This window comes from Cryptomeria japonica, chromosome 8 (genome assembly GCF_030272615.1).
Source record: "Cryptomeria japonica chromosome 8, Sugi_1.0, whole genome shotgun sequence".
NCBI lineage: Eukaryota > Viridiplantae > Streptophyta > Pinopsida > Cupressales > Cupressaceae > Cryptomeria > Cryptomeria japonica.
In genome coordinates, this window is record NC_081412.1 from 339,843,444 (window position 1) to 340,123,869 (window position 280,426).

Sequence of the window (280,426 nt, forward strand, 5' to 3'; positions counted from 1 at the left end):
TGATCTATCATCATTCATATAAAAATGATACTCCCTGATTATCTTCCTGTCCTCTTTTGTACTATCAGGAGCATGTCTATATGTAATGTGAACAAAAATAGCAATCTGGACTGAATTGTAGTACTGAGACTGTACCTCATTATGTGGTTGCAATGTATAGTTCTCTACAAAATCAACCACCGATACAATAGTGCCAATCGGGAAAGAGTTCTTACACATCCTAAACTGTTGATCCAACCACTGAGATCTATGGGTGTTCCTTGCATACTTGTAGAAAAGATTTTCCTTAAAATCCAAAATAAAATCAGAAATACTCACTTCTCTTGAGACTAATTCGCATCTAGAACCTTCACCTCCACTCTTCAAAGTATATTTCACTATCTTGTATCTTTTTTTCTCAACATTATTCTTTCCAAACTCGTGTTCGCTGCCCTCATGAAAACATGAAACAAACTTTGACAACCCACCACATTCTGAGCACTTCTCATTCAAACAATCATTTCTATAGAAATAGCAACCATCATCTTTAGGGCATAAAAATAGATCTTGCAAGTCTCTTGATGATCTCGGAAATAACATTACACCACACTCCTGCAACATCCCATTAGTATGCATCGTAGAACGAATATGACATAAAAGTTCATGGTACATTGAAAACTCCACATGGTACTTGCAACAACAAGTATTGTGAATCTTAAGAGGAACACAATAAAATGGTTTCAAAGATTCAAAGGCCCTTTGTGAAATTTGCAAAGTTGGATGTACTTCACAAAAAAAATTGTACAACATTGTTTGGCTTGATTCCAAGAAATGTTTGGGATGCGGTGTGCAGTCTCGGTTGTCGATTCTTAATTTCAAAACATCCTTTACATTGGGTGACACTCTAGAATTAGAGTGCCAAAATTGTTGAATCTCCTCCTTCACATTGTCAGTCAACTTTCTATCAACACGTGGAAGCCTGCCACCAAAAGTCCATGTATCTTGTTGAAGTGGATCGTCAAGTCTTTGTCTTCGTGCAAGTGCTCTATCCAAAGTTTTACGGTTTATGTTAAAATCAACACAAGTTTGTCTCATTTGACGAGCCTTCCTCAATTGATGGCTTACTAAGGAGGTTGTAATTACTCTTCAAGCGACTCTCTTATCTCTTTCTTTGGTATTCTTTCCAATAGAATTGAGAGCGTCAAATAGATTTTTTGCAATAATAAAATTTCTCTCCATCTTCTTGTTCATACGAATCTTCAATTTGTTTACCAATGGTCTCATCTTTATCATCTTTATCAATTGAACAAAGAGTTGGCATTGCTCGGTCAATGTCTTATTGCTAAAATTTTGGTCGAAATATTGTGTAGCCCACAACCAAACGGTTCTTGTTGACCTCTTGCCTTCAAGATTTGCAATAATATTCTCATCGATGTCAAATAACCATTTTGGGGTTCTTGAAGGTCTTGGATTTGGAATTTGTCTTTCATCCATGAGAGGGTCTTCATTTCTAAAGTAATTAGGTGTTACATATGGTTCACTTGGTTGAGCAATTCCACCTTCAATGTCAAATTTTTCCACATTTTCACCTCCTATGTCAAAATTTTCCACATGTTGAGCATTTTCATTATCACTTTCAACATTTTCAACATTTTAAAAAATTTCACTTTCAAAATCTACATTTTCATTTTCAATAACATGACACATTTTCAAATTCAATTTCCTCTTCACTTGAAGTAACATTAGCAATATTTAACATACCTTGTCTTCTCCTCCTATGACATTCTCTATCTCTTTCTTTATACACTTCAATTTGGTCATTTGAAAGTTTTCTTTTGCGTTTAGACTTCCGACGACTACTACTCACCATTTACCTCCACACAAATGCTCCTAAATGATTGAAAATGTAAGATTTGACTTTAAGAATCTCCCAAAAGCACAAATTTGTCTCAACCTGTCTGAAAACCCGTGATCATTGACCAAAAACAGAATATGCAAATTATGGGCCATTGGAATCCACAAAATGACCCACAAGGCTCTTTTTTATTTACAAAAATTGGATATCCAATTTTAATGTATAAATTTGTGGTCCCAATTTTTTTTTCCCGTTGCCGCCTTTTTTTTACTGTTGCCACATTAATGGCAATGGAAGAAATTAGATATCTGATTTTATTAGTCATATTTTAGAGAGAGAGAGAGAGGAGGAGGGGAGGAGAGAGAGAGAGAGAGAGAGAGAGAGAGAGAGAGAGAGAGAGAGAGAGAGAGAGATTAGGGGTCCTATGGTGTCCATAACGGTCATATGGTGTCCTACGACCCCTTAGGACACCATATGACCCCTTAAGACACCATATTTGGTCGTTATGGGTCATATTGTGTTCCCCTTAGGACACCATATGACCCCTTAAGACACCATATTTGGTCGTTATGGGTCATATTATGTTCTATGACCCCTTTAAGACATCATATGACCCCTTAGGACACAATATGACCCCTTATAACACCATATTGGGTCGCTTTGGGTCCTATGGTGTCCTAAGGGGTCATATTGTGTCCTACGACCCCTTAGGACACCATATGACCCATAACGACACAATTTGGTGTCTTAAGGGGTTATATGGTGTCCTAGGACACCATATGATCCCTATGGATACCATATGACCTCTAACAACACCATATGGTGTCATAAGGGGTTGTATGTTCTCCTTAGGGGTCATATGGTGTTCCATGAACCCTTATCAACCCTTAGGACACCATACGACCTGTTATGACACCATATTGGGTCATTATGGGTCCTATGGTGTCCTAAGGGGTCATATTATGTCCTAGGACCCCTTAGGACACCATATGACCCCTAACGACACCATATGGTGTCATAAGGGGTCCTATGGTGTCCATAGTGGTCATATGGTGTCCTACGACCCCTTAGGACACCATATGACCCCTTAAGACACCATATTGGGATGTTATGGGTCATATTGTGTCCTAATTGATCATATTGTGTCATATGACCCCTTTAAGACATCATATCACCCCTTAGGATACAATATGACTCCTTATGTTGGGTTGCTTTGGGTCATATGGTGTCCTAAGGGGTCATATTGTGTCCTACGACCCCTTAGGACACCATATGACCCATAATGACACAGTTTGGTGTCTTGAGGGGTCATATGGTGTCCTAGGACACCATATGACCCCTAACGATACCATATGGTGTCATAAGGGGTCGTATGTTGTCCTTAGGGGTCACATGGTGTCCCATGAACCCTTATGACAGTTCCTTACTACATCCTCTTCATAATAATCCCTTCTCAAATGGTTATTCTTAAATCGATCAATGTATCCCTAAAGATCAAATGGTCTCAATTTTCCACATCTCAAGTTATACATGGTCTTTATGTGATCTTGAACTTCTGCTAATGTGTCACAGCTAATGGAAAAATCATGAAACCTAGAACATCGCGGCATATGGGTACCATTCTTATCTTTTCTCATAAGATCTTTCTCCATCCATATCAATTGCCACATAAATTCCAAAAGTCCCAATCTAGGAGAAACAATTATTGGTTGAATATGTGGTGCTTGTGAGCACCCATTTACCCTAATGATAGTGTAATTAGAAAAGAGGAACCAATCACCAAAGTTACGGTCATGGCCTTCATCAAGTCCCTTATCCTTTGACCTATTGTCCTTAGGTCTCAATAAATGTTTAATCTTTAAGTCTACACAATCACATTATCTTCATCACAAAAAACTCATGAAATACCACAAAATTTGAATTAGCACACTTCATGTCCCACACATAAGTCCAACATTACAATACTTTTCACCTACCTAGCTTATTAACATACTCTTGTCTCATCTCATGTTTTATTTTGAAACAAAATCAGGCGACACAATAGATAATGGTATTTGAAATTGACTAACTCGTCATTCTCCCTTACCCTCATTAGCCTATCATATATTTCACCACAAGTATATGAAGCAAAGTCATATTCAACATTAACTTCTCAATTTCTAAATTCTCATAGCAATCATCATCAAGTTGATAGGCATCTTAGTATCAACATCTTTGCCCAAAATTTGGCATAGGGCATAGTAAGTTTTGATAGAATAGCCCTCAAAGGTTGTGAGCTCAAAGGGTTCTCGCTCAAAAAATAAAATCTCATTCTTCTTGCCCTTATATAATTTCTTCTTATATTTTGGCATCTCATTATATCTTATGTTCACTTATGCATCTTATATTCTTCTTCAAGCTTTTTAAGGTCAACTTTTGGTAAGGCCTACCTATTAAGGTCAAAACAGTTGATGATTGCAACTGTATTTATATCTACCATGATATATATAACCATCAACTCAACTCTTCTGATTATTTAGTCATAGGGTTAAATTGCTTGGCCAAAACCCTAATTAGGTCTACATCCACAAAAACATCTAGGAAAATCAATCTACCTATGTCAAAAAAAACCAAAGGGTTTGATATATAGATAGGTTATCCCTATTCCCAAAGAAGAATGAAGATAAGTCCTAGCCAAAGATAGGAATCAAGGCATCCCTACAATTTTCACAGCGATCTTTGATAATTGCTATAGCTTTGTGCTCCATTATAGAATTCAGTAAAATATCACAAATATTCTAGTGTAGACTCTTATGTATCTTCTTTGCACCAGAAATTTCCTCCACTTTACCAGAGGTTTCACCCTTTTTAGCAGAGGTCTCTCCTTTTTTAGGCATTTTGATTGGTTTACAATATTTTGAAATTAGCTAGGGTTTTTCCTGTCACTCACTAAGAAATTCCTACCACAATTGTAAGAGAGAATTCAACAATTTTCACCTACAATACCAACTGGAAGAGCGAAAATGACTTACAAGTTAAATTGCTATTTGTAAACCCTATTCGAATGCTAGAAATCACCTCTTCAATTGCAAAGCTCCACGCTTTAATTCACTGAATGCAAAGAGACTGAGAAAATCCATCAATACTAACTATAATGGCTTCAGACAACAAGTAGGCCTTAGTCATGTCGCATTTATCAAATCATGCAAATGATCTTTCAAGTTGGTAGTCGTAATTGTTTTTTTTGAATATGGGTTTTCCATATATTATTAGTAGATGGTTGTGACACTTTTTTTTTTTACTTGAAGTCATCTTTGGTGGATTTTCCATTTCTCCTGCAAGCCCGTGAATTATCTGGTTGATCTCCTAGTGAGGCACCATCTCGCATTCTCGTGGTTTTCTCTTTGTCCAGCTGACCTTTCTTTCTTCTCATCATCCCTCCCTCCCGCATCTTATCTATCACCAGCCTGCTTACTTAACCGCATGTTATCTTCAGGCTTAATCTCTTCAGCATTATTAACCATTACCCCGCTCTCTCGTGGGGGTAATAGTAGAGTTGTTTATGGCTAGCTTCTCGCCTTCAAATCTTTCAACATTGTAGGCATATGAGGGACTACCCCGCCATCCCATTGGGTTCAACTCCCAAACTTGTTAACTGCTACGAGATTGTGGAGAGGGCCCAACTTAACTGATTTAATTTATCACGTCAAGACTTAGCTCTCTAGGAAATAAGAGGGTCGGGGGGTCGTGAGATAAAAAATCAACAAAATATCTAACTCGACACATTAGACTTCAAGGAACTTTTGTGATCGGCTAGAATGTGAGGGCTTAACAGGAAGGTTTGGTAATTCGATGACAAGGGACACATAAACAAGTCACCAAAAGATTACTAGCGCTTGCACCTAGGTGAGGTGCAATGGATAACACCGATAGTAATTTATATAATTATAAATATAAAAAATATCTAACAATTATTTTATTCTAATTCTGTTTCAGGATTCTCATTTGGGCTTTGGGATAAAGGATGCCTGCAAAGGAAGTGGAATTTGTCTCTACTCTTGCCAATTGCATTTACTTGAAAGTTTCTAAAGCCATTTGAACAAATTCATGTTGTACATATCCTTCAATCATGGCATTCCATGAGACCACATTTCTTAGAGGCATTTTCTCAAACAAGTCATGTGATGTTTATGCTTCCACATTTTACATACATGTCAACCAAGGTAGTGGCAACTAAAACATGTAACAAAATTCCTGTATCTAGTATGCTTTGATGCAAGTCCATACCCTATTCCAAAATTCCTCTATCTAGTATGCTTTGATGCATGACCATACCCTATTCCAAAGCTCACATTTTGGCACAAGTAGGGAGGATACTGACAAAGGTTGTAGAATTTGGCTTTACACCTTCCAATTGCATTTGCTTGAAAGTTTGTAATGCCTTCTTAACAAGCCCAATTTGAGTATACGCTGCAATCATGGCATTCCATGAGACCAAACTTCTTGAGGCATTCTATAAAACATTTCACATGCTTTGTCTATGCTTCCACATTTTGCATACATATTTGCCAAGGCAATTCCAACTACAGCATCTGACAATATTTCTCCATCCTTTATGCTTTGATGGATGTCCATACCTTGTTCCAAGGCTCCCATTTTGGTACAGGAAGGAAGGATGTTGGCAAATTTTTGGCTTCACATCTGCCAATTGCATTTGCTTGAAAGCTTCTAAAGCCTTTCAACAGATCCATTACGTGTGTATACTACAGTCATGGCATTCCATACATTTCAAGGCATTTTGTCAAACAGTTCACGTGCCTTATCAATGCTTCCACATTTTGTGTACATGTATATCAAGGAAGCTACAATTACAACATCTAATAAAATTCTTCTCTCCTTTACGCTTCGATGGATATCCATGCCCTGTTGCAAAGCCCCCATTTTGGCACGACAGGGAGGACACTGGTAAAGGTAGTAGAACTTGGCTTTCTACCTGCCAATTGCATTTGCTTGAAAGTCTAAAGCTTTTTCAGCAAATAAATTATGTGCATATCTTGCAATCATTGTAGTCCACTCTTTTGCAAGGCTGAATTCCTTCGTTCTGAGAGTATAAACGAGTTTAGAGAACATAAATGGTCTTACAAAGAAGACTTTTTTGATAAATATCTTAAATAACTTTTTTAATTCAAGAAATTTATATAAACTGCTGGTACACATCCCAATGGGACCTGATTCCTTGGGTTCCAAAACCATTTTTTTGTAAACAAATTACAGAAGACGTTGAAGGTTAAAAACCCTGTAAGTAGGCAGCAGAAAGATGAGAATTATAGTAGTTTTTAGGACATTGTAAATCGAAAATGAAAGATTCTCTAGACTTGGCTTACACCTCGCAGAAAGTGGTGGTCGTGGACAATTGCATTCCTGTGCATTATTATTATCGAATTGCTGGTAATCTCATCAATCAGGTAACAACACCACCGCTTGAATAGAACTATAAGCAATAATTTCAGTAATTCAAAACATGGCATCTTTGAGTTGTTGAATTCTATTGCTTTGTATTTTGTTGATGAATTTTGTAGGAATGGCTTTCATGTGAGGTTTTGTGTATTGTTAACTATGACTGTCACTGTGATGGCTGATGATAATCATCCTTCCATTGCGCTTCAATGGATGTCCATACCCTGTTCCAAACCTCACATTTTGGCACAGGTCGGGAGTGCAGGTGAAAATGCAAACTATCTGCGTGGGAATCCTGCATAAAGAGATCCTCCAGGCAACCGACACAAACAAATTTCCTAGTGACAATCAAAATGATTAAATATTTTATGACGACAGCCAAAAAAACCGACATGACATGAGACAAGTTTGTCCTCTTGTTGAATGGTCAATCCTGCTCGGCAGAAACACATCTCATTTTTCAGCCTGTCGAAAGTTTGAGGAAACTGGTCGGGTGTGAATCCTTTCCGATGTGTATGAGACAATACCGGTGGGCTATGCCCACGTTAAATAGCCTATCGACTAATAACATTGCAACACAAAGGTAGATGATTTAGAGCTTTGGTACTTCGGAATTTTTTTTAACTTGCCCTAATAATCTTCAAGGATCAATTCAAGAAAAATCTAGGGCACAAAATCATAAAATTTTGATGATCCCAACATTTACCAAGTTTATTGAAAGGATCATATTGGTATGCCAAAGTGTGAAAGAGCAATTCTTGAACTCTTAAAACAAGTATTAGGCCTGTCATAATTAACATAGGAAGGAGAATATATTGTAAGAACTCTATTGGTTCTAACTCTGCTACTAATGCTAAAGTTGTCTTTTTTTTTTGTATTTTCAATGCTTTTGAAGAATTTTAAATAAAAAATACAGAAGTATGCCAAGCTAGAAATGACATAAACTTGAAATGACAAGAAGTAAAGAGCAAATGCAACTATATTATGAATCAATGAACTACTATAATTGAAATTAAATACTAATTTTATACCCGAAGGTCCTCAACTTATTTAAATTAAAGAATCTTGGAACTTGCCAACCAAAACTGTGAAACTGACCAAACAAGGCATACAAGTCTAGGATGCAATTTTTCCAAGCCAAAAAAGAGATGGAATGGCCTAAGTAGGCTAGGCGTCCAAGATGGAGCAATCAGAAAGCAAAGAGGGAAGGTGTTTCAGCCCTCGAGTTCACACGCCCCCTTCTAGGTCTACATGTGCCATGTTGATAGTGCATGACCAACCAGATGAAAATGTCCGACCTTCTTATTAAATGACAACTACTACTGATTGAAGGCACCTTAGGCAAGAACCCCCTTCCTTATTGGAATTCTGAAATAACTGAAAATAAAAAGAAACTTTGATGGAGCACAATAAGACTCTATCTAAAACCCTTGTCTCAATAAAACCACAGAGAAAATCAATGCCAAATAATCAATAATGCAATGAGGTCGACTTGCTTTGCCTCACATACCCAAAAGCACGACTTTTGCTAATTTTAATACATTTAAATGTATTTAAATTACTTTCAATAGTTTAAATTCAATTTGAGCATACTTTTTGACTTAAGTGATTTAAAAAAATCACTTTATAATATTTTAAGTGGCTTTTAATTTTTTGTAAAATCACTTTATGACTATAATACTCATATAAGTTAATTAAATAACTTAACCACTAAAATATTAATATCTTCCTCAATATTCAGTCTTTTGGCGTGTTGTCTGAAGCTGGAGCAGCACTGTATAACCCCCATGTGTCTAAGTGTCCTGACAAAAAATAACACCATTGTCAGATTGAATTACTATAAATAGTAAGTCCCTCAACTAAGTCCACACACTGATTGCAAAGGCCTGAAACTGAACCCAAGACTAAACTGAAGAAGTGAAACTGCCACTGAGACTCTCTATCCAAACATATTAGCCTACAAGAGTCCAATTAATAGGCTAACCCATCAACAACGAATACTGACTAGAGTGGGGACATTACAATCTGCCCTCCTGGAATTTGCTTGTCCTCAAGCAAACTCAATGTTGGATGATGTAAAAAGCTCTCTCTCCCAAGCAACATCCTATATCGGTAGATCTCTCCACTTAACCAAAATTTCCCTGATAATCCACCTCCAAATATGACACTCTCTAGTCGCCATGATGGCCTCAGGTGCTAATATCAACTTCCCCTCATCATCCAGGGGTGGTAGGTCTGAAGAAGGAGTTATATGTTGTCCCAATGCCTTCCTGAGGTGAGATACATGGAACACATTATGTACCTTACTATCTGCCGGTAAATCTAACTCGTAAGCCACCTCACCAACTCGCCTGGTAATCCTGAATGACCCATAATAGCGTGGCTTGAGTTTCTCTGCACCATTTTTCCTAAGAGACGACTGTCTATAGAGATGCAACATCAGATACACCATATCCCCAATCTCAAATGATCACTCAACCCTCCTTTGATTAGCATATTGCTTTTGTTGATTTTGAGCCTTCTGAATGTTCTTACAAAGAGCTCTCATGATATCCTGGTTCTCCTGTAACAGGTCCCTAACACTCGATACTCTGTAATCGCTCAACAATATATCTAGGAAACCCGGAGCATCAGAGCCATACAAAGCTCTAAAAGCTGTCATCTGGATAGTCATGTGGTGAGTGGAATTGTAGCAATACTCACAAAGATGCAACCACTTCACCCAAAGCCTTATGTTGCCTAGAGATGTAGTTCTGTAGGTATCCCTCCACCCATTTGTTGATAATCTTTGTCTGCCCATCAGTTTGGGGGTGGTAGCTAGTACTCGAAGTGAGCTCTATTCCACATAGTATGAATAGCTCCTGTCAGAAGTTATCCATAAACCTACTATCTATATCATTGACAATACTCCAAGGTAACCCATGCAATTTGAACACCTCATGAAAGAAAAGATCTACTACCTGTGTAGCTGAATAAGTAGTCATTATCGGGAAGAAATGTGCATACTTATTCAATCGATCAACTACCACATAAATTTTGTCTCTCCCTTGAGCTTTTGGCAAACTTGTAATATAATCCATAGACACACATTCCCTGTAATATACTCTTGCTTGTTTTGTTGACAAACAAAGCACTCCCTGGCATACTGAAGAACATCAGATTTGAGACCCTTCCAAGTGAATCTCTCATGTACCTACCTATAGGTCTTAAAGTATCCGAGATGACCAGCCATAGGTGAATCATGTAAATACCTCAATACCTTGTTCCTCATATCTGAACATGGGACTAAAAATATTCTCTCTTTCTAAATGATGAGATCATTCACAAGAGAGTACCTGTTGTCCTATACAGTCCTATCAATAATGCCAGAAGCCCACAAATTCTTGGCATACTCCACTAAGATCAAGTGTTTCCAATCCTCAGAAACCTCTGCCATGGACCTCAAATGGGGACCGCAAGATAAGGCGTCAACAACAACGTTATGAGTCCCTTTGACATATGAGATGTCAAAATCATAAGACTGTAGCTTGTTGACCCACTTCTGTTGGCGTTCATTTAGATCCCGTTGTCCAAGGAAATGCTTCAAGCTTTTATGATCAATTTTGACACAAAACTTGCTGCCAACTAAGTACTGCCTGAACTTGGCCATTGCATGCATGATGTCCAACATTTCCTTGTCATAAATGTTTTACCTCCTCTTAGGACCCCTTAGCTTCTTGCTCTCAAAAGCTATACGATGGCAATCATGCGTAATCATTGCACCAATACCCTCTCCACATGCATCACAATGAAGCTCAAAAGGTTTGGTGAAATTTGGCAAAGCTAAAATTGGACACGTAGTCATCAACTATTTGAACTTCTTGAAACACTCTTGTGCCAGTGGTGTAAAAAAAATGCTCCCTTCTTTGTCAAATCAGTAAGTGGTGAGGCATGCTATGAGAAATCACTAACAAACTGACGGTAGAAGGCGCATAACCCAACAAATCCCCTAAGCTGAGTCAAAGTCTCAGTAGTAGGCCAATCAATAATGGCAGAACCTTATCAAGGTCCATGTGAACTCCCTCTCTATTGATTATGTGACCCAAATATAGAAGTTCTACCATGCCCAATGCACACTTGGATTCCTTGGCATACAAAGACTCCCTGTCAAGTATGCCCAAAACAATATCTAGGTGAGCCAAGTGCTCCTCCCAAAGGTCTGTTGTAAACCAAAATGTCATCAAAGAATACCTGAATAAATCTCCTCAACTAAGACTGGAAGATCCCGTTCATAGTGGATTCGATAGTAGTTGGTGCATTGGTTAAGCCAAAGGGCATAACCAAAAACTCAGTGTCCACAATGACATCTAAATGCAATCTTCTCAACATATTGCTCTTTGAAACTGATATGGTGATATCTTGTCCTCAAGTCAATCTTGGAGAAATAACAAGCTCCATGAAGCTCATCTATCAACTCATCGATGTGTGGGATGGGATACCTATTCTTTATTGTTCTTTTGTTCAACATCCAGTAATCAATGCACATTTAGAGTGTACCATCTTTCTTCTTCACCAAAACCATTGATGAAGCGAAAGGAGACTTATTTGGCCTTATGTGTCCCATAGCTAAAAGTTCTTTGATGGTTTTCTCAATTTCGTCTTTCAACTGCTTTGGGTGTTGGTAAGGTGTAATCATGATGGGCTTGGTGCCCTCTTCCAACTCAATGATGTGATCTATGCCTCTATCAGGGGGTCTACTAGGTGGTATGTCACTGAACACCTTTGTATGTTTAGCTCTAAGCTCCTTAACATCTGTATTGTAGGGTATTTTATTCTCTTCATATGAAGGCATCAACCTACACTTTGCTGCCCACTCTACCATATCATGTTTAACAAGTCTCTCCATTCTTTTGAGAGTTACGATTTTCAAGTTGTTGTCCTTGATGGCCTTAAGTACATCATTTGTCCTATCAACCTTAAATTTCATTTCCATTTCCCTAAGGTTGAGTGTAAACTCACCAATTGCATGAAACCACTTCATGCCAAAAACCACATCCATGTTTGCCATGTTAACCACATAAAAATCTGCTTTAAACTCATAGGTATTGAGTTTCATAGCTAGATATGGAATCATTCTCTCACAATAGAGAGTGTTACCACCATCAACTTTTACCCTTATCCCTTCAAATTCTTGAGTAAACTCGAGTTTGAATTCCATGCTTTTCCACCAACTGTACATCTATAAAATTGTGAGATGCACTTGTATCAAGTAAAAAAATGACTCTTTCACCAGCCAAGAGTCCACGCAACCTAAAGGAGCCTTCCCTTTGCATGCTAGACATATGAGCTTCCTATAGCTCCAATTCTCCTTCATTTTCAACTCCATTTTCAAAGTTTTGAGTTCCTGAATCATCTCGATCATCTTGTTGGTTTGTGTTATCAATCATGTTTTTACCTTCATAAAACCACTCCATATGCATATTTTGACCCTTAGGCTTAAGAGGACAATCATGCTTTTGATCATAAGGGCCCTTGCAATGAAAACACAACTTCCTTCTTCGCAAATCATTAATTGTTTCCCTATCCAAAGGGGCTGCAAATTTTTTCTTATGGTCAACATATTCTGATTTCTTTGGATCCGATCTGTTGTTATTAAAGGATGAAGATGGTTTTGAGTTATTTGAGTTGAACTTACTACATGGAGCTGTAAGTTCCATGCTATGAGATTTCCCCATAGCTTCTTGCAATGTAGGGGGGTCAAAAGCCTTGATCCAACCCTTCATAGGCTCATAAAGACCCTCAACAAATAGTATGGCCAACCTCCTCTCTAAGATACCTGTGACCATGACCGAGAGCCTTTAAAATTCACCTATATAAGATTCCAAGCTATCCATTTGTTTCAGCTGAGCTAGATCTCTGAAGTACAACTCTGGATCTCTTTTGTCAAAACGCTCAACTAATGTATCAGTTAACTCTTGGTATGAAGTGATAAGATCATGATGCAAGGTAACCATCCCATGGTGCCACCAATCATGGGCTACCCCATCCAAATGCAAAGCTGCAAACTTAATGGCGTCTTCTTCTGACATAGGACGTAGGATCAAGAAAATGTCCAGCTTGCTAATCCAAGCTCTGGCTATGACTCTACCATTGTCATCAAAAGTAGAGTGTGAGCTTGTTGATTGCATATTTAAGATCATTAGTCTTATTCCATGGTTTCATGTCATTCTAGTTCCATTTCTTGCTATGTTCCCTCTTCTGACTCATGAACCTGTCAAAGGTAAGATGTTCCTTAACTCTTAGTGGTAATGCATCCCACTCATCATGAAGCGTCATCATGTTATTTGTAAAGGCCACCTCATCTTCCTCCTCAACCACGTCCCCCTCTTCAGATTCATTTCTCACAAATGTAGGGCGTGTAGGCCTATCATAGGTGTGTGTGAGAGTCACTCTTACCCTCGAGCGACTAGAAATACTTCAATTCTCTTCTTGATCCAGGTTATGTCCCCTAGGAATGGTGATTTGTTGTATGTCTCTAGCTAGCTGTTGCAACACATTTGCTACATGTTCTACCCGGCTACTAGACCCCTCATAATAATTCCAGCTTCTTGGTCCTCATTGTTAATATGCTCTCTACGTGGCTCACCATCGTTCTTGTCTCCCATGATTTCCAATGATATCTCTTCAAATTGATCTTGGTTTCCCTGTAAACCAGGTCTCCTGCATGTGTAAAACCTGTGAGGCCCAACCCAATATTGATACATAAGAACTTCTAACCCTCCAGGAAGGTAGGATCAGAGCTCTAATACCACTGTAAGAACCCTATTGGTTCTAACTCTGCTACTGATGCTAAAGCTGTCTTTTTTTTTTGTATTTTCAATGCTTTTGAAGAATTTTAAATTAAAAAAATATACAAGTATACCAGGCTAGAAATGACAAGTAAAGAGAAATTGCAACTATATTATGAATTGGGAAATTCCTACAATTGAAACTAATACTAATTTTATACCTGGATGTCCTCAACTTATTTAAATTAAAGAATTTTGGAACTTGCCAGCCAAAACTGTGAAATTGACCAAACAAGGCGTACAAGTTCAAGATGCAATTTCTCCAAACCAGAAAAGAGATGGAATGGCCTAAGTAGGTTGGGCGTCCAAGATGGAGCAATCAGAAAGCAAAGAGGGAAGACGTTTTAGCCCTCTAGATCACTGCCCCCTTCCAGGTCTACATGTGCTAGGCTGATAGTGTACGACTAGCCAAATGAAAATGTACGACCTACTTATTAAATGACAACTACTGTTGATTGAAGACGCCTTAGGAAAGAACCCCCTTCCTTATTGGAATTTTGAAATAATTGAATAAAAAGAAACTCTGATGAAGCACGATAAGACTCAAGAATGAAGTCCTCATAGTTGCAATGATTCAGTTGATCTTTCACAGCCTCAAGATCTCAGATCCACGAAGAATTCCCATTCTTCAATGGTGTAAACCTCTGAAACCCTTCTCTCAGATAAAACCACATAGAAAAGCAATGTCAAATAATCAATAATGCAATGAGGTTGATTTGATTTGCCTCATGTATCCAAAAAGAACGACTTTTGCCAATTTAAATACATTTAAATGTATTTAAATTATTTTCAATAGTTTAAATTCAACCCCCATGTGTCCCAACCAAAAATAGCACCATTGGCAGATTGCCTTACTATAAATAGTAAGTCTCTCAACTAAGCCTACACACTGACTGCAAAGGCCTAGAACTGAACCCAAGACTGAACTGAAGAAGTGGAACTACCACTAAGATTATCCAAACATATTAGCCTACGAGAGTCCAAGTAATAGGCTAACCCATCAACAACTAATACTAACTAGAGTGGGGACATTACATATATCTAAGAACACCTTGAAACATTTGTGGCAATTCAATACAACCCTTTTAGACATACCAGTGAATTAGGTACAATGCATTCAAACACAATAATACATATCTATGTACTACTTTGTGAATTTGGAGAACTTAATTATTCTCATGCACATCTATGTACTACATTGTGAATGTGGAGAACTTAAGGTTCTGTAAATCTTCTCAGTTGGATACATGAGATATGGAGCAAGTATTTTATTCAATTGAGGACTTAAAAATGTATTTCCAACTGATGATAGAGCAAATATTGTTACTTTGCAAAATCATAGCTCCACTTAGAAGGAATCAATAGTATTTGCATGTCTGTCTAAAGGGGCAATGTCCAATCAGAGGCAAATGTTACCAAATCAAGAAGGCGAGGGAGAATTTTCATCACTTTCTTTGCTACTAAGTTTTTGTAGACCAGTTGCATAGCTCTTAAGAAGTATGAACCAAAAAGTATCAATATAGTAAGCACATATATAAATTTTATGCACATTTGAATAAACCTAAGAAAATTTGATAAAATTTAAAAATAGTTATAAGAGTTGTGATCATAGTAACAAGACATCAAACAACAAATTCAAAATAATGTGATGAAACCTATGGTAAGAAGCTCACACAAAGGTCTTGATGAATTCGGTAAACATTCCAAGCTAACAAGACCACTTGATTATGGCAGTATAGCTGTCTTGAATAGATATAACGATAGGAACAATAATTGAACTAGATGAAACAAATTCAATTCCTAGTTAAAGATTATTACATCCCCAAATGAATATTTTCTAAACAACCAATTTAGTAAGCTATCCTTTCATAGAGTTACCTTAAAAATTTTGGCGAAAGTTGTTAATTCACACAAAATGTAACTTCTGTTAGGAACAACAAGACAAGGAATTTTTGTTGGAGTTAATACATAAAAGCAAAAAATGGGAGAACATGAAGAAATCACGATTTTTAAAAAATTGCTAGAGGTAATGTGATTTATTTCCCAAATAAATGCCAAAAATCATTGACCCATGGTTGGTGATTTTTTTGGTGATTAAATTTGCCAAACTACGTTTGAAACAAGTAGTAACTCACAAGAAAATCATCAAAAAAGGGTGCCAAAGTTTGTCACAAATTGTCGAATGGCTAAAAATAATTGTAGAAAATTCTATTTAATGGGTTTTTGTGCTTTGTACTTAATTCAATTTCATGTTCATGAGAGGTGAACAGTGAAGATACTTGGTTGAGGCAATTGTAAGCGATTAAGCAATAAATCCAACGGCTACAGGCATGGGTAGTGCGGTAGCTAGGAGGTAACAATTTAAATTTTTATAAAAAAATTTTGTCAAGAGTCTATTATTAGGTTGAAGATAAATTTAAATTTAGAGTGTATCTAAAATAAATTTTTAGAATGTATTTGTAATATTTTATAACTAAACTATTAGGTTGAAAACAATTTTTCAGTTAGTGACATTTTTAAATGCAAACTATAACAAATATACTCTAAGGTCATAGTATATTTAATAATGGAGATAAAATTTATTTATTTTTTTAGTCAATTTTATAATAGAGATTAAATTTTAGAGTATTTTAAAATGTAAAACAAGTTCTATAGAAGTAAAATATAAGAGTATTTTTGTAGAATTTCTTTAATATCATCGTTATTAACTTATTAGAAATGAATAGAAATATTAATAATAATTATGAATGAAAAAAATTATGTTAATAGAATTACAACTTATATAAGGTAGATAATTTATATAATAAATAACATTTGTTATATAAGGATAATGATTTGTAATAGTGAAATTTGTACATTTATGTTAATTTCTATTTAATTTATTTATTTTTATCTTGATAACATTTTAATGCATGCACATAATAAATATCAAATAGCATAACCTTGTTAGAAGTTTAGTAGTATTAAAAGCCATGACTTAATCTGTTCAATTTTGCATTTCATCTTAAACCTAATAATAATTCAATAAAGTTATCATTAATGGTAATGAGGCTTCAACCATAAAAAAATGAAATTGAAATGCTTTTGCAGATTTATCGATTTGATCATAATGCCACATCAAAAAGACTTTGCATGGACACATTGCACAATAGTTTTGAGCACAACAAAGGTTAAATGCAATTGGTGTTTGAAAGAAATCACTAGTGCCATTTTTCACTTCAAATGGCATTTGGCAAAGGAAGCAAGACATGATACCACTAGGTGCATTATGTGCACTACACATGCCACCTTTCAGACAAAACAAGCTCTTCTAAGGCGAAAAAGGCCAAAATTAAGGTAGAAGTAGCTTCTAATTCTAATGATGTAAGAAGCAATTGTTTGTATGAGGAAGGTGGTGCACAACAGTATTTTAATGAATTCGTGTAATTTCTTTGCAACTCATACTACACACTAGGATCACATACCACTTTGGAGTGTACGAGATGGAAAAAGAATGTCCATGAACAAGCAAGAAAGGCAATTGCAAACTCTCGGTATTATTCTAGCTTAACATTCCATATTGTTAGGTCTCCATATTGGTAAGGTATGGTGGAAGCTATTGTAGTTGCAATACTTGGGTTTCAAGTCCCATCTTACGAGACTTAAGGGTTAGTATGCTCAATGACGTAGTACAAGATGTTAGCGATGTTAATGAGCATCAAATAGAGTAGGCAAATAGTGGTTGCACTATTATGTCAAATGAGTGTATAGACATAAGGAACTGAACCCTCAAACTTTCTTGTTTCTTTCTTGTGATATCGGCACAATATTTTGAAAATCGAAGGATGCATTAGATATAATCAAATCAGCAAATGCATTATTCAAGATGTACAACCTAGTGGTCAAAGATGTAGGGCCACATAATGTGGTTCAATTTATTTTGTGTTGTTGTTGGAAGACTCTTAATAGATAAACACCCCTCCATGTTTTTTACCCTATGTGCATCACACTACCCTGATCCAATCGTAGAGGATATTGGAAAACTTGAATAGGTTAAAGAGGTATTGCAAAAGGCTTGCATAATCACAGAATTCATCTATAATCACATGAGGGTTTTGTGTATGATGCACTCTTTCACGGAGGGCAAGGAGCTAGTTTGACTAGGTGTGACAAGATTTGCAACACACTTTCTTGCACTACAAACTCTTTGCCAATAAAAAATGAATTTGAAGCGAATGATTGTTTTAAATTGATAGATGGAATTTGGTTTCACAAACCAAGCAGATGACATAGCAATGCCAGAGTACATGTACTCTACTAGTTTTGGGGAGGCAGTCAAGCAAATTGTAGAATTTTCAAAGCCTCTAGTAAAAGTCTTAAGACTAGTTGATGGAGATAAATCCCCAAAGGGATATTTGTATGAGGCCATGGATAGGGCCAAGGAGGTGGTGAGAGGTAGGTTGGAAAATAACAGAGACAGATACATGCCATTATGGGACATAATTGATAGAAGATGAGAACAACAGATGCACTCTCCTCTTCATGTTGCAAGATACTATTTCAATCCAACATTGTTCTATAACTCTTCATTTAGGCACGATGATGCTAAGGTCATACAAGGCTTGTTTGCATGCATGGAGAAAATGTTTCCAAACCTAGAACAATTGAATGCAACTATGGCAGAGTCACCAATGTACAAGTAAGCAAGGGGTTTTCTTTCTTGTAAGACTGTTGTGGAAGGCAAGAAGACCTTCCAACTAGGTACATTCTATAAAGTTTGGATAGTTTCTCTATTTTTATAGACATGATCATTAAATGTGTTAAATTTTTAAGATATTCTCATATGATGTTATCTCCAATTAATGTGTTTTCCAATGAAGTGGGATTTTTTTGGTCATGAAACCAAAAATCTTAGATGGATGGCGAAGTGCATTTTGAGCCAACCATGTAGCTCATTCGGTTGTGACGGACTTGGAGTGTTTGAACACACACTCCAAGAAATGCAATCGACTAATAGAACAAATGAATGACTTAGTGTTTTTTCATTACAATCTTCGCTTGAATTTAAAGGAAACTCAAGGTCAGACTTTAATATACTAGCAATAGTTGAAATTGTATTCATTATGAATTTCACTCATAGGAAAAAGCCTAATTTATAAATGGACAAAAGTACTATTGAGGACGACAAGTCAATTGAACTTGATGAGATTGATCCATAGTTTGAGTGGATTACTGATGATGATGAATTTCATGAGCTTGAGCATTTTGAGATCTTGAGGAACGCCAACTTGAATCCTCATGATATTGAAAAAATTAGGAGAGGCTCTTACCCAGGAGTTTCGACATCAAGACCTCCTAGCCTCTAAAATGTCATTGGCTACATTTGATTATTTGGAACTTTGTATTTAGTTTATAGGTTGACTTTGTACGAAGTCACAAAGTATATTGTAATTGACATTTTGTCAACTGTCACTATCTAGTTACTATTTATGATATCGTGGTATGTTTTTTGCAATGTAATCAATGATATGAATAAAAGTCTACTTTCTACATAAACTATCTATTTTTTTTGCTCTCAATATCTCTATGCTATGGAAATGCCCTTGATTTTAAAAAAAATACTAGTTTTTTATTCTATTCCTATAATTTTATCATTTTTTAATATAACTTATACTTTTGGTTTGTCGATTTTTTCCCCAAACAATTTTTGCTGCTATGGTATGGACATCATATTTGCATTGACAATATGTTTTAGTCCCCAAACTTGATGTAATTACTGTCAAATAAAATTGCAAAATTCACACAGAACTCTTCATTACAGGTTTTGAAATTTCCATATTACCTAATTGGAAAAGAAATACTTGGTACTTTGTTGTATACCTGGTTTTAGTCGAGTCTATTTTTTACTGTTAAATGATATCAAAAGCTAATTGGACATTATTTCTAAAGTAGACTTCATACATAAAATGACTCAAAATTTTGAGATATGCAATATAAAAAATTTAAAACTTCGAGTGTGCCAGTATGTAGGCAAAGGAAAATCCCCAAGGCATATTACAAAAGTGGTAAAAATATGTAGTCTGGTAGAAAACTTGTAATGCCATTTAACACATTGGACCATCAAGAACGAGATGCAAACAACTCACATGCTATAACATCAGTGATTTCTGCATTTCCTCCAACACCCAAAACTGGGATAAAACTTGTTACAGGCGATCCAAAAGTAGTATCATTTTTTAACAATGCTGGCTCTTTGGAAAATCCATATATTTCTGATGCTTCTGTGAATGCCATTTTCAATTTATCAAAGGGAACTACATTTGAAACGAAGTATACTCTGAAGCTCTGCAAACAGAAAAATATTACCAAATTAAAATGAATACAAGAAAATACCAAATTAAAATGAATACAAGAAAATTCTCACAACCTCAAAACTTCAGAAATTAATCCATCACAAGAAAGCCTTACCATGACATCCTCCCAAAAGAGGCAAGCCTTTTGCAACCTTTTATGAAGGACATCCATACAAAATCTTGCAATGTTTGTTAATGATTTATTCTGTTCGATGTTATCACTCGATTGGATGGTACATACATCATGAAGTGTTTGAGTACAGATCTTGTATACTGCATCTGATGCAAGTGTGAGTGTAGCTGCACATAAATGGCCACATACATCAAAGCTTTCACAGCATGAAGAAGTCATTTGCACATAGCTAAAGCCTTCAATCTCATTAATGTCGGCATCTGCAACACCTTTTACATCGTCGATAATCTTATCATCAGAATCATGATCATCCTCACAAAGAGGAACATAGACAACTGGTTTGACTTCCACTAATGCCCTGAAACATTCAATAACTTATGTTTGTAAAATTAAAGCAGATTCACAAAACTAGATTAACAAATCTGCTTCTCCTAAACTGAAGAAACTGAAAATTCAATATACAACAGGAATGGCTATAATTAAGTATGAAAGGAAGCATGGTTTACAGACATTTGTTATAGGAGTGGAAAATCCTAATCTCAAAAATTTTAACTTTGTAAAGCATTTGGAAATGTCATAAGAAATTCTTCTGTCTTATAAATTCATTTTAACTTTAAATCTTCATTCTCAAAAGAAAGCAAAAACCAAACTGGATTTTACAATATCAACCAGATTATATGATGTTGAGTATCTCTGTTATAGAGTAGAGCTTTAGGCCTGAAGTGCAACCGAGGAAAAACAATGCTATTCAGGATTTAAAAGTTGAATCCCTTACAACCCTCTTCCAAACCATTGTGTTTATGAATCATTGCATCTCCTTCCTGATAATGGATTTAGTTCAACCTAGTTACTAAAGTTGAATAAATGACATCACAACAATCGAATTGATGACTTGGCATCTTTGGTTGTTTGGCTTATCATACTGGGGTATTTCTCCAACTTCTAAGGTATATTGACTACTCTCTGAGACATGTCCTATGTGAGGAAGTGTATTTCAATTAGTTATCATTGCTAAAGAGGTATCTGTTGTTTATAAACCTGTCACATTGAAATTTAATTAGACATCAACTGCCTTTTATAAAAGAATTAAGCTCTATCTAGATGCGTGATCCTGTGAAACTCTCGACTCTTTGAGGATGCCCTGAATGCTTAAAATGAAATAAACATCTCGTCATTAATGAATTGTCTGCATTAAAAAGCAACTGCTTGGTATAAAGTTAAACATTGGAAATTGGTTCCTTTATGGAAGTTTCTTATGGTCCATCTTTCATTTAGCCTTGTGCATATTTGTCAAGGCTTGAGAAAGAAGAATCCTGGAACAAATGCACCTATCATCTAATTTACCTTCTTGATCTCATGAACTTGGACCCCTTGTAATTCAGATAGTTGTCTGATTGAGAGAGTTGCTATGTCATGTTGGTAACAAAAATATTGTAGGCATATTGTGAGCATTTTAGTCTCTCTTTTGAGACAACTCAAACTAAAAGAGTATGTGATATAGAAACTCTCTTCATACTATTAGGAAAAGCTCCTTGAGATCTAAAACTATAGCAGCCAAAATCTTTTTAAGGAAAAAATTGGTAAACCAAAACAAAATGTTTCGAAAAATTTGGGATTTAAATAGTCGGACAAAAAAATATTAAAATGTAGAAAAAGTGACAAAAACTTCTTATTTTTGAAATTTAAAGGCATTTCCACAGCATAGAGATGTATTGAGCAAATCGAATTGAGATTAGCTCACAAATTGTTAAGTATCAATTTTTATTGGATGAACACTCAATCCAAAGTTATCAATTGCTTGTCAAGTCCTTGATCACAAAAAACTTCACTTGCTTAACAACTTGCCATTTGACCTAATGTATTGCATGACTGTATGTAAAACAAGGAAAACAAATCATTAATTAGCCTTCAACTCTTTGATGCACACGTTGCACGCCAAGATGCAATTGCTTTGTGGGGGTTCGGGGGCATCACTCCTAGTGAGATTGAGGGGAAACCCCCTCATGTAGTTTAGGGTAGCAACCCTGGCACATTCCTTGTTGCAATACAGCATGGGTCAAGGGGCAAAGCCCCCACTACAAAGCACAAATGAAGACCTTCAAAACTGCAAACCTTCATGGTGTACACTATTTTCATAATTTTTTAATAGGCAATGTCAAAGGTGGAATTTGAAAAAGACAAACAAAAAGAAACCCAAAAAAATGGATGGATCCTCCTTAAGGTTCACTTGAGTTCCCTTGAGTTCGCTCGGGTTCATCCTAGATGAACCTAACCCCACTCGCAGCCAGATTGGACTGGATCACATATCTGGTTTGAATTGAACCTAGATCCAGCCAATCTACAAGCAGATCCAATAACATAGATAAAAAGTAATATGGCCATTGTTCATCAAAAAAATATTGCTTGCTTCAAATGACCTACGAGATGTACTGAAATGCATGTCCATAATTACTAATTTGAAATATTTGACAAGATGGTTGATAGGATAATGACCATTTTCTAAATACACAGATAGTGAGAATGACTACCAATTAAATTCTTTTTAAAAAAGGTAAGATGATATTATAAAATAACTGGAAATTGCCTACCATCAAGTTGCTCTGTTGCAAGTACACATCATTAAAATAAGGCCATAAACGAGAAAATAGGTGAAGAGCAGATCCAATATTCAATGCTCAAAGCTAAGATCTTGGGAAGATTGAGTAGGGCTACAAACCTCACGTAAAATCATAATCTGCAACCATATTCAGTAATCATGCATCCTTATTGTTGAAGCATTCAATGATTGAATTGACTTATTAAAAGTTGCCAATACTTGAATTTGAGCGCATTGTCGAATATAGAGACGAATCCCTTGCATTCTAGCTGTGCTAAATATGCCGCGCAAAAATGGTGTAAAAGCTAGTTGCAAATTCCAAAAAAGGGCAAAAACTGTGTAGGTAGATCATGCAGGACAGTGAGAGTTTTTGGTGATTTTTCCACCAATTTTTCATTATTTAAACACATCTAAACACCAAGAACCCATGGAAAACTGTGATGTCCCCATCCAAACCCTAAAACCAAGCAAGCATAAATAACATACTCTGGTCCATGGACACCTCTAAATAAGATTGTACATAGCAAGAACGATAAATTAAGATTCATGGCATAGTATGGTGAGAAATCTACTTGTATTATCTTTATGAATAAGGAGCAGGGAATGGACTTATGACAATGAAGAAGACACAGTGATTATATAAGAGAATGTGCACTTAGCAATCCTTTTTGGTTCGAACTGGCAAAAACAAATATGATATTGCCTCCAAGGAAGTATGTTATGATGCAGATTCAGTTGCCGGACTAAATAATGTTTATATCGATCAAGTAATGATATAAGTAACAATCAGCAAGTAAACAAACACAATATCATTATCACCACCAAGAAGTATATGTTAAATGATATTAACTAATCACTGAGTACTTATCTACTTTGAGGTACGATCAACATGATGAGACATCAACGCCATTTCCAAAGGCATTCAATTCAGTTTACCATTCAATCAATATTCAATCAGTTCTGCAGATTCAAGTGGAGGTTATCTACTAGCAGATAAAAGATTCAGACCGCATATTCATAGAGAAGTTAATCAGAGACAGCGATCCAGTATTGCATAAGCATCAAGACATACATCTGAAACAGCGATTGCCTGAAACCAGATCATCGCTATTACAAATACTACATCAGTCAAGCGATCAGACTGGGTTGATCAGCAGCAGTGTAATTCACATATATTATACCAAAGATATTAGGAATAGCATATACTCTCTGATTTGTAACAAATACCATTGCATATACACCAAGTAGTCTCAGGAAAAGCAGTCGGCATATATATTTTGATATATATTCTTCCAATCAGAATAGATACGATTGCATTCATAATAAGAGGATATCAGGAAGAGCAATATTGTTACTCTTGACCAATATATCATATCAAGACCTTCATTATCATTCAACTCTTAGATAAGAGAGAACATTATAAACTTCAAAGTCTCAGATACAATCTTGATCAATATACTTATAATACAATCCTTTATTCATGCATATCGAAAGATATCTAGATTGATATAATCCTTACAACTAGATCGATCTTTTGTTTAAGGCTATTGAATGTAAGGGTGATCATTGCAAATCAGGTTAATTTCCATCAATTGTTACTCTTGAACTTATCCAAGCTTATAAGTTTAATAGAAGAAGCCTCTTGCAATTGAAAATATAGGAAATTGGTCCCAAACCTAAGGATCTTATAAGGGGACATTACAAAAACCATAGTCAACAAATTTTTCAAGGAATCAAAATAATCTGGGGTAAAAACTAAAATCAACTACCACCCCTATTTGTGATTAATCGCAACTAATTGTGTTTTTTTTCCCATTTATTGCTTCTATGTCTAAAACTCCCCTACACACTAAACTATAGACAAAATATACAGTTATTCACACTATGCAATACTTTTTTTTTGTGGGGGGGGCGGGGGAGTTGGTGGGAGGGGCGGGGGGGTTATTGGGTTTGCATAAATATTTATACCCCTGAAAGTTTTCACATGAAAAAACAAGATTTTCATGAGCAACACCAACCTAGAGTTTTAGTGGTGGGATTTGAACCAACCTAATCAGCATTAAGCACATATATAGATATATAGTTATTCACACCATACAATATTCTTTGGCAGGGTTTTGCATAAATGTGTTGCACCCACAAAAGTTTGTGAAAAAACAAAATTTTCATGAGCAAGGATGACCTAAGTTTTTAGTGGTATCATTTGAGCCAACCTAATCAGGATTAAGCACATATCTATATCTATCTATCTATCTATACATGAGCTGTTATCCTTTTTCCTCATTTGACAAAACAACAAATAGTAGAAATTAGAGGGTGGACATAAAAACAACATGAAAAGACCAGAATTGTTGAATACAATCAGTAGCATGACAGAACAATGAACAAGGCAGGGGACTAAGGAGTATTTTTTAGTTATGTTTCAAAGAGTACATAAAATGAAGATAAGCACTTCAGAAAAGCAGAAACCAGTTATAAAACCCTACGCACACTTCTCAGGTAGCTTTGTCATCCCAACATTCTATTATGCAGCAGCTAAAAAGGTTAAGACCTTACTGATTTCTGCCAAGGACATCAGAACACTGGCAACAGGTTGATAAATCTCTGCCTATAGAAGAAAGAGGTTGACAAGTTGTGCATAAATTAGGTGGCAATGCCACACAGAAACTATACACAAAAAGGGCACAAAGAGAGTTATAGGTTTGTCAAAGAAACAAAAGTGCTTCTCTTTAGTGGTAAAGTCAGCTAAAAGTTCTGCCCTAAATTTGGGTAAAGGGGCAAAGGGGCAAAGGAATGAATAATGTGCACCTAAGTTAAAAGGCAGAAGCAGCAAACTAAAAGATGGCAGAAACATTATGAAAGCATGCCTACAGCATTTGGAGACATCTAACTGAGATGACAGGTGCACATTTGTGATGGAAATGTTAAGGAAAAAAAATCTGCCCGGCAGTTAAAAGCGGCAAGAAGTCTATGAAAATTTACCTAAAACATAAAGGAGCAATTTAAGTGTTAAAAGTCCACTCCTTTAGTGCCATTGCGAGCTGAAAAGTGCACCTTAAGTGTGGCAATAAGGTTATGAAACTCTGTGTTGTCCGTAATTTTGTATTCATAATATTGGACAACTCCTTTAAAATTTTTATTCAAAAGTGAAGATTTTACTCTAAGACATGCTTTTCAAGGCAAAATTCTTGCTCCTTTCTGAACTGGACTAATCTTCAGTTCATCCTTGATCCACATTTCAAATTTCATCGCATTCTGAGCTTGTTTGCTTGGTCTTTCCTTCAAAATTGGGTTTTGATCTCTAAACTGCAAGTGGAAAATTTTCCTTCTTTTGCAAGTAAAAGAGACTTTTGTTTTAAGTTATAAGAGCTTTTTCAAACAATTACAAGTGAAAGTTTATAAAATATGTGTAACTTGTAACTTGTTATTTCTTTTCCATTTCCCTTATTTGTCTTTTAAGTTGTTTTGTAGGGACTTTTTGATCATATTACAGGTGATTAAAAATAACAAGTTTATGACAACTTGTAATTTCTCATTAAAGTTCCTATTTTTCCTTTGCTCTTTTTTATTTTAAAACTTGTAATCGGAATTTTAAAACCCGATTACAAGTCTTTTAGTGCTTCTTTTACATGTCTTTGCTTTTGTGTCTTTGAAACCCGATTTTGGAGGTTTTTAATATAAAACATGTATTCGGATTTTTATAACCCGACTACATCTTTCCTTGCTTGGGTTTTTTTTAAGTACATGCCCTTTACATGTAGTCGGATCCTTATAACCCGACTACGTGTTTCTCTTCCATGGGCATCAAACTTCTTGTGTCAAGCCAAAAATCCGACCCAAGTAAGAGTTAGCGCTTTTCTTGTAACAGCGATTTGGACTTGTTGAATCCGTTTTGCATCTTGGAGATTCATTGTTCATTGTATAAGCTCCGCGTTTTTGGCGTTTTTGCTCATGGTTTCCGCCACGTTTGGCATTCGTGACATTCAACATTCAATGCTTGGTGTTTGATGCCAAATAGGAGATGTTTTTATTAAACGTTTTCTGCGCATTTTGTTCATTATTCATGCCTTTTTTAATGCTTTAGAGCTCACACGTGGAGGTTCTATTGTCCTCTTATAAAGCATTTCAGGGCATATCTTTTCTCCATTTCTTTTTGCCTAGGGCAGTTGATCAAGCAAGGTATGTGTTTTTAGTTTTTCTTTTAATTTCAAGTGGTTGTTTTATTTGTTTTTTGGCATCTTTATGTTCTTGTTTGATCAAATTTATAAATAAATCATGATCTTGCTCAGATTTCGGGTTTCTATATAATCTTCCCAAGTTGTTTTGCTCTTTGAATACAACTTGTGAATTTGCATGTTTTCCCCTCTTGCAAATTTTCCACATTTACTTGTATTCGGGTTTTTGAAACCCGATTACAGGTAGCGGTTGTAACATTGTCCTTCCCTTCTGGTAAAAAGACTAGAACGTTGTTTTTACAGAGTAACAAATGTTGAGTTTTCAACTCATTTACTTGTTTTCGGGCTTTACAAATCTGATTGCAAGGTGAAGTTTTTCCCTCTATACAAGTTGCCAAGCTGAAAATGTCTCTTTCCATACCTGTCCATGGTCATATAAGTTTACCATCATTTCTCAAAATCATTCTTTCCATCATTTTCTTCATGTCAAAATCCCTATTCCCACCATTGCATTCGTTCGCCACATCTTCATTCGTTTTTCCCATTCTAAGTCTACTTGCAATCGGAATTTTAAAACTCGATTGTAGTTGTGTCTTCACAAGAGTTTTTCCCCATTTTCATACTTGCAGTATACCTCTCAAGATCCAAAATTGGTCAAAAGCCATGCCTTTAAAGCCTCTTGTTCATTCATTACTCCTTTGAGAGCCTTAGGGCTAGGGTTTGAGTTTTTCCCATTTGAAGAAGATAATATGGCTTCTTCTGTAGATCATGATGTTGCTTTGACACTCCTAGATTTTTATTGCAGCATTACAGATTCTTGTTCAATGACTGATTTGCCGGCATCATCTTCCCACAAGAAGATGAAGTACAAATATGACAAATACCAGAACAAGATTTCTCCTTCTCAAGTTTCTTCTTCATTGGAGGAGATTAAAGATATAGAAATCGGACATGTGGATATGTCAAATTTCCTTAAAAGGGTTGAGAAACCCAAGGATCACAATATGCAACACTTATTGGGCAGTCATATTTATCTTGTTTCCTCTTTCTCGGTGGCTGCCCTAGAGCCGGAATCTATTCTTGCTTGTGCTGCTCATTTTGATCAAGAAACCAGAACTATCAGAGATGATGGAGAGGTTTTCATTTGCTTGGATGCTGAAACCATCGAAAAGATTTTCAAAGTAACTACAGCTCCTGTTTATGTGAAAATCTCAAAAGAAAGTGCAGTAGAGTATTATGTACAAAGGGAGAAGGAATGCAAGCGTCATATTAATAAATGGATTCACGAGCCCCGAACTTGTCTCACCCGGTGGGCCAAGCTATTTTGCTGCAATTTTAAGGGAGACATTGGTGACACAATTACTCTCTTAAGCAGAATCATGGGTTTGGAGCATTCTAATATCTTCGAACCATGGATGTACCAATTCATTGTGCTCATCAGGCAATCCCAACACATCCTTTGGGGTGAGATTATTAGCGATGCTTTGTGTGAACAGCTTGCCAAAGTTCCTACCACTTTGTCCTTCTACATGAATTCATATTTGGTATATATAGCAACATCACTCAGACATTTCCTTGGTCTTTCTACCAAGGGTGATCGATCACTTTTGCCTGTGTGGGAATATTATGATCAGCTACCCTTGATTCCCAATAGGATCCATTATAGAAGAGTTCAAGATGCTTTCTTTTGTCACTACATGTGTTTATTTGATAAAACACTAAAGAATAGAAGAGTGTCAGATGCTGCATGGGAAAGGGTGAATGAATATGGCTGCCTTTTCCTTCAATTCCCAACTTTTACGTACATGAGCGTTGGATGCTACAACAGGCAGCCATATATGCTTACGAGATACCCAACTAACAATATCATCCTTATGGAGTTGGGAAGACAAATTATGGCAGTTCATGCACAACAATCAATTCGACACAAGGCTGGAATGGGGATATCATCAAGTAACCCATTGCAGATTGGTCGATATTCCCTCATGACGTCTACAAAAGCTAAAGCCATGGAGACTGAGATGCAGGAAATCAAGCTCAAAAGATTCAAAACAAGGAAAGATTTTGATTACCGGAGCATGAAAGAAAGGATTAAAAGATCTTTCACACATGTGCATCACATAGAAGACATCCGGGTTGATCTTCGCACAGAAGAGGAAATTCAAAGGATGGATTACTGCAGGCTCACACTCAAGCAAATTGTTGATTTGAACCTGACAAATATTCTTGAAGGAATGGTTGATTCCGGGAACATGCTTGATTCCGAGTATGTTGAAAAGAGAGTTGATGAAGCACCACTTCCATCAATTCAATGGTCATAGAAAGAATGTACCTCCACTTTGGATGGATTCCAACCTATTTTGGCTAACACCAATGCTTGGCTCAAAAGTAATGGTGTTAGACTTATCAAGATCAGAATTGGCAAAGATGATGACTCTACAAGGCCTATTGGACGCAATTCTGAAATCAAAGTTGATAACAAGGAATGTGCATCATCTTCTGCTACACGGATTAAGTTAAGAGTCAGTAGAGCAATGGTGATTCCTCCTGAAGAAGCGACAGTGAAAGGAAAAGAGAAACCGCAACTTCGTATTCAGGTTATTGATTCTGAAGATCTAGAGAAAGAACAACAACAAGATGATGCTCCTAAGTCCACAACTTCAGAGTCACCTCACGAAGTTCCATCTTAGATTCCTTTAGTGCCTATGTCTCCTTTTGACACAGATGTGGATTCTTTTTCCACCATTCACATTGCTCCTATCCCATTGAGCGTGTCCGTTCGGAATGTTATTCCAGTTTTAGCATCAGAACCATCTCTTGATCATCCCCATGATGAACATTTTTTATGAGAATCCTGCATATGTGTCTTTGCCTAGCTTGTCGTTGGCAGAAATTGATGCTTCTGCTTCAAATTTTGAGAAGCTTATGATGGAATCATCACATTCTTTACCTGTTGAGCAAGCGATGATTGTTGTTCAGACAAAAACTTCTCCCAGGGTAACAACTCTAGTTCAAATGGAGCCTGTTTCTTCACCAGCTCTAGCTATTTTTGAAATAAATTCGATGGCTTTACCTCCATGGCTTAGCTCCTTCACTCCTAAGAGAAAGAAGCAGGAAATTTCTCCTGACATCATTGATTTTTAACAGCTTAAAAAGTCTAAACCCAAGGTTGCTAAAAGGGCTAGAACAGTGTCAAGAATGATAGTAGATAGCGACATAATGAAAGTTACAGAAATTGTTGAACCAGTTGTGGACAAGCCACATGAAGAGATGCAAACTTCAGATTACAGAATCACAAGGGTGGAACTTGGTAAGCAAACACATGCGGTTGTCATGCATGATGCTCAACACTCAGTAACTTCATTAGTGCAGAGATATGATGAACTTCTAACAAAGAAAGACAAGCTGAAAGAGGAAAATTTGCAGCTTATCTCAGTGATCCAAAAGATTAGTAAATCTTTCGAGGAAATGATCAATCCTTCAACTTCTTTTGTCTCAGAAGAATTAGTCAAACAAATTGAACGAGCTGCTCAAAAGTCACAGGCAATTGATTCTTGGGTAGATCAAATTTCTGATCAATGTGCTCAAGTGGTGAAGAAAATGTTCCAAGTGATGGTCAAACTGGAAATGACCAAGGTAAGATTGAACCAGACTTCTGAGGCTTTCAAACAGAATCTGGAAAATTTTGAGAACAGCTTAAGAGTTTGGCATAGGTTGCCACAAGAAAAGTTGGATGTTCTACAATAAAATGACATTATTCCTACCATAACCATGTATATAGAATTTGGAGAACTTCTAGAGAATAAATCCCTTGTTCTGAAAGAACTCATTCAAGAAATTGACGACGCCTCGAGATTGCGCATGGAAATGGTGCAAGATGTTGTTTCACATTTTGAGAAAATCTCTTGTAAGATTGTAAGTCAAGATGAGGAGTTGTTGTCTGAAGAAGTTCTTTCTGACTTGAGAAGAAAGATTTATTAGGAATGGGAAGCTGAGCAGTTTTCAGTTACATCAATTGAGGCTTTGGTGAAATACCAAACCTTTTTGGAAGAAATTCAAACTGTTCTAGAGAAACATAGACTTACAGTTCTTAGCTGCTGTGATGTTGTTATCAAAACGGTTGCTGTTGCCAACAATACCAATGAGCCAAATCCCTATGAGCTGCGATGAACAATCCAGAAGTTTGAAGAATACATGGCTAAACATGCTGCTGCATAAGTGTCTTTTGACACTTAATTTTTATTTCAGAATTGTAAAATTGTAGTTTTCTTTCAACAAGTTTACATGTAAAAACAATTTTTTAATGGCAAGTAGACTCATCACTTGCACTTTTGTAATTACAAGTAAACAAAGATAGTAAACCGCTGCCCAAGTAAACATTCATACTCATAGTAAATGCCCAAGTTGAAGTTTTACAATGAAAAGCCAAAAAAAAAAGGCATCTCCCTATTGTCTGTCAGTCTGAAAACAAAATAATGTTAAGTGATCAGAACAGAAAAGTTTTCTAGCTGATTTTTAGAAAAAAATTGTCAAAATTTTAGCAGGCACGTGGGCTAAAGATTTCAGTGTTTCCAAGGATGAGGGTGACAAGTTCAAAAAGACTGACATAGCAGCATCATAAAGTATCTAGGGATCCATCATGGTCGAAGCTCCTCTTTAAGGTCATCAATGGGTTCATGGAAAAGTGCTCATTAGTTTTGTATTCACAAGGTTCAACAATTTTAATAGGCTCCAAGAAAATTTTGTCATACTCAAGAAGATTTAATCAAGTTTGCAAGTCAAAGTCATTTAAAAAAATTTAAAATAGGCAACAGGGCTTGAGCTAGGACTAATGTGTCCCATATCCAATAACTTCTCCATCGTTTTCTCAATCTCCTCTGTGTATCTCTTTGGAAACCAATAAGGAGTACTGATAGTGGGCTTAGAGCCCATCTCTAGCTCAATCACATCCTCAGAACCCCTGTCAAGAGAATCTTAGGAGGAATGTCAATGAAATCCACACTGTGCTTATTCAAAATGGATTGGATATCCACATGATACTATTCATCACCACTAGAAGGGATTTTAGAAGAAATCAAACACTGGACCACCCAAGCAACGTCACCATATTTAAATATACTCTCCATCCTCTTACCAGTCATGATCTTGAGTGCGCCATTGGACATACCCTTTAGAACCATCTTCTTTCCATCCACTCTAAACTTCAGCTCCATGGTTTAAAGGTTTTTGTGAGTACTTCCCTAATGAGTGTAACCATTGAATTCCCGAGACTATACATTGGTCTCCCCAATGCCTACTACATAAAAATCATCGATCACAATGCAATTACCCAATGTTATACTCAACTATGGAACTCACTTAGTACAAGTCAATGTGAAGCCATATGCAACCATCACACTGAAACCTTTGAAGCCATATACATTGGTCTCCCCAATGTCTATAAACCCCTCTTGGCCACTAGGGCTTCATCTATAAAGTTTTGGGTTACCACATTATCAATCAAGATAGTAAACCGCTGCCCTAGTAAGACCCCTCTTACTCTGAATTAATTACACCTAAGAGTATTAGAATGGGTGGTGATGGTTCCCCCTTCTCTTCTTCCAATAGATGTCATTCCACATTAGTCGATTCCTCATTTGAGTGATCCTACTCACTGTCAGTAGCTCCTTCTATCTTCTCCTCAACATCTGAAACCACTACAATGTAATGAACCTTCTCTTTTCCCAAACACTTGTGACTAGGCTACCAAGGTTCTTTGCAAGAGAAGCAAATCTTTTTCGTGTGTACTTCATTCGTAACCTCATCATCCATGTTCTTCCTCTTTGGCAGCTCATTTTGGAACTGTTTCTTATCCTTCTTTGGTGGAAATGGTTTTGGCTGGGATTTTGTTTAGGTGCTTAATTCTCCATGTTACGGGCCCTCTTGATGGAATCTTGTGCAAGGTATTCAGATCAAATTCTTTGACCCAACCACAAAGTGGTTTTATCAATCCCTCCATAAATACAACAATCAACCTATGCTCTAAAACATCAGTGACCATAACTGAGAGTTTTTGGAACTCTAATGTAGGAGCGAACTACTCCCACCTATCTCAATTGTGCCAATTCTCTGAAGTGTAGCTCAAGGTCCTTTTTGCCAAACCTGTTAATCAACCTTTGTGTAAAATCAGCATATGAGGTAACACTATCTTGTCCCAAGGTCACTAACCCATGGTACCACCACCCACGAGCCTTCAAAGGGTGCACACATTGCGAAGTCCTCCAAAGAAGGATCCATGCATATTAGAACGCTTTAAATCCTTATCAATACTTAGCGCAGCCTTTTATGGGTTCTCCAAAGCCATCTGTGGCCTCTTCAAAGTAGTTGCAGCCTTTACAAGTTATTGTACCATTATTTGGAGGGGGTCATACCATAGCAGCAAAAAACATTTGGGGAAAAAATCGGCAAACCAAAAGTATAATTATTTTTGAGAAAAACGTGAAAAATTTGGATTTTGAAAAAAAACATATAAATTGTAAAAAAAGATACAAAAACTATTTATTTTCCAATTTAAGGGCATTTCCATAGCATACAGATATAGAGAGTTTATAAAATAGAGAGTTTAATGGTTTAACCCATAAATTGTCAAAAATAGATTATTCTTGTTCATATTCATATTGCTGACTATATTGCATTGCACAAAACATACTTTATAGTACTTAAATAATAACACTAGATGGTGATAGTTGTACAAAGTCAACATATAAATGAAGTACAAAGTTCCAACAACTCAAATGTAGCCAATGACTCTTGCTAGTACAAATAGAACACTCATGCTAGAGAGTAGGAGGTCCCAATGATGAAGTTCTTGGGTAAGAGCCCGTCCTAGCTCATTGAGTAATATGAGGATCCAAGTTCGTCTCCACTAGGATCTCAAAATCCTTGCTCAAGAAAATCTCTTGGTGTAGGTTTGATGTAATAGTTTTTTAGTTAGTGCTACCTTAGTGCATCACTCACAGCTATATTAAGTTGGCAGAAAACTAGCAAGGGGGTTAAGATGAAGTGAAGTGGAAGAGTAGAATTTGCACTCGAGTAAGCCTAGCCAATATTTGATTTATAGTGTAGGGAGTGGATTTAAAAAAACACTTACTTTGCAAGATTTTCTTTATAAATGAAGGTTGGTGCTATAGATTTTCTTTATAGTGTAGAGAGTGGACTTAAAAAAACACTTACTACTAGTGGAAATCTTTAATGCATTTTGAGATTAAGAATCAAACAAATTCTATACATATTCTTTATTGTTTACATCGAATTGATTTTTTTTTGTGATTCTAAATGAACTGAGAGTGGATATTTAACTAGCTAGACATGAAATGATGGTCCTTCCCTAGACCTTCCGTCTACGACTTTATAAAAAATTCACAATTTTTATTTTGTTATAATTTACATAAAAAAATAGTGTCAAATAAAATAATAAATAACTTTCTTTGTATTATAAGAGGACGAGTGTAGGACATGCATTATGAGTTAAGAGGATGAGTTAAGTACATGCATTAGGTTACAATTATAATTATATAGAATTTTTTATTAAATTAAGATTATGATTATAATTAATAAAAATATATTAATTGATTTTTAAATTAGATTTAATTTTTAAAATTATAATTATAATTATTATTAAAAATTCTAAATTAAGATTATGATTATAATTAATAAAAAATATATTTTATTGATTTTTAAATGAGATTTACTTTTTTACAATTATTATTGAAATGATTAATAGAAATTCTAAAAAATATTATAAATTCAATAATAAAATAAATATATTCTTAATTATTATGGTCTGATTTTACAATCAAGCATGGTTTATCATGACAAGGCTTGAAAGAAAGCGATTGCTTAGTCTGGATCTCCGATCGAAGAGGAATAAGGCATCATGACTACTGTGTAGGAGGCACATGGGAACGAATCGCCTAATTGCCTTTCCTCTGAACCTTTGCCGTCACCTCCTCCCCTCATTGATCCTTCTTTGGGAGGAGAGTAGATGCTGATTCTACTGCTTCTTCACCTTATAATAATTGAGAATTGGGGAAATGAGACGAGAATTCAGCAAGCAAAATTATGAAAATCTATTCCAATTACTGCCAATTTTCTCCTCTCACGTGACCAAGAATGCAGTAAAGGTATCGCGTGATACCAATGAATGCACATTCGTGGGTTTTTTAACTATTTCGTGGTCCTTTTAAGGTTTTTTTGCCATTTCTAGGGTTATTGTTTTTTTGCGATTTTTTGGCCGATTATTCTAATGATTTAAATGCAATTTAAACCCTAAAAAATAATGGAAAATCATTGACCGATTTTTCCATCATTTTTTGGGAAAAAAATCGTGCCCTAAGACAACTAATGATTAATCACGATCAGTAGAGATTTTTTGCCGACTAATGCTTCTATGGGTCATACCATTCTTTGGGAGAGTCGTATAGCCTTTAAGGAGGTATAATGAATGAGAATGGGTTTTTTATTGGAATGTCAATCTTCCTTCAACAATCGTCAGCAATAAATTTATGAATAATTATATTTTGATATGTGCCATCAGCCTGTAATGTATTTATGAATATATCTGTCTACAACAGCAATGTACACATTTATGATTTATCAAATGATATTTGGAGCATAATTATTTCCGTAATTTGGTGAAAATTATCATTAAAAATCTGGAATTGAGAAAAATAATTATATGGTGATTATTTATGATATCTACCAAAAGCATTATTGAATTATGCACTTCTATCCACTTGAATGCAAACTATTTGACTAAATGCTTGCATGATAAAAAAATGTGAATATTGCAAGTGGGGTCAAAAAAATCCTAGGTAGTAACATTTCATACCCATATTGCAAACAAGTTAGTTGACAATATCACCAAGGCCATGTGGTGTTATATGTCTAGTACTACTCCCTTTCTAGGTGGATAGACTTGTTACTGATGACCTATGGGCAATAGACATCAAAACCCACCATCTTGGAAAGGTTCATTACTTGAGGACATCATACTTTCAACCTACACCACCATTTCAGGATTCAGCATGGACATACAGTGTAGTATTAGAAGCATTGTAGTCCTCTTCCTAGTTGTATGATGTACATGACCCATATGAAGTGAGTATGGACCATCGGTTAGTATGGGATGCACCATAGTCCTCTTCCCAGACATCTCATTGAAGAACCCGTAAGTCCTGTTTCCCTCCCTTTGACCTTGACACCATACTTGGGATTGTTCTTTGGATAATGTGCTAAGTTCACTTGGTTGGGGCGGATGGAGCAGCTGTCGACGTGGTTGAGTTTGTTGCACCCTTGGGTCAAGAAATAAGGACCTAAGCATCCAATTTATATGCATGACAACTCAAACTCATCTCCAGGTTGTCTTAAGTTATGAGCATTGTGTTTTGATATTTGTTTATTCATTGTTGTATGAATTGGACAATGTCGCGTATTTATAAATGCTGCTAGTTTAACTTTCAACCATTTATGTGTTGGCAGTTGCTAGCTCAAAAGCTGCTTCTTAAACATAAGTGGTGGTGATGATATTGTGATTCTCGTTGTTTGTGTTGATGATTTTGCTATCAACGATTGTGAGATCAAATGCTATTAAGAATGTAAAATTATAATCAGATTTATGCTTGACTTTTGACATGACAAACTTGGGCCTCCTACATTGTTGTTAAGGTGTAGAACTTAGCAACTTAGTCATTCGATCATTAACTCTCGAGTCAAATATGCCAAAAAATATTCTGGAAAAATTCAAGATGGAAAGATTCTCATCCCTTGTCTACAATTGTAGACATTGGGCTTCAATATTTAGCCCATGTTGACATACCACTGGTCAATGAATCAGCATTCAAATAATTAATAAGAAATTTGATCTATCTTACATCCACTTGACCATATCTATGTTTTTTGGTAAGCTATCTTTCTTGGTTCCTATTACAAGCAAAATTAATCCACCAGAAAGCAGCAAAATAATAAGTACTCCAATATGTTAAAAATAAACTTGGCATTTGCATCATGTACCAACAGTCTTCAAAGTTCACGTCATCAAGCTACAAAAACTCTGATTAGGCTAGTTTTGTTGACAAGACTCTACGAGTCTTGGCAAGACTTGCCGCCGAGTCCCGAGGCGGTTCGCCCTTGCCTCGGCCAGGCGCCTCTGGACTCAGACTCGGCCAAAAAAGCCAAAAAAATTTAAAAAGTCTTTGTTTTAAATAAAATAAACGGTGAATATGTCCAAGGATGATGTGGATGTTCGGAATTGCATGTAGAAAATATCAATTAAATGCAAATAAAGATTAAACAGAGGAATGAAATAAAAGTTGTTTGAGTTTTTGCCCTAGACCCTGCAAGGGGCGCTGCCCCTTGACCTCGTCTTGGGGGTGCTACCCCCAAACCCCTGTTGAATAATTTGGGGGCAAACTGCACCGATAAAAGTGGGGAAAATTTAACCTCTGAGCAGATTAGGCTCCATATAACAACAATGGATGAGGATGTTGAAGTCACTAAGGCTGAGCCTGAGCCTGAGCTTGAGCCTAAGACACAGGCAGATATCATGGCTGTAGAATGTTCCAGGACCTATCTTAGGCACACACGTAGGATGGTTGCAGGGTCAAGTGATCAATGATCATTGATATTGGCTCCTCTGAGCCTTAGACTTCTAGGCTCTAGCTTTTATGTTGAACTTGATATATGTTTTGAACTTTTGATGACATGGATTTCATATTCCATGAATTTTGTAGACATTTGACACTATCTATATTTCTAATGTGTAGTGTTAGGGGTCAATAACACATGTTAGTTTATAGTGGGGTCGGGTGTTTATGTTTTGTTATGTTTGAGTCGTCGAAAGGTTCCCGTGGGGAAGTTGGTAGTTAGTGCCGGTTGGCAACTTGGCCAACCATCGAGTCTATTTATGGCATGGATGGAACCTGGGCAACGATGGTATTGTATTGGCATATTGGAGAATTCAATAAAGATATCATTATTTTGTCATAGTTGTTCTGTCATTGTTGGTTATGCTTTGATATATATTAATGTTCTGTTACATGAATTGTTGGTACGTGTGGGATATCTCTGTTTATCCGTGAGTTTACCAACCTCACCATAAGGACTAAAATTTTTGGCATCGTTGCCTGTACGAACCTGGAGATAACTATGGCTGCAGGCAGAAGGAATTAATGTCCAACCATTCAACCAGCAATTAACTGTCGTAGATAGTGACACACACGAAGAAAGTACCACGGAAGAGGCACGAGAGGATCAGTTGACAATAGACTTGGTAGAGTTGTGGGACGTGTCGGTCACGCAGTATGTGCAGAGGGAGGCTCAAGAGAGAGCCGTCTCTGAAGGCACGGTACGTGGTGAACTCAAAGTCAGCACTCCCGTCTTTGATCTACTCGAAAGTATTCCAAGGTTGCTTGCCAAAAATCTGATTGCACTCCAAGACCGAAGAGAGGAAACTGCACGGGAACTCCGTCGGCAACAAGCACTCCAAAGGTACAAAGAGCGGAACCGTAGGGAGGAAGAGGAAAGGGAGACAAGCCGGTGTCGTACCCCCGACAATTCAATGCCCCTACGGCCAAACAAAGACAAATGTACCACTACCACCGAAGGAGTAAACGAGGGAACCGTACGAAGATCCCTCCGCATAAAAGAACAGGCTGAGCGGAGACGACGGCTAAGGGAAGTTGTTGACTCAAAGAGCCCTGAGGAACATAGCAGAAGTCGGAGTGTGAGTCGGAGTCGTAGTCAGGAGAGACAAAGACCGTGTACGTGGAAGGAGTTGGAGGAGGTCGCCAGGAACCTTCCACTTCAAGACGTAGCGGAGGAAGATCTTGCTGACCAGGCCCCACACTCAATGTCAAGTGAAGAAAACTCCGGAGCCGAGTCGTAGAGCAGCCCGTTAGAGTATTTTGAACAAGGAGAGGAGGCGGTATGGAATCTGCACGAAGAGATCGCCAATATTTTTCAAACGACATTATCCAACATCAGGAATTTGTCCTTGTCAGAGGAAACCTAAATAGGAGGGTTAGACCCAGAAACCCCAGGAAGGAGGGACTATAGCAGCGAGGATGAGCAAAGCCCTGCGGACAGGGGTCCAACCATGTCAAACGCGTATGGTACCTTCCAAACACATAATACCTTCCGGGCATATAATAACTTCCAAGCGCTACATAAAACCCTCCAGACGAAAACAATGGCACACATTCCAGAGAAACAAAAGCTTCCAAAATTCATGGGAAACGGATCGGAGGATCCCATACGACATTGTAAGACATGCGTGACCATTTGGGAGGCAAATGGCCAAGACGACTAGGATTACTAGTTGAAGGCATTTCCAGCCACCCTGCAAGGAATAGTGATTGACTAGTATACGGACCTGGATGCCCAGTATAAAACATCATGGAACAATTTGAAGAAGGCTTTCCAAGAGGAGTTTAAACTCCTACGGGATGACAATGAAATAATGGCGGAAATTTACAATACCAAGCAGGGAAAAAGTGAAAGTGTGCAGGCCTATAACAGAAGGCTGAGGGAATTGCTCAACAAAATGGAGAACCAACTGGCTGATGGCCTGAAGAAAAGATGGTTTGTTGAAGGACTGGTACCATCTCTCAGACGAAAGATGAAGGTGGTCCCTCCGCCCTCGTATGACGAAGCATACAACTGCGCAATGGATATTGAGAGTGAAAATAAGACCCCCCGAGAGAAGCGCTGGGTGAGCGATGGTGATAGTACGAATGAAGACAGCGACGGGGAATCCAAGACCGTACAAGCACTCCAAAGGGATATGATGAGGATGATGAAAGAACTAAAGGCTGACAAAGAAAATGGCAAGGAAGGGAAGGAACTATGGTGCACCGACTGTAAGACAGAAGGGCACACTAAGGGGAGTTGCCCTCAAAAAGCCTTCTGTGACATCTGCAAAGTAATGGGACATTCCATTAAGGAATGTCCATACAACTTGAAAGCACGGAGCACACAAGTGCTCTCCACCGAACCCGACCAAGTCACACCGCCAGTGACACTTCCGAAGTCGGCAGCAAACTCAAACGCCTCTCCTGGAGGGTACCGAAACAACCAACGGGGTAACAACAGGTCCAACAATAACACGCCGAGTAGAATTCAGTACGATGCAAAAGGACAACCCATGATCTAATGCCGGAAATGCAACGAATGGGATCACTTTGCGCAGTAGTGTCAAAATGGAGATGGCACAGAGAGTTTGTTGTGCAAATGGTGCGGTCCGGGGAATCACGAGGACATAGAGTGTCCAAAGCAAAAAGGGGCGAATATGGTTGAGGTAGAAGAACTGGAGGAAGGTGTATTGGCAATCACAAGATTGCAAAACAAGAAAGCCATGTATCCTGACCCTCGCATGCAGAAGGAAAGACTCCAGGAAGCCAGGGCAGACATTGAACGTGCGATGGCAGAAGAACGGAGGGCCTCGCATTCGGCTGCCAGTACCCCACTTCAGTCGGGACCGGAAAAAACTATCATTAAGCAGATGTTACAGACCATTATACCCGTACGGGTATCCGACCTCTTACAGACCATGCCGCAATTGAGGATGGCCCTGACAAATGCAGTCGGTGACACCGCCATTGACCAAGAGCACCGAACGACGACAGGACCACCTAGTACAGCTTCAATGAAGGAACCTGGTACGGATGCCATAGACCCTATGCTGCTCACCGTAAGCATTGGACGGAAACCCGTCGCGGTGGAGATAGAGATAATGGGACAGAAGCTCACAAACACTATTGTGGATGGCGGGTCTGGAGTCAACGTGCTACCAGATGAAACTTGGAGAGGTCTTGGCAAACCTACCCTCTGGCCACCAACATTCCACCTCGTCGATGCGGATTAGCATGACATCAAACCTCTCGAGACTCTCATGGCACAAAAGGTGGTGATCGGGACACAACAATTCCTTCTAGACTTCGTAGTCATTCCACTGGAGAGAAAAGTGTACAACGCCCTCCTGGGAAGGGGATGGTTGATCATGGCTAGAGCCAATAATTACTGGAAGAAGAATACACTCTCAATTGAGACTGGAGGTCATAAGTATGTGATTGACCTGAGGAATTAGGCCATCAGTGAAGAGATTGCATTGTCTGACTCCGACTCGGAGGACTCAAATAGATGGGAGTGGGGTTCCAAAGGAGAGAGAGGAGGGAGGGAACCCAACAAGGAAGGAGTGCTGGAACTGGACGGATGCTCTGAAGATGGAACTAGTTCATTGGCCGGACTCTTCCATTGGCAGATGGAGGACTACGAGGTCTTCCACCCGGAGTACCACATGCTGCAAATATGGGAGATTGGGGAATCAAGTGGTGGTACATAAGAACAGTCATTTCCCTCGGAGTACGGTAGGTACTAGGAAGGGATGGCACTGGTGGATGACACACTAGCCCACCGGTTTGAATGAGACAAACCCATCAAGTACGAGGAAAGGGATGTGAAAAAAGTCAATCTAGGCAAGGACAGGGACCCGCAGGTGATACTCATAGGGGTTGATTGGAACCCTGTACTGAAGGTGGTGGCCTTCAGTATATTTCTGGAATACAAGGACGTCTTTGCCTGGACCTACAAGGACTTTAAGGGGGTGCCCCCGAAACTGTGCGTACATCGCATAACCAGGAGCCCAACCCGTACGGAGGAAACCGTATAGAATGAACAAGAACTACGCGGCCAAAGTGAATGAGGAAATCAACAAAATGTTGGAGGCTGGGATCATATTTAAGATGGAAACAAGTGACTGGGTCTCCGCAATAGTCATTTCTCTCAAGAAGGAGGCTAATCAGATAAGGATATGCGTAGACTTCAGGTACCTTAACGCAGTAACAATCAAAGATCCATTTCCAATCCCATTCACGGACAACATTCTAGAAGAAGTAGCTGGGCATGAGATATACACATTTCTGGATGGGTTTTCGGGATACAATCAAATAAGTTTTGTGGAAGAAGATAAGCTAAAGACCACATTCGTGGTGGAAGAGGGGGTGTACGCCTACAATCGCATGCCCTTTGGGCTATGTAATGCACTAGCAAACTTCCAGAGAATAATTTTACACATCTTTGACAAAATGTTCGTAGGGAACTTCAGGGGCATTCTTGGATGACTGGCCTATTTTCAATGATCAGGACACCCATCTAAAGGCACTTAGGGAATGTATGGAGAGGTGTTGGAAAGCTAGCCTAGCTCTTAACCCAAAGAAGTGCAACTTTATGGTACTGCAGGAAAAGCTCCTTGGCCACACTGTTTGTAAAAAAGGTCTAAAGATAGACCCAGATAAGATAGGAGTGATCATCAACATGGAGAATCTGAAGAATGTAACAGGGGTGAAGTAATTCTTAGGCAACGTTGGCTACTACCGGAGATTTATCAAAGGCTTTGCACAAGTCTCCTGGCCCCTAGACAAGCTGACAAGGAAGGGAGAGTCATTCGTATGGGGTACGGAGCAAGAAGGAGCCTTCAAGGAATTGAAAGATCGGCTGGTGAGTGCACCGATACTGGTGTACCCAGATTGGAATAAAGAGTTTCACATACACGTCGATGCCTCCAACTTCGCCATTGGTGCTACCCTTGCACAAGTAGGGACGCAAGGATTGGATCACCCCCTTTTTTTCGCTAGCCGACTTTTGTCAAGGGCTGACCAAAACTACAGCACAACGGAGAGGGAGGCACTCAGGATGGTGTACGCTGTACAAAAGTTTCGCCACTACCTGTTGGCTACTCCATTCACGTTTTACGTGGACCATCAGGCACTAATGTACTTGGTAAATAAACTGATCATCCAAGGTCGGGTAAGTAGATGGCTGCTGCTCTTGCAAGAATTCACCTTCACCATTATTGTGCGGCCAGGGAAGTCCCATGTGATAGTGGATCAACTGTCAAGGATCAGGTCAGAAGAGCCGGCTAAAGGGGTGAACGAGGACTTTCCAGATGTACACTTGTTCCAGATTGCAGTACTACCATCATGGTACAAGAAGATCGGCCAGTACCTCTCTACTTCCACATTCCCAAAAGAGATGTCCTCGAGGGAATGGCGGAAGCTGGCACTTAAGAGTAAGACTTTCCAACTGATCAATGGCCTGTTGTATAAAATGGGCCCCCATCAAATCCTGAGAAGATGTGTTATGGAGGAGGAAATCCCTGGTGTCTTGAAGGAGGCACATGACGGGTTAGTAGGTGGGACCAAATGCAACTGCGCGGAAAGTACTTCTGGCCGGTCTGTGGTGGCCAACTCTACACACTGACGCTTGAGAGTGGGTGGTCGGATGTGACACTTGCCAACGTGTAGGAAAACCACTCAAGCGGGACTTCATGCCCCTCTTTCCCTCTCAGCCGCAGGAGCTATTTGAACGATGGGGTCTGGACTTCGTGGGACCTTTGAAGCCGAGCAATATGCATAGGTGCAAATATATTGTAGTGGCTACAGAATACCTCACTAAGTGGGCAGAAGCTAGAGCCTTACTAGATAACACGACTTTAAGTACGACACGGTTCTTGTATGAACAGATCGTCACTAGGTAGGAGATACCCCTTCAAATCACAAGTGACCAGGGAGTGCACTTTGTCAACCAAGTAATTCGGACCATGACCGTAGAGTTCAAAATCTTTCACAATCTCTATTGTCCGTACTACCCCCGAGCTAACGGACAAGCAGAAGCAACCAACAAGGTATTGGTGTCAATAATTTATAAGTCGTGTGGGGTGGAGCAGGAGGATTGGGAGGAAAGGCTACCAACCGTACTGTGGGCTTACTGCACGATCTACAAGGTCACTACTGGGCATACCCTGTTCCAGCTCATGTACGGACAGGGGGCGGTGGTACCTGCCGAGTACACCGTACCAAGCCTACGGGTGGCGGTGGATAATAGACTCGGTGATGAAGAGAGCTCGAGTGCAAGGCTTAACAACCTGGTGAAACTGGACAAACGGAGGGTGATGGCACAATGGGCAACGGAGGTAGCACAGCGACGACGAAAGTGCTGGCATAAGAAGCACCTACGATGGGTCAACTTTTGGTCAGGGCAGTTGGTTTTGAAGTATAACGGCCGGAACGAACTCTGACCGGGGAAGTTTAAAGTCCGTTGGCTCGAACCCTATAAGATCAGAGAGGTCAACAAGAATGGGGCGGTGAAGCTATCCACCTTAGATAACAATCCAATCAGGGACCCAGTGAATGGTTCGAAACTGAAAGTCTACAGAGAACGAAACAAACCTGTGATCGAGATCAACATGCTCGGATACGCTACAAAAGGGAACAAAGCAGAGCCCTACCGGAGAGATGAAGATTTGGGCGAAGCCTCTTACAGCCATGGAAGAACGGCTTGTGCCAGCGTGGGTGGAAGGTGTTGCGGTTCCCAGGATCCACAAACACCTGACAAATGCGTATTTTGGGGAGCTAGCTGTGTGGGTACGAATTTCAAGTGATTGGAAGAAGCGGGCCCCATATGAGGGTCTTCGAGAAGGGTACGTAGCATACGATATCGATGAAGAAGCCGAAGCCAGAAGGAAAGCCGAGAATGCAAATAAAGAGGAGGAACCTGTAGACCTGGAGGAAGAACTTGACTTAGAGGAGTATGGGGCAACTCTAGGTCCCTGTTTAAAGATGGTGCTGAAAACGGAAGACATTCATCATCGCCTCCCAGCTAGGCAAATTGGAAGCGGGACCAAATTCATTATACCAGGTGATCCCTAACCCCTCAGGAACTTCGGAGGTTGACAGAGAAAAAGTAAAATGGTACCAATAGTACGGAGGCCGCTACATTGACGGGCGGTATAAGGGAGTGCGACCCGCTCCGTTAGTTGACAAGATATGGGACCTGGAGTACGTGGGGATGTGTTGTGCACAAGAATGCTACAGGGAGATGTTGCACGTATGTATGTGGTTGCACGATTCAAAGATAAAGCTAAGGACTGAGGATGACCCCTCAGGAGTGAAGAGGAACATAGGTGATGAGGACGCTGACCAAGGATCAAACAAAAGGAGGAAGGAAATCAGGACAAGTGGCAAGGGAAGAGCAAGGAAAAAATCAAGTACCCGAACAACGAGGAAACTAAGGGGGCGAAAAGATCATTCAGCAGTGTTCGCAGAGGTAATAGGCTACCTTGTGGATCACAAAGGGCCATCTGAATGACGTAACCTAACCTCGGGACACCTTGGTAAACTGAAGGTACAAATAGTTGCAGTTAAAAAATGTTGTCAAGTAAAAAGTTTAAAACAATTGATAAGAGAGGGGATATTAAAATTTGAAAAAGAAAAGTATATGGAAGAGATAAAAAGGCCAAGGTTAGCGAGTATTAAAAAATTAAAGTGCAAGGCAAAAGTAATGGAAATAAGGGAAAAATACAATTCATAAGAAGGCAATTATTTTATAAAAAGTTAATAAAATAGTTATGCCTAACCCTAACCCAGAACAAAGGATTATAAAGACCCCCAAGAAGGCCATTCGTACACATCTCAGGAAAGAAGTCAGAGCAGGAGAAGTAGACTCAACAGCAAGACAAAATTGAGAGGGGAAAGGCAAAATCACGTACAGCCACAGGAGAAGTCGAATCCGTACAGTGCATGTACGGGTGAAGAAGCAGAGACACCGTACAGTGTACGGATAACGCATACGGTCGGCACACAAGCGTAGAGCAAGCAAGAAAATCTGTACATAGCACGGATTGTCTGTACGAGGGGGGAAGAAAGAGCAGGCAGGGTACACCGATGCAATCCGTACAGTGTACGTATTGTTCGTACAAACGACGAGGAGGCACAACAAACACTTCATCCGTACGGCGTACGGTTTGCACATACGGACAAAGGAGGAGGTGCACATAAGGTGAATCCGTACGGTGTACGACCAGACCAAGTAGACATATTGTACGGCGTGCGAGTTGAAGCAATAAAGGCGCGTACAAAATTGTCATACGTTGCGCACCACGCGAGGCAAGCAATTTGTACGAGGATCATACCGTACAGCACAGGAGAAGACACATCGCGTGACAAGGTCAATGAATTGTACGATCCTGTACGAATATCAGCAGCGGAAGGAACTAGATCGCTTGACGTCCCTACACGCAGAGAAGAGTTGCATAAAAAAATTGAAGGTATCAACATAAAAATTCGTGCCATCTGTACAGCCCTGCATGCAGAGTTTTCGCGAGTTGAAGAGGCCGCACGGTCAAGGAAGGGAAGTGTACGGACCAATCCGTACAGTGTCAAGGCATCAGTTGGTACAATGGTCCGTAAAAATTGGCAGGTCACACTTTCAGACCATTATAATAACTGTCAAGGACTTGACAAAAACAAGAAAACAAACACAGGGCAAAGTAGTTACAGTGCAACCATGACCGCTATAGATCCAGCCAGCAGCAGTAAGAAGGCCAAAATCAGGCCAAAAGTGCAGAAGGATCCAGAGTGAATCACTGTCGAGAATGTGGCCTTTGAGAGCGTGACTGACAACGAATGTCGTGCTTGGTGGGAGGAAACCCCTCCCGACCATGTGACAAAGGACTCTCTCAGGAAAGCACAAGTGGACCATGCCATTCAGATGCCGACATTCAACATCAAGGATTTTAAGCCGGTGTTGCGGACCATGGTGTCTGGATACAACTGCCAGGCAAGGGCTTCCATCATTCAGTTCCAGGGCTGCACGATACAGGTTTCCTTCAAGGCTGAAGACTTCAGGAGGGTATTTGGTATAACCGAGAAGGGAGCATCTCCAACGACCGACCAAGAAGCTCACCAAAGAGAAAAAGAAGTGGCTGCTGGACTTGGTATGCAGAGATGACCTGACAGAAGAGCAATGGAAGAGCGCCTGGTTTGACAATAGGGGATTGAAGCGTGTTTTTATTGCACCAGGAGAATGGAGGATGCTGATGGACTTGGCAAAAAGTCAACTCACAGGGACCAGCCGTGCATCCGATATAGCCATCTGGATGATAGGGTTGATGAATGGCATTAAGTGTGGCAAAGTTTACAACTGGGGGCAGATTTTAGCTGAGAGGATTCATGATTTCCTCAAGCTAGAACACAAAACATTTTATATGTGCCACCACGCCATCAATCTATTCCTGGATGTCGTACGTTTGCAAGTACCTCCAGAAATGTGGGGTACTTTTGAACCACGCGGAAGGGTGGAACCCAATAAACCGTCCATGTACTATTATGCCCATCTGGACACTCTTGGTGACACCACACAACCGGCAAAGAGGAGGAAGTTGGACGTGTCCGTCAAAGTTGAAGAGGATAGCAGCACGAAGGATTTTGAGGAGGCCGAAGAAACTAAGGAGCAGGAGAGTGGAGATGAAGGATTCTGTATGGCACCACACACGACAGGACAGGAAGAAGGGGAAGTGGAATCACAACAACAGGAAGGGGAGGAGGAAGAGCAGCATGGAGGACTGCGAGCACAGTGGAAAAGCACGCGAGTGAAATTTACACCCCCCAAATTTCCCCCTTCAGCGCACTTGGTACCGCAAGAAGCACTTACAGTGGCTAACCCCATAGGCGACGTAAGACCAATAGGGGTGTTGTTCAGGAGATTTGATGAAGGAAAACCACCGGCACAACGACGGGTGTCACTGTCGCAGATCAATCTGGCTGTACTTGAGTCGCAAGTTGTACCAGTAGCAGAGCGTACCAATAGGCCAGACTGTACGAGTAGTGACCTAGGCAGCGGGGGAATGGTAGACCGTACGATGGCAGAGGAGGTCGTACAACATAGTCCGGATGTAGCAGTACAGGAGACAGTCGTACCAGAGGAAGCTGCGAAGACAGCAATATAGGAAGCACTCGTACAGGAGATAGGTACTGGTATGATGGGTACTGGTACGACGGATACTCGTACGACAGGTACTAGTACGGTACCAACAGGGCGAAATGAGTCTGGGGATGTACCAATGGCAGGAGGAGATGGTCTAGAGGAGTTGGCGATACTGGACACACTGACGGACGAGGATATAGATGTTGATAAGTCGATGCTTTGACATGTTTTTATCATGACTCTTAGGGTTTTTTGGTATCTTTTGGGTTGCATTGTGATAAGTAAAGTATTGTGAATTCACTATATGTAATCCATGTTTTAAAATTGAACTTAAGAAATCATGTTTGAACTTTGTCTGTTAATTCCTGCAACCATGCCAATTTATTCCTGCAGCCAAATGATTTGTCCCTGTGATATGCGGATTATTTAGAGTAATGTTATATGTGAGTTAATGAATGTATTAATTGAGTAAGATACATATGTATGTCCTTGTATGTTGTTTTTGTTTTAGTGTAGATAATAATTGATGCTGCGGTGGATGATTTTCTTTCGCGCCTAAAGACTGGAGAATCACGTTCAGATAACTTGAGGTCAAACTGAAGGGGATTTGAGCAAGCGCAATGTATGGCATAATCGGAGCAGTTATACTTCACCATGGGAGTTTTAACTCTGGTGCATATTGACTTCGCAAAATATCGCTTTGGCGTGCAAAGACTGTGATTCGGTTTCAAATCCACGGTTCCTGCAACCAAGCTCTCAGTTATCTCCTTCACCTGACAATTATCCGCCTCTTCTTCTGGCGTAACTTGAGTTGTCCATTGTAGTTGATCTTTTCTTTATAATAAGCTCTTCCTTCTTTCTTAGTGTTAGACAAGATGAAAAGGAATTAAGCAGAGTTTTGTCAAGCATTCTGAATTTTTCTCTTTTAGAATATGTAATCATTTTCAGGAAGAAATGAATAAGAATATGTTGTTTTGATCTGTTAATAGTACTTTGCTGGGAGTTTGATATCACTCATCCAAGGGGGCCCACTTGGTCAGTGATCCTGTGTTTATGATCATTGAAGTTAGTTTTTACTTAGTTGCAGTAGAAGTTCATGACTGGATTGTTCCTAAAGCCACTGGAAATAGATCTGTTGACTGTTCCTACAGCCAAGACAGACAGTGTGATTTCTGTTATTTTAATTAGATCATTTCAGCAGTGTTTTGTGAAGCTTTCAAGTAGCCTTTTATGATTTCAATTCCTGCCTTTCCTTCCTACATAATGTTAGTTACTGCAGTAATGCAGAATAATCATTTAAGGAGCTTGGTGCATATATATTGCAGACCCATTTCAAGTTTTATGTTTCTGGATTGATAACTAAATGAACACTAGCCATGAAAATAGTAAACTCTACCATATGAATGTCCAAACTTCGGATTGAGATTTCAATTAAAGGTATTATTATTATCATTATAGTTGGGGTAGACATTTTTTTTGGCGCCGTTGCCGGGGATGGTGTCAAGCTAAGAACCTTTTATGATTATTTTAGTTTCTAGTTAATTGTTTGAAATTTCATGAATCTGCATGCATAATAGAAGAAGAGATGCCAGAGGTAGATTTTTGCCCACTCATACTACTCATGCAGAAGATAATTTCCCAGATATAAACCCTTTTGCTGAACTATATCAAGTCCCACAGAATTTGAATCACCCCGAGTCTGAATTTCCAGAAGGTAGTCTTCAGTTCCTTTTTGGTCCACAAGAAGAAGAATTTCCTATAGTAACAACCCCCACAAGTCCAATGCAAAGGAACCCACCTCCTGTTGGGAATAGTCCACCACAACCACCTGGTCCAACATTTGAGTTTCCCATCTCTGACCAGCATGATAATGCTAACCTCAAGAACATTCCAGCATCTTCACTTCCTAAATTCTATGGGTTGGTGACAGAGGATCCGGATACATTTCTGTTTGAGTTTGATGTTCTCTGTAGGAGTTTTCACTATACTACAGATGCACATAGACTAAAAATTTTTCCAGCCACTTTGAAGGAGTCGTCCTTGAGATGGTTTATGAGCTTGGGTAGTAGCACAATCAACAAATGGGATGAGATGAAATGGTTGTTTCTTGCAAAATACAAAGATTATTGTAGAGGCACTGATCGCCATGGGGATGACATCTTTAGAATGACACAAACTGAAGATGAGAGCCTTGAGGATTATCTGGAAAGGTTTTTGTTTAGTGTCAAGAAATCCAAGCATAGTACTCTGAATGAAGATTCCCTCAAATTGATATTCTTGAGGGGTATCAGTGATGAATGCACCGATTCCTTAGATCTCATGGGAGGAGGTGACATTACACAATCTACTTGGGCTGAAATAGGACAAATTTGCAAGAAGTATTCCAGATCTACTTCTAAGAAGAATAGGAGATTTAAGCCAGGGGCACCATCATCAGCATCTGGAACTGGAGTTTCTAGATTGGAACTTAGCCATCTGTTAAAAGATTTCAAGGAGGACATTATAAACAATATGGCTACTCAGTTGGATACATTAGCAGCTAAAAAGAAGCATGAGGAAGCTGATGCATTTCTTGCAGAATTTTGTCCTCATTGTAAGCAGTCGAAGAAAGATTGTAGATGTAAGATGGTAGCAAATGTTGAAGTACCTGATTTCAAACCAATTCAAGGTGAGGATGAACAAGTCTTCTATGTTGCTCAAAGAAGACCAAATTTTCAAAGACAAGGTATGCCACCTGATCCACTTTCCTTTTTTGGTTATAGTGGTAATTCTTATGCACCAAATAACCAATGGCAACCACAGTATTCTCAAAATTTTGGTAACTATCCACATTGGTATGGATCACAAGGCCAAGGACAGCAATTTGCTAATCAAATCTCCTAGTGGCAGTAGCCACATGGAAACTGGTATCCACCTCAGGGTTCAGGGAACCAGTTTCAAGGGAATTGGCAACCTACCTCTCAATGGAGGGGAAACCCATCATGGTCATCCCAATCTTCTGGATATCAGCCCCCTGCTCAGCAGCCACAACCTCCTGCTTTAATGCCTCCTCTTGCAGCTATAGCTGCACCTCCTAAGCCAACGCAGCTGCCTACTCAACCGTTGCCTAATCCAAATATCAAATCTCAGCAACAACAACAAGCTTATTCAGCTGATGCTAATCAATACCCAGCCTATTCTTTATCACTAGATGATATTCACCTTCGATCTGGGACTACTCTACCTAATCCCTCTCATCCAGTTATTACTGAGGTACAAGAAGAACAGCCAATCTCTGATTCTAAAGATGTAATACCTCAGAATCAAATATTACCACCATTTCCCCATAGATTGAAAGACAAAGAAGTTTCCACTGAACAACAGCAAAGCTTTGATATTCTTGATCAACTGAAGCACATTTGTGTTAAAATTCCATTGTTGCAAGCAATAAAGGATGTCCCAATATATGGTAAGGCATTGAGAGAAGCATGCCTAAAGAAACCTGACAGAAAGAAAAAGGATCCACAAACAGTCCATGTTATGGGTCAATTGGTTGATATTATGTTAGGAAAAATTGCTATTCCAAAGTATTCTGATCCAGGTAGTCCTATTGTGAGTATAGTCATTAATGGCAGTCAAATAAAAAATGTTTTAGTTGATCTAGGGGCAGCCATTAATGTAATGACAAGGGAAGTAATGAAACATCTAGAGATAGATAGTTTAAGGGCTACACCCACAGTTCTCCAACTTGCTGATGGCTCTGCAGTAAGACCTGATGGTATCATAGAAGATATAGTAGTTATTCTAGATTCTTGGGAATATCCTGCAGACTTTATGATTTTATCTCCAAAAGCAACATTGGGGGGATATCCAGTCATTTTGGGAAGACCATGGCTTGCCACAGTTGATGCATATATTGGGTGTAGATCAGGAGACATGACTATTTCAGATGGCAGTTCCACAAAAACATTAGCCTTGTATTCCCCAGCACAACCTCAGTTTGAACAGCAGCAAACTGTTTGGCCTATTTTGGGAGAGGAATCTGAAGAAATTGACTCTATTAATCACATTATGATGATTAATCGAGTGCCACTCATGCAGTTATATGATGAAGAATCAATTCTTTATAAGGTTCTGATAAATGAGTTAATAGAAGACCAAGAATTGCAGGAATTGGTTCCGAATATTGCAGGTTTGGACTTTCCTGCAGCCACTGATATCTTGCATACCTTGTTGCCGCAGGAATTGTCTTATTCTCATTTTTCTGATATAAATCAGATTGATCTTACTATCAAGATAGAGGTGGAATTGAATAAATATTTGAACATCAATAAGAATATAGCAGACACTCAAAAAGATAGTCTAGTAGACTTGCTGAAACTCCATAGAAATGCTTTTGCATGGGATTACAAGGATATGAATGGAATAGATCCAGTAGTTTGTACTCATCGCATTTACATAAAGGATGAGTGTTGCCCCTCAGACAACCTCAAAGAAGAGTCAACCCTGCCTTGAAGGAGATAGTTAAAGAAGAATTGCATAAATTGTTGAAAGCTGGGTTTATCTATCCTATCTCTGACAGTCAATGGGTATCACCTTTGGTGATAGTTCCTAAAAAGGGAGGCAAATGGAGAATATGTGTTGATTATAGGGCCTTGAACTTAACCACAAGGAAGGATCATTTTCCACTGCCATTTGTGGATCAGGTATTAGATTCTCTTGCTGATAAGAGATATTTTTCATTCCTGGATGGATTTAGTGGTTATAATCAGATACAAATAACTCCTGAGGATCAGGAGAAAACAACATTTACTTGTCCATGGGGCACTTATGCATATTTTGTTCTTCCTTTTGGGTTGTGTAATGCTCTAGCCACTTTTCAAAGGGCAATGATCAGTATTTTTTCTGATATTTCTCAAGATATTATGGAAATTTACATGGATGACTTTACAACTTATGGGTTTGAATTTGATCAAGCATTAGGTAATTTGAAGAAAGTTTTGCAGAGGTGTGAAGACTACAACTTGTCTCTAAACAGTGAGAAGTGTTTCATTATGATGGAAGAAGGAATAGTCCTTGGTCATCATATATCTGTACAAGGCATACAAGTGGATCCAGCAAAGATTGAGGTTATTCAGCATATTAATGACCCTGTGAAGCAGAAAGATGTGAGAAGTTTTCTTGGCCATGCTGGATACTACAGAAGGTTTATCAAAGATTTCAGCAAAATTGCAAGTCCCTTATATTCACTGCTTACTAAAGATGCAGAATTTAAATGGACCTCAACATGCAATGAAGCTTTTTTAAAGCTTAAGCATGCTTTGACTCAAGCACCAGTTCTAAAAGGACCTAATTGGTCTCTACCATTCCAAATCCATACTGATGCATCTGATTATGTTGTAGGAGCAGTGCTGGGACAAAAAGTTGACAAGTTGGAAAATGCAATATATTATGTCAGCAAGAATTTGCAGGGACCTGAATTGAATTATACAGTTACTGAAAAGGAAATGCTAGCTGTCATATATGCCCTTAACAAGTTTAGACACTATATTACAGGGTATCCCATATTTGTGCATACAGATCATACTACAATTAGATATCTCATGAATAAGCCATCAATCATCGGTAGACTGGCTCGTTGGTTATTGTTGATGCAGGAATTTGATATCACAGTTGTTGATAAGCCAGAGAAGTCTAATGTTGTTGCAGATTATCTTTCACGTCTTCAATTGCAGGAAGATTCTACAATGATAGATGACACTTTTCCAGATGAGCATTTGTTTCTCATACAGGCTCATACTCCATGGTATGCTGATATTGCCAACTATTTAGCTGCAGCTAACATGCCAATTTCTTTTTCTCCTAAGGAAAGAAGGTTGCTAGTTGAAAAAAGTTTTAACTTTTTATGGATTGCTGATTGTCTATTTTATACTGGACCTGACTAAGTCATGCGAAGATGTGTCAAAGAAGATGAAACATATGACATCCTGCATACATGTCATGATGAGCCATGTGGAGGTAATTTCACTGCCAAAAGGACAGAATTGAAAATACTCAATACCGGATACTATTGGCCTACATTACACAAAAATGCAGCTCAGTACACAAGGAAATGTGACAGATGTCAGCGAATGGGCAGACCTACAAAGTTTGATGAGATGCCACTATATCCTCAAATATCTGTTACACCATTTGACAAGTGGGGATTAGATTTTGTTGGCCCCATTGATCCACCTTCTAATGGCAAATCTTATATCTTGGTATGTACAGACTGTGACAAAATGGGTAGAAGCTAGAGCTATGCAACATGCAAGAGATAATAAAGTGGCTGAGTTTCTCTATGAAGAAATATTTACAAGGTATGGAGTACCAAGGGAAATTGTCTCAAATCAGGGACCTCAATTTACATCAACATTGATAAAAGCTTTGGTCAATGAATACAATATAAGACATAAGAAATCTACTCCATATCATCCACAGTCTAATGGACAAGTAGAAGTTCCCAATAGAGAGCTTGAGGCTATTCTTACAAAAACAGTGTCTATCCACAAGAAAGATTGGTCTCATCGACTTTCAGAGGCAATTTGGGCATATAGAACAACATGGAAAACACCAATTGGATTCACCCCTTTTGAGATGGTTTATGGCAAAACAGCAATGATGCCTATTGAATTTGAGCATAAAACATTGAGAATAGCTCTACAACTGAATATGACATTGTCTGAAACACAGAAAGAACGCATTCAGCAGTTAAATGCTCTTGATGAATGGAGGAAGATAGCTGTTCAACAGACAAAATTGATTCAAAACCAAAGAGCAAGATGGCATGATAAATATATCAGAGAAAAGAAATTCAAAGTTGGTGATTGGGCACTCTTGTATGATTCTAGATATAAGGATGCTACGGGAAAACTCCAAACAAGGTGGTTAGGTCCTTATGAGGTAGAAGAAGTATTTCAGAATGGAGCAGTCCGTTTGTCCACAATAGATCCTGTTCGATTTAAACTCTTAGTGAATGGACACCGACTACGACTTTATCACAAGCCAGCTACTAGAGAAGAGTTCCTGCAGCAGTTTGCTCCCCAAAATGAAATAAAAGTTCCTGCAACAATGGCAAGGTTCCTGCAGCAACTGCCAATGATTCGGTATCAATTCATGAGCTTCCTGTTGCACTTGAGCATTTTGATAAAGGTGATGTTCCTGCAGCCTCTGCAGTGAACTTATTCACCGTATCATAATAAAATATTTCCATGGGAATATTGTTCTCCGTACATAAAGTTCTATCCACTACATTCCATTCCATTTTCTTACCTGTCACTTCATTTCATTTTGCCATCATTTTTGCCCAATTGCAGGTACGTGTATATTGTACTTTATTTTAATTATGCATTTATTAGTTCATTATGATTTTTATCCTGTTTAAATCCGCTCCAAACCCGAAATCTCGTCAGCCTGTGTGGACACGTGCTAGGTTAAGTTGGGGGGGGTACTTTATGGTCTTTTTTCCAATAAGATTTATTATCATTTTTTTTTATATCCCGAATTGATTTCCTAACTGACATTACTTATGATGATTATTATTTCACGCAAGTGAATAATAAGGTCCGCCGCCAAAATTAAGATATGTAGATTTTAGTTTTTTGTGAAACTGTCAAACATTTTGGTGAAGTTGCGGAAGTATTAGAGTAAAAGATGGGTGGTGATCTAATTCGCCATGAGCCAACGATCCATGAAGGGTTGCTGCAGGATGTTGTATGTGAGCATTAGTTCCGAAACCACGGCTGGTTGGATTATTTCTTGAAAATCAAGGATTTCAACGATGAAATAGTTGCGGAATTTATGCATTCCTTTGATGAAGGAGAAGCTACAGTCAAAGGGTTAAGGGTAATTGCTACGGAGCAGCGAATTGCAGAGGTCACAGGGTTGCTGCAGGAAAGAGATCTCTTTCCAGAATCAAAATACGCAAGGAGTGCCAAAGCAGAGTTCATAATTTCCACTGACAGACCCTTAATGGTGGACAGACAAGGGACTAGAAGGTTTTCTTTACCAGCACATTGGCCTCAGGTAGCTCTGTATATTATGAAATATATTACATGTGAAGGACAGTATTCAAATCTGCATTCACCACATTTTCAATTACTTAGTCATCTGCGTCATGGCCGGCGAGTTAATGTCCCAAATTTCTTGTATCATCTCATTTCTATAAGTGCTAAGGAGACTAGAAAATATGGAAATCGCTCTATTAGCCATCATGGACTGGTTAAGTTGCTTGTACATCGGTCCCTGAGAAATGTTTCACAAATGGAATGGGGTGTGTTTGAGGATATTCTGCAATTTAGGGTTGATGAAGCCCCTATTGCGAATAATCCGCCGGCTCAAGAAGAGATTGTTGCAGAAGATCTTTCTGGTGAAGATGAGGGTTTGCTGGTTGCTGAAGGAGCTACAATTATTATGGAAGGAAATATTGAAGCAGAGTCAATCGAAGAACGACCCTCTACTTCCCTTCAAAGAGATTCACTTGTTTTGCAAAGGGAAGGAAAGAATTGGAAAAGGATGAATCAGATGAAGAATTTGTTATCCGGCCGCAGGAAACTCATATTCTTCCTGCAGCCAAGAGGCGTCGAACAAAAACAAAAACTCCTGCATCTGTTTCAAAAGTGTATGTAAGAAGAACAAGAAGAAGGACACAGAAGACTCAACCTGTGAGTAATCCAGCAGAGGTTATTGCAGTAGAAACTTCGGAAGAAGAAAATGCTGCAGAGAAAGAAATGCAAGAAAACCCTGTGGAAGAGGAAATTAAAGAAAACCCTACAGAAGAAGAAATTCAAGAAGAAGTTGTAATGGATAAGCTAGCAAATCTTGCTTCAGTGGCATTGCAATGTGAGGAGACTGTTGATGATGTTCTACAGCAACCTGAAGAAAATGTGGGAGATATGTCAACTCAGAATGAGGAGTTTATTGAAGAAATCCCACGGTCTAAGGTAGGACCTATTAGACCTCCTTCATCCCTAACTAGTTTATCAATTGCTTTAAGATTTTTTAGGCAATGGGAAATAGAGAAGGATAGGTTGCAGGGGATAATTAATAAGTAGCAAAAAGAGATTGAAAAGAAAGATAATAGAATTAAGGAATTAGAAGCTAAGGTAGAAGAGATTTATGGTATGGTTCCTGAGATGATGCAGTGTAGGGCACCCCCAAGAATTTATGCAGTACATTTGAAAGAGCGGTATCTGAATTTCAGACTAAACCACATTGTTAGGGACCTTAATCCATCCTTGGAAACACCTGAGGAATTCTATCATGCTTATCAAACCTCCCCACATGCTGTAAGGAATTTGTAATGTGAATTATATTTACATAACTATGTTGTACCCCAAGATAGAGAATGGAATCCTTTATTGTATATTGGGGATATCCATCTCAGAGCTTTAATGTCATGGATCCAAAATGAGATGATCATAGGACCACAAGCCAAGGAGTTTGAAAAATTGGAACTTGACTGTCCATTGCCATTGAGGAGGGAATCAGAAGCACCCAGGGTTCTGTATTATGATTGGCAAAAGTTGCTAATAAGAGATGATGTTAGTAAGATAGTACTTCCAATGAGAGAGGAAGTCTATCAAGCATATGAACATTTGGTTCAGACCCACAGGACAATTGCACTAGAAGGGCTAACTCAACGCTGGAATCATCTACTAGATCATTTAAAACTGGGAGAACCTTACTCATTACAGAATTTTCATGCAGCCATACAAAGAGCCTCCAGATACATACAGCTAGGCAGGGAGAAATCCAATAACTGGTTGCCATTAATCTTTCAACCTCCAATCCTTATGTGGCCACTTTTGGCATGCCAACCAACAAAACATAATTATGATGCAATTGTAGAAGAAACAGCTAGGTGGTCCAGGTTAGAGAAAATGAAGGGATTTTATTGGAATTTGCCTTCCAAGGGAACCGGACAGGACACTATTGGTGATTTTAGAGTTTCAGCAAAAATCAGAAATTTTCCTTTTGCTGCAGGAGCAGCAAACCCTTAAAGTTGGGGGGCATGATAAGTTGATGCTTTGACATGTTTTTATCATGACACTTAGGGTTTTTTGGTATCTTTGGGGTTGCATTGTGATAAGTAAAGTATTGTGAATTGACTATATGTAATCCATGTTTTAAAACTGAACTTAAGAAATCATGTTTGAACTTTGTCTGTTAATTCCTGCAGCCATGCCAATTTATTCCTGCAGCCAAATGATTTGTCCCTGTGATATGCGGATTATTTAGAGTAATGTCATATGTGAGTTAATGAATGTATTAATTGAGTAAGATACATATGCATGTCCTTGTATGTTGTTTTTGTTTTAGGGCAGATAATAATTGATGTTGCGGTGGATGATTTTCTTTCGCGCCTAAGGACTGGAGAATCACGTTCAGATAACTGGAGGTCAAACTGAAGGGGATTTGAGCAAGCGCAATGTATGGCATAATCGGAGCAGTTATACTTCACCATGGGAGTTTTAACTCTGGTGCATATTGAATTCGCAAAATATCGCTTTGGCGTGCAAAGACTGTGGTTCGGTTTCAGATCCACGGTTCCTGCAGCCAAGCTCTCAGTTATCTCCTTCACCTGACAATTATCCGCCTCTTCTTCTAGGCGTAACTTGAGTTGTCCATTGTAATTGATCTTTTCTTTATAATAAGCTCTTCCTTCTTTCTTAGAGTTAGACAAGATGAAAAGGAATTAAGCAGAGTTTTGTCAAGCATTCTGAATTTTTCTCTTTTAGAATATGTAATCATTTTTAGGAAGAAATGAATAAGAATATGTTGTTCTGATCTGTTAATAGTACTTTGCTGGGAGTTTGATATCACTCATCCAAGGGGGCCCACTTGGTCAATGATCCTGTGTTTATGATCATTGAAGTTAGTTTTTACTTAGTTGCAGTAGAAGTTCATGACTAGATTGTTCCTGCAGCCACTGGAAATAGATCCGTTGACTGTTCCTGCAGCCAAGACAGAACGGTGTGATTTCTGTTATTTTAATTAGATCATTTCAGCAGTGTTTTGTGAAGCTTTCAAGTAGCCTTTTATGATTTCAATTCCTGCCTTTCCTTCCTGCATAATGTTAGTTACTGCAGTAATGCAAAATAATCCTTTAAGGAGCTTATTGCATATATATTGCAGACCCATTTCAAGTTTTACGTTCCTGGATTGATAACTAAATGAACACCAGCCATGAAAATAGTAAACTCTACCATATGAATGTCCAAACTTCGGATTGAGATTTCAATTAGAGGTATTATTATTATCATTATAGTTGGGGTAGACAGATGCATCTCTGGACGGGTGGCTAGGGCAGTTTGCACTCATACCTCACCCTCCCACCTCGCCCTCACCACACGCCATGGCAGTTGGACGGAGCCAGACACAGCATAGGACCACTCTTATCACAGATCAAGATGAGAGGACGTCTGTAGAGGAGCAGAACAGAGCAACTGGAGGTGGTGGACATGGCCCGAAGATCATCGATGTTGAGGAGAGCATGTCCGAAGGACTACTGGCAGGTCTTTACCTCACCCCGCCAGACCCTAGAAATCCAGCAGGTTCGCTTCAACAATTCTTTGGGGAGCTACAGGGGATTTCAGATATAGCACGCGGAATGGCACAGTTGACTAGACAGATGGATGCCGACAACTCAGCTGACGCTGAGAAGCTGTGCCACTTCATGACTTCCGGATGTGCGGACGAGTTTGCATGCCACTTTGAGCAGCACGGTGGCCAGACAGTAGTACACCGGAAATGGTACAAGAGTGGACGCACATGTGACTGGTGGAGGGAGTGGGCACCTTGGGCGCCACCTTGAGCAGTATGGAAGGATCTTTTCGTAATGTCTACCTACAGATGCGACAAAGTCAGATAGAGCAGCAAACCCAGCAGCTGTACGCAACAAAATTGGAGAAGGGGAGAAGTGTGCGAAGTTAGCTGTAGTAGACAAGAACCTGAGGATTGAGGTAGAGACAAAGGTGACTACTTATGAGGCCCGTTGCAACATGCAGAGGGAGGTACAGGTGCTGGCAGAACAGGTGGCTAAGCTTGCTCTATAGATGGAGCAGAAGGACAAAAAACTATTGGAGGCCACACACATAGTCAAAAAGGCACGGGAGCGGCAGCTGATAGTCAAGAAGAACCTCAGACTCCACACAGGGCAACAACCTTCTTCTTCAACCACGACAGGGACGCCCCCTCCCCCTTCTCAGTCTTAGTCTTTTGTTTTGTTATTCCAGCGCTTGTTGTCTGGAGACGACCACTTTTTTGGGGGGGCTGATGTTAGGGGTCAATAACACATGTTTGGCTTTTATGTTGAACTCGATATATGTTTTGAACTTTTGATGACATGGATTTCATATTCCATGAATTTTGTAGACATTTGACACTATCTATATTTCTAATGTGTAGCTTATTTCCTTTAGCGCAAGCCTAAAATTTGCACTTATACTTATGTGATCAATGTAAACTTGTGTATGTGCTTCTATTTGATGAGATTATTGTGTCTTTAATGTTTATTTATTAAAAAATGCATGAAAGAAGTTTGAAATCGTTAAAAAAATTTGAATTTCTTGGGTTTTTCAATTTGCCGAGTCTCGGCCGAGTCTGGGCGCCAAGTCTGAGTCTAAGTCAAAAATCAGCTTATCAAGTTCGAGGCGAGTCCGAGTCTTGTAACTTTAGTTGACACAATGAGATCAACTATTGGATATGCTTTTGTTATGAATTTACAAAGTGTTTCATGACAAAGAAAGCACCACCATATAGTCATCTTGCCTTCACTAAACAAGAGTACAAGGCAGTTACTGCAAGTTGTGAGGCCATATGGTTGCAACAGCTACTCTATGACTTCCAACTGAACCCAGTGACATCAACTCCATTGTACTGTAATTATCAATTGGTGAAAAACGGTGTATATCATGCTAGAACCAAACATACTGAGGTTCATCTTCACTACATTCAACATTTGTCTTCATCATTGTGCCACACAAGTACAAACTACAGAAACAATGACTCAATCACTTGGACCTGATCAATTTGTAAAATTTACAGACAAGCTTGGAGTTGTATCTAATTAGTCATTAGGGTGGAGTATTGGATATGCATAAACATATGTATTTATATTACAGAAGGTTTTATGTCTAAATACATAATTCAACTAAAAAATGTAAGTTGCAACCAAATTTAACTTCCTCGCATAATAAATTATCTCACACACACATTACATTATATGCTCATTTCCTCTATAAATTAGTGGATCTTTAGAATTTATTCCGGAGCTCTCAGATGATCATTTTGAAAATGTCCAAGGCTTATCAGATATTCTTTTTTTTGCAAATCAGTAATCATTGAAGTCAACTGGGTAACATTCAGTTGACAAATATAGACAAACAATTTGTGTGCCTTTGGCATGCTTACATGTTTTGCATGCATGGCAGGCCATTCAAAAAAACTGATAAAAAATCATTTTTGATTCTTTCAAGGGATAAATAAGGCATTAGTACCTTAGTGCTTTTCTTTACCTCTTCAAAATATTCCCAAATCAAACTGTAGAGAAGATCCAGTCTTGATACATCAGAAATTGCCATATTCAAAAGCCATCTATCATGGTGACAGATACCATGTGCAAAAGGACAAGGACAAAAACTAGTGGCACTATTAATATAAGAACCAATATGAAAACTACTGTGATTGATAGCAATCATTTGAGATGCAAGGCCCTGGTTGGTCGGGTTGCAGAGTTCTTATAGCTTTATAAATCAGCTCATTTGGATTCACAAACAATATTTCGAAACCAAGCTTCCTGGTTGTTTGATTTCCTACCAAGGTTCAAATGATAAGCATGAAATTGAAAAATGGGCCTAGCAAATGATGGCCTGTCTGCTCAAACAAACAACACTAAACACGTTTTTATTTGCAAAACAGTTTTAAAAATTAAGTCAAAAATATTTCTTTCTGAATTAACTCTTTTTCCAGATCCATGGATCTATAATGGGGTACCTTGGAGCTTTAAATTTCTTTCTAGAAACATAGTCATCCCTTTCTTTGTTCAAGAGAAAGAACTGTGAATTTTGATAGTACTAAAAGAGACGATTGTAACCTGTCCATTGTTTCATAGATGACTTTGCAACTAAGGCAACTGGTAAAAACCATCTTGATAGAAAATATAGTATCTACATTGTTTTAGGGACTCAATCAAAGAGATTTGTTTATCTTGGTAAAGAAGGCAGACTAATTTCATTTTATAGCTCCTTATGATAGTTTTTTCCAAGTATAACAAATGGCTCAGCTTTACCATCATATAAACCAATGCTAAATTCAAAATTTGCATGATAAGACATTAATAAAGAAATTTGCTTGTGTAAAAATTCACTTTAAAGTTGAAACTAAAAATAATAGGAGATACCCTTTTGGCAGCATAGCGGCAAGAATGAAAAGAATAGGAGGTCGATTACTTTCAGAATTCCTTGTGATTTTGCTGGAATCTCCACCCAATGTTGTCTCCTTATGCATATATTTCACTAAAGTATTGCATATTTCACTTCTTTCACATGATGTGAGGAAGGCGGGGCAGTACACTGTAAGACTGATTAAAGAAGAGACTAACTTGCAACCAAATTCTTTCACCACTGCTTCACAATTAATTAATGCTTGCTGCATCTGTACACCTGCACCTCCCGAAACAAGCAGCATTGTAGGAGGATCAAGCCCCAGCTGACCAGCCATATAAAGAATCTGCCTATGCAATGTTGCCTGTATGAATAAAATAGCATTGGTTAATTTACATAATCAATACTGTTTACAATATAGGTAAATATCAAATTAACTTTCAATCAAAGACACATCACATGATGGAAAGAAGCTACAAGAATTCATGTCATGCCCCTTGCAGCGAATACATATATACAATAACCTAAATCAAATTAATCAAAGGAAAAGAAGACATTGCATGCATTTGGTTCAGCGATTGGATAGGTATCATTAACATGCTAAGGAGAGAGCAAGAGTAATCACCATGTGTTAAGAAAGGAAGCAGCAAGTGCAATCCATTAGGATAATGGATTAGACAGCAAACGATTTGTTAAGGCAACAAATAGTTAAGAGCAGCGATTAAGAGTCAAGAGGAGGCGCCACCCTTTGAAGGGAAGGTTCACCCCCAACTGATACATCCCTTCAGCGATGGAGGACAATATAAGAAAGGAGGACGGGGGTGATAGAGAGGAGGACCAGGGATCAACAATTAATTGAAAATCACGACTTCAGAAAGACAGCAATCAAGGCATATATAATTGTTATTGAGGAGTAATCTTATTATCAACTAAGGTAGCGATGAATGTAATTAAGGACAGAGATGGATAATTAATTCACATAAGAGAGAAAATAAAAAACAATAAAGGGGCAAGCAGATTCCATTATCCATCGAAGGCAGGAGATTAAATTCAGTCAGCAACAGCAGTGGTTAGGACAGCAACAGTTCCAATCAAGAGAAAGGAAAGAGGTCCAAATTACTTGTAAGATCTATGCTATGCTTTAAGCATGAGTATTCTGAAATTAATCATTAGGTCTGCAAGAGTTAAGAATAACAACAACTAGAATTAACAATGTCAGTTAATGACTTAGTTATCTTAGAAACTTACAACTATGTTAACTAGACATAAATGTATGTAATATATTCATGGTATGCTTTACTCATCATATATATGTAATACACAACTTAAAAGCATAACGAAGTATGTTTAGAAATACATTCTTGTAAGGAAGGGTATGTGATGTAATGAAGGGGTGACGAGGGGCTCGTAAGTAGGCCGTTCTAGAACGACCAAAGTGGCGTCTAGAACTTTGAGGGCCCTTACATGGAGGAGTCAAGGAACTTGGTTACATTCTCTACCTAACCCCACAAGATATGGTTAATTTCGGAGAAAAAGACTTAAAGGGTAATTCCAATCACAAGAAGAAGGATAAGGATGGAAGTAATGAAGGAGAACGGTGTTAGGATACCTCACTAGGTAGACCACCTCATGGTAGTTGACCGATGGTCCCATGAGGCCAAGGGGGCTCTGGCTTTCAATCCGCTCTTGGGCCTAGGGTAGAGGATCTCTTGGACACCTTATTCTTCCTCCTTACTCCCACTCTCTTATGGTTGAGTTCCAATAAGGAATTAGACATAGCTAGGGTTAAATTTATGTTCTTGACCCTAGGTATAGAGAATTTATGTTTGATTATCCTTTTTAGAAGATTTTATATTATGGTTTATATACATTTCAATGGTTTCCTAACCTACCGCAAGATCTCAATCAGGTACACATCTTGTTCCATTTGTAGTTTTTCATAGAAATGGTGATTTAGGGAAAGAACTAGGATTTGTACAAAAAGGGTACATTGCAATTTAACTTTTCACCTCAACTAATTGAGGAGCAATTTATTACCATGATAAATAAATGTGAAACTATGGAAATATCAAGATGGAATGAAGTAGAGAATTTTTTTTGTTTTCTCACATAGTTATCCATGAAATTTCCAAATATACTCTAAGCTAAAACATTATTACATGTACCTCAAAACTAGTAAAATGGCATATTCGATCATTTTGACCTAACCAAATTGACACTGAAAATATGAAACAAACATGGAAGTAAACCATAGATTCATTTATTCAAACTAGACAGAATTTTAGCAAAACGATTGAGGATGGGGGGGGATGGATTTTAAGGACAGACAAAAATATTTCTGAATTCTCAGAACAAGCTATTATTAAAATATTCAAAATTAATGACTTTAAATTACAAATAAACGAAAAATACCTAAAAATAACATAAACAAATTACAAAAAGTTAAAATTTTAAAAAGTAAAGAAATAATTCATTGATTTGAAAATTTAATGGATGGACTATTAATCATGGAAAACATAATATAAAACATGATTCATAGTTTTATTGAAAGATGCCCAAAAACTAAATTCATCACGCAAAGTACATACGCACATTGCACGACAAGCCCAAAAATTGAAGTCAAGAATAAATTTGATACCTTGAAAAAAGTCGCAACTTGATTTTGTGTTGCTTGTCCTGCGTCCTCCATTCTCTTGTTATACAATTTATCTCTTATGTTTTGATATTATAATCTTTTATTTTTTATATTATTTATACAATTGTCTTATTGTTATATATAATTCAGAACCATTTATTAAATAAATACTTTATTTCTTAGATAATTTTACTTTTCTAGTTTATCTTTTCATAAAATTTGTATACTTTTGTCTATAAATTTTTATTTCTAGATAATATTTATATTTATCAAGTATTATTAATATATATTTAGATTTGCTTAGTATGGTATTTTGGCTTTAATTCCTTTTTGCATATTTTATATATTTATGATCTTTGTATGTGTTTTGTAAAGTTGTAATCAAACCTACAACCCCCAATAAATTCTTCCATATCGAGGCACCATACCCACATATCAATACCCGTCCATGTACTCATTTTGGCAACTTACCTTTTAATGAATGCTATCATAAAAGAGCAATAAGAACAATATGCTATTCTAAAATATTGGGGTGATGATTACAAAGAGGTAAATCTCATATAGAGTTTGATAATGTGACCAATAATTAAAAATATGATACTTTTCCACAATTAAAAAATACTAATAATAGCTAATACTATTACAAACCACCAAGTCACTGTGTCACGATGGTGATTGCATGCTAAAGTAAGCATTCTATTCTAATACCCTGACTTAAGACTTACTATAACGAAAGTAGAAAATACCAACACACTAATTGAAAACTAAAAACATGGTAACCGAATGAAACAATATATTCTCCAAAGGCATTTCTTAAAATTGTTCTTGGATCAAACAAAACTCCACCAAGTTGCTTTGTAACCCTCATAGAATTGTAGTTCCTAAGCTTTATTCCTAAGTTCCCAAATTCTACCTCCCTAACTCTTAAATTACAATTAGAAATCCCCTAAATTATTAGACAACCATCTATTGAACATATGTTGCCATTGATGCCAAAGGAATGTTGTCTTTGATGTCAAAGGAGTGTCAAATGTGCTAGTCAGTTGTCATTGATGCACTGGCATCCGGAAGAATGAAGAATGCATAAAACTGTCATGTCATATCAGAGCATTTTGAGTTGCGGAAGTATTGTAGTTAGCCATGTTGGTGGAATCAATTGAGGAATATTTGTAGCATAGTTGGACTACTCGCGACTCGGCTTGACTCGCCAAGCCCCTAAGAAAAAAACTCGGCAAAAACTCGAGGAAAACTCGGAAAAACTCGGGAAAAACTCGGAAAAACTTGGCGAGAAACTCGGCAACGTAAAAACACGCTTAATTTTAATTAAAAATGCATTTTTTTGCAAAATTTAATGAGAAGATGCATCCAATGAGTCAATAAATGATAACACAAAAGAAACAAGATGAATCTAGATATATTTAAATGCAAAGTGTCTACAAAATCGCATCCTCATGAGGAATGCTGATGGCTGGAAGCAAAATAGTAAATAGTTTTTGTAAAACCAAAAGTAAATACATCATTACAAATTACAATTACAACTTCCTCTTCCCAGCTCTAGCTAAAACTATTTACTATTCCTCTTCCTCTTCCCAATGGAGATCTTCCTAGTTCTGAGGGTGAGAAAAAGAGGGGTAGAGAGATAGGTCTAGATCTTGGTGGAGATCTACAAACACGCAATATTTGAAATTTCATCATTCATACTGATAGTTTCAAACTTTCAACTCTAAAATGTATAATACCAAGATTTCTTCAATGCTAATTCTGTTGTTATATGGAGCCTAATCAGACTCGGAGGTAAATTTTCCCTACTTCCATCAGCGCAGTTTCCCCCTATATTTTTTGACGGGGGTTTGGGGGCAGCGCCCCCAAGTTGGGGTCAAGGGGCATTGCCCCTTACGCGATACAAGGCGGGGTCAAGGGGCGCTGCCCTGCGAGGCCAAAAATACTTTTATTATTTTATAAAGGTGTCGGGTGTTATAAAGTATAATAAAGGAAAAAGGCATATTGAAATACCACTTATACTTAAATGTTATATTTCATGTGTATATTTTGATGAAGAGAATGAAACTGACCTAAAAAACAAAAAATGATAATTTTTTGACATGTTTGGGCCTCTTTTTCTAGTCTAGCTGAGTTTTTTAAAGAAACTCACCGAGTTTTTGCTGCGAGTTAAAGTCATAGAAACTCGCAGAGCTCAAAAACTCAGCGAGTTTTTGAAACTTGTCGAGTACTCTACGAGTGTGCCATCGATGTTTGTAGTATCATAATGCATATAATCTTGTCAATGGAAGTGATTTAGAAGTATGGTACGAAATGTATGAGGTAAGTTACTCAAATAGTGAGCTTGCACTGGTAATTTGTTACGTTCCCCATTTCTTCACAGTTGTGAGTTTTGTCCTGCTTTTTGAAAGGAGAGTATGTCTACACGTGATTCATCATAATCTAGAGTTTCTAGAGTTCATCTTTTGTGGTCAATGAGTTGTAAGTGAAAAAAGGGTCACTGTACTAGTTAATCTGGTGGGTCGTTGTTCCAATTCGATGCACCAGAGGTTTGTAGTGTGTGCTCACTGAAGGTAGCATGTGGATGATCGTTGGGACCAAATAGGGCTACATTGGGAACCGTATAGCATGTTCTCTCTTTTGGATTAGCATGTGGGCTATGGGACTAGCCTATTACATGTTTGGTTAAGAAATTTGGTGTGACCGACTTGCGAATATTGTTTTTATGTTTTGGGCCAAGTTATGAATGTAATTGTAATTGTAATGCATATTTATAGTGATCTACAATTTGTCCTAGATCTTGGAAAGCTATGTAATTAGGACTTCAATGTAATTATCAATGTAATTAGGACTTCAATGTAATTATCAAGATGATTGATGTGCAGTCGGATTTGGTAATGTGAGTTGCATTCCAATCATTGTGTGGTTTCATCAAAAGATCATATGCAGTGTGGGAGAGTGTTTGAATGTTGACCAGATAAGCGCAAGTTGATTTTTTCAGTCTTGAAGGTTCGAAATTCATATCTTTGTATTCCAATAGAACTAGTGTCTTACCTATTGAGTTGGTGTTTAGATCTTTGTGTTGGCGATTGGTGTCGCCGGTAGGTTGGTGCATACTTCATGTTGTAAGTGATTCATTATTTTTGTGAGGCTGGTTTGGGTAGTAGATCCAAGCAAATATTCTCACAGTGGGTTTTCCCATCTTAGGTTTCCACGTAGATCTAGTATTCTTTGTGTATATGTGTGTTTTTATGTTTTGTTTAATTACTACATCATTAAGAAGATTTGTAAGAGCAACATTGTTTTTTTAAGGTTCTTGCTTGAAGAAGTGATTTATGACAATTAATGTGTAATTAAGTTTAATTTGGGATATTTGACTTATCTCCGCCCTCTCAATATATTGTGTGCCCTTCACCATTGATGTTGAGCTACATCTATAGTGCTCCATCAAGTTGTCTCATGACCCTTGTAAGGATATAATTCCTAAAATCCACTAACTCCTAAACTTAATGGGCAGCCATCCATGGTGATCTTAATCTACATAAGATCCCTCTATGTTTTCAAACCATTGGCTGCTAAAAATTACTATTCTTCCGCAATGAATTCTTCACCCCTAGTAGCATCTAGTGTATCTTTAATAGTGCCTATATTAAATTCATTTGGTTTGTCTTTGAGCTTTCCCTTGAGAGCATCATTAGCTTAAATTCTATAGTACTAAGCATGTGACTTCTTTTTCTTGTAGTAATAACACAATCTCCCATTTTCCTTAATCTAATATTCTATAATTGTTTATTGCATGTAATGTACTCTCATTATGAAGATCGTCTTTCGTATCTTTTGTAATTGTTCTCTATTCTTTAACTAAATTAGCCAAAATTATATCTTCTAGAGTTTGAGGATGTGTCTGGACATTGAATAATAGTAAATATGGCACTCTTGTATTTAGATGGTAGACAATTTGATAAAATGGCTTCAGCATCCTCATCTTCTACGATAGCATTGAATGTTGCTAGATGTCTAATGAGAGACCTCATATCGCTTATGTAGCTGGATATAATGACTCCATTATCGAACTTGAATCTAAATAGCTAAAACCTTTTGAGGAAATTTTGCATTAATTGCTTTTGCTTGAAACAATTTATTCAAATTATCTCATATTTCTTGGATGAATTTTATACATCTAAATTACTAGATATAGTTGGATTTCCATTCTCACAAAAATGTTAAAAATCCCCCCAAAAAACTGAATGTGAACACAAAAAAATTCAAACCCATACAAAAAAATTTGGATTAAAAATATTTTTTTAAATACAAATATAAATACCCTAAACAACCACTTTGATGGGTGAGACTCACAACCAAGGTTTCAAAGTAGCAAACTATCATGTGATTCTCCCATGTGACCATAACGACAATGTTCTTTAATACCACAAACTTCTTTTTTTCTCACATGCCCTTAAAAACAACTTTTCAAACTACCTACTTCAAAAATCATTGCAAATATTCATTGTACCCTTCAAGGGTTCCACCCAACCTTCATATTTAATTATTTTTATTTTATTTTATTTTCCCTCATGACCTTCTACAATTATTGTGAATCATAACCTCTTTCTATTGTATATACAAAATGCAAAAGTTGGTGATTGTGTTTTATGCCCTTCTTTGCCTACAAAGTATGCAACTTTGCATTTTCAATACAAGGTTGTTGCCACCCTTCATGTCATGATTTTCTAAAAAATACAATTTTTGGCAAGATTTTGGGCTAAGTGATCTTGCTTTTGTTGTCTTGTGTTTTTTATGAACCCTGACCAGCAAATGTGAAACTACAACCTAAATGCTACATTCTTTCAAGTGGCTCCTCTATTAACATCCCACTACATATATGGCAGCTCCATCTAACTATGATACCATATTAACAACGAGCACTAAGCACAATATATTATTCTAACAATATAGAGTTTGAGAGATGTAACTAACTATTAAAACTATGACACTTGTCCATTCTTCTAAATATTAAATGATAGCGACATTATTACACACCACTAAGTCACCAAGTTACTATGGTGATTGTATTACAAAAAATAAGCATTATATCCAAACAAGCTCATAACATAGGTACATTCATCAACAAATAATACATAGATGCCCAAAAACCAAATTATCCATCATGCAAGCTACATAGGTACATTGAGCAACAAGCTCAAGAGTTGGAGTCAAGAATTAATGAATACCTTGAAAACTGCCTCTTTCTCTTCTTCTTCCTCTTTCTCTTATTTTCTTTTCCTATTATTCCCCTTCTTTTATTTTGATGAATATAAATGGACATGGATTTTAGAAGTTTATTTAGTTGTTGGTGCTTTCAATGCTATCACTACTATGGAAGAGAAATTCGTAGGGATCATCTCTCCCACTAAATTTGTTCATACACATTGAATAACCAAGAATAAAGGCTGCAAGTTGTGCTAGAAGTAGAGATATTGCAACAATACACCACATACATTGAACAACAAAAAATTAAGGTAGGAAGTTGTGCTAGAGATATTGAGAATCATCTATTTTGTCCCTGAAGCTATAGAAACATCATTGACTTTTTCCATTTCATAGTGTTAAGTTCTTTCAAAATTCTGTGATCAAGAAAATAGGAGAGATGGAGATATGACCTGAAAGTTGTATTTTATCTGCTATAGTGTGATTTGAAGGATGCACCACACTTATCGATTTCGGTGTGTGCATCCTCCTCAATGTATGCATGTTATATAAATGGATGAGGGGTTACGTAGTGAAGAGATATGTCTTCCCACGTGGGAAGACACATCTCTTCCCTACGTACCTCTCACCATAGCACGTTAACTAGCATTATTTACTTACCCGATCAGAAGGAGTGCGATTTGTTAAGAATCGCTTACAACCCGATAACAACTAACGGTGTAACCATTGGTTAAATGCAATAAGTTAATTTTGATTTATTCATCGTTTGTCAACGTATATACTAATAGTTAATCTATTAGTATATATGTTAACATGTAATCAAATTAATACATCGGAATCATGAAATAGCACGACTGATGTTACAAAAATTAACACTCCCTCTTAACTAGGGAGGACACATTTCATGTTAGAGAAAACATCACAATTCATCCATTGATTGTGAAGAGAAGAGATATCACACCATAGTGATATTAAGAGATATGGTTCAACAATGAATATCAAGTCTCATGATACTCACCATAACTCATAGTCATCAAGTAAGGTATGTGCACTAGCATCAAGTCACATGATGCCTACCATATTGATAATGATTTCATGGCATGTCCACGAATATTATGTTCATAATATTCACCATGAAGATCTCTATCATAATTATGGTTTATTTAATGATATCAACCAACAAATATCTACAATAATGTCTCAGAGATATATATACTATCATGACATGTCCACAGATATCAAGTCACATGATATCCATCAAGATAGATAAGTTGATAATTGTAAAATCGTCACCTTAAAATATCAATTTGAAACAAGTGTTCATTATTGAAAAGTCCTCACCCTTCAATAATGTTCACAGAAGGCCCATGAAGTCATGGAGTCACACACATGACAAATGAAAGAGTTTACACATTAAACATCTTTAAATATATTAGTATATCAAAATAAATGAGACTCTATCTCAAAATTAACTAACATTTTCAACCATACCAAGTTTATCTCTAAAGTGTTCAATCTTGATGCTAGACAAAGGCTTGGTAAGAATGTCTGCAATCTAATCACCTGTACTAATATAATTCAGTCGGATCACATTCCTTTCCACCATATCCCGAACATAGTGATAAAGAATCTCAAAGTGTTTAGACCTGTCATGAAATACTAGATTCATTGAAAGCTTGATGCAACTCTGATTGTCACAATAGATGACAGTAGGTTTTAAGGGCTGACCAAACAGTCCTACAAACAATTTCCGGAGCCATACAGCTTCTCTTGCTCCCATGGAGGCTGCAATGTATTCAGCTTCTGTAGAACTCTGAGTAACTGAAGACTGTTTTCTATATATCCATGACATCATTCCTGATCCTAAACTGAAGCAACATCCTCGTGCTTTTCCTGTCAACTATGCTTCCAGCCCAATCAGAATCAGTGAATCCATGTAGGTCAAGTTCTACATGTTTAAATTTAAGACCAAAACCAATAGTTCCTTGAAGATATCTCAGAATATGCTTTGCAGCAACAAGATATATTTCCCTAGGTTCACACATTATCCTCTCCTGTGATTAGTAGATCATCAACATAAAGAATAAGAATTAATAATTCACCATTGATTACCTTGTAGTAGAGATTTGGATCTGCTTCATTCTTGGAAAACCCTAATTCCAAGAGATAGTGATAAATTCTTTCATACCATGCTCTGGGGGCCTATTTCAATCCACATAGAGCATTCTTTAATCTGCAAACATGTGAATCACCCTTATGAATCACAAAACCTTCAGGTTGCTCCAAATAAACTTCTTCTTCAATCTTACCATTCAGAAAAGCAGTCTTGACATCCATTTGATGGACTTTCCATCCTTTGGATGTTGCAATAGACAAAACTGCTCAGAAATGTCTCTTCATAGTCAATACCTTCTTTCTGAGAAAAACCTCTGGCAACAAACCTTGCTTTGTGCTTCTCAATGCTGCCATTTGTTGCATGTTTGATTTTGAAGAGCCATTTAGAAGATACCATAGATTTTCCTTTAGGCCTAGGCACAATATCCCAAACATCATTTTTCAGAATTGACTGATACTTTTCTGACATAGCATCTTTCCAAACTTGATGCTTGAGCGCATCTCCAACACAGGAAGGTTCCGCATCAATGATCTCACTCATCAAGGTAGTATAAATGGAAAATAGGTTAGGTCTCTTACTTTCTCTGAAGGTCCCCTTTGGAGCAAAATAATTTTCAGCTTCTTGAAGCATCTTTTTAGCCCAAAGTGGTCTCTTTCTAATTTTGGGATAATGTTCTTCTAAAGGTAATCCTTCAACTTCATGCTCATCGTTTTCAGGGGTCTCCCTCTGAATCTCAAGGGTGGAATCCTCATTTAGGCTTGTAGGAGGATCTTGGTGTTCTAATTCATTAGAGCTTTTGGACCTCCTGAATGCTATGTCTTCCTCAAAGATGACATCTCTACTTAGTTCAATTTGCCTTTGACCAGGTATGTATACTCTGTAAGCTTTAGAGGTTTCACTGTACCCAACAAATACTCCTTTCTTTCCAGAAGGTTCTAACTTTGACCTCATTTCTTTGGGGACATGAATATAGACTGGACACCCAAAGATTCGGAAATGACTTATGTCAGGTTTGTTACCAATAAAGGTTTCTTCAGGGGTTTTAATATCAAGAAGAGAATAAGGACATCTATTTTCAATGTACACAACTGTCCTAGATGCTTCAGCCCAAAATGAGGTTTCTATATTTGGTCAAACAACATAGCCCTAGTAGCTTCTACTATAGTCCTATTCTTTCTTTCAGCTACCCCATTTTGTTGTGGGTTATAAGGTACAGTTAACTCCCTCTTAATCCCAGCATTTATATAATAATCTTTAAACATATGAGAACTGTAGTCCCCCCCCATTGTCTATTCTTAAGGTTATGATTTTCTTACCTGTCATTTTCTGCAAGAGCTTTCAATTCCTTAAATTTAGAAAGGATTTATTCAGACTCTTTGTACCTCAGAAAATATATCCAAGTCTTCCTAGAATAATCATCTACAAAGATTACATAATATAAAAATCCCTCTAAGGAGGGTACAGACATGGGTCCACATAAATCAAAATGAACTAATTCTAATACATTTTTGGATTTACTGTAGCTAGAATTAAAGGACGCTTTAGTATTCTTTCCCAAGGCACACCCTTTGCAGGCTCCTTCAGAATTTTGACTTAGCTTGGGTAAGCCAATCACCATCTTCTCTATCTTAGGTAGGGCATGAAAATGAAGGTGCCCTAATCTTCTGTACCAAAGTTCATTCCAATCTGGAGTCTCATGAATCAAGGCTAAAGGTGGAGTGGTGCAAAGTCTGTAGAGGCTCCCTTGTCTTACTCCAATGGTGTGGGCTTTCTTGATGGTGGAGTTCTTTGGCCAAGCAAGTACCTTTCCTTCCATAAAGGTTAATCTGTAACCCTTATCTTCAAGTGCAGAAACTGAGACAAGGTTTCTCTTTATATCAGGTATAAATAGAACTCCAGTCAGTTGTAGGGATATGCCTGACTTTAGGTTGATATTGCAGGTTCCTATTCCCATAACTGGATAATTTGAGTCATCACCAATTGTCACTTCTTCATTTGAATTTTCCACAAGTGTATCTAGGTGCTCACGAAATCCAGTGATGTGTCGAGATGTTCCACTGTCAATCACCCATGTGTTGGAACTGGAGGTGACTTGACTAGGGAGGGTTGAGTAGAAGACTAGCTTCTCGGAATCACTCCCTTTCTTAATTTCTGCCATTGAAGCTTGTTGCTTGATCCTGTCTGGGCACTTCATTGCATAGTGCCCATATTGGTCACATCTGAAACATTGTACTTCAGAAATGTCTCTCTTCTTCTTTGAAGACCTCTTCCATTTGAGTTGTTGTCCCTCTTTCTTTTAAAGCTCTTCTTCTTTCCTTTCTTGTGGGAATTAGAGTTTAGAACTTGAATGTCTTCATTACCATTGTTTTGTTTTATTCTTCTTATGACAAACCAAGATTCCTCTTGAATGCAATCGGTTTTCAATCTCTCAATCTTAGGAAATTTAGAACGAGCACTGATTCCTTGTATGAACGATTCCCATGAGGTAGGAAGTCCATTTAGGGCCATCATAGAAAGTTCTTTGTTGTCTACTAGATGTCCAATAGTGGATAGTTGATCCCTAAGCTTAGTGATCCTCAGGAAATAGGATGTAACTGTTTCTCCTTTATTCATCTTTATATGGTGTAGTTGATTCTTTAGGGTGAGAGCCCTACTAGTGTTGTTGATTTCATAAATGTCAGCTAGTGCTTTGAACATCTGAAAGGCCGTCTCATATTTAGAAATAACTAGCACAATGTGGTCTCTCACTGAATCCACAATTATCTTAAGAGCCTTCTCAATGTCCTTGCTCCACTAAATTTTCTCCGTATCATCAGAGGGTTCAGGAATTTCACTTTTGACATGGGAGTCAATTTTATTTTCTTTCAAAACAAGCATGATCCTGAATTTCCAAGATACAAAATTTGATGCTCCATCTAATCGATCTTCAAACCTAACTCCGATTGCCATTAGGATTATAGGAATGTGATCTAGTAAGAGCCGGGTGAAAGTCTATGAGATCGTTACAGAATTTTAATATGATCTTCCTTAACTTCACTCTGATACCATGTTAAGTTCTTTCAAAATTCTGTGATCAAGAAAATAGGAGAGATGGAGATATGACCTTAAAGTTGTATTTATCTGCTGTAGTGTGATTTGAAGGATGCACCACACCTATCGATTTCGATGTGTTCATCCTCCTCAATGTATGCATGTTATATAAGTGGATGAGGGGTTACGTAGTGAAGAGATATGTCTTCCCACATGGGAAGACACATCTCTTCCCTACGTACCTCTCACCATAGCACGTTAACTAGCATTATTTACTTACCCGATCGGAAGGAGTGTGATTTGTTAAGAATCGCTTACAACCCAATAACAACTAACGATGTAACCGTTGGTTAAATACAATAAGTTAATTTTGATTTATTCATCGTTTGTCAACGTATATACTAATAGTTAATCTATTAGTATATATGTTAACATGTAATCAAATTAATACATCGGAATCATGAAATAGCACGACCGATGTTACAAAAATTAACACATAGCCCTATTATTGCACCAAAAGCTACCAAAAAGTCAATTATAGAAAATTTCAATTTAGACCATTTAACAAAAATTAGCTTACCTTGGATAGAGAAGAGCTTTGTTTCTTGTAGAAATCATATATAATAACCTTGAGATTCTAATTGACACTTGATTAAGCTTGTTTTGTCAAGAGCATTAATACACCTAACATTCCATGAAATGGCTTTCATTGCCTTGAAGGAGAGCGACAGGCTCTTCTTGTTCTCCAAGCTATACCCAAAAACGGAATGAATCTCGATTCTCAACTGCTATTTCTTCTCATGTTTTCTTACTTTTGAGTTCTCAATTTTTCAATTCTGAACAAGAGTTAAGTTGACAAGTATTTCTTGTCTCTTAAGTTGTCAGATGGAAATCCATTTGGAAAAATTGAAGGTAATATTTTCTTGAAGGACCTCATTTGCAATATTTTCTTTTAGAAAGGATTGCCTTGTCATTGTCATAATCCACTTTTTTCTCTTAAGGAAGTTGTAGTGGGTTGAACATTTTGAGAAGCTAAGTTTCAATTCTCTGTAAAGGATTTCTAGACAAGTTTGGGGGCAAAAGTAAAGAGCTTGTTTTCTAAACCTTCACCTTGGGGAAAAAGAGGTACTTTATCCACAGGGAAAAGAAAGTACCGAATCCTCACAAAACAAAAGTTGTTGGGACTTTTGAAGAGGAGGTGAAATGAGGGGAACTTGCAACAAAGGAATGTATTTACATAGGTTGCACATGTGATTGAAAAGGCTGCAAAGAGGGCAAAGAGGATCATATCTATTATAAAAAATCTGAGCCCATGAAGAGGCGTCATGGGATAAATGAAGGAAATTGTTCATAACATCAATCAAGACACAATTTGACATGCATTTCAGAATCTGAAATATGTTAGGGAGTACTTAGTTTGCTAGCAAAACAAAAATTAGCTCACCTTTCCAGCTGGTTTACTACAGCCTTTACCGATTCCAAAACAAAAATGGGAGAGTATATCAATGGACTTTATTACAAGGCTGCCGCCTAAGGTTCAGGGTAACGATTGTATCTTCATGGTAGTGGACAGATTGATGAAATTTGCTCACTTCTTTGCTATTGCAGCCACCTAAACAGCAGCAGAAGTGGCTGACTTGTTCTTCATGGAGGTATTCAGGTTACATGGGTTGCCTAGATACATTGTGAGTGACAGGGATAGCAAGTTCCTGAGTTTATTTTGGTGGGAACTGTTCAGGTTGAGTGGCAGTGAGCTTACTCTCAGTACTAGCTATCAGCCACAAACAGAAGGCCAAACTGAGATAGTGAACAGACGGGTTGAGGGCTATCTGCGAAATTATTTGTCAGCACAGTAGAAGGCTTGGGTCAGATGGTTGCATATAGTGGAGTACTGCTACAACACCACGTACCACATGACTATTAGGATGACTCCATTTATGGCATTGTATGGATATGAGGCTCCTAACTTCATGGATTTACTATTGGGAGACAACAGGGTGCCTAAGGCTATGGAATTGCTACAGGACAGTCTGGATATCCAGAGATCATTGAAAGAAAACATCCAACAGGCACCAAATCAGCAGAAGTTGTATGTTGATCAGCATAGAGTGGAGCGCAATTTTGAGGATGGGGATATGGACTACCTCAGACTCCAACCCTTCACGCAGTCTACACTCAAGAAGAGTGGAGCAGAGAAGTTGAAACCAAAATTTTATAGGTCGTTCAGAATCGCTCGTCACATTGGTGAGGTGGCATATGAGCTGGAGTTTCCAGCAAGCAGTAAGGTGCATAATGTGTTCCATGTCTCCAAACTTAACAAAGCCCTTGGTCGTAATGTTGAACCTTGTGCAAAGTTACCCCCTCTGGATGAAGAGGGAAAGTTGATATCGGTTCCTAAAGCTATCATTGACACCAGGGAGAGAACACTTAGGAGAAGAGTCATCAAGGAGTACCTAGTTAAGTGGAGGAATCTGCCAATGGATGATGCTACTTGGGAGACTAAACAGGTTTTGTAGCATCCCAAGCTAAGATTGTGTAATGTCCTTTCTCTAGTTCGTTCCTATTCTTGTGTGATTAGCCTATCATTCTGACCCTTATAGGCTAATAATTGTGGATAGAGGGTCTTCTAAAGCAAGGGCTTGGTTGATGGGGGTTCTCGTCTTCTCCAGAATTCAATATGTTCCAGTTTGGTCTTCGTTTGGTTCAAATTGGACTTCGTTTGAGCTCAGTTTCATATACATCAGGAGATGATCGAGAGGAACCCTTTCTATTTTAAGTAAGTCAGTAGGTTGAACAGAGGATAAAATGGTCAACTCCCCTTTGTAGACAGAATGAAGAAATAATGATTATTAAAGGAGATATTAATGTTTTAATGGTTTGAATGATAATAAAATAATTAAAAGTGATATTATAAAGTTATGACTTAAGCTTATAATTTGAGGGTCAAGTCATCATTCAAGGGGGCCATTTATTGAATTAATTTATGAGGTGCCAAGACCAGGGTATTAATATTAAATATTAAAAGATGCAAATGTAATAACATTTAATTATTATTAAATGTTCTTTTGGAGGGAAATAGACTTCTTCATGAACTTATATATATTCAGCATTGGGAATTGAGCCATTCATTCTATGACAATTTGATAACTTGACATTTATGATTTCTTGGCATTTGGAGAAGGCAAACCCAAGGGTTTCTGCATTTTTGCAAATTAGGGCATTGGAGAATGTAGTATCTTCATTGTGATAGCTACCTGAGGTGGTAAAAGATCTTCTGAGGGTTGCTTTTGAGTTGGTTGCAACCCGCACTCAAATTTGTGAATATTGGAGTTCATTTTTGGAATAAATTGGAAATGTCTCAAGGCTGCAATTAATTTATTATGAGGACTGATATACTACACCAAGGGTGGCATACATAGAGGGCACAATTTCATCATATATTGTGGAGTTTCATTAGCATCAAGGGTTGCAGCATTGTTACAGAGCATATCGATTTGCACATCAAGTTCCTTAATGTTTATTTGCATTGTCATATCGATCTACGAGGAGTTGTTGTAGATGCACATTTTATCAAACTTGTGAGGGCATTTAGATTGTGAGCCAAGACTCTTGGCATTGAATATTGGATAGTTGAAATCATCATATGCGTTGTGCATTCCAACTTGTACTTGGTTTAGCATAAAATGAAGGTAGTACAGGGTTGCATGCCATTTGTTTGTCAAAATGCTTAATTGCTGCATATTGGTTATCTTGAGATGCATGAGAAGTGTTTGTTAAAATGTCCATTGGCTGTAGGTGCACATTTTACATGTAGAAGTCATATGTGTGCATTTGAAAGACAAAAAGGATTGCATTTACATTTTAGTTCTTGGGCTAGAAGTTTTAGTAATCAATTGCAAGCATTTAAATTTCATTTGAAACCATTCCAAGTAAGCAAAAACAATTTGAAAACAAAAGACAGCAAGATAGAGGTTTCATGATAACTGCTTGACAATATTCCTTGAGGTCCAAGTCAGCAATTAGAGATCAGATTTAGAAAAACCAGGGAAAGTTGCATAACATGTAGAGTTATACTAGCTGTCTAAAACTGCATAACACGCAAGTTATTCAGTCTGAAAACTAGAACAGCAGGTTATCAAACAATTGTTTGTTAATATTCCCTACACTTCTAGTCATACAACAGCAGGGGATATTACAGTGGTATCAAAGCGGTTTCCTGCCATCATGTGTGGGAAATATGGCTTCTAAATTTGTTGATGAAGTGATGATTGCTTATGAGGAATATAGAGCACTTCAAGATAAAACCCAAAATTTTCTAGATTTCGACTGCTGTAATATCCCCGCAGTGATTAGTTTTGTTGGTCGTTAGCCTAGTTTAGAGGCCCTTAGACAAGTCAAGGGCAGAAATTAGGGTTTCCTATTTTCTAGGAGGATTCTTTGGTGTTTTCAAGGGGTATATGTGGGAGTTTGAAAGTTTGGATTTTGGATTCCTTCTGGGTTTTCAAAGAGCTTCAGGATGGTTTGACATGCATCTGCATCGAGTGACTTTTTCCAGACTTACTATTTTTAGTAAGTGCGACAACTGCTCAGAATGTGGTTAAAATCACTTTGGAAACACTTACTATTTTTAGCAGTATGCTATTTTTATCAGTTCTATTTTTAGCAGGATGTTAGCAAGCCTATTCAGATGGCTATTTTTGGCAAGTCAATTTGAGCAGTTGGTCTTCCAGCATTGTTTTGGTGCTATTCTTGGCAAGGATTCTGCAGCTCAACTCAGTGGCTATTTTTGGCAGTATTATTTTGGCAGGATCTTGTATTCACTCAGATGACTATTTTTAGCCGTTCAGTTCAGAGCCCCAACTCAGTTCAGTTTTGGTGATTTCCAGCACTTCAGTCTCCAGCTCAATTTGGCAATAATCAATATTTGAGAAGGTATTTTTAATATATTAATACCTTAGGCATGAGGTATTAATATTTGATTATTTTATGGATGGACGACTGAGGAAGGGAGAAAATATTAATTTTGTCCAAGTCTTTTTGGGCGAATTATTTCACCTTCTTTTTGGATGCCAAAGCGCAATTTCATGAATATTATTTTTTAAGCATTATAATTATTAAAAGTGGCGATATGGATGAAAATGTGCTTAAGTTATAAAGTTTTTATATTGCAAAGTGTGGACCAAGGGAAAAGTTCGAACTTGAAGACTAGGTGGTGGATTTTCATCTTGGGCGCCATATATTTGAAGGAAATGAAATGAAATAAATCGCCAAATGTGAATGGAATGAAATGACATGTGATTTGGGTGAATTTGGAGGCATTTGCATTTGAATTTGAATTTGAATTTGAGCCTTCAAAATCTATAAATGAGAGGGTTGGGCTTCTTATTCATCATCTATGAAGAAAATTATAACGAAGTGCTGCCAAAATTTGGAGTGAAGCTTCGGGGAATGCATACCTCCTAGCTACCGCTTGGTTTCTTGCTTGCAATACAACAACTAATTGAGCTTGTGACTGCTCTTCATCCAGAGGAGTAGATTTGAGGAACAATGTTGCAGATTTGTGTGTCAGTTTCAAATATTTTTGAGTTTTTTCTGAGGTTTCATGTTGCTGGTCACGGTGTGTGCTGAAGCGTGTTTTCGTTTGTAGCTCCTTGTGTGTGCATCAGGTCATTTTGGGTATTCGCTCATTCATCTCCTATGTCATGGACAATTCATCTTGTAAGTTTTCGTTGGTTTTCTTTGAGTATTGAATTTTATTATGCAAGTCGAAGATTTCTGCTGTAAACGCCTTATGCTAGGAGTGCTTTGGGTTGCGAATTGAGTGGTTGGGGTCATATTGCTGATGTTTTCCAGTTCGTACTTGGTCGCTCAATGCTTGTTGTTGGTTTGGGTGTGTTCTTGGGTGATTTGAATGGGTTTTGAGTGAGTTAGGAGATTTTTGGTGTGGATTAGTGTTGTTGGTTATGCATTTGCAGCCTGCTGTCATATATATCAGATTTTCGAAAGTTGGATTTTGGGTGTGTTTTTGAGAGTGTGAGTAGATTGGGTGGTTAGGTGATGGATGGAGGTGTTGTTGTTGTTGTCAGCTCATAATAAGCACTTAATTATAAAATTTTATATATATTGTAATGCAGGTTAGTAGTACTAACAGCAACATTTTGGCTTTCTGTTGTCCCACTACATAAGTGGAAGAGGCTGGCTTAGCCGCCTATCTTAGATTAGTAATATTTCTTATATTCAGAAATCATTGTAATAAATTTGTAAAGCTGATTAGTAGTACTGACAGCTATCTTTCAGATTTCTTATTGGGTTCCCACTACATAAGTAGAAGAGGCTAACTTGGCCGCCTATCTTGAGTTTGTAATACTATCCTCCCACTAAATAAGCGGTGGAGTTGATATTAATTTCCATTTCTTGTCCTCCCACTGTACAAGCAGTTGAGTGATTGCATTCTTCAGTTCTTTGGCTTGTCCTTGGCTAGTTTACCGCCAAGTGATTGCATTGTTTTAATATCCCGTTGTATAAGCGGAAGGGGCTAGCTTGCCGCCCAAGCATTATATTATTTCCATTTATTTGAAGCTAACGATCCCCTCAACACCGTATGCTCTCACCTTTCCATATTGGGCACTTGGTGATCAAAAAGTGGAAGGGTTACAATTTCAGCATTATTGTATCTTGATTTCCTAACCTTAACGGGTTCTTGTTGTGATTGTAACTAGAAACAAATTGAAAAAATTAACGGGGATATTATAGTGGTATCAGAGCTGGTTTTCCTGCCAGCTTGTGTTTTCTGAGTGATCAGAGTTGTCTTTGAGTGACAGAGAAACAGTGGTTGATTCTATGGCAGAGAGAACAACAGAACAAAATGAGGGTCCTTATGCTAGAGTGGAAAGAAAATTTGAAACCATGACGAACATGATGTCCCAGTTGCTGGCCAAACTTAATCAAAATTATGGTGGGACTCTTAATCAGCCTACAAATGGACTCCAAGCTAACAATGGAGGAACACCTGGAGCGTTAGTACCTCGAGGGTTAGGAACAAAATCTCTTGGTTTGGGAAGATTTGCATGCTCAAATGTTGGTGAAGGAAGATGGAATAAGTCATGTATTGTTAAGGATGGATAGCATTCACAAAAATCTAGAGGATCTCATTTGGACAGCTCAAAGAGAGGAAAGACAAAAGGGAATGAGACATAGCATTCCACATACACATTTGCATCCTTTCAAAGAAGCTTTGGAGTTGATAAAAGAGGATTGTCTACAAATGGTTAGAGATAGGGATAGGGCTGTCTAGTTGGTAAAACATCAAGATAGAGAAATTGCTGACCTTTGTCTACTTTTGAGTGGGCATAGTCACTCCTCTCATAATCCAGAAAATCAGCCCCTTGTAGTAGCTACTCCTAGAGAAGGAGATGAGACAAATCAAGACTTGATAGTAATTGATGACTACAATGAAAAAGAAGATTCCAAAGATCTGAATTGGGACAATGATATTCCTCCTCATTCTTATGAGATTGCAGTACTTACACATGGAAGAATTTATCAAGATGAGTCTACCAGTGTGGGGCATGAAGCTTGCATTGAAGAGGTACTTGGAAAGGATGAAGACTTTACACAATGGTATGATTTGGAACAGCATGGAGGTGTTGTTCAGTTTCTGAACAACCCTTTGTTTGACACGGATGCTACATGGTCATGTGATAATCCACTCTTCGAGATAGATGTTGATCGCTCTAATGACCCCAGTCCTGAGGTGAGCAATGATTGTAGTGTTTGGGATCCTAGCAGTGCATCGGGATTTCAGACAGGACTCGCGGAGGAGTTTTTAGCAGTGTACATGGTGAGGAATGCATACAGCTTCACATTTGATCCTCATGTACATGAGTTATTTCAGATGCACAGTTCAAGGGCACATGTGATGGACAGTTTGTTTGATAGCTCACTTTGCACAAAGATGGGAAGCAAGTATGGTCAGTCTATTGACTTGCTTCCTCTTGAGGCTTATACTCCTACGACACTTGATGGCAAGTATGAGTCGATTCAGCAGGTTCAGTTTGATGTGTCAATGTTACAGGAGTTGTTTGATGACCGCAGGGACATTGCACAGGTCTTCACTTGGGATCCAGCTGGGGAAGTTTATTTGCAATTGAGATTGCTTGTGGACAAGCAATTTCAGGAGGGTCGGACTGTAATGTCCCCTTTTTAGTTCGTTCCTAATCCTGTGTGATTAGCCTATCACTCTGACCCTCGTAGGCTAATAACTGTGGATAGAGGGTCTTCTGAGGCAGGGGCTTGGTTAATGGGGGTTTTCTCATCTTCTCCAGAATTCAGTATGTTCCAGTTTGGTCTTCGTTTGGTTCAGATTGGACTTCGTTTGGGCTCAGTTTCATATACTTTATATTTATAGTAAGTTAGGAGACGATCGAGAGGGACCCTTTCTATTTTTATTAAATCAGTGGGTTGGACAAAGGAGAAAACGGTCAATTCCCCGGTGCAGAGAAAATGAAGAAATAATGATTATTAAAGGAGATATTAATGTTTTAATGGCTCAAATGATAATGAAAAAATTAAAAGTGATATTATAAAGTTATAACTTAACTTTATAATTTGAGGGTCAAGTCATCATTAAAGCGGGCTATTTATTGAATTAATTTATGAGGCACCAAGACCAAGGTATTAATATTAAATATTAAACGATGCAAATGTCATAACATTTAATTGTTATTATTGTTTGAAACTAGGAAAGGGGGTTCGGGTTGCCTAAAGGCAACATCCGAACCCCTAAAGGGCTAGGCCTCCCCTTTCAAGGTTAACGTGTAGGGCTGGACCTAAAGAGGGTAGCGTGCCCCTAAACAGGGCCTTCCCTACAATGACACGCCACTCCAAAACCATTTTGGTGCCAAACTTAAATTCTAATTAAGCCCGACTTGAAAGTTATCTGCCATATAAATAAAGATCATTTGCCAAGACCAAATCAATCATTCATTCATGCAATTAGCGAAATTCTTCTGCTACTTGGTGTGCGAAATTAAGAAGTGAACTGGGCGAACTTATTCAAGGAAGACAAAGCTATTTTGGTGTTCCTAATTTCTGTTAGAGAGTGCATTAAAGAGCAGACTTGGTGCAGACTTGGTGAAATTAGAAGTGCAGATCTGATATGACAAAAGGAGCAGATCTGATAAGAGGTTGAAGATTCCAGCTAGGTATTGTATTGTTACAATTCAAGATTGAATACATAATCTGACCTGTGGGTCTTTAGTGTTGGGTTTTTCCTCCTTAGAGGTTTTCCCAGGGTAATTGTGTTGGTCTCTTGTGCACCTGCTTTCTCTCTTTCATTTACCTGTTTATAGTTTACTTAATGTTGACAAATAATTAAATACTGAAAGTCTGATTGCTGGTCTGAGTCACAAAATTAACATGGTATCAGAGCTAAGGTTCTACTAACTTTAGATTTCAGTAAATTATTTGTTGCATCTAGCTGTTGTTTGTTTTCAAATTAAAATGTCAGGTTTGAGGGCTGAAGATAGACTTGATGGAGCCCTTGACTTTGCTGCTTGGAAAGTCCATATTTTATTGATTCTTGAAGAGAAAGAACTGCTTAAATTTGTAGAAGAAGAAAGGCTATCGGATCCCCTCCTGAAGATGCTAAAGAACTGAAACAGTTCAAGAAAGACTCTCTCAAGGCTAAGAAGATCATAATTGAATCAGTCAAGAATCATCTTGTCACCGTCATATCAAAATTTGCTTCTGCCAGGGAAATGATCAAACACTTGGAAGGGATGTATGAAGTCAACAACCTCAGCAGGGCTCTTGCTCTAAGGCAGCAGCTACTTCACATCAAAATGAAAGAAGAAGACTCAATCATGGCCTACTTCATGAAGATCAATGAACTAAAGGACAAGCTAAGTACTCTTGATTGCCAAATTTCAGATAAAGATCTTGTCATGATTGCATTAAATGGTCTACCTGATGAATGGGAACCATTCATTCGTAGCATTGGTGGAAGAGTTGAACGTCCCAACTTTGAGCGTCTTCAATCTGATTGCATTGAAGAGGAATCTCAAATTGAGGTAAGAGGAAAACTCAAGAACTCTCACAAAGATGATAATCATGTTCTCACAGCCAAGTCTAGGAAAGGTGGGCATTGGAAGAAAGAAAAGAGAAGCAAATATTTTAAATCCTCCTTCTACGATCCAAGCAACAAGTCAAGAGATTCCTCCCATATTCGTTGTTTCAGATGTGATAAGTATGGTCACTATGCTAGAGATTGTCAGAATGATCCTAAGGAAAGGGAAGCCAATTTAAATGAAGTTGTTGAACAAAATGAGGACTATCTTCTTATATCTGTTCTATCAAGCAACGTTCCTACGGACAGTGATACTTGGATAATTGACAGTGGTGCCTCCAGACACATCTCAGGTTACCGTGAGCATCTTTCAGATCTGATAGAAAAGGATACCAACCTTCATGTGGTAATCGGTGATGATGCTCGATACTCGGTAAAAGGTTCTGGTACTACCTCTTTAAAACTAGATTCTGGTATTTCCTTACAACTCAGTGATATTCTTTTTGTACTTGGAATTAAAAGAAATCTTATTTCCATTTCTGCTTTAGAAGATAAGGGTTTGCAAATAGCATTTTCTGAAGGGAAAGTACTTGCTTGGTCTAAGAAATCTAGTTTCAAAACTGCCCGTGTTATTGGAAATAGATGTGATAGTTTGTATAAGCTTGCAGCTAACCCAATTCAAGCTCTCATTCATGAGGCCCCTGAATCATGCGAGCTATGGCATAGAAGACTTGGACATCTACACTTTCAAGCTCTTCCCACTCTTGGTAAAATGGTTAAAGGTATGCCTAAACTTAGTTTATCTCATGATGATGCTTGTAAAGGTTGTGCAATGGGTAAGAATGTGAAGAGCCCTTTTCATAAAAATGGTAGTAGGGCTAAAGAAAAGTTAGAACTTATTCATTCAAATTTATGTGGTCCTATGTCTGTAGCATCTCCTAGCGGTTTCCTTTATTATGTTATCTTCATAGATGATTTCTCTAGGAAAACATGGATTTGCTTTCTTAAATCTAAAGAGTCTAAAGAAGTCTTAAATAGATTTAAAGAATCCAAAGCCTTGGTTGAAAATACTACTGGAAAACGAATTAAATGTTTAAGGTCTGACAATGTAGGTGAGTACACCTCAGGTAGTTTTTATGATTTCTGTATTGAGACAGGAATTAAGAGGGAGTTTTGTGTTCCCTACAATCCTCAGCAAAATGGAGTTGCTGAAAGAAAGAACAAGACCATTGTTGAAGTTGCAAGAGCCATGATTCATTATCAAGACCAGCAACCCTTCCTATCGGCGGAGGCATCTAAAACAGCAGTTTACATTCAGAATAGATGTCCTCATCGTGCTCTATAAGAATGTAACCCTTGAAGAAGCCTTTACAGGAATCAAACCTGACATCAGCCACTTAAGGATCTTTGGGAGCCCTGTGTATGTTCAAGTGCCTAAAGAAAAACGAACCAAGTTGGATCCCTCTGGAAAGAAAGGCATCTTAGTAGGATACAATGAATCTTCCAAAGCCTTCAGGATCTACATTTCAGGTCAAAGGTATGTTGAGGTAAGTAGAGATGTAACTTTTGAAGAAGATATTGCATTCAAGAGATCTAAAGGTTCATTATCTGATAATGATGATATTGTGATTGAAAATCAAGGATCAAATGTTGATACTAACCCTGAGATACAGAAGGAGTCCATTGACCTCCCGGATCAGGAAGTTCAGGATGATCCCGCAGAACCCATGGACTCTACAGATATACCTAAGGATATTGTAGTCAGCAAGAAGAGGCCAGTTTGGGTTAGAAACACTATTCAAGAAGCTGAAGGATTTGCCGCTCCCAGAGGAACCTTTAGAGATAGCAAGAGACCTCAAAATCATGCCAACTACATTTCTGTAATGTGTAACATCATTGAGTCTGAAACTCACGATGTCGAAGAAGCTATGACTCATCATGCTTGGAAATTAGCCATGGATGAAGAGTATGAGTCTATCATCGAGAATGATGTTTGGGACATTGTACCCAGACCCAAAGATAAGTTTGTTGTTTCTTCTAAATGGTTATTTAAAATTAAGCATAATGCTGATGGTATTATTGAAAAATATAAAGCTAAATTTGTAGCTCGTGGTTTTTCTCAAAAGGAAGGAATAGATTATGAGGAAACATTTTGCTCTTGTTGCTAGATATACTTCTATTAGATCTATGATAGCTATTGCTGCAGCTAAAAGTTGGGAGCTGCATCAAATGGACGTTAAGACAGCCTTCCTCAATGGTGTTATTGAGGAAGAAGTCTGTATTGAGCAACCAAAAGGTTATGTAATTAAAAGAGATTCTCATGTTTGCAGGTTGAAGAAAGCCTTATATGGGCTCAAACAGGCTCCTCGTGCTTGGTATGAAAGAATTGATAAGTACTTACTAAGCTTAGGATTTCATAAGAATGATGTTGATGCTAACCTTTACTTGAAGATATGTAATGATGATATGCTTATTCTGGTTTTGTATGTGGATGATTTATTTCTCACTGGTGAAAATAAATTAATCATGAGATGTAAGAAAGAATTAGCCTCAAAATTTGAAATGAAGGATTTAGGTCTAATGCATTACTTCCTAGGGTTAGAAGTATGGCAAAAATCCAATGAAATTTTTTTAAGTCAAGGAAAGTACACTATTGATATTTTGAAAAGATTTAGAATGATGGACTGTAAACCTATGTCTACTCCTATGGAATCTAACTTAAAGAAGTTAAGTGTTTCTGCAGCTAACTCTGATTTTGCAGATCCATCTGAATATAGGCAGTTGATTGGATCCTTGATGTATCTAGTCAATACTAGACCAGATATCTGTTATGCTGTGAATGCCCTCAGTCAGTTCATGAGCTTGCCTAAACTTGTTCACCTAGTTGCAGCCAAGCACATTCTGAGATACATGCGAGGCACTATTGGTTATGGGCTAAAGTATTCACTTGATACCTCAATCTTCTTGGAAGGCTATTCAGATTCAGATTGGGCAGGAAGTGTCAAGGACAGGAAAAGTACTTCGGGTATCTGCTTCAACTTGGGTTCTGTAGTAATCTCTTGGGCATGTAGAAAGCAATCTTCGATAGCATTGAGTACTGCAGAAGCTGAGTACATTGCAGCATCTATTGCATCTAGAGAAGCAGTGTGGCTTCGCAAACTTCTTGTTGGATTATTTGGTCAACCTAGTGGTCCTACCACTATTCATTGTGATAATCAAAGCTGTATAAAGATGTCGGTAAATCCTGTGTTCCATGACAGGTCCAAACATGTGGAAACTCATTATCACTTCATTCGGGATATGGTGCAAAGAGGCACTTAGCACAGATGAATAGGTTGCAGATATTCTTACCAAACCCTTATCCAGGGTGAAGTTTGAATACTTTAGAGACAGACTTGGTATTGTGGAAAATGAAACCCTAGTTGAGAGGGACTTTCAATCTCAATGATTCTCTACTGTAGAGTTTTGTTCATTCTTCGCTTGTGTGCAAGAATGAAAGGATCCATTCTATGCTTGTGTGCTAGATGGAAAATTGTAATTATGTAAAGACCCACTTGCGTATTACACTTTCTATGCTTGTGTGCTAGAACCATCCTAAGCTCGTGTGCTAGGTGGAAGATGTAATTCTATGCTTGTGTGCTAGATCCATTGTATGCTTGTGTGCTAGATGGAACTCTAAAGGTTCAGATTATGTATTCTCTTCTTCCCTAGTTAAGAGGGAGTATTGTTTGTAACTAGGAAAGGGGGTTCGGATTGCGTAAAGGCAACATCCGAACCCCTAAAGGGATGGGCCTCCCCTTTCAAGGTTAACGTGTAGGGTTGGACCTAAAGAGGGTAGAGTGCCCCCAAACAGGGCATGCCCTACAATGACACGCCACTCCAAAACCATTTTGGCGCCAAACTTAAATTCTAATTAAGCCCAACTTGAAAGTTATCTGCCATATAAATAAAGATCATTTGCCAAGACCAAATCAATCATTCATTCATGCAATCAGCGAAATTCTTTTGCTACTTGGTGTGCGAAATTAAGAAGTGAACTGGGCGAACTTATTCAAGGAAGACAAAGCTATTTTGGTGTTCCTAATTTCTGTTAGAGAGTGCATTAAAGAGCAAACTTGGTGCAGACTTGATGAAATTAGAAGTGCAGATCTGATATGACAAAAGGAGCAGATCTGATAAGAGGTTGAAGATTCCAGCTAAGTATTGTATTGTTACAATTCAAGATTGAATACATAATCTGACTTGTGGGTCTTTAGTGCTGGGTTTTTCCTCCTTAGAGGTTTTCCCAGGGTAATTGTGTTGGTCTCTTGTGCACTTGCTTTCTCTCTTTCATTTACCTGTTTATAGTTTACTTAATGTTAGCAAATAATTAAATACTGAAAGTCTGATTGCTGGTCTGAGTCACAAAATTAACAGTTATTAATGTGTTTTTTGAGGAAATCGACCTCCTCTTTGGAGTTATTTATACCTTGCCTTGGGAATCGAGCTTTTCATTCTATGGGCATTTGATAACTTGACATTTATGATTTCTTGGCATTTGGAGAAGGCAAACCCAAGGGTTTCTGCATTTCTGCAAATCAGGGCATTGGAGAACGTAGTATCTTCATTGTGAGTCGTGACAGCTACCTTAGGTGGTGAAAGATTTTTTGAGGGTTGCTTTTCAATTGGTTACAATCAGTAGTCAAATTTGTGAATATTGGAGGACATTTTTGGAACAAATTGGAGATGTTTCAAGGCTGCAATTAATTAATTCTCCGGACTGATATACTACAGCAAGGGCAGCATACATAGAGGTCACAATTTCATCAAATATTGTGAAGTTTCATCAGCATCAAGGGTTGCAGCATTGTTACAAAGCATATCGATTTGCACATTAGGTTCCTTATTGTTTATTTACATTGTCATATCGATCTGTGAGTTGTTGTTGTAAATGCACATTTTATTGAACTTGTGAGGGCATTTTGATTGTGAGCCAAGAGTCTTGGCATTGAATATTGGATAGTTGAAATCATCATATGCGTGGTGCATTCCAACTTGTATTTGGTTTAGCATAAAAAGAAGGTAGTACAACGTTGCATGCCATTTGTTTGTCAAAATGCTTAATTGTTGCATATTGGTTATCTTAGGATGCATGAGAAGTGCTTGTTAAAATGTCCATTAGCTGTAGGTGCACATTTTACATGTAGAAGTCATATGTGTACATTCAAAAGACAAAAAAGGATTGCATTTGCATTTTAGCTCTTGGCCTAGAACTTTTAGTAATCAATTGCAAGCATATAAAGTTCACTTGAAACCATTCCAAGTAAGCAAAAACAATCTGAAAACAAAAGACAGCAAGATAGAGGTTTCATGACAACTGTTGGACAAAATTCCTTGAGGTTCAAGTCAGCAATTAGAGATCAAATTTAGCAAAACCAAGGAAAGCTGCATAGCATGCAGAGTTATACTAGCTGTCTAAAACTGCATAACACGCAAGTTATTCAGTCTGAAAACTAGAACAACAGTTTATCAAACAATTGTTTGTTAATATTCCCTACACTTTCAGTCATACAACAGCAGGGGATATTACAAATTGCTTGAGGACAAGCAATTTTGGCAAGGGCAGACTGTAATGTCCCCTTTCTAGCCAATTAATTGATGATTCGTCGTTCGCCTATTTCTTCATGGTCCCGCGGGCTAACTTGGACGTTGAAGGGATCCAAAAGTTATTTGGCCTAGGCATTTCCAGTTTCAAGCCAATCTGAGCTGATTTAATGCAATTTTGGGGAACTTACTATTTTAAGTAAGTCAGCTAGCTAGGGTAGTGACTTAGGATTTTCAGTCCATTCTTGAATTTCAAGAATGTCGGTGATGATAGTTGAACACCGATTGGATAAAGTTTAAGTTATAAAGTTAAATTTAAATATTTAACATTATCGTTATTTAATAACTTTAGTGGGACCATAAAGTTGAGAATGTCCCCTTTCTTTTAAAAGGTACATGAGCACTCTAATGAGGAGGTTATAATATTAAAATAAAAGTAATTTCTATTATCCCACATTGCCTCTGCATTGGGTCAACTTCCTTGGAGAGCGAATAAATAGAAGTTTTGAGAGCTCTTTCAGTGCTTGGTTGAAGAATTTGTGAGTATATTGCTGGGGTAATTTCTCAAGGGTTTGTGAGGATGAAATCCCTCAAGAATGGCATTCTCTTCACTGTTGAAAGATACATTCAGGAGGATTATTGAGTGTTTTCATTCATGAAACATAGTTGGGCTTCATTATTGGGTTAATGACTGCAGTTTGATTTATGAGCACTTAGGGCTGATTTTGGAGAAAATTGTTAGGGCAGAATTTGAGAGCATTGGTGGCAGCCAAAAAAATAGGAAAAAAGTATTTGCTACAGTACTGCTACTACAATGACGCTGCTCCAGTAACTTTGCTAGATTGTCGCTGGTACAGTGATTTTGCTATTTGTAGTCTTTTAGAGTGTTGTTTGGATGAAATTTGTGAGCAGCCCAAACCAAAGTATTGCTGCATTTTCTGGGCATGTTGGATTTAGATAATAGGGGTTATTTTATGAACTAGGTTGTCAGTATTTTATCGAAAAATTGAATGTTTAAGCATGCAAAAAAATCTGGAATTTTCAGCAAAGATTTCCCATGTAATGTTCAATTTTTTCTGAGTTTAAATTAATGCAATATTTTCTATTTTTCTGCAATCTACTGTTATGCAAAAAAACATTGAAATTCATCATCAAAACCATTTGCAAAAACATGATTCAAACATTACAAAGAAACACAAAAAAAAGGGAGGTATAAGGGTGGATGCTACAATACAATTGGGCCAAATACCTGTCAGAGTGAATCAGAGAAATTTTGAGTCTAGCATAAAACGTTCTACATGTCCCAGCATGCCATCAGATTGTTCTTGGATGCCCTCCACACAAAAGTAGATGTTGACACGTGGGGACACTTTCGTCCTCTTAGTCAAGTGGAGCCGACTACGTTGGACATCTGTTTCAAGATGCACATGGATACAATGACAACTAGCAATGACCAGTGTCAACCTGCCAAAACGCGGAGACAAGAATTGGAGCAACAAAACGTATCAGGGAATGATAGTTCAATGCAGAAGAGGAAGAGGGAACCTTCGAAGTATCTTCCAGGGACAGTGTCGAAGATGTGTAAGTTGCAGAAGATGTATACATTGGAAAGGATATTGTAGAAGATATTTGAGAACATGTTTCACTGGCAGAAGAGGTATCAGTTGCACAAGACGTATCAGTTGCATAGGAAGTATCAGTTGCAAGGAATGTGTCGGTGGGTGCCTTGGGTGCTATTGGGAGTTACGGCGAGGACGACATTGAAGAAGCAGTCGCCATTGAGACTGCAACTAGCATAGTAACACTTGGAGTAACAGTGGTGGTGGCAAAAACTTCTATGGCACCGGTGGTGGCAACCATTAAGGTTTCTATTCCCTTGCCAAAGTTTGTCCTATTAGCATCATCACCATTGGCAGTGGCAGGGTCAAGAACATTGGGAGTGGCGGAATCAAGACCATTGGCAGTGGTCGTGGCAAAGACAAGGAGGCCAACATTATAGACTACATCAGCGGCCATAGAAATATCACGACCGCCAGTATTAGCGACAGAGATAGCACCACCCTCAATACCACCACTAGGTGTAATTTATGTGTGAGGGAAGGCATTGGTGAGGGGGACCCAAGGATTTATTCGTGGTTGAACCAATTGGGGGTCACACCAGAGGTTCCACGCATCGAGTTACTATCATAAACAACTCTTGAAGGTGGTGAAATTGTGACTAATCAGTAGTAAGTTCCATTGGTGACCACCCAGACAGAACAAGTCACACACACAACTGTGCTAGCAGGGGCACAAGGCTCATCATATGGGGAAGGGGAAGAGGTTGTCTTAAAGTTGAGTCGTCCAAACCCAAAAGATTCGATTGGCACAGTGCGGCGTGGCCTCTGCCAGTTGGGAGGTATAGCCACCTTTCTTGTGTGGGTAGGAGACATTGCACGAGACTCAGACATTGGCCACAACCCTCTAGTGGCACAAGAGACAGAACGACTGCTAGCCTTTATGCAGGGAGAATGTGATAGGGAGTTCTTTAGATGTTTTACTGCTAAAGAATGGCTGCAAATGGAAACCCAAAAGATGAAAGATGCCTGGAACCCACATCGACCTACAGTTGGAGACCAACATGGACAAATTATGTGAGCAATTTATAGAATGGAGGTTGCTTTCAGGGATTTGTTCCTTAAGCATCAAAGGCTAACAACCACACATTCCCAGGTTGTTGCTCAATGAGTGTAGGCCCTCCACCAAGTGGAATATGCTCTACAACTCTTATAGAGCAAGCACAGAAGGCTCGTGACTAGCTGGTACAGGAACACTCTCGAGTCACATCCTTGGAGAAGAGGGTGGATGAGCATGAACGACAATTGGTTGACAGGGATCGCCAAGTGGCAGAGCTGACTGCACAGTTGGTAGGAAAGGATGAGCAGTTGACATAGTTAATCACACAATTGGGGGCGAAGGGTAGCGAGCTTGACGCAATGCAAGCAAAATCGATGGAGGCAGTTTATATAGTGAAGGTGTCTCGCTAGCAGGAATTGCTAGCAACTTAGCGCCTCCAGCTCTTGCAGCAGTAGCACTCGCAACCATCCACCCCGACATCCTCTTTACTACCAAGGACGTCCTCCAACCCTCCTCATTGATTTTCCACTTCCCAAACCATTTTGTTTTCATCGTCTAGCAGACAACTTTTTGGCGGAGCTAATGTAGTCGGCAAATTTTCCTTAATACTAAATATTGTTTTGTTTATGTGTTGTTAATATACTTGGCAATGTAATTAGTTGTTCTCAAGAGGTTGTGGCAATTGCCGACAGTTGGCAGGCTTAACCAACCATCAAGCACTATATATACTCTCATTGTTGTATCAGGAAGAATATATGATTGTACACATTACACTTGATGATAAAGAATAAATAGTTTTGCCATGTGTTGTGTTGAATGCTATTAATTGGTATCATTTCTAGTATGTTTTTGTTTCTGTATTTAGTTTACTCTGTGTAATCATGTAAGTTCCCTTCGGAGTAAACAATATTCTAGAAAATTTGTGTGGAAACAAGTGGAATACTAGGAGCCTCGCATGGACTAGAGTGAAGAATAGCAAGTACCTCTTATAATGTATCTTAAGTCGTCGTGAAAGTTTGTAGATAAATCTTGAAGAATGAATCATTCCTTGTTTTACATATTTGAACTCTGCCTCCAATCAATCTATCCAAACTACTCAAATATTATATATCATGTCTAATTCACCTCATCATATCTTATTGTTTTGAATTCTCTATGTGATCAATTCACCTCTAAACCAAGCCATTTGGGATTTCCCTCAATTTGGAGCTTGTGTGCTGTTTTAGTAACCATCCTTCTAAACTTCTTAAATGCGCCAAATTAAGATTCATTCCAGTCTTCCATTATTCTACTTTTTCTCATGCTATCTAACCAATCTTTATCACAACTTTTCCCTACTTGGAACTATTTGTGAAGGCACATTACTTGCATTGATATTTTCTTAGAATCCAAAGACCATAGCATACTTTTCATTCCAAAATAATTAGATTGTGTAGTTCTTCATAAGTAGTCGAAAGGGAAGGTATTGGGTAGGCCATGGAGCGAATGCCTTTCCAGTCTCTCTTTTCATGATGTAGGCTTATTTGTTGATGCTTTCTAGTCAACTTTGTGCTAAGTGAAATGAAAGTTAGTCATTGGTCGCCTTGGGCTAAGTCCTCATTGTAGCATAGATCTGAGTTATTCAGTAATTGGAAACTAATATGATGTAAAATGCCATCGATTCTATCAAATAATCGTTTCCTAGATACATTTATTTTGTTCCTTGTCTACATTTTCTTCTATTTGCTTTTAAATTGCAAACCCTATGCCTGGCATTTACCTGTGCACTTGCCTATTTAGGATACTTACCTTAGAGATTGTGCACACCTTTTCAATCTTTTTTGTTGGTCAATCTTGTACCTTTGCACATTAAGGGGAGATTGTATAAGTCTACCATTGTAATGTCCCACCCTATTTGCAATTAAAAATTTTACATATTCCCAATCTTCAATGTATAGGTATTTCATCAAACATTTTGCATACCATATTGAATATTCTTAGTTTTTGTCATACGACAACTTGTCTAATGTTTTGATCATAAACTCACAATGAATTTATCCCAATGTAAAGAGACATTTCAACAAACAATTTGTCTGCATTTTGTTCATAGAGTTTTCTGATTTGCAAGTGATGCTCAGAGTTTGCAGATGTTAGACATGCAACTCAAATAAAATTACCAAGAACATATCCTTTCAATAATCACAGAATTACCATACCAAATCTGATTTGCGAATTAAACCATTTGCTGCAAGTTAAAGAACTCAGAAAAAATACAGAGAAGAAAGATTTTTATTCCTGACCTAATTTTCAGTCTCAATGGATACAATGGAAAGAAACTTAGTTTTCAAAACTTGCAGAAGAAGATAAGAGATTTTCTAAGAATAAACATGGCTACTATTTCCAACAACAACAGAAAATAAGTCTTTGCCGAACTAGAAATCTGATCCAAGTGCCGCTACAACCAATGCCCAATAAGGAGCCAAACAACCTGCAAATCTGAAGCAATATGACTACCAACTACAAACAAACTTGAAACCCTAGCTAATATGATTTTTCATCTTTCAAACCCTAGCTGGTTCAAGCTCCAAAATAATGTAAAGCATGCATATATGCTCAATGATGAACACTGGGTGGATTCACCTCTCAAAATGGAGTTGGTTTTTCATCCAATCCACTGATTTCCAAGGGTTTCCGTCCTTAGATTTCCTGTAAATGAAAGCCAAAGCTCTCAAGCTTAACAGAGAGAAAATAAAAAGTCAAGTATATCCAAATGAGCCCTTTTATAATAAGAATTCTCCAAGAAAGCTTCTGGAAAACCCATTTCATTTTCCCCCTCTTTTAATATTCATATTTACTTGCAATTGGGAATAATAATAAAGTGGCCCCTTCTATAATTTTAATTAACACAAGTCACTTTATGAATTAATTTTATATTCACCTTATATTCCCAATATTGCCACCTATCTCCATAAAACACTTTATTAAATTATTTAAAACCTTATAACTCCCTAGGTACCAAAATAAAGTTACTTTATGAAAATAATTTAAAAAATCACTTTAACCCCCCTTTATGTCATCATATCATAAAGTCATTTAATATAATTAATATTATTAAAGTTAAACTTGATTTAACATTAATAATTACCAATATCAAGTAATGGGAATAATCCATCCACTTTCCAGATATAGATATGATGCCAAATGACCACCTTGATGAGTTACTATTAATAGTAAGTATGAGCAAAACATCCAAGTGACTTACTAAAGATAGTAACTTTGAATCAAAGTAACTTGAATGATCTCTGGAAGGCATACCACATATAAACTAGGACACAGAGCTGAAGATTACTGAAATAAGCACCAAAAGGTCACCTGAAGAGCCATAGAACACCCTCAGAAGGGTCCCCTAATCACCATGTTAGCCTATGGGGACTAAAGTCATTGGCTAGCCTCTAGGAATAGTTGATGTTTAAAAAGCGGACATTACAACCATCCTTTAAAACACTACATATTAGTGAAATATTTTTGTAATGAAACTCCGTGTAATAGGAAGAGACCAAATAGGTCTATTTTATGTTTACATCTCTGCATGAATTCGATACCCTAAGCATTATCTTGCATCCTCTATTCATAGATATGCAATTTGTAAGCTCATCACAGTGTCTAAAATACTGATAATTATTTAGTGTGAGTTTTCCCTTTGAAAGAAAGATCATAAATAGAATAGATGTTAGGGAGGAGATATCATAGGCATCCTTAGCAAGTAGCATCGACTTTTGTAACCAGATGTGTTTGTACTGAATTATTCTTAATATTCGTTGATTATAGACTTTGTTAGACTATGTTGTGTGTAAACAAATATGGAATCAATATAAAAAAGAACATATATTTATGATATCTTATAATAGCAATGATAATTGATTCATTATTGCGTAATCACTACCCCTAGAGAGCCCTTATCGTTTCTCTTTCAATCTTTGAGTTTTGGAGATTGTAATTAGTGATATCATGTAATTATTCGCTTAATAGAATTTACTCATTGTGTTCATAGCATTTTATAATCTATAGCCATTTCTATCAGTTTGTTATGTGCATATCCCAGAAGCTTAATGCACTTTGCAACCCCAATATTATATTAATTGTCTGATTTTCTTTGCATTCCGCGAGATATATTTCTCAATGATTGTGTGCTTGTAGTGTATCACAGTCAATTACATTTTCTTGAAATTATCTAAATCCTTTTACCATATTCATTTTGTTCCTATCCTACATTTATGCCTCCCTTGAAGCTATGCACTTTTCTTTTCTTTTCCCTTTTTGCAAGCATTCTATCAAATACTTTGTCTAAAAGTTTGTAAAACCCTTTCAAAAATCATTCCATGCATATCCACCTTCGAAATCCATTCTATGCATCTCATGTAATCATCACATACCATGAGACCGCACTCCCTTGCGATAATATGTTAAATAGATCACTTACCATGTCTACACTTATATATTAAGCATGCATCTTTCAATTAGGGGTACTATTGATTATGTAAGCATTTTTACTATATTTCATGGTACCATAGGTCTAGTCCTAGAGTCAAGAAAATTTAATCATCAAGAAGTATTTAATGTATTAGATACGTGGAAAAAAGTTAATTTTAATTTCAATTTCTTATTACAAAATATATGGTTATTGTATTTGGAAAGGGCTATTGATTTTAGAACTTGATAAGTAGCTTTATAATGAGAAATAATTAGTTTCTACCTTTTATATGCTTTTCGAGATGGGCTTTATTTTATTTTCTTCAAATTGCACGGTTAAAGCTTTGATTATGTCTTAGAAAATTGGTTTATGGGCGGGTGCTGAATATGGGCTAACAGAGAAGGATAGAATAAAACTCTATTTCTATTTGTCGGCAAATGGCTTAAAAAGATGCTTTAGCCATAGATTTTGTAATCATTTGTTAAATGATTGTGTTTCTTACTCTCTGCCATATCATGATATTAGATGCATATGATTTTTCTATGTATGTGAAATTTTATGTTAGATATATTATGCTGCACCAAATTCCATCGCACCCTACGGTTCCAGATTTGTAGGTACCTCGTGTAGGGTCAGGAGTTCTTGTTAAGAACACCGAGGAAGCTTATGCTCCATGGTTGAGTGGAAAAGCACCTCGACCGTGTTCTCGTCCTAGAGTGAAGAAGTCTAAGTACGATCAGTGGTGACAATTGACTATTAAACTATGTTACGTTATTATTCTATTTTGTGAAAGACCTTATGGTCACTAGGCTTTGTGATATTTTCCTCATTTGAGATGAGTTATGTAATCTTGGAGATTTATGAAATTCACTTCATGTATCATTTTATTTGGAATGAATTTAAGGAATTTTATTTTCATATCTGCCTTTGTTATTACACCAATTGATGATTTTTCCCTTTCTCAAAGCACTGGTGTCATGGAGCCCATGGCTTCTTACACATAAAACAAAGGTTTTTCTTCCTTAGCTGTTTACTAAAGTCATCATCCAGCTGTTTTTGAGGGTTTCTTGGGCTGAATGTTCTCCTTGTTATCATGCTTCTTATCTTTATCATGTTAGAAGTTCTTGGACGAGAGTTTGTTCTTTGGGGCAATAAGCTCCATACTTCTAGTCTTCCTCATAACCTTTTGCAAGCTCTGTGGATCAAATGCCTTAACCCATCCCTTAATTGGCTCCATCAGTCCTTCACTAAAAAGGACCACAAACCACCTCTCCGTGATACTAAGAACCATCACCAAAAGTCTCTGAAACTTTGAGAAGTATGTGTCAAAGGAGCCATATTGTTTCAGCTGTGCATACTCTCCAAAGTGCAATTCAAGGTCTTTCTTATCAAATTTATCAGTAATTTTGTTTGTAAACTCATTGTATGTGGTGATTAGGTTGTCACCAAGCCATGGTACCACTACTCAAGGGCTATCCCATCCAAATGCAAAGTGGTAAATTTGATTGCCACATCCTCTGACATGGGTCCTAGTGCAAATAGTTGTTTAACTTATGAACCCGCACTCTAGTTGTACATTTGTCACTGCCATCAAAATGAGCCAAAGTTACCTTGCCCAAAGCCTGCTAAAAAATTCTCTGAATTGTTGGTCGTCTGTTCTCAACACTACCTCCTCTTTTCTAGGTACGTATTCAGTGATAAATTGTTCAATATCTCATCAGGTAATGTTGCATACTCCGCACTGGCCCTGACCTCATCAGCCAAAGGTAGTTGTACCTCTAGAGCAATCTGTATCTCCTTGCTACGTGTGAATGTGGCCAAAGCAGTCTAGGAACAGACCCTGACACTGCTGCAGCAGTACGTCTCTCAATATTGTTTTGCTGGTTAGATGAACATGTTTCACCATTCTGCACTTTAGTCACCTCAGGTATACCTTGGTTCATCTTAGCAAGCATTTGTGAAATCATATCCAACATGGTATCAATTTTTCTCTCCACTCTAGTACTAGGACTAACTGAACCAACTCGTCCCTTACCTTTGTCTTCCACAACTCTAGGTGGGCTATACATTGTGGATTCTAAAGAACTGTCACTGTTACTAACCAACCCCACCTGTAATCTCTCATCTATTGCAAAAGGATTTTCAAATGGATTATGTGGTTTTGACTTGTTTTATTCACAAATGTAATATCCCAATTCCCTCTCACTCATAGGAACAGTTGCAGATGCACAATAGGATTAAGATGCACAAGCTGACAAGAAAACCAACTCTGATAATACTGTAATGATCACCCTTGATTTTTTTTTCAAAACTTGCCCAATGAAATCAACAAGATAAAATGCATTTCTTGGTTAACCAATGTCATAAAGTCTGGTAAAGATATTCACTGAGCTTTAAATAAAGTCTGGTAAAGATATTCACTGAGCTTTAACTATTGTTACAAATTTTCTGACAAGATAACATGCTAAAACGATATTACATTACATCCCAGCAATATACAAATGAAAATCCAATACAAATACCTTACCAAAAGGATGAAGTTCATCTGTTGCAAATCTAATACTGAACCAATATGCTCTGCCACAGTCCACACAGTATAAATGAGCTTGACTAATAGAAAGAGAAGACCAACGAGCGACTGTAATATAACCCGTTAACCAGCATGTGGAGATAGAAGTTTGCTTACACTTAGTACTCAATGAATATAAGGGCTCAATCAACTTTAGGGAATTTAGGTGCTTTAGCAACTTCAAAAGCATGTAAGGACCCCTCAAATGATAGAGGAAAAAGCCAAAGGGCATTGAACTCAATCAATATACAGATCACATAAGAAAAACTAAAATCTGGAATTTAGTCTTCAAGTCTTTTGTGATCCTCTCACCCAATTTTTCATTCTAATAATTGTAATTTTGTAACATTCATGGTTTTCATATTATCGACCTTCCCATCTTGTGTTCCATCCTTTGTACCTGTGCTTTTATCAATCCTTTTTCCTCTAAACTGACTTCTTGATTTGTGCTGGCTATTATCTGCCATCAATTTGTTTGTCCTTGCCTACGGCTCTATGTTCCACCGAGTTTCAGGGACGCAGACAGCAGGGGACAGTGGGACGTGTTTCCAGTATGGGGGTTAACTTTTGGACCATCTTTTAGGGGACAGCAGGGGGACAACTGTTTAAAAAAATGGGGAATTTTTAAAAATATCGAGAAATTTCAGATATGCATTATAATAACATTGATAAAGCATTCATCATAGACATTGTAGAAGATTAATACATAGCATTAGACTTGAAATAGAGATTTCACATGAGAATCAACAAATAAATTAACAAAACCCAAATGCTTGCATTGTCAATGTGCATTATTATATTAGAATTATAACAAAAATGCCCAAAGGCTCCAAGTATCAACTATGAAATCCCATAAACTGTAAACAATAAACATAGAAGTCCATAATAAGCTGGCCATAATAATTAAATCATAGAACTAAGAAAATATATGGCTGTCCTTAATTAACACATGGTAGGTTTAAGAGTCTAAATCAAAATCAGAACTCGAGTTTGAGTCACTACTCCTTCTCTTGCTGCTCTTCTCCTCCTTTGCAAATCTGAAAATGAATGTCTTTTCCTTTTTTTATTGGTTATTTTACGCTTTAATTAGGTTTTGGCATTGTTTAATCTGGTTTAGGGGTCCTTGTGGGCCCAGCCAGCACTTTTTCAAATTGAAAAATATGTTTTTATTATCCTGATGTCCAAAAGTGGCTAGGGACATAGGGGACGGCCCAAAAGTCCCTCGTTCGTCCCATGGACTTCTAACCATCCCCTATGTCCTAGAAACGTTCCCCAAACTTTCCTCAGTTTGGGGACAGGCAGGGTACTTCTAAAAGCTTTCCTTCCATCCTGATACCATCCCCGATACAGGAATGAGGGTACTGATGTGACTTAATCACACATCACCCAATTCCAAATGGGGACCCCCTACATTTTTGGTTCACTTGGTCTTTTGGTTGTGCTATTTTGAGTTGTTTAGCGACAGTCTCTTCAATCTCCCCAGGTTTGCAAGTGTTTTGGCAAATTTTGATCATGTTTGCAAGTGTTTTGAGCGAACATGACTAAGTCTGGAGCTTGTTTTAAATATTTTAGGGTTTTTGCCCTTCACACTTAGATTTGAGGTCAGCATCTTAGGGTTTTGGAAAATTTGAACGTAGCAATGAAGTCAGAATCCTTCAAGGAAGCTACCAGTAATATATGAACAAATTCTGAGCAATTACTATTTTTACTAAGTTTCACTGCATCCTGGATTGGCATAATTTAGTGTTTACACAAACATACTATTTTTAGCAGTTTCTATTTTTAGTTAGTGTCAACCTGTCCCAATTTGCCCTAACTTGATGTTTGGAAGTATTTACTATTTTTAGTAAGTCTAATTTTGGCAGGTCTATCTCAGGCAATGAGATGGACATTGATGGTAGAGCATTCTTGAAAATCTAAGTTCCAAATCCAGAATAGTGAAAAAGCAGGTAGATGATCAGAAAAATGGCTAACTCTGGAATTCTTTCCTGAACTGGAAAAAAGCATAAAATCTATCTTAAGGCAAGAAAGTGTTCCTTTAATGAGAAATCTTCCTCAATCCAAAAATGGCATCCAAGTCCAAATGATGAAGGTAAATTGCACAAGGCAAGAAAGAATTTCCTAATTTCCCCAAATTCCTTCACACCCCTCAAGGAGCGCTCTAGAAGAAGGATGGGCACCAAAATGGTATCAAGGAGGAATTTCCTCCTAAGGCAAATTTCCTTCACCTCCTTGAAAACGCGCCCAAGGATAGGGGTAGAGCGCATATCATGTGTCAAGGAGGAATTTCAAGCTTCACCTCAAAATTCTCCACCTTGGTCAAATGGCGCCCAAGCATGAAGTGGAGGGCTAAATGCACAAGAGGAAAGAATTTCTAAGTTTCTCCAAAATCCTCCATCAAGGGTCAAATGCACTCAAGAGGGGTGGATGGGCGCTAAAGTGAGGGCATGGAGGAATTTCCTCCCAAGACCAAAATTTCTCCATCACAAGAGAAATCTCCAAGTTAGAACATGGGTGCTAGAAACATGATGAGGAATTCCTCAATTCCTTTATCCTCCACACAAGAAATGCGCTCATGGTCAGGAGACAGTGCCAAAATGCAATTAAAGAGGAATTTTCCTCCACATGAAAATTTCCTTCCTCCTCTAATAACTACGCTCAAGATCAAGGATAGAACATGGAAAACATGATAAGGGGAAAATTTCAAAAATTCAGAAAATTCCTTTCTCAATGTGGAAATGCACCCAAGGAGAAGAAATTCAAGGCACAGGGAAAATTGGCTAAGTGAGAGGATTTTCTCTCCAAAACTCTAGACGGGATAAAATTCCTCAAACATGGAAAAATGGTCAGTTGATGGAAAAATCTCCCTTCAAGACAAGATGTGAATGAGAACACAAAAATTTTCCTTTGGGATAAAAATCTCTCTAGAAAGATTTTCTCTAACCTAGAATTCCAGACATACAGGATTCCTTCAAAAGTCGACAAAATTGTTAAAATTCCTCCAGAAAGGAAAATCTTTCAAAGTATCTTTATGCGCCCGGAATGGAAAGATTCTTGCAGTGAATGAGTTGACAACATGCAAAGGGAATATTCTATATTTATGACAACTCAAAAATTTATATTCCGAATTTATGACAGGCCCAAAGGTAGAAGCATTGATGTTGCACGCTTCAACCAAAGGAGAGCAAATAGAAGAGACGCCTGACTCCATTGAAGTACTTGTAGAAGATGATCAAGATGCACAGCCAAGTGAAAGTGAAGAGATGTTTGCGAGTTTCAGGGATTTTGTCCTGAAAAGTGTTAAGCAAGAAGTTGAATTGGGTAAAGGCACCTAACCTATGTTCGAGACTTATTGTAACCCAATTGGCGCAAAATCCATAATGCCTTCCACTTAGAATTCTCATGTGGAATGTGTAAGATTGCCATTCAACAAGTATCCAAACTGGTTCCACAAGCTCCAGCAATGAAGAACATCGTAGAAATTAAGAATGTTGGAAGTCCTTCTGTGGAGACATTGCCCAAACTTGAACACACAAGAATGGAAAGTTCCCAAGAAGGAAGTAAGAAAGAAGTTGCTCAGCCATCCGAAGATCAAGCAATTGACCAAGTGTGGACACTACGATTTGACGAATCTAAGTCAAAGAAAGGAAATGGAGTCGGTCTTGAACTGATTAGTCCAACTGGAGAAGCCTACTTGGCTGCACACAAGCTATAGTTTCCCTGCACCAATAATGTTGTTCAATATGAATCCTTGGTCCATGGACTACTACTTGCTATCTAGAAAGGTGCTAAGATCCTGCATCTATCCGGGGATTCTGAAATTGTTATTAGGCAAGGAAGTTGTATGCCTGCCATGATAGAAGATTAAGCTGCTACCATAACAAAGTGTGGGACCTCATTGAAAGCTTTGATGCATTCAACATTAAAAAAATTTACCGATCAAGAACCAAACAACGAATGCATTAGCACAGGCAGCCAGTTCACTGGAACCACTCGCCATGGAAGGTTTAAAGAAATTCACTGTGGAGTTGACTTCAGTTTCCTTTGTACCTAACAATATTACAAATTTCCAAGTATTTAAGGACGACAAACACATTTTGGACTTTCTCACAAATTCAGATGCGTTTGCCACTTAGATCATAGATGAAGAGGAACTGGAGTGTTTACTCCCTAAGCTGTCAGTTTAGAATATAGAGAAAATAGAACAGAAGTACACAAATATTATTCGTAAAGTAATTCACAAAACATAAACAGAATCCACAATATGGCCAGAATGACATCTCTTTATTGCATCAGGGAAAATGGATGTACAATAATCACCATTGTCAGGGTTCCCTTACAACATAACATAAATACTACCTCGTGGTTGGCGAAGCTACCAATCGTCACTAACTCCAACTAACTCCTATGGGAACATTACCCAACCATTAACTAAACAAAACAAGTTTTATTCTATGTCGACGAATTACCGCCAACATCAGCGCCACCAAAAACAAGTCGTCTTCCAAACGATGAAACAAAATGGGGTTTATCAAGCTAAAATCTACTAAGGACAAGGAGGGTGAGAAGACATCCCTGGAGTGGTGGAGGATGTTGGGACTTGCTGACGAAGGTGCCGAAGCTGCTTGGTACGGAGCCGTAGGTCACGCTCGGCAACAAGCTAGCGCTCGCGGGCTGTCTTCACCATATACACTGCCTCCATTAGGTGTTTGTCTTTCTGCTTCGCTTGCCCCATGAATACTACCACAATTTCCTCCAATTCCTTCAAATTTGCGCTCTTCTTAGCCACAAGGGTCTTCTGGTGCGCCACCGCCTCCTCTAGTTCAGCTCGTAGTTCCTTCTCAACAACTACAAGCTCTGCTCGTCAGTCCAACTCCTTCTGGATGAGTGCCACCTCTAACTTGGCAGCTTCCTGTTTTGCCTAGGCTCTACTAGAAGTTCAGGATTAGCCCACAGCCGCTCCAAATTGGCTGAAGGAAAGAATGGCAAAGGAGCCAAAAGAAGAGATAGATCCTATGCAAGAATTGGAAGAACTTCTAAATAGGATAGATTGGCCAGCCGAGAAGATGTTGGCAAGGAAGTTCTCCAAGATCACAAGGGATTGTTAGAAATTGAACCAAAATACAAATAATAGAGCAATGAACAAAAACTTAAACACAAAAAACAACAGAAGCACAAAACTTATCCTAGGAAAACCCTCCACTTGAGGGTGAAAAACCCAGCCCACAAAAGATAATGCCTTTATTGAGATCTCTAAAACAAATACAAAATTATTGATGGCTTCAATAGACAATCGATAAGCCTGAGACACTTCCTTTATAGATTCAACTCCTTGACTATAGAATCAGAATAATAACAGCCTCTCAAGACTCACAATACTGAATACATAAGATACGAAGCTCACAACAAGCACGACAATCACACATGCCTCACAATATTCTCGAAAAAAACCATCTATCTCAGCACACATATATATTACGATCAACACTAGGTCATTTCTCACGGGAGGTGAAAGAACCACAGTTACAAAGACTCCTCGTATTTCCAATGAACCGACCATTACTCTCCAAGTCGTTACAAAGCTTAACGTTGACACATACAAAACTTGTCTAACACCATAAAAAAACGGATGAACATGAATCGACATCATCCAGCTATGACCCAGTCACTCAATAATCACAATTCAGCTCAAGACGTATTCAATCCTATGTCATGCTGACTCAGCAGTGAGAACAGTAGGAAGGAATACGAAGGAAGAAGCTCCCGAACATCACCACAAATAAATGCATTGACTACGAAGAGAATGGTCCCAGCTCTCAATAGAAATAGCTCGAGCATCAAAGATAGAAAGGCTCATATAAAATAAATAAACTCTCTCGCAGCTACAAAAACTTCAATAGGGATGAGTCAGGATCTAGGACATTACACCTAGTTGTGCCCAGAGTCGACAAGGATAGGAATGAAATCACACCCGATGAATATGAGATCACATAGGTCAACTTAGGGTGTGCTTCCAAGGCACAGGTGGTGGAAGACTTTGATGAATCTTCATTAGCACTCAAGGAGAAAATGAAAAGAATGGAACAGAAGAATAAGAGATTAAAGAGCAAAAACAAAGCCTTGTGCGAATATCTGCGGCACTTGAAGCATCCACTCAAAGAAGAAGATCCATCCTTTGTTCCTCCCCCTTCTCTTCCCAAGGAATCCATTGATGGTATTGAAGAAATGAGGACAAGAGCTAGGTGTTCTGAGGAATGGGTAGCGGATGTCTTTGCTTCAGCTAGTAAATTTATTGAAGATTTGGCTAACTTCCACTGCACAATTCTTTCTTTCCTAAACAGACTTGAGACTGCGGACAGTTCATGGGAGGATACGCATATCTATCAAGACTTGACAATTTCGCACCTAAAGGCATTGATGGGAATTCCTAGGCAGACTTTGATTAATGGGAAGGTCGTCAAGGAGAATGAAATTTTACAACTTCCCTCAATGGATTTATGCAGTCTACACTAGGAAAGAATTTTTTGAAAGGTTCAACAAAGAGTCAGCATCATCAAAAGAATCAGTCAAGAAGGTTCAAGAAGAAATCCATAAAATAGCTAAAGCATTGTTTGCAAGAAGGTTGACTGATGAAGAACTGACAGTTGACCATCCGAAGGACGGGTTGCACGAATTTTTCTTCGTGGAATCCTTCTCAAAGGAACATTTGGAAAATGTTTCCTTGTTCTCCAACACAATGTGCAGGACTCAAGAAGCAGCATCAAGATGGGAGAAGTTTTTCTCTAAGTGTGAAGAGGACATTTCATTTCTGGAATTCAAACTAGAGATTGTGCCAAGTGTCTCCATTAGGGAGTTGGAAGCCGTCATAGCCAAGTTTGCCGCATTCACCATAAATGAACAGGATAATGGTCATCAAATTTTGGAAAAGAATCTATTGATTGCATGAGGGCATGATGGCACATTTATTGCTAGTGGACATTTTGACTGATTGGTGGCTTATTAAATGCATGACGACCGTCATATTTAACGAGATAGTGTCTCATTAATGTATGTTGGACGATTTTAAATGTAATGGGGCATTTACTGCATCATGGACGCCTTTTTGGGAGCATGGAGCAATGAATAGGTAGTGGGCATGATTCCACATTAATGGTTATTCCCATTACTTGGCATCATATTCGGGAATCTTTGGTCAAACCCTAATTAGGGTTTTGCATGTTTAATCTCAGCCATTGATTGGATGTAATCTAGATCGTCCATTTCCTTTTTGGAGGCCAATAAAAAGGGGTTCACCCCTTCATTTGTAACAAAGGGAGAATTGTATGAGATTGTTGCAATAAGTTTTTGAGATAATAATAGTGATACATTGGCTTTTGGTGTTCACTTGAGTTATTTTAAAACTTCCATGGTTTCATCTTCCTCACTTAGTTTAGATTTGCTTCAAGTATTTAGATGAATGAGATAGATTGCATTGTTTTGTGGTGAGATCATACACTCATACCTTTTGCGGATAAATGATTTCTATCTGTCGTGTAAGGTTGGATTGAGCTTTTGCATGTGCATTCTTTACTTAGATTATTGGATGAACATTGTTCTTTGATGGTGTTTGTTGATGGTTTAAAATCTTATAAGCACAACCTCTAAAGATTGCACCTCCTTTATGTAGTTGTCTGATAGTGACAAAGTAAAGTGTGGTCGATCTCGCCTAAGCTTTGTTGTCTGTTAAGTTCTTAGATTTAGACTAGACTTTCTAAACCCTTTCCTACTTTACTTTCTGCATTATCTTATTGGAAAGTCCCAAAAAAAAGTTATCAATTGCTAAATCATTTGCGAGAATCTCCTTGAAGTCACAAATTTGTCTAGTCTTCTTCAAGTGTGCGCAAGTCCCCTTGGATTACCAGCAACATTAACCAAACGAGTCTATATCCATCATAAAGTTGCTAGTACGCATTTGGAACCTTGGAATCACTTTATGATCTACCTGCAATCTTAGCATACACAAGAATTTGATCAAGAGAGGATAAAGTGACCGTTGGAACTTTATTCTATGTTGGTGTGGTCACAAAACACCCGTCAACAGGTACTAACACAGGGGACGCATCCCTATGGAACAAAGCTATGGCTTGTTCCATTGCATTCTTTGTTGGCTCCAACCTATCTTTTGCTTGCCATCGTATTTATCTTTTTTGCTCTCTCCATTTCTATATGTTGTTGGTAGTAATCAATGCATCCTACCAAACTAGAAAGACCCTATGTGTCTTACTCAAGTAAGCTTGATTCTTAAATATGATGAATTTAACAGAATGTATAATTCAATGGCTGACCGCTGACATATAATGTCCAAATTGACTAATGCTTCTTAAGCCCATAATTGCCAAGTAATTGTAGATAGGTGGACAAGGTTGAAAAGTTTGCAACAATGATTACAATATATTTCATAACTAGAAGATCAAAATGTTAAATACTACTCTTGTTGACTTGGGAAGATAAACACCAAAATGCAATAATGAACCTTGATATTTGCTATTAAAACAAACAGCAACACATAAGGAAGAAAAGTATCCAAATTCTCACAGTAAATTAATAAATGGAATTAAGCATGGACCCCTAGCCAATAAATTTACCCTTAATGTAGTTTGTCTTATAGGAGCACATGATCATTTACACAATAACTCAATCTGCTTGTTTGAATTATAGGTCCTTATATTCTGGACTTAGCAGAAAATTAAGCACATGTATTAACGAAACATTTAATCTAAATGTACAAGATAATTTTAAGATCCCAATGGCTGGTTTATCTAGAAATATGACATAAACAATCAAATATTACCTGGCTGTATGGACCAATACAGCTAGGTGCCCAACATGAGATACTCTGAACATGTAGCACCTTTTTTGTCTTGTCTTTCGCTGCCAAAACTTCAATAAATGCCTTTCCTATGTCACCTTCTACCAAAGGAATCTCTATTGTAGATCGTGAAGGAACACCATGAGGACAATTTTCTTCAGTTATATATCTCAAATAAGTATCATTTGCCAATGCAAATTGATTCATATCAGAAAGATAAAGATGAATGTAGAGAACATCATCCCATCCAAGCTGATCTACTTTAAGTCTACATTGAACACTTTTCAAAACAAGGGCCAAATGAATATCCATCCCTGAGATCAGCAAAAGAGTTATCATATCATATTTATCTCACATTAAAAGGTAAGTGTAGGAGCTAATTATAAATAGTTAAATTACTAATGTAAAGGTCTGTAGGTTGGATGTCTCCTCAGTTAATCATGATAATAAAAGAAGAGAAAGAGATATGAATTAGGAATGAGATTTGGAATTATAAGCTTCAATCATGTCACGACAAAAGTAATTTTGTGAGAGAAAATGATTAACACACCTTCCATAGATTTGGGAGTACTTTGCACCCAACATCCAATGCTAAGAATTTCATTTGTAGTCTTTGACACAATCAAATTCCACTTGCATTGAGCATCAAGGTCTACGGGAAACGCTTCTAACCAATTATCAGATTTATAATCACTTGGTATATCATTTCCTTCAACTTCAATAATCCAATCCATCTCTGATCTATTCAGAGGAGTTTTTTCATCACCTATTACAGGATCTAGATTTCCTGTTTTGGTTTCCAAATAAAATGCTGAAGGATGAAGAATCCCAACAGGAGCAATACAATCTGACGAATGAAGCACAATTTGGAAATTTTCAATAATAATTCTGGCATTCTGCAAGGGTGCAAATGTTAAAGGAATTCCTCAAGTCAGTCATTTTTTTTGTCTACATATAAATAAGATACATGAAACATTATCAACATAATTTGCAAAGTGAAGCACTGAATAAAAATATTTTTTTCACTTCTAAGGAATTTGTCATTATATAGGAAAAATCGCAGTCGGGAATGCCCATTATGATAATAATTGTTGGTAATTAATGCTATCAAAATTACAGAGCCTGTATATCCACTGTAATTTATAAGCAATAATCAGAGTATAGACAAGAGAGAAGGATATGAACCAAAAACCAATAGGAAACTAAGTCCAAAGAGCTGCACTACTTTAAATGGAAGAGGAGCTGGGATCATCATTCTTGCATTCCAAACCAAGGATATTTTTCTAAAGAAGCTTGTTCTTGAATCAGCCACCAATCTCTTAGCCAAAACAACTTCCCTTGCATAACAAGGGAGGTTAAAGAGCTCTTTGCTTGTGTAGCTAGTTATTTCATGGCCAAAACCAGTAATCCAAAATATGAAATCAAAGGCAGAATCTTTTACTTTCCAATGGAATCAATTTAAGAATTTATTCTTCCTTGGTCCACACTATAATACAACAAATATATGATAGGAAACTCATTGAACATCACATGTAAAACAGTTGAAATTTATACATTAAAGCCATTATAACCATTGATTACACATATATTTAAAATAGAAAAACTGGTGGGACGGGAGCTTTGTTTGCAACTTGGCTCTGCAAGCGCACGCATGGCAGTCTGCTAAGGGGTCACCCCCCTTGTTGTGGAGGAGGTGTCAACCCTCCTCCACCGTGGTAAGGCTTTTCTAGCCTTTGATTTTTTTATCTTTACAGTTATTTCTGTTTATCCTTGTTTGTTTGGTTGGTGAGTGCGTTTGCAGGAGAAGTCATTCCAAGCACAAGCGACTGTACCCGAGCCATTAATGGCCTCGGATCCTGGAGGGGAAGCGATTAAACCTGATAAGGGAGATGCATCGGGCACGGAGCAAGTTATCGCTGCAAGTAAAACTATCAGAGACGCCCTCGTCCACCCCTTGCCGGTGATCCCTGAAAATGCTAGGTTTGTTTCTATCGACCCCATGAAGGTAGGAGAGAATGGAGAGCGCAACCTGCAGCAGGTAAGGGATCTAACCTCCCCTTAAACTCTCTCTCCATTGTACCTAATGAATCTATGGTGAATGAATTAGGTTTAGAAAAGAACAGACTAAAAAATGTGGCAATCTTCTTTGCTACGGTTGATATTGATAAGTGCTCGGCTAGAAAATTTCTCGATGATTGGTTCAGGAATGTTTGGAGTATAAAATTAGGGTTTCATATCTCTTTCTGTAGGCTCATACAAAAGGGTTTGTTTGTTATTTTTTTCAAAGAACACAAAGCTCAAGCGGAGATAGTGAAAAAACAATACTGGACCGTTGGTCTGTGCACCTTTTGTGCCCTAAGTTGGACACCGGAGGCCATAAACGATGAAATCTTGGCACTTTCGTGCCCTATGTGGATGATAATCAAGGATGTGCCTCCTTTATTATGGAGATTCATCCCTCAACTGATCGAACCAATTGGCAAAGTGGTTCGATTAGACAAATCAACTAGTCTAATCCCGCATCTTGACGCGAGGGTTTTGGTTTCCATTAATCCGGGAACGGATATACCAAGTTTTCTCATCATTAATTTGGGGGATGGCATAATCTCCTACGCCATTGAAATTCTTGGTGGTATAAATGCTTGTTTCTTATGTAGAAAAGAAGGACATGTTCAGAAGAATTGCCCTATATTAACCCATAAAATTGGCTTAAACAAAACTAAAAAGGGGAACAGAGTGCCCCCATTTCGACCAATATTAGAATTGAATTGACCAACTCGAACAAAATTGATGCTGCTAATAACAAGCTGAATACGGGTGCGGTGGAGAATGTAAAATATCCGCCCACCTTGGATAGGAATGTAAATTTTGGTAATTTTAGGGCGGATCCCCCGCCACATTCCCCAATTGTTGTTGCATTAGAGAAAATGGAAGAAGGATATAGTCGTAATACGACAAGAAAAAACCCTAAAAAAAGAAGACGAAAGAACTCCCAACAGTTACCCTAGATTCATATTAGCGGTAGTGATTTGGAGAAGGATAAGCAATTATCTCCCCATAAAAAGATAGAGACCATCAATACCTCACCTATGGAGGATGATTCACAAGAGAAACCGTCGGAGGGGAGATTCTCTGGAATTAAGATGATTAATCATGGGACTAGTTCTTGTGAGATGAATCTCGGGGGGTCTGAACGAATCGGCAGGGAATTGGATAAGGATAGTCCCCTTTCCCTCGACAAAGAGATCCCGAAGGCTGTGATCTCTCGAAAGGATTCGGCTGATATGGACTTTTACTTTGAAAATCTAGCATCCGGTGACCTCAATGGAGAGGGAAATGGAACTCTACTTGCACAAAATCCTACCAACTCGACTCAGACCACTCATTCTAAGGCTCTTGTGGAGATAGCAGATGACTGCAAGATCGAACTTATTGTTGCTGATCCAATTGATGGTGAGAAGGGCATTTGTGATCTACCCAAGAATGATAGGCCTACCTTAATTAGTAATGCTAGAGATCTCCAATCTGAGACTGTGGGGAATCCCTGCCAGACAGATCTCACCAAGGAAGGAGATTATGAAGATGAATCTCCAAGTGAAGAAGAGATGGAGAATGAGGACAATGAAATGGTAGAAGGTGGAAGTACCCTAAACAAGATAGACAATAGAAGAGGGAGACCGTTAGGGTCTAAGAATAAAAACCCTTCCAATAGGAAGAAAATTGGACAAAATAAGGATTTCCCTAAATGCTATAACAGCTTCAAGGCTGCAAAGGACTCACATTAACCACTATACTCAATGAAGTGCATCTCTTGGAATATTAGAGGTCGAGAATCACCAGACAAAAAGCAGGTGATTAGGAGATTTTTGAATCAGCATAGGGAGGCTGATGTAGTTATGCTACAAGAATTAAAGGCCACTAAGTTCACTCTTGAAGTTAATCTCGACTATACATGGAGAGATTCAATTAAGATCTTTTCAGATCATGAAAAAGGTAGGGGAGGTGTGGGCCTCCTTATTCACCCTAAATGGAAAGATAAAATTATGGAGTTTGGACATTCCCCATGTAACAAGGCAGCATAGGTTACATTTGATATTAATAATACTATTATTGGTATTTGCTATATCTATGCTCCTAATGATTACAATGAAAGAGAAAGATTGTGGGATTGGATTGCCTCACTCCCTAATATCCCATGGATCATCGGGGGGGACTTTAACATGATAGAAAACCAAGAAGACAAATGTGGAGGCGCCACACTTGATTGGAAGGGATTTGAGAAACCTCACTGGGATAGGATGAAGATGTGTAAGAATTTGTTTGATCCATCGGAAGGCAAAAAGCAGGGAAGCAATGGGAGTTAGTACACCTGGTGCAACTACCAAAAGGGGAAGAATAGGATCTATTGCAGACTTGATAGGATGTATGTGAACAAAGACCATTTCTCATTCAAACCAGATGATCTAGGGGTTCTCATCAAGGTTTGGCCTCCTACACTGTTTGACCATCACCCGATCATTGCAAATATAAAGTTTGGGGATGTAGTGAAGAAGGTGGCAGGTAAGGGGAAGAAATTTCTGCTTAATTCTCACCTTCTTAAGGACCCGGATGTCATCAGTGCAATCAACCTGATTAGATTATTCAATAAAAGGAATGAATCGATTAACTCACAAATTGGTAGATGGGTTCAGAATGTAAGGAGTTGGCAATGTCTCTTGCAAACCGTAGGGCAGACAAAAGCTAAAGACAACAGATACCAAGAAAAGTCTCTCACGGATGACCTACAAAAGATGGAAGAGGAAAATCAGGCTGATCCCAGCAACTTAGAACTAAGTCACAGAGTGACACAAGCCAGAGACCTATTGAGAAGGCACCAACAGACCAAGATTAGAGGAGCTATAGTTAGAGCAAGAAACTAGTGGACTATTTTAGGAGACAAAGGAACCAAGTTCTTCTTCAAATTGTTAAAGCAAAAGCAGATCAAAGAAAACATTGACAGGATTTATATGGACAATAAGGAAGTAATGGATATAGATGGTATCAAGACAGCCTTTTTATGTTTTACAAAAAACTATTCTCTTCGGAGGATTCTCTCAACTCATTGAGGGCTAGAGAAGACTGTAGAGCTCTTATTCCTAAGAAGATCTCAGCAGAAGATGCTGATATCCTGAGGCAGAATATAACCCTTGATGAAATTGACAAGGCCATTAGAACTCTTAGTAATGACAAAGCTCCTGGACCGGATGGTCTCCCGGTTGAATTCTACAAAGCCAACATAAATTGGATTGGAAAAGACCTGCTTGAGATTTATAAGGAAGCTATTGAGAAAGGGTCACTACGTAAATTCATAAACAAAGGGATTATCAAGCTGATCCCTAAAGAAGGTGATAAATTCCTTACTAAACATTGGAGACCTATCACTCTCCTTAATGTATCATATAAGATATTGGCTAAGATACTAGCCACTAGGATAGAGAATATCCTCCCCAAGTTCGTCTGTGACACACAGACGGGTTTTATTAAGGGCAGATACATCCTAGAGAACTTGATCACAAGTTGGGAGGCTATGGAGTGGACAAAATGCTCAAGTCAAAATGCTGCTATGTTCCTATTAGACTTTGAGAAAGCCTACGATAGGGTGGAGTAGTGTTTCATTATCATGATGTTAGATGCTTTTGGTTTCCCCCCTGAATTCAGTGATATGGTGAAAGTGCTTCTTAAGGATGCTTAAGCTCAGCTAGAAATAAATGGGGCCTTGACACAACCCATCCAGCTTGGAAGATCCATCAGACAAGGGTGTCCATTAGCCCCGGCTTTATTTGTTATTGCATCAAATACCCTATATTATATTTTGAGAGATAACTCAAACTCCCCAAGAATTAGAGGTATAGAACTACCAAATACTAAGGAGCTTATCAATATTCAATTTGCAGATGACACTGCACTATTTGTTGACCTCAATGAGGAGAATATGAAAGTTCTTGAAGAGAAGCTTAACTTCTTTGGAAAAGCATCAGGAGCCAAAATTTCACAAGCAAAGTCCATACTCCTCGGATGGCATGAGGACCCCCCAGATTGGCTAGAAAAGTTTGGTTACTAGTGGGGGAACCAATCAAAAATAGTTAGGTATCATGGAATCCCTTTCTCTATATGTCCATCTCTGAAGGATATCTGGATCTGGATCAAGGGAAAAATTGAGCATAAGATGGCTAAGTGGAATAGGAGATATCTCTCTCTCGCAGGTAGGGTCCAAGTATGTCAAAAATCCTCTCTTCTTACCTCATATACTTTTCTTCGGTCTGGATGTTCAGTAACTATCAGATATTTGAGGTTCAAAAATGCATCAGAAAGTTCTTATGGTCTTTAGGAAAAGGGGGAAAGAAGGCACCTGCAGTCAAGTGGAAGTGGTGTCACACTGATAAGAAGATGGGGGGACTTGGATTGAAAGATTTGAAAACTCTGGGTATTGCACTAGCAGCTAAATGGATATTTCAATCTTTTAAGGGGGAGGAACCCTGGAAAGTTCTTATTAGAAACAACATTAGACGAGCATTTCCAAAAGAGGCTAAGTCCTGGAAAAATCTTCCTTTCTGCGATCTGGTGGTAGGGACTTTCCCAGTATCAGTGCAAGGATCTAATGTCTTTAAGTCTATATGGAAGGCTTGGGAGATTGTCAGACCCTATCTCACCAACAATCGAATCAGCAACAATAACGAGATGCATGGAGAGAGATCCATCTGGTGGAACTTATTCCACAATGGCAAACCTCTCACCCTCACCCAAGGCTGCTCAACAAAGAACTGGGCGAATAAAGGTATTTGCTACCTGATGGATATTATTGATAATGACTCCATTATGAGCTGGGATAAGCTTAGTGGGGATTACAACCTCCCTACCACTCAAAAAAGAACTTACAATATGATTATTAAAGCCTGATGTGTGTTTAATTTACCGAAAGATTGTAATGTAGATTCTAATAGATTCATGGGATATAAATGGAAAGATGGATTACATTTGAAAAAAATTAAAGTTAGAAATGTTTGCAATACACTTATGTATGATGAAACCATTCTTGGACATGCTAATGAATTGTGAAATGCAACTTTATCTATCAATCAGTGGCGGGATATATTCTCAAACTATGGAGAAGTCCTATTGCACTAAAGATTAAATGTTTTAAATGGCTTATGAACATCAATAGATTGCCATGCAGGAGCAATCATGCCAATACTACATATCTTTTTTGATTGCATTTTTGCCAAAGAAATCTGGTTATTATTTGGTTTATCATTTCCTAATATGATTAGTATTATGGATGTGGTTTCAGGTTTTATTCAAGGCATTAAAAAGGATACTAATCTGTTTTGGTTCACCTTATCTTCCACCATCCTATGGTGTTTATGGAAACTTAGGAATGAAGAAAGATTTCAAGGGAAAGTTAGATCCCTTAATGAGTAATCTCATAGACCCATTCTTTACAATATTATTGTGCAGGTTACAATCACTATGAGGATTGAAAAGACAAAGTTTCTCCAATTTCTCATGGATGGGTATGTCACAGTGTTCATCTATGAGCTTGAAAATGGACTCAACTAGAGGAGAATCGCCAGAGAACAAGCCCCGTTCATTAATGCACTTGATGCATTCAGAGCTGAGATCCAGAAAGTGCGTGAACCATGACTTGAACAGATTCAAATGCTGACTCAGTTGCAAGCAGGGAGAAGAGTCATTTGGATGGAAGGTCCCAGGGGGTGGACCTCATGTGTAGACCCCCACGAAGAGATTAATGTGATCTAAATCTGTTGAACCTTTTGTATAGAAAGTTTATCCTTTTTTGTATAGCTGTAAACTGCATCCGTTATATATTTTTTGTATAGATAAAACTGGCAGTCCTGATATGTTACTTACATAGTCCAAGAAGGGTAATATATGTTATAGACTAGTGGTCTTTGTGAATAGTGTGTCCTTTGTGTAAACATTGTATCCTCTATATTTAATATAAAAAATAAAAAATAGAAAAACTAATATAAAATATAGAATTGAAAGACATGGACACAAAACACCATGATATACGTGAGGAAAACCATTACTAGTCAAAAAACCCACAAAATAAGCATCATCTGTATTTGAGAAATCTTATAAAATGGAATCTAGATTTATATCCCATTCTCCCTTCTTCCATATAGACCCTCGATACTTCTTGCAGATTTACAATGCCAAACAATGTAACACATTTCATAGGATCTTAATGATGATTATAACCAAAGAAATCATTAAATAAAGGATGATATTATCCAATATCCTTTCAGGTTGTCATACCTTTTCATTAGAATGTGTAATAGATTTAACTAATAAAATACTTTTCATATTTCTATCACCCAATACTTTATCCAAATGGTAGACCTTATTAACATTATGCTCTAACAAAGACAATCCTATCACAAATACCATGACTTAAATCATTTCTTATAATATTTTCAATTATGTATAACAGAATTTGTTGTCACATGTGTAGCATGGAAGATAGGAAAAGAGTAAGCTAGAAATATATACACTAACAAAACATAACATGAGAACAGAACTTTTCCTGTTAATCATAAACCAGACTAAGCATGGACAAAATATTCTTCAGAAATAAAGCTAACTTTGACAATCAAAGAGAATAGCAAGACTATTCCACAAACATGTTAGTGATAATAACATTCATAGATGTTCACAAAAGTGTTTGGAAACCCACTCAGAAAACATTCATACGAAACACAATAGACTTGACCATAAGAGCCATGCTCATAAGAAAGGAAATACAAAAGGTCAAAAAAAAACGAAATGTCCTTGAGATAGACAATTCAGTAAAAGATCAAAAGAAAAATAACATATAGAATTCTCTCCATGCAAATAATCAGAAGCAGAATTTTCTTAATCTATAATTTTTTAAGCAGGGTCACCAAAGATTAGCTAGAGAGTGGGTCAATATTGGTTTAATCTATCCCAAAAAAAAAGTCCCATGTGGAAGCATCCCCTGAACGCCCCCTCCCATAAAAAAGAATATCAACTTTATAATACAAGAATGTTCCTAAGACTTGGGACAACAATGAAACGTGCCCCGACTGCCACCTAAAGCCATAGCCATGAGATGGATAGAAGAGAGGAATCCTTGCTTTCCATGGAACAATCAAGGAGCTCTCTATCATACCTAGGAAGAGAAAGTGACTTGTTGTCATCCATGGGATGGTCAAGGGGCGCCTGAACATCCGTCAGCAATCCTAAGAATGACAATGAGTCCTTGATATTCAATCTTCATACACTTGAGTTGGCCTAATGGTGGAGATTTTCTACTCTTGAAAGAGAGGTCACAAGTTCAAATACTGTAGAGGGTAAGGTATGTACACCTCATTGGCAGCATAGTTAGGTGCCTCTTGCATTGAGTATGGAGCAGTCCCATATATTGTAAGTCATCTATAGACCCCAAAACAGATCACCTGATATCATGAACTATAAAAGGATCATTTCCATTTCCAATCCAATGGACTATGCAGCAAAACAAATAGGTTAAAATTAGCTACGAATTTGGAGATGATTGTCATTTCTTGACCGCTGAAGATCAAATACTGTAGAGGGTAAGGTATGTACACCTCATTGGCAGCATAGTTAGGTGCCTCTTGCATTGAGTACGGAGCAGTCCCATATATTGTAAGTCATCTATAGACCCCAAAACAGATCACCTCATATCATGAACTATAAAAGGATTGTTTCCATTTCCAATCCAATGGACTATGCAACAAAACATATAGGTTAAAATTAGCTACGAATTTGGAGATAATTGTCATTTCTTGACCGCTGAAGAAATAGCCGAAGATTCTCAAAAGATATTTTTAAGGAAGCCACCCAAACTCTGTTAGAACACCCCCTCAAATTTTTATTTTTTACCCATTATGAAACCACAATACCACATCAAATGATGACCATGCAAAGTCTTTGCTTTCTGTCATAAATTTATGTTATAGTGCTTCATTGGTCATTTTATCTACTTTCAAATATCTTGCTGTTTAATGAATCAAATGGATACCCTTTACATGCACAGGACATCATATGAAACTCATCACAAAAGCAAAGACTTCTAAAAATTCTTTCCAATGAAACCTAGCAAGAATCAAACCAATAAGCATGTGAAAAGATATTTTCTGCAAACAAAAGTTTATTATTTTGGCATTATATAATAGTTTGCTGTTACAAATGTCTGATGAGTTGTTTACAACAAAGTTTAAAAACTCGGACTTGCCACGGACTCGGCAAACCAAAAATTTGGACTCGGACTCGGACTCGTGAAAGACTTGCGAAAGACTCGGCAAGGACTCGGCAAAAAAAAAACCGTAGTTTTACAAAAAAACATAAAGAAATTAATGCATTTAGAGAACATAAGAGCCATAATTGAAACATTACACATGTCATATGATCTACAGACGCGCAATATTTGAAATTTGAAATACTAAATCTAAATACCCAGATTTCTTCAATGCTAATTATGTTGTTATATGGAGCCTAATCAGACTAGGAGGTTAAATTTTCACTACTTCCATCAGCGCAGTTTCCCCCTATATTTTTCGACGGGGGTTTGGGGGCAGCGCCCCCAAGTTGGGGTCAAGGGGCATCACCCCTTGCGGGGTTATTAATTTATATAGGCGTCGGGTGTTATTTTTCTATTGGCAAAAAAACCCTTCATGAGATATTTCACTCCCTCAATTACGCCAAATGAAGGCAAAAAAAAAAAAAAAAAACTCAATTTTAAAGCTTGCATGACGTTTTTTCTGGGTCGCATGAGTCCAACTGAAAGACTCGTGAGTCCGTGCAAAAGACTTGCGCAGGTCCTTGCAGATGGACTCGCCTCGCGAGTCCTTGGCGAGTCGACTCATGGCTCCCATGGACTCACGAGTCCTTGGCGAGTCGACTCGTGGCTCCCATGGACTCGCGAGTCCGTGGCGAGTCCACGAAAGACTCGCGAGTCCGTGCAAAAGACTTGCGCAAGTCCTTGCAGATGGACTCGCCTCGCGAGTCCTTGGCGAGTCGACTCGTGGCTCCCATGGACTCGCGAGTCCTTGGCGAGTCGACTCGTGGCTCCCATGGACTCGCGAGTCCGTGGCGAGTCCATGAGTTTTAAAACTATGGTTTACAATGTGTTTTATCATCTGCTGTTCAATTCTGAGGGCAAATAGACATCTAAGAAGTCTAAAAAATTCCAAACTGAACATACAACCAGAAAATGCTATTAAATACCTTGAAAATCAGAGGATATCAGATTAAAGGTCTGTTGTTGCAACATAAAAGACATGGCAGACCAACAGCAACTTCAATGCCATTAGCTACATCGGCAACCAAGCATTCCCAGCTATGGTAATAAGATTGAAATATACCCAGCTAATCTGTTGATGTCTGGAAAGGCAAAAAAAGAGGTTTCTTCAAGTCTGAATTATTTTTTATCAAACCCCAAGACATTAAAATTCTGCTACAACCCACTGTAACAGATATAGTAGCCTAAAAAATCATTCAAAATCCATTCACCTTGCTTTGGAAAACTGTATGATTAATAACCCACATATTTAAACCCTTTCTAGCTTCATTTTTTAATGCCAAAAGATGGTTCTGCAAAAGGGCATCACCCTAAACCTCAGTTGTACAGCCAGCATTAAGAGCACCTGAAAAGACCACCAAAAAACAACCAAAATATTTGCTAGAAACCAAAAAGAAAACCCACAAATCTGCAATCAAAATACTTTGTATATTTTCATTTTCTTCAAACCCCGATTTTGGAAAATCTATTAAAACCAATGTGTTTCCAGAGTGAAAATACCAAATAGGCTAGGGAGGATCTTTCACCACCGAAACTAGTGTATTTAACAAGGGCTTCCCTCCTTCATCAATCTCAAAAGAATTGCTTTGTTCATTTCAGCACGATATACTGTTATATGTGCAACATCCAAATAATCCAACTAAGAGTGTCAATCCTCCTTTTATAACTTTTTTGAGAGCTATTTTAGGAAAAAGCATTTCTGCTTTTTTTAACTACTTTTTCAAAAAAAAACATTCTTCTTTTTTGTTGTTTTTATTTTTTTTAAAGCACTTTTTATCTTTTGTTGCTTTTTCCAAAAAAATAAATACTTTTCTTTTTCCACTACTTTTTTGAACAAGCACTTCTTACTTTTTGTTTCTTTTTTCGAATAAGCAAATTCTCCACTCAAAAAGACCTTTTTGAAATATTAAGCTCATTTCATGTGTAAAGACCCCCCCTTATCTCTCCAAGGCATCAACTCGAGCGACATAACACTATAATATTAAATAATGCCATTCACCTTGTGAAAAACTCACCAAGACACCGAAAAAGGACACCAATCATGCTAAACACAACTAATATTGAAAGATGACAACTGATGCTAATAAACAAGCACTAACTAATAAGATACGTTCTTCCCCTTTTGGCCTGGGTCCGGGTCATGGTTCTTGCCCGGTCCTGGTTCTCCCCGGGTTCTCCCTGGATTCCTCCCAGGTCCTTCCCAGGTGGTCGGGTTCCCTGTGGGTGGAACCTAAGTCGAACCCAGGAGAACCCGCGTGAACCAAGGCCCATGGATTCCCAAAAACAAGGCCCACTAGTCAAAAAACATTAAAAAACAATAAAAAAAAGACTTTTTAAAATAGTTTTTTAATAATAAAACTCTAATTCTCCCCTTTATGACTTTTTAAAAAAGACTTTAAATTTGAATATTATCTTTTTTTGCAAATTATGAATATGATATTAGACTTTAGTTATTAGTTTACTGATTAATTTGCGATATATGAATATTTATTGGCATTGGCAATTATGGATTTATCATTTATCATTTATGTATGAAAAGTCACATTGTATATTTTATTTTTGTATGGATTGTATATATTGAACATATATATAATATATGTGTATATATATAATTAAAAAATATATATATGTACAGACGAACCCGTACCCAAGAATTTATTTTTTTTGCCGAATCCGCGAATCCGTACCTGAATCCGAACCCGTACCTGAATCCGAACCCGAACCAGTAACTTAGACTAACTATATATAGAAGTTTTTCTCCAAAGACTGAGGAGAACAAACCTAGAAAAACCCAGAAGACTAGTGCTGAAACGAGCACTTGCTATAAATAGTAGTGTTCTCCAAGGACTGAGGAGAACAAACCCAGAAGATTAGTGTTGAAACGAGCACTTATTATAAATAGCGGTATTATCCAAGGGCTAATGTAATATCCCCTTTTCTAGGCGACATGAGATGAGTAGGGGTTGACCTATCATTCAAGTTCCCGTAGGTCAATGGTATGGTTAGGGGACTCATTCTGAGAATCATGGAGCTTTGCAAGGGCTTTGTGAGCCGTTTTGGACCTTTAGACAACAGTTCCTACTTTTAAGGGAGGTCTCCTATTTTTTAGGGAGAATTGATAGTTGACTAAATGACCACGCCAGGGACCAGGGAGCAGAGCAGGATCCTTTTAAGCAGTTGCAGGTGTTTGGAGAGAGGTTCCTATTTTTAGGGTTAGTCCCCACTTTTTAGGAGGAACTGTTAGTTGCCCTACAGGACTCAGGCAGCATCAATGATCGCAATGCTTCAGTCGGAATTCAATTCTGAGTCCAGATTTGGATTTTATGAATAGATTAGGAAATATTTTATTTCCTAAGTTGGATTAAATAAAATATAATAAAGTGAAATAATATAATCACTTTATATTAATAAAGTGGCCCCTTGGCACATTTTCCTAGAAGTTATAACTTGAGGGTTATAACTAAAATATATGGCCACTTTTAATGAGGAATTAGACCCTCAATGGGTCAAACCACTTAGGGGAGCTATTTTTTTAATAAAAATAAACATTTTAACATGTTTTATGATGCCGAAAGTCCAACCCTAACCCCAAATTCGAATTAGGGTTTGAGGAATGTTAAAAGAGCATTTGGGAGTTCATTTAGGCATTATGTTGTTTGGAAATTTTCATTCTTCTTCTCTGCAATATTTTGCCATAGTAGGTACAGCAGTTTGGAGACCAAATTGGAGACAAAAACCTTCGATTTTAGGCAGGTTGGATGATAACCCAGCCATTAATCCTTCTTCAGCACTCAGGAAAGATCAATTTTCAGGCCATTCAAGGGTCAATTTATGTGGAATTTTGTATCAGGGTTAGTAATGACAATCAAAACTGAGCAATTTGCTCACACTTTTCAGCAAGTTTAATGCACATTCAAGTAAGCCGTACCATTCCTAGGCCAGCCGTACCATTTTCAGCAGCCTAGGATTGCAAATAAATAAATAAGAAGGGTTTTGGAGCAGCTCTTGTTTGTGAAATTATTGTCAGGGAATAACTAAGGCAGATTTATGGTTAATTTGGTGAAACCCCAGCACATTTGGATAATATCAGCATATTAGAGAGGAGAGCGAAGCAATTTTGGTGATCTCTCCTGGCAAGATTTCAGAATAAGCTCCAGACCAGCCATTCTTCCATTAAATTGTTTTTGATAATTATTATTATGAAGAATAAAGCCCATTAGAGCTGTTGATGCACATTGGGAGCTCCTGTAGCAGCAAATACATTCAATTAAGTCAATAAAGAAGCCCTCTGTTGAGACATGGACCAGCTAGGACTCGAACCTAGGACCTTCCATCGCTGCTGGAGTGCTCTACCACTGAGCTACTAGCCCCTCTTGGACCAGTCCATCGTCGGTTCGGGTGTGGCTTATTTCCAATACCAACACCCCCCCTTAAGCCACACCTCACGTGTGCTTGGGGCTCCTAGCCTGGACCTGGCTCTGATACCATGTTGAGACATGGACCAGCTAGGACTCGAACCTAGGACCTTCCATCGCTGCTGGAGTGCTCTACCACTGAGCTACTGGCCCCTCTTGGACCAGTTCATCGTCGGTCCGGGTGTAGCTTATTTCCAATACCAACACCTCTAGGCAAGGCGTTGGAGTCCTGGTAGGCCAATTTTATTATTTCTTGACATTTGCTAGTTGCTGTTAATAAATCAGACAATCTGAAATTTAGTTTCCAGTTAATTGTTTATGTATTATCAGTGTTATTCATTTACATTGTCAATTTTTCAAAGCATATATCTCAGAAAAACACAAAAAAAGCATAAAACTCCAAAAAACACACATAAAAACCAAAACTCATACCGCTGGCCCAAGAAATCAGAATCAGAAAAATAGATCAGATTACTTCAACCAGAACTCAGCATCTTTCAGCTAAGGAAAACAAAATCCAAAAATCCTAGAAGAGTCGTACCGAAACGAGCACTTACTCTAAATAGAAATGTTCTCCAAGGATTAAGGAGAACAAACCCAAAAAAGCCTAGAATGCTACCAAGAGCCTTGTCACCATCTAAAGCACCAACTGAACTCCAACCATCATAGGATTCCAAGAAAACCCACTAAATTAAGCGGACACTCACAAAAGAGGAATGCGTTAAAATGGGGACATTTCAAACTTTGGAGCTATGAAAAAGAATATCATAGACAACACTCACAATCCTTTAAATCCATCCATTTTATGGCTACTATTTGAATGTTGCCAAGGATTCCCTTGTAAACTATTCTTAATCGGCCTTTCCAAGATTTTCTAGTTGCTAAAATTGGTTGTTGCTTCAAGTAAACCTTCCCACATGATTTTCAAGTATGGCTGGTAAAATCTTTTGATTTTGGATTGCTACGTTTGAAAATTAGGGAAAGAAATTTAACACATTTTGTTACAGAAAACAGAGGAGAGAGAAAGCAATAGATGCTAATAACATAATAGTAGTGACTAGTTTAAAAATTTTAAATAATAAGATGAAGAGAAAAAAACATCCATGTAATGATTTGGAGACAATCGGTGTAATTAAATGAATATACCCACAAGGATTTCCTCATGCCAATAATGGTTTGCAATATTGCAAAGCTCTCTCTAAAACATCAAGATTTGTGTAGTAATCCCCTTGTACATTGTACCCTTACAAAAAATTTGTATTTTGTCAATCTTATCAATTATAAACATCATTTTCCTAGCCTTGATGTGTTTGAAAGTGATCACTTCATATGTGTCATTCTATTGGTTTTTCTTACTAACCCCATAGGATCATCAATTCAAACACTCAAAGAGTCTTGGGATGCATTGGTCACAAGCCAATTTATTGCCATGTTGAAATCCTTTAACATGTGCCAAAGCAAAAGATGGTGAGTAACGGTGTATATGTGCATAAAGAAGATTGCAAGCATGCATCAACAAAGGAGCTAAAGACTTGCAAAAACATTCAAACAGTGTATTGCTAGTGTGCTGAAAATCTCAAGTGCACCAATACAAAGGATTAATATATTTCATTCATCATGAGTAATGGCATCAACCTAGTAGTTGGCATTCACCTATACCCAAAAGTTCTCGAAAACTACAAAAAAAGAATCTAAATAAATGAAGGGGATGCATTAGCTCTGAGGAACGGAAAAGAATAGAAAATACTTGCATAATAAAGGATGAGGCAAAGGTAATGTGAAGGCACACCTCAGAGATCACTAACGCACCATTACAAGAGGGATAAAATCAAAAATTCTGAAGGATGAGGCAAAGGCAATGCACAAGATCACTGCCACACCATTCCAAGAGGTTACTACACCTAGCTAGTGGCACACACCTTAGCAAAGAATTGAGTTTTTTTTTAAATCAGCAGTGCATTAGCACACGCCAATGAAGCAATATGTGCCTAAACAAAGAGATACAATTTTCTTTATTGAAAATTTGAAACCACTACATGCTAGTTGTGCATGCCAAAGGTTGATGGTGTGCCAATACAAGGCATAAAATAGAGAAATATTGCTTAGAGTATTGGCACACATAAAGAAGAAAGGCGCACCTTTCCAAAAGGATTAAAATATGAAAGATAGTCAAGACAATCATGTCAAAAAGAGATAAGGAATGCACTTTAAAAGCATTCCAATTCTTTGGCATGCATAGGAGCATCAAGGTGTGGCAATGATGAAGAGTCTTCAAAATGCAAATGGGAAATCCAACATAGGTGCAACCATTGAAGCATAAATCGGGAAAAAATTGCAAAAATCACGACTAATCACAAAATGGTGGAATTCCCAATTTTTACCTTTAAACAATACGATTTTGTACTATTACTGTTCACCATCATTTATTATCAATTTTCTTGATTTCTTTGAATTTGATCGCCGCTTTTTTTAGTTTAATCACTGTGTTTTCAAATTTAACCATAGGTTATTTGAGTTTATGCGTTGGAGTGAGGGTTTTTCAAGTTTAACACATCAAAGTAAGGGTTTTCCAAGTTTAATACATAGGAGTGAGGGCTTTTCAAGTTTAGTGCGTCAAAGCAGGGGTTTTCTGCCATGACCCTCATATTTTCAGTTTTGCTATTTCATCAGAAGATTGCAAACACATTGAGAACATGGTAATTAATATTATTAGAGATGTAAACTAATTTTTTTATCAATCCTCAATACACAGCTTTTGTGGTGCAAAGCTAAGGGTTGTAATGAGCCATTGATGGACACACGTTAAAATATTTAGGGTTTGGTCTTGCCAGTAATCTGAAAGATATTTAAATTAGCAATATATTGTTGCTCAATTAGAGCCCTATCTTAACTATGTGGGTGCCCAATGGAATCTTTCAATTATTATTGTAGATGTTTGTTAAAAAGTCAAATATCTTTATATTTAGATTTTTTTAGGGGCCGCTCAAATGGCATCCTGGTAGTGAAGAACTTAAGAGAAATTAGACCCCAATTCTAGTGATTAAGTTTGCTTGCTGGGTGCTGGAAAACCAGACAGTAGACCCTCTTTTTAGTTTTCGTAACTGCTGTTTAGGTGTAGATTTTCTTCCAAGTTTAAGTTATTTTATTAGTTTATTTGTTGTGCTGATATTAGTCTATTCTTAGGCACCGCTGCTTTATTCTGGGCAGGCAACAGTCATATATATTTTTGGTTTTCTCCTGGATGAACAACAAACAAATATTTTTAGTTTTCTGCTTTATTTTGGATGGACAACATTAATATATTTTTTAATTTTTCTTTGAGATAAAGACATGTAAGAATAAGATTTTCTTTTGTTCTTTTAACACCCAAGTTGGAATCTCTAAGACCCTGGGCACACACTAGTTTGTATAAGAACGGCAGAGCCAAAACTCAGACTAATAAAACATTCAGACAAGTGTTAATTTTTGAGTTCAGTCATTAAATATTTTTCTTGCACTTTTAGAAATTTGTGTATTCAGGTTAAAGGCACTCCAATTGTGAGTTTGATTGGAGGTAAAGAAATTTCTTATTGTAAATGAGAAAATCCACACTTTCTTTAAGAGATGGTACCCCTTAACACTGCTTGTACTGAAATAGATAACCAATCACACTCCTTTCAATAATTAGATGATAGTGCTTATAGTTCCAACTAAATTTATCTCTATTATTTAATACTACTTAATACTCTATATTTTATCCAATAAACCACTTGACCTCTCCTCATATTCGAAAAAATGACAAATCAAAATTCAATAATTACCTTCTATTTCTTAGAATAATATCTTTTATGTTTATTTAATGGTCAAGTATGTAATTTATTGTACATTTAGATAGTTTCTATTTTTCTTTAGTTTACGATTGTTTCTTAATAGAAACATCATCTTCATGAATGCTATATGTACATATGAATTCTTTTAATAAAATCATCGCATTTCATGAACATGGTATCAGAGTGGGAAAGAAAATAATCTCATTTTTCAAAAAAAAAATTTGAAAGAATTTTTTTAAAGAAATTTGAAAACCAATTTTTCTACTAAAAAAATTTCTTCCGAGTTTGCTTCTGGGCGGATATTCTTCTCTGAAAAATCGTGTTTTTGTTGGGTCGTTCTTCTTTTCCAAGGTCGGGTTTCTTTTACCCACGATTTTTGAAAAATTGTGTTCGAGGGTTTTTTGCGAGATTTTTTCTCGTGTGTTTTTTAACCCAATGGCGGCCCCCATGACAGTTTTTCTGTTTGTGGCTTTCCTTCACATTTGTACCTGCGATCCTCTACTCGCGATTTCCGCACCCCAACCTATGCGATGGATTTTTTACCGACGAGTCTCCAGCTCGCAACCTGCGACGAGTACAATTTCATTCTTCTACGTGCCACCTGTGCTGTGAGCATTTTGCGCTATCTCTGTTGTGGCACACACGAAAATCAAGCGTTTTCTTCTGCGTTTTTCGACGACCTGGGGTTTTGACTTTCAGCCGACTAGGGTTTTTTAAAAATCGTCAGATTTTTTGGTCGAAATAAAATTTAAACCACATATTCTTTATGGGTTTATTGCAAAGTTTTTTGGGTCTTCATCAGAATATTCTGGGTCTTCGAAAAATTTTACCTCAAGATTCGTGACAGTCATACTACGTATTTTTCGAAGTATGTACCTAATTCTACTTTTGTTTCTGCATTGGGATCCATGCCCTGGATTTTGTTTTCATCTTCTCAAAATTTCTCATTTTTCGTGCCTCAAAAAGCATGCACAAAGGCATCATTAACCAACATCATGTTGGAGGGCAATCAGCGATTTAACAACAAAAATTACAACACATGGAAGTAGCGGATGATGACCATCTTTGAATACTGCCACCTTGATGATCTCGTTTTGGGAAAAGAGACTCGTCCTACCACAACTGGACTAGATCAGGATAAGGTTGACAAGTGCAATAGGGAAGCGATCATGCTTATCAAGCTTTTTGTTACTGATGATCAGCTGCCGCAAGCGCCATCCGGCAAGATAGCTACAGAGAAATGGACCATTCTAAAGGATCTCCATGAGACATCAGATAAAAACCGTGCTTTCTTTCTGAAAAACTAGCTATTTCCTATTATGATGGATGTATGTCCTTGTAGGAGCATCTGACAAAGATAAGGGACATTCGGGATCAGCTAGAACCCATTGGACGGAAAATCGAGGAAGAGGATATGGCAGTTATAACCCTAAAAAGTCTACCTAAATCCTATGAGCACTTCATAGAAACTCTCAACATTACTTCAACGAATGTTGATCTAAAATTTCCAAAGTTGCACACCAAACTTCTCTAGCAGGACCGTTGAACAACAATTTGGTAGCAATGCCACTTCATCCTCCTCAAAGCAAGCATTCGCAGCCAAATCCTTTCACATGGATAAAGGCAAATCTCAATCATGTCAGCAGAAAGGCTCCAATCAGCCTCAAGATAGCATGAAGAAGAAGAAGGTGCAAACTAATTATTGTCACAAATATGGCCACTTGATCAAAGATTGTCGGAAACAGATAGCTTCCGAACAACGAGAGCAGGGAGGGTCTCGGCCTAAGGCCAATGTCGAAGAGCACTCTGAGCATAAAGAATCTGTATTCTACACTTTCATGGCGAAGCATCCTATAGATCATGTGAAATCTTCTGCTTGGTATATAGACTCTTGTACATCTCGACATTTCACTCACAGGCATGACTGGTTCACAGACTTCTCTCCTTACACCGATTCAGTCATTTTTGGAGGAGGTAAAGAGTATATTATCGTTGGTAAGGGCAACGTTCAGATACAATCTGGAGGGAGGAATCTCATCTTCCTCAATGTATACTACATTTTTGACATGGAACTAAACATTCTCTCAGTGGGCCAAATTATGCGGCACTCTCCTCACCTTGATGTGGTATTCAGTTCCCACAAATGTTCGATTGTTGATCATGCGACACGCACTACTATGGCTATTGGCATCGAGGATCATGGTCTATACCAAAGAAACGGGACTTGGACTCGGCTCATACTCAGCAAGGCCGACTCGGACTCGAACTCGGGACTCGGCTCCAGACTTGGCTGGACTTGGGAAAGTGAAAAACTCAAGAAATTTAGAATTTTTTAAAGATTTAAAACTTGTTTCAAACACCCTTTATTGAATACACCTTAAAGACACAAAAACATCATCAAACTCGGCTCATTTGATTACATACACAAGTATACATCAATCACATAAGCATAAACGCAAATTGTAGCTGAAGAAAATAACAAACATAGATATATAAATGTTGTCAAATGTATACAATATTACAAAACTCATGGAATAAAAAATCCATGTCATCATATGATCATCATCAAATGTTTCATACAAATACCAAAGGTAAATAGTAAATACTAAATACAACTACAAGTGTACAAGCCTATGGCACAGAGGGTCGTGCACCCTCTCGCCCTGGCCCCCTGCAAAGGCGTTTAAAGTAGGTCCTGGATGATTCAGCAGCCATAGTCGCTCCCCGTGGCACCATGCCATGCTCACCAACATCAGGAACAGTTGTGTCACTCTGAGTCTCAGTATTTCCTGTCTCTGCTCGTGCTCTCTGCTCCTCCTCTACCATGGCTACAGCCTCAACCTCTATATCTACTTGGTCGATCCAATCAATGTCATCATCACTAAGGACAGTTGTAAGAGTCCCAGGAGATGTTTGATTCTCATTGGCCCACTCTGCTTCAAGATCAACCTCATCTAGAATGATAGGAGAGATGTCAACTAATGCATTCTTTCTCATTCTCAGGCGGAGGTTGTAGTGAACAAAGACGAGATCATTCATCTTCTCCACAGATAATCTATTGCGCCTCTTGGAGTGTATGTGCTCAAACATACTCCAATTGTGCTCACAACCTGATGCGCTGCATGGTTGGCTCAAGATGCGAATGGCCAACTTCTGAATATTTGGTGTCTCTGGGCCAAAAAAGTTCCACCAATGATCTGAGTTTGAAATGAGAAAAATAAATAAAATCAGTCTCACTCATGAACTCATTTAACAAGTTACAATATAGTATTGAATAAAACTAAAATTAAGCCTAACAATTTATTTTTACCTGGCATCATAGTTGTCCTACCATCTTTGGCGATAGGACGAGAGAAGGTCTCCCCTTGTGCATCTGAGAACATCTGTAGCTCTCGAAAAAGGTCTATCTGAGAAGTACCAGCAGGTCCCATCTTCTCCATGATTGCATATAGCCCATTAAGGACCTCCACATCAACCTTGAAAGAAGGGATAAAACGAAATGCCGGATTCAGATAATAGGCTGCCGCATGGATGGGCCTATGAAGCTGATGATGCCATCTCCTATCAATGATCTCCCAAATGGGACCATACTTGCTCTCATCCACTCGATAGACGAATCTGATGGCCTCCTTCGCCCTATCCATGCCCTCATATATATAGCCCATTGTGGGCTTATCTCCATCCGCAACTCGCAACAAAACCACCAAGGGCTTAACAAACTGCAAAATTGAAAATATTGTGTAATTTAGAAAAATGAGCAAATAAGAGAATACATATTACATATAATAAGTTATAAAACATGAAGTTAAATTGTAAAATTTATAAAAAAAAATTACCTTCACTATCTCATCACAAGGGACCCAAAAGCCTTGCTCATCAAAAATGCAGTCTGCCATATCTTTCCCTGCAGAGGTGGTAGCATAGGATGAGGAAGACCACTCCTCACCAACAATCATACGTCTCAAGGCAGACTTAGACCTAAGCATGGACTGCAATGTGAGGAAGTTTGTGGCAAATATTGTGATTCCTGGACGAGCTAACTCCTTCTGCTCTGTGTATTGTCTCATAAGAGCCAACACCCATGAATGATTATATACAAATTTGCAGACATTTCTTGCCCTTTCTACACATCTCTTCACCCATGGTATTTTTCCAATATCCTCCAACATGAGGTCAATGCAATGAGCAGCACGTGGAGTCCAAACTATAGATGGGTGCCTCTCCATCAATAGTCTACCTGCAGCAACATAATTTGTTGCATTGTAAATTGTAATTAATGGAGGTACAAACTACAAGATAGTAATTAATTTGCAAACAAAATTAGTTTGTAATCAAAAGTTTACCCGCAGCAACATAATTTGCTGCATTGTCGGTCACCACCTGTACCACGTTCTCCTCACCCACATCTTCAATCACCTCCTCTATCTGCTCACATAGGTAGGTGGCATTCTTGCAATGGGCGGAGGCATCAATGGACTTGGTGAAAACGGTGCCCCCTGAAATAAAAAAATAAAGCTAGGTCAATGATCATTCAATAAACCATTAAATAAAAAATAAAAAATTAAAGACTATATGAAACTAAAATTAATCAATCACCTGCAGAAGAAACAAGAAAATTAAGGAGAGTTCTATTTCTCCTATCCGTCCAACCATCAGTCATGATGGTGCAACCTTTAGTGCTCCATACCTAGCGTTGTTCATCTAAATCCTTCTTCACATTATCCACCATTTGAGACAAAATGGGTCCCCTCAAATCACTCTCACTAGGGGCTTTGAACCCCGCCCCGCATATGGTAATGGCATCAACCATTTCTTGCCAATAAGGAGACTTGTCGCAAACAAACTCAATGAGATAAGTTAAGTATAAAAATTAAAACAATCAGAGTTATCAAACATAAAAGTTAGTAAAACATTCACCTGGCTACAAAGAATGGAATACAGCTGTAGCTCCAAAACCTGCCAACTACCATTTTAGCAGCATCATGGACCTCCTTGTTCCAACCCATGCCCTCAAGCGACGGTTGGGACCCAGGAGTAGTGCGAGGCACAAAGAAGGAATCCAACCTAGATTTACGAATCCTAGGTCCAATGCTAACACTCCCACTACAACTACTAGTGCTAGGAACATGAGAAGTGGCGGTGGCACTGCCACTTATAGAAGCAGAAGCAAAAGCACCAGCAGTAGCAGTAGCAAACTGAGTGGGACGATATGGAGGTAAGGAAGAAGGGCCTCCAACACAACCTAACTGTGTCCCTCTTCCTAAAAATGTCTCTCTCCCAATGGTCGCTCAATCCTCCTTTTGTTTCTTTTTCCTTTCAATTTCCTCAACCATTACATAACATTCACGTACGGCCTCAGGGACTGCTTTTAGGCATGGTCCGGCATCATGTCCACGCACACCAGCAATATGGTATTTCAGCCTATATATACCTCCATGGAATATTGTTTTGCAAAACATACATTTTGTTTGCCCCTTTCCTTGCCCTGGAAAATCCTCATGATATTTCCAAGCAGGGTCCTTTCTAATGGGGGGTCTAGAAGCTGAAGTAGACATTTTAGGATAGTTTTGTGAAACTTGAAGTTGAGGCAAATAATAAAGTGAAGTTTGCTGCAATAAAACATTACAAATACAAATTAAAATTAATACATATTACATACATTCCAAAAAACTAAAGTAGGGTTTTACAAACCCTACTTTTAAAAAAAAGAAATTTACAAACCCTACATAGTACAACACTACAACTACATACTACATACTACATACAAACATACAAAAGATTTTAAAAGAAAATGTAAAACTTTCAAAATAAATGAATGGAAAATGGAATTTTTGCATACAAGAAACAATCTTACCTCTTACAACAAGCTTGAAATGAGCTGCAAAGTCTTCCTATCCAACTCTTGATGCACCAAATCCAAACACAATGCAGCTCCAATGTGACAAATTGAAGAAAACTTGAGCTTCCTCCTTGCTGATTTTTCTTCTATGCACCCTTGTTTTTCTTCCCAACTCACTTTACTCCTCCTTTTTTTGCAAGTGAATGAAATGAAGGTCACTTTTAGGGATAGGAGATTATTAACAAGAAAAAACAAAATTGAAAAAACCTTGCAAACTAATTTTATTTTTTGTTTTTTAGTTGCCTTGACACCGGCCGAGTCTGGGGCTCGGGACTCACCGAGTTTGGCGAGTTTGAGCCAAACTCGCCAACTCGGCGAGTCTGGTGATTTTACTCGCCAGACTCGAACGAGTCCGAGTCTAAGTCCCTGGGACTCGCCGAGCATGACACGTACTCGGACTCGCCAAGTCTGGGCGAGTCCCGTTTCTATGGTCTATACAAACTTGTGAATACGAGCGATTCTCTTGAGCATGCCTTTGCAACTAAATCATCTTCTTTCAGCAGTCTCTAGCACCAACAGTATGGTCACCTGAACATTCACTACCTTGCTCAGCTTGTTCGGAAGGATCTTGTTCTTGGCTTACCTAAGATTCAGACTCAAAATCACCGCGTCAGTGGAGCTTGACCGGCTAGAGAGCAGCACTAGACATCATTCAAAGATGGTGACTCATGGCAAGCCTCAAAGGTATTGTAGTTGGTTCATGCTTATGTATGTGGTCCAACGAATACACCTTCTATTACTAATTGCAAGTATTTCTTACTTTTTTCTAATGATTTCAGTCATAAAATGTGGGTGTACTTTCTTAGACAGAAATCAGATGTGTTTACTGTATTTTAGAAGTTTAAGGCCTTAGTAGAGAAAGAGTCTGGATGCCCTATTGTCACTCTTAGGTCAAATAATGGAGGGAAGTTTTGTTCTACTGCTTTCTCCAACTTCTGTGATATACATGGCATCAAACGCCAGTCAACAGAACAAAATTGTTGAACGTCGTAACCACACTATCACTGAAATGGCTAGGTCAATGTTGGAACACAAGAATGTTCCTAAGAAATATTGGGCACAAGTCGTATAACTACAGTCTATCTCCTGAATCAGTCTCCCACACAAGCTGTTAAGGGGAAGACTCTTGAGGAAGCTTGGACTGGTCGCAAACCGAAGATCAGTCATCTAAAAGTCTTTGGCTCTTTAGCATAGTATACACTGATTCCAAGTTGGATTCCAAGTGTCAAAAACTTATGTTCACAGGATACACTGACAACCACAAGGCTTACCGGTTGATTGATGTAGACACTGATCGTTTTATCTTCAGTCGTGATGTTGTCTTTGATGAAGAACGAGGACCTTTTCAGCTTTCCTCGTCTGAGAAGAATTCTGAGGATAAACCTTTGAAGGCTTCTGATTTGGGTGTATGTCTTCCATTTGGTTCACCTGATGGGAGGGATGATGCAAATTCTGAATTTGATGATGCACTACTTGAATTTCCTCCAGATGATGCTAATCTTCCACCTATTTCACCTCCAGTTCCAGTTATTTCTCCTACATCTGATCTTGTCTCTTCTACTCTTCGGCCTAAATGGTGGGCTAAGACCATCGGTGATCTTTGTCTCGATGAGCTCATTGAGGGTAGATCTTCCAGAAACAAGAGCAAGAGGCAAAATACAATCAACTTTGCTCTCATGGCCAACATTCACAGTGTTTTTGAGCCCCAGACATATTCTGAAGCTAAAGGGATTCTTGAGTGGCAAAAGGCTATGGAAGCTGAACATCATAGTCTTCTAAAGAATAACACTTGGGTCCTCTTTGGTCTTCCTCCAGGGAAGAAGCCCATTAGCTGCAAATGGGTGTACAAAGTTAAGAACAAAGCTGGCGAAACCCTTGATAAGTACAAAGCTCATCTCGTTTCTCCAGGTTTCTCACAGAAGGAAGGCATTGACTATGAGGAGACTTTTGCTCCTACAGCCAAGATGAGTACCATTCATCTTGTCCTTGCCTTAGCAACTCAGTTTGGTTGGAAAGTCCATTAGATGGATGTTAAGAGTGCATTCCTCAACGGTTAGTTGCAAGAAGAGGTCTACATGACACAGCCTCTAGGGTTTAAGGTTGTTGGAAAAGAACAACAGGTGTGCAGACTGGTGAAAACACTCTATGGCCTGAAACAGGCTCCTCGGGCCTGGTACATCAAGATTGACAAGTACCTCATAGATAATGGATTTCACATGAGTCCATCTAATTCTAATCTATATGTCAAAAACACTAGTAGTGATATTCTTCTCCTTGTTATTTATGTTGATAACCTGATTATCACTAGTAGTTTGGCAACTTTGATCGATCAAATCAAACAGAGTTTATGCCAATCTTTCGACATGACAAACTTGGGACTTCTCCACTATTGTTTAGGTGTTGAAGTTTGGGAGACTGAGGGTAGTATCTTCATATCTCAGTCAAAGTATGCTCATAGTCTGCTGGACACGTTTCGGATGCAAGACTGCAAACCTGCATCCACACCTACGGAGAAAGGGCTGAAGCTGACAGCCAAATTAGATTCACCTGTGGTGAATGAATCATCATTTAGGCAACTGGTGGGCAGTCTCATCTATCTTATTGCTACTAGGCCTGATCTCAGTTTTGCAATGAGCTACATTTCACGCTTCATGACATCTCCAAAGGCTGATCATTGGATAGCAACGAAGCGTGTGTTGCGTTGTGTGAAGGGCACTTCTGATTTTTGGACTCCTGTACAACAGAAGTCATGATCCTAGACTCTCTGGTTACACAGACTCAGATTGGGCAGGTTTCGTTGATGACAGAAAATCAACATCTGGGTATGTTTTCAGTTTGGGCTCTAGTGCAGTCACATAGACTAGTAAGAAGCAGCAGGTGGTGGCTCTTTCCTCGAAAGAAGTTGAGTATCGAGGAACAATTAAGGCATCTTGTGAGGCAATTTGGCTTCAACATATGCTTTCAAACAGACAAATGTCTCAAGCAGGTCCTACCCCCCCTTTACTGTGACAATTAGGGGGTGCTCAAACTGGCCAAGAATCCGGTCTTCAACGAGAGAACCAAGCATGTTGAACTTCATTGTCACTTCATTCGGAAGTTGGTTGACAGATCAGTTCAGTTGTTGTATGTTCCCACGGCGGATCAGATGGCAGATTTTTTCACCAAGTCTCTTAGCCCGCACAAGTTTGTAAAATTTAGGGGGCAACTTGGTGTAGTTGATAGATTAACCATTAAGGGAGGATATTAGAATAATATCTTTTATGTTTATTTAATGATCAAGTATGAAACTTATTGTACATTTAGATAGTTTCTATTTTTCTTTAGTTTACGATTGTTTCTTGATTAGAAACATCATCTTCATGAATGCTATATGTACATATGAATTCTTTTAATAAAATCATTGCACTATTTTGATTTGGAGCTATGGTTCATATGATCCTATCAACACATTTAATTTGATTGATTTGGTCATTTATCCATTGCTAGATAAAAGTTTTGGATAGAGGGATTTCACCTACCTAGATTGTACAAACTGGATTGTAATTGAAACTTTGAAAACTATTAGCATCTAATTATTAAGTGAACATTATAAATTAACAACAATAATCCATATTTGACAATTCATGGGATAAGCTCTCAATTTTATTTGATCTCTATATCTCTATGCTATTGAAATGCATTTAAATTTCAAAAACGAAAAGTTTGTCCCTTTTTCTATATTTTTTTACGTTTATTCTAAAATTTGATTTTTTTTCCAATTTTTCCCCGTTTAAATCTTGAGGTTTTTAAAAACTCTCATACTTTTGGTTTGTAAACTTGTAATGTCCCCTTTTCGGAGAACACTAAATCTTGCCCACCATACTTACAAAATTATTGCAGGTGAAGTATTATTAGTCTGTTGTGGTAATTTGGACAGATTCAATTCAATGTTGTTTCCCTCTTTGAAAGCTGAATGCTGCCCTCTTGGATGAGTACTATTGCTGAATGGTTTGATCTGTATTTGATTGCTTAAGATTCTTTGCTTTCTTAGGAAAATTGATATTAATTATATTGATCTTCTACATTGATTGGTAAGTCCCTTTCAATGCATTGAATGAATTCTGCTTTATACTTTATTGGAGGGGTCACCACCTTTCATAAGAATTGAGTCACCACTTTTCATTGCTGCCCTTGAGATTGATATATTATTCCCCAAATTGATCTCCCCTTTTTTATCTCCTCCTCAAATGAAAATTTCTCCCCTTTATATCTTCCAATGTGAGGAAGAGTCACGCCTCTTCATAATGGTCACAACCTTTCACAATTACCACCCTTTCGAAAGGGTCACAACCCTTCATCATTGCTGCCCCTTTGAAAAAGTCACTTCCTTATCTTCTTCCCATAAATGCTTCCTTAATTCCTTTGCTCCCTTCTTACTTCCTTCATCCCTTTATTTCCCCCAACGAAGTTCTCTTTTCTCCCTTTTATATCTCATGTTTGAGAGGGTCACAACTTTTCACTTCATGCCTTTTGACCAGACATTAGACTTAACTAAATTTTATCATTTATTAATTAATCCTATTTCCACAAGGGGACATTACAAAACTTTTCCCAAAATGTTTTTTGCTACTATGGGTATTGAACCCCACTTATATTGATAAAAAACAAAACAAAATTAATATTAACTTCAAAAAATTTCCTAAATAATAAATAATATTAAAATTAGATATACAAAATCCACTTACAATATTTATGAAAAATATCCAGCTTGAGTTTGGCCTATGACCATTCAACAAGAATGATGAAACAGCAAAATAATGCAGAGTTAATATGATTTGCACCCTCCTATCAGCAGCAGGCAGTAAGTATATTGCAAATTCCTAAGGCTTAAGCCTTCATAGAATCGCGATTCCACAAAGTACAGCGGCATCCACAAATAAAAGTATCTTCCAAATTACAGCTAGCTAAATGTTTAGTACAGTAGCCAAAGAAAAACTTCCTAAGATATTAACTTGCACTTGAAAATCACACAATGTTCTTTCTCATCAATAGCATTCAAAATATATAATGATACTTGTTGCATTGATTTAAGGAATGGTACAGCTATAAGGTATGGTTACCATAGATAAGATAAGATAAATTTATTAATGTCCAACAAATGACCACAAACGGGGTCAAAGGGACTGCCGAAACGAGCACAAGGGCCCAACCCACAGCAAGGGCACCAAACGGTACCCGAATAAAAACAAAGCCAAAGCAGCGGGAAACAAAAAGAACCACAAAACCAGAAAAAGGGGGGGGCAGGGTTCTAACAGGGAAACCCGAACCCCCTTAAGAAACTTGAGCCGCCAAGAAGAACCCCCGAATAGAAGGGTAAGTCATGGAATGAGCAGGAGCTTCGTGCCGCCTCTGAGAAGTCCTGGAAGAGGAAGGCCGATGCTGAAAAGAGTCCCTCCGGGGCTTCACGGATCTAGAATGACTGGAAGGAGGGCTAAACTGCCGCTTGGTACCATGAGCCAAAGGGAGCCCAATGAAGAAGGAGGTGATAAGCTGACAAGAGTGTGAGTGCGCAGGAGGTTGACGCTGAAGAGAACTGTCCTGAAGCCTGGTGGCCTCCTGAAGATAAAGGGCAAGGCACCTCCGATCCCTGAATCTGAAAAAGTGGAGAGGTCCTAAGTGTCTCTAAAAAGGCAATAGAATCCCCCACAGATCTCGTAATAGATAGGGCAAGGGAATATGAAGTGCTCCTCCGACTCGGTCTCTCCAATGCTGCATAACTGGCAGATCATGTCCTTTCTGTCAAGCTGGTGATCAGTCTCAATGTGGAGCCTGTGAGAACCCACCCGAAAGGAACCGAGGGGGATCCTAAGGGAATGGGACCAATGGTGGGATAAGTAAGAAGGGTGGGCAATGAGCCCATCCTTCATCTCAAGGAAGTGGTCCATGTAGAAAGCCATCTTGGAGCAAAGGCCCCCATGGGGGTTGACCCAAGAGAATGATATATATCGAAAGCTGAATAAAGAAACCTCCAAATATAATAACAGTGATGGTACAGTTAGGCCAGTAAAATAAAGATTCACCACTAAAATAGAAATGAAAATATGACATTTTAGAAATCATTTGAACTATATATTGAAATAAATCTTCAACTCACTAAAAAACCCTATCACAACTGAAACTAGAATACTACAATTTTTCCACACAAATGTGACTCCTTAGTGGAACCACCTCAACTAGAAACCAAGAAGCTTTTTGTCCTCCAAATTTTTGCACCAAAGGGCTCTCATTCTCAGATGTGGAGATGAACAAAATGCTCGAGCTCTAAAATAGGTTTTGATTAAAATACCAATGAATACCTTTGTCCCTTCAAAAATTTCCTTTTATAGTCACTCCTTTTAATCTCAATTTATCTTTTCCCACCTAAAACTATCTCCAAAGGTGTTCAAAAACACTTTTTAATACTATACATTTGGCCCATATCAATAAAGACAATAATATTTAACTTTTAAGTCATCCCTTTTATAAAATTATAGGATCACTTCAAAAATTATTATTAAATTATTTTTCCCTGTCTGTATCCCTTAGTCTACAGAAAATAAGAAATAGGCTGTGGGTCTCCAAGGTAAATTAATTCTGAAACGAGCACATGAAAATTTGGCTCACATTTGTTCCTGGTGTGCTTACAAAAATAAAAAATAAAAATCGTAGAATTCTTATTAAAATGTGTACTTTCATTAGCAATTTCTGGCTGTTCATGGCAGTCTTCATCGTAAACTTCAAATACACAGTATAAAATTCTGAAATAAAAATAAATGTTGTATTTTGGAAAGAGGTGTTCAGATTTCAATTTAAACAAAGAACAGAATTATTTTGAAGAAATATTCAAAACGAGAACAATATTATGTAACAAGGCTGAATATTACCTTGAACAGAGGAAAATCAAGAGTCAAAGTCTCATACTCTCCTCCCTCTCCACAAACGTTTATTCCATATAATCTGCTTATGATAATAGAAGGATTAAGAATTGAAACCTTCAAAAGCTTCATTAGCAATTGAAATGTTCTAGTCAACAGTCAACACCAACATGCCAGAGAAAATATCAATGCCCTCTCAAACAAATAAGAACAGGACTAGTGGCATACATATCTGAATTCAAGGGAAAAGAATCCTGGAGTATGCTCAAAATGAAAAACATAAAGAAAGCTATGTAGCACTTCTAAACTTCATTTAGTATCAATGTAATATATAGCATACTCTTTCAAATGCAGAAGGTGAGGCTGCATGGTAGCAAGATCACTGCCTAGATGCCTTTTAGGATCCAAACCAATGGCAGCAACCTAATACAGTGTCCAAACTCATATTAGTGTGTACCGTGGCTCTAAAATTTTTAAAGTTATCTTAGAAGTACTTACAACTTGAAGAAGAATAATGCTACCTCTAACCAGTGACTAAGTTAAAAACAATAGAATGTTTGATCTTGTTTTCACCTTTACAAGGATAGCCTCAATCCCCTTTTCAACCTGCATATACCAAAAAGCATGCAAAATCGTTTTTAATCTGACCAACAATATAGCATATGTAAAAATACAAGGGGCAAACAATAGGATTTGTCAAATTTAAATGAATTGTATTTTCTTTTGAGAATCAATGTTGACAGAAAAATGCATAAGCTCAAGAAGGTGGTAAGTCAATCAAATGCATTCATTCGATAAATGCAGATAGCAATAGAATCACACATAATAAAGTAAATATTAAAATCATCCACAATAGAAAAAATGCAAAATCACTTAATTGTAAACATGTATAGAAGAATCACATGACATGAAGAACACAGCATGAAGAACTGATCAGTCCTTTTCATTATCAACAACAACCAAATTTAAATGAATTGTATTTTCTTTTGAGAATCAATGTTGACAGAAAAATGCATAAGCTCAAGAAGGTGGTAAGTCAATCAAATGCAGATAGCAATAGAATCACACATAATAAAGTAAATATTAAAATCATCCACAATAGAAAAAATGCAAAATCACTTAATTGTAAACATGTATAGAAGAATCACATGACATGAAGAACACAGCATGGAGAGCTGATCAGTCCTTTTCATTATCAACAACAACTTTATGTAGAATAATATCAGACCAGACCATGATGACAATGATGGGAATACATACACAGTCCAATGTATTCAACACACAAATATTATTGTCCAGCTCTAAGTTTGATGGTTGCGCACCTTGAAGAAATTACCATACTCAACAAAAAATTGACCCATTTTGAATATATGATTGCCTAAAATAACAGTACATCACTGCACTATCTTAAGAAAATTCATCTTTCAATGAATAAGCATACACCCAAATATGCTGTCTACATGTATCTCCCTCAATTGAACAGTCATCCTTGACCAGTGCCTTGCATGAGGTGTAAAGCAAGAGAATTAGTGCCAGCATGAAATGCAGAGGTCTTAGGCAAGGTGGCACGAAACGTAGAAAGAGTAGAGATTGAAGAGATTGAAGGTGGAAGGTGGCACTCTAGTCACCCAATGACTCTGAATTGAAGAAGATAACGAGCTTCCTTCATATGTAGCCAACTCATTCATGTTAAATAGTTGTCCCACCACTAACTTAGCAATGATATATTGCTCATTGATCTTTGCATCTGAATCTTCTTCGATGCATTGTGTGTAATGTCCCCTTTTTCGCAGACATGGATTTTTGGAGGATTAGCCTATTATATGGCCCTCGTAGGCTAATGAGGTTGGTGAGAGGGTCTTTTGAGGGTTGTGGCATCTCCAGTGCTCAGAGTATTGTGGATTTGGCCTTCGTTCGACTTCATTTGGACTCCGTTTGCCATACTTACTATTTATAATAAGTCGGAAGTAATAGAGATGGACCCTTTCTATTTTTAGAAAGTGTATTTGGTCACATAGGGAATTAAGAGGAGAGACTACTACTTCAGACGGCACGTTAGTATATGGTGTATTTAAGGAGATGTTAATATTATTGTGACCAAATTAATATTAATTCATTAAATGGTTAATTATAAAGTTATAAATAACTTTATAATAAATCAATTAAGTTGAGGGTCTAAGCATCATGAAGAGGGGGACCAAATATTAATTAATTTAAGAGCTCATTTTCCAAAGTTTGGTGACATGATTATTAATTGCAAGTTATATTATTTAATATCATCAAATGCTTTATTGAGGAATTCGAACTTATTTGGAGAATATAAAAGGACTTTGGTGAAAATCGATTCATTTCTTGACTTGTCATTTTGAGGAGATTGATTGAAGTTTTGAGCTCTGGAAAGAAGGCGAGGGTTCTTGCAGGTTTCAGAGTTTTGGCATTTCGAGAACGTTCATTCTTCAGTGTTGCAGCCTCATGAATTGGTGAAAGATCCAGTGAGTTTGGCTTCAGGAGAATTCGCTTCATCCAGGAGTCAATATTGAGCAGATTGGTGACAAATTTTCAGAGTTAGTACTCAGTTTTGGTTCAGATTTAATGGTGTAATTGGTGCTGAGCAAACAAGGAGGCATTGGCAGCCGAATCAAGATTGTACGACCTGCACATAGGCAGCCATAGCTGCAGCAAGAAGAGGGTTTCAGCTAGGTACAATTTCCACAGAAGAGGTTTCCAAAAATTCTGAAAATATTGAGGAAGAGGGCAGCTAGCTGCAAGTAAGACACCAGCACTTCATGCATGAACAAGTTACAACGATTCTTGAGGATTTCGACCCATTCCTAAGTTGCTTTTTGGCTGGAATTAATAGGGACAACAATTGATTACAAATCGGGTATGCTTGTGACTATCAATGTTATAGAAATTAATGAAATAGAGATTCAATAATGCCTCTTCTCTAAATTTCTTGAATGATCATATTAGTTTCCAGATTTCAGAATTTATTAGAAGTTTATGTGCATTGCTTTTTCATTATCATATATCCACAAAACACAAAAAAAATTACAAAACTCCAAAAACAAATCAAAGACAATCAGCGATACCATTATCCTTCATTGAAAATCAGTGTTTGGAAGACAAGGGGTCTTTACATTGTGTTCCAAATCATTGGCCTTAAATAGCTTCTTCAATTCTGCCTCACTGTTATGGGCATTAACAAACTCTAACTCCGGCTTAAAATGCTTTGATGGAAGTAGCCTCATATTGTTTCTTTCCTTTCCATCTTACTCTTGGAAACTCCTCAACTATGTCTCTCTTGAAATGGACTGGTACTTGATCTCATTATAATGTTTCTTCAACCACTATATTGTTAACATTCACTTGAGTGTTTTTCTATTATTTTCTTCTTTCAACCTATTGAAGAGCTCAGCAATTTTTTTTAAAAACACTTGCTCTTATTGCTTATTCTTTTTCTTCTCGGTCAGTTATATCTTTGTATATTGCCATACCTCAAGCAGATTAATTTAGTTCAACTAAAAACTTATATCCTAGATAGTCTCCCATTAGGACTTCTCACAATTAGCAAAATCGACCTCATGATTTGTGTTGCAGATGTAGTCTTCAACTTGTTCCTTCTTCCTATACCTGCCATACAGACAGGTCTTCTCAAAAACTCTTCATTTATGTCTCTCCCACTACTATGTGATTGAAATGTCGCCTTAATTAATATCTTAGGGTTTGGGGACTATTTGCTTAGAACTCCAGTTTCAAAAAGGCTTCTTTCTAGTAAAACACTATGCAAGAATTAGATTGTCGACCAAACTTGTATAAGGATGACCACTGTATAAGTCTTGCTTGTGGAACTGATATGCACATGGAATGTAATGAGAAAAGATCCAAATATGTTGATATGTTTTGAATGCAATATAATCTGATGTACAAGATATGACGTATCTTTTCTATATGAATCTCATATTATGCAAGATTAAGATTATATCTATATCGATGCCTTGATCAACTGTTATCTCTGATATCCTCTTGAAATATATGTAAAGTATATTGTCAAACAATTCTTTGATATGATCCTTGATGATGATATAAGCCAATCGATCAGAAAGTAGTGTGCTGATTGCTGCTTCAGATCCCTGTCAAACTAAATTCTGCTTTCAATAATGGTTTGATGGGGTGTTGACTATCATTGTTTCAGATATTTAATTCCTCTTGCTTACAATAATTGTGAACCTTATTGGATCAGAGGGAAAACAGACACGTGAATCTGTAGTTGGTGGGATTACTGTTGTTTCTGATTTGTATCTATCTTGATGGTACAAAGTTATCCTTAATACGTCATCTCTGACTGATGTCTCTATGCATGTGCGCTCTTATGTTGTCAATGGTGGATCGGTACCACCCTCCTTGGTTGTAGTACGGCTCCTTGAGCGCTGCAAATATGTAGTTATGTATGACTATGATCAATGCTTATCCCGTTGATCTTCTGTGGTATTGATATTGCTCCTTATTGAATATCTCATGGGAATGTATGAATAAGAAAAAAATAATAATTAAGTGATCGATGATGCTTTTGGGGGAGTGGTAGATGTCCCGTACATAACTCTAGAAGAGACATGAATGAAGAGTTTCCACCCCAATGTCGAATCATATCTCTTCTTAGTTACTAGCAACATTAATTAATTATCCATTATTTACTGATCAACTTTAGTTCTCCCTTTCTGGAACAGTGATAGTCCTGATTTGACTATTAAATCTTCCCCACGATTATTCCATAGTAGCCAGCAGTGTAAAGAATACTTTGCAGCACCATAAGCTTCAATATATATTATTATTCATTATAATTTAGTAATTCATGACAATCTTGGCTGATGTCTTTGTGCTCTATGTTCTCCATATGATATTGGGAATATCAATCATATTATTTGTTGCATCTTGACACTTATCATCTTTCTTCATAGCAGCCACATTGTTCTCTATGAAGAAGCTCCCGTGCCACAAACTTTCTAACCTATTTGATATTGGATGCAGTCCAAGTATTGATTTGTTCATTATGCTTTAAATATAAATTCTGCTGCCTATAACTTAATAACAATTCTGATCTGATCTCATCGATGGTTACCGATCTATATGCCTTCCTCGATCTGTTCTGTTACTGATCACCATACTTGATATCTTCTAACCATCATCGATAATATAACTAGCTTCATTGTTGCCTAATGAATTCTAAGCTATTCTTAAAGATAATACAAGGAGCTTTCTCGATATTAGTAATACTTGATAGAATCTTGTTTGGGGACATCACAGTGATATCCAAATTTCTCTTGTCCTCCGACAAAGTGTGGAATCAAGTAATCTATTTATTTATGTTGGACCATACTCAAATCTTTCTTCATCTCCACTGAAAAAAAGGTAGAACTTCCTTCTGTTGGTCATATCAACTACAATGGAAACTCCTCAACATACTCAAGAAACTTCCAATATAAACCCTTATTTGCACAACAAATCAGGTCAATCTAGATGGGACCATACCCCCCTCGGATCTGAAATATCCCCCTAGGGATATTTTATTCTAGACAATGAACCACAGAAATTCAAAATACCATTTGCATGTAATTGAATTCAGTTTGTTCACCAAAATTACACTAAAAACCATTAAATTTCAGATTGAAATCAGAATTTTCTGAAATTTAGATATGATATAGCCTCAAAAAATCTCAATAGATTAAAAACAGAAAAACTCCAATCGTAGCCACAGAACTTACAGTCAGATTGGATAGCCAGTAAATTAAACTGAAGCACAAAGTGAGCCACCTGAATGATAACTCCAACTGACAATGGGTTTTCGTCCACTGCCTCCAAGCTCGAGGGTTTGCGTCCTCAAACCTGCTGAAATCTAGAGCTTCCCAGAAACTCTCCCAAAGAATCAATCTCCAAACATAAAACCAAGCATGCGAAAATGAGCCTCTCCAAGTTATTAAATAGCTCAACCTGTGACTCTTCATTCGCCCACTACCTGTCTCTTGGAATTCCCTTCTATTTGCTAAGTGACTTTACTTTATAATTTGATGTTGACATAAAAGTCACTTTTAATCTGCATTGGTAAATAATTAAATTAAGTTGTCTTTTAAATTATTATGTTTTGACAACTTAAACTTAATTATTTAATTGGATTTCCTAATGTCCCAAAAAAGGGACATTACAGTCCTCCCTCCTTAAAGATTGCTTGTCCTCAAGCAATCATGTATCTGCTTACCAATACTAGGATCCCAAACCATCCTCAGGATACCTCAAAGAAGTTTTTCTCATTAAATGTGGTAATGGTCAGATGATTGTATGCCTTTTACATTGACAGTGAGATAGGAGGAATTGGTAAAATTAGATTCAGGTGGGGATTTATATCAACATGAAGTACAAGTATCAAGGATATGAATTCATGTTTGTACTTGAAAGTACACTTCCTCAAATTTCAGATACAATGTTGGGACAGTTGGCACATCTCAATTTAAAGGATTTCTGGGACATCATGGAAGAGGGAAAGAGGTCTCCTTTGTCACAAAGGATATTTGAAAGTGGTTTGGCTCACGCAGCAAATTTTCCTATATCAATTCAATGTTCGATTTGGTGTTAGAATGTGTGAAATACAGCAATCCTGAAACCAAAGAGGTCAAAATGATTAATGACAAGTTGATTGTCAAGCTGAAGAGTGATTCCTTCAGCATCATTATCAAATTTCCAACCAAGGATCAATTTGTAAGCATAAACCAAGAGACAAGAAAAAAGATCAATGTCTCAATACTATGGCGAGAAATTGGTTGCATACTCCAAAAAGAGGGAAATCCCAGCTGCCCAAAGCCATACATAGACCCTTCTTTGTGGAAGAGATATCTATATGATTGGGTTACTTCATAGGTTAATGGGGAATAAATAATCGAGTGAGTTTGAACAATGGATGTATCTGTATAAATCTGTCATATGCAAAGGAAGTCAATTTATTGACTGGGGAAGGATCATTAGTGACAATTTGCATAATCGGATGGTTTGCTTTGAACAGAATCAGTATTTCTGCATGACCTCTTTTCTCTTTTAAGTTTTATGCAATTGCCAGTATGAGCACATGACCAGGACTAAATACTAGAGGGGTGTATACCAATTATTCACAAATATATGAGTTTTACCCATAGCTGAAACTAAAAGAAAGCTATAAATATTTCCTAAGAGTAAATTACGCCTTCACAATGCTGACAACAAGAGCACTCCAAGGAAATGTTGGACTCGGGATTTCTCCAAAAGTCACGAATCTTAAAGGCTTCAAATCTTAATGCTCCCTCTTGGTTACAACAAAGCTTGCTCAGGAAAAGGAAAGTCACTCAGCTAATCATTCCCAAATTTGATAAAGTGACCAATCTGATCTAGAAATCAAATGAACCCAAGAAAACCAAGGTTTCATCAACGTTAATAGTTGATCCATCATATGGGAACGTGTCTGTCAAAGTGGCCTGACCTGTATCAGAGAAGAATGTCGATGAAGCCATCGTAACTGATTTTGAATTTACCAAAATAGAGTTTGGTCCTTCATCACATGAAGGTGATGTTTATAATTTTCAGGTATCTGCAACTAAGTTAGTGAAAAGGACTAAGAAAAAGAAGCAAACCAGAGACGTATTGAAACAAGTGCAGGTTTTGACATATTATCTTAAGTCAATTGTGAATTCATCTTCTATGCCTATAGATGTGGTTCCAACTTCTGCAATTCCTCTTTCTAAAAGTGTCATTGAAAAATAAATTATAGAAAATATTCATAGAAACCAATCATGTGGAAGGGCAACTAGAAAATGGATAGATCAAATGAGGATAGATGCCATGGTTTTCATTGAGAAAGCAGGAGAAGTCTATGGAGAGGCAGTGACTAAAGGAGAAGGAATTACAAAAGAAGCTAAAAGATGCTAAAAAGGAAGTGTCTACTTGGCAAGGAATCTTGGAGGATCTCCATGAGATAATCAAAATAGATAACAATATTTTGATTAATGAAAACATTTCCTCAAACACAGAGGAAAACCAACATAATCTATGGATACCAAGTATAGAATGGAAGATGATAAATATGAAGCAAATTCTACCAGAAGAGAAGCTCCTAGCAATTTGTGAACATGCAAAAGATAACTTTCAAAATGATCTCCTATAAATTATCCCAGACTCAGCAGTGAAAAAAGAAATCCAAAATATGGACATTCAACGCTATAAAAATGAGTTTCCAGAATGTGATTAATACAAAAGTGTTTGATGGACATGTCCCTGGTATAGAAATCATCAGGAAGTTAAGCAAATATATCCAGCTATAATCAGGAGTTGACAGATGTTCAATAAAATCATTCCATTGTGGGGACGAGAATGATCAATGTGATTGTCCCAAGGAACAAGATCATGGTTTAAGCAGTAAAAGCATTCAAGAATTGCAAGGCTAGATCATCTTCACTTCAAGGAAAGGAGGTCGCAATGCAGAATCCTATTTCAGAAAATACCAGAGATAGTTCAAAGAGAGAGAGAAACTTCTAGTTAATTACTTTTGTAAATCCAATCAAAGAGCCAAAAGTCACATGTTTTTATTGTTAATATTATCCTTTGTAAAAAGTGGATTACTAAATACTTGTTAGAGGACATAAAATAAGCTTTGTTTCCGTAAAGTCAAGAATTTAATAAACTTAATTAAAGCTTATTTTATTTTTCCCATAAATCAAAGTGTGGTTACTCAGTTTCCAAGTAATTATGAAACAGTTATCAAAGGAAAGTATATGTATACCAGGTTCTATTCATTGTAAAGGAATTTTAAATTTTCACAAAAAGGGGCATAAAGGGAATTTTGGATTTGTACAAATCTACAAAGTAAAGAAATGCAGTTTCAGATGTGCATCCATGATGTCTTTTTTGAATGTCATTATAAGCCTATCATATGATATGAATTAGTAATGGGCTTTGTATCCTAATTGTTGTGAAATATGGATCGAAAAATAATGACAGTGATTCTGGAAGACTGATTGCCGTGAGTTATTGATCGTCTCCATCATTGAATCCGGTTTAAATACAAGAGGAAAGGTTGCCTACGTAGGGACATGTCCATATGTGGCAGTTGCCACGTATGGACATGTCCCTACGGAGGCAACCGTTCATAACAACTAGTTTGTTTATGTTTAATTTCCAAACTGTATGCTCTATTAATATATCACTCTCCAGATAATAACCGATTTACCATTAGTTAGATTCATGAGGGCTATATCTTAACACTCCCTCTTAGCAGGAGTGGATCTAAGTAATTTTCTTGGGAGCATATTCTGTCATGACTTCCGACACAATTCGGGACAACATTTAATATAGTCTTGTCATGACAATAAACTCAATATCATGATATCCGGCTCAATCCAGGACAATCACTTAAGAAGTCAATCATGAGATGATCACATACTTTAGGATCAAGATATCCGGCACAGTCCGGGACAACAACTTAATGTAGTCAATCTTGACACTTGGTCAACTATTGTCAAGATCGTCACCTTGAAATAGTAACCTTAAACATAAGAAGATCGTCATCTTCTTGAACACGGTTAGAATATTGCAATATACATTTTATTTATTTATTCATGAACAAATTACACATGGTAGGAATTTCATCCTAATAATCTCAATTATAATCTAGTCATACCAAGTTTACTTCTGAAGTATTCTATCTTCAATCTTGCAAGTGGCTTGGTGAAGATATCAGCATTTTGTTCTTCAGTACTGATGTACACTAGTTTTATGACGTTTCGATCTACCATATCTCTTATGTAGTGATAAGGGATCTCAATATGTTTGGATCGATTGTGAAAAACTGGATTTACGGAGAGCTTGATACAGCTCTGATTATCACAATGAATTATTGTTGAATTCAGAGTTTTTCCAAATAATCCAAATAATAACTTTCTTAGCCATACCGCTTCACGAGCTCCCATGGAGGCTGCCATATATTCTGCTTCGGTGGAGCTTTGTGCAACTGCTGACTATTTTTTGCTGAACCAAGATATCATAGCAAAACCAAGACTGAAGCAACACCCTGTAGTACTTTTATGGTCAGTGGTACTTGCGGCCCAATCAGAATCAGAATATCCTTCAAGTTGAATCTCAACATTTTCATACTTTAAGCCAAGTCCGATTGTGCCTCGTAAATATCTTAGAATGTGTTTAGCAGCCATTAGATGTATCTTCTTAGGTTCACACATAAAGTGACTTAATACATTTGTAGCATAGCAGATATCAGGACGAGTATTTACCAAATACATGAGTGAACCGACGATTTGTCTGTAGAGTGTGGGATCTGTAGGTTCTGAATCTTCTGCCTCAATTTTCAGCTTGTGCAAATTAGTTTCCATTGGTGTAGCTAATGGCTTACACTCCATCATCCCAAATCTAGTTAGAATATCTGTGGTGTACTTTCCTTGATTTAGGAAGATGTAGTTTTTCTTCTGCCATACTTCTAATCCTAGAAAATAATGTAGAAGCCCTAGATCCTTCATATCGAATTCTGCTGCCAGATCTTGCTTACATTTCTCAATGAAATTATCCTCTCCTGTTATCAAAAGATCATCCACGTAAAGGACCAATATAATCATATTGCCATTTGAAGCCTTGAAGTAGATGTTGGGATCTGCTAGGTTCTTGGAGTTCCCTAGTTTGGAGAGATAGTTGTCTATCCTTGCATACCAGGCCCTAGGTGCTTGTTTTAACCCATAGAGAGCTTTCTTTAGTTTACAAACATAGCAATTTTTATCACGTATGGTGAATCCTTCTGGTTGTTCTATATATACTTCTTCTTCAATTGAACCATTTAGGAAGGCAGTCTTTACGTCCATTTGGTGAATTTTCCATCCTTTGGATGCTGCAATTGCAATGATTGTTCTTACTGACGTATACCGGGCAACTAGGGCAAATGTCTCTTCATAATCAATTCCTGCTTTCTAAGAGAATCCCCTGGCCACAAAGCGAGCTTTATGTTTTTCAATGCTGCCATCAGATGCATATTTGATCTTGAATAACCACTTGGATGAGACAACTGATTTGTCTTTTGGTCTAGGCACTATATCCCAAACATCATTCTTTAGTATAGATTGATATTCTTCAACCATAGCATCTTTCCAAGCCTGTTTTGATAAGGCTTCTCTGACATTTGTTGGTTCAGAATTTGTGAGTTCGGTTAGAAGTGCAGCATAACATTTTAAAGTTCTTGTTCTCTTATTTTCTTTGGAAATTTCATTTGGTTCTACATTATTCTCTTCAATCATTTTCCTTGCCCATAGAGGTCTTTTCTTGTTATTGAGTGTTTCAATATTTTCATCAACAAGAGGTTCAGAAGCTCTTATGATGTCCTCCCTCTTAGTGTCTGAAGGTTTGGAATTTTCTATGATATTCTCCCTCTCAATCTCAGTTATGTGATCTTCTTCTTCTTTAGTAATGTTATCATCCTCAGGTTCTTTGAGTGTAGTGTTTTCTTCAAACTTTACATCTCTACTTATCTCAACAGATTTTTTCCCTGGAATGTAAATGCGATATCCTTTAGTATTTTCACTATAGCCAATGAAGATACCTCTTTTTCCGGATGGTTCTAGTTTTGTCCTCTTTTCTTTAGGAACATGTATATATACGGGACAGCCAAATATCCTTAAATGACTTAAGTCTGGTTTGTTCCCTGTAAAAGCTTCTTCAGGAGTTATGTTTTCTAGAACTGAGTGCGGACATCTGTTTTGAATTTAGACTGTTGTATTTGAAGCTTCTGCCCAGAATGAAGTGTGTAAGTTTTGGTCATGCATCATGGCTTTTGCTACTTCAATTATGGTTTTGTTCTTTCTTTCTGCTACTCCATTCTGTTGTGGATTATATGGTACAGTATACTCCCTCTTAATCCCAACTAAATTACAAAAGTCTTTGAAGTTGTCAGATGTATATTCTCCCCCATTGTCGGATCTTAACACCTTAATTTTCTTCCCTGACTGGTTTTCTACTAGTGCCTTGAATTCTTTGAACTTAGATAGTACTTCATTTGAGTCTTTGCACTTTAGAAAATATATCCATGTTTTTCGAGAGTAGTCATCAACAAAGATTATGTAGTATAAGGATCCGGTTAAGGATGGTGTTGACATGGGACCGCATAGGTCTGAGTGAATTAGTTCTAAAATACCTTTTGATTTGTGCTCGCTTGAGGGAAAAGAAACTTTCACATTCTTTCCCAAGGCACATCCTTTGCAAATGCCTGTGTGTTCAGATTTTAGTTGGGGCAGTCCTGAAGTAATCTTCTTTATGTTGGATACAGCACTATATCTTAGGTGTCCTAATCTTTTGTGCCATAATTCATTATTATTTGAAACTTCAAGATTTAGTGCTTCCTTTTTGATCACTGAATAGTTTGTATAGGCTACAATCTCTTGAACCTATTGTTATGGCATTTTTGATATTTGTATTTTTAGGCCAGAGTAGAACTTTATCTTCATTGAAGGTAACCCGATATCCTTGATCAGCTAGGCCTGAGATTGAGACTAGATTTCTTTTTATTCCAGGTACAAACAGAACATCCTTTAATTGTAGAGATACTCCATTTCTTAGTTTGATAGTACAGGTCCCAATTCCTTTCACAGGATATGTGGAGTTATCTCCAATAGTAACCTCTTCACTTGAGTGCCCGTTAAGTGTTTCAAACTGATTTCTGAATCCAGTTATATGCCTTGATGCTCCACTGTCTACGATCCAAGTGTTTTTATTTGTATTTATTTCGCTTGATAGGGCTAAGAAGAAAAGTGAGTTTTCTCCTTTGACTTCGGCTAGACTAGCTTGTGTTTTCTTCCTTTCTGGTCAATTCCTGTGAGTGTGCCCATATTTGTCGCATTTGTAACACTGAATTTTAGACATATCTCTTTTCTGATGGTTTTTATTTCCTCTCTTCCGTTTGGAGAACTTTTTCTTTTTGTTGAAGGTATTTGTATTAAGTGCTTGGATTTCTCCTTCTTTATTTGTCCCTAATCCTCTTGAGATTAGTCGAGATTCCTCTTGAATGCACTCATTCTTAAGTTGTTCAAATTTGGGTAAGGGGGGTGTTTTGCTAATACATTGAATGTAGGATTCCCATGAAATTGGTAATCCTCTTAGGGCTATGAGAGAGATTTCTTGATCATCTACCTCATTTCCAATAGTTTGTAATTGGTCTTTTACTTCAGATATCCTTGAAAAGTATGTAGATATTGTATCATCTTTATTCATCTTTATGTTTAAAAGTTGTTGTTTCAAGGTTAACATTCTGCTCGCATTGTTAACTTCATATGTATTTTTAAGGGTTTTAAATACTTCATATGCTTTAGGTAGTCTGGCTATAGATGGAAGAATATGATCTTTGACTGAGTCAATAATTATTTTCTTTGCTTTATTATTACGCCTTTTCCAGGTAGATTTCTCTGGTTCATCATTTGGCATGTCTAGATTTTCTTCTATGTAAGACTCTAATTCTTGTTCTTCAAGAATGGCAATGATTCGTATCTTCCAGGAAACGAAGTTGGAGGCTCCTTCGAGTCTATCTGCCACTCTCATATTACTTGACATTTTGAATATTTTCTTAGTCGGATAAATCCTCTACGTATATAGCCTCTGCGTTGATTTGTTATTTACTTCCGATAAATGCTTATGAGTAATATGGCTGTCTAATTTATTCTCTTAATATGCTGGCTCTGATACCATGTTGTGAAATATGGATCGAAGAATAATGACAGCGATTCTGGAAGACTGATTGCCGTGAGTTATTGATCGTCTCCATCATTGAATCCGGTTTAAATACAAGAGGAAAGGTTGCCTACGTAGGGACATGTCCATATGTGGCAGTTGCCACGTATGGACATGTCCCTACGGAGGCAACCGTTCATAACAATTAGTTTGTTTATGTTTAATTTCCAAACTGTATGCTCTGTTAATATATCACTCTCGAGATAATAACCGATTTACCATTAGTTAGATTCATGAAGGCTATATCTTAACACTAATAGTCTCATTTGTGAAGGCAATAGTCAGTCATTGAAAAACTCTTATTCATTTCTTGGTATTTTGAAATGAATATGTTGGCATGCAAGATATGTATCGGTCATTAAGTTGATAAGCATAGGCTTTAATTTTGTGATGGAATTCAATTCTAAAAACCAATAATAACACTTGTATATCTATTATTTAAGCTTCTTAATCTTTCTTTTTATTTTAATTTGTCTTTCCCATTAAGTACTTTCGGGTTAAAAGTAAATTTCAAAAATCCAAATTGATATCCTACAAGGGAGTTGCCCCTCTCAGAGGAAGATCGTTGTTCTTTCACGATCTATCCAACTATTGTAAAAATTCTGTTTACAAACACTGTCCCAAATCAGAAATGGGAAAGCATATCTGTGGATTTCATCCAAGAGTTGCCAAAGGTTCAAGGTAAGGACTGTTTGTATGTGGTTTTTGATAGGATTACAAAATATGCACACTTCCATGCCATATATTCAGAATTTAAGGCTCCACAAGTGGCAGACCTATTTTTTAAGGAAATTTTCAGACTTCATAAGCTTCCAATGAGCATTGTGAGTGACAGGGACAACAGTTTTTTCAATTTGTTTTTGAAAGAACTCTTCTGTTTAACAATAACTGAATTAACACCGAGTACTGGCTATCATTCGCAAATTGATGGACAAACAAAGATCGTGAACAAATGGATAGATGGCTACTCAAGGAGCCATGTCACAGGGCAGCAGTCAGCATGGATCAAGTGGTTGCACTTAGGGGAGTATTGTTAAAACACAACTCATCATATGTCCATTGGTATTACTCCTTTTAAGGTGCACTACGGTTATGATGCTACTTCATTTATGGATTTATTTTTGACTGATAGTAGAGTGCCAAGTGCAAAGGATGTGATACAGCACAATAAAAAGATTTTGGAAGCTCTCAAGCAAAATTTGCAGCTGGCTCAAAATCAGCAAAAGCCATATTATGATAGGCATCAAACTAAAAGGATTTTTAAGGTTGGTGATATGGTGCTTCTAAGGTTGCAGCACTATAGACAGTCCTCTATCAAAGGGAATGGAACTGAGAAACTGAAGCCAGGCTTTTATGGGCCCTACAAGGTGGTAAGAAAGGTTGGTGTAGTAGCTTATGAGCTGGAACCTCTAGCTCACAGAAAAATCCACAATATGATTCAAGTTTCATGCCTCAAGAAAGCTCTTGGACAGCAGGTCACACCCTCACATGAACTACCCCCACTTGACTATGAAGGCTAATTAATTGTCAAACCTGAAACAGTGTTGGATGTGAGAGCAAAGAGGTTAAGGAACAAGATCATTCCTGAATATTTGGTGAAATGGAAAGGACTTCCCCTTGAAGATGCAACATGAGAGGGGATTGAGATTTTTGAACATCCCAACTTGAAATTGCTTGAAGACAAGCAATTAAGATTGGGAGTACTGTGATGATCCCGAATTTCAAGTAGGTCAGCCCTATTTTTAGTAATTAAAATATTAATAAATAAAATATTGAATATTTTAATATGTCATTTTGGGCCAACCTATGAGATGTTTACTTAATAAATAAATAAATATTTTTTGTAATAAGTCGGCTCCAAGGCCAACCTGGGATGGTTAACTCTTAACCGACCAATGTTGTTGTATATATATGGGGTGTGGCTGTTTGGAGGATCATCAAAGAGTTTGCTTGTTCTCTGCATTAAACAAATGCAGGAAGGAATCTCATATGCAGACCTGAGGCTTCCTTCACAGGTAGGATGCAAACCCTACCATCCCTTCCACTCAGTTTCATAATTCATTACTACCAAACACCTGCCATTGAATTCATTTGCATCTCTAGGTCCGAGCAGCAGACTGGGTGAAGATTATCTAATTGTGGGATCATCAGATTGCATCCAAGGGAGCAATCTATATTTCCAGACAGTAGCAGATAGAACGGTGCAGCCACGATAGAAGACCTTTTCTTTGCTTTTGTCTAACAACAGAGCAAAGGAAGCAGATTTAGGTGATAACAGCAATGGAAACATTTCCAGGAGCTGCCTGGAGATTACGCAGAGTCACCCAGCTGATATAGGTTAGTCTGGAAGCCCTATTGGAATCTTGTAGGTGCACAATTCTCAGATGCTACAGACCACCAGTTTATGATTTGGGAGCAGAGAGATCAACAAGGGAAAAACGATAACAAGAAGTAAGTTCCAGGTTCCAACTCAGATCTGTATTGCTAGAGCATTTTGAGAATTCATTTTAAGTCTAGAATCTAAGAATCAATTCAGTTTATTTGCATTGAATGATAAAGTTCCAGTTTCAAGTCTCATTTTGAGAATGCAGTGTAAGATCTTTTGACATTGACAATAAATTCATTGGTGCTACTGTGATTCAATAAATTTCTGAGAACATATATTTGTGTTGTCCGAGTTGTTCATTTCAATTTTAAAACTATAAGATTGAGTTTAAATATTTCAGCTAATCTTGGCATTCTCTATTTATAGCCTAGAGTCAGCTATTGTTTGATTATCTATCTCATCATGAAAGAAATGTGAACATTAAGAGATAAATTGTAATGATTTTGATCATCAGTTGAATTGGCAGTCGTGTGTTGTAATATTAGAATAGACCAGAATTTGTAGTTCTAAAGCTTTGCCCAATTTCCATTTCTAACTTGTATCATACCAATGTTTGGTGCTACTTTTATTGATATGCTTGGAAAGTGACGAATGGGCAGGTGCAGGAGTTGTACAAATGGAATGTAGTGTTAGACAAGTGGATATAGGATTCTAATGGTTATGGACCAATTTGTAAACTAAGATAAACCTTCCCCAGTGCCCTGAGTTATCCCAAAAAATAGTTAGGATTTGCACATAAATGGCCAAGATATCCCCAAATGGATAGTTTGAATCATTTAAAGGTCTTCCTTCTTACATATGAATCCCTTTAATTGAACGAACACTCCTCGCTCAAATGGGCCTCTTTTTGTTCTGCATAACTTCCTTCATTCCTTGTGCCTCCATTCTTTGTCTCCCAAACTCATACTTAGATGTGGATGAAATTTCCTTTCCAATTAATCTTCTGAGAGCACCTGCCAACTAGAGAATGCTGAGGACTGGGAAAAAATGATTTTTATAAGGCTTGAACTCCAAATTTATAAGTTCAAATAACAACAGTACAATTACTTCTCGCTTTCTCCCTATTTGTTCGTACTCATTTTCTTCCTGCCACTAGCACTCCTCACAGTTCCTCTTCAACTTAAGAGAATGGCAAGCCATATAGGTAGGAGTACGGAAACCATCCATTCCTCATTGGATTGTGGAGCTATCCATTTGAGGAATCAGTGTATCCCGGGACTTTCTGATATCAAAGTTTATCGCAGAAAAGTTCTAGACTAAGCTGTCTACTCATCATCCCCGTTATTCACTTTTCTCACTTCAACTTTTCTTACCATCAGTTCCAAATATTTAATATTTCAAAGATATTTTTTCCAAATTTTCCTTCTTTACAACATGAGGTACATGAGCATCGAAATCACAATGGGCACAACTGAGACAAATGATTCACACAGATGGCAAGCAGTATATGATATCACAATGCAAGAAATGTAGCTACTAAACTCATCCATGAATAAGCACAGAAACCATTGAACAAAAACCATTGCAATATGAAATTATCACATAACATAGAAAACATAAAATAAAGATATAAAAAATTCCATTATGAACAACACGTTGTACAATGGAACCAGGCCTGACCATGATGTAGATTGATGAAAATCCATACATCATCCAATATCTCCATCTCATAAATATTAATCTTTGTGAGGAAATGTGACAGGAGAAAACTCCATAACCCTCAATATCAGCAAAAAGTTAACATATAAACTAAATAAATCATTGTTTAATATATCATAACAATATTATCTTTTAATGACTATACATTCAAAGTTTGCTCTCTACAGAAATATTTGGGAAGCTTACCATTTCTTGCAGAAGTAAGCCTTGTTCCTGCTTCCAGAGAAACGCTAGAGAGACTAGCCCCAACCTGGAACAAACATTCTCTACCCTTGATCTTTGATAGTTGGAAGCTATTGCACCTGATGAAACCCCTCCAATATCAGGAATTTGTCTTTTGACTTCACTCAACAAAATCAGTAAGTCTTCAACTTCATCCCCTTCGGTTCCAATATACTTAAGCTCTTTATACCTAAAAGGAAATATTAAATAAGAAAGACTCGGTAACATGTTAAAAAGCATACAATAAAGTTTTGAGGAAATTATGGATATAGGCATTACTGACATCTGTAGAGCCCAATTTTATGAATTTTTGAGAAAAATTGAAAAAAACTTTTCTAAGAACCTGAAAGTGTGTCTAACTTTCTACAGACAAGCAGCAATAACTTTATTTGCATAAGAAATACATTTAAAATTCTAAGTGGTTTCCCTGTCTTATGTGGCAGTTCTGTGCTCTCATATGTGGCATGGACAGTTGCAAAGGATACCCCTTCCATTTCTTGGCCTTTAGGATTCTTGTTTTGAGACTTTACCTGTAGTAATTGCATATTACAACCTCAGGGGTTATTGTAAAGCGGTTTTATGAGTTAATTCTTCTTGATTAGTGCATAAGAAGTTGAGTGCCATACAGAAGTATGCGTCTGAGAAAAGTTACAGAATCTTGCACTTGAAGGCTTCTAGAAAGTAGCAAGATTGTAATTTGCATCAGAGAAAGGGCAAAAGAAGGCAAGACCTTAGCCCTTAAGGAGTTTTTCACCGCATTGAGTTTTGTAGGATAATCTATCATGTTAAACTCTATCTTTGTTTTGTTTGAGTTCTTGTTTTGATTCCACACATATGCATACAGCTATCAACATCTGTTTCACCACTTAAACAACTTATTTCTAGAGCACAAATGGATCGTTTTCATAAGAAAACAGCAAGTAAATGAACCAGAATGTTGATGGGAAAGATAAACTTTTAGACACTGAATTAGTTATGAAATATCTATACTTATTATAACTCAACTTATAACCCTTACAATTACCAGAATAATACTATACATATTATGTGCAGTGATAATAAATATTGTTTTAAGCATAAACAACTCAGGGAATTAATAATCCAATAAGCTTACAGGCTTCATTACACTGTGAACTATGTTTTATTCTTGCTGAATTTGAGTATGGTAAGGTGAGGATTTCTAATAGCACCACAAGTACCGAGACTGGCAAAAAAACCTTCTTCTTAAAAGTAACTTGGTCATTTCAAGTTTTATATGATAATATAAATATTTATTTCACCCAATGTAAAAGGAAAAGTGAGTTCATGTTTGACAATCTTTTCTTTCAGTAAGATTTTAAAAATCAATAAAGTGCTGATATTGCATTATACAATAGCAATCTCAGAAAGCCAACAATAAAAAAGTAGAAAAATTGAAGAATAATTGTAGCCCGGAATGACCTGTTCCTGGGATGTTTTTGTTTCATAATACTATCTTACCTTGGTGTGCCTCGTATCCGTCTCCTAAACAATGGCAAACCCATACATTGTGGATAAGTATCAATGATCTGGTGCCCAACCTGAATTTGAGGTCATGTACCAAATCAGTAGATATGTAACCTGCCTATGTGATCTTGTATAAATTTCTAAAAACATTTTAACTCCAAATTTGATTTTACATTGCAAAATATCATTCATCTAAACCAAGAGCCATTTCTTCAACAATTATGATCTATTTCATTGTAATAATGTCAAGTTAGTTTACAGATTCAATAAAAAAATTATCTGCTACTTTTATTATGATTCATCACATATTACATACAATAACCAGATGATACATTTATGCCAATCATGAGCTTTCACCTTCCATCTGAGTGAAGATACATTAAACCTGATTTATTTCTATGTTTCAACCAAAACAAAGTGATCAGCAGTATTTGAGGAATTCAAAAGAGCTGGATGAGTAGAACTGGAAATTAGGTGAGAATTGATTCTGATATGACTAATAGAACCAAAGGGGATGAGATTCAAATCAAATTGCACCTTCTTTTCCACTCAGTAAAATATAACTGATCCCATCCCTTCAAGTGTTTATGAAACTCAAATACGATAGGAATAAATTTTGAGAAACTCCTAAACTTATTGCAACAAGTATTTGATATGGACATGAAAATTTCAGAAGCACAGTAATCAAATGCCATGATGTTTTTGTGATGTTCCCTTTCCGGATCTGCTCCATGTTGAAAATAACTTTCAGAGATATAATATCTTGCCTTAATTTCTTTCTAAGAATCTTAACATTTACTAAGAATGTTCTGAGTCAAATCTCTTCACTCACTGAGAATGTCTCTAATCAAGGCTCAATGTTCACTAAGAAAGTCCTTGATTCAATCTGATCATTCACTAAGAATGATCTGGAGTCAATCCGTAATCGCTGGTGCTTGTAAACAGTGTTGATCAAATAAAATCTTCAGCTGTAATGCCAGGGATGAACTCTGATCTAGACCAGTTATCTTGCTGATCAATAGACATTAACTATCTCCCGTCTATCTCCCTTATAACGTTTCTCTGCTGGTTAGAAGAATCTGATCTGCTCACGTGCCTCCTGAACACTGTCTCTTCCTTTGTTTGGAACAAAGGCTTAAGAACGAGTTCTTTGAATGGTGAAGGTGTCAAATACTTTCCTTCCTTCGATCTTCTGGAAATGACGCAAATATATATGTATTTATAAGTCGGCTGGGAAAGAATGTTGCCTCTGACTCGCTGCTTTGGGATTTGTTAATTCTGATTCCCACGAATATATGAATACTATCCTCCCCTCCTGTTTGCTCGATCCTCAAGCTATATACTGTTTCCCTTCTATTTAAGGGCTACACCCTTACAAGACATATCCGTCTCTTAATGATAGATTGCAACCTTTCGATTTGATCTCTAACAACATTTACATTATTAAGTATATCATTATATTTTGTTTAATGAAATATATTATATTATTAAATATGTTAATGATTGGTCACCATATACATCGTTCACTATTATGATTAATATGTTTACTATTTGCAATTTAATTGAGGGCCATCACAGTTTTTGACTAGGAGCTGGTGGAAACTGTGGTAGATAATTTTCACAGAATAACAAGGACCATATGAGAACAGAATCCAAAAAGGCATGGAATGGCACTTTGAACTTTACCACAAAATCTGTAAGCTTAGGGGGCTATTTGGATGTTACATAGAAATACAAGTGGTATAATGTTCAAAAATACAGTATTTGAAGAATAAATTGCATGACACTAGGTTAGCCAAGAACCCCTGTCAAAATGGGACTGGTCCAAGCGTGATTCTGATCCAGCTTGAATCTGGATGGGGCGCAACTCAAAACTGCCCATTCAGCTCAGGTATGTCTAAGATGTACCCAGGCTGAGTGGCCAGCCAGAGATCATTTCCTCAATAAACCTAGTGAGGATCCATGGAATTTTTTTAACATAGATTTTAACACAAAATAAAACAAAATCTATCTAACCCTAAAAAGTACATTTTAAGAAGAACATGAAGCTTGGTTAAAAGTGGTGATTATGAAAAATGTCATGTGCCATAAAAAAATAAAACTGTTTTCAATTGCACCAAATGGAAAAGTAACATTTTTTCACCTAAGCTTTTTTGAATGAAAATCCAAGTAATTGAACATTTATACTTTTCATTGGTTTGCCAAGTCAATCCTAACTCTAAGTAACGCTACTATGATATAAAACCATTTTGATTTATCTTTAATATTTATGATTTGAGAAGTGACATTGCATCATCAGTTATCAACTATATTCTCAATTTTGTATGTTTTGTGCAAATTAAGGTTATCTATGTGTGTGTGTGTGTGTGCGCGCGCAGTGGTGTGTGTGTTGGCATTACATGTATACACCTATATGTACATGTATACTACATACATACAGGTGTGTGTGTGTATACTTGCTTATATATTAAATTTTAAATATGATATTAAAATTGTATGTAAGAACCCAGCCATACCAAAATGGACAAAAATAAGCAAACAGCCATACCCAAATACAAACTCACAACATAGAATCAAAGTTTTAATACTCGGACTTGCCACAGACTCGGCAAACCGAAAAATTGGACTCGGACTCGGACTCATGAAAGGCTTGTGAAAGGACTCGGTAAGGAGATGGCAAAAAAAAAACCACATTTAGAGAATAAGAGCCATAATTGAAACATTACACATGTCATATGATCTCCACAATCAATATTTGAAATTTCATCATTCATACTCATAGTTTCAAACTTTAAAATGTATAATAGCAGCATAAGTTTATAAATGTTTACAAAATTACATATAATGATAGGTCTAGATCTTGGGGGAGAGAGGAGAGACTGAGATAGAGAGTGGTAGAGAGAGGGGATAGAGGAAGAGTGATAGGGAAATAGATAGGTCTAAAATTCGGGGCAGATAAAGTGAGTGAGATAGAGAGAGCAAGAGAATGCTAATAGGAGCCTACTAATTACTGAAATTTGACTGTTTGAAAATTTAAAAGATCTTCTAAAACCTAGAATTTGCATTATAACTCCTAGAGATCTGAAACCACTCTCAAACATCCTGCCACTATATACATGAAATATAACTTAAAGTCTTTTTCCTTTCTTATACTTAAATGTTATATTTCATGTATATATTCTAATGAAGAGAATGAGACTAACTTGAAACCCTACAAACCTGTTTTCACCAAGAAACAATGCCAAATGAATGAAAAAAGTAAAAAAAAAACCACTTTATTAGCTTGCTAGGCGTGTTTTCTGGGTCGCGCGAGTCTAGGCAAAAGACTCGCGAGTCCAAATGAAAGACTCGCGCGAGTCCAGGTGAAAGACTTGTGAGTCCTTGGGAAGGACTCGGCTCGCGAGTCCTTGGCGAGTCGACTTGGCCCGCCAATGGACTTGTGAGTCCGTGGCGAGTCCACGAGTTTTAAAACTATGCATAGAGTCCTTGACGAGTCAACTCGGCCTGCCAATGGGCTCGCGAGTCCGTGGTGAGTCCACGAGTTTTAAAACTATGCATAGAATACATCAAGTAATAGATCAACCTAAGAAAATGTGAGGAATAAAGATAAGAAAGATGAAACACAAAGTTGACAAGAAAGGAGTCCACCAACTTTGTGGTCTAGGTGTTTAGAGTACCACTATAGACTAACATGCTTAATTTATTCCCCATCTCTCTCCAATCTTAAAATGTGTATTGTGACCATTATCTCTTAATCTCTTGAATATGATGAATCGAATAGGTGAGGGATCCTACAAATGTTTAAAAAGCTTAAACTCCTTTGGACCTTAGAGGTAAGGATACCCATGAGTGGCCTTGCATTTGGTCTTTCACATGAATCATATTCAATAATTGAATTGTTCTTATAACCACCCTGTTTAAAAAATAAATAAATAAATATTAACTAAAATAAACTGCAATCCAATGTCATTATCACTTTCTAATCACCCATTTCCCAAGATGGGCAAGGTGAGAGCATACAATGTATAGGACCACACCAACTATCTAGAATGCAACGACTTGAAAGAAAGAAACTTGGCAAAAATGCCAACCAAAACTTCACTTCCTCAATGATGTGTGTCATCAAAGAACTGAAAGGAAAACACTTCAATGCTTATTCGGCAAAGTGTGAAATTACAATAAGCACATACACTTCTCGCTTATTCAACAGAGAGTGTAATTACATAATACAACCACTTCCACTTATTCAGTGATGAGTGCAATTACAACAGCCGTAGCTACTTTCACTTATTTGGTGGTGAGTGCAATCACAACAATCACAACTTCCACTTATTCAGTGGTGAGTGCAATCACTACAGCTTCAACCACTTCCACTTATTCAATGGTAAGTGAAAGTATAACAAGATGAAAAGTTGAGACCACTGGCGGTACTACCATCCAAGGTATTACAAGCTTAAGATGAAATGCATTACAAACATAATTTGGAAAGTTGAATGTTGTATGTCCTGATATAACGTGTTGATCATATATAAAGACTGCTGCAACAATCCAAAAGTGAACCAAATTCCATATGAAACAAGAAATATACCTTTGGAAGATGAAACAAGGTAGATTCCAGGTCTGATGGTACTCTGTTGCTGCTGTCTAACTATCGTAACAGAACCAAACACACATTGAGAGCACATTGAAAACTGTTCATTATTAAAATTTGACTGGAACTGAAAAATTATAAGATCCTCCAAAACTAGAATTTGCATTGTAACTCCTAAAGACCCAAAACCCATCTCAAACATTGTGAAACTATATACATGAAATATGACTTAAAGTATAGGGAAGTAATTGTTTGTATGTAAATGTCACTTATACTTAAATGTTTATTTCTTGTACTACCTGCCAATATGGTGTGGCCCCTTAAAGGGAGCAAACCCCTTCCTCACATTACATGCCTTCTCCACCAACTAGTATGACTAACCCACACAAAGGTATGGCTTGCTAGAACTTCACACTTTACTCTTTGCAGCATAGGTGGCTAGTACAGGTTGTGAAATCAAGAGGCAATAATGATTCCCGGCAACACTTCAAACAAGATCAAAAGACTCTTGCAGGTATGGCCCATAAAGAAGTCCAACCTGCATAGGTGATAGCACAACTTGCCCAACAACTTTATCACTTCAAAACTTCACTAAAAAGGAAACTCACCAAAACAGTATCAAACACAATCTACAGATCAAGTCATTAAAATTTAAAACACATCAAATATACCTATCATCAACAACAAGATTGGAAACTTCACTTGCAACACAGTTGTGTCTCCTGCCTGAAAAGTGAAAACCACCAAGACAGTTCCCTTCCTCACATTACATGCCTTCTCCACCAACTAGTATGACTAGCCCACACGAAGGTATGGCTTGCTAGAACTTCACACTTTACTCTTTGCAGCATAGGTGGCAAGTACAGGTTGTGAAATCAAGAGGCAATAATGATTCCCGGCAACACTTCAAACAAGATCAAAAGACTCTTGCAGGTATGGTCCATAAAGAAGTCCAACCTGCATTGGTGATAGTACAACTTGCCCAACAACTTTATCACTTCAAAACTTCGCTAAAAAGGAAACTCACCAAAACAGTATCAAACACAATCTACAGATCAAGTCATTAAAATTTAAAACACATCAAATATACCTATCATCAACAACAAGATTGGAACTTCACTTGCAACACAGTTATGTCTCCTGCCTGAAACCCACCAAGACCAGCTAGGGGGTTTTAGTCCTTAAAACCAGTATTTTCAAGAGGGTTTTCATACTCAAGAAAATCAAGGATGAACATAAGTACTCTCAAATGCACAGGCAAAAATCATATCAAGTCTATCCTCAACAATGGGCTCTCAACCTCCTACTATAACATTCTGGAGAGACAGTAGTAATAATAAAATATTTCTCTTTTTCATCCACAAACTCTTTTTGCAAATTAAATAATTCATTGTATGCAAAAGACACCCTTGTCCCTAGGCATCCCCTTGTAGGCACGACTAAAAACATTTAGAAAAATAATTATACCTTAGTTGCCATATTAATATTTCCTCCTTACAACAACTTAAGTTATAATTATTTAAGTAAACAAATCACCCAAGTTGCGGAAAGCATCAAAATGGAACATACATGAAATTCTCATTATACTAATATGTCAAAGAGGACTTAAGATGACGAACCGAGGCAACTTGGCAATTGTCTAAAAATAGCATGCATCTCCAAGAAGTTGGAGAGCTCCCAAAAGGTCAGGATTACATTATTAAAGCATCATGAGGCATACCAAGACCATCTAAATCATCACCAAAAACAAAACAATTGCTTAACCAATCCTGTGCTCTCTAAGAAATTTGGAGTTCTCCCTTGCCCACCAATTAACCTACGGGAAAACTTAAAAAATAAGCTAATTTTTCACAAACCAATTATGCTTAAAAAGTGGGCATTACATTGTATACCATAAAAGTTTGCAGCCTGATAGTTTGATAATTCAAGCATCACTAAGTATAAGCCCTCACAAAGCAATAAAGATAAATAACTAAATACAAATTGAAACCAAGACTAAGAGATCTTCATAGAAGGACATCTACAAAAAACATGATTAGTCTCTTCTTGATGAAGTTGTGGACGAAAGGTACCATAAAGCACTGTCCAACCATGCAATGTAATGTCCCCTACTAAGTTTGGGCCTGTTTTAACCATAATTAATCCATCTCAACATACTTATGACATAAACTAAATTGATTAGGAGACAAAACTATCTTAACATGAAACACATCAGTGATATTCCACACACACACACACACACACACAGATATATATATATATATATATATATATATATATATATATATATATATATATATATATATATATATATATATATATATAGTAAATGCACACAGAACATATAACCAGCAACTAATACTATATTCAGAACATTAATTAAAGTAACAATCACAACAATATGGCAGAAAGATGTTTCCTTTTATTGCATTCCAAAAGCTAGTACATCAACAAAAACATCGCCATGGTTCCCTTACATTGCACTATATAAGACACCCAGTGGTTGGCGGAGATGCCAACTAACCCCTACAGGAACCAATGGCTGTCTTATTACACAAAACATAACTTAGCAAAACTATAAGTATTAGCTTAATTGTCGCCTAACATCAGCCCCCCCAAAAAGTAGTCGTCTTCTAGACGACGAAGACAAAATGGGAGCTGGTCAAATCTGAAAACTAAGACTGAGAGGGATGATAAGATGTCCTTGGGGTGGTAGAAGCTGAAGCCTGTTGTCGAGACTGTTGCAGTTGCTCTGTGCGGAGCCATAGGTTCCTCTCGGCAACCAACTGGCGTTAACGAGCTTTCTTCACCATGAGAGCTGCCTCCATCAGATCCTTGTCCTTCTGCTCCACCTCACGTGTCAGGACCGAGACCCTCTCCTCCAATGTCCTCATCTAAATACTTTGTTCGGCCATACGAGTCTTCTGCAGTGTAGCCGCCTCCTCTAGGTCAGTTCTAATCTACTTTTCCACAGCCGCAAGTTCTATACATTTATCCAACTCCTTCTGAAGTACGGCAGTCTCTTCCTTAGCAGCTCGTTGTTCAATCTGGGCCCGCTACATCTGAAAATATAGTTCCCTATAGGAGCTCTCCATACCCTGCAAAGTGGGGCCAAGTGCCCCCTGGCCATGCATGATGTGTGTACCCCGCTAGGTTGCCACCATCTCAGGAGTCTCGGCTGTTGGCCAGCCATGTTGGACGAACTGTCGTGTGAACTCTTCCTGGCATCCAAAGGTCATAAATGCGAGAAGCTTCTCCACTTTTGGTAGGGCTCCTGCATTTATGCGTAAGGCCAGGTCGGCGATGCCTCGAGCTACCTCTGTAAAGCCCTGCAACTCCATCATGAATCGCCGAATAGAGCCGACGGGAACATGAACATCTGGCTATGAAATACAAAGACTCTCAGATGGATCCTTCCCTGGGGGTGACTCCATGTCCATCATTCTGCTATTCCTGGATTGGAAGCTCTCATCATCCAAATTGCTAATACTATGCATATTCTCTTGTTCGTTCTCCCCCTTCCTCACGTTCTGCTCTATGTTTTCGATCCTCTCATCCCGAATTTGCTCCTGGCCAACTGCCATCGTGCGTGGTGAAGGGGGAGGTGATGCATGGGGTGCAAGGGCAAACTTCCCCAGCCAACTGTCGAGTGATGCATCCACATCTTGCTCTTGAACTATTTCTCCTGCCACGAAAGCATCCAGTACAGCCAGTTCCTCTTGTATCTACCCTTCATCTGTATGCTCTACGCCATCTACACTCTGAACTACTCCTTCGACCACAGTCACCTGTACATCTCCACTCGAAAGTACTGTTGTCGGTACACCTCCACCTGAGGGTGCTGCCACTGTCATGCGTACATCTCCCGAAGGTGCTGCCATCTGTACGATCGTGTCATCCACTGCCACCATCCGCACATCTCCCGAAGGTGCTATCATCGATACGGTGAACTGTTAGAGGTGTGTGTATGACTGCCTCAGCTGACCGTACAGCCCCAGCTTTAGGTGTTTGTGCGGCTTTTGCCCTTAGATGAACTACCCCTCTGATGGCCAGCGCAACCTGGGGCAAGGACACTCGCACTGGTCCCCGTGGGGATCCTTTGGGAACTTTCTGAAAAAACACACCGACTGGGGTGACGTCACCCATTGGTGTAGCCACTGTCAATGCCTGTGGGGGTACCAGGTGAGCCGAAGGGGGTAGCTTTGGGGCTGCAAACTTTACCCGCGCTATAGTTTTCTCCTGTGTCGTGGGCCGCTCTACCCTCTTCCCCTCCTTCTTGTTGCACTTCTACCCCTTCTACTTCTTCAACTTCATCCAACTCCACAATGTGTGGTGCCATCCGGAACCCTTCCTCACCGCTCCGGCTCTCCAAATCTTCAATCTCTTTCTCTTCCACTTTTGTATCCTCGTCTGAACTTTCCTCCTCCTCTACATCTTGCTTCCTCTTCTTCCTAGCCGACTGAATGGCATCACTGCCGAGGATGTCCAAGTGGATCCAGTAGTACATGGCCAGTTTATTTAGCTCTACTCTGCCTTGTGGCTGAAATTTCCCCTCCTTTGAGGGTACCTGCATCCGAACAGCTTCAAGGAATAAGCAGATGGCGTGGTGGCACATGTAGAATGTCTTATGTTCCAGAGAAAGAAAGTCATGGATTTTGTCTGAGAGCAGTTGCACCCAATTATACACGTGACCCAGTTTGAGTCCATTCATGAGACTTATCATCCAAATGGCTATATCTGAAGCCCTTCTTGCCCTTGTCAACCTGCTCTTCACCAGATCCATCAGCATCCGCTAGTCACCAATGGCAATGAAGGAACGTTTCAGTCCTTAGTTGTTGTTGCTTGCCCACAAACTCTTCCATTCTGTAGGAGTCAAATCGCTACGAGACACCAACTTTAGCAGGAAATCTTTTCGTTCCTTTGTCATTTTGGTGGTTGGTTTCGCCGCCGACTCCCCCCTGTCTGGTATTCCAAGTAACCTTTGAAAGTCGCCAGGCTTAAAGGAAACCGTGATAGTGCAACCTAGGTACTCTGTTATAGATTTTTGTCTGCGAGAGTCATAACCGACCACCATAGTTTGGAGAACTGGCTCGAAATCTTTTATGTTGAAGGTTGGCATCTGAATGGCGTGGTCTACCTCGGCCTTCCTGAAAGAGTTCTTCAGCGCATGGTCGGGAGGGGTTTCATCCCATCAGCTGCGGCATGCACTCCTTGTGACACTTTCAAATGTCAAGATTTCTACCGTCACTTTCCCCTGTTGGTCTTGCTGAATTCTTGGTCTTACTTTCGCCTTCTTAGTACTACTATTGCTTGGTTCTCCTGTCGTCGTCATTGTTGTGTGTTTAGAATTTTGTGTTTTTCCCTTGTCTTTTTCTTGCCCTCGGCTGTTATTATAACGGTTTGAATCCTTAGTGCGACTGGGGTCTCCCCAACTTGTTCTCACCATATCACCAATTGTTTTTCCCTGAGAGCCCCAAGGGGTGTGTGTGTTCAACAGTCCATAATAGTACAAGAATGTAGGAAATAACTCAGATGTATGTATTCATTAATGTCAAATGCCAGTACATTCACAACATCACTTTGTTCCACAGTAACTTCCCACTTAAATAGGAAATCAAGTACATGTATATAGGTGTCGGTGTAGGTTGTCCGGTGCCAACTGCTGACAACCGTCACATAACCACCGACCCTTAACACTCGTAACGTTCTAATTACAACATGACATAATTACCCGACAACATCATCCCCCCCCCCCAAAAAAAAGGTCGTCTCCTGATGACATACAACAAAATGGGAAATGACACGAAGACCAAACATGAAAATCAAAGTTGAGGGGGTACAGAGGGCGTCCCTGATGAAGAAGGGGTCGGTGGTGCTATTGTTGCCAACTGCTCCCTCAGCTAGTGAACTTCTTGTGTCCTATGCTGGAGATCTCGCTCAGCTACCAATTGCCTCTCCCAAGATCATTTTGCCATAAAAACTGCCTCCATCAGCTCCTTTTGTTTACCATCCAACGCCTCAAAAGTAGATGTGAGAAGGGTCTCAAGGGCTGCTCGTTCTGCTACCTCATGTGCATGCCCCGCCGTCTCCTGGGCCAACACTATCCTGGCACGAGCCAGCTCCTCCTCTAGGTTGGTCGTTCGGGCTCTCTGTTGTGCTAGCTCCATCTCCATCGTATGCAAACGAGTGGCTAGCTCCTCCCGAGCTGTGATGGTCGCTACCCACTCTGTCTCTGTTGCCGAGGCACCATGCTAGGTACATATGAGCTGGTAGTACCCGTCCCTAAAAGCTTGCGCAAGTGTACTCCACCAACTTCAGTCGTCTTCTCACGCCTCCAATCTGCCAATATCTCAGAAGTTTCCACAGTAGGCCAACACCTGGCCTCAAAACATCGCCCAAACTCCTCAGCACACCCGTCGGTGGCAAAGGCGAGGAGTCCCTCGACGACAGACTGCCTGACAGTCCGCTCCTGGATAGAGATTGCCAAAAATACCTCTATGCCCTCCGGCTGGCTCTCCGTAGTGGCCTGCTGCTGCTACATCTCTACCATCTCTTCCTCAAACCCAACGGTGTCCTGCAGGAAATCCATCGCCAACTCCTGTTGTCCGGCCTCCTGATGAGAACTACCCTCATCAAGGTCCACAATCTCCGAAAAAGGACGTGGCTGAGGTGAGGTAGGCGAGGGTCCTAGTGGTGTCATGGGAGGCATCTCATAGCGGCCCAGCCACGCATCCATGGTGGCATCATCATCTCCGGTCACCATACCCTCTACTGTCGTGACCTCCGTATGTACGGATTCCTTCCGTACGGTAGATCCAATGCAAGGAGGTTCGCTGGGAACCAATGACACTGTTGGAACGTCCTCTGTTGGAACTGTTGCGGCGACCCTAGAAGGTGTAGGCATTGAAGGTCGGGGTCTCAACTGCCCAAATCCTGGGATGGGTATGGTCGGTATGGCTCCTACCGTCACCCCCGAAGTCTGGAGAGGTGTCAATCCTCCGTCTTGAGTCAATACTACTGGTGCATACACCAGTTGGCCTACTCCCGTAGGTCGCACTCCACCTATCGGCAATCCACGGATTCCTCTCGTCACATGTCCAAAAGACACTAAGTGGCCACTACTCTCCTCCGTACCCGAGGCTTTCTCGACTTCCTTCCTGCTAGCTAGGCGGAATGTGTCATGACTCTAACTGCTCTGAGAAGAAGTGTCCTCGGAATCGTCCCCTTCCTCTGCAGTATTGTCAGCCTCTTCAGTAGCCTCTTCTTCTGCATCCTCGTCAACTATCTATGTCTCGTGTTCTGTGTCTACCTGCGGTGGTCTCCGTCGCTTCCTGCTAGAAGGGGCTTCCCCGCTACCTGCCATGGTGTCCAGGTGGATCCAATAAAAAATGAATGGCTATGAGGGGTCCCTCGTCTCTCGAGGTTTCCATACGTGCTTTTTCGACACCACCTGTGTGCATACAACGTCGAGGACCAACCCTATGGCGTGAAACAACATATAGAAAGCCTTGTGTCGCAGCATCAAGAATTCGTGGATTTTGTCAGACAAAACTATTGCCCAGTCATATATCGTCCTGTTCCTCAGACCGTTCATCAGTGCAATCATGGGTACTGCCGTGTTGGATGCCCTGCTGGCTCCTGTAAGTCTGCTCTTCATAACATCCAACAGACACTGCCAATCTCCTAGAACAATGTAGGACTTCTTCAACCGCAGCAATTGTTCTTTCCTTTCTGGCGATATCTTCGTGGCATTCTTGTCTATTTTCTTGCCCTCGTCTGGGATGCCAAATACCCTATCAAAGTCGTCGGGTGCAAAGGAGACGGTCACAGTGCTCTGCTAGTACGAGAAAGTAGATGCCCTGGTCGCACTGTCATATGTAGCCACCATCATCCGCAGACATGATTCGAAATCTCTAATGGCGAAGATGGGCATTTGAATTGCCCAATGTACCCGTGCCTTCCTGAGAGATTCTTTAATTGCATAATTATCCGGGGTTTCCAGCCATCAGGTCCTGCACACATTTCCGCTCAATCCTTCAAATGTGATAGTGTCAGATGTGATTTTCTCCGGCATTGCCTTCTTCTTGGCTTTTCCTGTATTCGCCGACCCTGCAATTTTTACTCCTGACTGCAACACTCGCTTCCCCTTGTCCTTGGCTACCATGCTTCCCTCTGCCATTTTCCTTGATTGTGATGGTTGGTCTAACTGCTGCAACCGTTTTCTCCAGTCTAGCTTTCCTAGTTTTTGTTTCCTAATTCCATTTGAATGATTTAAGTGCTAGCGCCAATCCTTTAATATTTTCAAATACCCTTACTTCCCCCTTTTCTTTTTTTTCTTTTTTTTCTTTTTTTCTATCGGGCTATAGCGTACGGCGTTGTACTTTCTCATGGACTGTAGGGAACCCTTGCCTTCATATTTGATTCCCTTCACTGACCACGTGTACGGATGTTTGTTCGACCATACAAAATTCCTCTCTGGCAATAATAATGTATGGCCCAATTTAATGTCGTCGTACGATTTCAGTCCTTCGTCACCTTCTTGGCCGTACAGACCCTTCATGTTGATTGTACGGATTATTTCTTTGGATGAATGCTTTTGCTTGTTATCGTACGGATTTCAAGTACGGACTTCAGAAGATCACCTAGCCGTACGGATTAGGCGTGGTCTCTTCTCCTCTGTTGTCGTACGGATGCTATCTATTTGTCTTCCACTAATTATGGTGTACGGATTTCTTTGTATGACCGTACAACCCCTCCTGCTCTACAATCGTACGGATTCCTCATCGTACTCATCCTGCCACATGTATGGAATCCTTTGTGTTCTGTTGTGTCGTACGGAAATCTTATTTTACTCTGCAACTGTCATACGAAAATCTTCCTCTGTGATCGTATGGATTTGTATGCTCTTAACCGTACGGATTTTAATTTGTACGGTCCTTTTCCCATTTCCGTACGGATGTACATTCACTTTTTCCGTACGGTCGTATGTTGTACGACTGTGGTTTTTGTTTTAGTTTTTTTCTTTTAAACAGAAGATTAAATAATTACCTCTTCAATTTATCCGGCTGGGCCCCGCCTCCGAACGAACTAGATCATTTTGTTGCTGCCTATGGTGGTAAATCTTCAACTTCGACCCGTTTATCGTCTCCTTTATCGGTTGGTCGGCCAATGTTGACAACTTAATTGCTCCATTCGCAACTACTTCGCGGATTTTAAATGGCCCCAACCATCGGACTTTAAATTTCCTAGGCTTAATCTCATTCCGCCCATTATACTTCAACACCCACTATCCTGGCCGAAATTCCATGCATCGGATGTGCTTGTCAGGACAAATTTTTTGTCTTTGTTGGGCGTCTTCAGTGGCCCATTGAGCCATCATTCTGCGTTCATCCAACTTGCCTAACGCGTACAGTCGTTCCCGCAGGCTTTCCATATCTCCTAGGCAATTCTTGATCACGATCCTTAAACTCGGAACCATGAATTATGTCGGCACAATAGCCTCCTGCCCATACATTAGCTAAAAGGGTGTCTGGCCTGTGGTGACTTTGTAGGTGGTCCTGTATGCCCATAGTACCGACGGGAACTTCTCCTCCCAATCTTCCTATTCAACTCCGCAGAACTTATAGATCACCGACACCAGTATTTTGTTAGTCGCCTTTGCCTACCTGTTGGCCCTCGGGTAGTACGGGCTTGACAAGGAATGAAAGATCTTGAATTCCGTCGTGAGCATCGTGACCACATGATTCACAAAGTGCCCACCGCAATCACTCGTTAGTTGGATTGGGATGTTGTACCTTGTAATAATCTATTCATAAATGAACTTGGTTGTACTCAAAGCTGAGTTGTCCGGCAGTGCTCGCGCCTCAGCCCACTTCGTAAGGTATTCTGTCGCCACCACAATGTAACAACATCTCCGTGTTCGGCTAACCTTCAAAGGTCCAATTAAATCCAGACCCCAGCGTTCAAACAACTCCTAGGCATGGGATGGATTGAGGGGCATAAAGTCCCACTTTAATGGTTTCCCTGCCCTCTGGCGCATATCACAGCCCACCACCCATTCCCGTGCATCATTATACAACGTGGGCCACCATAGTCCGGCCAGCAATACCTTGCGCGGTGGTGTCTGGACCCATGTGACCTCCGGTGGGCCCTTCATGTGCTTCCCAGAGCACTCTCGGAATCTCTTCTTCCATCACACACCTTCTGAGGACTTGGTCTGGTCCCATTTTATACAGTAGCCCATTAATTAGCTGAAAGGTCCTGCTTCTCAAGACCAGCTTCCTTGTTTCACTTGGTAGCATTCCGAATGGGAACTGAGAGGTAGGCAAGTACTCCCCAATGTTCGCATACCACAGTGGTAATGTCGCGATTTGGAACAAATGTGAGTCAGGAAAATCATCATTGACTCCCTCTAGTGACTCTCCCGACCTAATCCGGGACAACTGATCAGCGATCACATGACTCTTGCATGGCCGTACAATTATTGTGAAAGTGAACTCTTGAAGGAGCAGTAGCCACCTGCTTATCCTGCCTTGGATAATGGGTTTATTTACCAGGTACATCAACGCCTGGTGATCCATATAGAAGGTGAAGGGTGTCGCCAACAAGTAGTGCCGAAGCTTTTGTACGGCATAGACCATTCCGAGGGCTTCCCTCTCGGTGGTACTATAATTCTTCTTGGCTTTCGACATCAACGAACTAGCAAAATAGATGGGATGATCCAAACCATGTCCCCCTTCCTGGGCTAGCGTAACGCCAATAGCATAGTTCGAGGCATCCACGTGTACATGGAATTCTCGGTCCCAGTTTGGATAGGCCAAAATGGGTGCTACCACCAGTCTCCTCTTGAGTTCCTCGAATGTTTCCCCTTGTGTCGGTCCACATATGTACGGTTCACCCTTTCTTGTAAATTTGTCCAGTGGGAATGAAAGTTGTGCAAAGTTCTCGATGAACTTCCGATAGTATCCTATATGTCCCAAGAAGGACTTGACTCCCGTCACATCAATGGGCGATTCCATCTCCACAATTACTCGTACCTTATCCGGGTCAGTTTTCAATCCAGCTTTACAAACAATATGGCCCAGCAACTTTCCTTGTGGTACCATAAATCTGCATTTCCGTGGATTCAAGGCCAGCCTGGCCCTTTGACATCTCTCCATGCACTCTCTCAGCACCACCAAGTGAGTGTCTTCGCTACTGAAAATTGACCAGTCGTCCAAAAAGGCTTTAAATTTCCCACAGACATCTTATCAAAGATGTGAAGGACTATCCTCTAAAATGTTGTTGCAGCATTGCACAACCTGAACGGCATCCAGTTGTATGCATACACTACATCCTCCACCACAAAGGTGGTCTTCAACTTGTCCTCCTCAACTATCAAAATCTAATTGTATCCGAAAAAGCCGTCCTTGATGGTGACTGCGTTGAGGCACCGAAAATCCACGCAGATGATGCGGATCTGGTTGGCCTCCTTCAGTGAGATCACAATCGACGAGACACACTCACTTGTCTCCACCCGAAATATGATGCCGGCCTACAACATCCGTTCACCTTGGCAGCACAGTTTTTATTCATTCAGTACGGCCTCTTCCGTACCGGCTGGAATCTCGAGACCAATGGCATCCGATGGACGCACAATTCTGGTGGGACCCCTTTTAGATCCTTGTAGGACCAAGCGAACACATCCTTGTATTCCATGAAGATTTTGAATGCTGTAGCCTTCAACACCGGGCTCCAATCGTCGCCTAAGTTTGTCTCCTTCACGGTGGGGTCTTCGTACCTCATTGGTCTGTCCTTTGAAAATTCGTACACTGAGACATCATTTACTTTGGCGTCTCCCTCCTTATATTCCCTGTATTCTAGCAGGAACTCCTCCTTCTCACCTGGGTCTTCTTCAATTTGCAGCATGTGACAAGCAGGGTGAAACACTTCATAATCTTCCATTTGCCAGTGGAAGAGTCCATTCAATGAGCAGATGTCATCTTCCGAGCAGCCATCGAGTTCAAGCACTCATTGGAATTCCACTCCCATCTGTTTGAGTCCTCTGAATCAGAGTCGGATGATGCAAGCTCCTCGCCAACAACCTGGGTCCTTAGGTCAATGATGTACTTTCGCCCCCCTTTCTCCATGGAAAGGGTGTTCTTCTTCCAGTTGTGGTTCACCTTTGCTGTAACCAGCCACCCTCTCCCTAAGATGGCGTCATACCCCTTCTTCTTAAGTGGGATTACCACAAAATCCAGTAGGAAGGGTTGTGTGCCAATGGTCACGGGCTGGGCCATCAGGGTGTCGAGTGGCTTGATGTCGTGTTGGTCTGCTCCCACCAAATTGAATGTGGGTGGCCATAGTGTTAGCTTCCCGAGCTTCTTCCATGTATCCTCTGGTAGCACATTCACCCCAGAACCTCCGTCCACGATGCTGTCCTTGAGGATAGCCCCGAGGATTCCCATTTCTACTACCGCAAGATGCCGACCACTATTTAAGGCCAACAACATTGGATCAGCCAAGGGGCTGACCAGCACTTCCGTCTAGGCCACACCCGAGGGTGCGTGTGTGGTGCTTTGTACGGAACTGAAAATGGCGGTCCTCAGTTGTGGCATTGTGTTTGGAAGGTCCTTCACCCTTATCGGCACCTCCATCTGCAAGACTTGCGCAATTATGTTCTTTTCGGCTTCAGTACGGGATGATGTACTTACCACCTCTGCATTATTCCGTCGTTCTGTCGTCATCTCGCGCTCAATGTTGGCCTTTGCCTCCCATAATCTCTCCTTCTCCGTACGAGGGTCGGGATAAGTGGCCTTTTTGGTCTGAGCACGGGTGATTGCCAGTACATCTTTCTCACCAGTTTTCTCAATATTGAGAAGATTAACCCTGGCTTGGGGCAATTTGTCTCATCATGGTCTCCAGGACCACACCATCTACACAAGTTTTGCCATGTCTCCTCTTTTTGGCAATCCCGCGCAAAGTGTCCCCACTAGTTACATGCCCGACACTGAATCATCGACCGTCCTTTGGCATCATACTACATTCGACTCCGGTTATTGCTATTATTATTGTTGCCTCTTCCTCCTCTTCGGTTACCTCTGTAACCCCCAGATGATGTCGTGGTGTTGGCTTTAGGCTGCGATGTGCCTGCTGTCACGGAGGGTGACGGCTACTCCTGGTTGAAGAGCACCTGATTTCCTCGTGTCTTCATGTTTTAGGGACATTCTTTGGTGGAGTGTCCCAGCACTTGGCAAATATCGCAGAAGGCCTTTTTTGGACAGGAGCCTTTCGTGTGACCTTCCTCCATACATTTTGCGCACCACACTTCCTCATTTTTGCTGGTGCTTCACTTCATACTCTTGAATTCCTTCATCATGCGATGCATATCCTTCTGAAGGGCTTGCACCTTTTTACTCGACCCCTCCTCGTTGCTACTTTCGTCGGAGGAGTCCTCTCGAGAGGATTTGTCTTTCCTTTTCCTGGATGTCTTCCCTTCACTTTCCAGGTCCATTGCCCGGTTATAGGCATCTTCATAGGATGTGAGGGGTACAATTTTCATTTTCATTCTGAGTGACCTTGTGTCCTCCCAACACCTTCGATCGCACCAATATCCTCCGCCTCTCTATTCTCGGTCTCTATCTCCTCCTCCCTCCTGATCTCGACACCTCTGTGTGGCGTGTACGGCTCTACCGTACTACCATCAACAATCTCTTCCAATGTCAAGGAAAGGTCCCCCAACCGTTTCCTGGTGGTTTCTATTAGTACGGAAACTTGGCCCTCAGCACCTGAGCCATCATTGCCAGTTGTGCTTTCTTCCGCAAGTTTCTTCAGTCGTCGCCGATGTTCTGCTTGTTGCTCTAACCTCAGCGTCCTCGTTGTTGCCTCGTGTGCGTCTTCTTCCTCCCTTGACACACGGTTTCTATCCTTATTTAGCGTCACGGGCATCAATTCCTTCTTTCCATGGGGTTGAAGGTTCGTCAACGGCTTTCGTCACGTTCCTCCTGTCGTCGACTCCTTTCTTCAAATTGTTGCAAAATTTGTTGTCGACGGGTCTCGCAGTAGGTTTCTTCCCGGTGAGTTTGGAGAGCAAGGAACACTTGTGCCAGCAACCTTGGCAAGTTGTTCATCAACCGATTTACGGCCGGACTTACGTCAAGGGCACTCCACATTGCACTCGCAGGGACGTCCTCGGTCGTGGCCTCCCTCCGTACGTAAGTTTTGATGGATGCCTGGAGAATGCAAGTGAAATCCCTTGTTAGTGCTCCCTCTCCATCGAACAACTTCGTCAACTCTTCCTTGGGATTGTTGCTGGTCCCCTCCCTCACTAGTTGCCCCATTATCGTTGTGCCATGTAGTATGTTCCCATCATTCCAAGTCCAATTTGGCAACGGCGCCAGACGTTTTTCCCCAAGGGGTGTGTGTTCAACAGTGCATAACAGTACAGGAATGTAGGAAATATGACAGTATACAGCAATGCAATCAAACAAAAGAACTCAGATGTATGTATTCATTAATGTCAAATGCTAGTACATTCAAAACATCACTTTGTTCCACAGTAACTTCCCACTGAAATAGGAAACCAAGTACATTGAAATATCCCTAGCCAATTTTTTTTGAAATTTTTGATCAACTTAATTACAACAACTATATGAGTGATCAATTAATTCTGAGAAAAAGTATTTGATTTGCTGAAGCAACCCTAACCAGAATGGCACCGTATGGATGAGCATTGGTCAGAGGATCTTAGTTGCTTATGAAAAGAACTCTAACCAGTATGGCGCCGGGATGGCGAGCATTGGTCAGAGGGTCTTAGTTGCTTATGCAAAGAACTCTAACCAGTATGGCGCCGGGATGGCGAGCATTGGTCAGAGGGTCCCTGAAAATCTAGAACTGTAAGGAACTCAACGCCAAGTATGTGCTACCCACTCCAGACGGATAGGGGCTACCATATGACGGAGTGAAACTTAAATGCTTGAATTTAATTGATTGCAGAAACTGAAAAGACACTCGACATCCAGGATGTGCTTTCAATCCCAACAGGGAGAGGAGCTACCATAGGATGGAGGTAGATAAGATAAGTTTGGTTAGCTTGACAATTACAATCAAGATCACAGTTCAAGACTGCCAGTACTACTGGTCAGAGTACAATCAAAGAAATTCTTTCACAACTCCCCTTTTAGAAGAGAGTTTCTGATTCAACATAAATCTGCACATTCAGCCGCGAACCCATGGATCACTGCCAACAGCTCATTTCGTCCTCGTACAATCTTCTTTCCTCCGGAAACTAATTGCAAAATGCCTTGGTGACGTGGAAACCTGCGAAAGACTCAAACAACACTGCAAAACCCTCACAATGAAAAATGGCACGATTTCCAATGCATTTAAAATGGTACGGCTGGCTGCAAAATACGATTTGTCATTAAAAATAAATGCATTAACCAAACTTGCTGAAACCCTAGGAAATGCAACGCCTAGGTGAGGCAAATACAAAGAACTAATACCCACAATGCAATTTTTTTGTATTTTCTGGTTGTGAACAAAACATGAAATTAGTCGCGGGAATTCTAGATGCAGAAAACTGAATGAACTATAAGCCTAAATGATTACAATGAAAACTCTGATGATAAACTACGGCTAAATGCAATTACATAGAGAATATAATCACCCTAGTTGCTATTTTTCAAGCAAGAAGAGATGCCTATGCTAGAAGGCTTCCATTCCTTGAAGCATGTCCAGAGCCAGACGGCTGCCCAAATACAAATTCTGCCAAAAGATCCCTTCAATCCTCCCAAGACTCCAATAAATAGCTTCACTTGCCTCCTCAAAACCCTAATTCGATTTCCAAGGCAAACCCTAATCCCCTCCTCAACATGGCGCCATCACACCTAGCCAAAAAGTCAAATGAAATAATATAAAAATATCACCTTGGTAAGTTTTCGCCATGTTTTGACTTTGGCCAAGGATAAAATATTAAATAAATCCTCCATGAGGGCGCCACCCATAAAGTCCCCCTTTTAAGTGATGTTTTTAAGTTGTTGGACTAGGCCAAGGGGGGATAAGCAACTTTATAATTATAATGATTATTTAATTAAAATAAAGTTACTTGACCACACAACTCCAAAATCTGAAGCTAGAACCTGACCATGCTCCTGGAGTTAACTGAACAGGATGTAGAGATTGCCCGATGCCACGCGAGCCCTGCCAAAAATAGAACTTACTAAAAATAGTAAATTCTGAAAACTGCTCCAAAAACTGAGATGAAGACATCGTTGCGAAGCCCTCTGAACCATCAGAAAAAGCCGACGATGAACCCATCCAAAAAGACCTCCTCAAAAATAGGAAACCCTAATTTTACCCTCCGACTGGCCTCCGAGCTTCCTAGAAAGAGACCAACGGTTGCAGAAAGGATCAGGTTTGAGAAGGGGTCATTACAGTCCGCCCTCCCCAAGATTGCTTGCCCTCAAGCAATCGCAACCCAGGATGCTGCAATATCTCATCATTTTCCCATGTTGCATCCTCCAAAGGTAGGTTCTTCCACTTCACTAAATATTCTCTGACAGTTCTATTCCTCAAAGAACGTTCTCTGACATCAAGTATATCCTCGGGAACTAAAATCAATAGTCCTTCTTCGTCCAACGGTGGCAACTGTGAAGAAGCAACCACATTGTGTCCAAGTGCCTTCTTGAGGCGAGACACGTGGAAGACGTTATGCACTCTGCTATCTGAAGGTAGCTCTAATTCATAAGCTACAGCCCCAATCTTCCTGATGACCCTAAATGGTCCATAGAAGCGCGGTTTCAGCTTCTCAGCTCCACTCTTCTTGAGAGTAGACTGTCTATAAGGTTGTAACCGGAGGTAGACCATGTCCCCAACCTCAAAAGAACGCTCTACCCGTCTCTGATCAGCATATAACTTCTGCTGATTCTGTGCAATCTGCAAATTATCCTTTAAGGACCTCATTATGTCTTGACTCTGCTGCAATAAATCCTTGGCTAAAGGGGCTTTGCTATCCCCAAACACCAAATCTGCAAAGCTGGGTGCTTCATACCCATAAAGTGCCAAGAAGGGAGACATTTTGATTGACATATGATAGGTAGAGTTGTAGCAATACTCGCCTATATGCAGCCACTTAACCCAAGCTTTCTGCTGCTCTGACACATAATTTCTCAAGTAGCCTTCCAGCCACTTGTTCACAACTTCAGTTTGCCCATCAGTTTGGGGGTGATAACTTGTGCTTGGAGTTAGCACAGTACCACTCATTCTAAAGACTTCCTGCCAAAATGTACTTAGGAACTTACTGTCCCTATCACTTACAATATTCTTTGGCAATCCATGAAGCCTAAACACTTCTCGAAAAAATAAATCTGCAACTTGGGCTGCAGAAAAAGTACTAGTAATGGCAAAGAAATGAGCAAACTTAGTTAATCTGTCAACCACCACGTAAATGCAATCCCTCCCTTGGGCCTTGGGCAGCCCAGTGATGAAATCCATTGAAATGCTTTCCCATTTTTGATTGGGAATGGGAAGTGGTTGCAGCAATCCGGCGGGCAATGTATGCTCATTCTTATTCGCTTGACAAACAGGACATTCCTGAATATAGCGTTGCACCTCCTTCTTCAGACCTTTCCAAGAAAACCTTTCGCGGATCTGCCTATAGGTCTTAAAAAAACCTTGATGGCCAGCAACTGGGATGTCATGAAAATTCACAAGGATCTTTCTTTTGAGCTTAGAATCAGCCACCAAAAAGATTCTTCCCTTATAGTGAATCAATCCCTCAACCACCTGATACTTCTCATCATGGAAAGTACCTTCTAAAATGCTGGTTGCAAACTGATTTTTGGCATAATCAGCAAGCAACATGTCTCTCCAATCTGCAGTAAGCTCACACAATGAGCTAAGATGAGGCCGTCGGGAGAGAGCATCGGCCACGACATTATTTTTCCCTTTGACATATTCAATGTCAAAGTCGTAAGCTTGCAGCTTACTCACCCATTTCTGTTGCCTCTCATTTAAATCCTTCTGGTGCATAAAATGCTTGAGGCTATTGTGGTCTGTTTTTACCACGAACTTGTTTCCCACCAAGTACTGCCTGAACTTGGCTAATGCATGCATAATGGCAAGCATTTCTTTGTCATAAATTGAATAGGATTTCTCCACACCCCTCAATTTTCTGCTCTCAAACACGATAGGGTGTTTGTCTTGCATCAGGACAGCGCCAACTCCTTCACCTGATGCGTCACACTGCAACTCAAATGGTTTGGAAAAGTCTGGAATGGCTAGAACTGGACACGAGCTCATGATTTTCTTAAATTTATCAAACACCTCTTGAGCTCTTTCGGACCAAACAAAGGCCCCCTTTTTGGTGAGATCAGTAAGAGGAGCTGCATTCTGGGAATACCCCTTAACAAACCTCCGATAAAAACCACATAGACCTAGAAATCCTTTTAATTGAGTCAAGTTCTCGGGAGGTGGCCAATCCATTACTGCTTTTATTTTCTCCGGATCCACTTTTACTCCCCCAGCACTGATTATGTGACCCAAGTACAATAACTCCTCCATTCCAAATTCACATTTGGAAGCTTTTGCAAACAAACTTTCTGACTCTAGGGTACTAAGCACTACCTCCAAATGTTTAAGGTGCTCATCCCAAGTCTTGCTGTAAATCAGGATGTCATCAAAAAATATCAGCACAAATTTCCTTAACTGATTCTGAAAGACACGGTTCATGCAAGACTGGAAGGTGGCTGGAGCATTAGTCAACCCAAAGGGCATGACTAGGAATTCAAAATGGCCATAGTGGCATCTGAAGGCTGTCTTTTCCACGTCAGATCCCCTCATCCGAATCTGGTGGTAGCCCGACCTCAGATCGATCTTCGAAAAGAACTTGGCCCCATGTAACTCATCAATGAGTTCATCAATTCGGGGAATGGGGTATCTATTTTTGATGGTGCTTTGATTCAAAGCACGATAGTCCACGCACATGCGCATGGTCCCATCTTTTTTCTTAACAAGCACTACTGCTGAAGCAAAGGGACTCTTGCTTGGGCGAATGAAACCCATCTCCAGGAGTTCTTGAATATTCCTTTCTATTTCATCCTTCTGCCTCTTTGGATACCGGTATGGAGTTGTGATCACTGGTTTAGCTCCTTCCTTGAGCTCTATAATGTGTTCTGAACCCCGTTCAGGGGGAGGTCCAGGAGGCAAGTCGGCAAAAACTGCACTCTTCTTTGCAAGCAGAGACTGGATATCAGGAGGTTGATCACGCTTAGCCTCAATGGGACTTGCAGGGAGGATCATACATTCGGCAACCCATTCAACTTGATCATGACGGATCAGTCTTGCCATTCTTTTGAATGACACCACTCGCGGACCTCCATTAGACATGCCTCTTAGAACTACTCTCTTCCCATCTGATTGAAACTTTAACTCCATAGTTTGCAGATTCAAGGAGATCTCTCCAAGAGATCGCAGCCATTGAATACCTAAGACAGCATCAGTATCCCCAATGTGTACTACGTAGAAGTCATCCTTGACTTCGTAGTTTCCCAACTGCATGGTCATGTTTGAAATCTTCTTGGTGCAAGAGATATGAAATCCATCTGCAACCATGACCTTGAACCCTTCAAACTCTTCAGTTTGCAGCCCCTTCTTGGCTACTACAACTTCATCAATGAAGTTATGTGTTGCTCCGGTGTCGATCAAGGCAACAATTCGCTGCCCTTTGATCATCCCACGAACCTTGAATGATTCGTTTCTTTGAAAACTAGAGAGCTGGGCCAAGACTCCACCACACTCCTTTTCATCTCCAGATTCTTCTGGGGCTCTATCACCTTCACTTTCTTCATAATCAGATTGCTGGTCGGATAAATCAGACCCACTTTCACCAGCAGAATAATATTCAATCTGATTGAACTTAACCCCCTTTTGGCAAACATGATCTTGAGACCATTTTTCTCTACACCGAAAACATAACCCTTTCCTTCTGAGTTCATTCAGGGTTTCTGGATCCAATCTGGTAACATTTGGATTGCGGTTCTTGAACTCTTGGTGTTGAGGTCTCAAGGGTGGTCTATGCTGAGGCCTTTTTCCCTTATCCCTTTTCTGAAAGGGGGAATTTGACTGAAACTTGGCCTTAGGAGCAGCCCACTCCATGTTCCTTGCCTTTTTCATGGCTTCTTGCAGTGATGGAGGGTCAAAGGCTTTGATCCAACCTTTGAGAGGTTCTGTCAACCCTTCACTAAACAAAATCACCAGTCTCCTTTCCGTGATTCCAATCACCATGACTGAGAGCCTTTGAAACTCTGCAATGTAGGCCTCGACCGTACTATATTGTCTCAGTTGAGCAAGCTCTCTGAAATGGATTTCAGGATCCTTCTTCTCAAACCTCTCGATGAGCCTAGTGGTGAACTCATCATACGTTGTGATAGATCGATGACCAAGAGTAATGAGGCCATGGTACCACCACTCGTGCGCTACTCCGTCCAGGTGCAGCGTAGCGAACTTAATCGCTTCTTCTTCTGCCATTGGCCTAAGAGCTAGATAGTTATCCAGCTTCTGAATCCAAGCTCGGGCTGAATTAGTCTCACTTCCGTCAAAGTGTGGAAGGATAACTTTGTTGACAGCTTGGTACAAATCCCCTTGATTGAATGATCTCCTTTGGTCATAATACCTCCCTTGTCCTTTGTTTTTCCTTTTATGATCCATAAAATCATTATAGGACATATCCATTTTGATGTCATCAGGCAGAGAATCATACTCTGCTCTACCGAGTCTCAACTGCTCCACAAATGAAGCATTCTCCTCGGGATCTGGCTGGTTGATTGTAGGTGCCAGGAAAGTGGGTTTAAAGGGCCTGGAAGATATGTTGGTATTATTAGGGACTACCCGGCCTGCATGTTCATCTTGGGGTTTGGAGGCACTATATTCTCCTCTATGGCCTGAGTTATTCTGAGGAGTGGTGTTCTGACCCACTCTTCCCATCATGAGGGATACCATGTCCATTAAAGCATCCATCTTCCTTTCAAATCTCTTCCCAGGACTTAGAGATCTTTCTCTTTCCTTTCCACTATCATCTCTGTTGCGGGTGAACCCCTCATTTCCCCCGATTGACCTTTCTCCTTCAGCCATGTTAGATTCCCCGGAAGATTCCCAGTGAGCCCTTAAGACTTCTGAGGCTGTCTGACCCTCAGGAGGTTGATGAAACTGGAATTGTTTCCCAACCTTCTTATCTTCTCTTGCCCAGTATCTTTTTTCTCTGTCACTCATATACAGACTTGCTCACAGGATGGCAGGATCTTGGCTCTGATACCACTGAAATATCCCTAGCCAATTTTTTTTGAAATTTTTGATCAACTTAATTACAACAACTATATGAGTGATCAATTAATTCTGAGAAAAAGTATTTGATTTGCTGAAGCAACCCTAACCAGAATGGCACCGTATGGATGAGCATTGGTCAGAGGATCTTAGTTGCTTATGAAAAGAACTCTAACCAGTATGGCGCCGGGATGGCGAGCATTGGTCAGAGGGTCTTAGTTGCTTATGCAAAGAACTCTAACCAGTATGGCGCCGGGATGGCGAGCATTGGTCAGAGGGTCCCTGAAAATCTAGAACTGTAAGGAACTCAACGCCAAGTATGTGCTACCCACTCCAGACGGATAGGGGCTACCATATGACGGAGTGAAACTTAAATGCTTGAATTTAATTGATTGCAGAAACTGAAAAGACACTCGACATCCAGGATGTGCTTTCAATCCCAACAGGGAGAGGAGCTACCATAGGATGGAGGTAGATAAGATAAGTTTGGTTAGCTTGACAATTACAATCAAGATCACAGTTCAAGACTGCCAGTACTACTGGTCAGAGTACAATCAAAGAAATTCTTTCACAACTCCCCTTTTAGAAGAGAGTTTCTGATTCAACATAAATCTGCACATTCAGCCGCGAACCCATGGATCACTGCCAACAGCTCATTTCGTCCTCGTACAATCTTCTTTCCTCCGGAAACTAATTGCAAAATGCCTTGGTGACGTGGAAACCTGCGAAAGACTCAAACAACACTGCAAAACCCTCACAATGAAAAATGGCACGATTTCCAATGCATTTAAAATGGTACGGCTGGCTGCAAAATACGATTTGTCATTAAAAATAAATGCATTAACCAAACTTGCTGAAACCCTAGGAAATGCAACGCCTAGGTGAGGCAAATACAAAGAACTAATACCCACAATGCAATTTTTTTGTATTTTCTGGTTGTGAACAAAACATGAAATTAGTCGCGGGAATTCTAGATGCAGAAAACTGAATGAACTATAAGCCTAAATGATTACAATGAAAACTCTGATGATAAACTACGGCTAAATGCAATTACATAGAGAATATAATCACCCTAGTTGCTATTTTTCAAGCAAGAAGAGATGCCTATGCTAGAAGGCTTCCATTCCTTGAAGCATGTCCAGAGCCAGACGGCTGCCCAAATACAAATTCTGCCAAAAGATCCCTTCAATCCTCCCAAGACTCCAATAAATAGCTTCACTTGCCTCCTCAAAACCCTAATTCGATTTCCAAGGCAAACCCTAATCCCCTCCTCAACATGGCGCCATCACACCTAGCCAAAAAGTCAAATGAAATAATATAAAAATATCACCTTGGTAAGTTTTCGCCATGTTTTGACTTTGGCCAAGGATAAAATATTAAATAAATCCTCCATGAGGGCGCCACCCATAAAGTCCCCCTTTTAAGTGATGTTTTTAAGTTGTTGGACTAGGCCAAGGGGGGATAAGCAACTTTATAATTATAATGATTATTTAATTAAAATAAAGTTACTTGACCACACAACTCCAAAATCTGAAGCTAGAACCTGACCATGCTCCTGGAGTTAACTGAACAGGATGTAGAGATTGCCCGATGCCACGCGAGCCCTGCCAAAAATAGAACTTACTAAAAATAGTAAATTCTGAAAACTGCTCCAAAAACTGAGATGAAGACATCGTTGCGAAGCCCTCTGAACCATCAGAAAAAGCCGACGATGAACCCATCCAAAAAGACCTCCTCAAAAATAGGAAACCCTAATTTTACCCTCCGACTGGCCTCCGAGCTTCCTAGAAAGAGACCAACGGTTGCAGAAAGGATCAGGTTTGAGAAGGGGTCATTACATACATATATATAAGTGTCGGTGTAGGTTGTTCGGTGCCAACTGCCGACAACGAGTCATGTAACCACCGACCCTTAACACTCGTAACGTTCTAATTACAACATGACCTAATTACCCAACAACACCAATTCCGACAATTGTCTATGGTACGGTGTCGTACAATGCCGTCAAGTCCACACTGTACGAACTCCCTTCACCTGGCTCCGTACGAACTCCCTGCAATCTCGTATGATATCGGCAAATTTTTGTTTGACTTTATCCCGCCTCGTACGAAATCTCCAATCACATTGGTTTGTTCCTTTGATGGCTTCCTTCAGCCGTACAAGTCCGTACAAGACTAACCCCTGCATGTTTGTTGCTTTTCGTATGGATCTTCCTTCAACTCACTACTGTTGTCTGGAGATCGATGCTAACACCACTCCCTCGATTTTCTGCTGCCGGCGTACGGATTTTTATCCAAACGTCGTTTGGGTCCGTAAGGCCAATGCCCTGTGTGATCTCTTTCTCGTACTGGCTCCTCTTCCTTCTCGGCAAGTTCCACCTTCCGTTTAGCCTCTGCTTCTTCATCAATATCGTACACAATATAGCGTTCACCGAATCCTTTGTATGAAGCTCTCTTCCTCCAGTGCCCCGTGATCCTTATCCATACCACTGGCTCACCGAAGTAGGCATTTGTACGGTGCTTGTGAATTCTGGGTACCGCGATGCCTTCAACTTGTTTGGGCACAAGTCTTTCTTCTATGAGTGTGAGTGGCTTAGCCCAGTCTTCGTCATGTTTGTAAGGTTCCGTAGAGACCACAGGATCTTCCTCTACTTCCTTACTTCTTCCAATGGTCCAGTCTCCCTTTGTGGCATATCCCAACATGTTGATTGATAAGACTGGTTTATCACATTCCCGATCCAATTTCAACTTCAAGCCGTTTACAGGGTCTCGTATTGGATTATCATCCAGGGTGGAAAGTTTTACTGCTCCATTCTTCCCCACTTCCCTGATCTTATAGGGCCCCAGCCAACGAACTTTGAACTTCCCAGGACGAAGTTTGTTGCGGCCGTTATACTTGAGGACAAACTGTTTGGGACGGAAGTTTGTCCCTCGGAGGTGTTTGTTGTGCTAGTACTTCCGTGGACGTTGGGCCACTTTCATCGCCCATTGTGCCATCATTCGACGTTCATCTAGCTTGGTGAGGTTCATGAGACGAGCATTCAAACTCTCCTCGTCTCCAAGTCGGTTATCCACAACAATTCGTAGACTCGGCACGGTATATTCTACTGGTACCACCGCCTCTTAGTCGTACATGAGTTGGAACAGTGTACGACTCGTGGTCACCTTGTATGTGGTACGTTACGCCCATAGTACCGCTAGCAGATGCTCCTCCCAATCTTCTCGTTCCACTCCACAAGATTTATAAATAATGGACACCAACACTTTATTTGTGGCTTCTGCTTGACCATTCGCTCGTGGGTAGTACGGGCTTGAAAGGTTGTGAAAGATTTTGAATTCCACTATCATCGTACGGATCACTTGATTGACAAAATGAACTCCTCAATCACTCATGATCTGGATAGGGATCCCAAATCTGGTTACAATTTGTTCGTATAGGAACCTCGTCGTACTATTGGCAGTGTTGTCGAGAAGAGCTTTGGCTTCTGCCCACTTGGTCAAGTATTCCGTGGCAACCACTATATACCGGCACCTATGCATGTTACTCACTTTCAAGAGTCCCACAAAGTCCAACCCCCATCTTTCGAACAATTCTTGTGGTTGGGAAGGAAACAGGGGCATAAAATCTCGCTTGAGGGGTTTTTCTGCACATTGGCATGTATCACACCCAACAACCCATTCACGTGCATCATTGTGCAAAGTGGGCCACCACAGTCCTGCCAGTAGTATCTTTCGTGTTGTGGCATTAGGTCCCATGTGACCTCCAACAAGCCCATCGTGTGCCTCCTTCAACACCCCAGGAATTTCTTCTTCCATGACACATCGCCGAAGGATTTGGTCAGGCCCTATCTTGTAGCGCAGGTCGTTGATCAATTGGAATGTTTTACTTTTCAGTGCCATCTTACGTCATTCCGCCGGTGGCATGTCCGGGGGGAATGTCGAGGTGGACATATACTCGCCAATGCTCTCGTACTAGGGAGGTAATGCGGCGATTTGAAACAATTAAGCGTCTGGGAAGTCCTCATTTACTTCTTCCGCCGGTTCTCCGGATTTGATCCTTGACAGTTGGTCGGCAATGACATGACTCTTTTCGGGCCGTACCACAATGGTGAAGGTGAATTCTTGGAGCAGTAACAACCATCGACTCACTCAACCTTGGATTATTGGTTTCTTCACCAAGTACATCAGAGCTTGGTGGTCCACGTAAAAGGTGAACGGTGTTGTCAAGAGGTAATGGCGGAACTTCTATACGGAGTACACCATTCCAAGTGCCTCCCTTTCCGTCGTACTGTAGTTTCATTCGGCCTTAGAGAGCAGACAGCTAGCGAAAAAATAGGGTGATCCAATCCCTGTATGCCCACTTGTGCCAAGGTGGCACCAATAGCATAATTGGAGGCGTCCACGTGAACGTGGAACTCCTTGTCCCAATCAGGGTACGCAAGGATTGGTGCACTCACCAGTCATGATTTTAACTCCTTAAAGGATTCTTCCTGCTCCGTCCCCCACTTGAATGGTTCTCCTTTCCTTGTCAGCTTGTCTAATGGACAGGATACTTACACAAAGCTCTTGATAAACCTCTTGCAGTAGCCAACATGCTCGAGAAAGGACTTCACCTCGGTGACATCCACCGGACTCTCCATGTTCACAATCACCCCTACCTTGTCCAGGTCCATCCTCAACCCTTCCTTGCACACAATGTGCCCCAATAGCTTACCTTGCGGTACCATGAACCGGCACTTCTTGGGGTTGAAGGCCAGCCGGGCCTACCTACATCTTTCCATGCACTCCCCGAGTGCATTAAAATGGGTTTCCTACTTGTTGTAGATAGACCAATCATCCAAGAATGCCTTGAAGCTTCCAACTGACATCCCGTCAAAGATGTGCAATATAATCCGCTGGAAGGTGGTCGGGGCATTGTACAGTTTGAACGGCATGCGATTGTATGCATACACTCCATCCTCCACTATAAATGTTGTTTACAGCTTATCTTCTTCGGCAATGCTGATATGGTTATATCCAAAAAATCCGTCTGGGAACGAGTAAATCTCATGGCCCGCTACCTCCTCCAAAATGTTGTCAATGAACGGAATTCAAAACGGGTCCTTGATAGTCACAGCATTCAAGCATCGGAAGTCCACACATATCCTGATCATATTGCTTCCTTCTTTAGAGAGATGACAACTAGCGATACCTAGTCGCTGGTTTCCACCTTAAAGACGATTCCGACCTCCAGCATCTTTACAATCTCGTCATTGACTCTAGCCGTTATTCATCCTGTACGGCCTCCCTCATACGGGTTGGGCACCCGATATGAGAGGCATTTTATGTACGCATAGTTCCGAGCATATCCCTTTCAGGTCCTTGTACGTCCACGCGAACACATCCTTGTATTCCAAGAAAATTTAAATGTCGTCTCTTTCAACATGGGGTTCCAATCGTCCCTGACCAGGATTACCTTCGCATCGGCATCGTTCCCCAAATTCACTTTCTTCACGTTGGACTCCTCATACTTGATGAATTTGTCTTGTTTGAACCAGTGCGCAGGTGTATCATCCACCCGTGCTACACCCTCACGGTACTCCCCGTAGTCTAGGGGAAAAGTTACATCTTTCGTACTTGCACTTGATCCCCCGATCTCACAAATTTGCAACATGTGGCAATCGGGGTGAAATACTTCATAGTCTTCCATCTGCCCATGGAAGAGCCCGACAAGGGAACTTGTTTCATCCTCTAAGCATCCCTCTAGTTCCAAAACCCCTTCGTCATTAGGTTCCATCCTTTTCTTGCCACTATGTGTGCCCCATTCCCAATTATGCAAGTCATCTGAGTCTGAATCGGACGACACCAATTCCTCACTTACGGCATGATTCCCTAGGTCGATCATGTACTTTCGGCCTGCACTCTCGATGGAGAGTGTGTTTTTCTTCCATTATGGTTCGCATTTGCCATAATCAGCCAACCCATCCCCAGAAGGGCATCATAGGCCTTTTTCTCCAACGGTATGACCACAAAGTCAAGGAAGAAGTGTTGGGTACCGACAACAACTTTTTGTGCCATGAGTGTCCTCAGGGGCTTGATTCCATGTTGGTCAACACCGACCAGGTGGAATGTTGGTGGCCAGAGAGTTGGCTTGCCCAGACCCCTCCATGTCTCCTTCGGTAACACATTCACTCCGGAGCCGCTGTCAACAATGGTGTTCGTCAATTTCTATCCCATTATCTCCATCTTGACCACAGTCGGCTTCCGACCAATGCTTACGGTGAGCAGCATGGGGCCTGTAGCAGACATACCAGGTAATTTTGTTGCCGCCATGGGGTCTGTGCCAAATGGTTTTGCTGCCATCTGACGGTGTTCCTGGTTGGCAATGTTGTCACCGCATATGTTTGTAAGAGCCATCTACAATTGTGGCATTGTCTGCAAAAGGCCAAACACTCGTACGAGTACGGTGAACTACAACATTTGTTTGATGATAGTTTTCTCAGAGTTTGACCGGAGTGGGGTATTGGCAGTATTGTGTGAGGCCCTTCGTTCTTCTGCCATCGCTCGTTCCACATCAGCCCTAGCTTCTTGGAGTCTCTCCTCCATACGAGGATCGGGGTACACCGCCTTCTTACTATACAATCTTGTGATTGCTAGTACCTCCTCGTCTGGCTCCTTCACGTCCAACATATTTACTCCCTTCTGTTTCGGGCAGTCAATGTCCTCATGGTTTCCAGGACCACACCATTTGCACAACAAACCTCCAACATTGTTCCCGCTCTGACATTCCCGAGCAAAGTAGCCCCACTCATTACATTTCCGACATTGGATCATGGGCCGCCCCTTTGCATCGTACTGAATTTTGCTCCCTGGAGTGTTATTATTGGAACGGTTGCTCCCACGCCGATTATTGCGATATCCTCTTGGTGAAGCCTCCGAGTTTGTTGATTGTTTAGGTGGTGTGGCTAGTGGAGTAGCTTGCTCGCCTTGAGTGTAGAGCACTTGTGTGCTTCATGTTTTTAAATTTTACGGACATTCCTTAGTGGAATGGCCCAGTACCTGACAGATGTCACAAAAAGCTTTCCTCTAATATGTTCCCTTCATATGCCCTTCTGCCTTGCAATCGGTGCACCAAAGTTCTTTGCCGTCTCTGCCACTCTCCTTAGCAGCTTTCAACTCCTTCATCACTTGCCCTTTGTTTCCCCTTCGATGCTTTACTTTCACTTTCAATATCCATCACTCTGTTATAAGCCTCGTCATATGACGACAGAGGGACCACCTTCATCTCCCGCCTGAGGGATGATACCAGCGCCTCGACAAACCATCTTTACTTCAGGCCATCTAGCGGTTGGTTCTCCATTTTCTTCAATAGTTACTTCAACCTTCGATTATAAGCCTGAACACTTTCACTTTTTCCCTATTTGGTATTGTAAATCTCAGCCACAATTTCATTGTCGTCACACAGGAGTTTGAATTCCTCCTGGAAGGCCCTCTTCAAATTGTTCCATGATGTTTTATGTTGGGCATCAAGGTCCATATACCAGTCAATTGCAATCCCCCATAGGGTGGCCGGGAATGCCTTCAATCAATAATCTTGGTCGTCTTTGTCGTTTCCCTCCCAGATGGTTATGCATGTCTCGCAGTGCCACATGGGGTTCTCCGACCCGTCTCCCATGAACCTTTGAAGCTTTTCTTTCTCTAACGTACTCTGGTTGTGTGCCATTGCCTTCGTCTGAAGGGTTTTATGTGCCGCCTGAAAGGTATTTTGTGCCGCGTGAAAGGTACTGTACACGTTTGACCGGATCGAATCGTACTGCTCTGTGCACGATCTTTCTACGCGTCCACCTGCGTCCTCTGCGTCTTGGTCACCCTCCCTCCTTCCCGGGGTTTCTGGTTCTGGCCCTCCTATTTTTTATTGTTCCACAAGAGACAAATTCCCAATTCGGTACAAGTTATTCTCAGAAAGTTCAGCGACCTCACCTTGCAAGTACAACCTCTTTGTCACGGTCGGATTGCTCCAACGGATTTCTCTCGGACTGAGTTTCGGATTTTTCACTCGACGTCGAGTGAGCAGCCTGGTCGGCGAGATCCTCCTCCGCTGCGTCCAGCAATGGCTTGTTCCTGGCAACCCCTACCAACTTGTTCCACGTACACAATTTTTGTCTCTCCCGATTACGGCTCCAACTCTTGCTTCGTCGTTCCGGACTCTCCAAGCCTTCAGCAATCTCTCATAGCCGACGTCTCCGTTCGTTTTGTTCTTTGATACGTAGGGATCTCCGTATCGACCCCTTGCCTACCTCTCTATTGGTACCAGTACGCCATCCGTCTTTGTTGGGACGTAGGGGCATTAATTGCGGGGGGTACGACGTCTGCTCGTATCCCTCTCTTCCTCTTCCCTACGGCTTCGTTCTTCGTACCGCGGCAGGATTTGTTGCCGACGACGTTCACGGTTTGTTTCTTCTTGTCGGTCTTGAAGTTCAATTAAATTTCGTGCCAATAGCCTCGGAAGGCTCCCGAGCAGATCAAAGACAGGTTTGTTGACCGTGAGTTCACCATGTATCGTGCTTTTAGGAACGACTCTCTCTCGAGCCTCCCTACGTGACAGAAACCTCCCACAGGTCTACCAAGTCCTCTGTCAATTGATTCTCCCGGGCTTCCGCCTCAGACACTTCTTTGTGTGTATCACTATCAGTAACGATCAACTGCTAATCGAATGGTCGGCCCATTAGTGCCTACCGCCTACCGCCATATTGATCTCCAGCATTTGAATCGGCAACGGCACCAAAATGTTTACTCCCTACGGTGAGTTGTTCAAGCTCACGGAATAAATAGTAAATGCACACAGAACATATAACCAGCAACTACAACTATATTCAAAACATTAATTAAAGTAACAATCACAACAAGATTGCCATGGTTCCCTTACATTGCACTATATAAGACACCCAGTGGTTGGCGGAGATGCCAACTGTCACAACTGCCGACTAACCCCTTCGGGAACCAACGGCTGTCTTATTACACAAAACATAACTTAGCAAAACTATAAGTATTAGCCTAATTGCCACCTAACAATAGTACTATAATATATATATTACTGTAGAGCAGTTCTTATAAAATATTATAATAATTATAATCATTATATTATTTTCTATAATTATATTATTATTAAGTTCTACATAAGAACACTATCATGCTTCATATATTAAGCATTCATATTAAGCACATCACCATACATACCATCAAGAACAAGGATGTTTAATGCCTCTAAAACCTTCTAACTGTTCCCCCCTTTCTCACAATGTTACCACCATTCTTTATATCTTCCTTTTTCCATTGAAAAGGCATGACTTCCACTAAGAAATGCAAACTCTTCAAAAAATATGTATCTTTACCAAGAGAGGCATTCTTTTGTCATAGACTTAATCGCTGCTATGTATATTTGAATATAATAATACTCCAGACCAATCGCACTTTTTGGTTTGTTCACAAATTCCTTGCATTAAGTCTTTCTTGATAGCAATCACTTCATTAGTTTGCTTGCTTTATTTCCTTAACAATAATCGCTGCTATCAATCACAATACTTCTTATTAATCACTGTCTTTCTAGTTCTTATAATTGGCTCTTTATACACGCTGTCAATTAAATGATCACAATCGCTGCATTAACTAAATCTTCTTAGATACACATCCATCTTTGCAGTCGCTGGCATATATCTTGCTCGTTAGTCAAAACAATCTATCCTTCTTAGTCACTGCACTGAATAAGATGATTGTCACTGTCCATAATCATCTTTAGCAAACAATTAAGAATATGTAAATTATGTTTATAGTTTATAATATAGAAATAATGTTTATAATCTAATATTAATTTATTTTTATTTGAATATTTCAAGAATATTATTAGTAATAAATATTAATTAAATAATAATATTTAATAAATAAATAAATTTCAAATAATCATTCGTTGTTAATTATTATATTAATTAATAATAATAATTGCTTCATTTTGGATATATATAACGATCAAGGAGGGGACATGACATGCAACCCTAACATAAACACACACATTCTATTCATAGCAGTACTCAAATATATTCTCATGCAATCAATTTGATTCAGCATATAGATAATCAATAAGCAAAACGTCATTAATCTCTCCCACGATGGGCTTACAACATGCTAGGCCTAAATTGTCCAGTTATGAATTATAGAACCTGAAAGATATTGCAATACAATGCTCCAACTTGACTCCCATGTTGAATCTTCAACTTGAGTGCCTTTAAATAATTATGAAGATGTTGATAGAGGAGCTCATAGCCTTAGGAATAATCTTAGTTGCCCGCAATGTAGTGTGAAAATCAATGCCTTATAAAACGTATGGTTGGTCAAAAGTGTAGAACCTTTTGGAATGAGTGTGATAATTACAGATCAATGCATATCAATGCAATCCATACGATAAGTTCTCCCTGGCCCAACGTATCTTGTAATGTGTTCCTTTATTGTCACAAATATTCAGAATTAGAGCAAACCTCAAACATTTCTTCTACTAAACCCAAAAAAGGATCAAAAATTAATACATGCTTTTGTGATCATCAAATTCTCTTGAGATTTGAATATGATGTTGAAGGATCTATGATGAACAATCGTTTCCAATCTTGAGGGAAAATATGTAATTGCAATAAAATGTTGATGAGATCTATGTTGACTAACTAATTTCTAGAAAGTTACTGAAAAACCATAAAGTTTAAACAAATGACCAAATAAAATTACATATTTTTTGGTGATGCAAGACTGCTCTTACACCTTTGGATACTCTTGCATCACTTCTCTCCTAAAATGCCTACATATGAGAATTTCAAGAGCATTAACCAACCCAAAACACTTTGCTTGCAAGAAGATCAAGATTTCCTGTAAGATCAACATCAGTTTTAAAATTGCATCTCAAGATCCTTCGTCTCTTTTTCAAATGTTGATTGAGTTCAAGTATGTTTAGTAAATACAAAGATATTTCATCATATATTAAGTTGTGTGCCCATCCGATGTGGATTGTGAACCTGATAATGATGCCCCTAAGCAATCTCATGGTAAGTGTTAGAATCAGAAGACTAAATCAAACCCAAAGTAGAACAATGGACTCATCTATGACTCAGTACAAAGATAAGGTTTGACCACCTTGATGACTTGAAATGTTTTGCCTATAACAGAAAACTATTTTTTTGGTCATGGCTGATTCCTGCAAACACTTGTTACTTTGAGAAGAAGAAATTCCATACCTCTAAAAAGTTCCCTATATTCAATGCCCAAGCATGGCACATAATCTGTTTCATCATGCAAATTACTCCAAGAGTTTGCCATAGCTAAGAGGGCCTAAACCACTAAGATCTTCCTGGGTGAGAATAACCATTTCAATGTTTTGGTTCAAAAAGTCTTAGATCTATTATTATTTAAAGATACTTAAAAATACACATATATTATTTTGGTGTTAACTTGATTGAATCTCCATTTGTTTCATTATGTTAAATAATCATATTTTTGGATGAAAATATAATAAACTGATGCTGTAAATTAAATTGGTTATTTATATTTATGTTGATTTTGCTAGAAATATCAATTTAACTAATAATAACTTAAATCTTTTTTATATTTTATACTTCAAAAAAATTAACGCTATATTTGGTATTAGAGTCAAAAAGCTGAAAAAATATATCATTTGAAAATATGAAATGTATAATATTTTTCACTAAGCAAGTAAAAGGAGTAGTTTAGTTAGAAGATATTATCAATTTATATTTTAACAATTTTCCATTTATCACTCCTTCCCCTTATTGCTTGAACAAGAAACATCTTATCATTATTGAATTATATTTTAGGAAACAAAATTATTTATGTTGACCACCTAATCTAAACCTTCTTAAAAAATCAAAAATTGTACTTAAGGAACATTGGGATTGAGGAACAAATCATGGCTATCTCTTGTCCAACGAGACCTAAGAAATCAACAAATAAAATAATTTGGAGTAGATGGAACATTGTGACTTGGACAAAATCTATAAGAAAAGGATCTCATTAAAGTGAAAAACGAAATATAATGATGCATGGTTGTTGCACGTATTTTCCTTCAACTATGACAAAACAATTAATTAGTTGGAAAGGTTCCGATACTATGTCAAGAATTTCAAGTAAACATCAAACATCCAACATCATATGAACAAATAATTCCTCATCATAAACCACAAATAATTCACACAAATGAACATTCATTAATGCTCATAATCTCCTTGGATTTGTTAGCAAAACAAATACACATTTATTATGAAATTCTATCTTAGATTACATTATGGGCCCATAACTCACAAGTTCCACTATCATTTTCATATCTTACAAGTGGAAAAAATGACATTATATTTAGAATTAGTTAGTTATAATAACATGATGTTTCTTATAGAATGTGAAACTAAATAGCTTTTCTTAGGATCAAACATGGAAAAGTCAATTTTTCCAAGGCGAGAGATGAGCTTTGAAAATCAAAACCATTATTGAATTGCAAAATTTTATGTTATATAGAAGTTTAAGAAGAATTACATGTTAATATAAACCCTGTCACCACACTTAAAAATATTCCCACTTTCCTATGTCAATGCAAACTCAGAATGCAGTAATATGTGTCACAACACCATGAAAGTGGAAAGGACCCTTCAAAACATGCTCACATCAGTCCAATAACTGTCATTAACTTCTTTAAACATGCAAGCAAGAAGAAGGATTCTCAAGCGGTCCCTGTTATGGCAGATTAGCCTCTTTCAACCAAGGCATTTTAACTCCCAACAACTCAATACACTTCCAGAATGCACCAGCCACTCCAAACTTGTTTGCAACCATTCAAGACATCTTACAATCATGCAATAAACCGAACAAATTCGCATACTTCAGCTTAAATCATTTCACCAAAACCTCAAGTGATGACAAACTTAACGCTACCTGCAAGGGCAATAAGTTCCAGATTTCATTCCACCACTTTCAACCCTTCTCAACTAATCAAACACCTTCCAGCAATTATTGTAGTCGGACAACTCCTTAAGAACGAAAAAAAACATATTCACCTTAAACTGAACTAAGATGCAAGGTCAACCTTTCCTTGAATTTGGTACTAGCAGATGAGGGGTGATCAGCTCCAAAAAATCAAATACTCAATCAAAATTTCCAAAAATCTCTTGTAGAGGGGGCGCTTAGATCATAATAAGAGATTTAATCAATGCCCATAACTTACGATACCAGGTTTTGCTCTACCCACCTGGAACTGGGTATTGGTGCAATCCGGGTTTGTCCCGAGTGCATCCCAGCACCCAAGACCAACTAAGGACAAACCCAAGCATACCCGGCTGAATGGGCACCAAAAAAAAGGCCCACCAATTAAAAAAACAACTTTTATATGCTTAAAAAAGTCGGTCAAACCCTAATTTCGCCCATATGACTCAATTTTGACCTCTTTGCTCATTCACTCATTTCTTTCCTCCATACTTGCATTTTTCACCATTTTTTTCTTCCAAGCTTGTTTTGAAGGTGGTTGCATTTTTCTTTGAAAGTGAAGGCTACGGAGGTGTGAAACAGGCATCAAAGCAAGAATCGTTGGAGAAGGCAGATTTAGTTGTAATGTCCCCACTTTGAAATAGAATATAATAATAATAAAATTCAAATTCAAAAGAATAAAAAAAAAATTAAGATTAAAATATACAAGAATATAATTAAATATAATTAAAATTTAATTAAGTTAATGAATGGCCAAAGACTCAAAAGACAAAATGAAAAGGTGTGACTCCCTCAAACATGAGATATAAAAGGGGGAAGAGAACGTCATTTGAGAGAGGGATAATTTTGGGAATCAGAAGTGCAGATCTGATTTTGAAAGGTTGTGCCCCTTTCAAACAGCAGATATAATGAAGAGTTGCACTCTTTCAAAGGGTGCTAATGGTAGAAAGGGTGTGTCTCTTGCCAAAGGGCATACATGATGAAGAGGTGTAACCTCTCCCTCACATGGAAAGATATAAAGGAAAGGAAAAGAGGAAGAATACACAATAGAGATTATTGAATCACAAGAGAAACATAAATAATAACCTCTAGATAAAGGAGAAACACCTTCAGTAATCAGCGAACTGAAGGGATCAAGAAATACGGACCACCAAGACATATATATAAAGACTACAACATTAGGCGAATTGTGAGAAATTGGAAATATAAAGGACCAGCCATCATTTACAACCATATTATCAGTTAATGCAGATTTGGTATGATTGTTTGCTCCCTACAGGCTATGTTCTTTAACTACCAGAAGTAAACAGGAAATATACAACACATAAATCAACAAAGCAAATAGAACTTACAACAACATATGGCAAAATGATATATCTTTATTTCCAGCATGTAATTGATACAACAATGCTCCCGTTACCGATACAATATAACATATATATACAACCCGACGGTTGGTTGAGATACCAACCATCGACAACTACCAAGTAACCCTACGAGAACATTACATTGCCATTTATTAAAACTAAACATAACAAAGTATTATTTAACGCGGCATATTTGCAGTCTACATCAGCCCTCCCAAAAAAAGTCGTCTTCCAAATGACTAAGACAAAATGGGGCTATCAACTATAGCATTACTAAGAACTGGGAGGGTGAGAAGAAATCCCTCGAGTAGTGGAGGATGTTGAAAGATGCTATTGAAGGTGTTGTAGTTGCTACGTGCGGAGCTGCAAATCTCACTCAGCAACAAGTCGGTGCTCTTAAGTTGTCTTCACCATATAAAACGCCTCCATCATGTCCTTCTCCTTCCGCTCTAGTTGTGTCATTAGTATGGCCAGACGCTCCTACATATCTCCCACCCTGGTACTCTACCTAGCTAAAAGTGTCTTTTGTTGTCGTACCTCATTCTCCAACGCAGCCCGCAATTTTTGCTTTGTCGCCGTTAGTTTGGCCTGAAGGGCCAACTCCTTTCTAACGCCCGCAACCTCTTTCATGGCAACCTCTCGCCCTACCTCAGCCCTACGCATCTGATAAAAAATCACCACGAAGCTATCCATGCCCTGCAGCATAGGCCCAAGTCTTCCCTATCCCTCCATGGCACGCACCAGTCGCCAACTCCCCACCATTTTCTCAGTCTCAAAAGTTGGCCAACCGCACTGTGTAAAGTGTCGTGCAAACTCCTCCTCGCATCCACCCCTCATGAAGGCGAAGAGTCTCTCTGCCTCAGGTACCAACCCCACATCCACCTATCTAGCTAGGTTTGCAATCCCAAGAGTAACACCAATCAAATCATCTAACTCGACCAAGAATCTGCGGATGGATCCAAGTGCATCCTGTGGGTCAGGTTTCGACACCCAAATGTTGTCGTCCTCGTGGTCTTCCTCCTTTCTACCAAACTAAGCACCCATCGTCCCCGTTTCTCCTACTTGGATGTTTTCATCCTCAATGTCAATGATAGTGTTGGCCTTCTAACTCCCCTTCTTACTGCCATGCTCCACCTCTAGATGTACCTCTACATCCACCCATCCCCTTCTTGCTGCCACTCCTCTCCAACATGACCACCCTCAACTATACGTGGTGAGGGAGGTGTTGATGTGTTTTTAAGACATTTCGAACACAGAATAAAATACCAAAGTATTTTACCCTCTCTTGAACAAAGTCACCTTAGATGCTAAATATCTTATCAACTAAGATGATTCCAAGGTTTCCAATATCAGTTCTTGACATGTGGGTAACTTAATGGTTTGATGTGAATTGTTGTTTTCACAAAGGGACTTACACAATTGTTCTAAAGATTTCGAATTTATCATGAATGGAGTAGGTTTGCCAAAGATTTCGAATGACTTAGGATTTTGCAATTTGAGCTCTCAACCTATTTTTAACAAAGATTTTCAAATAAAATGCAAAAGAGGAAAGGTCTAGGAGTTCTATTCTAATCCTATCTTAAACCTAGAATGTAAGAGATAGCGAATGATTCAATGAAATTCAACTAGGCTAGGCTTTGTCATCAAAGAACAACACAAGCTTAGTGCAATCATCTAGGGTAATTTTATAGATGTTCAAATTCATACTAAGCAACATTAACACCATCAATTGGATGCATATCAATGAGCAAGCACAAATTGAAGTAAGTTCGAATTTTGATTCCAGTTGACCACACAAGGCAAGCTTGCAATCAGCAAGAAGCTAGTGGTATGGATAAACGAATTTCATACAAATGCATTCAACAATTTCTATCATTCAACTAAAATACTTGAAAACAAATTCTAATCGAAATTTGGAGGTATAAGAACCACACAATGCTTCAAAATCTCAATAAAATCACCAAACTTCAATGATTAAATTCAATCTAGCAGCATATAGGCGACAATTCTCAAAAATCTCTCTCTTACAAATGAGAGGAATGGGGTTTATATAGTGTCTCAGACTGAAATGAATGGCTGAGATTCATTTAGAATCAAGGGCCGAGATCACGCAAACATTGCCCTAATTAGGGTTTACATCAAAAGTGGAATCAAAAAAGGAGGTCCAATGGGATGACACCTAGTCATCAAGTAGGGAGTCTTCTAGAAGGTTTCGGCTTGCATCCCTCTCTCTCTAGTTGCATACTCAACAAATCTAGCTAAGACCGAGTTGAGTTCCTCCATTGTAACACTAGGTAGACCTTCCTGTTGCAAATCGATCACATCCAAGGCATCTGAAGAAGCATCAAAAATGTTTTCCCAATCCGGCATAAGCTTTCGCAAGTTGTTGATGTGAATGATGAGAGATACCAAGTCATCTAGTTGATTCTTCCTTATGGATTCCAACTTGTTGAAGTAAATAAACTTCATCTTCTCCTTTAGCTCTTCCAAGTTCAAACTGTTGGAAGCATGGACATCTTGTCCCAACAATTCTTCAATAGATGTAAGGATCTTGGATTGTATCTCTTGAATGGATCCTTCCATCTCCATGCACTCTTGCTTCGCATGATCATACATTGACCTCCGCATGGCCAAAGAACAATACCAACCATGGAAATCATAAACATTACCTTCCTGAACAACTCCCTCTTGGATCAATATGGACATAGGAATCCCCTTCAACACCTTGAAACCAGGAATAGTCTTTTCTTGCATTGGTTGGAAATCTTCCCAAACTCCCTCCAAATACTGCATCCTGAATATGAGCATCACTATCTTATCAAATGCTTGGACAAACTAAACTAGGAAATCATCTGCTTGCCTTGAAACATCTTCTATCCATTTTCCAACCTCCTGATATGTCTTCCTCATTGTCTCATGATCAAAGGGGGATGCATGAGCAATAGCAATGGGTGAGACAAAAGTAGGATCCTCACGCCTTAGCGAATTCATCCCTTCAATATACTCCTTGAGTCTCCTATTCTCAATTTCAAGCATCTCTTTCTTTTCAATAGCGTTATCCAATCGTGCCTCAATTGCCTTAATGGTATCATCGAGTTCCTGAAACTCTTGTTTCTTTGTAGTTGGTCCAAGGTCAATCATGGTAACCTAATAATCCATAGGAGTGACCACATCTCTAGTCTTATCACCTGTAGGGAAAGCCACTTGTGCAATATGTGCTCCTGTATAATCTCTAGTAATTCTAGAGAACATCTCCGCTTTCTTCTTCTCTTTTTCCTTGCCAACCCTAGCTAGGAAGTCATCAATGTCTTCTATGGGTTGCGCCTCTATCGCTTTCTTCTTCTCCATGCTACTCAACAACCAATCGGGAATTGTAGAAAACTCAATCCCATCTTCGAGGTGTTGATCTTCATCAAGTCCTCTCAAGGCTGAAATAACATCATCTTTCATTTCTTTATCTTTAGTCAAATGTAAAACGTTGTAGCCCAAATTGACCTCAAGCTGAATTGTAGGAGATCATGTCTGCTCTTCATCATCTTCATGTGGTGCCGATTGTGCTGTAGCATGTAGATCTTGGTCATTCTCCGATAGGATCTCCGTGTCGGAACCCTGTTTGGATTCTTTGTCATATCATTCTCCTTCACGAATGAGGAACTCGTCGTAGATTGAGGAGTGCTAGACTTATGCTTCTTGTGCCTTGACTACTCACTAACAAACTCCTTGCCTTTTGTTTGTGATCCTCCAGGCATACCTTTCCTTCTTTTGGGAGCCTATTTCTCCTCATCATTGTGTGTTCTAACATTTCTTATTGTCCTTTCATCATCATAGAGAGAGAACTACTAATTTCTCATCTTCTCATAGGTTAGGGTGACCTTTTGTTTTCTCAACTCATTAATGTACTTGTCCACCCATTCCCTGGAGCAATCATTCACATCTCACATCAAAACATTCAAATACACCAACTCAAGGTTGTGACCAACTAGGCAATGTCTTCTCCTTTGCATATTGTAGATGGATGTGATCCCTATCATCCTACACCTGATCTAGAATGGAGAAGTTACACTTCTTCATGAAGTCTACTGACATCCGAGACCACATCTTCCTCCTAACTGCGAGCTCATCCATGAGATTAGCCCAATAATCCTCGATGTCAATTTTGTGTATAAACTTCCCTCCCTTCGTTGTCACAATTCTGAAATGGACCAAATCGATCCCTACCTCAATAAATTCCAAGATGATAGAATTCCAATTCTTCATTAATTGTCTCTGTTGCTGTTGCGGTGTGGCATACTTCCATCGTCTTCCCAAGCGCGATGGGAAAAGTTATCCCCTACTTGTGCTTCACCTTTTGGATGAAATCATCCTCTAAGAGTTGCCTCACTTCCTCAAGTAACATCATATTATCTATCGGATACCTACGAAGCTTGTATGGTTCTGAAGTGAATCCTTGAATCCTTAGGTATGTGAAGGTAGAAAGATGGATACACCATCATCCATACTTCTCTGAGTGACATTGCCTCATTGGACAATCGTTTATGTATTTCGTCTTGCAACAACCGTATGATGTACATAGTGAAAGCCTCGTTCACCCTCCTATACTGCTCAATCTCATGTAGATGGAGTTGTGGATAGCATTTGTGTACTCTGTATCGTCTAGGCTTGTTCCCAACTTCGCCCTTGCATATCAATCCTTTGTAAACTATATGTCTTGCAAGCATGTAGACTAGGTAGGAAGTCATGTAAAACATCCTAGTTCTCTCCAAACTCCTCAACTGGATGTCCAAGTTGTCACTTATAATCTTCGCCCAGTTGATCATCATTGTTCCTCCTGCTATCTCTTCAATAAAGTAATACATCCATGTCTCAAATAGCGCCTTTTGAGGTGCTCCCGTGACTCGGTTGAGTAGAAATTTCAAATCATCGTACTCCTCCTTGAAGTTTGAACATAGAAGTCTCTTAGGTAACTTAGAGTGGTGATGCCTTGTCTCAAGGACCCACTCATTATCGATAACTGTCAAACACGACTCTAATCTTCTTTCAAATTTAGCCTGGGCCTCTTCCTTGGTTCTCTCATGCATGTATGTATATCTAGGGATTCCAAATGCCTCCCCAATCGACTCCTCAACTAAGTATGCAAGCACCAACCCCTTAGGTGATCTGATCATCTTGGTTTGTGGATCATAATGCTTCGCACACTCAACCATAAGCTCATTGCACTAAATGGATGGTGGAAAACCAGTTGCGTGGTAGATTCCACTCTTCGTGATATTAGCCGCCAAGGATGATGGTAGATGATTCTTTGTTCCAAACATTCTCCACCTCATCCTCTTCACATCCAAGTACTCCATGTTGGCATCTCCAATCATCTTCCATTGGGATGTTATCTACAACTCCAAGTAGTAACTTTCTTGCACAATCTTCAGTTGAGTCTTCTTTGCTGATATCCCCGCTTTAGACATGGCGCCTATATGAAGCTGGAAGTTAATAACATGATAAAATAACTTTAATAATTCATTTTCAGAATTGCCCTAAGTTCTGATTTTGAAAGGTTTTTTCATATTTATGAGTTCAAAAATCAGAAATTAAACAATAAGTAACATAAATTCTGAAAATGTATAATTTTTTATCAAAATGAGACATATTGCCCCTCATGAACCTGAATTTCAGACTTCAAACAAATCTGATTGCAATATATAAATCTGAAGACCCCTTGCAAACTCAAAAAATGAATGATTTTGATGTCAAAATGCTGTCTCAGGTCTGATTTTCTGAGTTTGGGGTCTGAAAACACCCCTGCAACTCAATCTTCAATGGCTGGGAACACCCCCAATCATGGCGCAACCTCCACACATAATGCAATTTTGCCTCAATCAGCTGGAAATCAACACGTCTTGGCACACAATGGCTGGGAACAATCGTTTTAGTCTGCAAATAAGTGCTGGTAACAATGTTGTGTAAGTGAATGGTGGCTGGAAAGAAAGTGTTTCAGACTTCAACCAGCCATGGCGCCTTTCCTCTCAGCTCCAGCGACTCCAATGTAGAGGTAATGGATGCCTCAAATAAATCGCACCCTCTACTTATCATTGGCACACCTCAAATCAGCCCTTCTAGTTCTCCAACTGTCAAATCAGTCACAAAAAAATATAATAGAAGGCGCTAGACTGTATGTTTTATTCATGTTTTTACCTTGGAGAGTCACCACACAGCCAATGTGGGATAAAAATTTGCCTTTACCAGCCAAGTGGAAAATCAATATGCATTGGGATTTCAACACTCAGCAATATTTTTACCTTGTTTGATCATTAAATGCACATGGTGGGAAGATTCATGTCAATTGGGACACATTCACCTTACAAATCTCACTTGAATTCAATCCAGCCCCTTGGGGAAAATCGAACCCCATTGGGACACATTATTTTCATTTAAATTTATCCCATTATACAAATTATCACCTTGAGAGGAAAATCGACCCTCATCTGGACATTATAATCCCATCACTTAACTCATTTCACCATAAAATCCACTTCAGGGGGAAATCGGCAGTCATTTGGACAAACAAATTTGATCACATTCATGTAAAATACCCCCTGGTGGAAATTCGCCCTTCATCGAGACTCAACTTCCCATTAAAACTTGTCAAATTCCATCATAATGTCCTCCAAGGGAAAATCGAACCCCATCAAGACACAAGCTTAATATTTTCTCACATTTTGTCCCTAGTGGAGAATCGACCTTCATCGCGACACACAAATCCGTCCTTCCTTCACTTCATTTCAATCATTTTCCCTCTGGTGGAAAAACAACCTCCATCGGGACACTCATTTTGCATTTAACTTAGTCATTTTACCTCCTGGTGGAAAAACATGGGTCATCGGGACACATATACTTAATGTATTTTCGCTCCTTGCAGGTCTACTGGAAAAACGACCTCCATCGGAACACCTTCAATGGAGATTCCTGATGCATCGACACTTTCCCCAAAACAACTTGAAAATTTAGTCCATGAGGGGAAAAACAAATCTCATCAAGACTGAGACCATTTTCATCATTAAAATAACTCTTTTTGCTCAAAAATGGAGTGGAAAATCATGCTCCATCGAGACAAAGTCCATTTTCGCTTCTAACACTGAGCGGAAAAATGCCTCCCATCAAAACAACTCACTTTTATGCCTTAATTTCATGGGGGAAAAACGTTTTCCATCGGGACTGTGATGATTTTCACACTCTAGAAGCCCAAACTTGTCAAATTTCATCATTTCGCACAATGGAAATTCTATTTCCATCGGGACTTTTAACATTTTAGCTAGATTTGAGGGGTGGAAAATAGGAGACCATGGGGACTTTGTGCATTTTTGACATATTCTACCTCCTAGGAGTGGAAGAATGACTCCTATAGGGACTTTTGACGCTCCTATAGGGACATATTTCGCTCAAATTTTAAAGCAAGTTACAACCTCAACACTTATAAAAAACTTAGGATGACCTTGACATTTTAACATTTTTAAACACTTTGATCCTATTGACTTCAAAACTCAAAATTTAACATTGCTAGCACATTAAAGACCTTTGGACATGACCACATCAAAAATAAGACTCAGGCGTTGAAAGCTCGAAATTGTCACCTGACTGCCAAAAAAAGCAAGAAAGCGGGAAAGAGTGGGGATCAGTTTGCAATGGGGCGATGTGTGAAAAGGTCACAACAAAAGCTGGGGGTGTGTTTGGTGCCACGATGAATTTGCCCAGCCAATTGTCCCAGGAAGCATCCACATCTTTTGTTCGTCAATCGCCTAGTATTGTTTCGGTAGATGTAACTGGTTCAGTAACCGCTAGTGCGAGTACAGTCTCAGCAAGTACAACTGATGCAGGGGGTGCCATAGGCATGACAAATGCATGTACGATGCCAGACATAGGTACGAAAACTAGTACACTAGCCATTGTAACTCCATTGGCCGGTATGGTGCTGGTATGAACATGCTTACTCCCCCATGTAGTGGTCATGGGGGCGGCCTCCTACAAACCCTCTAGTGTAGTGACTCTCACGACAGCCACACGGGGTTATATCAAACATGCTGTCAGGGACAGCTGCACAGGTGCAAACATGACGCTGCTCCCACAGCCCTTAGGTTTCATAGGGACTCCCTCTGGTACGGTCCCCATCTATGGCTACCCACTCCCTTCGACAACATCATCTCCACTCTCAGCCCGTATGTCCTCTAACTCCACAGCTTCACCTTCTAGCTATGGCGGTCCCCTTTCCTCTCCATGCACAGCTACTCGAAAAAAATTGTCCTCACTATCACTCTCGATCGACACCACTTCCACCGTATCCTCTTCTTCACCCACACTTCCTCTTCTGTGTCGGCCTCTCCACTCGGTTCCAAGTCCTGCCATTCTAGCCATCTCTTTTTCCTCGATCGGCCCTCCCCTGAAAGTGTATCCATATGCATCCAATAGAACATCAGAGGTTTATTGGGTTCTACTCTACTAAAGGGTTGGAACCATCCCCAACAATTTGAAGGTACTTGCATACACAGCATCTAGAAACAACCCAATGGCATGGTGGCCCATGTAAAAGGTCTTATGCTCGAGAGTCAGAAATTCCTTAATCCTCTCCAAAAGTACAAATGCCCAATCATAGACAATGCCCACTGTAATGCCATTCATCAAGCAGATCCTCCATATCACGATATCCAAAGCTCTACTTGCACTCATCAGCGTACTTTTGATTAGGTCCAGAATGCATCTCTACTTGGCTGTGGCAATGAGCTTTTCTTCACACCTCGGTTGTTTGTGTTGCTCCACAACCCCTTCCATTGCTCATCTGTGAGGTCACTCTGACACACTAACTATAGTAGTCTACACTTTTCCTCCTTCAATTTGCCAGCCGGTTTTGCTACCTTCAGCTAGGATGCCAAATACTCTAGCAAACTCCCCCAGCTCATAAGAAACGGTGACTCTATTTCCTTGAAACTCGATCATCGACCGATTAGAGTCTTGGTCATATCCTGCCACCATCATTCGTAGCACAGGTTGGAACTCTCACGTTGAAGACAAGCATTTGAATGGCCTTGTCTACTTCTGCTTTACGCATAATAGTTCTCAACGGGTGGTCCTTCAAGGCTTCCTGCCACCATGTACGGCAGTCTATGCCAATGATGCTGTTAAACATCAAGCTCTCTACCGTCACTTGCTAATCCCTCGCACTCCTGGCTGATTTTTTCTAGTCTTACTACTGTTGGCCATGCTAGAAATGTTCGAATTGAAACCCTTGTATCCTTTATATACCGAGTGCTAACCATTATGACCGTTATTGTAACAATCTCCTTTCTTGGCCTATCTTGGATTTCCCACACTTGTCCTCACCATATTGAATTCTTGGTTGTACAGGTTTAACTTCCTCAGTCTAGACCAACTTCTCTAGTACTGTTGTGATTCTTCTTCACCATACAACTTAACTTGTTTCCTTTTTGTGTGCGACTTTATCTCCTCTCCGTACGGTTCTTCCTTTTCTCTATCCTACGGCTGTGCCTCCTCCTGTCTTGATCTTCCCACAACTACCTCGTACGGATTTCCTCCCTCCTATCATACGGCCATTGAAAGTTTCTGTGACAACTCCATGTGCACAATTTTCATCCGTACGGTGCTCACCCCTGTTTGTCGTCTGTAAAATGCAACAAAATCTCCCACCAAACCCTGTCTGTACGATGTAGCCAAACTGTCTGTGCACCCTCCGTACGGCATACGATGTGGACTTCTCAACCTTCAATCCCCGAATCCGTACGTTGTACGGTGTAGGCTTCTCTTCTTCCAATCTTTGAATCTGTATGATATACAGTGTAGACTTCGCCTCCAATCTTTCCCAAATCCGTACAGCGTACGATGTGTCTTCTACAGCGTATGGTGTAACAAAATATTCTTGGCACTGTATCTGTATAGTGTACAGTTCCTTCCAAAATAACTATGTACGGTACCAATTCGTATGATAGATGGTCTTCTTCTTGACTCGCCGTGAATCTTTCTGCTCACCACTTCGTTCTCAATTCCACCTCTTCCTGCATTTTCGGGCTAAATGCCCATTTTGTGAAGTTTTATAACCCTTAGATGCCAAGGTTAGGGTGAGGAGTACATAATGCATTAATTTTTTATAAAATGCTTTACATTTTACTTTATTTAATTTTTCCTTCCTCAACTTTATTAATTCCTCCATTTGTTTTAATTTTTTAATGAAATCTAACCCCTTTTTTTTAATGTTTACATCCACTCTTACTTTTTCTAACTTCAACACTTTTTCTAAAACATATTTCCTCCAATATTTTCCTATGCCGAAATACTTAAATTTTATTTTTTGTACCTTCAACATTCCTCGATACTTCTCGGCCTTTATTTTCTTGTACTACTTCTTCCTAGTATGCCTAGTAAAATTTGTCTCCTGTCCGGCAATGGCTTTTTTTAATTTTTTCAGTTTTTTATTACCTCTTGCCTATGCTTTTTATTACTTCCCTCATCATCACTGCCAATTTCTATGCTCTGTTTTGTCCGAGTGGGCTCTATGTGGGGTCGCATTTTTATTTCCGAGTCGTATCACCTCCAGCAAGTGAATGGTGACCGCTTCTAGCACTCCTGCTCGCAACACATAACCATATATTCTATGTCAAAAATCTTATCCAACAAGGGTGCCAGCCCAACCCCTTTATACCGTCCATCAATGTATCATCCATATTGTTGGTACCATGTCACCTTTTCCCCATCAATTTGTGGTGGGTCAGCCGGGTTGGGAATCACTCGCCATAGCGAGTTAGAAGATGGTTCCTTGTTTCCAAGATGAATTTCTGCAATGAAACAATCTACTGCCTTAACCACCATTTTTAGGCGTGGGCCGGGAGTCACTTCGTACTCGGCAAGGTCAATCTCCTCTTCTAAATCTTACTCGGCCTCCTCTGGTTCCTTCCTTTTAGCAGCCTCCTCCTGTCGTCGTGCTTTGGCTTCTTCATCGATCTCATAGGCTAGATATTCTTGGTGTGGCCCTTCGTATGGTGCCTTTGGTGTCCAGTGGCCACCCAATCTTACCCATACAACAGGAGTGCCAAAATAGGCGTTTATCAGGTGCTTGTGTACTCATGGAACTGCCACGCCTTCTACCTACTTCTACACCATCCTCTCTTCTAGGAAGATTACAACGTTAGTCCAATCCTCATCAGCTCGATATAGCTCTCCTTTGATCACTGGATCTTCTTCGAGCACATTGCTCCTTTTGATTCTCCAATCACCTCTCGTGGCGTAGCCTAGCATATTGATGGCTACAGCAGTGTGCTCTCGTTCTCTATAAATTTTCAACTTCGAGCCGTTCACTAGATCACAGATAGGATTATCGTCCAAAGTTGATAGTTTCACTGCACCATTCTTGCCAACTTCCCTGATTTTATATGGCCCCATCCAATGAACTCTGAACTTCTTTGGACGGAGTTCGTTATGGTCATTAGATTTTAGTACCCACTGTCCCAGTCAGAAGTTCATCCGTCGGAGGTGTTTGTCGTGCCAAAACTTTTGTCGTCGTTGGGCCACCTCAATTGCCCACTGTGTCGTCATTCTTCGTTCATCCAGCATGGTAAGGTTTAGGAGTCGTTTGTTCTATCTCTCTACATCACCCAAACGGTTTTCTATTGCAATCCGTAGGCTCGATACGGTGTACTCTATTGGTACCACCACTTTTTGCTCATATATGAGTTCAAGGGTGTGTGACCTGTCGTCACTTTGTACATAGTACATACGCCCAAAGTACCACCAGAAGCCGCTCCTCCTAATCTTCATGTTCCACCCCACATGACTTGTAGATGATTGATACTAGAATCTTATTGGTTGATTTTGCCTGGTCATTCGCCCCGGGGTATTACAGACTTGACAGATTGTGGAAAATTTTAAATTCAGCCGTCATAGTCCTAATTACGTGGTTCACAAAATGTACCCCACAGTCACTAGTAATCTAAATTGGGATGTCGAACCTTGTGACAATTTGTTCATATTGGAATCTTGTCGTACTAATGGTGGTTTTGTCTGAGAATGCCCTTGCCTCTGCCCAAATCATGAGGTACTCAGTGGCAACTATAATGTACCGACATCTATTGTAATTTCCCCTTTTCTGCTCTAGTTTGGTTTGGGGATTGTTGGCCAATCCCAAGACCCGTTGCTCAGTCAAAGGCAGAATTTGGGTTTCCTATTTTTCTAGGAGGATGTTTTGACAATTTTGGTGGCTTGCATGTTGGAGTTTTATAGTTTTGATTCTGGATTCCTTCTGGGTTTTCGAAAAGCTTTGCAATGATGGTACATGCGTAGCAATCAGTGGAGTTTGGCATACTTACTATTTTTAGTAAGTGGGGGCAAGGACAAATTATTTTTCTAGGTTTTTCTGGGTTTTTAGAGAGCTACGTGATGGTATGACACGCAATTGAATTTGAGGACTTTTCCGAATTTACTATTTTTAGTAAGTTGTGACAGCTGCTTGAAATGTGGTTAAAATCACTTTGGAGATACTTACTATTTTTTGCAATATTCTATTTATAGTAAGTACTATTTTTGTCAGTGCTATTTTTGGCAGGTTTCAATAATCCAGTTCAGAGGCTATTTTTGGCAGTGCAGTTTTCAGTACTTTTAGCCTTCGGTTCACTATGGCAATTGTTCAACACATGGGAAAAGTAATTTTTAATGTATTTTAATGCCCCTTGGCCTAGGTGTGTGACTTATGTATTTCTAGTTATGACTTAAGGGGACGACTTGAGGTGATAAAGTAATATTTTAAGTCATAAGGTTTGGGCACCTAAGTTGTATTTTCACTTAATGCATTTTATATTATTATTGGACCTCCTTAAGTGGTACGCCCCTCCTTATGTGCTCATGAAATGTTTTATAAAGTGAAATATCAGTTAAGGCATGATGGACGCCTTAGGAAGAAATAAGTTAATTTTTGTGATGTATTTCACTTATTCATCTTGGACGCCCCATTATATTTTATTGACATTTTTATAAAGTATATTTGCTACCTCATGAAGATCGACTTGGGAAGAAAGGGGAAATGAAATGCAAATATCAAATTAATGTATAATGATCATGGATTTGGGTTTGGCGTCCATTTGGGGGGAATGTGAATTTGAATTTGGAAGCACCAAGGTTATAAATGAGAGTATTGGACTCTTGTTTTGGCATCCATGAATATTTTACAACGAAGTGCTGCCGAATTTGTCCTAGACTTGTACTTCAAAGTTGAGAGCTTCCTAGCCTTGTGTCAATTTCGTGCTTGAGAGATAGCACCTAGCTGATTGGAGAGACTATTTCTCATTCAAAGGGATACATTGAGCTATTTGGAGATGGATTCCATTGATGCATTTTCAGTTTTTTGAGTTTTGAAGCGTTTTTCATGCTGCTGGTCAGATTCATGGTTGTAGCAGTTAATCCTTCATATCTCACTACCTGATTTTCTGATTGTTCTAGGTAATGGCTCATTGGATTCCTATGTGCTCGGCGCCCCTTCTTGCTAAGTTTCGTATATTTTTTTGGAGAACCTGATTTTTAAAACAGATCGCCCCTCTCTAGGCAGGTCGTACCAAGCTGCAGTGACATTGGGAAGCGTGCATAAATTATTAAGGGCATTTTGGCATAGCTAGTTGTTTGGTACTTGGTCGCCCTTTCCTAACTCCCGTTCACCACTTATTTGGAGCCATTCGGAGGTGTTTTGACAGAGATATGGACTTCATAGTGCTATTGGTCTGATTTTTGGTGATGCTGATAGGCTATATCAGATTTGGTAAATTGTTCATTTTGACTTGTGTTTTTCAGTTTCGTGTTTTGTAGCTTCTTGGAGTACCTTCTTTATCTATTGGAGATTGGAGCTTTATTGTACTGATGGTATCTTACAGAGTTGCTCATTGTAAGGTTGTATGTAGTAGTACTGAAACAGTCCATTTCATTCTGCACTTTACTTTCTTATATTGCCCACTGCATAAGTGGAAGAGCAGCCTAGCCTTGCCGCCTATTTCTATTTCATATTGTACTCTTGTCCTCCCACTGCATAAGTGGAAGAGGTTGGCTTCGCCACCTATCTCAATTTCATATTGTACTCCTGTCCTCCCACTTGTTGGTGGACGTTTTATCATCTACCGAACACTTAGAATAAAATACCACAAGGATACTCTATCCTCTCCTGAACAAAATCACTACTTGTGCCAATATTGCGAGAAAGACCACAAGGTGACTCCAAGGTCTATATGTGCGAACAAGCGACTTTATGTCGGATAGCTACCTTGGTTATGTATGCTGAAATACAAGGGGGACTTATGCTTGGCTCGTTCAATTCACAGTGGAGATTTATCATTTTGGGTTTTGGATCATGGATTTCAAGAAAACTAAAAAGGAGGTAAGGATTTAGAACTTCTAATCTATTCCTAAGGATTCAAGAGACGGTAAAGACTAGGTGAAACTAATAAACAACACTTTGTTTCGCCACTCTTGGACAACTACGCAAAGCATGTGCAATCTTCTAAGGTTGTGCTCAAGATTTTCACACTTACGAATAATACCAACAATTGAACAATATTACTCAGAGTAGAAGTTAAGCATCTGCATCAAAAGCTCAACCTAACTTTACACATTGAATGAAAATCATCCATCCAACAAAAGTATGAGCAAAAAGTTTCACCAATCTAAACAATCAAATCCTTCATTCATCTAACATACATAAAATAAAATCTAAACTATGATAAGGGATAAGAACCATGCCAACTCCAAAATAAAAGAGGTAATCACCATCAATTCGAACAATGCATTACTTATCACTTTGGCAATTGTATGCAACAATTTACTTATCTCAACATGTTTTGCAACATGCTCACATGATTTACAAATGAGGGGTGAGCTCAATTTATAGGCTCCCCAATTAAAATTCAATGGCCAAGATTGATTTCCAATTAACGGTCGAGATTAAAACAACCTAACCCTAATCAAAGTTTCCCAAAATAGGTCAAATATCCGTTGGATGAGAGACAAGTGGCACAAGATACTATTGTTTAGGATTGCACTCCCTTCTTCTGCTAAGAGGTAGTGTGTTCAATAAACCTGGACATGTTGCCTTGAATTCCCCAATTTGTGCCGAAAAATTTGCCTAAGTATGGAAATTTGTCTGGAATACTCTTCTTGCCGCCAATTTATGTTGCGCATGGGAGCTTGTCTTTGACTCTTCAGAAATGAAATCCTTCAAGAAATCTAGAATTTCTTTCCATACTTTCGCCAAGTCTGAAGACTTTTCCTTCTTGATGCCTGGAGACTCTTTCGGGTGCCTTGAATTTGGAAAAGAATTTGATTCATGTGCTTGTCTTGTCAAATTTATTTCTTCCTGGCATGGCAGACTTGGATGAAGTCTAGCCAACCTTTGTTTATGATTTAATCTTTCTTCCATGCCTTGGCATGCTTCGTGTCAATTTGTTTGCCCTTGGACTTGGAATATTCTGGGACAATCGTCCTTCAATTTGCCTTAATCTGTTTTATGCCTTGGAAAGAGTTCGGACAATCATCTCCTTGTGTTTGGTGGATTTGGAAAAGTTTGGACAGTCATGAGCCTTCTTGTCTCCGGCAGATTTGAAAATATTATCAAACAATTTGTTTTCCAATTTTCCTTGATCTTGATTTATGGCGATCTTGGAAGAATAAATGCCATCCTTATACTTGCTTAGCACATTTCCTCTTGGCAAGGCAGAATTTACACATCCTTGGACAAGCTTCAATTTGTGTCTTATTTTATTGGATAAATCCTTCTCCAAGCCTTCTCTTTTTATTATCCAACCTGATTGCTTGCAAGTTTAGACAGTTTGTTTTTCTTTATTCCTCGGCGATTTTGGATAACATTCTTCCTTAATCCTGGTAGGGCAAACTTTCTTGAATCTTGGACATGAATGATTTGTTCTTGGAAGATCATTAGTCATTCCTTCTCAGGCGGACTTAGAAGACAAGAGGTGTTCTTCTTTGTAGGCGAATTGGAATATGCTAAGACATATTACTTTGTCTTTGTGCTCATCAAACTTCCAATCTGCTATCTTTTAATTCACTGTCCATGATGAACTTGGATGAGTCTTGGACATGTCGAACTTATTGAGTGCTTCCTTCAACTTTTTGGAATACTTTGTTTCCTATCTCCATGTGAATTTTGTTATCTCTGTTTCAAGTCGAACAATCTGATCAGGTTCTATCATGTTTGGACGCTGCTTACTTTGCTCATCCTTGGCGAATTCTAGACATAGGATTATGCTCCAACTTTGGCGAACTTGGATGATGTCTTGACATGTTCATTGTCAACTTGGAAGGCGGATTTGGATAAGAATTTGAACATGTCTAGGCAGACTTTGATCATGCTTGGAAGGAATTCATCTTCTCCTTGTCACGCCAACTTGGAAGACTCCATGCCAAGGCGGACTTGGAAGATTGTCGGACATGTTCAAGGTGGACTTGGATAGTTCTTAGACATGGCGGACTTGGCAAAGGCTTTGTCAATTTGTGTTTGCTCTTTGTCTTGACCTCCTTCATATTTTCCTTAGGCTGGGTGAAGCTTGAAAACCTCTTGCCAACCTTAATTTGTCTTCATCATGGCGGATTTGGAAGAAATTTGATCACCATATTCTGATCAATTCCCATCATGCTTTTCTTTATGGCTAGCGAACTTCATTGGTACTTTGCTACCTTAACCTGCAAAAACACATGAAAATTTAATATTATTTTCAGATTTTAATTCTGATTTTTAATCCTTTTCTAAAAATTTCACTTTCAGCCTATTAAAAGACTAAATTTCTGCGAAAAAGCAGACTGAAAGTGAAGGAATTGATCAATAAATTGATAAAATAAGGCAGAAAGGTAAGAAAATTCAATGAAATTCAGATTTTAGGTCCTCTTTATGACTGAAATTTACCTTCAACTCTAAAATTTTGTTTTAAAATCGAAAAAAGCACTTAATTTCTTGATTTCTAACACTTAGAAGAATTCACTTCTAGAAAATCTCTCCAAAATTCACAAATTCTGAGAGAAAACTTCTTCTCAATTGCTCTCAAATTCTCAACCTAAATAATGAATTGTGAAAATGAGTTGGTTGAAAATGTATAGTCTAGGATTTTTAAATTTAGAAGTTTTATTTTATTTTATTTTTGTTTTTAAATTATTTTATTATTTTTTTGTGTTTTTTTTTTTTTTTGACCTTTCCAAAATGGAAAGTTTTATTTTATCTTTCAAATTCATCTTTATCAAGGAATCTTCTAGAACTTTTTTTTAATTTCCAAAATTCTTGAATTTTTTTATTTATTTTTTTTGAAATAATTCTAATCCTTGAAAATAATTTTAATTTTGGAAAATAATTTTAGTTTATTTCATGTGCCAAATTTATTTTCCAACTTACTTTACACTTCCATAACTCAGTTTATTTTATTTTACTTTTTTCTTCCGACATGATCTAACCTCAAGTAGGAGTTTAACTAACTCTTGCCAAGAGTTAATTAACCATTGGTAGGAGTTTACCAAGTGTCGGACATTTTTGCTTAATCATAAGGTGAGCCTAACTAAGTCTTGGCCAACTTTCTTATGCTCTGGCGGACATTGATCCTACCTAAACATCTTCCATACTTGACATTCTTGGGCAAATTTGACTGATCAACTGCCATTCCATTTGTCTGACTTTGAGCCTTGACGAGCTTGTCTAAGCATCTGCCATTTTTACTTCTACAACTTAGGCGAAATTTTCAATGTGCCATGCCCAAACTCTTCCTCTATACTTGATCAACAGTGTTCATGCGATGTTGATACCATGTTGGTTCATCTAGAACAAAACCCTAATTAGGGTTTTCACTCTGCTTTTTGCACTTGGAGACCTCATTTTTGAAATCTGAGAACATGGGTACCAATAATATGGCTGATCTTCTGGAACAAACCTTTTGCTTTTTACCCATAAAGACAATTTTCAAAATCTGAGAACATGGGTAGGGATAATTTAGCATGAGGATCAAAACCCTAATCTCAGGAAAAAGCAAAAATTTCAAACCCTTGCTTTTTATACTTAGAAGCAAAATTTCTCGAATCTGAAGACATGGGCAGGACTGATATGACCTAAAGAACAAAACCCTAATTTCATAAAAAAGAAAAAAAATTTGAAGCCCTGTTTTTATACCTAGAGGCAAGATTTTCAAATTCTGACAAAATGGATAGTAATAAAATGACTTGAGGAACAAAACCCATATGCCACTTTCAAAAAAGCGGGAAAAAAAAAAAAAATTCTAAAAATAGCAGGTTGTCAAAAACGACCAAAAGCAATTGCGATCCTCGTCCTTCAGACCTTCTGAGCACTTTGACAACATTTATACATGATTCTGAGCATGATTTCTTAACTTGGATTGAGATGAATTCTCAAAAACTCTAACTCCTCATTGTAAAAAGAACGGTGATTAGCAATTGCGACGCCAAAGCGAAAACCTAAAAAGCAAAAACAAGGGGTCCCCATTTGCAATGGGGTGATGTGTGAAATAGGTCACAACACCACTGAATAAGTGGTTGAGTGATAGTTTTGTTATTTCTAGTCCTCCCGCTGAAAAGTGGTTGAGTGATTGTCATTTGCTTAATTAAGTCCTCCCACTGAACAAGTGGTTGAGTGATTGCTTTATTTTTAGAATTTCCTTTCAGCGCAAGTTTTTGATTATCCTAACCTTAACGGGTGTTGAATGTTGAGTTGAAAATTGAAAAAAAAAACTAAGGGGGATATTTCATCTATGCATACTACTCGCCTTCAGTTGGCCAACGAAGTCAAGACCCCACCTTTCAAATAGCTTCTACGGCTGGGATAGAAACAGGGGCATGAAGATTATTTTTAGTTGCCATAACTTCAGACAAAGGGCAAAAAATATCAGACCTGCATAAGGAGTTACAGACATTATCTTCAGCCACTCATGTCATCAAATTGTGCCTAAAGTGTTATGGTAAATCGATGTATTAAACAAAGAAGACGAAGGCTCTTTAAATAGATTTACAAAGACGATGTTTCTAAAAAAAACAATCATAAACTGAAGCTGAAAATAAAAACTAACTAAATAAATTAAAGACAACTAAAAAGACTAAGATAACAATTAGAGAAACATTACAATATTCTAATACCCTCCCTTAATGATCATCGTTCTAACTACCCAGAGAAAAATAGAGAAGGTTGCCCCCTTCTTCTCAGAACATTCTGCGACAAGAGCCCGCCACTGACCCTGTCATTGAGATGAGCCTACCGCTGACCCTCCCAGAATCTAGAGAACTTTTGGAGAACACAAATTGTCCACAAACTTTTGCAGATGAGCATGACGCCCCAAAACAAATTGCAAAAAGCCACGATTTTTTAGGAAAAAATCGACAAACCCCAGAAATTGAAGATTACAAAACATCGTTTTTTCGGAAAAAAAATGGTAAAAACCCTAAGACAGGAACACCTATACCCATGATTTTTGAGGATAAAATCTGACAAAACCTAGAACCCCACGTGAACATCACAAATTAGCACAACAGACTGAAAATGGACAACCTGCAATAATTCTACAAGTTTATTGGGCAAAATTTAGTGTCCTCCCAAAAGGGGACATTACAACCCGTCTATGTAATGCATTTGCATCTTGTTGACACATTTCTATAGGTTTTATATGTCTGAAAATTACCGTAACAGACCTGATAAACATTGTACTCAGATCTGATATGACAATAATAAAGTGAAGTTAATAATGAGAAATTGTTGTTTTGGTTCATGCCCTATGTGTTATCAATTTTGTATGTTCTTCTATGATTGGCATTGTAAACATACATCAAACACAATCAAAACTCAGGAACTCAGACATCCGAGAGCTAGTGTCATGTCCCTATTCAAGACCTAAGGTAACATCACATCACATTCACCGGGACGAGATGCTTCCATAGAGCTCAAAGATACCATTCAGAATTGCCGTTAATAATAATACATATCGTAGCTATGTTGCTGCCAACTCTTCTCTAACCGCTGAATACTATGGATTAATCAATGGGAATGAGGAATAGTATGCAGAGATAGAGATCGGCAAACAATGACTTGATACCATTATTCTGAAGTGATACGATAAGTTGAGGCGGAATCCCATAATACAATTTGGTCAAAGACAATGGAAATGTATGATTCATGAGTTTGTTGAAGAATTATTATTATCCATAGGGTGTGGTCACATACTCTTTAATTAGAGAAAGGGTGCAATGGGTTTAAGAGAGCCTATCTATTGTGAAGAGACGTGCCCCAAGAGATGTTACCAATCAAAGGTATATAATGGATATCAAATCCATTCTAGAAGGGAAGGAAAAAATGGATATATATCTTGTTCCTATTCTTGGTGGGAAGGATTTTGGTCTGGCTCTAGTATTTTGTATCCAGTATCGGGTCTGCTTAAACCAAGGTTTGTCGTTGACATAATCAGATTGCATACTTCACAGATTAGATCAGAAATAGAACCATTAGTCATTGTTGCAGGCATATAGTTTCATAATTATGGAGAGCAATTTATCACGATATAGCGGAGTTGCAGATCAGAAATCATCTTGCATGAACATCATCAAATATACTAGTAAGAGCAGAGATAATCCATTGATTGCATTGCATATACATATGTCTATCTATTGATCAAAGATCATTCTGCATACACCTAATTACTAAATCAGAGATAGCCTTCATATTGAGCTCCCATCATCATATTATGAATGCAAAGCATTGTGCATCAAATCATTATCGCATTGATTACCCAAATTTACAAGTATTTATCATGAAATTGAGGAAAGAAGTCTCTTGCAATTGATTTTCATAAGTTAAATGTTCCTATTTCATATGTCATCACTTAAAGGGACATTACAGCTAGCATGCCAAGTGTTTGACGAAATGTCAAATCTACTAAACGGAAAAAATTATACCAGAATTAGTTGGGGTTCTTATAGTGGTATCCTTTGCAATCTTGTTTGAGTAATTAATGTTGTTATGTATGAATGAGAGACTTCTTAACAATCATATGAGCATATGTGCAAACAATCCCAATCGGCCGAAGACATTACTAAGAGCAGCAAACTGTGTGATAAATTGTCTAATCCATTAAGGTAGAGTTGGTGCAAAAAATTTGGTTGCAAACCAAGGGTGGCCACTGTTGAAGATTTTAGCTTCAATAGAGATCTTCTTCCTGCTCTTGTCTTCTTTGAGCCTCTCCGTAATATGTATGTGTTCATCATGTTGGTCCACGTCATCCCAAAGACTCTTCATTCGAGCTGTTGTTGTGTTTATAGTTTCATTCTTTCCTTGTCAGCTGTATGTGTTTGGCATCGGTTCCTCTTTCTCCGGATGGTTTTCATTACGTGGATTTTACCTGGCTGTGTTGGCACCATTACTCTTTCTTTGCAGAGGTTTACCATTGTCACTTTCTATTGTGTCGGTGATGTAACTGCAGGCCCTCTTCATGCATGGTGCTTGAGTTTCCCTCCGTGAAGTATAACAGTCACCGTGGGAGTATGCGACAAGTCTTGCCTTTTTGATGCTTCCATGTGTGAGTCATATTATTATGATTCGCAGGTTGAATTTCGTTGTTAAAAAGGAAGACATCATATTTATATGTGTTCGGAGCTCAGCGAATGTTGGTTGAATAATATTTTGATCTTCATGGCTTCAGCACATTGTTTTTCTGAATCTCACATAATCTGCATATTCGATTATTGATTATTTTGGTATAAGTGTAAAAAGGACATTTTTGTCATTCGAATGGTAGTAACCATTCTTCTGAAGTTATCTTATTATTTTGTGATTGTTGAAGTGACAACAATATGTGCTAGTGTGAGAGCATTGTATCAAATTTGGGTTGATAATAAAGTTTGATTTTGTGTGGCTGGGTTTTTCACCCTCAGGTAGAGGGTTTTCCCAGGATAAGGTTTTGTGTTGTTGTGCTCTTGTTTTAGTATCAGAGCAGTTTTAGTATCAGAGCGGGTTTAGAAGATCGATCCAGACCCAGAATCTTGTTTTAAGTTCCTTATTTCTTTCAGTTGTTTCTCTAAGCCATTCATTATGGTGAATTGATTGAAAGTAGAAGATAGACTAGATGGTTCGTCAAATTTCTCTTCTTGGAAATTTAGAATTCTGATTACTCTACAAGAGAATGATGTCCTTGACTATGTCTCGAAAGATGTAGAAGAACCTTTTGTTGATACAAAGAAAGCTCAATGGAGAAAGAATAGGACCATGGCTAAGAAAATTCTGATTGATTCTATCTGTTAAGGATCATCTGGTTCCTATCATCTCTAAGTTGGATTCAGCTAAGGAAATGTTTCAGACCCTAAAGGATCTTTATGAATTCAACAACACTAGCAGAGCTCTAGCCCTGAGGCGTCAACTGCTGCATGTGAAAATGGCTAGAGGAGAATCTGTTGCTTCTTATTTCATGAAAATTTCAGAGTTAAAAGATCAGCTTAGTGCAATTGGAGATACTTTGTTGATAAAGACTTGGTGATGCTAGCTATGAATGGACTTCCCAACTCTTGGGAATCCTTCATTCAAGGAATTAGTGGAAGAGTTGAACTTCCTAAGTTTGATAGATTGAAAGCAGATTGAATTCAAGAAGAATGCAGACAAGAAGTTAGAAGCAATGGTCGCAAATCTCATCATGAAGATGATCTTGTGCTTGTTGCCCACACATCTAAGGGGAAAGGAAAGAAAGGTAACTTCAAAAAATTTCGAGATAAGAATTTTGAATCTGCCCCTGATGCCAAGAAAAAGAGGAAGGACCTTTATAGAATTCGGTGCTTCAGATGTGACAAATTTGGTCACTTTGCCAAAGATTGTGTATCAAGGTTAAAGCCTCAAGCAGCTGCTACAAATGTTGAGAATCCTTCTCCTCAAAGAGAGAAGTGAAAATTCTGAGGGATTCTTGTTTATTTCTGCACTTTCTAGCAATGTTCCTACTAACAGTTGTTAATGTTTTAGCAACACAAAAATCTGAAACAAGATACACAGAATTTATCCTGGGAAAACCCTACACTTGAGGGTGAAAAACCCAACCCACTCAAAAATGAACTTTATTATATCTTTGAAAATGAATACAACTGTTGATAGTTTCAGATTACTATCAATCACAATAAGATAAAATAAGTTTGATTCTCTACAAATCAATCATGACAATGAAGTCAAATGATACATCACATATACATTCTATAAACCTTCATAAGTCTGAAAACTCTGAACACAGAAAACATAAAATATTACTGATCTGACAGACTCCATACACATTATTCTCAACTTGCTACGAGACAAAATTGGAAGCCAGCAATATGACTATCAATCTGCCGAAGAAGAAGAACGACCGAAAATGGAAGAGCGATGAATATAAAGAATCGAATAGCAAGTGAAGAGACTCCACGATGGAAGAGGAAAAGTCACCGATAGCCAAAGACATCTTCATCGACAGCCACCAAAGCGATCATAAAAGAAGAATATCGAAAGGAAAAACGGAAGCCAATGAAACGATTCAAGTTAGAAAAAGATAACTGAAGCCAAGAGATAAATAAGGGACATTGCATCTTGAATCTCTATCGCAGCTATAACTTCAACAACAGTGATACTTGGCTAATTGATAGTGGACCATCTCGTCATATCATTGGTTATCGTGAGCACCTCTCAAACTTGAAAGAAAGACTCTCATCTTCAAGTTATTATTGGTGATGATGCATGTTACTCTATGAAGGGTGCTGGTTCTACTTCTTTTCAGTTGGACTCTGGTATTCCTCTTCATTTAAGTGATGTCCTCTTTGTTCCTGGTATTAAGAGGAATCTGATTTCTATTTCTGCATTAGAAGACAAAGGTTATCATGTTGCCTTTGCTGATGGAAAAGTTCTTGCATGGAAGAAGAACTCAAGTTTTCATTCAGCTCGTGTTATTGGTGTTTGTCATGACAGTCTTTACAAGCTTTCAGCTCATCCTATTCAAGCTTTTAGCTCATGATTCTTCAAGTTCAAGTGAGTTGTGGCAAAAAAGATTTGGTCATTTAAATTTCAGAACGTTGTCTTCAATGGAGAAGGTTGTCATTGGTCTTCCGAAGCTGAACCAAAATCATGAAGGTGTCTGCAAGGGGTGTGCTCTAGGTAAGAACATTAAGAGTACCTTTCATAGTAGTGAAAATAGAGCAAAGGATATTCTAGAATTAATTCATTCTGATTTATGTGGGCCTATGTCAGTTGCTTCCCTTAGTGGTTTTTGGTATTATGTCACCTTCATTGATGATTTTTCTCGTAAGTGTTGGATTTATTTTCTCAAGTCCAAAGAGTCTGATGAAGTGTTGTCTAGATTTAAAGAATTCAAAGCTCTTGTTGAAAATTTATCTAACAAGAAGATTAAGATTCTAAGGTCTGACAATGGAGGAGAATATATTTCTGGTATTTTTCATATCTTTTGTGTTGAAGCTGGGATTAAGAGGGAGTTTTGTGTCCCTTATAATCCTCAACAAATCGGTGTAGCTAAAAGAAAGAACAGGACAACTGTTGAAGCAGCGAAGGCTATGATTCATGATCAAAGCCTTTTAACATCCCTATGGGCTGAGGTTTGCAGGACAGCAATTCACATTCAGAATCGTAGTCCTCATCAGATCCTAGACAACTTGACTCCAGAAGAAGCTTTTACAGGTGTCAAACCAGATGTTAGTTATTTCAAAATCTTTGGATGCGCTATTTATATTCATGTTCCAAAAGAGAAAAGAACTAAATTAGAACCTTCAGGCAAGAAAGGCATCTTTGTTGGTTATAGTGAATCTTCAAAAGCATATAGAATCTACATTCCAGGTCAAAAACAGATTGAAATCAGCAGAGATGTTTCTTTTGATGAAGATGTAGCTTGCAAGAAATCCAAAGGGTCTAACTTGGAATCTGATGAAGATTTTGAGTATTCTCAAGATATAGATGCGGCTGATTTGAATCCATCTTCATGGATTCAGAGGGAGAATACAAATTTAGAAGATTCTACTGATCCAGCTGATCTAGCTGATCCAATTGATCCAGTTGACTCTATAGTTACATCAGCAGGTCCCAGTAGTTCAACTAATAAGAAAAGACCTTTGTGGGCCAAGCACACTATGGAAGAAGCTGAAAAATATGCAGCACCTCGTGGTACTTTCAGAGAAAGTAAAAGGCCTCATAAGTTTGTTGGTTATGTATCTTTGATGAGTCGCGTTATAGCTTCCGAGCCTTCCAGTGTTGAAGAGGCTTTAAATCAGCAAGTGTAGAAGAATGTCATGATGGAGGAGTATCAATCCATCATAAAAAATGATGTATGGGATAGTTCCAAGGCCTAAAAATAAATATGTGGTTTCTTCCAAGTGGCTGTTCAAAATCAAACACGCAGCTGATGGGAGTATAGAAAAGTACAAGGCCAGATTTGTAGCCAGAGGTTTTTCGCAAAAGGAAGGCATAGATTACGAAGAAACCTTTGCACCTGTAGCACGTTACACTTCTATCAGGACCATCATAGTTGTTGCAGCTGTTAAGGTTTGGAAGCTTCATCAAATGGATGTGAAAACAGCCTTCTTGAATGGTATAATTGAAGAGGAGGTTTACATTGAACAACCAGAGGGCTTTGTTATTCATGATAGAAACTCACATGTATGCAGGCTGAAAAAGGCCTTATATGACCTTAAACAAGCCCCTCGTGCTTGGTATGAAAGGATAGATCACTATCTTTTGAGCTTGGGCTTCCTAAAGAATGATGCTGATCCAAATTTATACTTCAAGGCATGTGATGACAAAGTGCTGGTTTTAGTGCTACATGTTGATGATTTATTTCTAACTGGTAATGATGATCTCATTGTCAAATGCAAGAAGGAGTTAGCTTCAGAATTTGAAATGAAAGATCTTGGTTTGTTGCATTATTTCCTTGGACTTGAGGTATGGAAAAGTTCAAATGGAATTATATTGAGTCAAGATAAATATGCTATTGATATTTTGAAGAGGTTTGGTATGTTAGAATGTAAATCTATGGTGACTCCTATGGAAGCAAATCTGAAAAAGTTACATGAGGTTGCAGCTACTTCAGATTTAGTAGATCCTACTATGTGCCGGCAATTAATTGGTTCTTTAATGTATTTGGTTAACACAAGGCCTGATATATGTTATGTTGTTAACACTTTAAGTCAGTTCACGTGTGAAACAAGACAGATTCACCTTGTGGCAGCCAAACACATACTAAGATATGTTCGTGGTACTATGGGATATGGTTTAAAATATTCCTCATGTGTAGAGCTGAACTTACAGAGGTTCTCTGATTCAGATTGGGCAAGTTGTGTGTCTGACAGGAAGAGCACTTCAGGAAGTTGTTTCAGCCTAGGTTCAGCTATGATTTCCTGGTGCAGCAAGAAACAATCTTGTGTTGCTCAGAGTACAACTGAAGCAAAATATGTTGCAGCTTGTGTGGCTGCAAGAGAAGCTATGTGGCTTCCCAAATTGCTTGCAGGATTGTTTGGGCAGCCCTTGGAACCTACAGTGATTCTTTGTGATAACCAAAGTTGTGTGAAGCTTTCGATTAATCCAGTTTTTCATGATAGAACCAAACATGTGGAAATAAAATATCATTACTTGAAAGAGATGGTTCAAAGGAAAGCAGTTGAGCTCAAGTACATTTGCATAGAAGAGCAAACAACGGACATTCTCACCAAGCCGCTTCTGAGAGTGAAGTTCTATTACTTCCGAGATAAGCTTGGCATTGTGGAGAATGAAGCTCTTGCTGAGAGAGAGTCTCGGCTTCATTGATTATTTGCTTATTGTTAATGAGTTCTTCTCTACGAGAGAAGTTTGAGGTGAAATCCCTTGTTAATGAGTTCTTCTCTGCGAGAGAAGTTCGAGGAGAAATCCCTTGTTAATGAGTTCTTCTCTGCGAGAGAAGTTCGAGGAGAAATCCCTTGTTAACGAGTTCTTCTCTGAGAGAGACGTTCGAGGTGAAATCCCTTGTTCCACCCTCTGGGAGTAGCCATGGTGGAAGTCATGTGTGTGACTCCATGACTTTATTTTCTGTTTTTATGATTCAACCTCTAGGAGTAGCTATGGTGAATATTGTTATGCTAAGATAACATTTTTATTTGAGAAAATCTGTGATGAGATTATTTTTGTTGACATTCTTTTGATTGCAGCTATGTGTACTTGTCATGTGATGACATTTTGAAGATCTCTCTCTTGCTAAGAGGGAGTGTTGAAGATTTTAGCTTCAATAGAGATCTTCTTCCTGCTCTTGTCTTCTTCGAGCCTCTCCGTAATATGTATGTCTTCATCGTGTTGGTCCACGTCATCCCAAAGACTCTTCGTTCAAGCTGCTGCTGTGTTTATAGTTTCATTCTTTCCTTGTCAGCTGTATGCGTTTGGCATCGGTTCCTCTTTCTCCGGATGGTTTCCGTTATGTGGATTTTACCTGGCTGCGTTGGCACCGTTACTCTTTATTTGCGGAGGTTTACCGTTGTCACTTTCTATTGTGTCGGTGATGTAACTGCAGGCCCTCTTCGTGCATGGTGCTTGAGTTTCCCTCCATGAAGTAGAACAGTCACCGTGGGAGTATGCGACAAGTCTTGCCTTTTTTATGCTTCCGTGTGTGAGTCATATTATTATGATTTGCAGGTTGAATTTCGTTGTTAAAAAGGAAGACATCATATTTATATGTGTTCGGAGCTCAGCGAATGTTGGTTGAATAATATTTTGATCTTCGTGGCTTCAGCACAGTGTTTTTCTGACTCTCACATAATCTGCATATTCGATTATTGATTATTTTGATATAAGTGTAAAAAGGACATTTTTGTCATTCGAATGGTAGTAACCATTCTTCTGAAGTTATCTTATTATTCTGTGATTGTTGAAGTGACAACAATATGTGCTAGTGTGAGAGCATTGTATCAAATTTGGGTTGATAAAAAAGTTTGATTTTGTGCGGCTGGGTTTTCCCAGGATAAGGTTTTGTGTTGTTGTGCTCTTGTTTTAGTATCTGTTCTCTGTTCTATTTCTTTTATTCTGGTTCATACTCAACAGCCACTACAATATGATACCAAACAACCAACATACTTAATAATCCCTCTCCAAACTATAGAAATCCATATGAAATAAAGAAGAGACCAAAAAAAGATCGCAATTACTTAAAATGCTACAACATTATCAAATCCTAATTACAATCACACCAACAAATGTGGCAAGAGGAAACCCTCAGCTAGAATGTTGTCAAAATCTACAAGTGACTAACAATACATCAGTTGCAAATTTACAACCTTATGATTCACAAAACATGTTGCTTTGTAGGCGACAAGACTTGTAATAGTTGAAACCCTAGAAAATCCTTAATGCTCACAGATGCATGGAAATGTACAAATGACCAGCAACCTTTTGTCTGAAAAAATAGACCTATATATATATCACTTTGCTCAGTCACTCAGTTGCTTGTGATAATTTCACTGAGAACAAGAGTTCATAAATGTAATGTGCAAGACAATGAATCCCACAAAATCCACCAAATGGGCAATTTGGAACTTACGTGCAGATCCTCAACATCTAGAGCCAACCACTACATTCATGGCAAACTAGATTTCCCTGTTGCCCATTGTTGAAATTGCATTTAGATTTGTGCCCTTAGGATGAACAGTGGTTTTTACACGATAAAATCCTCTTGGAGCAATTGTAGGAGTCAAATCTTGTCATTACTGGCATTCTAAGAAGATCTAATGAGTGACGGAGGCAATTTGGAGGAAATGCAAAAATTCAATGAGGGATTAAAGGTTGAGATGAGAGATGGGCAAAAATTGAAAGAAGTCTGAAAGACCTTTGCAATTCCACACGGGAGGAAGAGTAGTGAGAATTGGAAGCAAAAAAAGACTAGATGTGGAAAAGAAGACGCGAATAGGAAGAACTTCGAATGAACAACGCATGTTCTCAAAGCACATGAAACTTGATCAGAAGTTGAGAATGGGAGAATGTGGAGATCAAAAGAGAATGAGAGGTCGAGCGGTTGGGATAAATAAGTCTGGACATCCATTTAAGCCCACAAATCGATGGAATGAAGGAAATAGAGGAATGGATCTGATGAGTAAGTGGAATTTCTATGCAAGACCAGCTATCAAGACAAGAGATCAAAGAAATTTAGTAGTCCACAAAAACTCTGCAAAAATTGAAGAAAATATCCAAAACCTTCCTAGACTTAAAACTTTCTTGGATTTTTTGCAACTTCCAACATTTGATAGAACATGGGAGATGATGAGGAACGACACTTAGGCTAAATTGATCAAGGGAGACCCATTTAAAGATTTATCCGATCAGTTATAGATGATGAGAAAACGGAGGTCTAATGGGCAAGGAGGCTGGGGCTCAAGCAACTTTTTACACTATCAATTTGAGTCCCAACACTTACAAAACCAAAAAGGAGCAAGAAACAAATGTGGGCATCTATTGAACAACAGGACTAGCACGTGATAAAAATGCAAACGTGGGAAGAAAGAATTGGGGACCTAAATAAAATAATTAGGAGCAACAAATCGTCAACATTCTGAAATTTTTAAATAGCACAACGAATAACTTGCAACTTCAATGCAATACATGATTATAGTGGAACCATGAAAGTTGTTTTCAACTAAACAGGGCTGCATACAAAGAAAACTAATATGAATTCAGGCGTTTGGAAGATCAAATGAGAGAAAATATAGACTACACAGTTAGAAATTTCGATAAGAAAATTAGCTTTTGGAGCAGCAGTAAGTACGAACGAAATAAATGATTAAAGAAATCTGTAAAGAAGAAATGAAGAGCTTGATGTAATAAATCAAGCTCAAATTAACAAGATGAAAGGAAAAAGTAAACATGGCCGTATCCTGCAGAAAAAAAAGATGAATTCAAGACTTTGGAAGATCCAATGAGTGAGAAAAGAGCCTATGTGGCTAGAAATTTCAACAAGAAAATGTAAAATTAGGAGCAAACTACAAACTGAAAAACTTCAAAAAAATCTGCAAAAGGGGATAGGCAGTGATGGGTTGGTTTAAGTTTTTAACAATTCAACCTCAAACTTACAAGATGAATGGCAAAACGACAGACACTTGAAATGCATTTCTTATTAGTTAATGTGAGCCAGCTTTACACATTATATATGCAATAAGAAGAAAAGTCACTACTTGTGGGGGAACAAAATGAAGTTCCTGAATCGATATATAAATGGCAAATCAAAACTGATATTATAGAGCATAAGCTAATATAATGTGGGTCATTTGCATGAAAGCATGATGCACATACGGTTTGGTACATGTAGCTGTCCAGCTCGTCGACGCAATCATCCGAGGGAAACAAGTTTGCAAGCGCTACTATCTGACCATCACCATTCAAATTAATTCAACAACAGTATGTTTAACAGTAATTGTGATAGAAAAAGTAATCGAAGTAACACCTGATGACCATAGTGGATGCATTTTATCATTGCATAGCAGCTATCTTTTCCTCCGCTTACAAGCGCAACCACCTTCATTCTCTCCTCTATTCTACTCCCTTTCCCTTTCACTTTCCCTGAGCATAAACCCTTGCACAATCATATGCTTTCATTTTTTAATTTTTTATATTGCAAGCAAATTGCAAATTAAATAACTGACTACGTAAGGGGTTTTTTAAACAAACAATTGCTACTTAGCGGCACGGTAACTTTTATTTCTTGTTCATTATAGAATCATAGTTAAAGCTTTCTTTGTATTGAATTAGGGGAAGAGCATCGCTAGTAGTCATAGCTAATTTCGCTTACCTACAAATCTTAAACGGTACATCGGATTTTGATTTTTTTTTAGTTGTCTTTGTATGTGACTTAACTACTTATAGCTATTGATCTGGCTTCTGAGTAGTAACGATGCACGATGTGAAATCAGTTATGCACACAAAGGTCAAAAAGTGCACATTTCAAAGTATCGCCTGATACCTAACTAAAGATGTTGCAGTAACCACCAACTCGTGGTGCACAAATGTTCCAATAGTGGTGCACAAATGGGACAAATGTTCCAATAGTTGTGCATAAATGGGTCAATTAATTACAAAAAATGATCGGCTATTGGTACAAAACAAATTTATTAATGGTGTTTTCACTATGACGGCTATTGGGGGGTCAACATGACAATAAGGTGACGATTATTGGAACTATGTTATCTATTGGTGCTCTTCCCCTAGATTATATGTTTTCACTTTAATCTATATAAAATGACATAAGGAGAAAAAAATGTCATTTTATATAGATTAAAGTGAAGATATATAGGCTAGTAGGATTTGAAATTTCAATATATAAACAGAAAAAAAATAATATTAATTTCATTTATATATATTTATATTTAGATCATATTAGTTAATGATTAGATTAATATTAATTTAATAATTTTTTATATAATAAATTTTTAATATTAATATGATGTTTAATTATAATATATGATGTTTAATTTGTATTTATATAATTTTATGGTTATAGTTTATTTCATAGTTACATAAATAAGAAAATTAAAGTTAATATATTTAATGTATACTTATTTCTTATTTTTTATTTTTTTTCAAAGTGGACATATATCATATAACTGAATAGTGTGAATTTGTAACAACATTATATGATTACTATAGCTAGCTTAAATTGATTTTTGAAATTGTTATTACAAAATTAAGGATGTGTAGTCATTTTTAGTAAAACATACTTCAATTTTGAAATGAATTTTCTATTACCATAGGAGACAACATGTAGCTTATGAAGTATATCGTTTAGTGAACTATCAGTTTTGTATATATGAAATTGCACAATTTTCTATTGCAAAATATCAATGTAAATATCATACATCGGCATGTTGCGTTTGGACAATATTGAACCAACTCTGATTTGCTAAAAAATATACAAACTGATTGAGTGAATATTAAAGTACACAAATAGAGTTCTCAATGGTAGTTCGATCGAACACCCCATGTTCGATGTAACACACTTAACAAAAAAAATTATCATCGGCTTTTTGATACTAGTGAATGTAATAGGTGTCTCCATGTGTTCACATTTATGTAAGGAACTTATGAAAACAAAAGAAAATTACATTAACATTAACATTTGAATAGTTGAATTTTAGAGTTATAATTTTTTATAATAAATCAGTGTTCCAATGTTATTTGATGTATGAGGAATTAAAAACATACATTTTCATTTCTAGAAAGAAATATTGATGTTGTAGAAATGTAATTGGTTTCTCCATGACTTCACATTTATGTTATGAACCCATGACAAGAAAGCAAATTTACATTAAGATTGATGTTTTGATAGTTGAATTTTAGGATTAAAATTTGTGGTAATAAGTAATAGGGAAAAGTGTCAATGTTATTTGATAGTATAAAGAATTAAAAATATACATTGTCATTAAGAGGAAGGAATTTTAATACTATAGTAATATTTAAATAAATGGAAAATAGATGTATTTCATAAAAGGAAAATTTACATTAAGTATTGTTGATGCATTGAAGCATGTCTTCTTCTCTTTTTCAGCTCAAAACTTGTTTGCCTTTCTTTAATTTCTCGTGTCTATCATATGTGAATGGTGGCATGATCTGCAACCCTTGTAAGCATTTCACATGAGATTGCCACAAACATTAGACCTATTCTTTTTGTTGGTCCTATAACAATAATAACCTTTTGAAGAGTCAATCCTTGAAATTTGTGTATCGTTGGTACCCAAGCCAATCGTAATGGTATTTGTGAAGTATCACCTCATTCAATTATTGGAATTGAAATTGTAGATGGATGACAATCATCAAATGGTAGTCCAAAGAAATTTTCAAATTCAACTAATACGTATGTTGGTGGTTGAGGTGGTGCACTTTCGAGTTTATATACAATCTTTTTAATATTTCCTAAAGCTCCATTTACAAGTCATGCTTCTATCCATAGATTTGATGTCAGCATTACTCTGGCATTTTTACATAGTAATAATTCTATATCAAGTTCATCATCTGTTGCACTTTCGTTGCCAGTAAGATTTCCAATTTTTGTTGCAATGTTGCATGCGACTAGATTTTGTAATAATTATAATTTCTTCCTGTTATGGTTGTGAACATTATCATTTGTTGAAAATAAATGAACACAATTATCAAATTCTTGGTTGCTTGTTGGATCAATTGCCATATAAGACCTTGTCATTAGTAACATCCAATCATCTAATGTAGATTTTTCATCTCTTATGTTCATTAAGAGTTCATGAAAATATTGTCAGTAGTTGTTTTGTCCATCTTGTCGAAAAATATGATCCAAAGTAATAATAGTTTTGAATTGTTCCCATAATAGTTTAGTATGTCTTCTACTTTTATATGGCGGCCTATCACTGACTGGAGATAATTTATCCAAGATCGCCAACCAAAATCATAGATATTCCTAAAAAAAATTGTTAACTATTAATTATGTTAATTTGTATCTATCATGACTCTTATATTTTAATTTTTGTAGTGTAAATTTATGTAAGTAAAATGGAATAATTAAAATTTTACAACTTGAGTAGATGACATACCTCTGAAATTTTCATTAGCATTTGTAGGAAAATCTTTGCGTAGATGTGCATCTATGTTCTCCAATAACCTTTCAACAATAAAACTCATTTCATCAATCAAGATATATCTGAGATGTGTCATTTTTTCATGGAAGGTTGTTAGTCTTGTTCCCTAAAGCTCTTTGAAATCTCTTATTGGTATTCTTAATCTTGAATGATCGATTGATGCTCCTGTATTGAAGGCTACAACTCCAGTTGGTGCAAGTACGAGTAGAGGAGATCGATTTGGCATGGAAGCATTATGAAGTGCTTCATTTATAGCACCTATTAAATGTGATTTTCTTGTTCCTATTGTACCTTGAATTATCATAAATAGAGGAGGTTTTGTTCCATCTATGAGGTAGTGTGAAATGACAATTAATATTAAGTGTCTCTCCCTATTTATTGTTGAGGTTGCTATAGTTTATAATGTGTGGTATATCATCAAGGATAAGTGAACCAATACTTTTCATGGTGACTATGAAATTGATAGCCTTATTAGTATATTCTTCACCTTGATAATCAATTGACCAATTTGTCTCTTTATCTATATATCTCCTACTGAGCATATCTATCTCTGAAGTTTGCATTATTTGCCTATGGTGAAGCCTAGATATAGTCTCCCATTCATTTTTTGTAGTTTCTTCATGCCTGGTATCATTTTCTTCAATTTTAGAGTCTTTAATATTTTCATCATTTTTTGGTATCTATTCTTCGTTTCACATGCCTTTGATTGTAATTGAAGTTATCCCAATTTGTCTCTATTGTATCATTGTTATTCCTAATGTCCCTTTCGATGTTGTGAAAAGGTTTGTAAAGCAGTAATTCTGAAAAATAAAATCCATTTCTCTGAGACATGTGTCGAAATAGATAGAAACCTTAGAAATACTCTGGCAATACTTGCTTTTTTTCTTAGATTCCATTTGTTATCACCTTTCAATTAGGATCATATATCCACAATTTTGCTACAGCAATCAACAATATTGCTTCCATAGAAAATGCCTATTTCGATATGCATCAATGAATGAGATTGTATGTTCTTCATTGTTATTTTCATCATCTTCTAGTACTCGCTTGAAAACTTCAATTGAGATTTAAATTAATAATGTTTTTGCTACTTTCTAATAGCGATAGTTCGAATAATATGTGACATATTTCTTGTGCTCCAATGTCTCTCTCAATTATTGTTTCAGTTAATAGCTTCCTATAAGATTGTGTAGCTAAATCATCTAGATTTTCAATATTTGCTAGTCGTAATAACATTTGTTGGTATGTTTCGGGTCTTTTCTCTAATTTGGCTACATACTTTGCGATGTATTTAATTACAACATGTTTAGAAAGAACGTGTTGTCAATCAATTTTTTCTCTCCAAAGTTGTAATATGTACCAGTTGTGTGTGTTTAGTCTATCAACATTTCATGTCGATTCACGTTTTATTTCACCTATCTCTGGATCATCGTACATTTTTTACCCATGCAAATTAATTGGTCACGGAGCGTTACACCTATACATGAATAATGTAACATAATATTATAATTTATCAAATTTATTGGATTATCAAAATTGTTCTAACATAGATTACATTTTTTTATCAAAAACATTACCTACAAACCATTTTTCCTTTTTTTTAACTTAGACATGTTCATCCTTTGCACATTGTATATCTTTCCACTGTGTTTAATATTTCCTCATGGTCATTTTCAAAATCTATTTCAACAATTTGTCTTGTGTTTTTAAAACATGGATGCAAAGCGAAATTATGAAATAGCTGCAAATAAAATTTCATTCGATTAATTTACAGATTTTTTAAGATGTTGAGAATAAATGTATATTTGCAATTTTCTACGGACAGTAAAAAACAAACCTGTACATATCTTTGGTGTCTATCTTCTCTAGGGTTCCATGCATGAACAATGTTTCTGAAATATTTTTCTACACTTTTTCATTTTTCATCATTCGACCAATCAATGTTATCCATGTGTTGGTGATCCATGTATCCATAGAAATACATGTACATGTGCAAATCCTTTGTGTTGTCATTCATATCAACACCAATAATGTTTAACTTGCAATCCTTTCTCAAGTATCTCTTTTCTAAAATTTGAGTTTTGTAGATGCATGTATTGGACAATAATATGGGGATAATCGATGACATTTTTTTATTTTTGCCAAAGTTAAGCTTCACGTGGGGCAAAAGCATGGAGTTGTGTCACACTTCAAGCTAACATGGGGGAGTCTGGTCAGACTAAGTTCGATCGAATGCGGTCCGACTGGACTACCCCCGAGCCGTGTGGCATCGTGTGGTGTCGAAATGGCACCGACAATCTTGGTCGGACTAGGTTTGGCTAGATTGAGTCCAGTCGGACTTAGTTCGGCCAGACTAAGTCTGGCTGAACTATCGATTATATAAACCGATTTTTTTGTGACTGACCCTCATTTCCAACCTAAGGAGCTTGGGAGTTCAGTTGAACTAGAAAAGGAGCTTAGTGTCAACCTTTATTTTTCCAAGTATGTACATATTTTTCCTTTTTTTTGTTTTATTTTGTTTTTGTAGTTTATATATATATATATTCTTTAGTTTATCAATTTTTTTGAAAATTTTTAAAATGAAAGCATTAGAAAAATATTAAAAAGAAATTAAACCCTAGCAAATTTTGAAAACCAATACTATGAAACCATTAGAAAAATATGCCCAAATTACTATTAAATGATGAAGAAAAAAATCATTTCCTTATTACCCTTACTATTAAACCATAAAAATTGTAATCAATACATTACACATAGCAAAGAAAATCCTCGTACTCATACAGAGACACATACACATACACCCACACCCACACTCACATGTACACATACACCTGCACATGCACATGCACATGCACATACACATACATATACACATATGTATGTGTGTATGTGCATGTGCATATGTGTATGTGTATGTGTATGTGTATGTGTATGTGTATGTGTATGTGTATGTGTATGTGTATGTGTATGTGTATGTGTATGTGTATGTGTATGTGTATGTGTGTGTGTGTGTATGTGTATGTGTATGTGTATGTGTATGTGTATGTGTATGTGTATGTGTATGTGTATGTGTATGTGTATGTGTATGTGTATGTGTGTGTATGTATGTATGTATGTATGTATGTATGTGTGTGTGTGTGTATGTGTGTATGTATGTAATGCATATATATGTGTACATGTGTGTATGTGTATATGTGTATGTACATGTATGTATGTGTCCATGTATATGTATGTATGTATGTGTTTCTATGTATACGTGTATGTAGGTATATGTGTATGTGTATATATGTGTATAAATAATTTTAATGTTTCTTTAAAGTAATTTGTATCAAATGTTTCAATTACTTCGAAGTACTTTAAATTACAAATTTTGTATCATTTTCAAATATGTTTGAGTTAGTTTAAAATAGTTTTCAAAATGAGTTTGAATTATTTTTAAAAAGTTTTGAACAATTAGTTTTAAAATTATTTGCTTTTATAACTATACATGCAGATATTTTCCACATGGTCGATCATGATCCATCTGATGATAGTGTGCATAGTGAGGGTGATCAAACATCTGCACAATCTAGACAAATACCTTCGCATGACTATGATGTTAGGGCTAGGATTTTTGCCGAAACCATTAACTCTTTATAGTGTGTCATAACTCATCTTGACAATACATTACCGAATGTCCCTAACCATCCAAATAGGGAAAGTGTAAAGAGCATTAGGGATGAGTTGATGAACATGGTTGACACTGCGCGTGCATATTTCCATATGATGATATCTCTATTGACTCTTTCTATACCTCCCTTTCTTGTAGTGTGACCAACACAATGGGATGGAAAACCATCTCAAAGATTGTATGATGCAAGATCACCTCATCAACAAGATATTCATGACCCTGAGGATGAAGACTAGGACCATTAGGATGTATTAGAGTGTCTTGTGTTTCATGTATGCAAATAAACCCCACCATGTAAGCCCATGTCACAAATTAGGCAATTTGAGAAGCCAATTGGGACAATGTGGTAAAAAGGGGTAGTAGATGGTTTAGATTTATGTTTGATAGGTTTTAGACATGATTTTTGTGTGTTTGGTTGGTCCATGTGTGTGGATCCCAACCTTAGGAAGTATGACAACTTTTTGTGCAAAATTGCAAAAATGCAACTTTTGAGTGCAAAAGTGCAACTTTTTGTAATTCGGTTGGGGGAAGCCTTTCAATAGCTCCAACCTACTCCAAATTCGGTGGGAAACCGTTGAAGATTTGTATAAGATTTGTGGGCTTGATTCCCAAGGTTGTTGTTGTTGGAGTTGGAGTTTATGAAGCAATAATACTCAAAATACTTCAGTTTTCCCAGAAATTATGAGTTTGCAGGTGTTGTACGTGACTGTATGGATTAATTTGAACCCCACCATCCATGGAGTATATAGGGAGATTAATTAGATTTCTTTTGGTGGTGGTCTGAGGTCTTAATTATTCAAGAGGAGAGAGAACCCTTCATTTTGCTGACTGTGACCCGAAAATTGAGGGTTTGGAGAGGGTTTTGAGTCAAAATGGCTTTATCTTGCACTCCAATCCATTAGAAGACTCTTCCTTTTGAGGGATGTAGGATAAGCCTTTGTATTTTAGTGTTTTATGTTTTTTGGCAGGAGAGACTTTGTTGTGGGGAGAAAAGATCAGATTTAGGTAGGCATCTCTATGTGACCACCTAGGACAAGTTTTAGGACAGTCATCATAATTTCTCTTAGAGATGGATTTCAAACATGCAACCATGGAATGAGGAGTTTATCACTACCCCCCACATGCCCATTAAGGTGATTCTTCATTTGGTCTACCGGTAAAGGTAGTTGCTTTGGAAAATAGGGCTAATTTCCCTTATTAGGTCTCTTAGCCTCTAAAAGGAGCAAACCTTATATTTGCAGACCGACCCAAACCATTTTAGCGATCAGTATATCTTCCAAAAGGGTGTCTGAAATGCTAAGTTTTTTGTATGGGTGTGTGGAACATTTTTTAGTTAAGATCCATTCTATCGTCAAATAGGGCTACAAGTCTAAGGGGTAGGTTTACAAAGAAGGTATGAGGATTTGATGCCCAAGGTCAAAACCATACTTGGAAGAGGTCTTCGATTACATATGTTGGCCAATTTAAAAATCCCAAGGAGTAGGGATCACTGGTAAAGCATGTTTGAAGAGTTGAAGCCTTTTACTCATCTTGAGTAGGCGTAAGACGAAGGAAAGAGTGTGTAGTTTCATCCAAGGTGTAGAGTCCTTCCTTGTAGGACCCTTGTGAGTAGTTGAAGGGTCACTAGCCTAACTTGGTTTGGGATTGTTATTAGGAGTTTGGGAAGGCCTTTGCATCAAGTAGTATCAGAGCGAAGGAGTGTCCTTTGGAAGAGAAGGAGAAGACAAGATGTCAGAAGAAGAAGGATCACATGAGGCACCTTCTAGAATGACCAATACAGAGTTGAATGTCCTGGTGAAGAAGCGGATGGAAGAGAGAAGAGAATTCAAGGCTAAGAATCAGGCCTTGAGGAATGAGATGGACCGGGACAGAGTGGAGAGGGGAGAGAAAGACTCTGGAGAAGAAGGGGATGAAGAGGAGATCCCTATGCAGGAAGAGCTAGAGGTACTTGCAGACCAGAGACCCTTAATGAGTGTCCTCAAGTCCATGGAGAGAAGAACAATGAATGTGAAGATGGATGTGCCAGTATTTGCAGGCAAGATGGAGCCTGACACCGTGATGGAGTGGATAGACTCCTTAGACAATTTTTTTGAAAGTGAAGACATACCAGACCACCAGAGGGTAAAGATAGCCCAATCCAAAATGAAAGGGGCTGCACTAACTTGGTGGACTTTCATCCAAGATGAGAGGGTGAAAGAGGGAAAGAGAAGAGTAGCTACATGGAAGAAGATGATTGCTTTGGTGAAAGAAGCATATGTCCCAATGGATTACAATATCCAATTGCATAGGAGGAGAAATAATTTGAAACAAAAGGAGATGGACATGAGTTCCTATACCGGGGAGTTCATGAAGTTATGTGTGAGGACTAAGGTGAAAGAGAGTGAAGATGAGAAGGTGGCAAGGTATCTCAATGGGTTGAGATTTACAATCCAAGAAGACTTGAATCTCCACACGCCGAAGATAGTCCAAAAGTGCTTTCAATTGGCACTCAAGGTGGAGGAGAAGTTGAAGAGAAGGTAGGAGAAAAATGGCAGAGGTAAAGGGAGACAACAGAAAGGAGGAAGAGGCCCTTTCAGAGGTAGAGGAAATGGTTTTGGATACCAGGGAGACTCTAACCAAGAAGGCAATAGAGGAGAGAGCAGTTACAACCAAGGAGGGGGCTACAATCCAAGATGGAGCTTTAGGGGTAGAAGACCACCCTCTAGGGGGAGATCCTAAGGCAGAGGACCTCCTGGGTGCTACAATTATAATGAGGAAGGACATATGGCCAATAGATGTCCGGAGAAGGCTTCTAGCTCCATGGGAGAAAGGAGAAGTAATTTCGTGCAAGAATCTGATTGTAAAAGTGTGGCAAGTGCAAGCACTTATCAAAGTGTAAATGCTCCTGATAGTTATGGATATCTTGAAAGAGGAGAGGCCCTGATGATGAGGAGAGAAGTAACCACCATGAAAGTACTTGACAAGGAGCCTACACAAAGGAAATCTCTTTTCAAAACCACTTGCAAGGCAGGAGGGAAGGTATGCAAGGTTATGATAGACTCCGGATCCACTGAAAAATTTGCATCACTTGAAATGGTAGAAAAGCTTAAACTTAGGAAGTTGCCTCACCCTTATCCCTATAAGGTCTCATGGCTCACCCAAGGTCAACAAGCAGTGGTGGAAGAGCATGCTTGGATGGAGTTTTAGAGTGGATCTTATAGGGATAGATTGCTATTTGACATAGCCAAAATGGATGCATGCCATCTCTTGTTTGAGAGACCATGGCAGAATGACTTGAAAGCTCGTCATGATGGGTTGAGAAACACCTACTCAATCACCAAAGATGGGAAGGTGATAGAACTCTTACCTCTGATAGAGGAAGAGATGGAATCAAAAGGGAAGGATACAAGAGTGTTGATAGTAGAAGGTAAACAGTTCATGAAGGAGATTGCAGAGAAAGGTGCAGTTTGCTATGCCCTCATTCCTAGTCCCAAGGTGACAAGAAAAGAAAAGTTTGCAGAAGAGAAAGGAGAACCCAAGCACCTAGACCCGACAGCCAGATAGTTGCTTGATAAGCATCAAGGCATCATCTCAAATGGAATTCCAAGGTCCCTACCACTGGTAAGGGACATCAGTCATTGCATAGATCTGATCCCTGGATCACATTGCCAAACAAAGCAGCCTACAAGCTCACCCCAGACCAGAATGCAGAAATGGCAAGATAGATTGAAGAATTGCTTGAATCAGGACTGATTGGCAAAAGTCTTAACCCATGTGCAATACCGACAGTCCTTGCACCCAAGAAAGAAGGCACTTGGAGGCTTTGTACAGACTCACGAGCCATCAACAAGATAACCATAAGGTATAGGTTCCCAATCCCTAGAATAGAGAATTTTCTTGATTGCTTAGGGAGTGCTAAATATTTTACAAAAATGGATCTAAAAAGTGGATACCATCATATTAGAATAAGGCCACGGGATGAATGGAAAACTTTTAAAACTAATGAGGGGTTATATGAATGGAAAGTCATGCCATTTGGGTTATCCAATGCCCCTAGTACCTTTATGAGGTTAATGAATGAAGTCTTGGTGGAATTCATAGGGAAATTTGTCATAGTATACCTAGATGATATCTTGATCTTCAGTCACACAAGGGAAGAGCACCTCAAACACATAGATATGGTTCTCAAGAGGTTACATGAAGAGAAACTAATGATAAATTTGGAGAAGTGTTTGATCATGCAGAAAGAGATCATCTACTTGGGTTTTGTGATCTCACAAGGTGAGTTGAAAATGGATCAAGAAAAGGTGAGTGCTATATTGTCTTGGCCTACACCTAGAACTATGAATGATGTCTGAAGTTTCCATGGGTTAGCAACTTTTTATAGGAAGTTCATAAGAGGATTTAGTCATGTTTGTGCACCCATGCTTGACACCATAAAGGGAGGACAAAAGTGCAAGTTTAGTTGGACCAAAGAGGCAGATGATTCATTTGAGACATTGAAGAAGAAGGTTGCAGAACAACCAGTCCTTGCCTTACCAAACTTCAATAAGATATTTCAAGTGGAATGTGATGCAAGCCACATGGCTATTGGAGCAGTGCTCAGTCAGGAAGGAAGGCCTATTGCTTTTTTTAGTAAAAAGCTAAATGATGCTAAGAAAAGATACTCATCTTATGACTTGGAGATGTATGCTCTAGTATAGTCCTTGAAGAAATGGATGCACTATTTATTGCCTAAGGAGTTTATAGTGTTTATTGATAATCAGGCACTCAGTTTCATAAATAGTCAAGAGAAGCTTAATCATCGGCATATGAAGTGGGTAGAGACCTTGCAAGCCTTCACATTTACCCTCAAACACAAGAAGGGAGTCAAGAACAAAGTTGTTGATGCTTTGAGCAGAAGAGTCTTGACTGTAAACCAAATCAAGATGGAGAGTGTTGGTATTGATTCCTTGAAGAGTATGTATGTTGTTGATGAAGATTTTGGAGAAATATACAAGGTATGTGAAACTTTGAGTGACCAGTATCATATTGAGTTTTCTGAGTTTCTGATACAAGATGGATTGTTGTTCAGGGGAGTGCAGTTGTGTATTCCTAAATTTTCCATGAGGTTGAATATTATGAGGGAGAAGCATTGTGGAGCTATGGTAGGTCATTTCAGTCTTGACAAAACCCTAGACCTTGTGAAGAGACATTATTTTTGGTCTAAATTGCAGGCAGATGTGAGAAAGTTTGTGGAAACATGTGTCATATGTCAGAAAGCCAAGGGGAAGTCTACAAATGCAGGTTTGTATAAGCCCTTACCCATTCCTTCTAGGCCATGGGAGAGCATAAGTATGGACTTTGTGTTGGGTTTGCCTAGAACAAGGAGAGGATTTGACAGTGTCTTTGTAGTAGTGGACAAGTTTAGTAAAATTGCTCATTTCTTGCCATGTAAGACTTCTTGTGATGCATCATATGTTGCAGACCTATTCTTCAAAGAGATAGTCTGGATACATGAGTTGCCCCTAAATAGTCTGGATACATGAGTTGCCCCTAAACATTGTTTCAGACAGAGATGTGAAGTTCATAGGTCACTTTTGGAGGACTCTTTGGAAGAAGTTGGGAACTAACCTAGCTTTCTCACCCGCCTACCATCCTCAAACGGATGGGCAAACTGAGGTTGTCAATAGATCATTAGGAAACCTATTAAGATGTTTAACAAAGCAACATGGAGAGAAGTGGGATAACATTTTGTCAGAGGCAAAATTCTCATACAATGACACCATAAATAGGAGTACCAGTAAATCTCCTTTTCAGGTTGTTTATGGCATACACCCAAGGGGAGTGTTGGAGTTAAGAGATCTACCCAAAGAAGAATCCATTCAGATGGTGAAGTCTTTGCATCAACCATTAAAGAGGTGCATGACCTAGTCAAGTCTCATCTCCAACAATCTGTAGTGAAGTATAAAGCTTATGCTGATAAGAAGAAGAGATATGTACAGTTTAATGTTGGGGATTTGGTATGGGTACATTTGAAGAAGGAGAGACTACCGAAAGGCAAATACACCAAACTCATGCAGAGGAAGATTGGACCATGTCAGATATTGAAGAAGTTTGGAAAAAATTCCTATGAGATCCAACCTCCTCCTGATCTTGGATTATCACCCATCTTTAATGTATGTGATCTTACACTTTTCAAAGGTGATGGCAATGAAGAAGAAGAACCAATGCAGGTTGCAGCAGACAATGGCATTCCAAGGCAGGAATCACCTAAGTTGAGAAAAGTGATTGACACTAGAGTCACAAAGAAGACAAGGAACAAGGATTACATTGAGTACTTGGTGGCTTGGCAGGATAAACTAGACTCTGAGGTGGTTTGGATGACAAGTGAGCAAATATCCAATCATGGTGTAGATTTAAAAACTCTGATCTTAAGTGGGCTTGAGATCTCTTCTCTCGGGGAGTATGGTGCAGAAGAACCTCATCAAAAAGATATTCATGACCCTGAGGATGAACAATGGGACCATTAGGATGTGTTAGAGTGTCTTTTTTTTCATGTATGCAAATAAACCCCACCATGTAAGCCCATGTCACCAATTAGGCAATTTGAGAAGCCAATTGGGATAATGTGGTAAAAAGGGGTAGTATATGGTTTAGATTTATCTTTGATAGGTTTTAGACATGTGTTTGTGTGTGTTTGGTTGGTACATTTGTGTGGATCCCAACCTTAGGAAGTATGACAACTTTTTGTGCAAAATTGCAAAAATGCAACTTTTGTAATATGCAACTTTTGAGTGCAAAAGTGCAACTTTTTGTAATTCGGTTGGGGAAGCATTTCAATGGCTCCAACCTACTCCAAATTTGGTGGGAAATAATTGGAGAGTTTTATAAGCCTTGTGGTGTCAATTCCCAAGGTTTTTGTTGTTGGAGTTGGAGTTTATGAAGTAATAATACTCAAAATACTTTAGTTTTCCCAGAAATTCTGAGTTTGCAGGTATTGTACATGACTGTACGGATTGATTTGAACCCCACCATCCATGGATTAGATAGGGATATTAAATATCCTTCTTTTTGTGGTGATCTGAGGTCTTAATTATTTAGGAGTAGAGAGAACCCTTCATTTTGCTGACTGTGACCCGGAAATTGAGGGTTTGGAGAGGGTTTTGAGTCAAAATGGCTTTATCTTGCACTCCAGTCCATTAGAAGAATCTTACTTTGGAGGGATGCAGGATAAGCCTTTGAATATTAATTTTTTTATGTTTTGTTTCATGAGAGACTTTGTTGTGGGGAGAAAAGAACATATTTAGGTATGCATCTCTATGTGACTACCTAAGACAAGTTTTAGGACAGTCATCATAATTTGTCTTAGCGATGGATTCCAGGTGTGAAACCCTAGAATTAGAAGTTTCTCACTACCCCCTACATGACCATTAATTTTATTCTTCATTTGGTCTACCGGTAAAGGTAGTTACTTTGGAAAATAGGGCTAATTGCCCCTATTAGGTCTCTTAGCCTCTAAAAGGAGCAGACCTTATATTTGCAGATCGACCCAAACCATTTTGGGGACCAGTATATCTTCCAAAAGGGTTCTTATATGATAAAAAAAAATTATGGGTGTGTGGAACATTTTTGAGTTAAGATCCATTCTATCGTCAAATAGGGCTACAAGTCTAAGGGGTAGGTTTACAAAGAAGGTATAAGGATTTGATGCCCAAGGTCAAAACCAGTACTTGGAAGAGGTCTTAGATGACATATGTTGGCCAATTTAAAAATCCCAAGGAGTAAGGATCACCGGTAAAGCATGTTTGAAGAGTTGAAGCCTTTTACTCATCTTGAGTAGGCCCAAGACTAAGGAAAGAGTGTGTAGTTTCATCCAAGGTGTAGAGTCCTTCCTTGCAGGACCCTTGTGAGTATTTGAAGGGTCACTAGCCTAACCTAGTTTGGGATTATTATTAGGAGTTTGGGTAGGCCTTTGCATCATTGTATCTTCCACACAGGTGCATACCATGTTCCCCCATTATCAAGGGAGTCAGCGTAATATTAGGGGCTATTTAGTGACCAGATGCATTGATCTGATTGTGGCACCATTCATATATCCCAGATGGTTGGTATCTCATCATATGTGCCCACAAAAGGATGCGTTGCCACTTTATTTCTGCAAACAATTGTTTGCAGAGTTTCACATGGCCATGGACGTAGATTACACATCTATACCAGCGAATGTTGGGCAGGGGAGGGGGAGGTTGAGCGATAAATATAGAAGACTTTATGCACTAGCACTCTTTAATAAACAAATATTAGTTGGTCTAAACCTTTTGGTTCTGCCAAAACATTTGGAATTATCACAGGCAACAAATACAATAGTGGATGATGTCAGGTGACACATGTTCTCGAGCATTGCACACATTGCGACTCAGGTCAATCAAATGTCATCTGATCGTGTTAGGAGATATTTGTTGTGGTCGCAAACTACCATTTTGCAGGCTACAAATGCGACATTGAGCAATGCCAATGATCCTTATGCCCGTGTAGACATACCATCTCCACTTGACGTTGTGCGATTGACAAAGGTTGATCCTTTGAAGTGGATGAGTGCATTGTTGTCTAGCAATTTATTGGATTCTTACACATTTATTTCTTCTTATCTTGGGATCCCACTCAAGGAGGTACTAACACAGGTGAGAGGACATGTACATGAAGATGGATCTAGGAGCCATGGTGGTAGAGCCTCTTAGGGTGATATGGGGAGAGAGAGGAGGGAATTGCAGTGCATCCTACAACCCCTCCTCCACATACATTAGTTGATCCCACACCTCCTCCTCAGCCTACACCAGCTTATCCGACACCTGAACCTCCATGATATACACTGTTGTCGCCTATTACTTTTACACCCACTCAAGGTCATGGTCACTATACTAGTCTACTTGTTGACTTGGACGATGTTGATCTGGATATAGATGTTGACCACATGTCCTTCCATTCATATAAGGTCAGTGGGATTGGGAGAGCCTTCGAGTCTCATGAGGTACACATTATTTTTTCTATAAGGTCATAGTATTTAATTAATTTTAAATAGTAGATTTCAACTTCAAAATTGTTAACACAATTTAAATTTTGAATTATATACAACGTCCTATTACATAGGAGACATTAGGAGATTTGCAGCCTCCTTCTGCTCCTACACGTGGTCACAATTAGGTATTTTAAGAATTAAATAGATGTACCTATCTTGAGAGCTCATTTCAATTCAAAGACATGCATGTTAATGATTTTTTAAAGCACACACACACACATGATCCAGGTATGTGGACCACATTTGAGTTCTTTATCTTAGATTCCTGTGGTGCATGCATGCTCTGATGGTGCAAATGATGGATCAGGCCAGGTAAAATTTGCATGCTTATGGTGAGATAATATTTATTTCTATCTTGTGCTTATATATACGTGTGATTATGTGTACATGCACTTTATTGTGTAGAGACAACATTCAGGACATGGATCAGTGGAGGGCCCATTGACATAGTTTATGATCCTTATTTGATGAGATTATATGTACACTGCACACATTTTTTACATATATGTTGCAGATATACATGTGATGTTTTATTTGACACGTGTATGTTGTTTCATGCATGTATCTGACACTTGTATGTTTTATTTGACACTTTATTTATTTGACATGTGATGATATTTTATTTGACACTTTATTTATTTGACATGTGATGATATTTTATTCGACACTTGTATGTTGTTTCGTGCATGTATTTGACACTTGTATGTTTTATTTGACACTTTGTTTATCTGACATGTGATGTTGTTTTATTTAATTTCATGGTTTTGGTTATTACATGTTTGCTCATGTTATATTTTTATAATTAGTTACATAGAATTGATCATGTTATTCTAGATGATAAATCTTGATATTTAGTTATTATTCATGTATGCATGTCAATATTTTCAAGAGTAATAAATAACAATAAATTAAATAATTTTAATTTATTTGCTTAATAGAATATTATATTAGTAACTTTACTTTTTGAAAAATGATGATATCATTGACATAAACACATCTTATAAATGTAGATATAATTCAAATTTATGAATGTTTTTCACTTAAAATGAATATCAAACATTTGACATTAAATTTGAATTACTATATATAGATTGTTATTTCAATATTTATATAAGATCATTAATAACTTAAACAGAATTAAAATAATCAATTATCATAAGGAATTCAATCATCTTTTGAAATTAATTTAATCAATCATCTTTTGAAATTATGTCAATGATTAATTAAGTTAATTTATTGAAATTGCAAAAGTGAAAATAGTAAGGAATTAAATAAATATAGTAATTTATTAATTTCTTGATAATGTGCTTGATGAACTTTAATATATAAAATTCTAAGTTATTTATTTAAAGTGAAATTCTAGGGGAAACGTTAATTGTTCAAAAAAAGGTCTTGTTTGATTGATTTACTCAATCAGTATTAGAAGAGATATTAGATAGATTAATTATAAATTAAAACTTATTTAAGTATCATTAGAATGATAATTAAGACAATTTAATTATTGAATGTATGGTTAGTAAAAAAGGGGCATATGGGGAGTCATGTAAATAAGAAATTGAATGAAAGTTTAAATAGAGAAAAAAGTAAAGATAGCATAGGGGATATAAATAGGTAATTTCGCACTCTTTACCTTTAGAGACTATGTAAGGAAATTTATGAACAAATTGAACAAATTTTGATTTCAAAGCAGTTGCAACAAATTAACTCAAATGTACATGTGTACATATGTATATATTGTTGAACACAATGTACCACTGAGAGGGGGGTGAATCAGTGGTACCTAAATCCTTTTCTTTTTAAACAACCTTGGAATACCGGTTATCACCCTAAGCACTAAAAAATCAAACCAGTAAGACAAATGTGGATATCAAAAGAGGCAAACACACAAATGCAACCCACAACACCAGATATACGAGGAAAACCCAATATGGGAAAAACCTCGGTGAGAAATGTTTTTGGAGTCTACTGCTCCAAATCAGCCTCACAATGAAACAATGGATTACAAATATTTAGGGCACCAACCAAAGGAGCGCCAAACCCTACTGATTTAGGGCGCCAACCCAAGGAGCACCAACCCCTGCACCAAGCTCCAACTCGGTGTTGTATAATAAAATACAATTTAGATACAATTATAGCAGCTAATTGCAAATGAGTTCTGCAACACTTGATCAATGAACTTATGCCGGTCAACAACCTCCTCTTCTTCATTGGTTCTCTCACTGCTAGTTATCATTTTACTCTCTCTGATCACTCACTAGTTACTCATATCCTCTCTTCTTTGTCCCTCAACCTCACACCATACTGTCACTCTCAGACACCTTCTTGACCAATCACACCTCGCCGGTTAGCTTAACTGTTAGACCTACAATAGTTTACCAGTTACTCTGTCTCTACCAGTTAGACCCTCTCACCGGTTCACTTGCTAACTCACTCTGCAACTTTCTCAGAGTAAACTCTAAGGAAGATGATCTTTCTCCTTGCTCAAGCTCTCTTCTCTCTCACTCTTCGCATCAAGCATCAACTGATTTTAGTCTCGAGCTCACATATTTTTCTTCTAGAGTTTCTGCCAAAACAACATTCAAACAGTGTCATGTTACATTTTTCCTTCACCAACTTGATCCATATTGGATTTGATCCGATCTACTTTTCCAGAGAGATGATCTGCATGTCATCAATCAACACCGCCAACACCTCGCATTCCAATATGCATTTTCTATATTTGGAGGTTTGCACCATGCTTTTATGTGTTTCTCTATCACATGCCATTAATGGCTTGGTTGTTTCCTTTAGTAAACGGGTATGAAGATCAAATCTTCTTGCAAGATAAGTTCAATCACTTGTCAGCTTGTCTTCCTCGAGCCGCAATCTTCTGCCATCCTCCCATGACTTGCAGGTTCTTCATAAAAGTCAACCTACTTGCTGATTGTTACGTCGATGCACACTTCACCAACCTATGCATGATTACCACCTAGCTTCTAGATGTCATCTTCATCGACATCCACCTCTGCTTGGTTTGCTATGTCGATTTGGCATTCTTCATTGACCAAGATTGATTACCAGTTCAACTCACCTCACCGATATAACCTAACTCCACCGGTGGACCTTCATACCTCTTCTTTGTTGGTGGATCAGCTTAAACATGTTGGTCCTATTACTCAGTCCATTTATCGACAATATTAATCTTCTCTAAGTATACCAGTTTACATCTGTCAGTTCTTCTCTTGCTTGCTTGCTTTGTCTTGCCGATGGTCCTGCTTTATCGGTAGATGATGCATTTCATGTGTACCGGTAACTTACCTTCAATCTGCTTACATATATATGGATTGACATTATCATGTCTTACTTCTCCTATATCGGTCACCACTTCTTACTCACCGGTGACCATGCCAAACCAGTTGACATCAATGACAACTTAATGCCAATAATGCCAACAATCTCCCTTTTTGGCATTGATGTCAACTTATTGCAAGACTTCACACCAGTAGATTTCTCCCCCTTTGATACAATGACAAAGGGTCAAGGTACTTAATACTCCCCCTTTGATTCATACCTAGCTCCCCCTTAGTCAAATCTTCTCTTAGTGATTACAGTCGGTACTGAGATATACAACCTTGAACTTTCCTTATGATCAACATGTGGTTCAAGAGTTATATATGTTTATATGAACTCCCCCTGAACCATATAACTCCTTACTAACTTAAGTGCATAAGGAAGGTGACACAACTCCCAACTTGTGTCTTAAGTACTCAAAAGTACTTACCGGCAATGGTTTGGCGAAGATGCCTGCCACTTGTTCCCCTGCAGGGACATAATCCATCTTTACTTCCTATTCTTCAACCTTCTCTCTGAGAAAATGATACTTGATGGATATATGCTTTGTTCTAGAATGCATCACCAAATTCTTTGATATGTTGATGGCACTTGAATTATTACACTGGATGGGAATAGGATTAGAGATGTCCACCTGTATGTCCTTGATGGTTTGCTTCATCCAAAGCACCTGAGAGCAACATGTAGCAACAACAATGCATTCTGCTTCAATAGTTGATAGGGTGACTGAATCTTGCTTCTTGCTATGCCATGAGACCAACGTATCACCCAGGAAGAATGCACCACCACTTGTGCTATTCCAGTCATCAATGCAACCTTCCCGATCAACATCAGTGTATGCTTCCAAGATGAATTCCCCTTGTTTAGGGTATCACAAACCATAATTGGGTGTTCCTTATAGGTACCTAAAAATTATGCTTACGACATTCATATGTGATTGCTTAGGTGCAACTTTAAATCTAGCCACCATGCACACTGCCTGCACTATATCTGGTCTAGAAGTAGTAAGATACAATAAGCTGCCTATCATGGATCTATACAATGTCTGATCCACCACCCATGATTCATCATTCTTTCTTAATTTGCTTCTGGTCACCATGGGGGTACTCACCGGTTTGCAGTCCTCCATTTAAAATTTCTTCAGCATATCCTTTGCATACTTGGTTTGTGAGATAAAGATTCCCTTATCTTGCTATAATATTTGCAAACCAAGGAAGTATGTCAGTTCTCCAAGCATTGACATCACAAATTTTGACTGCATCTGATCAACAAATTCTTTGCAAAGGGTGTCCTTGTTGCCTCCAAAAATAATGCCATCTACATACACAACCACAATGATCATGTGTTTTCTATCTTTCTTGATGTATAAATTATTGTTAGCACAACCACATTTTTCGAGAATTTTTTTTAATTTTTTTTAACCTCTTTATGCCCTACAAGAGGGTTTTTTTTTTCTTTTTGCCATAACTTGGGCAAATGGAGTCGATTTTCAAAAACGAATAGGTGCTAGAAATATGTTTTCGAGCCCTACTCAGATCTGGTGGTGAGATTTGCTGATTTTTTCATTTGGTACCTGTTTTTTGTCGTCCAAGTCAGTGTTATTTTCTGCACTCCGGGAGCCATAAATTGGGCAAACAGACTCCATTTTCAGAAAACGAATAGGCGTCGGAAAGGTATTGGAGAGTTATTCTCATATTTGGAGTTTTTTTTTTCTTCAAAAAAATCACTAGGTACACAAGATAGTGTCTGTCACATTTTCTTTGCTCTTGTCTTCTTTTCTGGCTATCAGATTGTACTGGGTTTTTGTTTTACATATTGTGAGGGGGGTGTTATTTTTTACTATTTTCTATAATTTACTTTAGAAAATAAGAACACCTAAACTCAAAACAAACAAACAAAAAACCCCTTCCGCATCTTCTATCTAATCTAAAAGATCACTTAATTAAAAAAATCAAGAGCAAGTCCAAGTTCAGGTACAGGTGCCCATGACAGATTCTTCAGTTGAGCTTCTTACATCCGAGAACTATCACCTCTAGAAAGCTCGTATGATGAGGCTTCTTAGATCCAAGGGGTTGTGGTCCTCTTTGGATGTGGATCAACCATTGTTGCAACGTCCTTTTGAGATTCATCAGCACTGGAATAAAATGGATGAGGCTATGGGTGTCATCTCCTTATATGTTTTAGACAGCTTGCTTTTTCACCTTGATGGTTTGCTCACTCCTTAGGCTATGTGGTCCAAATTTGAAACTCTCTTTGGTACTGTCAATGAGTTTAGAGCATTACAGATTGAGGCTGAGCTCTCTTCCTTGTTACCTAAGTCTTTTCCTCACATTGAGGACTTTCTAAACAGGTTCAAAACCACCATATCTATCTTACACAGTTGTGGTAAGAATAAGACAGACCCATAGTGCATCTACCTGATTCTCTCTAAGCTTCAAGGTCCCTATTAGATATTTGCTTCCATATTTTATTCTACTATGGATGCGTTGGGTACATGCTTCACCATGCCTACTTTTGATGTATTATGTGATCACTTGACTCATGAGCAGGCTCACCTATCTCAGTTGGACACTCTCACAGAATCACAACCAAAAACATTGGTTGCTCAGACATCTAAAGAGAACAAGAAGCAGAAATTGAAGCCTAAGAAGGATTCAACTAGCAATGAGCGTTCCTCCAAGCCGCCACCAAAGTCTGATTACAAACCAAAGTCCTATCCCAAACAGGAGCACTCTTCTAAGTCTGGTGAGTCTTCCTCCAAGACTAAGAAGAAGTCAGATGAACTTTGCAGTTTCTATGGCAAAGAAGGTCATCCATTTTCTCGTTGTTGGAAATGATTAGAAGCCTTGGAGGCAACAATGCAACGTCATCATATTTCTCCTCCTCAGCCTCCATCTTCCTCTTCTACTGGGAAAGGATGTGCTCTTTCTGCACGAGCTATTCCTTTTGCATCCACTTGGATTATTGATTCTGGGGCTTCTCACCACATGACACACTCACCATAGCTTGTTACCTCACTTGCTCACAGTAATACCTTACAGATTGCAGTTGGTGACTCAGCACAACTTTCAGTTTCATGTCCAGGTTTTGTTCCGTTGACAGGTGGTTGTTTTCAGGATGTTATTTTGGTTCCTGACATTTCTACAAACCTCCTCTTTGTTTATCAGATTTGTCATTTTGGCTATGGTAAAACGGTTGAGTTCTCACCACATGATGTGGTTATTTGAGAGCTCCATGATCCTGATTTGGTTGTGGCTACTGGCAGTGTTGATCCTAATTCTTGGTTATATTGGTTTGATGGTTTTGAGAGTCCAGATGGTTCAAGTGTTTCTCTTGTAGCACATGCAAATTCCGTGAGAAGACTATGGCATGAGCGTTTTGGCCATGTCAATTACAGATACTTACAACAGATGAGCACACATGCACTTGTTATTGGGCTCCCTCAGATATCCCGTATTGATGGTGTATGTCGAGGTTGTGCACTTGGCAAGCATCATTGTGATCCTTTTCCTACAGGCAGAGCCACCCATGCTAAGGCACCCTTGGATTTGATCCATAGTGATCTTATGTCATTTTTGACTCCATCTTTTTTAGGGTCCAAGTTTTTGCTCACTTTCATTGATGGCTTCTCCAGACGCACATGGGTGTACTTTCTTAAGTACAAGTCTGATGTCTTTGATTCATTTTGGTTCTTTAAGACATTTTTTGAGAAGTAGTTTGGTCTTTATATAAAGAGGATACACACATATAATGGGAGAGAATATGTGAATCAGGCTTTTATAAATTTCTGCACAGAGCATGGTTTGCAGCATCAGTTATCAGTTCCTCACACCCCTCGGAAGAATGGTGTTTCTGAGAGAAAGAACAAAACACTAAGGGAGATGGCCAATTGTATGCTTCAGTCACCTTCTATGCAGCCTGCTTTTTGGGCTGAGGCAGTTAATTGTGCCACCTATATTAGGAATTGAATGCCCCATAAGGCATTCCGCCAGTTGACTCCTGAGGAGGCTTGGTCCCATGTCAAGCCTGATGTTTCTTCATTCTGAGTTTTTGGTAGTGAGGCTTGGGAATTTATTCTAGCTGCTCAGAGGAAAGCCATGGAGAGGAAGAGCCGACCACTCATTTTTGTTGGCTACTGTGAGGATGTTAAGGCGTACAGGTTGTTTGATCCTAATTCCAGAGAGATCCTATTTGGGTGGGATGTCCAGTTTGATGAGCGTCTTCCTCAAATGGATTCTCCATTAGCAGCTTCTCCCTCACTGCCTCCTCCTCCCTCTTCATCTTTTGAGGATTCCTTATTCCTTGAGGATGATGCATATGATGATCCACCTTCACCACCACCATCACCACCACCACCACCACCACCACCACCACCCATTGCTCAGCTTTTGCCCAAGTGGGCCCGGTTTACAGTTGATGCTACCGGTTCTATGGTTGGTGATCCTACTCACACTTGTCATACTTGTGCACAAACATCTGGTTCTAGTCTTCTCAGTCATGCCATTTCGGATGATCCTCATAAATTTTTAGAGGCGATAGGTCACCCAGAGTGGGATAGGGCCATGGATGAGGAGTATTCTTCTTTGATGAAGAATCATACTTTGGATCTTTGTTCTCTTCTAAAGGGAAGAAATTTAGTTTGGTGCAAGTGGGTGTATTGTACCAAGTATGCTGCAAATGGTTCTATTAATAAGTATAAGGCTCGTCTTGTTGCGAAGGGGTTTTCTTAGGTGGAGGGTATTGATTACTCTGAAACCTTTGCTACTGTCGCCAAGATGAATTCTATTCACTTTGTACTTTCTCTGGCAGCTTCACAGGGATGGACAATTTTTTAGATGGATGTGAAGAGTGATTTCTTGCATAGAGACCTTAGTGAGGAGATCTATATGGAGAAGCCTCAAGGATTTGTGCAGGATTCCTCTTTGGTTTGCAGACTTCGACGTTCATTATATGGTCTCAAACAGGCTCCTCGAGCCTGGTATGAGAAGATGGACTCCTTCTTGCTTTCCAAGCTCTTTACACATTGTCCTTCCGATCCTACAGTCTACATTCAGCGTTAGGGGGATGATATAGTTATTCTTGTGCTCTATTTTGATGATCTTATCACTACTGGTAGCTCATCCTCCTTGATTCAGGATATTCTGCAAGCCTTGATGGAGCAGTCTGAGATGACAGATCTTGGCATTCTGCACTATTTTTTGGGCCTACAGGTTATTCAGTCTTCCGATGGGATTTCCATACTTCAGCAGAAGTATACTCTTGATATGCTTCACAAATTTGACATGCTTACTTGCAACCTTGCTCCCACACCATTTTAGTCTGGTGTTGTTTTGTCTACCACTTGTTCTACACCTTATATGGATTATACCTTATATAGGCATTTGGTTGGAGGTTTGTTGTACCTGACCCATACCTGCCCAAATCTTTCTTTTGCGGTTGGTCTTATCTCTCGGTTCTCCCATGATCCTCATGAGAGCCATTGCCAAGTAGCTAAACATATTTTGAGGTACATTCGGGGCACTACACAATTTGGCATTCACTATACTTCAGGATCCCCTCACATTGTTGGCTTCACTGACTTAGATTGGGCTGGTGATGCTCAAGATCGAAAGTCTACTTCTGGCTTTGTTTTTTGCCTTGGTTCTGTTCCTATCACATGGTCTTCCAAGTAGCAGTGTGCTATTGCATTATCATCTACAGAGACTGAGTACTGAGTAGCAGTGTTAGCTAGTCAGGAGGTTTTATGGCTTCGACAGTTGATGACTGAGTTTGGGTTTCCTCCCGATAGTCCCACTATTCTTTGGTGTGACAATAAAAGTGCCATTCACCTTTCCCGTAACCCAGTGGAGCACCATAGGTCTAAACACATTGAGCTTCACGTGCACTTCATTAAACAGTTGATTAAGGATGGCTTTCTCATCTTGGAGTACATTCCTACATAGGAGCAGGTTGTTGGCATCTTCACTAAACCTTTTGCATCTCCGCGCTATCTTCAGTTGTGCTCTATGCTTGGGGTGAAGGAAGTTGTCCTTGCGGGGTCTCATTGAGGCCTTCGTTCCTTCATGTTCTTTTTTGCATGCTTTTCCCATCTCTTTTTGGAGTAGAGTTTTTTCCCATGTGGTTTTCTCTATTTCTCCATTTCATAGAGATTTGGTTGTGATTGGGTACCTCATCAGACCTTGTTGTCGGGACCTAAATTTGCCTTCTTCTTGTAGTTGCATTTTGCTTTCCCGCATTTGGTGTTTATAGCTACTTCCTAAGTTCATCTTAAGGGGGGGTGTTAGAGTTATCTTGAATTAGCTAATAATTATTTATTTAATTATTAGTCTATTATACTATACACTTAAGCTAAAATTAGGCATTTAATAATATTGTAGGTATTTAATAATTATTCTAATTATTAAATACTCTTTATCCCTTTAGGGTTTCTTTAGGGTTGCACATCTTTAGGGTTTCTATTCTCCTATCATAAGGATTTTATTGTAACTTTTCTTTTTCAATTCCCTCTCTGAAATGGTAATATTTTCTTCAGAGCCTTTTTTGTGTTCTGTCTCCAATCTTCTCTTGTGACAGGTATTTTGCTTGCAGATGCTCTTGGGATCTTAGAAGTTGTACTTTCTCAACTTCTTCACTTTATAACCCTTGTAGGTAGAAAAGTCTAGAAACATTCTAATTGCTTATAATCTAGCTACTGGTGCAAATGTTTCTTATAAATCAATGCCCTCTAGTTGAGAGTAACCCTTGCACACAACTCTATCTTTATGACTAACAATTTTACCTTCTTCATTCATCTTATTTCGGTAGGCCCATTTGGTGTCAATGATGTTCTTATCTTCTGGTATAGGGACTAATTCCCAAGTCTTTTTCTTCTCAATCTGCTGCAACTCTTCTTCCATGGCATCCATCCATTTCTGAATTTTGCTGACCTGATTGAATGTTTTAGGTTCTACTTCAGTCATGAGGCAAAAGTTGACTTGTTCATCATTCTAGGCAAGTCGTCTCCTAGTCTGCACACCATCACTCTTATTACCTAAAATCTGCTCTTCCGGGTGGTTCATTTGCACATACCGGTTAGGAGCCTTTTTGGATGCTTCTTCCGGTTCATTGTCTAACTGAGCTTCCTCACCTTCATCACCAGAATCATCATACCGGTTTACCTGTGATTGTCTTCCTTTGTGCATATCCTCATCAATTCTTACACGCACACTCTCAATGATTCTTCTTAGACTTTTGTTGTAGCATTTATAGGCCTTGTTGTTAGATGAGTAACCAAGGAAGATTCCTTCATCACTCCTAAAATCAAAACTACCTAGACCATCCATATCTCTCTTGATAAAACACTTGTTTCTAAATACCTTGAAGTATTTGACTGATGGTTTTCAGTCATACCACAACTCATAAGGTATCATTTTGTTGTTTGTTTTTAGTTGAACTCGGATCAAGGTATATGCAACAGTATGAACTGCTTCCTTCCAATATATGTCTGGCAAACTGGCCTCATTTAACATGGTTCCGACCATCTCCTTGATTGTCTTGTTCTTCCTTTCTAGCACACCATTTTGTTGTGGCGTCCTAGGGGCTAAGTATTGCCTTCTAATTCCATGTCTTTCATAGTAATCTTGATGAGGGAACAACCCGAGAAACAGAAAAATACACAATTGAGAAATAAAAGAGAAATTTTATTATTATTTGCAACCAATATGCACTACATGCATTACCATTTCAGAGGATTAAAGCCTCTTATAAATTCTAGAAAATACCCTTCCCACAATACAATCTCCCAACTCTAAGCTCTCAAAAACTCAACTCCAAAAACTCAACTATTTTCCTCAAAGATGAGTCTTAAATAGACTTTCTTTCCTTAGGAGCTAAGATTACATTTGAAATAGAAACTTGGTGGATTAACCAGCGCTAGAATAAGAAACTGCATAATTTCACTGAAGACAAATTCGTTAACTGGAAACTTTCCGAAAAATAAATGTCCAAATTCTGGCAGCTGTAACTTTTGATCTAACTGTCGGATTTTCAATGATAATACCTTTTCGGAAAGGTCTTGAAAAGAACGTGCTCAAAGTAGGGCCTAAAGGCTAACTACTTTAGATTTCGACCAATTTCTGGGCTCATCTGAAGCCTCTAAGGGCTTCAAATTTGACTATGAATAAATTGCAAAAATAAGGAAGGTAAAATCCAGAAACTACAACGGAAAATAAAAATCTTTTTGGGTGATGCAGGATTGCCCTTACACCACCAGATGCTCCTGCATCAAATCTTCAAACTCATTTGATGTGAACTCTCCACTCTGGTATGATCTTAGACATTTCAGCTTGCACCCACTTTCCTTCTCCACCATCTTCCTAAAGATCTTGAATCTATTAAATACTTGTGATTTATCTTGTAGGAAAGTGACCCATGTCATTCTTGAATAGTCATCAATGAAGAGCATAAAATATCTTTCACCGGCAATAGCTCTTGTCCTAGTTGGACCACATAGATTTTAATGCACAATTTCAAGTGGTCTTGAGGTGTTGTGTTCTTTTGTTCTGAAGCTCACCTTAGTCTGCTTCCCTTTCACACATTCATCACAAAATATGCTTATCGGTTTGATGATGGGTGGAATATTTCTTACACACCCCTTTTTGCTTACTGCAATTAAGTTATGAAAATTTATGTGGCCTAATCTTTTGTACCACAACCAACTTTCATCCACTTGTCCCAACATACATTAGGATTCAAAATATCCTTTGAGATTATATACATTACCATCTGTCCTCTTTTCTCCGGCTGCAGTATGACCGATACTCTCTTTCTTTATCTGGCAGTTGGTAGAATCAAAGGTGAATTTGTAACCTTTGTCACACATCTGACTCACACTCAGCAAGTTGTGCTTAAGGCCTTCCACATAATACACATCACATGCCTTCAATTTTCTATAATGTTTAAAGTACCTTTTCCCTTTATTTTGATGGATGAGTTGTCTCTGAATCTTACTGAACGACCATTCCAATCTTCAAGCTTGATAAATTTATTTTTATCACCGGGCATGTGGTTGGAACAACCACTGTCTACAACCCATAGATTTTTCCTTTCAGCATGTAGGGCAGTCTGCACTATCAGACTTGATTCTGCCTTGTCGTTTTCTTTCTCAACCCATACCGGTTTGGTTTCCTTCTTCTTTTCAGCTGCAATTTTGTGCTCTGATTTAACTACCAGTTCTTGATCAGGATCTGTCCTCTTCTACTTGATTTTTCAGTTTTTACAAAACTTTTCTATATGTCCAAACTCTTGATAGTTATAGAATTTCACATTTTCATTTAAGGATGAATCTTTGAAACTATTGTAGGACATCGATTTACTTTTCCTACATTCAAAACTCCTATGACCAAATCTATTGCACTGATAACAGACAACATTCATATCCCAGAGTGCATTAAATGGACTTCTACTTTCATAACTCATAGTGGGCTTATTGGTTAATCTACAGTCAGCTAACCTATGTCCAAATTTGTTACACCGGTAACAATAACCATGAAATTTTAGAACATATTGGTTAGGTTGCCTTGGTCCTGCAAATGTCTGCCTCACCCGAGGTCTTCCTTTCATGTTGTTGACTCTGGTAAATCCTTCATGATCAACTCTTTCATTTCTCCTAGGATCTGCATGTCGATACATTAAGTGTGGCCTCTAGTTCATTGATTGTGTATACTGGTTTGTGTGGCGGTTTCTAATAACATTTGCATAAGTCTTCTTACTGATATCCTTGCTTATAGTGAATGTCTTCTTCTCTTCACCTTCACTCGAAGAAGTGAACTGTATCTCCTTACCGGATGTGTCCTTGTTGTTTGAACTTTGTCCTTCTTCACTTCAAATCCCAAGCCACCAGTATCTTTAGATGGTTTTGTTTGCTCAACATCTAGTCCAAGGCTTCGGTACTGCCTTCATATTTGCTTCTCACTTTCATTTCTTCCTTACTGTATACACATAAAATTGGCTATGAGCAATTAAATAAATATTTATATTTATTTAATAAATATTTTATATTTATTTAATAAATATTCTTCTATTAAATAGTTAATTTGAAAAGAATAATTTATTTAATTCATTTCGTGTCTTTCTATTAATTAGTATTTTATTAATTAATTCATCTATCATATTCTTCTAATTAATTAAATATCTAATATTTAATTATTCCTCTAACCAAGTTAATTAAATATCTAAATATTTAATTATCTTCTCCAAACAATTAAATATATAATATTTAATAGTTATTCTCCTATCCTATAGTCTCAAATATTAAATAATTTATTAAATAATTTAATCTTTCTTTTCCAACTCACCCTCCATCTCTACTTCATCTTCCCTTTGCCAACTCATCCATCATGTGGCTAAGAAAATTAATATTTCTGAAATATTAATTCATCATTTATCTCCAACCTCCAAACTTAACGAATATTGTGTACGTACACATATTTCATAACCATTTCCTATATTCTCTCCAACACCCTCTACATCTTAGGAAGGACTTGAGTCAACTTGTCCTCTCATGCCTAAATTTCCTCCAACCATCCCTAGATTCTCTCAGTCAGCAACCCAGTCAAGGTGAGATGAGTGACACTTGTCTTCTCCTTCCCCCTTTCTCTCAACCTTCACCTTTTCTCACAACCATCCAAATCTGCAGATTTGATCATGACCGTTGATCTGAGCCACATCATCTAATCCTCTCAAAGTCTATAAAATCAAGAGCTTTAGTTGAGAGAGAGTTAGTCTTCAAATTGATCATATGCATCCGTGAGTTTTTGAAGCAAATAGCAAATAGCAATAGCAATTATCATATAACATTTTAGCATAATCATTTTAGCATAATCATGTAGCATTTCCATATCATAGCATCAGTTAACTACAAGTTATCAGTCCATTCTTCATATGCCATCTTGGAAGCTATCAGTGCATTGTCTGAGAGCACACCATCTGCAACCAGGAATAGTGGAGTTAGGACACAATGAGACATAAATCATGAAGGTAAAATAATGTTTTATTTTAATATGTATTTCATGTAGTTTCATTGGTTGAATTTGGATTTCCTGTATGCATTTCCATTTGTATTTTGTGAAACTAACTTATTACAGGTAACATTCTGAGGATGAAATTCAAGCTCACACACTTACTTTTTTCAAGCTCCTTTCTGAGCTTCACTATTTTTGCTTCCAGGTCTTGATGCTCCTTTTCCTTCTTCATCAGATCAGAGGATGTAACTCCACATATCCTCTTGGCTTCTTCCAACTGGAGTTTCAAGTCAGATATAACTTGATTGGACTTATCCAACAATTTCTTCAAGAGACCTTATTCATCTACTGCAGCAAGCTTGAACTTCTTGAGTTATCTTCTTGTTTTACTCAGCTCCTCAAGAACACTTATGAGATCACCTTCTAGATCCACTTCGGCCTCAATGTCTTCTTTTTCCTCATCTTCACCAATAGGTTCATCAAGTGCCATAAAGAGATTAACTTCTCTTTCATTCTCATGGTAGTCATCTTCTGATGCACTTTCTTCATCAGTGGCATCATCCTCAATAGTACATAGGTTGTTTTGCTTCCGGTAGCCTCTTCTTCCTTGCCGGTAGACATTTATTTCTTTTTCTTTACCAACAGATCTACTAAAACTTCTTTGCTCATCTCCACCGGTTTCATTATAAGGACATTTTGCAGCAAAGTGTCCAACTTTACCATATTTGAAATATTTGAGTGGTAACTTTCCTTTATACTTGTCGGATCCTCTCTTGAGTTTTCTGACAAAATTTTCTACCTCTACATTTGAGTCTTTACTGGATCCTTTATGAGAAACCTCTTCCTTCCCCTTTTGGTGGAGTTGAACGATGCCTCTTTCCTTGAGGATACTTCACTAGTTGTTCTCATTTCATAGGCTATTAGAGAGCCAAATAGCTCATCCATTGTGAAAATATTCAAATCCTTGGCTTCATTTATGGTAGAAACCTTAGTATCATACTTATATGTGAGAGATCTAAGTACCTTCTTGACAATAATCTCATCTGCAATTTCTTCTCCAAGTCCTCTGATGGTGTTCACAATTTCATCTATTATGTGAACGTAGTCTGGAATTTTTTCTTCATCCTTCATCTTGACGCCTTCAAGTTGACTCCTTAGTGCTTGCAGCTTGGCCTCTTTGACTTTTATATCTCCTTCAAATAACCTCTACATTTTATCCCAAGTCTCCTGGCGAATGCACAACGCATGACCTTGACAAACTCATTATCAGATAACCCGCTTAAGATAGCATGTTTAGCCTTTGCATTATTCTCATATTCCTTCGTAGCATTCAGATCAGTAGGAGGAACACTAAGGACAATATACCCATTCTTCACAGACATCCACACATCAAAACCAAGGGAGGAAATATAGGTCTCCATTCTTCTGATCCAAAACGCATAGTTAGATCCATCAAACATGGGGGCTTTTGAGGAGGCAAACTCATTTCTTGCCATTGTGTTCTAAGACCGGAATCTACCCAAGCTTTAATCAACCGGTAACCTAGGCTCTGATACCAATTGTTGAACATAATGTACCACTGAAAGGTGGGGGGTGAATCAATGGTACCTAAATCCTTTTCTTTTTAAACAATCGTGGAATACTAGTTATCACCCTAAGCACTAAATAATCAAATCGGTAAGACAAATATGGATATCAAAAGAGGCAAACACACAAATGCAACCCACAATGTAGTAACCCTCCTTGATTAGACTCTTTTTGTATGTTTTTTATTGACTTCAGTGGAACATTATTGTATATGGATTCAGATTTTATGCGATGTTATTTCATGCTTTATCTTGATTTTTGGTGTATGATTTTATGCAGTATCTCAGTGCTTATGATTAATGTTATTTTATGGATCATTATTATGGACTGACACTCTTACCTTATATGTGCGATGCGTATTTATTTGTTGCGTGTTTGCATGTGTATGGGATGTGAGGAGATGATTTTCCTTCACTCACTTAGATGAGACAGGGAACGTCACGACTCTCCTTCATTGGTGTGTGTGTCGTATTTGTGTGTGTGTGTGTATATATATATATATATATTTGTCTATATGCATGTGTGGTTCTTTGGTGTAGGACATTGTAGGTACAAGTACCGGGTAGGTATGGGGTATCGACTCCACCTGGTTTCACAGGTCTGAGCGTGCCTTATATGTCCAATGGGAGTGGGGGAGATAGTTGTTGAACCCTAACTTGACCCACAGTTACACTCATGTGAGTGTTTTTAGTCGGTTGTCTTTCCCGTATGGCCGATATACGAGTCATAGTGCTTTGGTTTGGTTATTTGTGAGTCGTCATTTGATCATTCTTCATTTTGTGTGCTTTCGTTCATCTGAATGGTTATTTAATTGAATGGATGATGCTATCTTATGTTGGCATAATTAGTTAATTATTATGCTACGAGATTATTGATTTAATTAAATTAATGATTTGCTAGATTAAATTGTTAAATGGATTATTTTATTGTGTAAAGTTGCATTAATATATTTTGTGGAAGGAAGTAAATAATTGCCTAGCCATTTAAATGATAAATGCTTATGTTGAAAGAAAGTATTTTGGAAAATAGAAAATAAAAGTAAAAGATTTTCTTTTTACCTTTCCATTTGACTTTTTCATTTTAATTGTTGGAAAAGAAATGTTTTTGGAAAAGAGGAAAATCTGATTGCTTTTTACCTTTTAAATAAATTAATCTAATCGGTGGAGAAAACTTTCAACCTAGAAAGTTAAGGTTGAAATTATTTTCCCATATATTCCTGGAAATTCACGGGAAGAGGGCATTATTTTTGGAGAGATATTTGGAAAACCATTCTGAAGGAGGAGATGGAATTTGATTTGGCTTGCAACGACTGGGATTCTTCCACCATTTTGCTTCTAGTTTGCTTCAAGGTTGGATAGTCTCTTCTTGTTTTGAAATTTAAATTTGATTTTTCAGTTGCTTCCTGTGTATGAAAGAAAATGCAAATCTTCTTGTAGAATCTTGTGGAATGATTGAAATGGAAGAAGAAATGCCTGTTATTGTTGATTTTGTGAAGCTTATATCATATGTTTTCTTATAGGAAAGAAATGGTTCATTTCTCTATTTGCTGTATGTTTTTGTGTTCTTGAAAATCAACTTCTTGGTTTGCCTCTTCTATTTGGAATAAAATAAATTGGATTTGTTTGTTGTGTGCTTCCTATTATCCTATTGCCCAAGATTTGGGGTTCTTATGTGATTGTATTTCACCATTTACCGTATTGATAAATATCCATTTGGAATTTGGATTTTGGCACTGTGTGTGTGTGCGCCCATGAAATGATTAGAGAATGAATTGTTTTCATGTTTAAACAATTTCAGGCGTATTGATTTTAGTGCTTTGGGAGGCATGTATTTTATTTTCTTATCTTACCTCGTGGTGGGCTAGTCCCACCATGCGGGTCAGTAGTGTCTACTACTCGCAAGTAGCAGTATTACCGGTTGACAGTACCGCAACCGGTTGGTAGCAGTGCTACCAATTGGTAGCGGCTGCTACCAGCGGTAGTGGTACTACCGATTGACAGTACCGCTACTAGTTGGTAGCAGGGCTACCGATCGGTAGTGGCTGCTACTGGTGGTAGCAGCACTACCAGTCAGTAGGCCTGTTACCAGCGGTAGCAGTATTACTGATAGGTAATCTTTGCTGCCTCGGCAGTAGCACTACCGCGGGTTGGTCTTGACCCCCGCTTGACCTTGTACCGTTACCGGTACAAACCAGTATGTGCTATGAATTTAATTTTTATTAAATGAAATATTTTTAAAGTGGTTTTTATTGCTAAATATAAATGGCAATTTCTAGGTGATTTTTATTGTGATTTAATAAATTTATCAATGGAAATCAAGGAATGAATTAGTGATTCAAATTGGTAAATTTGGATATATTTTGAAAATGAATTAAATGCCTGTTAGGAATTCATGTTATATCCGGTTGAAATTTAATGTGGATTTCATTCTTAATGGAATATTGATTTGGAAATTGAATAGATGTGAATGTTGTAAACGAGTGCTTTATTTAATTTTCATTCAATGATGTTGCGAGTGCTTATGATGCTGATTTTCTCAAAGATTGTCTGAATGCGGACTTAGTGAAATTAGCTTTCCTTGCAAGAGTTATATTGTGTTATTTCTGGTCTGTGGTTCAGTCGTTCTATGGTGGCATATTTGGTACCTTTGACCAAGTGATATATGATGACTTCGTTGTCTTAACCATGTAGTGTCTTTGCCTTATGGTTAACAAAGAGTCAGTATGTCCTTGTTTTGACCACTTATTTCTGGATAGTGGTGTCATGGTTGTTTACTTCGCCATAGGGTCCTCATGGAGTGACCATGTTTGTTTAGTTTCCTTTGAGAGAGTGGCTTTCGAATGTGGGTTGCGCCCAAAGAGGTTGGCAGGATGACCCTTCGAAAGTAAGATAATAAGTGATAATCTAATTAATTGATTAGGTGGGTAGTTCATAACATTAATAAAGATATTGTACCTCGCGCATAGGTGAGTGCTTCTACTGAGGCTCATAATGTAGTGAGAAGGCCTGGAATGGAAAATCGACCACTTTATCTTTATGAAAGGCTGGTAGGGTCCACATGAGACTTAGTTGGAGCCAGAGGTTTGGGAAAGGTTACCAGGACAGTGAGCAGGGACCTATGGAGGCCGACCATGGTAACCATCGTAATCTATGTGATGACACTCTCTCTTTAGGGTCACTTGTGTTTTGTGATGTTGATTCACTTGTGTGTGTGACATCGTTTCACTTGTGTGTGTGACGCCGTTTCACTTGTGTATTGTGATGTTGAGTCACCTAGATTATTGTGGAGTCGTATGGAGCTATCATGGAGTCGTATTGTTTTATCGACCATGTCATGCTTTTTTGAGGGTCCTCAGCTATCTCCTAGCACGGTGGAGTAGTTCCATTTTGGGAATTGCATGGTCAGGTGGTAGTGCCACTTCCCATCAGATGTTCTTGTTCGTACCTTCATGCGAGGATTGGCTTCGCAGGTGTTTCTGTGGATCGTGGCTCATGCTTATCTCATGTTTGGAGATTATTGTTATTTGGAGACCTATGTGGTCATTGTATCATGATCTTATGTAACCTTGTAATTGGTTAAGTTGTATCTTTACATGTATATTGAGAAGCCATGTATTGGAAGAGCAATATAATCCTATGATTGGGATGTTATTTATCAGTTTCCTTTATGTTATGTGTACATGCTTATTGAAGATAAATTATATTGTATCCCTTCAAGCTTTCAATGGTGTAATCTGTTATTGCATATGACTTCTTGTGATCATTGAGTTAATGATGGATTATTGGATTAACCTTAATTGTGGAATTTATCTTTTGCTTTTAATTATTTGTTAGTAACCCTTAAGGAATTCTGGTGTAAGTCTTCCGCTTGTGTTATCGTGCATGTTGTGTTTTATGCACCTATTATGTATACTTAAAAAAAAAAAAATTGTTTCACCCTTGTTGTGGGTTTTCCTTTGGGATTCCTGGCGGGGCATTACATTTGGTATCAGAGGCCATGTTTCAACACTGGGTACTTTGGGTTTGTAGTGAGCCCATTTGCCTTGACCTTTTGTGTAGGTCTTGTGGTGTGACTTCCTTGCTTCTTTCCTTGCCTTTGATCTGAACTTTTTTCTCTTGTGCAGTGTTAGGTCATGGCTAGGAAAGCCAAGGGAGGTGACCGTGTCGGTGGCCGCACCAGAAGCAGAGGAGGAGGACGGGGTCGAGGTTCCGACCACCATAGTCTTTCGCAACCACCCACTCATGCAAGTGTGGATCGAGATCATTTTGTTCATCAAGAGGGACCGCATTCAGGAGAGGAGGTTCCCAAAAGGGAAGAGCTGCAACAACTGTTTCAGGAGGTACTAGCTAGACTAGGCCCCAAACCTGAGGTGGATCAACCCATCCTTGCCCAGGTAGTGGAGTCCCTTCAGCAGATTCTAGAGAGAGAGAGAAAGAGAGAGATCTCCTAGAGGGAGAGAGGTCTCAGTGGACCAGGACCTAGCTAACATGGGGCACATGAGAGACTTAATGAGGTCTAATCCTCCTTTCTTTGACGGTAAAGGTATCAATATCGAGGTAGAGACTTGGCTTATCAGTTTAGATCAGTGTTTTGCCATGTATCCATATGGTAGCAACACCAAGGAGAGATGCGCGATCATGTGTCTCGAGAGTTTCACATCTATCTGGTGGCAGTTAGAGGAGGAGAGGATCGGTGTGAGCATTAACGCCGTGTCATGGGAGATCTTTCTAGAGAGATTCAGGGCATGATTTCTCTCATCCTAGTGGAGGCAGTCACGTATAGACGAGTTCTATGGTCTGCGCCAGTTTGGGTTGTCAGTGATCAGTTTGAGCACAGGTTCTATGAGCTCTAATAGTATGTCGGGATCGGTAATGATGAGGCTATGCTTGTTCAACACTTATTGAGGGGTCTTAATGACCGCATCAATGGAGGAGTGAGAGTTTTTGAGCCTGCTTCAATAGAGGTATCTATGGCGAAAGCCAGGCTGGTGGAGCAAAACCTTAGCCGTGCTCATGGCGACCAGTCTGGAGTTCAATTTGGGAGTGATCCTTTCATTGGCTTTGGAGGGAGAGGGAATCAGTACCAAATTGCTACACCTCTTAGGGGTCCTTAGACACCCGCTAAGGGTGGTCAGCAATAGCCGCTGAGACCGAAGTAGTCTCAGGGCCAACAGGGTGGCAACTCTTAGTTTCGGAAGAGCAAGAACTGGCAGAACAATATGTAGACCTTTCTAGGGTAGTCCTCTCAGGGTGCATCTTAGGCCCCTAATGGGGAAAGCTTTCAACAGTCCAGTGGGTCGTCTAGGGGTAGAGGACCTATTAGATGAGCTTGCTTCTCCTATGGTCAGTTTGGCCACAAATCCACTCAATGCGCTCAGCGTCCTCACCAGATGAGTAGCCAGAGGCTAGTCGCATCAGAGTCGATAGTGGGGGGTGCAGGTAGATCCCACAGAGTATTTGTAGTGGTAGATGACCGCCATACTGAGCATCAGAGTATAATGATTGAGACTATAGGTGTGTTGAGAGTATTCCCATCTCTGTACTTTTTGATCTGGTGCTTCAGATTCTTTTATTTCTTCATCCATTGTGGAGCGGTGCAGGCTCGTGTCTGCTAAGCAGGCGGATAGGTGGCAAGTAGTGTTGGCTACCAGTGTGTGTGTGTGTTTGTAGATGCCTTCGTTCCCAATTGTGAGTTGGACCTAGGACCCTTTATCACTTCAGTCGACCTTCGAGTCATTCCTTTGGGGTCCTATGGAGTTGTGTTGGGGATGGATTGGATATCATCTCATAGCGCTTATATAGACTGTCATCTGAAGATAGTAGAGTGTTTAGATGACCATGGCAGGAGAGTGGGGATCATTGGAGTTCAGTGGTTGATATCCTTACGTATGATTTCCGCTATGCAACTTAGGCGGTGCATGCGTCAAGGGTGTCAGCTTTTGCAGTTGCTCTTGAGGATGTGGATGAAGAAGAGAGTCGAGAAATCGCTCTTGATGGTCACCCTATTCTTTGAGAGTATGCTGATGTGTTTCCTTTGAATATTCTTGATATGCCTCCGTAGCAAGACATAGATTTTTGCATTGACTTGGTTCTTGGTGCGAAACCTATTTCGAGAGCACCATATTGGATGACTACTCAGGAGTTGAGTGAGTTGAAGTTGTAGGTTGAAGAGTTGTTGGCCAAGGGGTTCATTTGTCCTAGTGTTTCTCCTTGGGATGCGCCGGTTATCTTCGTTAAGAAGAAGGATGGTTCTCTTCATTTATGCATTGATTACCAATAATTGAATAGGGTAACCATCTAGAATCAATATCCATTGCCTCAAATAGATGATATTTTTGATCAGGTAAAGGGAGCCAAGGTGTTCTCTAAGATAGATTTGAAATCTAGGTATCATCAGTTGCGCATTCATGATGTAGGCATTCATAGGATGACGTTTCGTACTTGTTATGGTCACTATGAGTTCATAGTGGTGCCATTTGGGTTGATGAACGTGCCTTCCATGCTCATGAGTCTTATAAATGGGGTTTTTTGCACCTACCTTGACCACTTTGTCCTTGTGTTCTTGGATGACATATTGATTTATTCTAGATCTATGGAAGAGCATGAGGGTCACTTGCATCAGGTATTGCAGTGCTTGAGGGAGAATCAACTTTTTGCGAATTTGGCGAAGTGTGATTTCTTCCAGTCAGAAGTTAGCTATCTGAGTCATATACTTTCAGGAGAAGGTATATCCATGGATCCCTCTAAGATCCAAGTCCTTGTTGATTGGCCAGCGCCAACCAATATTTCTGAGGTTCGAAGTTTCATCAGTTTGGCCAGATATTATTGTCGCTTTGTGTAGAGCTTTTCTCGGATAGGCCACCCGATTACTTCTCTTTAGAGGAAAGGGAAGAAGTTTGTTTAGTCAGAGTAGTGTGAATTAGCTTTTTGTACCTTGAAGGAGCTCCTTGTTAGTGCTTCGATTTTGGCAGTTCCTGATCCATCCAGAGATTTCATGGTGTGCACAGATGCCTCTTTAGAAGGTATAGGTGCGGTGCTTATGCAAGATGGATGTGTGGTTTCCTATGAGTCTAGCAAAGTCAAGGATCACGAGTTGAACTATCCAGTTCATGACTTGGGAGTTGGCAGTTGTAGTATATGCGTTGGTTAGATGGAGACATTTCCTGTTGGGGCGTCAGTTTGAGCTGCATAGTGATCACCGCGGTTTTGTAGTATATTTTCACGCAGCCGAACTTGAATGCTCGACAACGAAGATGGATGGAATTCCTCTGCGAGTATGATTTTGAGGTTCGTTATACTCAAGGGAAAGAGAATGTAGTTGTCAGATGCTTTGAGTTGTAGGTGGCATGAGGTTGTAGCATTGTCCCTTGGTGTGGACTTGAGTGAGAGAATTCTTGGAGTTCTTCCTCAGGACACCTGGTATCAGGATGTTAGAGTCATGGCAGTCTGGAAGACCATTGGAGGGTAGATATTTTGGATATAATCTTGAGTTAGATGGTCTTCTTTGACATCTTGGACAGATCTATGTACCTCCTTTGGAGGGTCTTCGCATTTTGTTCATGACTAAGGCCCATCGTGCACCTTATTCAACACACCCTGGTGTCAAGAAGATTCACGCAGATCTTAGACAAATATATCATTGGGCTAGTATGAAACATGACATTGCTGATTTTGTTTCAAAGTGCTTAGAATGTCAGTGAGTGAAGGCAGAGCATCAACACCCTGTAGGGCTATTACAACTGAATTTGATACCAGATTGGAAATGGGATATCATTTCTATGGATTTCATTGTGGGGTTGCATGTTTATTCGCGTCGTCATGATGCAATCATGATCATTGTTGATAGATTGACCAAAGTTGCTCATTTTGTTCCTATTCAATCTTCTTATATAATAGCAATGGTGGCATGGGTCTTCTTGGAAGATGTGGTGAGGTTGCATGGGATCCCAAGGTGGATCATTTCTGATAGAGACCCTGTCTTTACTTTAGCCTTGTGGACCTCACTTCAACATGCTTTGGGAACCTAGTTGAACTTTAGTTCATCTTATCACTTAGGGACCGATAGTCAAACTGAGCGTGTGAATCAAGTTTTGGAGGACATGCTTCACATGTATGTTATGGACCGACAGTCGCACTGGGAGGAATAGCTTTGCCTTGCGGAGTTTGCTTATAACAACAGACATCACAGCTCTATAGGCATGTCTCCCTTCCAGGCTTTGTATGGTCATCCTTGTTGTACTCCTCTGAGTTGGGATCGGTTGGAGGATAGGGTGCATTTAGGACTGGATTTGCTTTGTGAGATGGAGAAGCAGGTTGATCAGACTCGTGGGCATTTGGTTGCTGCTTAGGATAGGCAGAAGAAGTATGTCGATGCCCATAGAGTAGATTGTCAATTTTCTGTTGGCGACCGTGTGTTTTTGAGAGTGTGTTCGCAGAAGAGTCTAATCCGTTATGGAAAGGGTTAAAAGTAGGCGCCTTGTTTTGTAGGCACTTTTGAGATCCTTGAGAGGATAGGACCTGTTGCCTACCATCTTGCCTTGCCGTCGAGTCTATCCCGCATCCATGATGTTTTTTATGTTTCTGTTCTTCGACCTTATCATCATGATGTGACCAATGTTCTTGATTGGAAATCTTTGCCAGTCGAGGACATGCAACTTTCCATGGAGCCAGTGCGCATTCTTCAGCATCAGGATTTTACCCTCAGGGGTCGTACCATCGAGCAGGTAGGGGTCCTATGGGATCCAAGTTATGAGACCTTAACGACATGGGAAGATGCAGTGAAGATGAGCGAGCTTTATTCTTATCTATTTTAGGCTTCCAGGAGTAAGCCTAGGCTTGGGGGGGAGGATGTATTACCCCTCCTTGATCAGACTCTTTTTGTATGTTTTTGATTGACTTCAGTGGAACATTATTGTATATGGATTCAGATTTCATGTGATGTTATTTCATGATTTATCTGGATTTATGGTGTATGATTTTATGCAGTATCTCAGTGCTTATGATTGATGTTATTTTATGGATCATTATCATGGACTGACACTCTTACCTTATATGTGCGGTGCATATTTATGTGTTGCATGTTTGCATGTGTATGGGATGCGAGGAGATGATTTTCCTCCACTCACTCCGGTGAGATAGGGATTGTCACGACTCTCCTTCATCGATGTGTGTGTTGTGTCTGTATATATATATTTGTCTATATGCACGTGTGGTTCTTTGGTGCAGGACATTGCAGGTACAAGTACCAGGTAGGTACGGGGTATTGACTCCACCTGGTTTTACAGGTCTGAGCATGCCTTATATGTCCAATGGGAGTGGAGGAGATAGTTGTTGGACCCTAACTTGACCCGAAGTTACACTCGTGTGAGTGTTTTCAATCGGTTTGTATTTCCTGTTTGGCCGGTATGCGAGCCATAGTGCTTTGGTTTGGTCATTTGTGAGTCATCATTTGATCATTCTTCATTTTGTGTGCTTTCGTTCATCTGAATGGTTATTTAATTGAATGGATGATGCTATCTTATGTTGGTGTAATTAGTTAATTATTATGCTCTGAGATTATTGATTTAATTAAATTAATGATTTGCTAGATTAAATGGTTAAATGGATTATTTTATTGTGTAAAGTTGCATTAATATATTTTGTGGAAGGAAGTAAATAATTGCCTAGCCATTTAAATGATAAATGCTTATGTTGAAAGAAAGTATTTTGGAAAATAGAAAATAAAATTAAAAGCTTTTCTTTTTACCTTTCCATTTGACTTTTTCATTTTAATTGTTGGAAAAGAATTGTTTTTGGAAAAGAGGAAAATCTGATTGCTTTTTACTTTTTAAATAAATTAATCTGATCGGTGGAGAAAACTTTCAACCTAGAAAGTTTAGGTTGAAATTATTTTCCCATTTATTCCTAGAAATTCACGGGAAGAGGGTATTATTTTTGGAGGGAAATTTGGAAAACCATTCTGAAGGAGGAGATGGAATTTGATTTGGCTTGCAATGACTGGGATTCTTCCACCATTTTGCTTCTAGTTTGCTTCAAGGTTGGATAGTCTCTTCTTGTTTTGAAATTTAAATTTGATTTTTCAGTTGCTTCCTGTGTATGAAATAAAATGCAAATCTTCTTGTAGAATCTCGTGGAATGAGTGGAATGGAAGAAGAAATTCCTGTTATTATTGATTTTGTGAAGCTTATATCATATGTTTGCTTGTAGGAAAGAAATGGTTCATTTCTCTATTTGTTGTATGTTTTTGTGTTCTTGAAAATCAACTTCTTGGATTGCCTCTTCTATTTGGAATAGAATAAATTGGATTTAGTTTGATGTGTGCTTCCTATTATCCTATTGCCCAAGATTTGGGGTTCTTGTGTGATTATATTTCACCATTTATTGTACTGGTAAATATCCATTTGGAATTTGCATCTTGGCACTGTGTGTGTGTGCCTGTGAAATGATCAGAGAATGAATCATTTTCATGTTTAAACGATTTCGGGCGTATTGATTTTAATGCTTTGGAAGGCATGTATTTTATTTTCTTATCGTAGACCTTAGCTTACCTCGTGGTGGGCTAGTCCTACCATGCGGGTCGGTAGCGTCTGCTACCCGCAGGTAACAGTACTACCAGTCGACTGTACAACTACCAGTTGGTAGCAATGCTACCGGTCGGTAGCGGTTGCTACCAGCGGTAGAGGTAGTGTCGGTCACCAGTACCGCTACCGTTTGGTAGTAGTGCTACTGATTGGTAGCGGCTGCTATCGGCGGTAGCAACACTACCAGTCGGTAGGCCTATTACCAACAGTAGCAATACTACCGATAGGTAGTGTCTGCTGCCTCGACAACAAGACTACCATGGGTTGTACTTGACCCCCGCTTGACCTTGTACCCTTACTAGTACAAACCGGTATGTGCTATGAATTTAATTTTCATTAAATGAAATATTTTTAAAGTGGTTTTTATTGCTAAATATAAATGGAAATTTCCAAAGGATTTTTATTATGTGATTTAATAAATTTATCAATGGAAATCAAGGCATGAATTAGTGATTCAAATTGGTAAATTTGTTGCCTGTAGTGCCTACAACCTAGGTTCAAACCCCATGGATTCATCTCTACCATGTTAACAATGGAGCATGCTTTACCTTGGGGAGAAATTTGGAGAAATAGTGGGACTTCTTGCTTGTAGTGCTTACATCCATGGTTCAAACCATAAAGTTTTAAACCCGTTAATGGGTCTTCGAGGGTTGATCCAGCTCTCTCTTCAGAGAAGGTTAAATGGGAACCACCTAGCAAATAATGGATAAAGATTAATTTCGATGGTGCATCAAAAGGAAATCCAGGAACCTCAGGTGCTGGAGTGGTGGCGAGTGATGACAACGGATTTATCCTATTCAAAGGAGCTCAACGATTGTAGGATGGCACCAATAATGAAGCAGAGGTCTAGGCGGATTTTGTAGCAACAGAACTAGCCTTAAACATGAAAGTCCAATGACTGCACTTAGAAGGGGACTCTCAGATATTTATTAATGCAATAGCTAAAGGCAACACGCCATGCAGGAAGCTAAACCGATGGGTGGCTATGATCTAAGAGAAACTCAACACATTTGTGGAGTTTCGTGTCTCGCATATAAGGAGGGGAGCAAATGCAGTGGCAGATTTGCTATCTAACATTGGAAGTGAATTGGATAGTTGTGCGACCAAATGGTGGAAAGGTGATGGTCGTGTGTGGAAATGGTACTAATTGCAACCTTTTAGAAATGAAAAATCATCAACATGAAAATGAGAGCAAATTTTGGCAAGTACAAATGCCAAGGTGGCACCTGCTCTTTGAAGAAGGAGTTTTTTGTGGCAGGTCGAACGATCGGAGCGGGTGGAGGATGGCAAAAAATCCTATGTATGATCTCATGGCATTAATGCCTTATCTTTGGCACTCATTACCCATCCTATACGATGGAGGAAGAATTTATTACCCTTTGAGTTTCATGCTAGGGGTTGTTTGAAGTAGATTTAATTGTATGTTTGTAGCAATGTATGACATTGCATTGTAGGAATTGCTATTTCAAAATTGCAGGTGACCATGGAAGCTAATTTCACTTTGCGAATGGATAAGAAATCGATGCCTTTTTTGGGCAAGGTATCAGAAAAGCGGATGCAGTGACTCTTCCGGTTTAAAGCAGAGAAGTTGTGGGCGGAGGCTCGTCTCATGCTTGCTGAGGAGGTGGTTTACGTCCGTCATCGATATCGGACTAACATGGAGGTGTACTCTTTGCTTTTGGCGTGGGCCTGTGAGTTTGAAATGGAGGTGGAAAAGGTCCTCACACTGATCAAATTGATCGATGGGGAGTTTTGATAAACCTTGAATCAATCTTGGAATGGGTGGTACCTCGAGTTGGCATCTGTATTAAGGAAGGGGATGACCGGGAGGAGTTGCTTCCCTTTGTTCATGGACCGGAGGATGAAATCAAAGACCAATGCCAAGAACATGCTTGAGTGGGATGGGAAGCGATGAAGCTCTATGTGAAATTAACCAGAGCGGATGAAGTCCTAAATACTCTGCATGTGGTGGCAAGGATGGAAGTTGGCAGGGACCTGAGAGACAGGTTTGAAGAAGGACGGGCCATTAAGCTATTGGCGAATTTGGAGGGCGACCCTGACTTCAGATGTCTGGACTGCATCCCAAGGATGAAAGGTGAAGCGACAAAGGGGAAAGCACCAACTACTGAGGAAGGAAGGGAGGAGGTGACCCAAGGTGATAGTGAGTGAGTGGCCTGTTGGCTAGTGTTTTTCATTTGCTCTTACATGTTTTCATCTGTTAGTTTTTGCTCCAAAACTTTAATTATTTCTGGAACATTTGGGTTTGGAGAACGAGCAAAGATCTGGTTTTTTATTTTAGATGTTATAAGTTGTAGGGTTGGGTAATTCATAAGTTTGGATTGTGGGTGGTATGGGGTTGATTTGTACTGCGTTTATGCATAGTGGAAGACTGCAATTTTGTATACTTAAATTTCCGCATTTATATAATGAAAAAATATTTACCGATAATTTTTTTTTTTGGTAAATTTGGATATATTCTGAAAATGAATTAAATGCCTGTTAGGAATTCATGTTATATCCAGTTGAATTTTAATGTGGATTTCATTCTTAATGGAATATTGATTTGGAAATTGAATAGATGTGAATGTCGTAAACAAGTGCTTTATTTAATTTTCATTCAATGATTTTGCAAGTACTTATGATGTCGATTTTCTCAAAGATTGTTTGAATGCAGACTTAGTGAAATTAGATTTCCTTGCAAGAGTTATATTGTGTTATTTCTGGTCTATGGTTCAGTCATCCTGTGGTGGCATATTTAGTACCTTTGACCAAGTGATATATGATGACTTCATTGTCTTAACCATGTAGTGTCTTTGCCTTATGGTTTACCAAGAGTCAGTATGTCCTTGTTTTGACCACTTGTTTCTGGATAGTGGTGTTATGGCTATTTGCTTCGCCATAGGGTCCTCATGGAGTGACCATGTTTGTTTAGTGTCCTTTGAGAGAGTGGCTTTCAAATGGGGGTTGTGCCCAAAGAGATTGGTAGGATGACCCTTCGAATGTAAGATAATAAGTGATAATCTAATTAATTGATTAGGTGGGTAGTTCATAACATTAATAAATATATTGTACCTCGTGCATAGGTGAGTACTTGTACCAAGGCTCATAATGTAGTGAGAAGGCTTGGAATGGAAAACCGACCACCTTGTCTTCACGAAAGGCTAGTAGGGTCCACATGAGACTTAGTTGGAGCCAGAGGTTCGAGAAAGGTTAGCAGGACAATGAGCCGAGACCTATGGAGGCCGACCATGGTAACCATCGTAAGCTATGTGATGACACTCTCTCTTTAGGGTCACTTGTGTTTTGTGATGTCGATTCACTTGTGTGTGTGACGTTGTTTCACTTGTGTGTGTGATGTTGTTTCACTTGTGTATTGTGATGTTGAGTCACTTGGATTATTGTGGAGTCGTATGGAGCTGTCATGGAGTCGTATTGTTTTGTTGACCATGTCATGCTTTTGCTTGCTTGAGGGTCCTCAACTATCTCCTAGAACGGTGGGGTGGTTCCATTTTGGGAATTACATGGTTGGGTGGTAGTGCCACTTCCCATCAGATCTTCTTGTTCGTATCTTCATGCGAGGATTGGATTCGCAGGTGTTTCTGTGGATCGTGGCTCATGCTTATCTCATGGTTGGAGATGATTGTTATTTGGAGACCTATGTGGTCATTGTATCATGATCTTATGTAACCTTGTAATTGGTTAAGTTGTATCTTTACATGTATATTGAGAAGCCATGTATTGGAAGAACAATGTAATCCTATGATTGGGATGTTATTTATCAGTTTCCTTTATGTTATGTGTACATGCTTATTGAAGAGAAATTATATTGTATCCCTTCAAGCTTTCAATGGTGTAATCTGTTATTGTATATGGCTTCTTGTGATCATTAAGTTAATGATGGATTATTGGATTAACCTTAATTGTGGAATTTATCTTTTGCTTTTAATTCTTTGTTGGTAACCCTTAAGGAATTCTGGTGTAAGTCTTCCACTTGTGTTATCGTGCATGTTGTGTTTTATGCACCTATTATGTTTATACTTTAAAAAAAAATTGTTTCACCCTTGTTGTGGGTTTTCCTTCGGGGTTCCTGGCAAGGCATTACACACAACACCAGATATACGAGGAAAACCTAATATGGGAAAAACCTCGGTGAGAAATGTTGCTGGAGTATACTGCTCCAATCTAGCCTCACAATGAAACAATGGATTACAATGATTTAGGGCACCAACGCAAGGAGCACCAACCCCTGCACCAAGCTCCAACTCGATGTTGTATAATACAATTTAGATACAGTTATAGGACTTGGTTGCAAATGAGTTATGCAACACTCGATCAATGAACTTCTGCCGGTCAACAACCTCCTCTTCTTCACTGGTTCTCTCACTGTTAGTTATCAGATTACTCTCTCTAATCACTCACCAGTTACTCCTAGCCTCTCTTCTTTCTCCCTCAGCCTCACACCACACTATGTCACTTTTGGATGCTTTCTTGACCAATCACACCTCACTGATTAGCGTAACTGTTAGACCTGCAACAGTTTACCGGTTACTCTGTCTCTATCAGTTAGACCCTCTCACCGGTTAGCTTGCTAACTCACTCTGCAACTTTCCTAGAGTAAACTCTAAGCAAGATGATCTTTCTCCTTTCTCAAGCTCTCTTCTCTCTCACTCTTGCATCAAGCATCAACTGATTTCAGTCTCGAGCTCAACTATTTTTCTTCTAGGGTTCCCACCGAAACAACATTCAAATAGAGTCGTGTTATATTTTGTCTTCACCAACTCGATCCGTATTGATTTGATCCGATTTGCTTTTCCAGAGAGATGATCTGCATGTCATCAATCAACACCGCCAACACCTTGCATTCCAATGTGCGTTTTCTATATCTGGAGGTTTGCACCATATTTTTTCTGTGTTTCTCTATCATACGCCATTAATGACTTAGTTGTTTTCGTCAACAAATGGGTACAAAGATTAAATCTTCTTGCAGGATAAGTTAAATTGCTTGCCAACTTGTCTTCCTCAAGCCACAATCTTCTGCCATCCTCCCATGACTTGTGGGTTATTCCTAAAAGATGACCTGCTTGCTGATTGTTAAGTCGATGCACACTTCACCGACCTGTGCATGATCACCACATGGCTTCTAGCTGTCATCTTCGTCGAAATCCACCTCTACTTGGTTTGCTATGCTGGTTTGAAATTCTTCATTGACCAAGATTGACTACCAGTTCAACTCACCTCACCGGTATAACCTAACTCCACCAGTGGGCCTTCATACCTCTTCTCTATCGGTGGATTAGCTTGGCCTTCCACGAAACATGATGGTCCTATTACTCAGTCCATTTACCAGTAGCATTAATCTTCTCTAATTATACCAGTTTACATCCTTCAATTCTTCTCTTGCTTGCTTGCTTTGTCTTGCCGACGGTCCTGCTTTACCGGTAGATAATGCATTTCATGTGTACCAGTAACTTACCTTCAATCTGTTTACATATATATGGATTGAAATCATCATGTATTACTTCTCCTATACTGGTCACCACTTCTTTACTCACCAGTGACCATGCCAAACTAGTTGACATCAATGACAACTTAATGCCAATAATGCCAACATATATTGCAAAAAATAACTCGAATGTGCATGCTTACATATATATGTATGATGATCCCAAAAAATAGCTCGAATGTACATACATGCATATGTATGAGGATCCAAAAAAATAACTCAAATGCACATGTGTACATATGTATATATGTATGACAATCCAAAAAAAATAACTCAAATGTACATACATACATACATACATACATACATATCCTCTCTGTCTTTTACTAACTCTAATATCCTTTCATGATCTTCGATAGGCAACGTCCACTTTTGGGGTCCATGACCTCTTTTTGGTAAAGTTTCTAAATGTAATCTTGTTGCTATAACTAAGTGACAATAATGTAAAACTTTTTGGCCAGACATGTATTCAGTAAATGTAACACCATTGTTATCTATCTTGTTTTGTTGATAATAAGTACTTTCAACAATAACTGATCCAGTGGGATATTGTTGCCCATCAACATCTTCCACTGATTCTGACAATTTACATTTTGGTTTTGTGCATCTTAGTAGGTAATAGTCAACACCTTCTACATTGTTAGGATCTGCAACCACAACAAAAATATCACCTGTACACCACACATTACGAACAATTAAATTATAAAGTGTATGGTAGAATGTATAAAAAATTCAAATTTAAATAAAGTACATGAAAATATGTAAGGATATTTAAATAAAATGCAAGTGTACCTATCACAACTAAATCAAACACACATTCATAATCAATTAAATATAGAGGATCATGAATATATACAACGTCGTTGTCTTCATAAGGAGGCATTGTGAGTAATTGTTTCATGTCCCATTGTGAAACAAATCCATCTCTAATGTTCTGACATTGTTGAATATTTGTGTTGTTTTCAATGCAATCAACACAAAAACATGATTTTTCTCTTACTTCAATCACAAGAGGTTTGTTAAGTTCTATAGACATGACTTATTTTATTGATGCAATTTCAATAGAAAAACAAGTTCTAAGTTCTCTTACTTGAATCACAAGAGGTTTGCAATGTCCTGTAGTCATCACTTGATGCAAACTTCTAATACCATTAATTGTTTGACAATTATAAGGATTGGATCGATCAATATATTAACTTCCTAAAAATAGTGTTTGTTGTATGTCATGTCACGAACACCAAAATGATTCTTGCACCATTCTACTATTTCACTTGAATTTTG

At 38.6% G+C, this 280,426-nt stretch overlaps 2 protein-coding genes and 1 non-coding gene across 9 annotated transcripts; all 3 read right to left on the minus strand.

Annotated features, from left to right (window-relative positions):
• Positions 1-20,038: 20,038 nt before the first annotated feature.
• LOC131078932 (diphthine--ammonia ligase) lies at positions 20,039-231,459 on the minus strand. Of its 7 annotated transcripts, none has more exons than XM_058016786.2 (12): positions 231,286-231,459; positions 231,135-231,206; positions 160,548-160,627; positions 159,033-159,258; positions 141,587-141,619; positions 141,354-141,436; positions 141,023-141,095; positions 110,203-110,548; positions 109,695-109,966; positions 62,549-62,895; positions 20,545-20,920; positions 20,039-20,421 (listed from the first exon to the last, which is right to left on the minus strand). In XM_058016786.2, exons 1-12 carry the CDS (start codon positions 231,361-231,363, stop codon positions 20,197-20,199), a joined length of 2,211 nt encoding a protein of 736 aa, XP_057872769.2. In that variant the 5' UTR covers positions 231,364-231,459; the 3' UTR covers positions 20,039-20,196. The 7 variants fall into 7 exon arrangements, with proteins under 7 accessions (XP_057872769.2, XP_057872765.2, XP_057872766.2 ...); XM_058016782.2 differs by having other exon boundaries at positions 109,635-109,966; positions 231,286-231,457; XM_058016783.2 differs by having other exon boundaries at positions 109,635-109,966; positions 231,135-231,202; positions 231,286-231,456.
• Positions 124,495-124,565, minus strand: TRNAA-AGC (transfer RNA alanine (anticodon AGC)). The gene has a single exon. It is a non-coding gene; the product is annotated as a tRNA-Ala (tRNA).
• On the minus strand, positions 130,770-133,120 carry LOC131078965 (uncharacterized). The gene is made up of 5 exons (XM_058016826.2): positions 132,818-133,120; positions 132,565-132,717; positions 132,058-132,458; positions 131,532-131,940; positions 130,770-131,418 (listed from the first exon to the last, which is right to left on the minus strand). The coding sequence occupies exons 1-5, from the start codon at positions 132,879-132,881 to the stop codon at positions 130,853-130,855; spliced, it is 1,593 nt and encodes a 530-aa protein (XP_057872809.2). The 5' UTR covers positions 132,882-133,120; the 3' UTR covers positions 130,770-130,852.
• Positions 231,460-280,426: the final 48,967 nt, after the last annotated feature.

Bases quoted from the DNA above. Each gene is read 5' to 3' on its own strand.
- LOC131078965 (XM_058016826.2), bottom strand. From the start codon at position 132,881: ATGACTGATGGTTGGACGGATAGGAGAAATAGAACTCTCCTTAATTTT. The intron at 132,459-132,564 runs GTAAACTTTTGA...ATGTTGCTGCAG, and splicing joins AGCAAATTATGTTGCTGCGG to GTAGACTATTGATGGAGAGG. The intron at 131,419-131,531 runs GTAAAAATAAAT...TTTCAAACTCAG, and splicing joins TAGGACAACTATGATGCCAG to ATCATTGGTGGAACTTTTTT.
- LOC131078932 (XM_058016782.2), bottom strand. From the start codon at position 231,363: ATGAAGGTGGTTGCGCTTGTAAGCGGAGGAAAAGATAGCTGCTATGCA. The intron at 141,620-159,032 runs GTAAGCTTCCCA...TGGTATATGCAG, and splicing joins GCTTACTTCTGCAAGAAATG to GTTGAAAAGGGGATTGAGGC. The intron at 110,549-141,022 runs GTAATATTCAGC...GCACCCTTGCAG, and splicing joins TTGATTTTCCTCTGTTCAAG to AATGCCAGAATTATTATTGA.